Raw genomic sequence first — 288,358 nt, forward strand, 5'->3', positions numbered from 1 at the left:
GGATAAAAATAGCAACTATTTATTAGTAATATTATGGGGTATAAGTGAGATAATGAATGTAAAATGCTGTAAAATCCTGGCATATAGTAAGTGCTTAATAAATGCTTGCTATCGCTATTAGCTACAGTAGCATCAGCATTGTCATCATTATTTGGTGAGCACTATTTCCATTTCGGCTGTTGCATTCAAGAGGAAGCAAGAAGAAAAGTGAGAATGAAAAGCCAACACAACAAAGACACAGAGCAGTGTCTTTTGAGATTTGACATGTAAACAATGAGACTCTTCAAGAAACAATAATAGTTAAGATCCTAAGATCCCCAGAGCATTCCAAACACTGTATGGAGGGGAAGGTGACTTTTGAGTTCAGTTGCAGAACTTCCCGAACATTCTAGAAATAACCTCTCCACCACCACTGCACCTGGATGAGACGAGGTGGGATTCTCAGCCATCCTTCACCTCATGGGCATCAGCTCTTGGAAAGTCCATATGTATTCCCACTTTAGCAGTTACACTGCTGTGTAAGATCTTTACCAGAAAGGGTAGTATCAGCAAGAGAAAGCTACCTTCAGAACTGGGAACTCATCCATTCATCCATCCATCCATCCATCCATCCAACCATCCATCCATCCATCCATCCCTTTATTGATTTATTGAATTTTTTGAGCCCATTTTTAGGCACCATCAATAGAAAGACAAGCAAATAGCCCCTGTCCTTAAGGAAGTCACAGGGTAAGAGAGAAGATAAATGTTACTGAATATGAATTTAGTGGAATATCAGTAAATGTGCTGAGAAAGATGATGGAACAAAATGGGGAGAATGCCAGGTTTTCTACTGGGCTTTGAGAGATTGAATCCTCAAAAGTGTATGCCCTGAAGTCCTGGCTTGGGTGTGCTGCAACTCTGGCTTTCACCCCACAAGGACCCCTTTTCTGTCCTCTCCAGAGGACAGGCTGTTCTTCTCTCTGTAGGCTGGGGCATGGTAACCAAGCTGCCAAGAGGTCTACTATTAACACTTTCCTTTTGGTTGTCTAAGCAGGGCCACTTTTAGCCTTTGTGAGATCTTAGAGTTCTTGAAGGGGTCACCCAGGATTATTTGAAAAAGTCTGCGCAACAGAGCTGGGCAGGAGGGAGATCAGGGGGCCAAGCAAGGGCTCAGTTGTGGAATTCAGAGGCAGCAGCCTTTTCCATCAGACTTCATTCATATTCTCTCTTGGGCTAAATGGAGGCATGACTCCTTCAACAGTTGTGAGAGTTCATGTGGGAACCAACCTTGGAGATTTAGAGGCGAATCTAGTTAGGAGAGGAAACTTCTACTTTGAGAAGTCTTCCACACTCTTTCTTTGGTGCATTTTTCCACTCTTTTCTCCTAACAGCCTTCACACGGACCATCCATACTAGCTGTACAGACTTCATCAGCTCTTTACACGGACCGTCCACACTAGCTGTATAGACTTCCACCAACTCTTTACATGGACCATCTACACCAGCTGTACAGATTTCTATCAGCTTTTCATGTGGATGGTCCACACTAGCTTTGTAGCCATCCATGGATCCCCAAGCAAGCTTCATTCTCTATTGCTCTTTCCCTTCTCCCTGGAATATTCTTCTTAACATTTCCACCTGGTGGACTTCCAGCTGACTTTGGAGGTTCAGTTGAGATGCCAAAATATAAGCTCATTCATGGATTCGTGATATCTTTCTTGTGCATCCTGATCAGAATGGATAGTTTTTTGGTTTTTTGTTTTTCTAAACCCAACGTAATTTTTTTTTTTAATGGTGGCAAAATACATATAATGTAAAATTTACCATTGTGACCATTTTTTAGTGCCCAGTTCAGTGGTGTCAAGCACATTCTCATTGTTGACTGTTGTACAACCATCACCACTATCCACCTCCAGAGCTCTTTTCATCCTGCAAGACCGAAACTTGCCCCATTACACAGGATCTCCTCACTCCCCTCTGCTTCCAGCCCTTGGAACCACCACTCTACTTTCTGTCTCTGTGGATGCGACTATTTTAGGTACAGAAGTCCTCATATGAATGGAATCAAGCAGTGTTTTTCCTTTTGTGACTTTTGATGACTGGCTGCTTTTCACTCAGCCTACTGTCTTCAAGGTTGATCCATGTTGGAGCAGGTGTCCAAAGTTCCTTCCTTTTCAGGAGGAGTACTATTCTGTCCTATGTATATACCACGCTTTTCTTATTCCTTGGTCTATTGGTGCACATCTGAGTTGCTTCCACTTTTTGATTATTGCAGATAATGCTGCAATTGAGTGCAATTTTTACTGTCTTGGTTGGTAGGTACGTTTTCTCCTGAAAGAAACATGAAGTGGCCAGAAAAATGGGATTGAAGCTTATGGTATGAAGAGAGAGGGAAATTGACTCCCCACGGTCAGGGACTGGCTTTCTTCTTGCAGAAACTTGCAGACCCCCTCATGTGTTGAGTCCACAAACCCCAGAATATTCTCATGCCTCAGGCTCGGTGGTTCTTGCCTCACAGAATTAGCTTCATCCCTTTGTTTGTGGAGGCTGTTTGTTGTAACACTTGAGCGACTTAAGCATTTGCTACATAATTATGGTACAAGAGATCAACTGGAGAGTCTTCCAGAATTTGTGGTGGTGGAATTTAACTTCTGTGATGAAATACGCCAAGCAAGAATGCAGTAGATTCTGGGAAATGAGCAGGTGCTAGAGCAGTGGTGAGACTCTCTCCCTTCAGGGAGCCCCATGGTCAGGTGACCTGTTTCCTTCAGTTTTATCTTTTCTATTCATATGTTCACTTACCAAATCTCTTTTTGGGAATCTTGTATACTGTAAAAGGAACTGTGAAGATTATTTAAAAATAAAATGACTTCATCTTTCAAAGCTTTATATTATGTAGAAAGAGCAGTCCTGCCTATAGAGGAAAATGGTGACCCAGCAGATGAGACTGTCCAAATTATTCAAATTCAGTGACTTTGGTATACTTCAAAGGGAGGGGTCTTTACCTCGGATATAATCTGGGAAAGCTGCTTGGAGAAGGGAACATGTTTTATTTGGATTCTAGGACATGCCTTTCTCAGAATCTGTACTGGGATGTTTCCTTATTAAAGACACTTCTATGATTTCTTGGCCAAGAAAAGAAAAAATAAATGGTAACATATGACTCACCAAGAAGCTGCTGGTACAACTGGGGTATGGCAGTTGACATTCGCTATCTTGACTTTGAAGTTTGAGACTTTTTTTTAAAATATTTTTTTTTTTTTAAAGTAATCCCTACCCCCAGCATGGGGCTCCAACTCACGGCCCCAAGATCAAGGGTCACGTGTTCTTCCAACTGATCCAGCTAGGACCCCTAAAATTTGAGACTTTCTGAGTTTTTTTAGGTTTAGGATTTGATTTCCCCAGAGTTTTTGGAGAGTAGGAACCAAGTTGCAAACTTACAGTTCAGTTGAGAAGAAACAGTTATGGAAAAAGGCTGGCAACAATTCTCTTTCTCTTCATCAAGTTTATATCAGAGTATTTCTTTTTACCAGATTCTCATCTTTGAATCTTAATCCAGTAATCTTGCAGGGATTTAAGAAAATAAGGGGCTGGTGCTCCGTCAAAGATGCGGCTGGAGAATTTGCAGGCAAAGCTAAGCTTGTGTAAAAAGAGGAGAAGGAGTGTGAAAAACATGTTAAACACACACCATATGTGTGGGGGGAGCACCAGCATGGCTGGGAAATGGTCGATTAAAAAATTTAACAGAAATGAAAAGTTCATTGACATTAATTTGCTCACAAATGCCCTGGGACATAACTTAGAATAAAAATAAGAGAATTGTTGGGTCTTACTCTCTTTCATATGATAAGGAAATGATTGGTCTAATCTGGAAGCAAAGATGACTGAAGCCATGTCTACTTGGGGGAAGAATCCTCAGGTTAATGACTAAGGAGTTTAGAAAAATGCTGAGTCTGGGGTGGAATGAAGTGCAAGAGAGACCGTGTGTCTGTCTCCCAACACATTTCCCTTGTCTTATTTGCAGTGACATCACAGCTCATTTCCTCACACAGTAGAGGCAGTTGGAGTTTGATTAGGGAATTTATTCCTTCCTTTATTTATTCATTCGACAAATATTTAGTAAGTACGTCTAGGCAGTAGGCAAATTTTGAGGCTCTGGGAATTCAGATATATGTATAGATAGATAGAGAGATAGACAGACACACACACACACATATCAGAGAATATAGTTCTTTCTGTCTTCTCTAAGGAAATAATTCTTGATGAAGGCAGTCAATAAACAAATGCAATATAATATACACATCAGATAGTTGTGTGGTCTAGATAAAGAAAGGAATCTGAGGAGATTGCCTTAATTTTCTTGGGATTGCTGTAATGAAGTACCACAGCCTGAGTGGCCCGAACAACAGAAATCTATCCTCTCATCATTCTGGAGTTCAGAAGTCTAAGATCAAGGGGTTGGCAGAGCCACAGTCCCTATAGCGGTGCTAGGGAAGGATCTGTTCCAGACGTTTCTCCTCTAACTTCTGTTCGTTCCGTGGCTTGTGGCAACATAACTCCAATCTCCACATGGTGCTTTCACTGTGTCTCTGAATCCAAATTTCTCCTCTTTATAAGGACATCAAGTCATATTGCCTATTGGATTAGGGCCCACCCTGGTGACCTCATCTTAACTTGATCATCTGCAAAGACCCTATTTCCAAATAAGGTCACATTCACTGGGGGTTAGGACTTAATGTATTTTTGGGAGACACAATTCAACCCATAACAAAGGTTAAGGAGTTGGTGAGCTGATATTTCATATGGATGGTTAGGTGAGACCTGAAAGGTGACATTTGACTATGGACCTGAAGAAACTGAGGCAGTGAGCCATTCCGATATCCACTTTCTGAGCAGAGACCAGAATGGGAGAATGATCTTCGTGATTCAGAAACAACGGAAAGCCCATGTGATGGAAGCCAGCTGAGAGAGAGACAGAGAAAGGAAAGATGAGATCCAAGAAATTGCGGTGTTTTCCCTGTAAGTAAACTGGAGAGTCACTGGGGGATTAGAGTAGCAATGCATCATGCTGGGTGAAGAACTTGGAAAAATCCTTCCAACAGTGCTGTTGCAAATAGACAGAGGGGGTGAGGTCGGCGGAAGGGGGCCATCGCAGGGGAGAATTGATGACAGTCTGAACCAGAGCTGTCGTGACAGAAGCAGAGGGAGAGGTGGTCAGAGTCAAGACACGTCTTCAAGGAAGAGCCAATGGGGTGGTGGAGGTAATATGATCTAGGGAGTGAGAGCAAGAAGAGGCTGAACAATGATTCTTGGGCTTTTGGCTCATGCAGCTGGAAGGATGGATTTGCCATTTGTTGAAGTGGGGAGAAGAGGTATTGCTGAGGTAGAAATTAGAGTTTGATTTGATGTGCTGAGTTTGAGATAATCTGGGGCATCCAAGCAAAAGTGATGGGTAGGTGTTCAGAGACATGAATCTGGAGTTCAGGAAGTTGTCAAACATGATGGTATAAAAAGCCATGGCATGAGATTAAATCCGCTAGGGAACAAATAGAGCTGGAGGAAAGGAGAGGTTCTAGGATGAATGCTTGGGTCCTCCAGCATTTAGAGCAGAGCAAGTGGAGGAGAAAAACATGCATGGCCACCAGAGCAGGAGGAAAACCAGGGAAAGTGGATTCCATGAAGTTAAGTGAAGAGTGTTTGGGGATGGGGTGGGGAGATCTGTGGCCAGCACACTAGCCACTGGAAACTGGCCATGGGATTTGGTAATGTGGGAGTCACTATGTGACTGTCATATGGGCATTTGGTGGAGTAAATGGAAAGAAAGCCAGATTATAGCGCATTCAACAGGGCCTGGGAGAGGGATTGCCCATACTTAATGTCTCCAGTTCCTTCAAGAATTTACCTTTATGGGAATTGGAGAAATTGTTATAGCTGATGGAGAATGTAGGGCCAAGGGAGATTCTTTTTTTCTTAATGAAAGGTAATATATTTTATATTCTGATGGAGACAATGTCAGTAGAGAGGGAAAAATTAATGATGGGGAGAGATGGCAGAAATGCTGAAATAATAACTTTGAATAGGTGAGAAGTTGTGGAATCCAGTATCAAGATTAGCTGTATTGGGGAGTGCAGGTAATCAGTCCATTATTAACAGGAAGGAGGTTTAAATGGGTACAGACATAAGTTGCTTGGCAAAGGGGGTGATAAGAGTATATAGAAGGATTTTTTTTTTTTTTGTGGTTGTTTCTTTTATTTTGTCAGACAAATTAACACCAAGGGCACTAGCAGAGAATGGAGGGGGATGTTAAGGATTTGAAGATAGGGTGATGATGTGATAGGGTCCTCCAGATACACAGGAGCATGACTGGATTAGGGAGGGATGGTGAACGGCTGAACAGCACCAAGCACCCACTTGAAATAGGTGGCCATGAATTGAAGGTGACTCTGGTCATCATGATGAGCTGTTCTCCTCCAGCCATGTTCAGGTGCGCAGGTTAAAGGGGGAAGAGGGCAATTAGCAAAGAGAAAAGAAGAAGAGGCGTTGAGGTCTTATGCAAGTACGTGATCATAATGGCGGACTGTAGGCTCTAAGCCAGGTAAAAGGGGAATAAGACGAGAATAGAGTGAGGGACGGAGAGAGTTCACTGGCTAACTGGACCGAGGTCCTGGTGGGGTCACAGGATTGTTGGAGTTGGGGGATAACTGGAAAGAATGAGCTGGGAAGTAGGTGGCAGGCATAAGGGAGTTATCAAGTCAATGGGAAGTGGGTGGCAGTCATGAGAGAGTCCATCCACTCAGCATTGTGGAGCGTGGATGCAATTATGGGTAATAACCAGGTCTACAGCCGTAAAGTGGGTAAGATGAGAAAAGGCAGAGCACAATATAAGTGGAGGGGAAGGAGAAGAAGGATACGAGGAGAAGGATATGAGATGGCTTTGGAAGGACCACACACTTAGATGGTGTAGGTCTGGATGACTGCAGCATGGAGGGGCTGGCCAGTAGTAAAATCTGAAGACATGAGCTTTGCAGTTTGTTGGGGAGGAGCGAGGGACAATGGCTTGGGAACAGCCTGAGGGAACAGAAAGGCCATAAGCCCACCTTCAAGTCCAGGGGCTTGAGCCGCATGAAGGAGAACATGGTTAACACTTTGGAGCCCCACAAGGAAACTGCGCCCTCGAAGGTGCGCCAGGTTTTAGTTACAGCAAGAAGAGAATGGGAATGTTCAGAAGGTTTGGAATGTAAGGGATTTGCTAGTGTTGGGTGAGTGTAGGGAGGTGGGCAAACACGAGAGATGGGGTTAGCTCGGGAGGTCCAGAGAGAGGTGTGATGAGGGTTGAAGAAACCTGGAAGAAACGTTGGTTGAAGGTTGAAGAAACCTTCCTGCAGTGACTGATTTCAGTGGGGAGACAGGCCGGTGTGTAGTCTAGGGCCGACTGTGGTAGTGAGTCCACTGGAGTAGCTTGGGGCCATGGTAGGTGGGCTTTTGTCAGGACCACGTGCTTTGGGGTGGGAGGGTTGCATCTGGATCCCTGCTTCATTCCGCTTCTGGTATTTTGCAGCCTGGAGGGCTTGATATTTCAGCTTGGACTCTGGGACCTTCCTTCATGTCTGCTGCTGGCTGTCATAGGGCCACAAAAGGAGCTTGCCAGCATATCCCCAAAGTTCTGCAGATACGACATGGAACAGCCTCAAAGAGGAGGAGAGCCTCCTTTTTGGAGGTTGGTTTAAAATGAGATGGTTTTTTGAAAAGTAGTGATTGGCTAGAGGGGGAGGTAAGCTCGTAGTCATTATGCATCAGGCCTGAGGTTTGGTTACTGCAGTTCGCAAATGGGCTTTGAGATTTTATTCTGTTATCTAAGTAGATTCTAATTATCCAAATAGATTCACAGGTTTTTTTTTTTTTCTCATGATTTGAAAATAAAAGATCACTTGTCCCTAATGATAAACAAAAAGAATGTTTTCTCAGCTGAGTAAAAGGTTAAACTGCTATTCATTGTGTTTTGTCTTCAGACTTTTGATAGAAGAAACTTTCTTACCATTTATAGCTATGTAAAAAAAGGTAGAGTTTTGGGTTTAGTATAGTTTATGAAAGTAATTTCAACACATATGTGACTTGAATAGGAAAAGCAAAAGAACCAGAGTCTGTTCCATAGATGGGCTGAAATATCTCTTCAAGGCTTTTACTTTTCTTCTTTTTTTAAATGACTTCAGAAGAGAGATTCACTAGTAATTCTAGACTAACAAAGGGAAGGTATTATGAGAAAATAATTTTTGAAATGGGACTTTTTAGTGTGGGAAGCGTTTAGGATGGTGTCTGGGAATTATATGGGGACAATGGTGGTTAGTACAATTTTAATAGAGAGATAGAAACAAAAAGTGATTTATCAAGCCTCTTACAAACAAATTTTAGATTTATCATCATTATGTTTTCCTAATAGAAGAACAGTGCATGGGGGCACCTGGGTGGCTCAGTGGGTTAAAGCCTCTGCCTTCGGCTCAGGTCATGATTCCAGAGTCCTGGGATCGAGCCCCACATCGGGCTCTCTGCTCAGCAGGGAGTCTGCTTCCCTTCCTCTCTCTCTCTGCCTGCCTCTCTGCCTACTTGTGATCCGTGTCTGTCAAATGAATAAATGAAATCTTAAAAAAAAAAAAAAGAAGAGCAGTGCCTGTGAGGTTTGCCAAAAAATTGGTAGATCTGACTGACTTGGCCAAGGCATCCCTTTTGTGTCATAAATGCATAGAAATTCTGGGTAAATTATTATAAAAGATATTTTATAATTCCTAACCAAATTAAAAGAAAGAGGAGGAAGTAACATGATGACAGGAATTGAGAGATATATCTAGGCCAGAACAACAAGCCCCACCCACATACAGGCCCTGGGCTGAGGGCTGGGCTATTGCAATGTGGGGCAGGTGAGATGGGCAGGACCCACTGAAGCAGGGGCTGGGACAGATCTTCCTCTACAGATCCTGGAGCCTCCAGGGGCTACTCCCTTGTAAAATACCTCTCCAGCTATTCTCTGGGGGAAGCAGCAAGGGAATTGCACCTGGAGAAGGTGAAACTCCTGGCTTACAGCACCATGTAAATAGAAGTGATAGAAGATCATTTGAGAAGACTATGCCAAGAATTTAGCAGAAAAACTCTTCTAATTTTTTATTAACATATAATGAATTTTAGCCCCAGGGGTACAGGTCTGTGAATCACCAGGTTTACACACTCCACAGCACTTATCATAGCACATACCTTCCCAAAGAAAAACTCTTCTAGAAGGCATGGAACATCTAGGGCTACAGCATAAGCAAACCCAATACTGCTTCATAAGGCTGGTTTTACAACTCACGGCATAGTGTCCACAGGGTAGATGAAGAATGGTACGCTGTGAGCGAGAGTCTGTATGTGCTTAAAAAAATAAATCCTAGTCACTCTCTAGGTGGTATCATATACTATGATTTAAATATTCCCTTCCACATTTATGTCAGCAACCTGGAACTTTCTCACCTCTTCACACTGGTTGGTTCTCAAGTCCAGATAACCTTCAAGACAGCTGCCCTAAGGCATCTGAGAAGAACTTTGAGGGACATGTGTGTGGCAGCTAGCCCCCAGAATGGCCCCGAGCAGTCCCTCCCACGGCCCTCCAGGGTCTGAGTAGTGGGATGGATGGAGTATGGCAGGAGTGACATTATTTCACTTTTGAGACTAGGTTGTAAGAACGCTTTCTGGTTTCTTGTGGTTTCTCTTTGGGGTCTTCTTGCTATCTCTCACCCTCTCTTGAGTCTCTTGCTCTAGAGGAAGCCAGCTCCCAGATCTTGACACTCAGGCAGCTCATGTAGTGAAGCACCAAGGCTCCATGAACAACAGCCAACATGAACTTCCCAGGCATGTGATGGAGCCACCACAAGAGCATATTCTCCAGCCTCGGTTGTGCCTCCAGCCCTAGTCACAGCTTAACTGTACTCTTGAGCCTTCTGAGGCAGAACCCACCATGTAAGCCAAGCTCTGATTCTCAACCTCAGACACTGTGAGGGTAAGTGTTTCTTGTTCAAGCTGCTGCATTTGGGGGCAGTTTGTTAGGCAGCAATGGATAATGAATACTCTGCATCCCAAACTCACTCCCTGCCTTCCCCCAAACCTTGTTCTCCTATATTCTTTCCTGTGTCTGTAAATGGCAACTCCATCCTTTCAACAACTCAGGCCAAAACCTTTGGAGTCATCTTTGAACAATGAGATAGGTAAAGAATCATTCCTGTGTTTCTCACATCCCACATCTAATTTATTTTTTATTTTTTTAGCAAATCCCTGTTGGCTCTTTATTTAAAATATGTACATAATCTGAATCCGTCTTACCCCCTCCATAGATGCTATGCAGTCCAAGCCACAACCATGTCTTGACTGGGTTATTGCAATAGCTCCTTTAAGCCTCCCTGATTCCGACCTTGTCCAGTTTTGGTGTCTCCACAGCAAAGTAGCCAGAGTTCTCTTCTAACATTATAGATCAGATATGTCACTCCTCTGACAAAATCCCTCTGATGGCTTCCAGTATCATTTAAGATAAAGGCCAAGGTCCTTCCAGGGACTCTGACATCAGGTTTGGTCTTCCTCTGACTTCACCCTCTACTGTCCCTTTGGCTCCCTTTCCTCCAGCCACACTGGTATCATTATTTTTTCTTTGATAGGCAAGGAATAGTCCTGTATTAAGTCCTGCTTTATTTTCTCCCTAGCTTTACTGTCATCTGACATACTATATATTTCACATATCTTATATATTGCCTCTGTCCTTCCACGAGAGTATGAATCCCATAAGACAGGGAATTTTGATGGTTCTATTCACTGATGCACTCCAAGTCCCAAAAGCAATGCCTAGTACCTAGTAGGCACTCAAATTTACTTGAAAAATAGGAGACAAAATATTATAATATTTGGAAAACAGGAAATTTTGAAAGAAACTATAAAATAAAAAATGTTTAAAACTATTAAAACTGAAAGGAGTGAGAAGCATAAAAAACCAAGGTATTCTTTAAATCAATCAGATTTGAAAAAGAACTGATTTCATTTAAGAAATGTGGAATATAGCAACTGAAAAAAAAAACCTCAAACATAAGGGATCAGCTAGATTTAGAAGACAAATCTGAGGAAATCACGTAGCCTGGGGCACAGATATATGATGAGATTAAAATATAAAAAGGAAGTTAAACTTGGAATGAGAAGGCATCCTGTGTTTAATAGGCATCCTGAAGGGGAAAAAATAGTGGCAGTGGAGGAGAGGCAGTATTAAAACAAAAAACAAAAAACAATGGTGGAGACTTCTCCAGATTTGAAAAGCAAAACAAAATATAAATCTTCAGATTAAAATAATATATGGAGGCCCAAGAAGGATTAAAAAATAACTTAGACACATTGGGGTAAAACTAAAATACTGAAAAGGAAAAATTCTAAATATAGAGAATGAAAGAGCAATCTCAAAGGAGAAATTATGAGATTGACAGCAGACTTTTTGTAAATAACAATATATGTCAGAATGCAATCTAATTATACCTGCAGTCTGCTAATGGAAAGAACCACCATCATAGAATTCTATACCCAGCTAAAAGTATCATTCAAGAGTGAGGGCCAAATGAGAACATTGTCCAAAGAACCGTTATTGACCATTGCCTGAAAAGACCACTAAATATGTTCATCAGTAAGGAGAAATTGAACACAGAAGATTGGAGAGGCATTGGAGTTATAATGGAAAGAAAGAAATTGGTGAACATTTTCATAATTGTAAACATTCACTTATAAACAAGAGATTTATTTGGAGGAGAGGGTTAAAAACAAAGAGAAATCAAAATGCTAAGCAAGATGGCAGATGGGAGGAGGGAGATCAGAACTGAATTGTTTCTTGACCAGAAGGACAGAGATTTTGATTGGATTTTTTAAAATGTCAAGTGTGCATTTTAAATGTCTAAAAGAATGAAATATAAGGTACAACTTTCAAGCTAGTAAAAAGGGGAAAAGGAGATGAAAAACACTTGATCCAGTTAAAAAAATCAGGAGAGGAGAAAAAAGATTGAAAAGGAAGAGAGAAAAGGAAACATGTACCAGTAAAACACTGAACAAAAGGAAATTTAGCTGGTGATAGTCTTTTTTTTTTTTTTTTTTTTTAAGATTTTATTTATTGGGCGCCTGGGTGGCTCAGTGGATTAAGCTGCTGCCTTCGGCTCAGGTCATGATCTCAGGGTCCTGGGATCGAGTCCCACATCGGGCTCTCTGCTCGGCAGGGAGCCTGCTTCCCTCTCTCTCTCTCTCTCTGCCTGCCTCTCCATCTACTTGTGATTTCTCTCTGTCAAATAAATAAATAAAATCTTTAAAAAAAAAAAAAGATTTTATTTATTTATTTGACAGACAGAGATCACAAGTAGACAGACAGGCAGACAGAGAGAGAGGATGAAGTAGGCTCCCCACCAAGCAGAGAGCCCGATGTGGGGCTCGATCCCAAGACCCCGAGATCATGACCTAAGCCGAAGGCAGAGGCTTTATCCCACTGAGCCACCCAGGCACCCCTAGTTAGTGATATTCTTAAACAATATTAGTTGTAAGGTAAAGTGTGTTGGTGCAGATAAAGATTATACTGAATGATAAGTGAAAAAATTCACAAGTAAGTTACAGCAATCCTAGTCTAATGATCTAGACTCAAAGACATAAGGAAAAAAATTGACAGAAGTACAAAGAAAAACTAACAAATTCACAATTATTGTTAGAGATGTTAAATATCTCTATCAGACAGTAATGAGAAAGAAGACAAAATATTAGGAAGGCCATACCAGATATGAAAAACATGATGAACAAGGATGATTTAATGTTTAAGTCATGATTAACAAAGATGACTTAATGTCAAAATACGTATTCCTGGACACAACCTTCCCTATTTTTTCTTTTCTTTTTTTTTTTTTTTAAAACACACAGAACCTTTATGTTTACTGACTACATACACCACATAATTGATAACATACAGAGTATATCCCTTGACCACAGTGCACGGTTTTTAAAAAGTAAAAATAAAAGTCCCTTGTTCTTTGGAAACTAAATAAACACATTTACAAGAAGTGGGTCAAGAAGGGATTGTACTGAAAATTCTGAAATAATTAAAATCACATAATAATCATTGCAGTATATGCCAAAACACGCAAGATTCAGATTTATATAATAGGAAAAGACATGAAAGATTGAAAGATGAATGAATCACTCAACTTATAAAGTTAACAAAAGAGAAATTCAAAAGAAACCATCTTGACAAAGATGGTGCAAGAGTTTCTGCATCTTTCCATACATAATATTTGGATTTTCAAAGCAGGGAAAATGCTTTGAAAGTGGCATTGGGTTAAAGGAAGACTCCTACTCTATTTGTTTGGGGTCTTGGTACGTGTGGATTTAGAGAGAAAAACCAATTTGAGGGAGTTGGAGAAATACGTCAGTATCATCTGGGGTGACACCAAGGTTTCCATTGGGTAAGGAAGAGGCACGGGTTTCAGGGAAGAAATCGAGGACATAGGAGAGATTTGACTAAAAATTGGGAGTTCCAGAGATAATATGGAGAGGGTTGGTGGATTGGATCAGACTGGAGAGGATACCGAAATGTGAGTGATAGCCCCAGAGGTAATGGATTGCTTTAGCTTGGACATGTGGAGGGGACCATGACCTGCAGCGAGGTGAACATGACATGATTATTCTTGGTGGGTGAGAACCGGTGAAAAATAGGTTTAGCTATGGTCTTAACACTCGAACCACACAGTAGTAAGGGGGTTGGTGGGGAGGGGGACATGCGAGTGGGAGGCTGCACCTGTCCTCTTTGGCTGGGTAAGTGTCCTTGTTTTCTCTCTTTCAGTATTTTCTATTAATTTCTGATCTACTGTGGTCTTGTATTTTAGTGCAATTTTGAACTATTTTATTTTCTTTTGCTGATTCCAGGGTTGGGGCAGGAGGAGAAGGTTGCAGTGTGAGCTCAGTATGCAATCTGCATCTAGAGACAGAGCTTCCATTTTGACCCCATTTCCCACTGACTCTGGGGTTCAAGTTCTCCAATCTGCTTAGTTACTTTAAAAAAAAAAAAAACCCAACAACAACAACAACAAACAAGTCTTTCCAGGGCTCACAGTTATGGATGAAAGCTTTCTATCTGCACACAGGCTAGAATTTAAGAAAGAATCTCCAGATGAAGGGAGTTCAGTTATATTACATTTGTCATTCTATTAATTATGTTTCCTCTGTCTTTCCACCCCTAAAACACCCTCTGGGCTTGTCCCCACAAGAACCAGTGGGGCAGTCTTATTTTCCCTCTGTATCTGGGTGTATTTATTGTGGCTTCATTAGGAGACTTTACACTTGTTATCCTATCTTTGATTCCAAATTTATTCTTATATAAACTCAGGATCTACCTGCACAGTTTTCAGGTGACAGTTTTCCCAAGTGCTCACCAGCTCAACATTTTACAAGGGCATTTGCTTCTTCCAGACTTTTGGCTGCCCTGTAAGCCTTTGGCTGAGCCAGAATAGTTGACTGTGGTTATCAAAGTTTCGTCTAAATAAACTGGGACCTCACTATATCTCTTGGCTATAGAGCTAGGTATATGGACAATCCGATGCTCTCCAAAGTGGGGAGAGTTACTGAAGTGTAAAAAAAGACCTCCTTATAAGGAAGTTTTACCTAGAAGGAAGAGTCCCCAGCGTTGGCTTTGTGAACAGCATTACAGCGTAACTCCGGGGTACCAGAGCCAAATATGATTCTTCCTGTCCTCCACCAAAGGCCCAGCCTGGTTTTTATAGGCCAGACATAAATCTGAGAAAGTGTTTATAAAATAGACTGGGTCTATCTGGAAGGTTTAAAAAACAACTTTTATAGGTTAATTCTTAGAAAATCGATTCGAGGCTATTTGGAGACATTGCTTTTGCAGGGAATGGGATCCGTCTCCTCTTATCTTGTCCTGTCCACTTGCACTGCGTTGTTCATTCAACAAAACAGCACAGTTAATTTTAGGGAGGCCTGCTTTATTGTGGCAGCATGATAGGACAGGGGGAATCCTTATGAAGTATTTATTAGCGGACCTCAAATCTCCATGCTTTTTTTGCCTACCTTGTTACGCCGTATCAAAACTGCATTTGCGCTTTGGTAGTCCAGTTCCCAGTTGTAGCAGGGACGGTTGGAACTGACCTTGGAACTTGTGTGCCAGGAGAGACTTTAAAAACATATTCCACCAAACTTGCCAATTTTATAGATGATGAGGCTGGCACCCAGAAGGGACTGATTCTCTTCTTTTAGTGGACACCACTGTCTGCAAAACACAGTGAGTGGCGCTTGGTGGGACACAAGCATTCAAGGGTTATTGTTCTTGTGATCAGGAGCATTATCTATGATAAGGGAGGTAAAACAAGCTATAAGTAACTATGATGTGATGTGATAGGAGCTGTAAATGAGGGAAAAGACCAAAGGCATTGTGCTGGAGTTTGGGTGTTAGCACCTTGTTGGGGAGAGTGCAAACTGGTAGTGATCATCAGGTTCTTGGCATGTAAGGGCAATCGGGGTGAATCGGTAGGATTTGTGCCCAGTGCTGGTGCGAGTCAAGGGTAAGTCTACTGGGATGGGAACTCCCCTGGGATGGAAAGGAAGCAGTAGGAAGTCTAGTTTATCCAGACAGTAAACTGCAGTAGGGAAAGAGTGATACTTAAGGTAGGAGGCATGGGTTGGGGCAAGATGATGGAGACCCTTGGAAGTCAGAGTGAACAGCATGACTTCATATAGTAGACCGTGGTCCAATGTGTCCACTGCTTCCAAGAGGTAAAGAGAATGACAGAGAGATATTGGGGCAGGGACCCAAGAATGTAGAGACAGGCCCTGGAAAGTTCCTAATGAGTAGTTTGCTAGTAAGGAAAAAGTAAATCTGTATAGGTCGTTTGTGCATATATGGGGAGGAATAAGGTCTGCAGGGAACACTTGGAGGTAAGAAGGAAAAAAATGAGTCGGAAGGAAAGCCCCGATTTTCAGATGACTGGAACCCTGACGAAAGTGGGTGCTAAGCTTCTGAATGTGTTCTTTTTTTGTCCATGGTATTGGTATAGCAAGCGTTTCCTAAAATCTAAAAACCCAACAGTACTATTTTGTCTTATGTCATCACTAATGACCTTGGATTTGGAAATCTAGACCCATTCTGACCCTTAGGGGACAGAAAGTTGCCCCCAGGGGGAGTGGGGCTCTTCGGTTGATGACCAGACCAGGGTGGACTCATAGCTCTGAAATTCACACGTCACTGGGGACCCCGAGTTTGTAGCTCGTAACTTCAGGCAGTCACAAGGATCTGCAAACCCCAGTGAATAGCCATCTGGATTATCCCAACCCCGCAGACCAGATCAAAGGAAATTAATTCGATGTGTTGCCCCCTTGACTCAAGCATTTGGCAAATGTCTTCTTCTTTTAGAGATGATTTTGAGTTTTGTAGAATTAAGACTCTTTTTTTTTTCTCTCCAAGCATATTTCTCTCCGTTTTCAAAAGGTTGGGTACTTGTGGGAAATTTAATCCACATGTTTATGATTCATTTCGACTCCACTCCTTTCAAATTTATCTTTGGAGCATGAGCTGGTACTTGAGAAGCCTTTTTAAAGTTCAGGACTTTCAGAACCAGATAGTTATTTTGCTAGCTGTGTCTTGAAAACACATTCAGAAATTTTTGTTAGGATCAAAATGCAGGTTTTTAGGGTCTGGAAAGGGGTGTCTGAATGCAGCGAACCCTCAAAGCCACAGCAGTGTGTTTTCTACAGCGACTCTGTCGGCAAAGGACAGGGAGTGTAGACAAGGAGCTGCTTCCCAGAGTGGTGAAGAAGGGGTATCTGTGTTTACAGGAGTGCCATCCGGCTTGCTTCAAATATTCCCCGGGACAGCATGCCTGGGAAGCATCATGGCATCTGTGTCCTCCCTGGTAGGCCCTGCTTCTTTTTATAGAGTCTTATGCATAGATCTTTGAGCTACTGGAACATTTCAGTTCTTTGCAATCCCCTTGTTTTATAGATGAAATTGAAGCTCGGCTAGGTTCCGTGTTTTGTTTTGTTTTGTTTTTAAAATATTTTATTTATCTGACAGAGATCACAAGTAGGCAGAGAGGCAGGCAGAGAGAGAAAGGAGGAAGCAGGCTCCGGGTGGGGCAGAGAGCCCGATGTGGGACTCGATCCCAGGACCCTGGGATCATGACCTGAGCCGAAGGCAGAGGCTTTAACCCACTTAGCCACCCAGGCGCCCAGGTTCCGTGTTTTTTGCCCAAGATCTCACACGCTTGAGGTTGAGATCCTCGGCAAACTTCCATGAGGCCCGTTTTGTCTCAAAGAGAAAAATATTTGATGAAAATCAAGGGCATACAGTGGGGACTTGGGTTTGGGTCCGGGCAGGGGGTCAGTGCTGTTTTGGGAGTGTGAGAAAGAGGTTGAACGCTTACTTCTGCATGGTGTACCCTCTTTGAGTGTCTGTCTCTTTTAGGTGGTCTCTTTGGGGTTGCATCTCCTCTTTGGAAAAAGGGGGTGAGAAAGAACTCTGAAGGGAATGGGCTTTCAAAGCCTGTTGCCAGGAGAGTGTCACATAGAATATTCTGATGTGAAGCCTGAATTCTACAGCATTATTTAGCAAAGATTCTTAGAGCAAGCTGATTACTCTGTAAACAGATGCCTTCGGTGCTCTGATGCCTGTCCCAGAACATGAATGCCTATTGGATGAGTCAGTGGGTGACCGTTCTAAGTATGTTGGATCCACTCAGTCACAGGAGGGGAAATCTGTTGACCTTGGATACAAACTTTGGCCCAGAACAACGACATTTGGTTATTTAGTTGTAAAAAATGTGGGAAATAGATGCCTATCAGCAAAGGTCTTGGTCTTTGCTCTCCAAGGAAACTCATGGTGAAATTTATGAAGGTTTTTTATCAGGGTGAGGTCAACAGAACATATTCACACACATGCCATTTAAAATAGCATTTATTTGTTTAGTAAATGATTATAAAAGTACTATATGTTCATGGTGGAAAATGAGAAAAATGCCAAACGTATAAAGAAGAAAAAATAAATTACTTGTAATTCCATTACCAATTGGAGATAACCAATGTTAACATTAATGTTTGAGAGTTTCTCATTTTTTTAGTCGGTGCATGGAGTCTTTTATTTATTTATTTATTTTGTACAAGAAGTACTCTTTTCCTGTTGGAAACTGGTTTGCTTTTAAATTGTAAAGGTCAAGAGGAGATAAATGTTCTTAAGCTTCTTAGACCAATAGCCATGATTTTATTGGGTCTCAGGTCCCGTATGAGATCCAAGCATCTGTAGGATCCCAGTTGAAGTTCACAGATCTTTTCTCTGTATTGTTTCCTTTACCTTCTGTCTACTTTTCTTCCCACGACTGATTACCAACATCCATTTTTCTCTACCCACTAGCATCTTCTCCCACATGGTTTCTCATTTCTCGTAGTTATGGCTGCCTGTGGCTCTCACACAGCCCCCTTCTACCTTCAGGGCCTTTCGTTCTGCATACCATTTGTGTGACATTTCCCAGTTCCAACTATTCAGAGAGAGAATCTGATTTATTCAGCTAATCATGCTTATCTGTACTTGAGTATGGCTTGGCACACGGGCTCTGCCATAAATTTCTGGCCAGTGGAGTCAGTTACTTCTCTGATCTATCCAGGGATGGGCAGATGAGAAGGGGGATTCAGGTAACATTTGGAAAATAATATCGAAGGGCAGTTTAAATCATGCCTAACCCTGCTATTCCGTCACATACTGCTTATGTTTTTATGATCTTTCCTTTTAGTCATTTTTCTAGGATAGATGCACATATACGTGTGTGTTTGCATGTGCAAGTATGTATGTTTTTTTTGTGTGTGTGACACATTTAGTTTTATTGTAACAAAGCAACTTGTACACTTTTAACGTTTAAAACTGAGCATCATCTTTCCTTTCCAGTGAAACAAAAAGAAAATTTTAAAAATAAACAGGAACAAAATTACAATAGAGAATGTCAATTCCAAATAAGATCCTACAAGTTCTGCTGATTCTCCCATCGAGTGGCAGGGCTCAAGTCATCATTAGGAGAGAGTTTTATTTTTAAAAGTGTCATCTTAAACTGCAAGGATGTCCGTTAAACATCACAATTAAACATGCCAAAGGAGAAGCCATGTTGTCAAAATGCCCACTTAACCCACCCAAACATCTCAAACCCACCCTTTGCTGACCTTCTATAACCCCATTTTTTAAAGTTTTTTTTTCTTTTTTTTAAACAAGAGAAAGTAGACAGGTCCATGTTGGTAAATGCTAACTGTCCGTATTCACATAGAGACACAGTGTAATCTCTGAGCCCAATATACAGAGAAAGGAGGAAAAAAAACTAGAATTCTATGCACTACTACACAGGGGCCTGGCACCCTCCCGCTTCCAGCAGAGCTAAGGGAGCAGAAGGTTTTTCTTTTTTCCCACAGAGCACGGTGGTGTTGATTCCATAAAGTTTTTGTTTCTGTTGAGACAGGAAGGGACAAAAATGAATTTGGAACAAAAAGGGGTAGAGGATTCTTTTCCCACTGTATTCTGCTCAAGGTATTTCCCCTCCAAAATAAGCTGAGAACCATGGTATAAAGGGAGAGAAAAAGGAGACTTCAAAAAACAGGGCGAATGAGCACGAGAGGAGAAAAGAAAAAGAAAAAGGGAAAAAAAAAAAAAAAGACGGCAACTTGCTTCCAGGGACTGAAGAAAATTAAAAAAGGAAGGTTGGAATCCATCAGTGTTCCATTAGTCATCTTCCCCTTCATCCTCCTCTCCTTCCACCCCCCATCATCATCTTCATCTTCTTCACCTTCATCCTCATCTCCTTCATCAATATCTTCCAATCCTTCTTCTTCATCATCATCATCATCATCATCATCACCTTCATCCTCATCTCCTTCTTCATCAGTATCTTCCAATCCTTCTTCTTCTTCATCATCATCATCATCATCATCATCATCATCATCACCTTCATCCTCATCTCCTTCATCAGTATCTTCCAATCCTTCTTCTTCATCATCATCATCATCATCATCATCACCTTCATCCTCATCTCCTTCTTCATCAATATCTTCCAATCCTTCTTCTTCTTCATCGTCATCATCATCATCATCATCATCATCATCACCTTCATCCTCATCTCCTTCTTCATCAATATCTTCCAATCCTTCTTCTTCTTCATCATCATCATCATCATCATCATCATCATCATCATCACCTTCATCCTCATCTCCTTCTTCATCAATATCTTCCAATCCTTCTTCATCATCATCATCATCATCATCATCATCATCACCTTCATCCTCATCTCCTTCTTCATCAATATCTTCCAATCCTTCTTCTTCTTCATCGTCATCATCATCACCTTCATCCTCATCTCCTTCTTCATCAATATCTTCCAATCCTTCTTCTTCTTCATCATCATCATCATCATCATCATCATCATCACCTTCATCCTCATCTCCTTCTTCATCAATGTCTTCCAATCCTTCTTCTTCATCATCATCATCATCATCATCATCATCATCACCTTCATCCTCATCTCCTTCTTCATCAATATCTTCCAATCCTTCTTCTTCTTCATCATCATCATCATCATCATCATCATCACCTTCATCCTCATCTCCTTCTTCATCAATATCTTCCAATCCTTCTTCTTCTTCATCGTCATCATCATCATCATCATCATCACCTTCATCCTCATCTCCTTCTTCATCAATATCTTCCAATCCTTCTTCTTCTTCATCCTCCTCCTCCTCCTCTTCTCCTTCCCCTTCTTTGTCATCCATATCGGGAACCAAGTAGTACTGTAATGGATTTGGCCAAATATCATCTTTGATGACCTCTCCTAACCCATCTGCACCTGCATCAGAATGGTCAGTCAACCAGGTGAAGAAGCTCTCTGGTTCCTCATGCTGTCTCTTCCCGCTGGCTTTATTCTGTGTTTGACTGGAACGTTTCGTCACATCCTTTCCAGATTTCCATTTGATTTCAGTGGACTTTGAAGATGGATCACCACTCTCATTCCGATGAGATTCTTTGGAGAGAACTTTATTTTCGAAGTAAGGGTGTTCATCAAAATAAAAATCTATTCTGTAACCTGATTACAGTATGTATGTTTTTAAAATGTGATCACATCTCACTTTCTTAGCTATAGTCTGAACATTTTCTTGTGCATTTAGCTATTTCCAAAACCTGATTTGTAGAGGTGTACAATGGTTCATTCTATGGGCATACCAACACTAGATTTCACAATCCCGATATTACTGGGCACTCTATGGTGTCTGTAATGGGAAGACGGACTGCTCTTGTATCCCACAAAGACACAGTTTCTTATCATTGGAGGTCATGGACAGTTGCTAGGAGGGCAAAAAATGGCTCATATCTGCAATAGGTTCTTCAGGTAGATAATTTAGTTTCATAAAATAAGGATACTTGCATTCTGTCTGTTTATCGTATTCTTTTTTATTTTCCAAATTTATTTTTTTAGACTGGATTTCTTTTGATGTATGGCATTAGGAAATACTTCAAACTTTACATTCTTTCCCCTAAAATTTTAATCTATTGTCCCAGAGCCATTTTATTTGTTTGCTATCCTTTCTTTCTCAATTGATTTGGAATATCATGTAGTTGATTTCCTTGATTTTCAGATACAATTGACTATGAGGTTCCCTTCTCATTTAAAACTAGGGCAATTTAAAATTCTTGAGTCGCTTCCTGATATCAGAAAAATTATAATTAAGAAATAGAGTACCAAATTATCCCATCTACCTAGCTGTTTCTGGGTTTTCTATTCCCTGGCACTGACCTATTTTGGAGTATCTTATTATTTCTACAGTTATAAGTTAAAATTTGTTTGGCATCTACTGTATTTATAATCTTTAATATTTTACTTAAGTACAGTTATAATTATATTATAATTTTTTTTGCCCAGTCTTGTGCATTTGTGATTCTGTGTGATCTTCCAAGTGAATTCTCTCTGATACTGTTCTTCAAAGAATCACATTAAATTGGCAGTTAGCATTGCCATAAATTTGGAAGACCTTGTCTGTTGACATGATTAAATACTTCAATAGTTGATAACTTTGATTTTTTACCCTACTTATTATTAATTCTAATAGATTTTCAGCTGGTTCTCTTTAGTTTTCCACATGTGCACAGATTTGATATTGAATATATTATTAATGTTGTGTCTGATCTTAATGGAAATCCTTCTGGTGCATTACCCATTCTGTAGAATACTGTCTTTTGGTCCAAGATAGGTCATATTGTCATTTTTCAGTAAATATCCTAGTTTTTCCAAGAGTTTGAATCAGCATAAAATGTTGAAAAATAGTTTGATGCCCACTTGCATCTATCAAGAGCATACTGCTTTTTTTTCTTTTTAAGTTACTAGAGTTTAAACATTTAACTATAATTTCATTATAGACTCTACTTTGCCTTTGTGTATCATATCGGTCAGCTTTTACCATTCTGCATCCATGTTCTTTTTTTTAATTTTTTTTTTAAGATTTTATTTATTCATTTGACAGACAGAGATCACAAGCAGGCAGAGAGGCAGGCAGAGAGAGAGGGGAAAGCAGGCTCCCTGAGGAGCAGAGAGCCCGATGCGGGGCTCGATCACAGGACCCTGAGACCATGACCTGAGCCGAAAGCAGAGGCTTTAACCCACTGAGCCACCCAGGCGCCCCTGCATCCATGTTCTTAAGGAGATTTAATCTATAGGTTTTTTGGTTTTTCCTCTTTTTTTTTTTTTTTTTGTCCTTTTAGATCTCTGGTATAGAGGTTTGGATTATTCAGATGCCTTATATTTCACATGTTTTGTTATTGTGAATATAAGCCTTTTCTTTATGTTATGTAGCACACATGGGTGGTATATGGAAAATCTAGATTTTTTTAAAAGATTTTATTTGTTTATTTGAGAGGGAGGGAGAGAGAGAGAGAGAGAGAAAGAGAACAAGTCGGGGAGAGGCAGAAGGAGAAGAGACTTCCCACTGAGCAAGGAGCCTGACGTAGGACTTGATCCCAGGACCTTGGGATGGTGACCTAGGCCGAAGGCAGATGCTCAACCAACTGAGGCACTCAGGCACCCTATAATTGTATTTCTAATAATATTTTTTCCTTCTTTGTAATGACTATAATGGATTTCCACCTTATGTCTCATTTAATTGGCCAGCTTTCTGTAAAAACGTTAAATAATAATGGTGAGAGCAATCATTCTTGGTTTCTTCTGATTCTAATAGGAAAATCTCCTGTGTTTGACTCTGAAGACCTGACTTATTGAAGACCAATTATCTTTGCCATGTCGAGAACATCATTTCCTGTCTCTGCTTTTGAGTTTTTATTCTCAATATGTGCTACATTTTAATAATGCCTGTTTATTACTGCTGAAATGATTGCACATCTGTCTTTGATGTATTTTGTTAATTGCTTTCCTAATATTAAAATACTCAAGCATTCCGGGGCATCTGAGTGGCTCTCTCTTGACCTCAGCTCAGGTCTTGACCTCAGGGTCGTAAGTACAAGCCTCCGGTTGGGCTCCACGCCCTTAAAAAAAAAAATACTTCAGCATTCCTTAAAAACCCTAGTTGATTTGGATGGACGATCTTTTTAATATACAATTTCATTCAACTGGCTGCTACTTGATTTAGCGTCTTGAAATTTGTGTTTATGATGATGGCTTTGGTTTATAGTCCTTTTCTGTGAGTGCTATCTTTGTGAGGTTCTGGTATCAAGATGATCCTTACTTGCAGTGAACATTTACATTTTTTTAAATTCAGGAATAGTTTATATTGCCTCAGGATTATCTGTTCCTTGAAAGTTTCAGCTGACTTGGTAATAAAACTGTCTGGGTGAACATCGCTTCAGGAGGTGATGCTCTGGTTATTTCCTCAAGTTCTTTGAGGGGTTTATTTTCCAGATCAGGTTTTGCGCTTCTAGAATCCATTCCGTGGTGGTTCCTCCAGACCCAGATTTGGTTCGGATCTGAGTCATCCCTTGAAGGAGGATTCCATCCCCTGATCAAAGTATGTCTTTAGCTAAATTCTGCCTCTAGAATCTCAGGATTTGCTTTGAGTCCCAGAGGGCTGGGTGTTCACTTGTTTGTGTATCTACTTTTGCTTTATATCATTAATACGTATTTTCAGGTGTGCTAGGATTTGAGTTGAGACTTTTGCTTTCATTGGAACATACACCAGCGTGGGAAGGCAGACCCAGAACCTTACATGCTCCTAGATTTTGGAACTTGCTGGTAGTCACCAAAAAGAACCTGAAAATTGTGAGCAGCCAGATGGGCTTAGGGTCGTATGCCGAATTCCTCTTGCTATATGTGAATGGCATTGGGAGAGAGGTACTCTGGCTGCCTTGAAAGGGGGATTCCTCATGCAATGAAGAAAGAGCTGCCATTGTCACAAGACTTGAGTACCCAAGCGTCTTCATGTCTTCGGGTTGCCATGCAAAGTACCACACACCAGGTGGCCGGAACAACAGTTACCTCTTGTCTCCCGGTTCTGGAGACTAGACATCTGTAATCAAGGTATTGGCTGGGGAGACTCTGTTCCAGGCTGTTCTCCTAGTTTTTGGTTCTTTTTCTGGCAATCTCTAGCTCAGAGCTGGATCACTTCCTAACTTAATCTCCACATGACATTTTTCCCTGTGGCTATTCCCTTCATCTTCCTTTTGCGCATGTCTGTCTGTGTCCAAATATCTCCTTTTATGAGGACACCAGTCATGCTGGAGTAAGGCCCAACCCAATGACTTCGTGTGAACTTGATGACCTCTGTAGGGCCCTGTTTCCAAGTAAGGTCTCATGTTGAGGTGCCAGGGCTTGCCAAGTAAGACTGCCAGGAGAGGAAAGGTCAGAAGGGCGTCCTCACTGTCATTTGCAAACAAGAATGGGTACCCCACCAGCTGTGTTTCTGAATCCATTCCACAGCCTTCTTAGATGGTGGATAAGTTTTTTATTTTTTTTTTTAGATTTTATTTATTTATTTGTCAGAGAGAGTGAGCACAGGCAGACAGAGAGGCAGGCAGAAGCAGAGGGAGAAGCGGGCTCCCTGCTGAGCAAGGAGCCCGATGTGGGACTCGATCCCAGGACGTTGGGATCATGACCTGAGCCGAAGGCAGCTGCTTAACCAACTGAGCCACCCAGGCATCCTGATGGTGGATAAGTTTTTCAGGTTCTCTTGATGGACTGTTCCTATTTTCCCAACAATTTTAAGTTCCAGGTTGGGGGGCGGGCGGGGATTGGGGGCTTTGGTCATTTTGTGTGTGTGTGTCTTTCTCAGTATTTCTCTGGGACGAGGATGGGGATTGTATCAGACTCTGCCAGTTAGAAGCCAAAAGTTGTAAACCAGAAGTTGTTTTGTTTTGAGGTACCATCTTTCTGTCCTTATTTCTTTCCTGTCGGTAGGACGGAGGAGGGTCCTCCAAGACCACATTTCTGGGAGCTCCAGCCCTGCCCCTGGTGCTGGGAGAGCAGAGAACAGGTGTTGAGGGGTACCCTGCATGCAGGCTGCTGAGGGAGAGACCTCCGTGGGGTTAGAGCTTCTCCGCACACTTCTGGTATCATACCGATGGTCTCTGTGTCCCCTCTACAGGGATGCCCAGCTGCCTTGATTGCTCACAACTCTGATCTTCTGAAGGCTCACAGCTAATAAAATAGCTGTTTGGGGCCAAAGCTGTGCAGTAAAGAATCACCCTCGACTCGCACAGTATGCCTCCTCTCTCACGAGCTAAATAATGTGACCTTTCAAATTTTTTAATTTTCAAGTGTAGCTTACATTTTTGGCTTTTTGCTAACTTTATCAAGGTCTTCCTGGGATGCTTGTCCATTTCCAAAGCGCCCCGATATGATCTCATCTTGTTCTCGCCACGAGCGGCTCTTCTGCTCATTTTTCACGGCGATAACTCACAGAAGTTACTGGAGGCGCAGGGGCGACTTGGCCGAAGCCACAGAGATAGCCGGAGAGCCAGCGCTGTGACGCCGAGCCCAGTTCCTTTCCATTAGGTCATTCTGCTCCCTTGCTACCTCACAGTCATGCCAAGGCTTGGCTCTCCCTCAAGAGCTCAGAATACCACCACCTCCTCCCTGGAGCCCCCTCAGGTTAAATAGATTGGAATAACGGACGCTTTTCATTCTATTACTCTTCTGCGTCCATGCAGGACTGGCAAACCACTTGCTCCATGGCCTGCTTTTTCTAGTCTAAGAATGGTTTTTACATTAAAAAAATATATTTTATTTAATTTATTGGACAGAGAGAGAGAGATCACGAGTAGGCAGAGAGGCAGGTAGAGAGAGAGAGAGAGAGAGAAGCAGACTCCCTGCTGAGCAGAGAGCCCAATGTGGAGCTCGATCCCAGGACCCTGAGATCAAGACCTGAGCTGAAGACAGATGCTTAACTGACTGAGCCACCCAAGTGCCCCTATTTAATATTTTTTAAAAGATTTTTTATTTATTCATTTGAGAGAGAGGGAGAGAGAGAGCAGGAGCAGGGGGAGGGGCAGAGGGAAAAGGAGAAGCAGACTCCTCACCGAGCAGGTAGCCTGACGCAGAACTCTATCCCAGGACCCTTAGATCATGACCTGAGCCAAAGGCAGACGCCCAGCCGATTGAGCCACCCATGCACCCAGGGTTTTACCTTTTTTTTTTTTAAAGATTTTATTTATTTATTTGACAGACAGAGCTCACAAGTAGGCAGAGAGGCAGGCAGAGAGAGAGAGAGGGAAGCAGGCTCCCCGCTGAGCAGAGAGCCCGATACGGGACTCAATCCCAGGACCCTGAGATCATGACCTGAGCCAAAGGCAGCGGCTTAATCCACTGAGCCACCCAGGCGCCCGGGTTTTTACCTTTTTAAAGGGCTGTCAAAAAAAGAGAAAAGAAGAGGAAGGAGATGGCACAGAGACCCACGTGTGGCCCACAGAGTCTCAACTCTCTACTTCCTGACCCTGTACAGAAAAGTTCACCAGCTCTTGGTCTAGATAACTGCGTCTCCTTTCATCCACTTTAGAAATTCACTTACCCTCCGTTCTTATTGATGACACCAATTTTGGACAACTGTTTATTTTTGCTTTTGAACATTCAAAGCTCCTGCTTGCTGTTCCTCTTATCTTCCTCCCCACTTCTGTCAGGCACGAAGGAATAGATACAGTGTGGAAGGAAGCAACTCTTACTATTTATTACTCTTATTATTATTACTAATTAATTACTATTTAATTACTATTATTCCTATTACTATTAATTACTATTATTACTAATCCTCTTTATTACTCTCACTATTTATTTGCAAAGAGAGGGAGGGCTTTGGCACCAAATATGTTAAGTCATACTGTAGACCCAATGACTACTAGGTACAGTAGGTCTCTTGATGTTCAAGGGAGGAGAATTCTTTTTTTTTTTTTTTAAAGATTTTATTTATTCATTTGAGAGAGACAGAGAGAGAGTGAGAAAGAGCATGAGAGGGAGAAATCCAGGGAGAAGCAGACTCCTCAGGGAACTGGGAGCCCGATGTGGGACTCAATCCCAGGACTATGGGATCATGACCTGAGGTGAAGGCAGTCGCTTAACCAACTGAGCCATCCAGGTACCCAGGAGAAGAATTCTTGAAGACTGGTCAGTGAGCCTAAGAGGACAAGGAATGTATTCCTGTTTATGGCTGTCCCTAGCCTGAATTAACTGAGGAAGCTTTGGGGTCAGAAATGGAACTTTTGCTGAGACTTGAAGAAGGGGTAAAAATTGAATAAAGCGATAGGAACGGAGCTTGTACTTTGGGCAAATAGACTGATATTGTAAGAAATAGCTCAGTGTGTGTCTTCTTCACAGTTATGTATTATCAGTGAACTGAATTAGTGGTTGATAATCTTGATTTTTAACATTTTAAATAATTTTTAGGGAGGTTTTAGATTCACGGCAAAATGGCACAGAAAGGACAGATTTCTCACATACACGTGCATCACCTCCCGGTTACCAACATGCCCCATCAGACTGGTACCTTCCTTCCTTCCTCTCTCTCTCTTTCTTTCTTAAGATATTATTTATTTATTTGTCAGAGAGAGAGCGAGTACATAAGCCAGGGGAGCGCCAGGCAGGGGGGAAGCAGGCTCCCCACTGAGCAGGGAGCCTGATGCAGGACTCAATCCCAGGACTCTGGGCTCATGACCTGAGCCAAAGGCACACACTTAACCGACTGATCCCCCCAGATGCCCTAAGACTGGTACCTTTCTTTACAACTAATGAACCTACATTGATATATCACCATCCAGAGACCCTAGTTTATATCAGGGTTCACTCTTGGTGTCATACATTTTAGTGTTTTTAGACAAATGTTTCTACCATTATGGTATCCTACAAAGAGTGTTTAACTGTTGAGTTGGCAAGAAACAGTAAGCCCCTCAATACAGGGACTTTGGCATGTCCCCTGCCTCTCTCCACAGCTCATCACAGTGCCAGCAATATGACCCAGGGTTGATCACTATCTGTTGAAAGGAATGATGGTCTGTAAGACTAGGAAAGCATATTAGGGTAGGAGAGTGGGCCATCTTCAATGCCAAGCCAAGTACCTGGACATTTATCCCATCAATCACTCAGGGATCCATGAACTGTGACCTGTGGGCCAAATCCACGTGTTGTCTGTGGCTGCTTTCAGCTCCAAGTGCAGAAGAGCAGTAATGGAAGTGGTGAAACCCATCCCCCTACATGGATATTTTGCAAGCCTGTGCGATGGCGGCGGAGAAAAGGATGAGCTTTTGAGGGTTTCTAGGGGGATGAGCTTTCCTATCGGCCTTCATGAAGGCATTGCTAGGTTTCTAGGGGTCGGCAGGGATGGCATGATGAATCTATCAAGGCTCCAAGTCTGGGTGCCTCCCTAGCCCAGGAAAGGGTTCCCTGGGCACCCCCGTCTTCTTGACCAAGAACTTTCCTGGTCACCTCCAGAGCGTGACTCCATTTTCACATAACATCGCGAGCTTTGCTCACGTCTAAATATCTCCCTCACACTCTGCGCATTGGTTGCATTTTACAATTTTCTGAGTGCTATCTAGCAAATAATTTCCTCGGGGATTCCCCAGCCTTCTTTACTGCTCATAACTCTCTTATCTCTGAAGGTTAGCAGTTTCTAAAATGGAGACTTTGGCCAACGTTGCATAACAAAGAATTATATTTGCCTCCGGGCTTGTCTCCCTCTTCTCTGGCTGGTAGGGGAATATGGCATTTGGAATGTTGAATCTTTGTGTTTCGGTGCATTTTGGCTTTTTCTAATTTTATCAGTGCATGATCACATGGGTAGCTTCTCAGGGACTTTTCTGGTTATTTATGCACGGACTTTTTAAACTCTGGGAATTTTGAGTGGCAATGGCTAACAGGGTATTAGAGCTAGGTAGGAACCAGGATGTGGACACCACTAGGGAGGGAGGTCATCTCCTTTTGTCTTCCAGGCTACCTACCCTTCTGACCCCAGCCCAGCTGGGAGGGAAGCCATCTCAACTCATGTACAGAGAGCTTAAGGATTCCCTCTGGGAATATAATGGGGAACAGTAATCCTACTGAGTTTTAGGGAATAAAAGGAAAAGGACACTTGGCAGACAGAATTAGGCCCAGAACAAGTTAAAATTGCAGGGGAAACACACACACACACACACAAACCCAGGGGGCACGTGGGTGGCTCAGCGGGTTAAGCCTCTGCCTTCGGCTCAGGTCATGATCTCAGGATCCTGGGATCAAGCCCTGCATCGGGCTCTCTGCTCAGCGGGGAGCCTGCTTCTCCCTCTTTCTCTGCCTGCCTCTCTGCCTACTTGTAATCGCTGTCAGATAAATAAAAAACAAACAAACAAACAAAAAAAACCCCACAACCTACCTGAGTCTCTGAAAGGGAACTAACCCTAAGGCAATAGGGATCTAAGTAAAGATTTAGCAGCAAAAGGAAAGTGCCAAGTTCTGGGAAAATCCATGCCCCGTGCCACAAACTCCAATCCTCAGCCATCCTGACACTGGCAAAGTGAAATCAATGACAAAGCATAAAGCTAGGTTATTTTACCTCTGATTAATGCTGTGCATACTTCAACCAGGCCATACTTTTCTTTTCTTCTTAAATGTAATATAGTGTATCATTCTATTTTATGTTAAAGACAGAAAATGAAGGTGAGTTATTAGGATTTAGAATAACAAATATATATTTGGTCTCGGTCCTTGTCCCTGTCCCAGAACTTCTTAAAACCCTTGGAATTGGGCACCTGGGTGGCTCAGCGGGTTAAGCCGCTGCCTTCGGCTCAGGTCATGATCTCAGGGTCCTGGGATTGAGTCCCGCATTGGGCTCTCTGCTCAGCAGGGAGCCTGCTTCCATCTCTCTCTCTCTCTGCCTGCCTCTCTGCCTACTTGTGATCTCTCTCTGTCAAATAAATAAATAAAATATTAAAAAAAAAAACAACAAAAAAACAACCACCCTTGGAATTGCTTATGTGATGAGTGATAAAGGTGTCTTTTGTGATGTTAATGAGGTCACTTTTGGACCAGACCCCAGGTCACCTAAGGAGGAGGGCTGGTTGCCAGGGGAACCAACCAAGTGATTAGAAGGTTGGAATTTTCAATCCCCTCCTCTTGACTCCCTGGGCAATGATTTAATCAATTGTGTAATGAAGCCTCTTTAAAAACCGAGAAGGGTGGGGGACAGGAAATGTCCAGGCTGGTGAACAGGTAGAGATTGGGGGAGGGTGGTACCCCCAAAGGGGGGGGTTGGACACCCTGTCCCTTTTCTCCATACCTGTCCTCTGTGATCCTTTTATCATAAACTGGTGATCCAGTGAGTAAATGGGTTTCTTGAGTTCTACAAGCCATTCTAGCAAACTAATCAAATCCAAGATGGAAGTTGTGGGAACCTCTGATTTAAGCCCATCAGGCAATATTTAGGGAGGCACACCCATAGCAAAGATTGAGTTCCCTGCCAGCCAAACAGATGGGAGACAAAAGCACCATGATTAAGATGAGTGAACAAAATGAGACCTCAGTTTTCAACTGCTGATGAGGTCAGAGAAGTTTCGGTGATGATTTTGAGTGGTTACCAGGGAAACACGTGATCTACCGGAGTAAGGGTTTCTGTACTGCAGCCTTGGGAAGGACGGAGGAAGGTGAGTAGGGATAAAGGTCAGGCTCTGAGCTGGAGCTGGTAGGTGGGAGAGGGGGTGGTGACACAGTGTAAGATAGAGAGTGAGCCCAGCCAGAGGGTGGTTCCAACGTGCGCTGATCTGACAATATGGCTGGAACTCATACATATAATTCTACAGAATGAATAAATAAGCATTCAGTAAAGTATTTTCTTTCTTAAGCAACTAGCATTTTCTGCATCCCTGGGATATGGTAGAGGGTTGATGTTTGAAAAAAGGGACATGTGCATAAAATTAAGTCCTACCGGTATGGCCCATCTCTCTCTCTCTCTTTTTTAAAGAGTTTATTTATTTATTTCAAAGAGAAAGAGCAGGAGCAGGTAGAAGGAGAAGCAGACTCCCTGCTGAGAAAGGAGCCTGACGTGGGACTTGATCCCAGGACCCCGGGATCATGACCTGAGCCAATGGCAGGCGTTTAACCCACTGAGCCCCCCAGATGCCCGGACATAGCCCATTATCAATGTGACTTTCTTGTTGTGTCTGTAATGTAAAACAGAGTAATGTAATTGATTACATGAAGATACAAAGTGTAGTCAGCTTAAAGTGTGCAGGACTCTGTTCAGATGGGCAACAAGAACAATCTGAATTTCTTTATACTTGGTAACGGATCTCATTTCTCCGGTTCCTTTTCTTCCTCAGTGACTGGGAAAGAAGCTCCTTCTTTGCTTTTCCTTTTTTGCATGATCATCCCCACCACCCACCCATGCCTCTTGCCTTCATTAGCCTCCCACAACAAGGTAATCTATATTGACAAATCATTGCATATATGTCAAATTTCCTCCATAAACATATATTTCAAAATTGATTATATATCTACAAATAAACATGCCCATATTTTGGGGGGGTTGGATTTTTAAAAATTGGTATACTATTGCAGTTTTCTGCATCTTGCTATTTTCCCCACTCAGTTATGCCTTATGGAGCCAAGAGTAGTTATGCCCCTCCAAGTCAGGGGGATGACTCTAATTTATGATTTGCATTGGTTGTGTAAATAGTGCACCTTGTAGATGTAGTAACACTAGCACCTTGTAGATGTAGTAACAGCCATTTTTCTATTGAGCTGCATTCATTGTGTTCCAAGTTTTCTCCCTCAAACTTTGCTACAATAAACATTCTGGTACATTATCACCTTACAAGGTAACGAATCAAAGTATTTTTCTGGATGGGGTGGGGCATAGGGTAGGGGTTAGTCCAGATACGGACTCTGATGAAACTCTAAGAATATCTCTTAATTTGGTAGAATTAAACTTTGTCTAAAATAAGCCAGAATTTAGGGTTCCCCGTTCCTTATCAACTCATTTTCACCAGCTGAGTGATACTCACCATTAGGGAACTGCTCGTTCCTTTGTTCCTTTATTTTACCAATCTATTCATCTTCATCCATCTATTCCTCCACCATTCAAGAATTAGTCGAACATGCACAATGTACCTAACACCATTTTAGGAATAATAGATGACACAAAAGATATATATATATATATATATATATATATATATATATATATGTATACACACACACACACATACATACATATAGATATGTGTGTGTGTGTATATATATATACACACACATATATACATACACATATATATAGCTGTTCAACAGTAGCGGACCTAGATTATAACAGAAACATGAGAGACCTGCTGGCCAAATCGAGCCCATGGCCATCATGTTGGTTCTTCCCAGTAAAACCAAACAAAACTAAACTAAACCAAAACAGAAAAACAAGCCCCCAAACCCCAACATTTAAAATCCTGTCTATTTCCCCTAAAAAATATGTAATTTTTAGCTTCTCTCCATGGGGAGGTTGGTTCAAGCTATGTCCACCTGTCAGTCCCCCCCCAAGCAAAACTTGGCCAAAGTGGGGTGGTGGTTCCTCCCTTCAGACAGGAAGCTCACTCCCATTCACCATGGTTCCCACCATTCCCTAATGTCACCCTCCCAGGTGAGCCATCCATGGACAATTATCATTATACCAGCATGCTCGATTTTTTTCTTCTTTCCATGGGGAAATACACTGCCTGCATCTGTGTTAAAACTGGGAATGCCAATGAACTGAATGTTTCGGGAAAACGGCAGAGATCCCACAGAGTAAAGACAAAGTGAGGAGTCATCTTGGGTGTCTCCTGCACAAATAGAAAGATCCATACTTGGAGGCTGCGGCGGGGTGGCAGCCCGCCCTTCCCCCATTAGGTGACCCCGTGTCACTGCCAGTTAGACACAGCACCCCAAGTTGCTCCAGAGGAGAACAAATTAGGAGCCAGCTATCTAAGGAAGTGGGGGGGGGGAGGAAAGGAAAAAAAGAAAAGGAAAAAAAAGGAGAGAAGAGCGGGTGCTGTTATTCTGAGAAACTTCTTTCCTCCTGCAAAGGCAGTGTCTTGGAAGGCTTGCGGTCTCTGACTTCTATATGGTTTCTGGCACATCGTTTTAATCAAAAGAAGAAAAGGAAACAGTGCAAAGCCTTCAAACCCTAAACACAATGAGCTGGCCACGGGAGATGCTGTTAAGTCATTCCAATAATATGCCAGGCTCAGAATAACAACATCTGTTCCTGCAGGGCAGTTAGCAGAGGATTAAAAACAAGAAAGAAACCTTAGATTTGAACATGAATAGATTTGCTCACTGTCGACTAGGAGCTGCTAATGGACAGGACGTCGCAGTGGTTATCATCAGCATCGTTGTGCCCAAACGCAGGCTGCACAGGGCTGGGCATGGTAGTGGGTGAGTTGGAAAGGAATGCCCTCCTGACCTCCATGATTTGTAATCTGTGCACAGAGATACTCTCGTGCACTGAAGGGCGCCATGGACTTTCCTGGCAGGAAGTCATAGAAACCTGAAAGATTCCCTCTGCTTTATATAGATGTTCTGAACACCCTTGTGGGCTCACTGCATTTGAGCAACAGAGAGCTCTAAGGGTCCCCCCACTCCAGTCCATTGAGAGAGGGCTTCAATTAGGTGTTAGGCATGAATACCTAATTTCCCTCAAACCCTAGGGCACACCTTTTTGCTTCTAGAAATCTAGGCTTGCAGAAGTGGCAAATTAAGTATAAGATCTTTCAGTGGCCAGCTTCCCCACCCAACCTTCCCACCCCCTATAGCCTAGAATTGAACCCAGGGCATGTCAATTTCTGGACCAATCTATATTTTGGGCATCATTTCCTTTGCAAATCCTCTAGTATATTTCATTTACAGGTCCGTCCCCACCCCTCACCCGTGTAACCGCTGCTCTGACTTCAAGGATTACTCAAGGATCATCTCTCCCAGGATGCTTGTCCCAGTCTGGTTCACATGTGTCCTTCTATGGGCTGGGTGTTTGCCTCTGTCAGTGCACTTAATACACTGCAGTGTAGACAGGAAATCTTTGCATGATGTCACTGTGGTCGATGCCACTGAGTGTTTAATCAAACAACTGCAATCATTTGTTTGGCTTTGTTCGTTTTGTTTCCTTTCTCATATTTGTCTCATGAGGCATATAATGAAGAACTAGTCTTCACCTCCAACCTCGGTGGACAAGGGAGAAAAGTGTGTCTCCCAGATCATCACGCTGTAGTGGGCATTTTATTTCCAGATGTGGCTGGAAGCAAAACATGTTGAAAATAAACTTGTTTCCCTGGTTGGTCATGAAGCTTTGCCAGTTTCTTCTGACTTGGTGGTGGTTGCCTTCCATTCCTCCAGTTTCCTGTTATAAAGGGAGATCTTTTACCTGCCAAAGTCTGCATTTTTGAATCTGCATTTTTGAATTTCGGATGTTCTCAACCTCTCCTACCTGACATACTGGAGATTTCTGCCCATTTTTCTACTCATGATGAAAAAATGTTTCTTTTGCAGATGATGTGTCAAGGGTCTTAATCCAGACTCATCAATTTTACCTTCAGAATACCTTTCTTGTTTGAATAGTAGCAAGCCTGGATTTGAATCGTGGATCTGGTAGTAGTTAATTAGGTGACCTTGGGTGAGGGTACTTCATCTCTTTGCCTCAGTTCCTCTTTGTAAAATGGAGATAATCCTACACAAATCACAATTCAGGATTGTTGTAATTATTAAGTAAGATAAAGCAGATGATAGCATAATACTTATCGCACCCCTGTGTGATTTAATAAATGTTATCTTTTTAAAAAGATTTTGTTTGTTTATTTATTTATTTATTTATTTTTAGAGAAAGAGCAGGAGGAGGGGCAGTGGAGGAGGGAGAGGGCCAAGCAGACTCTATGCTGAGCATGGAACCAGACACATGGCTCAATCCCATGACTCTGAGATCACGACCTGAGCCAAAATCGAGTGGGATGTTTAACCAACTGAGACACCCAGGTACCCCTAAATGTTAGCTTTTAAATGACTGTCTTATCCTCTTATCCCACCATTCAGTCTAACAGTGGCTTTCTTGCTAGTACTACCTAAAATACCTCATGTGTGGGGTGCCTAGGCGGCTCAGTTGTTAAGCGTCTGCCTGCAGCTCGGGTTGTGATCCCAGAGTCTTTGGATCAAGCCCAACATCAGGCTTCCTGCTCAGCGAGAAGTCTGATTCTCCCTCTTCCCCTCTCCCTGCTTGTATTTCCTCTCTTGCTGTCTCTCTCTCTCTCTCTGTCAAATAAATAAATAAATAAATAAGATCTTCAAAATAAAATAAAATAAAATACCTCAAGTGTAAGAGCATGTTATTGTTATTCACCCCTCTCGGGGTGGTTAATTAGCCAGTGAAGTATCCTAATCAGATTCAAAGCTAGTTTTGCCCACAAGCATACTTGGACGTAATTTTAGATCCATGGAATTAGGAACATTTTAGCGAAATAGTGTAACAGTCTGCTAACCTTGCAGAGTAAGGTAGAGGGAACCAGCCAACCTTAAAGTCTGTGTCCACTCTGCAGCAGTGAAAGTGGGAACTCACCAGCCCCACCTCTTCACTTCAAAGCCCCTCCCTCCCCTCCTCTGCCCACAGCACCTGCCCGGCACATGGTTCTGGAATTCTAAGACTTGATTAGAACTGGTAACGGGGTTGTGGGGGAATGGAATGATCATCTCATCTCTGCCCACCACCAGACTTTATAACAAGGATCCGACTTCACTTGGATACCCGCCCAGGTTGGTTTTCTTGACCAGTCTCCTCTATACCTTGCCCACACTTTGCTAATTCTTTCCTTTCTCAACATTCTTTCTTTCGCCCCTCACCTTCCTTAACTCTTGGGTCAAAACTTAGCTTATAGAGGAAGTTTTCTTTATATGCCCTATGATCTGTAAAGTCTTATACTGATGGTCATTACCTTTTATGAATTTAATAATTTACTAAAGCGTCACTAAAGATATTACAGATAAGTCACAGACTTCAAAATAAATAATACTATTTATGCTGCATATTTGTTGAAGGAAACAATAAATGTTCTGTTGTGCTTAAGACTATTTCTATTAAAACTGAAGTCGGAAGAAACGAGGTCCGCCCCCTCCCCAACCTCAAGAGGACTTGACAAGTTTTTATACTAGCTGAATTAATTCTAACTCTCTTTTTAAAAGATTTTATTTATTTGTTTGACAGAGATCACAAGTAGGCAGAGAGGTAGGCAGAGAGAGAGAGGGAAGCAGGCTCCCTGCTGAGCAGAGAGCCTGATGTGAGACTCGATCCCAGGACCCTGGGATCATGACCTGAGGCGAAGGCAGAGGCTTTAACCCACGGAGCCATCCAGGCACCCCAATTCTAACTCTTTGAATGAGTCAATGTAATTTCCTATCTCAAACAGGTAAGTGAATATTACGGACTCGGGGATAATATAAATGTAACAAGTAACCACTGTGATTATCGTAGAATTTGATAGGAAACCTATTTGTAAATGAACTACTGAATTTTATGATGGCACGACACAGGATAAAGTATAAATATGGCAAGGAAAGAACATTCAAAGGAACTGGCTTAATGTTTAAATTCTTCATAAGTTCAAGGTAAATGTCTTACAAATACTGTTATATATGTAACAAGATGAAATGGCTTGGTACGTCATATTTTCAAAGCCTTATGCTAATAGCTGAGCTTGTCTTGGTCTTCTGGTATTATAAACTTAGAGGCTTTTTAATCTTCACGGTGCTAAGTTAAGTAATTTGTATTTTATAATCACAAAGTGCCTTGTACAAAGCTGTTCTCTGTTGACACATCTCTCCTGCCTTCCCACTGACCTCTCCCATCCCAAGCAAGGCTTCCCAAAGCATTCCATTCTGGAAATCACAATTGCAAGCATTGACTGTTTCTGGTTCTCATTTTGTAACAGCGCTGTGTCCCTTGGTGGCTTCAGCACTGTGAGGAACAGCAGTGTGGGAGAAAAGGAGGCACAAAAATTAATATTTCAAGATACTCTCTCACTAAGCACATCAGCTCATGGAATCCTCATAGCCACACAGCGAGGGTGGGTCATTATTTAAAATCATCCACATTTCAAAGCTGGGGATGCTGAGGTTCGGGGAAGTCAGATGTCCTGCCAGAGATAACAGTGCCAATCCGTGACTTGACCCGATACAAATTTCACATTAGCCACGCAGCCCTCTGGGGACCTCCATTCTATCTCCCTGAAATAATGAAACACTGCCAAATGGAATTTTTTTTTTATCAGGATCTAGGATCTTCTGATATCCCAGGGTGCATACAGGCCATAAAATATGGGAAAACATACATATTAAAATTACAAGCACCTGATGAAGTAAGTCACCTGTGAGATCAAGGCGTCTAGTCAAAGAATAGTTTATTTCAAATGGACTCCGATGAGCTATTATCTCAATGGTGTTGTAAGACCTCAGGAGATGAGTTTCCTTTCCTTTTCTTTTTTAAAAGATTTTATTTATTTTTTGACAGAGAGAGAAATGACAAGTAGGGAGAGAGGCAGGCAGAGAGAGAGGAAGGGAAACAGGCTTCCCCGCTGAGCAGAGAGCCCGATGCAGCACTTGATCCCAGGACCCTGAGACCATGACCTGAGCTGAAGACAGAGGCTTTAACCCACTGAGCCCCCCAGGTGCCCGAGTTTTCTTTCTGACACTCTTTATTTTATGTCCTGCTTATTCTTCCAGTTTCTACTCCATATTGAGGCATTCCTTTTCTCTCTCTCTTTATGTTTCTGAAGCCTGTGGCTGTTCTAGCTTCTTTGCTTCTGGGAGCTAGCAAGCCGGGAATTTTGTTTTCCAAGGGTCTAGTATTTTTGATCTTCATCACAAATTCTTCCAGGGCTTTTAATACAATGTTTTAAAATAGCCTCCAGGATTCCTGGGGGTTATTAACTTACAGTGTGACGGTTCATTTACCCTGCAAACCCCATGCCTACATTTTTCCCCCCAAAGTTCTATTTTCAAACATGAAATAACTATGCGATGAGCATCTCTCCTATAGTATCCTATTCCACAGAGAGGCTGTAGATATGTCTGTCTTTGGGGCAAGTGGGAAGGGTAACTGAGTTTAAAATGAGAAAACGAGTTCGATGCCTTTTTTGTGTGTGTGGCAAAAAAAAAAAAAAAAATAGCAACATTTTCCGTTTTTGTCATTTTAAGGGTGTAGTTCAGTGACATCAAATTCATTGCCCTCCTTCTCCGGAGGGGACGGTGTTTCAAAATGGCCTGACCCCTTAAGAGAGTTAGGTGGTGCACTTGGAAAAAATGTTTGTATCCGTCAGCTCAGGGTGCCAGGATACGATTCCATAGACGGTGTGGGTTTAACAACAGAAATCCATTTCTCACACTTCTGGAGTCTGAGAAGTAGAAGGTCAAGGTGCGGGCAAGGTAGAAAAAAGAGACCTTGGCCTGTAGACACCTGCCCCCTTGCATGTGCTCCCATGACCTCTTTGAGGGCGCGCAGGCAGAGAAAGCAAACTCTTGGGAGTCTCTCTTTCTTTTATAATTTTTTAAAAAAGATTTTATTTGTTTGAGTGAGAATGAGTGAGTGAGCGAGAGAGAGTATGCACAAGAGCAGGGAAAGGGGGAAGGGCAGAGGGAGAAGCAGCCTCCCCACTGAGCAGGGACCCGCCCCCCCCATAAGGGGGCTCGATCCCAGGACCCTGAGAGAACATGACCTGAGCTGAAGGCAGATGCTTAACCAAATAAGCCATGCAGCCATCTCTTATTATTATTTTTTCAAGATTTTATCTGTTTATTTGACAGAGAGAGAGAGAGAGAGACAGAGTGCATAAGCCAGGGGAGCGGCAGGCAAAGGGACAGGGAGATGCAGGTTCCCTGCTGAGCAGGGAGCCTGATGTGGGGCTTGATCCCAGGACCCTGGGATTATGACCTGAGTGGAAGGCAGACACTTAACTGACTGAGCCACCCAGGCGCCTGAAAATCTCTTCTTATAAGAGATTATACTCCCATTGTATGCCCCTACGCCCTATGACCACATCCAACTCACACTACCTCCTAAAAGCCCCATCTCCAAATGCTATCATGTTGGGTAATTCGCCTTATGAGTTTTGGGGGGAAAACACATTCAGTCCATAACGATGATTCACCAGATAATTATAAAGGGCTCTGTAGAAACCCCTGGGATTGGCAGGGTTCTAATGACATTGCTCAAAAATCCTTAGAAAGATAGGGGAGGGCTGGTCTTCAGGGAAGAGGATAAACCACCTGAGTTTGGAAATAGTTGTGTTGCCCAGGGAGCCCTTCAGTCTACTCTGGTCATTCAGAGACGCAAGGGGAAAATAAAGAGCCCTGTGGGTGAGAGATCTTTGCTGGTGGACGGAACCATAGTGACAAGGAATTGAATCACGTGTGGGCTATTGTAGCATTTCATCACTCAGACACTGAAAATATGTTCACCCAAGGAAGAGAGGAGAATCAACCAAGGACATGTGCCTAGGATTTGAACTGGAATTTTGCAAGCATGAATTAAGAAGAAACACAGAGCGCTCTTCATACTTTGTAGGTTTGCAGTCTCTTTTCTTTACAGTTTCAAAATTTGCTATGATTTAGTATAAGAATGTATCAGAATTCACACTTGGGCATAGTTGCTCAGTCGTTTCTGTTCATTTATATTTTTGGTAGGAATTTTTGTGCATTATTTTATATTTAATACATGTACATGGCACAGAATTCTAAAAGAACAAAAAGATATGCTTCAAAATATATCTCCTTCCCACCCTGATTTCCCCTACACCCAGAGAGAGCTACAAGCTCTAGTGTTTTGTGTGTCCCTCCGTGTTTGTGTGTGTGTGTGTGTGTGTGTGTGTGTATAGAAGGTTTTTTGGTTTTGATTTTGTTTTTACACAAGTAGCAATTTACTATGCATATGCTTCTGACCTTGCTGATTTCACTTGCTATCTCTTTCATTTCTCTATATATCATATCAATCATAGAGCTGCCTCATTTTCTAAAATAGCTTTATAGTATTCCATTATATGTATGAACCAGAATTTGTTATATTGGTCTCTTTTATTTGTTTACAATATGTCTTCAACAAGAATTATTTTCTTCCTTAAAAAAGGAGAAAAGAATTATTTCCTTCCTTAAACAGAGAAAGGATTTTTTCCCCTACTTTATCTTTGACAATTAGAACAGGACTGGTACATTGTAGGCTTTCAATAAATCTCATTCTATGGAATGTCAGTTGACGGCATCATTTCATATCTAAGTAAGTTGGGTTGGGGCTGGGACTCGGGGTACATGCATTTGTGACTTTGTTGATCGTGGCCATATTGCCTTCCATGGGGGCCATGATTTTTTCCTACCACCTGCTGAGGTTGGAATTTACCTGTTTCCTCACACCTGTGTTCGTTCCCATGCCAACATCCATGCCCAGGATTGCAGCCAAAGTTTATTTTTGCCTCTCTGATATGGGAGAAACGTGCCTTGGTTTGATGTTTTCCATTTCCATTGTCCTAAGTCAAGTTACACACATTTTGTCTGTGATTTGTGTGTGCTGTTTACAGGGAAAGGGAATGATTTCTTTGTGATACATGTGGACAAGTTTTTTCCCCAGTATGTCGTGCATTTGAGTTTGTTTATGGTATTTTTCCATTCAGAATTTCTTTTCTTTTCTTCCTTTTTTTTTTTTTTTTTTTTAGAACTTTTCATTTTTTAGAACTTTTCAGGGCTTTCTGGCTTTTTGGGAGAGGGGTGAGCATAATTAAGAAAATCTTTCTCATTCCAGGATTATTTAGAATTTTGTCTCATGTCTTCATCTGTCCTATTCTAGTTTTTAAATGTGAAATCTGTGATTATCTAACATTTATTTTGGTGTTGGGGGAGTAGGGACACATCTTTTCTTTGAGACTGGCTATGGATACCATTTGGTGAAGAGCCCATTTTCTTCTTCCCTGATTTGCTGTGTTTCATTTATCAGTTATGAAACTCACACACATTTTTGGTTGGTTTGTGGACTCCCTAGTCATTTCCTTTGATCCACCTGTCTATTCAAGCATGAATCCACATAGTTGCAATTACTGTGGATTTATTTTTTTCGGTGTGGCTGTCCTGGTTCCCATTCTTTTGTTCCTAAGTGTCCCAACTATCATTGCACATTCATTTTTCTGTATGTATTTTACACTACATTTTTCTAGTGCTATCAGTAACCCTGTTTGTGACATTTGTTGCATTTATTACAGATTAATTTAGGGACATTTGAAATCTTTATAATATTGAGCATTCCTATTTAATACATTTCCATTTATTCCATTTTTTTAAAAAGTTATCAGTTTCGCTTAAAATTTTTCTTCATGTAGGTCTTGCCTATTTTAAGATTTTTATTTTTTTATGTTTAAACTCTATATTCAACATGGGGCTCCAACTCATAGCCCCAAGACCAAGAGTCACACGTTCCCTCCGACTGAGCCGGCCAGGCATTCTTAGAGCTTGCATATTTTAAATTACACCTATTCCTGGCTATTGTATCCTTTTCATCACTATTATAAGTGAAATAAGTGTTCAATTACGTTTTCTACTTTCTTGTGGTAAATACACAAAAACTATTATTTATGTCAATTTTTAGTCTAACCAGTTTATTTTTTTATTAGTAATAGTTTTGCAAAACAGAAATGCAAATCAAAACCACAATGAGTTATCCCCTCACACCTGTCGGCATGGCTTAAGACAAACACACAACAAATAACAAGTGTTGGCAAAGATGTGGTGAAAAAGGAACCCCCACGCACAGTTGGTGGGAATACAAACTGGTAGGGCCACTGCAAAGAGTATGGAAGTTCCTCAAAAAATTAAAGATAGACTGACCATATGACCTAGTAATTCTACTACCAGGTATTTACCCAAAGAAAACAAAAACATGAATTTGAAAAGTTACATGCAGGGGTGTCTGGGTGGCTCAGTTGGTTAAGCACCTGCCTTCGGTTCAGGTCGTGATCCCAGAGTTCTGAGATTAAGCCCCCTGTCGGGCTCCCTACTCAGTGGGGAGCCTGCCTCTCCCTCTCCTTCTGCCTGCCACTCCCCCTGCTCGAGCGCTCTCTCTCCCTCACTCTCTGTCAAATAAATAAATAAAATCTTAAAAAAAGAAAAGAAAAGGAAAGATATATGCATCCCTATTACTGCAGCATTATTTACAATAGCCAAGGTAGAGAAGCAGTCAAAAGGTCCATCCATAGCTGAATGGATAAAGAAGACATGGTATATATATACATATACAATGGATGGTATCCAGCCATAAAAAAGAATGAAATCTTGACATTTGCAATGACGGGAGAGAGCTAGAGAACGTTATGCAAAGTGAAATGAGTCAGTCAGAGAAAGACAGGTGCCATAGGATTCCACTCCTATGGGGAATTTAAAAAAACGAAACAAATGAATGAACAACAACAAAAGAGACAAACAAGCAAAAAGCCCAGGCTCTTCATTAGAGAAAACAAACTGGGGGTTGCCAGAGGGGAGATGGTGGGGGAGGGGTGAGATAAAGGGGGTTGATGGTACATTTATTTTGATGAGAACTGAGCAATCAGCCATCAGTGAACAGACCTGTTGAATCACTACAGTGGACACCTGAAGCTAGTATTATACTGTATCTTCATTATACTTCAATTAAAAAATACCTTTGGAGTTTACTCTTTTGTGCTCTTTGGGGATATGATCACATCATTTGCAAAAGAGGGTTTCATGTTGTACTTTTCTCTATCGGTATCTCTATCCGTATCATATCCATATCTGTCTGCATGTACCCCAGCGTCTAAGTATCTTGAGAGGATTACATAATTTTTCTCCAGAAGCTATTAATTAAATGAAACACATTAATAATTTCCTAATATCAAATTATTCTTTGATGATTTCTGATTATGATTCTTGTTATTACTGGAACTCAGGCATCGATTTTTTAAGATACTATCATGTTCTCACATTTTATGTCAGATTTCCTTTTTTTTTTTTAAGATTTTATTTATTTATTTGCCAGAGAGAGTGAGAGAGAGAGAGAGTGAGCACAAGCAGGCAGAGTGGCAGCAGAGGCAGAGGGAGAAGCAAGCTCCTCACCGAGCAAGGATCCTGACGTGGGACTCGATCCCAGGATGCTGGGATCATGACCTGAGCCGAAGGCAGCTGCTTAACCAACTGAGCCACCCAGGCATCCCTATGTCAGATTTTCATATCAGTATTCACAAATGAAATTTATCTGTCTTTGGGGTATTCATGTCTCAAATGTCCAGCTTCAAAAAACAAATTAGCAGCTTTCTTTTTCTTTGTCTTGAACAACAAAAATGATACTGGAATTCAACCTTAAGGGATTAATACAATTAGATTGTAAATTTATCCGGAGTCTTTATTGTAAAGGGCAGGGCTGTTTATTAATTGTGTCTGTTTCCCACCAAAAAAATTTGTTCTATTTTGATTATTGTGTTTTTTTTCCATTTTTTGTGATTTTGTGTGTTTTTTCGAAAGTCACCTTTCGAAAGGCCAGAATCAGATCCCATCACTTTCCTCCTTGGAAAGCGGCTCTGTTCCACATCACATGGCTTCAGGTCCTCAAGTTCAAAGCCAGGTCAGGGTTCACTTACCTGGCTTCCTAGGTGTTCTCAGTACATCCCCATAGCTCCAGATTCACCTCTTGTTGCCATTGCCATCAACCCATTTCTGCTTCAATGTGCACTTTGGACATGAGTGTCTTTCTAACCCTCTTCTAGGGTCACATTTTTGTAATTTATATTTTCCTATTCATTCAATCAACTAATTAATTAAACTTCATTTAATCTACCTTTTCAAATATGTGTCACGTCAAGGAAAGTACAATCATTTCTCATTCTTTTTATTTTCTCTGCATTTGTGTTTATTTCCCCTGATTTAATTTCTCATCTTTTGTATATTTATGTAGTTTTTTTTTCCTCTGCTTAGGGTCTCTTACAGTTCTAGTTTCCTTTACTTTTTAAGGAATTGTCTCTTGAATTTGTCTATTAGTTTTATCATTTTTTCCCTTATTTTATTCTACCATATCCCTCCCCTGTCTTGCTAATTCTTTCTCTCCGCTTTTATTAAGTTAACTTTGTTGTTAGTATTGTTATTATTTTGTTATTTTCCCCCAACTTCTTGAGTTGAATCCTAAATATATTTAATTTCTTTCTTTCTTTTTTCTTCTTCATACATATACATATACATATACATATGTGTGTGTGTGTGTGTGTGTGTGTGTGTGTATTTTTAGAGAGGGAGCGGGGGTGGGGTGGAGGGAAGGGGCAGAGGTAGAGGTAGAGAGAGAGAGAGAGAGAGAGAGACTTTTTAAAAAAAATTTATTTGACAGACAGAGATCACAAGTAGGCAGAGAGGCAGGCAGAGAGAGAGGAGGAAGCAGGTTGCCTGCCGAGCAGAAAGCCCGATGCAGGGCCCAATCCCAGGACCCCGGGATCATGACCCGAGCATAAGGCAGAAACTTTTAACTCACTGGGCCACCGAGGCACCCTGAAAGAGTCTTAAGGAGACTCCACATGCAGGGCTTGTTACGGGGCTCAATCTCACGACCCTGGTATCATGATCTGAGCCACAGTCATAAGTTGAAGCCGTGACCCATAGGTTTAGATAGTGTCTTCATTGCTGTTACCATCTGTGATCTGTGCTTCTAGCTTTGATGACTCTTAGATGAGAATGTCAGGTGTTGTGACTTCTTCTCTAGTGAAAAAGACTCTGTTGACACCTCACATCCCACATTAGTTTTCAGTGCTGAGTGATAACTCACCACAAACTTAGTGACTTAACACAATAGGTACTGCTACCTTGTAATGCCAGATGCGTTGTACGCCCACCTTAAAAGACCACCAGAGACGCAAGTCAAAGCCAAACAGCAAGGGTCGTTTATTGCGAGTTCGAACCCGGACCTCCGTGCACTCGTTGCCGGTGACGCTGAGAGGTCCCGAGCAGAGTAAGTGCAGGGTTTTTATAAGCAGGTACAAATAAGTTTTTGGGTGGGGTACAAACAAGTTAAAAAATCATACCTGGTGTTGGTTGATTGGTGTTGGGAGCCTGCGCGCGCAGCGAAAATAGCTAGTTAGCCCGCGCCTTGAGCAAGCACTTTTACAGAAGCAGAAGTAGCTGGTTGATAACACTTTCAGGCGTAAACAAGTTTCAGGTGGAGTGAGGTTTGTCCAGGTCTTTAAACCTCTCAGCCTTTGTGGCTCAGGAGTGCAAGCCTTGATCCCTGTTTGGGTCTTACAAGGCCACAGTCAGCTGGCCGGGAGCTTGCCTCACAGACACTTGACAATATGGCTTTTTGCTTCTTCAAGGTCAACTGGAAGGATCTTTTTGACTTCAGAATGCTGCAGTCACTCTTTAGAATTTTTCACTTTACGGGGTGCCTGGGTGGCTCAGTGGGTTAAAGCCTCTGCCTTCCGCTCAGGTCATGATCCCAGGATCCTGAGATCGAGCCCCGCGTCAGGCTCTCTGCTCAGCAGGGAGCCTGCTTCCTCCTCTCTCCCTGCCTGCGTCTTTGCCTACTTGTGATCTCTGTCTGCCAAACAAATGAAATCTTTAAAAAAAAAAAAAAAAAAGAATTTTTCACTTTACTAAGTCAGACCTGTCCAGGGCAATTTACATTTTGACAAAATCAAAACTACCTAATCTTGGACTTTAATTAGATCTATAAAACCCCTTCACCTTTTCTACAAAATGTAACTGAACAAAACCTCAACATGGGAGTGGCTTCCCATCCCCTTGGCCGCGTTGTGTTGGTTAGTAGTCTCTGGTTCCACCAGCACTCAAGGGGAGGGAGTCGTGCAAAGGCACGAGTCATCCGAGGTCCGCTTAGGGTGTGCCCAGCACCTACCCCCGCCAGCTTTCTTCTGTGTTTAACTGGAGGACAGATGTGCACATTGGCAGCTTTCCATCTCAGCTACCAGCTGCAGTGTTCCCTTCTCTGCCTCAAGGTATATTCTCCAGTGTCCCAGGGCATGTAGGTCAGTGGGCAACACCGTATAGAATGTTCTTTGGAGCTGCCTGCAACTGATAAGGGACAGGAGTCAGAGGACAAATACCCCAGGTTCCTCTTCTCTAGATGAGAAAGTTCTGAGGTGAGCTCTTCACTGTGATTCCTTAGAAGGTCCCCAGCACAACAGAGATCCGGTTTTGCCCTCATTTCCCACACAAGTTTTGTCTCACTTTCCCTGCTTCCTCCCATCTGTCTGGTCTCCCAAGTAAATGATGTGCGTCAAAGGTCTCCTCTCAGATTCTGCTCTTGGGGAAGCCCTGACCAAAACATGTGGTTTGGTGGCATGTTTATTGTGTTACGTTCTCTTGCCTTGCACAGAAGTCCGCGGACGTAAGTGCTATTTCAAGACATTTTGCAGTTCGATGAGGAATTCAACCTGAGCTCTCTTAGGGTCTGTTTTTGTTAGCGTTTCCAAATATCTGTTTTCTGTTTCCACATTATGGAACTGGGTATTTGGCAGTTAGGTTTATCTTAGCTTTTTATTGTTACTGTTATATTATCCATATCCTCTGTAATTATTTTTGTTCGTTTAATATGTCTTGAACTGAGGGAGGTAAATTAAATTCTTTTACTTAAATATGTTTTTTCTTTTCATTCCTAGTAGGTTTGGCTTTATGATTTTTTAAAAAGATTTTACTGATTTACTTGAGAGAGAGAGAATGTGTGTGTGAGAGAGAGCACCAACGGGGACCCGTGAGGGGAAAGGGCAGAAGGAGGAGAGGCCGACTCCAGGATGAGCTGGGAGCCTGACCAGGGACTTGATTCCAGCACCTGGGGATCATGACCTGAGCTGAAAGGCAGATGGTTAACGGAGTCACCCAGGCGGCCCAGCTTTATGATTTTAATGCTCTTTTTGATGCATAGTTATTAATTACTGGAAGAGCTTACTGTGGAGTTATTCTTCGTAAATATGAAGCGGCCTTCTTTGTCTTGTTCAATATTTTTTTTGTCTTCGAGTCAGACTTGCTTGATTTGGAAATTATTTTGTATATATTGCTTAATAACAGTTGCTCATTTTTAATTTTCAACCTTACGTTCCTTCTTTTTTTTTTTTAAGATTTTATTTATTTATTTGACAGACAGAGATCACAAGTAGGCAGAGAAGCAGGCAGAGAGAGAGGGGGAAGCAGGCTCCCTGCTGAGCAGAGAGCCCAATGTGGGGCTCTATCCCAGGCCGCTGGGATCATGACCTGAGCCGAAAGCAGAGGCTTTAAACCACTGAGCCACCCAGGCGCCCTGCCTTTTTTTTTTTTTTTTTTTTAAAGAGAGAGAAAGCATGTGTGCATCCTAGTGGTGGGTGGGGGGAGGGGCGGAGAGGCTCCTAAGCGGGCTCTGCACCCAACATGGAACCCCACGGAGGGCTCCATCCCACAATGCTGAGATCATGACTTGAGCTGAAATCTAAAGTGAGAGGCTTAATTGACTGAGCCACCCAGGCACCCTGATTTTCATTTATTTTTAATCACTCTGTTTTAGGTCTGACCCTTGTATACAGTGGAGTATATAATTGAATTTTGCTCTTTGCTGTAATCTGAGAGTCTTTTTCTTGAGAGGGACTGTTTATTTATATTTATTTATATGATTTGCTTATTTGGTTTTATTTATTGTATTATATCTATTTTTATTTCTGTTGTTTCTTTTGTTTAATTGGGCATTCTTTTGTTTACTTGGAATCAAAATATTTTTCCCTTCAAAAACTGCTTTCTCAAATACAAATCTGGATAACTTACCCCATCTCTCTTATATTTTAACTACAGAATATTTACCACTTAAAGCTATGTCGTACATAAGTTATGAAGGAGCAAACATTTCATATACACTCTCATAAACATACAGATGTCACCAATGTGGTTAGAGCAGATTTTACAGAAGATCTTTGTTTTTACCTAATTCATTTGACTTAATTTAATTTCAAACTTCCTTCTTCAGTTTTACAGAAAGTTTTACAGACCACAATTCACACAATGAAACTTGTTGCAAGTGAACAATATTTTGGGATACAAGGGAGATCTCTACAGGTTTCTCTGTAGCCCTAACTTAAGGGTTAGGCAGCCTAAACAATTTCTCTCATTAACTGAAAGCTTTGGTTCAGGCATGTCCGAAGACCTCAAACTGATCGTTGATCCATGCCAAGCAGTGGACATTTTGGTGGAGAGAAAGCTCAGGGGCACATTTAGAGCATAACTGATACACTCTAGGGACCTGGCAGCCAAGGAGGTGTAAGATGGGGTAGGTAATGTAGGTAATGGGGCTTTTCAGGGCACACATGCAGAGCAGAGGAAGAGGGACAGAAGGAGAGAGACAGGGAACTCCTTGGGGGAGTTTTTTCTCCTTTTAAACCTTTTCTTGCTTTTAACACTTTTTGCATGTGTGTATGAGGGTATCATGTGATCATTCAAATCCATTTCTCTATTGCTCTTCTATGGCTTGTTTCTAGAACCTAACTTTACATTATATATTTAATTCATTATTTCTTTAGAGAGTAGCTTTTGATGCCTGTGACGACAGGGATCATAGGTTGTGACGTCATCCTGCCTTTCATTTCCCCTAGCACCCGACTAATACTGGATTGTGCTCTCATCACCCGTATCTGCTGATTGGCTATTGGCAGTTTCCCTTTCGTCGCTTTCGGTTCCCGCCCGCCGGAAACAGAGGCTTTTCCTTCCGGCGAATCTGCGGACGGTCAATTGGAGCCTAACGCTGCCTAACGTTACGTCCGCTACGTCAGAACGCTTGCGTCATTCGCCTGACGCCATCTCATCAGGAAGGCGTCCTCCGGCGACCTCAGGAGAGGCAGGGTGAGTGCAATCCAATGAGATATTTTCAGCGAGACCACAGGCATGTGACTTTAATTTATTACAGTCTGTTGTTTTTGAGTGTTCTGTTTTATTATTGCTGTTGGCGTTCTCTTAGTGTGCCTGACTTACACGTCAGAGTTCATCACAGGTGTGAATGGGGGCGGGGGAAGACCCCGTCTCTGCTGGGCTGGGTGGTCACTGCGGTTTCAGGCGTCCGCTGGACGGTGTTGAACATATTCCCACGGGTGAGCGGGCACTGCTGCGTTATTTTTCTTAGTTCTTCCAAAAGTTACCTATATAACTTAAATAAGATCATTAAACCTTTTTTAAAAATTAAAAAAAGAAATATTTTATGTATTTATTTGAGAGAGAGAGAGGGAGAGAGCGCGAGCACAAGCAGGGGGAGCAGCGGAGGGAGAAGCAGGCTCCAGCCTGAGCAGGGGGCCCAATGGGGGGCTCCATCCCAGGACCCTGGGATCATGACCCCAGCTGAGGGGTGATGCTTAGCTGAGTCCCCCAGGCGCCCTTAAAACTTTTAATTGTAATTCCAGTTAGTGCATGTAGGGTGTTACCTAACTTTCAGGAGTAGAATATAGTGTTTCAGCACTTTTTGTGTATCAGCTGGGGCACATCGAAACCTCTTAAACTTACTCATTTTTATCAGCTGTAGTTGGTGGAGCCCCTCCAGACTGCTCTGTGCCAGTATTTGGCATTCATTAAACAAACGCTGACTTGTATTTCTCCTTTCCAGCGACCATTCACACTCGCGGCCTTGCGTGGTTCTTTCCTCGATTAGAATACCACATTGTATTTTTCTTTCCCGTCCAGTTTATTTGTTACAGATTGTTTTCCTGATTTGTTATTATTAATTATTAATTTTTGGTCATGCTTGCTATCCAGAAGTCTCAGTATTTTTGTCACGCAGTCATATTTATTAATTTCTTCCAAAGTTTCTTCTTTTAATTTTGTGCTTATTTGCCCCGCAGCTTGAGAGCAGATGAATACTCTGATATTTTTTTCTGGTTGTTTGAAGGTTTCCATATGACTCTACCACTTGCAGAATTTCTTTAAGGTTACTCTTTGCCTTTAGAACTCCAGATATTCTACTGTTCTGTTATTTGAAAAATTATTCCTTGGTGGTAGCTCTGATGGGCGTGTGGAGTGATCTATCTTTGAAATTCATGTTATATTTCCCAAAATATCTGTGACTAAGTAGTTCAATTTCTGCACTAGCAAAAAAGAAAGAACCACGTGGTTAGGATAAAACTATGTGACAAATTTTATAGAACATCAGACTAGCTTCATCTAGTGAAATTTTAACGTCTCTTGGTGAAAACCTAAAACACAGATTATATTGGACGTTCACCCCAAAATGATTTTCAGCATTTACTGTGAAGAGAGAATGAAAATAAACCAGAGCCCAAATTAACTCAACAACCTTCTCAGATGGTTTTAAGCTAATTAAATATTTTTCTTGAAAAGTGAACTAAAGCTAAGAAGGTAGTTAATAATTATACTCCTAGGTCTTCTTACTATGCTTTAATCAGCATTTGGTTTTAATGATAAGAAATGGGACTCAAATGACTCTTTTTAGAACCAAATATATTTTAACCAAAAGAGTGTTCCATTTAGTGTTGCTACTCATTATCACAAAATGGCCATAGTTTAAAATATCTCTCTGGGGCACTTGAGTGGCTCAGTGGGTTAAAGCCTCGAGCCCCACACCGGACTCTCTGCTCAGCAGGAAGCCTGCCTCCCTCTCTCTCTGCCCGTCTCTCTGCCTACTTGTGATCTCTGTCAAGTAAATAAATAAAATCTTCTAAAAAATCTCTGAAAAATTTCTTGTTAAACTGCCTAAAGAGCTTGCAATACATTCGTTTTGCTGCCCTCAGGATACTTGAGGGAAGATATACATTCTGGCAATAGTTTAGAGAAATTTGAACTAAAGTTTGGGGAATGTGTTCGGGGCATCTGCCTGATTAATAAGAAATGAGACTATAGGGGTGTCTGGATGGCTCACTGGGTTGGGCCTCTGACTGGATCTCAGCTCAGGTCACAGTCTCAGGGTGGTGAGTTTAAGCCAATTGTTGGGATCCACACTGGGCGTGGGGCCTGCTTTAAAAAAAAAAATGAGACTGTGTCATTTTGTCACTTAAAATATTGTGGTCAGCTTCAAGTAACATAAAAATCCACTTATCGAGACTAAAGGAAACGGATTCCTTTTTTTCTGACATATTAAGAAGTTTGGGGTGTGGGTATGGCTTTCAGCTGCTCCATGATGTCAGGGCTGGTATTGGCTGCAATGCTTTTGTTGATCTTTCCCTCAGGGACTGCTGCCCCAGGGTCACAGGATGGCTGGGGTATCTTCAGGCGTCACTCGTATGTTTGAGGCGGGAAGAAAGCACAAGAGCAGGGAGCTAAGACAGCGTGTTCCTCTTTTAACAAGAAAACGGATGATTGCCCTAGTGTTGCTGGTCAGAACAATGTCACCCTGCCATCCCATCGATGCAGGAATGCTGGGAAAGCAGGGGATAGGCTTGTCACAGCTGAATCAGACCGGTCGTGATCCATTACAGCCTGGATAGGACCACCTTACCTTCCATAACAAAGTAGGGTTTCTGGTGACAGGGATGCAATGTGAATGGGGCAGGCCACTAGCTGTGTCTGCTGTAAATATGAATGGTGGTAGGTTGGCTATGCAGATAGTTCTGAAAAAGAATTGCAAAGTAAACAGGGGGAACCTCTTTAGAATATTCGAAGAATACATTGATTTGGTCATATGTACTTGGGCACTTTGTTAAAAAATAATAGTTGTGACTTTGTTCACACTTTCCAGGTTTTAGCTAGTATTTTGGTCATCTTTCTTACTAAATTGCATTTTTCCTTAAGATAAAGATGATATTTGCTTGCTCTTTTTTTTGGCCACTTTGTATTTAGAATTCCATGTGGAATTCTTTGTGGACACTAAACCCGTGCCTGTTTCGTGATTAAATGGCAATCAATTGAATTTCCTGTTTACGAAGTCCCTCCAGGACACAACATACTATGCGTGGGGTCTTACACATTCGTGGACACCTACTCATGTGGCATGATTGCTAGGGTAATCATCCCCAGTTCTAGGATGTGCCAGGATGTTCTTAGCAATAGGGTTTGGCTAAAAGGGTCTCTGGCCCGGGGCGGGCTGGAGGGGCAGTGGTGGTGGAGGAAGGGTCTCTGGGTCAGTCACAGAACTTTGCAGTTACAGAAATCTCAGCGATGCTCAAAGGCTAACTTCATTCGTGTTTTTGAATGCAAAACATAGTGTTTAGAGCCCTTCCACTTTATTGGAATAAGTTGATATTCATCCTGTCTTTGACATATGTTTGCATGGTTTTGTGCTTCTGAGTGGGGGTAACCCAGGGATGGAAGCAGAGATGTGTACAAACGTGTATATGCTTATAGCCAGAAAAGTGATGTTCAAGGCTGGGGAGCATGACTGTGTGTGGGAGAAGTTCTTGAGTTCGGTTAATTACCGAGGAAAAAAGCTAGGTGACTAGACAGTAGACACGGGAGCATGACGTACTTGTGCCAGAGACCCTCACTTGGCAACAGTGAAGGTTCGGAGAACAAAAGGAATGGAAGGATCCCATGCTATAAACATTCAGAGAGAAGGTGACCAACTCAGGATTCTTTTCTTGCAAAGCAAAGGATAAATAACAGCCTTCTTAACAAAAAGGCGAATCCACTGACTCACATAGTTGGTAAGGCCAGGGTTCAGCTGGATGCAGGAGTGCCAGTGTTGCTAGCAGAAGCAGAATCTCTTCGTCTCCTACATGGCTCTGTCTTCCTGGCTGTATTGGTTGTCATTTTGTGGGCACCAGAGAGCTGTCTTAGATCCTCTTATCACAGGGAGGAGAAGAAAGGGCTCTGTGTCTCAGGGACAGATAGTCTACTCTGTCTCTGCTCTGGGTCATCTCAGCATGTTCATGACTACATGCTCCTGCCCTGCGCATAGACCAGCGGGTCTCAGAGTGTGGTCCTTGGACCACCAGAATCAGTATCACCTGGGAACGTGGACAAAAGAGATGCTTGGGCCGCACCCCACACCTACAAAATGGGAAGATCGAGGGATGAGACCCTGTGTGTGATTTCACAAACCCTCTGGGAATTTCTGGTGCGGATTAAAGTTGGAGGACTGTTGGCTTTGGGAAACTTACTCCTTACTGGAGAAGAGGCCTCGTTTGAGGGAGAATATATTTTCACAGCAATAAGGGCAGTTTAGCCAAAGGTCAAGTTAGATGAACTTCTAGAATCTATCAAATGCCAGAAAAAGAGAAGAAAAATAACTGTAAGAGAGATTGCTGTGTGCTGTCTGAACATGACTATTTTGACCCTGAAAAAATGCAAATGCATTTTTGTTCCCTTAGCACACACACTGCAGTCCAGTAATAATGCATTGTAAACAGACCATATTAAAACAAACAGTTCTCTCTCAATCTTTTTTTTTTTTTTTTTCAATATTTTCTCTAAATAGTTATTTGGTAATACACATTTTTCTGTTTTGTAGAGTCCCTAAATAGCAGAGGTCTCCGTTCGGAGGAGCCAACTCATGCCTCCTAGTGCCAGAACGTTCATGGAGTTTTTGTTTTACTAAATAAAGAGCTGGAGCTAAAGGCAGCCCTGTGGTGGTACTGGGCCCTCGACCCAGTAGGAAAAATAAGGAACTAACAGTTCCCTTCCCTTTCTCAAACCGGAGCTGGTCATGGACCAAACGGCGCCAAGGGGGAGTCACATTCTCTGGTTTTCTGCCTTTCCTTGGGGCCATTTATCTTCACAATGTCCTTATCGACGCATTTGGTCACAACATTGGACCCACACTTTTAAAATGGGGTGATGTTGCATTGGTTCTCACTGCAGACCCCAGTAAAATCCTCTGACATCAAATGCTTGTCAGTGTAACACTTGCCTGGAAGACTTAACACTGGACAAAGGGCCAGGGGTCATCTTTCTGATGCTGATGGTGTTGCTTGGAGTCAGAGTTCTGTCGGCGGCTGCTGTGATTTGTGCTTCAGATTCATCCTTACGGTAGCCTCCTGTTCCTGTTGACCTCTCAGCTTTCTTTGTCTTGGAATATGGGCCGCAGGCTCCCGTAAGGCCCCATGGCTTTTGCTTTCTCCGGCTTGTGGACTCATGGTCTTGGAGACAGAAGGGACTTTGGCAATGGATCATCTATTTATTGGTTTCCTCTAAGGCAGGCTGTGCTTAAATGCCACTGAGGGTCCCAGTCGTGGAGAGGGAGCCTTCCCTCCTGCATGGTTTGGAGGGCCCATGTTACCGACCCTTGCCTCAGAGCGCCTCTGAGGGGACATTCTCTGCTGCTGGAATTCTCCCAACTCTTCCACTCCTGCCAGCCAGAAGCAGTACTCCGCGGGACTTAGTCCAGAGTTTAGCACGCGGGCTCAGGAGACAGACTATAGATCTCTGCCAGGTTGTCCGTTGGCTGCACTCCTTGAGCAGGTAACTTAACCTCTCTGGTCCCCCTTGTAAAATGAGGATTATAATAATACAAGGGTTGGTGGTGAGTGTAAAAACGAGTGAATAGACATAAGCTGCTTAGCCTCATGCCTGGTGCGTGCTGAGCCCTCAGTATAAGCATTAGTTCTTGTCTGGACTTCTCAGTGCGCTTGCCTCGCTCTGCCTCACATCCTGAGTTAGAAATATGAGTCACACTCCCCTGCTGGATGGAAAGGGTCATCTCAAGGGCAGGGGCTATATCTCCTCATCCTTTAGGATCATCCTTTAGTAGCTAAACCTCACTGTGGTATCTTGAGCTTTAAGAGTTGCTCAAGAAATGTGTTTTGAGTTAAATTGAAGCCCCTTGTCCCTACCCTGAGCATATTTGGTGAATTCCAGAAAAAACAGGCCTCCCTGCTCCTTTCTTTCACGTAAAAGTGAAGTTCTCCAACTTAATCTGTGGATAGATCCCTGCCAGGATTCTGATTCTCTAGATTCCTTTTGCAAAAGCATTCTCACCACCAAAGCTGCCGGCTGCTCCATGTCTTCTCCCCTTCCCTCTGGTCTTCTTTGGGTCGCCCAGCCAAGGCTGCGTGTATGAATCCCACCCCAATAAAAAATGAAAGGCCAACCAGTCATCTGATAAGATGCCCCCCCCCCACCATCCCTGCCCATTATCCTCGGGGCTGCTGACTCTTTCATCTAAAGGTGGCTTGTCAGGCCCTCAAGGAAACAGTGCCAGGTTGGATGAAAGTTCTTCATGTCCTGCTGTGTAAGAGGTATGGTCACCTTCTTCTGTCTCTTTTTATGACCCTCTGACCCCATCCATGCTTTGGAACTCACTTTTCCATACAGGAGTCAAAGAACAAGTGGGAGAATGAGGAAAGTACCTGACTGCTCCTTGCTGCCCAAGATGTCTCAGCTCCTGTGTGATTGTGGCCCAGGTCCCTGGCAGTGATCTTGTGGGGGTGGGGGTGGGTGGTTGGTGACCAGGGGCCTGACTGCCTGGGCAGGAGAGCAGGAATACTTTAGAGACAGAGCAGTGTACTGGGAGAAGGTAAACAGCTCAGACGTCCAAACATCCTGATAGCCTCAAGGTGACCGCTTTGATGTGTAAATGCTCACCGCTTTCCCTGCTGCGGGTCTCAGGAACAGCAGAATCGGCCTGAGCAGTGGGAGGTGCTTTAGGTTCCCCGGGGGCTGCTCTCACAAGAGCCACCAGCTAGGGGGAGGGGGTGTTTAAGACAACAACAGTTCCTTTTCTCACAATTCGTGAGGCCAGAACTCCAGAGCTATGAAGTCAGCAGGGCTGTGCTTTCTCTGCGGCTCCAGGGGGAGAATCTTTTCCCTTCTTTGTCTTAGTGTCTGGTGTTGCCTGCAGTCCTTGGCATTCCTTGGCTTGTAGACACATCCCTTCTGTCTCTGTCTTTGTGTCGTCTCCCTGTGTCTTCACAAAGTCTGCTTATAAGGATTCCAGTCACATTGGATCAGGGCCCACCATCCTTCAGCATGACCGCATCTTAACTAAAGACATCTGCAACAACGCTGTTTGCAAATAGTGCCACATTCTGAAATGTTGAGGGTCAGGACTTCCCCACATCTCTTTTTGGGGAAACATAATTCAACCCATTACACAAGGGGAGATGTTTTGATATAGCTGCATGATAGGTATTTCCATATTTGTTTGGACTGGACTTTTAATATCTAAAAACGAGACTGAGTGGGCTATTCAAGGGGAAGGAAGTGAGATACAGAGCAGGTTTTCAGATATCGATGGAGAAGGCCTTAGGTTACTGCAGCCACACCGATTCCAGTCCCCGTCACAAACGGGATCCATCCATACCCAAGCTTCTGCTTTCAAAGATAAGGAAACCAGGGCCCCCACAAGCATAGAACCTTCCCATAGCTGGTTTGAAAATCCTCTTTGTCATGATCTGTCGATCACTCTGTTCTCACCTTCATACATGGAGAGAAACCCAGCTTTCCAGGTCTCCATTTTTAGGAGGAGCAGGTTTCCAGTCAGAGGTCAAGACTGGTGCACAAGGCAACAACTCATTTGAAACTAAAATCTCTTGGAATTGAGAGGTCCAACAGTAGAGCGAAGTAGAGTCAGATGTGCTTGGGTGAAGGGTTTCAGTAGTTCCCCCGGAGCCAGTCTTTCTCTGTGACTCTGCTTTCCCCACCCAACCTCACTGGCTTCATTTTTTATCACTGCTACCATTTCTTCCCCAAAGGACTAAACCATCGTCCTGACTTCTGCCACCATTGATTGGTTTTGAAGTTTTATACTAAAATTGGAAGGACACAGAGAAGATTAGCATGGCTCCTGCACAGGGTGACACGCAAATTCGTGAAGTTTATGTAAATGAAATCATGCCATATATATTTAATGTCTACTTCCTTTTCCTACATTATATCGGTAGGAACCGTCTGTTTTGTTACACGTGTTTGCAGTTCATTTGTTTTCAGTGCTGTTTGTCTGCTATGAATGTATCACAACTCATAGCCCATCTGTCTCTTTTGCAATAGATGAAAATTTCAGTTTTTAACTGCGACTGCCAGAAACTTCTATATATTTTTTTTGAGTGGGCATGTAAACACATGTATCCTAGGAGGAGAATTGCTCAGTAAGAGGATTTGCATGTTCTCAGTGTTGGGAGATAATGCAAAACAGTGTTCCTACATGATTTGCGTGAATTTATCACCCCAGTGATAGACGGGACTTTGTTCCAGTGTCAGTTTTTTAAATGTCACTACTCTAGAGTTGTATTGTGATTACTTACCATGAAGTAATTTGATTTTCCCTGAAGGTGGGTGAATGGCCCTTTTCTATATTTATTGGCCATTTAAGTACCCTACTTTGTAAAGAAACTGTTTAAGTCTTATTTATTTATTTATTTATTTGAGAGGGGGTTGCACAAGCAGAGGGAGAGGTAGAGAATCCCAGGCTGAGTGCATGGAGTCTCATGACCCATGAGATGACAGCCTGAGCCAAAATCAAGAGTCAGACACTTAACTGCCTGAGCTGCCGAGGCTCCCCACCTGTTTAAATCTTTTGGCCATTTTTGGAGGTCATTTATGTTTTTCTTATTGATTTGAAGGTTTTTAAAATTATATATTCTGGATAAATCTTTTATCGGGTGTATGCATACAAATATTTTCTCTTCCTCTCCACATGCCTTTTTACTCTCTTATAGTATTTAACAGTGAATGGAAATTCTTAATTTTAATGTAATCCAGTTTATTATTGTTTTCTTTTGGAATTCATGTTTTAACATCTGGTTTAAGTCATCTAAAGCACTTATGATCCATCTCAAATATATTTTTATGCTTCGTATGAGATAGAGGTTGATGATGCTTTTTTTTTTTCATACTGATATGTTGACCCATACTGAGGTGTCGACACAACACCTGTTCAGTGAGAAGATCAGCCTTTCTTCACTGCTGTGAAGTGATACTTTTGTTAAAAATCCTGTTTCTCTCTCTCTCTGATGTGTATGTCTCTTTCTGTGTGTGTGTGTGTGTGTGTGTGTGTGTGTGTGTAATGCATGCATCTGTATTTCTTCCCTTCCATTGTATCATCTATCTTTGTGCCAGTACCATACTGTTTGACTTACTGTAGCTTTATGGTGCACATTGACATCTGATGGTGTAAATCCTCCAACCCTGTTCTTTTTCCTCAAGGCTGTTCTGACCTTTAACATCAGAATCACCTTGTTCATTACATGCACTCACACACACCTGCTGATATATTGCATACTGAATCTTTAGCTCAGTCTGGAGAGAATATACATATTCAGTATATAATATTAAACATTTAAGTTCATGAACATAGTATATCTCTGTTTTACTACTTAGACTGTCTAGAATTTCTCTCAATGATATTTTGTAATTTTCTGAGTTGCTTTTTACATTTTCTATTTGGTTTATTTTTAGAAACACCTGATGGTGTTTTTTTGGTGCTGTTATGTTACCGTACTGTTTAGTTTTTCTCATTTTCATTGCTGATGAATAGAAACACAGTGTGCTTTTGTATATTGAATTTTTGTCTAGGTATGTTTACTGTTTTTAATGGCATGTCTGCAGGTTCTTTTGGATCTCTTATACACACAGTCCTGCTGTCTGCAAATAATATTTCTTTTTGTTTTCGTATGCTGGCTAGGATCTTTCAGTAGATATTTCAATGTTCAGTAGAAATGGTGAGAGGGGACATCATTGTTTTGTTCCTAATATGGAGAGAAAACCTTTAAGTATTCTGTCATTAAGTATTATGTTTGGTGTAGATTCTCTTGTAGACACCTTTTGGCAGACTAAGAAAATTATGTTCCATTTCCAGTTTACTGCATTTTATTATGCTTGGCTCTTGAGACTTAACACATGGTTTTTCTGTATCTTTTCAGTTGATCAAATGATTTTTGAAGATTCCATTGATAGACTTTGAAATGTTAAATTGACACATTTGAGAGTCTGAATACGACCAGTTTTGCCGTGGTGTACTATTTTTATATTGTTGAATTTGACTTGCTACCCTTTTGTTTAGAACTTTTGCAGCTTTGCTCATGAGAGATCTTGGCCTGTGATTTCCTTACTTGTAGTTTCCTTGCCAGTTTTTTTGGTAATAAGATTATACTGGCCTCATAAAATCAGTTGGGAAGTGTTCCCTTTTTTGTTCTAGTCCCTGGAAGTTTTGCTTAAAATAGTTAATTTCTTCCTTAAATGTTCAGTGGATCTTGACAGTGAGCATCTAGGAGACTGGAGTTTTCTTTGTGGAGAGGTTTTAAATTATGGATTCAATTTCTTTAATAAATATAGGATTATTTAGATTTTCTATTTCTTCTTATGCCAGTTTGTAAATTGTATTTTTCTGGGAATTTGCCTTTGCTGAAATTTCAAATGTGTTTGCACAAAATTGTTCAAAAATATTCTCTTACCATTCTTGATTATTTGTAGGATCTGTAGTGATACACTTATTTGAGGTCCAGTATTGGAAATTTGTACCTTCTCTACTTTTGATACTTATATTTGCTGTATTGCTTCTTTGTTAGTTTTCATCTTTTCAAAGGAACAACTTTTGGCTTTCTTGATTTTATTACATTTGTTTTCTATTTCATCAGTTTTTTTGTCCTAGACATATTTTTTTCTACCTTTCTTGAATTTAATATGCTTTCTATTCCTATGTCCTTGTTTAAAAATTCCTTTTTATTTTTTAGTAGGCTCTGTGCCCAACATGCAGCTCAAATGCATGACCTGAGATCAAGAGTTGCATGCTTTACTGACTGAGCCAACCAGGCACCCCTACTCCTATCTCTGTGTCCTTGAGATAGGTACATAAGTCACTGGTTTTCAGCCCTTTTCTCTTCTGATATGTGTTTTCAAAGCTATGATTTCTAGCAAGGACTATTCAAGCAGCTGTCTATTCCTGACATGTTGAATCCTCACAGTGTTCTACTACAGGTATATCACAATTCCCATTCCTATTTCTTGATCCCTTAGTTATTCAGAAGAGTATTGCTTAATTTCCAAGCATGTAAGGTATTATCCTGCATCTTGTATATTGATTTCTAACATGATTCCACTAAACTCAGAGGACATATTTTGCATGGCTTCGGGTTTTTGGGATTCACGGGAACTTTCTCTAGGGGGTAAGAGATAGCATGAGGGTTAACTTTACAAAGTTCTGTGACAACTAGGAAAGATATGCATTCTGCACTTGTTGAATTCAGTGTTTTGTATATGTCAGTCAGGTTTTTCACATTTTCTATATTTTCACTTTTTAAATCTGTTTTATCAGTTGCTTAAAGAAGTGTATTTAAATTTCCCATTTTGATTGTGGACTTATTTTTCCTTTATTTTTTTGTTGTCATAGCAGCATTTTTCACTCCATTTTTTAAAATCAATTGTTAAATACACACACATTTATTTTACTCTTCCTCTTGCTTAGGGACAAAAACATACTTCCTTGATTTATAAGTATGTGAAGAAATGGTTCTTTCAGTGCTTTGTTCACAAGGTTCTTCCCCTCTTCTATGTTATTTTCATGTATTTTAACTTACACACATTTAAAATTGCACGGGCATTGTTGCTGTTGTGTTGCATACCAGAAATTCATTTAGACTTGCCCACATACATGCCCTTTCTGTTGGTCTGCATTTTGGGCTTTCCTCTGAGATTAGTTCCCTTTTGTCCTGAAGAACTCCCTTCAGTATTCCTTTTAAAAGAGTCCCGTTGATGGTGGTGATTTTAATATTCTTCATCTCATCTGTGGTTTTTTGGGGGAAGAATATTTTCACAGGGTGATCAGGTGGGGTGATCAGTTATTTTCTTTCAGCATTTAAAGGGTGATATTTGCTGGGAAAGGCAGTCTTGTATATGCACTTTCAGCCCCCACCAGCTGCGTCAGAGGAGGCCTGCAGCTTGGAATACTTCCCTACCAAGAGATAAAAAGCCTGCATGGCCCGTGCTGGGCTTGTTGCCTTGCGTGGGGCTGCTCTTTCACTCTCTGTGAGGCACATGTATCGTGTATGTGCGTATGATATCATATAAAGCCCGCCTGTACATCTCCCCTCTGCAGGAAGGGGACAGAGCTCCGTCTGCTGTGGCATAAGAGGGGCGTGTGTAGGCAAAGTGTCCTCTGTCACCTGCTGGGAGAGACCTCCTGGCCATGGGGCACTGATGCCCACTACTGAAGCTGGTCTTACTGTCTCTGCTCTACGTAAGCAAAGTGTTGTTCTGTCCAGGGCCTGGCAGCACTGTGTCCTTGGAGACTCTGCTACCAGGATGCAGAAGTGTTGGGAGGCTTCCCTGGTTTTGGTAATTGGTACCTGGTACTTTGTTCCCTTGGGATTGGTAAATGGAACAAGGTAATCTGTGCCACAGTAGTCTCTTGTCTTCTGACTTCTCCCTTTTCTGTTCAAAACTCATTTGTAAATCTTATTATTGATCCTATTCAGGAAAGGTGTTATCTTTCCCCTCTGTTGTTGGTTGTTGGCAGCTCTGCCTTGATATGCCAAGGTATGACATCCTTTGTTGTAATTTACTTGGACAGGATAGTCTTTCTTGAAATTGTGGCTTGTTGTCTTCAGTTTTCAAAATTTTCCTTTAATCACTTTTTTAAAAAAAGATTTTATTTATTTATTTGACAGATAGATCACAAGTAGGCAGAGGGGCAGGCAGAGAGAGGAAGGGAAGGAGGCTGAGCAGAGAGCCCAATACGGGTCTTGATCCAGGACCCCGGGATCATGACCTGAGCAGAAGGCAGAGGCTTTAACCCACTGAGCCACCCAGGCGCCCCCTTTAATCACTTTCTAAATAAAGTTGCAGATCCATTTCTTTCCTCTTTTCTTCTGGGATTTTGGTTACACATGTAGACTTTTTACCATGACCCACATGTCTCTCATACTCTTTTCTGTACTTTTTATTGCTTTTTCTTGTTGTGTCTCAAGGGGGGAGCACAGCTGTGTTTTTTCTTCAGCTGTGCTTTGCCTGCTGTGTTAAACTGACTTATTGAGTTAATGATTTCAGGTTTGATTTTTATAATTCTAGAGTTTACATTTGATTGTTTTCTTACAGATTTCAATTTTCTACTGAAGTACATCAACTTTCATATGTTTTACTGAATGTATTAATGTTAGTTATTTTAGAAGCCATAGCTGATATTTCTGAGGCATTATGCGACTCCGTTTCTGTTATCTTTTTTCCCTCTTGGTCTTCGTCCTTGAGTCCTGTGTCCTCTCATTTATGTTATTTTTTTGACTGATTGGTAGATATTGTATATGAAAAATTACACAAGATCTTTGCCCTTTTCCCCAGCCGATTAGGTTTTTAGCTTTTCATCCCAGTGATGCTTATAAAGTAGCTAATATCTTGAGCCCTTTTACTCCCTGTGATTTTGGCTCATCACTTTGGTAGCTCTTGGAATCCTTTAAACAGATTACATCCCCCCCCCTGCCCCCCCCCTCCCAAATCTAGTAATTCTAGTTGTTATCAGGGGCAGATACAAGGGAACTTGTCCTAGTCAGAAGCAGAAATCTTTCTAAAAGTTTTCATCTTTGAGTTATCAGACCCTTTTTTGGTGGACATTTTAGACTTCTAGAACCATGAGCCTTCTGTACATATCTCCACTTCCTTGTTCTAGAAGCCCCTGGAGGTTACATATGATAGATAAGAGTATGCTTGTTCCCCTGTCTTACACAGTTCATCAGCCATCTTTTTAGGGATAATTTCAAAAATACTTCTGTTGGAAATTTCTCCCAACCTTGAGTCTTTAAAGGATGTGGTTTTCAGTCTTCCACAACAGGAAAGGAATTATTTATATTTAACAAATTTCTTTGTAGTTTTAAAAATTTCTACTAATGGAGACAAGTGGCCACTCTCATAATACTCTGTGAGGCAGGAAATAACAGGTTGACAGAAAAGTTCTGTCACATAGATTTCTGTAGAACTGTCGAAAGAGAGCAGGTTTTTCTGAAACTGGTCTTTTGACTTTGTCATGCCCTATTTAGGCTCGATTTTGAGTTTGGGTTTATTTGTGCAAATATATCAGACTCCCTATCTTTTTTATGTCTCTGTAAAAATGGATTCTTGTTGTATAGGATCATAATCATTAATTGGATAGGTTACAAAAGACAAGAGCATTTCCAGGGGCAGTGCACAGCCCACCATTCTGGTGATTAAGTCGGGGGTACTGGTCTTGTGAGTGGTGAGGATTAGGGGTGAGTTCCCTAAATAGTGATTAAGTTTAGAGAATTAGTTTTAAATTATTAGAACATTGTTTCCTTAAGTATTTCATAGATTCTGCTTTTATGATTGACATGATTCTTAGGTTAAATGTCAAGGGTATGTGGGATGCGGTGCCAGGGCAGGGAAGGGCTCCTGGATTTGACAACAGAGTTAAACAGCCAAGTTTATTTACTGGGTCACTTCTCAGGGAAGTTTGTTTTTTTAAAATATGCATTGTGATTCTCCAGGATATGAAAGGGAGAAAAAAGAATGCAGCATTTCTTAAGTGAATCTAAACTCTGTCTGGCCTTGACTTTCTTATTGCTTCAAAGGACCTTCACATACTTTTAAAAAAATAAGGCATAGGTTTAGTGATGATGCTGGCATTGGCAGGAAGGGAGTGTTGAACAAGATAGGCCCAAATGAGATGATAAATTTCTCTTTTTTCCATTCCTTATATTCATTGTTTTCATATTAAGCAATGTTTCTTGTTTGTGTTGGGGTCTTCTCTGGAATTAAGTTTAAGACCTTGGCAGGAAAGTTTCTATAGAAACTAAGCAACCAGCCAAACAGAATGCTCAAAGCCTTACCCTTCCCTTGGAAGTCAAGTATAGGTGATGGGAAGGGGGCAGCACTGGCAGCTGCTCCTCCAGGGAAATCCCTTTGTTTGACCCTAGATACCTCTCGTATCTTTCATTTACTTCATAGCTTGGCTTCCCAGGCGTGACCGGCAGGTGAGGGCGTGCAATGATCTTGAGATATCTGGAGTCCCAAAAATCCTTCCTGTAGAGGCTGCATTCCAAGGCCAGATAATACCAAATTATAACCTCATGCCCATTCTCTTAGTCGAGAGCAGCCATAAGGGGGAAAAGAGGTTATGAAGAGTCAGGCTGGGGGCGAGGGAGATGGTTGTTAGTTGTGTAATTAATAAATCTCTTATAAAATACTATTCGATTAGGTCCCCTCTTTCTCATGAGACCACAACATCTACGAGTTACTAAATGTCTGTTACTAGCATGGGGTGTGTGTGTGTGTGTGTGTGTGTGTGTATTGGGAGGCTGGGGGAGGTAAGACCCCATATATAGTTCCCCTAGGTCCCTAGGTAGTAACTCCTTGTGGGTACTGGGAAGGGGGAGGAGGTCAGAGGGAATCTTGTATCCAATTTGGCAACAATAACGTAGCCACTTATTTAAGATAATGGGAAGAAAGGAAATTTTGGAGTGTGGGGAAGAAAAATGATAGTTAGTGACAGGGAGTAAATCCCATTGCACCAAACCCCACCCTAGCACTCTAGTCTGCTTTCCCTGTCACTCTGAGCAGAGCTACTCCAGTTAACTTTGGTGGCGATGGTGGGGGTGGGGGCCAGGCTGTTATTTGCCTTGACTCTTCCAAAGAAATTTCATAAATAGTTTGCTCAGTATGTCAGTCGTGCATCTGGGAAGCATAATGCGTTCTTGGCACCACAGTGCCCTGTGACGTTCATCCATTGCCTCTTGGAGAAAAAGAAGTGGGGGGATGCCATCTATTTAGAGTAATGGATATTTTGGTGTCTGTTATTTAGAAAGTTGTGATTGGGAACTCTCTTCAAGCTGAGATTATTTTTGTCCCCAAATAATCAAAGCCAGTTGTCTTTCAGGAGGTCGCAGGGTGGTGGCTGGTACACTTGGGTAGAACCAATTGTTGTCATGCGAATCATATCACCACGTTAGAGGAGAAGGGGTTTGGACAATGAAAATTGTCCCAGAGAAGTTTGGCCTTCTGGTTCTGATAATGTGTATGGCAGTGCTGGAAATGCAAATATACCTTCTCTGGGATAAACAAAGCTTCTTTGATGATATTTTTGTTGACTTTGGGGAAGGACAAATTAAAAGGGGTAAGTTGTAGTCCATGGAACCTAGGTTCTAATTACTTTTTTTCTCCCCTACCACTGAGTGCTTGTGGGATTTCTACAAGACTTTACCCCTCTTTATGATAGAGTTGCTTTTTTCTTCATCCAAGACATGGGAAGGAGAGTATATGCTCCAAAAATTGTGAAGATCAATTTTAAAGAGTAAAAACCCCCAGGACCCCGAATTTCTTCTTTCCTCTTCTTTTGTTGCTTACCATTGCTTTTGCACTCAACCTAATTATCATCATCATGACCATCACCTCGTAAGCCATCTTAATTGGCACTGGTATTAACTCTTATATCTTCACTCTGTCATTCTTCCCACATGCGATCAGCCGTCTCCCTGAAGCAAGTCCCTGGTGGTGGTCGGACTCCAGTCATCCACCTTCCCCTGGATGATCAGTGTCTTTGCCGCCCACCTCCGAGGTCTTTGCCGCCCACCTCCGAGGTCTTTGCCATCACATCCAGCCCCGCTTTGTTTCTGCGCTCCCATGATGCTGAGCTTCCCTTGTTTGCCATGTGTGCTCCTGAAGTCCTCCTTTCTGCACTTTTGCTCCTGGTCTCCCTGTTGTCAGAAGTGCTTCCCCCTTCATTCCTTTGTGTAAAATGCAACCAAACCTTTGCAGTGTAGTCAACATGCTACCTGCTTCCCCCAGAGACATTGTCTTTCTCTTCTAGCTTCCAGCAGTGCTTAGCCTGTTCCTTCTCCATATCACATCACAGTTTTTTTCTTACGGTAGAGTCTAAAATATGTACTTGATCTTCTTTACTGAGTTAGATCCTCCTTGAGGGCAAGGGTCATCTGGCCAACCCTTGCGATGTGCGTGTCTAGTACAGTGCAGTGCCGATTGGTGACTGGTATGTTTCCCTCTTGACTTTCTCCCACATATGTTTCCTGGGGAGAATTACATTAATTACTTTGTATTACTCTACTACTTTGTAAAGGATGTCATGGGCTCTGCATTGTTCTTAGCAAAAAATACCCTGCCGAGGACAGTTTTCCTGTATATAGACGGCAGGAATCCAACCAACCAGCTGCCGAATGCGTCTTAAGAGCCCCTTTGATGTGGAGCAGGAGGAGGACAGTTCTCTGGCTACTGCCCGCATGCCCCATCTCATCCCTCTGGTTCTCACCAGTCTGCTGGGCTTTCCAAAGAGCTGTCTGTCATTTCTCTCTGATCACATCCTCCTCATTGGGAGGTGCAACAGGCAGTATTATCAGCCCACGTGTGACAGGGGAAAAAGGCCACAGAAAAGCTTGAGTAATTTGTGTGGAGTTGCATGGCTTGTTGCTGGTAATGTCAGGGAAGGGTCTAAACACTCCTTAGTTTTTGTTCCATGGATTTCTCCTAGACCAGCCAGTGATTTCCAGACTTCTGTCATTTATTTTTGTACTGTGTCATTTATTATTATTATTATTTTTTTTTACTGTGTCTCTGTGATACTCCCTCTTTGGCTTGCTGTTGCCTTTAGGAGAATAAGTGGAACATCTAGAGAAGAATTCAGAGTAGGGTACAGTTAGTGATGGCCATCTCTCCTCAGAACAGTCAGAACTGCAGACTCAAGCCTGACCCCTTCTTTGCCCCTTCATCCTGCTCAGACACAGGGTAGGCAGGGTGGGAGGGGTGTTATGCAGAGCCCCATGAAGGGAAGGGGGAGGGAAGGCCAGTCATGGAGCTGGTGGCATCATCACTATATTCAGCTGCATTATGTGTCCTGCTCATCATCACGGTGTCAAAAACCACACCATCTGGAGAAATACCCTAGACTTCTCTAGCAGTTGAGTATCTGGGAAAGATTACAGCTGAGAGGCATGAGAGACCTGTGAGCAAATGGTCAGTTGTCATGGTTACTACATTATCCTTGTTTACTTTCTCGGCTTTAGAAAGATAATAAGAATAACTACCTTTCGAGATTTCCAAAAGAAGAAAAAATGTCTTCTCATGAGATCTATCACTTTTTCCATTCAACTGCATTGATTTCCAAGGAAGTTGAAATTCCCTGCCATAATGGAAAACCAGTATCACTTGGCCATAAATAGAAGATTTCCCGTAAGACAAGTATGGTACTTGTCCAGTATTGGTACAAAACTATGTCTTTCAATTCTGGGCCACAGAGTAGCAAAGGCCAATGAGCACCCGTGAGTGAGCAGAAGCAGAAACTGTGGGGAATCAAAGCCATGAGTGAGTGGAAACCAAGGTGAACTGAGAGCACATGATGAGGCTGTTGGCATATGGCACCAGGGTTGGTAGGAGCCGGTTTCCACAGGAAGAGAGCCACCTCAATGGCAGGACAGACAGGATAGGGTAACCAGTCCCTAAAGCTCTCTGGGTCAAGAAGCCTCTTCCAGTGCTCAGATTGCCTTTCACTTTCCAAGAGGTCTAGCCTTAATGAGCTGTCTGGGTTCTTGAGAAATTTTTTATCTCTTTATTTCTATTTTTGTACTTAGGCTAATAGGCTGTTGCTGGAGGCAGTTTGAGAGAGTTGCTGTTCTTTCAAAGTACATGAACCTGAGGCGATCGTAAAGATGATTCTGAGGTTAATTGGTAAAGTTAATGCAATTCCTGTTAAAGCAGGAAGGATTTTTTTTTTTTTTTCTTGACCTGACAAGTGATTTTAAAGTTTGGCGGGAACAATGAAAGACCAGATAATACAGGAACCAGTGAATGACAGGGCACATACAAACATTGCCAAACTTTAAAATGATTTATAGGAATAAGATAAAACTTGTGTGGAACAGGTACAAGAATGGACAGACCAGAGGAAAAGAATAGCGAGACCAGAATTTTGAATACAGTAATGGTAGTGTTTCACATCTGTAGGAAGAGACAGCTAGACATTTGTCTCTCCACTTCAGAAAATGCAAAGTACAGTTGACCCCCGAACAACTCTTACACATGGATTTTTTTTTAGATAAATACAATACTGTAAATGTGTTTTCTCTTCCTTATGCTTTTCTTAATAACGTTTTTCCTTAGCTTATTTTATGGTAATAATATAGTATATAATATGTATAACGTACAGAACATGGGTTCATTGACTTTATTTGTCAGTGAGGCTTCCAGTCAATAGTAAGCTAGTAGTAGTTAAGTTTCTAGGGAGTCCAAAGTTCTGTTTTCGACCATTGGTATCCCCTAACCCCACATTGTTCAAGGGGTCAGCTATTATCTGTAGCTCAAACCACATACCAAACAAACTCCAGAATGATGAAAGTACTAATGTAAAATGAAACCACAAAAGATACAAGTAAAAATATAAGAGAATCTAATCCTGAGGTTGTGGAATTGCCTTCCTGTCCCTGATGCAGGGGCAGCTTTGGTAGGAGTGTGAGCCCGGCAGTCCTATAGACCCCACACTTGATTTAATGTTCCATTGCCACCATCTTGAAATTCTCAGTGTCTCATTTTCATTTTGCAGTGGGTCTTGCAAATTATGTAGCTGGTCCTGCCTATTTGCAGAGGTAGAAAGTAAATGGCCAAAGGTCGAAATATAAAGTGAAGCACTTCTGTAGATCTAAAACATCATGTGTCACGTTAAAATGTCATGGCACAGTTTTGGGAGATGCTTTGGCGATGCCTGTCTCCCCAAAGCCCAGCACCCTTCAGAGAACCACTGGCTGCAAGCTGCTGTAAGCCTTTTCTTGGATCGAAGGGTTGGAAAATTGGGCTATGTGATTTGTTGGACACATGTTTACATGGAGGGCTTGCAGAGTCCTACAGATTTCATGACTCCAAGACGTTAACTGACTTCCAAGTTTTATATATTTGAATGTTTAAAAAATAAATTTGGCTCAAAGATAAAAGGGCTGGAAATAATTTCCATGTCTTCATTTGTGTGCTTCAGATACTACTACTGACGTTTTATAAATATTCTAAACCTTTCCTCACCTTCTATATGTCAAGATAAAAAAGGACATTTTAGATAATAGCGGGGTCATGGGTGGTGCCTCTCTCTTGACTGGGGACTGACGACCCCCTGATGATACTGAGTGATGGACACTGGACCCTGTAGACAGCAGTGTTTTCCAGAGTATCCAGCAAGATTCGAATGAATCTTCGTTCAGTGGTCATACAATTTACTGGTGTCAGGCTTTCTTTCACCCCCAAATCTTCCTGTGCCACAACCTTCCTCTCCTACTGCCTCCAGTCCTGGGATTTATACCTCACCATTCAGCACAGACTCCCTCTGCTCCCCGCCCTGACTCTGATTCCTTATCCAGCTCAGTATCCTTCCCTCTCCAGGGCCCCTTCTCTTCTCTGCCTTTATCATGACCAGTGGAAGCACATTGGAGATTTTTAACCTTTTTTGGATAATGGGTGGCTCTGAAAAATCTCGTAAAATTGTGGATCCTCTGTAGGTCCATATGCAATGTTTGCAGGTTAATACTCTTGAAGCCCACCCATGGATCACAGCTTGGGAGATCCTGCTGTCTGCGCTGTACCTCCTCCGCCGAGTTCCTTCCCTCCTCCAGCCTTAACTGAATTGCTTTTTCTTTGTGACATATACCACTCCCCATAAAGAAGGTCCTCCCTTATGGAAACCCTGGATTGAATGGAGTTCATTTCTCTCCTAATTTAATTCCATCGTGGTCACAGAACATACTTGATTGATGTTAATCCTATTAAATTTATTGAGGTTTGTTTTGTGGGTTATCGTATATGGTCTGTACTGGAGAATGTTCTACGTGCTCTTGAGAATATTACGTAGATTACGACTGGCGAGTGGAGTCACCTAGAGGTCTCTGTTAGGTCTAGATGTTTTATAGCGTTCAGTTTGTCGGTGTCTCTGTTGATCTTCTGTCTAGTTATTCTGTCTGTTATTATAAGGCAGATATTGAAGTGTCCAGTTATTTTTCTTGAATTGTGTATTTGTCCCCACAATTCTGTCAGTTTTTGCTTCGAGTATTTTGGGGGGTTCAGTTGTGAGGTGCGTATATGCTCCTCATTGTGCCTTTTTGATGGGTTAACCCTTTCATCATTGTATAGAATAGTCTCTGGTAACATTTTTGTCGTTTGTTTTAAACTCTGTTTTGTTTGATATTAGCATGGCTCTCTCAGAGTTCCTGTTTTCTAGCGGGACACCTTAATTCTTTTTGTGCTTTTTAATTTTTATTTATTTTTATTTATATATTTTTTCCTTTCATACTTTTTTTAACTAGTGTGAGTTATTTTCTTAATGGTTGCTCTGGGGCTCACAGTATACTTCTTCTCAGAATTGACTCCAGATTTACTATAAATTTCAACAAAATGGAGAAACTTTATTTCTATATAGCTCTATTTTCTCCTCTCCCTTTTCAGTGTTGTTATTATCCTACCTATTGTGTCTGTGTTACCAACCCAACAGTACATCATTATGATTGTCACTTATAAAAAAAATGTATTTGAAAGAAGTGAGAAAAAGAGCACAGATATATTTATTGTTTATTTTATTAACTTTATTTACAATTTCTGCTTCTCTTCATCCTCCCCCCCACCATGAATTCCAGTTACTTATTCCATTCCATTCCATTGTTCCCTTCCTGGGACAGAAGAAAACTGTCTTCTTAAATTTTGCTCCTGACATTTTAAAAATAGTGCTAAACCAAAGCTACTCAAAATTCTGGACTCTTTGGAAGTCCTTCATCTATTCAAATGACTCTTTTACTATCCTTGCTGGTGATGGTCCCCTGAAGTCAGAGTCACTTTCCTCAAGGAGTTCCTCCCTTGGCTTCACCTTCTTCTGTGCTATCTTTCTTGGTAACATTCAGGAACGCATTGTCATCGTTCCAGGTGTCTGGGCTAACCATGCCTCAATCTCTTCATTTCCCACTTTTTGTGTCCTCTGTGGAAGCCATACTTGGGACTGTATTATTATTTAAAGTTGCTTCCCTGATAAAAATGTAAGCACTCAACATGGGTTTTCTGATCACCACAGCCTCTTCCTGTCCACCCCTCGTTGAAGCCCACTGAGCCTGTTCTTTCTTCTTGTAATTTTTCACCCTCCTTCCCTAGTCTTCCCCAGTCCTCTAAGTGTGACACACCCTCTCTGGATTGAGGTGCTTTCTTTCCATTGTAAGTCAGTGTACAGTGTTCTTTCTTCCTGTTGGTGCACTGAATCTTTTCCCCTTGTTACTATAATTTTATTTCTTTTTTACTAATCCCTGAACCTGAGCCTCTACAGCTTACTTGTAGCAATCTCTATGGTGGACATTTGTTGGGTTTTTGATGGCCTAGAACTCCTTCAGTTTGCTTTTGTTTGGGTAACTCTCAGACCCATGTGCTCTTGCAGTGGAGTTGACTCCATCTCGGCTCTAGAGGTGGACAGTACATTCAGACATAATGACAGAATCTCGGTCCCCTGGCCACAATGGTTGGTTTAGGGATGGGTAACAAAAACCAGAGACAATGAGATGCAATGAGAATGGTGCTGGGTCTGTTGGGAGAGAGACACAAGCTTGGGAATGGAAACCATCCTCATGTGGGATCTGCAGAAGGCAGGGCCAAGGGAGAGGGAAATAATGAGTTGATCAACCCACACCTGAAGCTAGGAGAGTTCCTGGCATTTCTGTTACAAGACTCTTAGTGTTCTAGATCCAACACCATGAACAGTATGAAAGTGGCTGTTCATCCCCTCCCCCAGTGACAAGCCCCTCTCAGACACCAGTAGGATGTTCAGGAATTCAGTTCAATTTAACTCAGTTCTAATATTATCTACCCATCAGATTCCATACGTTCAGGGTTCAGTCCTACAAGACGCCCCCCACCCAGGCCATTCATAAGCTCCAAGCTATTACCTGTGCTTCTGGCTAAATAATGGAGTTCCCTATGATCTCCTCCTCATGTCTGATGAATTTGCTAGAGTGACACACAGATCTCAGGCAGACAAGTATTATATTTACCAGTTTATTAAATAATATAAATCAATAGCCAGATGAAAGAGACACATAGGGTGAGGTCTAGAACAAAGGAGTTTCTGCTCTCTTGGAGCTTGAGGCCTGGCATGGTGGCATGTAGGACTCTTCTGGTTCCCCATATTTGGAAATGTTCCGACAGAAGAACCAAAAAGCTGTCCTCTTTGATTTTTATGGAGGCTCTATTACATAATCCTGATTGACTAAGTCATTGGCCATTGAGTGATTTAATCAGAGGTTGAGGGTGGGATTAAAAGTTCCCAACCACATGGTTGATCCTCCCGGCAACCAGCTCCCACACTTAGGTGGGGTCCACACACCTTCATTTATAATAAGACACGACTTCGCCTTTATGGCTTTGAAATGCTTTCAGAAACTAAAAACGAAGACCAACTATATCTGAGAAATATATTTTTGTCAATTGAATGACCAGATATAGATTTCTTTTAAATCATCATATATCAGAGACCAGTACCTTTTATTTATTTATTTACTTATTTATTGTTCTTTTTGTTTTGACTAGTTTGAATTAGATTTCTGACTTTTGCCACTAAAAGAATGATAACTGATAAGATCTCCCTTCTTTACAGCTGGACATTTTAGGAAATAACAAAAGCACAACATATAGATAAGTTAACAGTCTTTTGATTCTCATAGTGATCTGAAGTCTTCAGGCAGCCTTTCTCCCCATCATATGCCAGTGGAGATAACAGGCAAAGGACAGTCAGTTCACAAAAAACCACCATAGTACCACTAGCACACAGGAAAAAATTTAACATACTTTTTAATCAAGACATGGAAATAAAACCAAAATACACTGTATTCTTGCACATGAAATTGATAAAGTTGTGACCAAATAATTCTCAGTGTTATTGCCAAAAACCAGATGTTCTTAATAATTCTTTTTTTTTTAAAAAATATTTTATTTATTCATTTGACAGACAGAGATCAAAAGGCAGAGAAGCAGGCAGAGAGAGGAGGAAGCAGGCTCCCTGGTGAGCAGAGAGCCTGATGCGGGGCTCGGTCCCAGGACCCTGGGATCATGACCTGAGCCGAAGGCAGAGGTTTTAACCCACTGAGCCACCCAGACGCTCCTATATTCTTAATAATTCTTCCTGGTATTGTGTATTACTAGAACTCTCCTGGGGGCAATTTGGCAATATAAATTTAAAGCCTGGGTATTTTGAATACCCTTTGATCCGGGTATTTCACTTGTAGAAATCATTAAGGTTGTTGCTCACAAAGATAAAACTACATTGTTCTTCTCTGCAGCACTGTATGCAAAAGCAAACCATTTAGAGCAAAAATATTCAAATGTATAAGAGGTTTTGGCTTGTAATTAGGAAGTGATTTTGTAGGTGTTTAAATTGGTTAAGAAATGCTACCTTTGATGGATTAAATAGTTCTCTAGGGCCAAATTCTTACCTATTTTAATTTACTTGAACTTTTAATTTTTATTTTTATTAATTTTTATTTATTTATTTTTTAAAAAGATTTTATTTACTCGACAGGGAGAGGCACATTGAGAGAGGGAACACAAGCAGGGAGAGTGGGAGAGGGAGAATCAGGCTTCCCACCAAGCAGGGACCCCGATGCGGGACTCGATTCCAGGACGCTGGGGTCATGACCTGAGTCGAAGACAGACACTTAACGACCGAGCCCCCCAGGCACCCCTACTTAAACTTTAAAAAAAAATCTTATTTATTTATGAGAGAGAGAAAACACAGGATGGGAGGGGCAGAGGGAGAGGGAGAAGCAGGCTCCCCGCTGAGCAGTGAGCCCGGTGGAGGCCTCCATCCCAGGACCCAGGATAATGACTTGAGCCTAAGGTAGATGCTTAACCGACTGAGCCACCAGCTGCCCCGAATTGAACTTTTTTTGAATGCCCATTATTTCAGGCCCAAGAGCCAGAGAAACAGTTCCCATCCTTGAGAACCTGCCAGTCCAGTGGAAGAAAACAAGCCCTGATGACGTATGTAAAAATGTTAAATGCTATAAAGCTAGATAATAGGCAGAGAGCATGAGGCAGAGGCTCATTCACACTGGTAGAACACTAGATGTCTTTATGGAGGAAAAGACATTCGAATTTAGCTCTGTAGGATGGCAGGACCCTAAAAGACCGTAAGGCTAGTGGTAGGTACAAGCCTGCCAATATTTCCCAGTAAAAACTTAAAAGAGGAGAAAGTGTGATAGGGAGCTCCTCATTGTGGCTGAGGCCACCCTCTGGACTTGGCTGTCTGCCCACTACCCTGGCCTCTGGAGAGCACTGGCCTGAACAGCTTGCCTGAGGCCCTAAGTGTGGTTGGCTCAGTGCTGTCATTCCTGGGAGTTCAGCCCTGTGGTCTGGGTGTGCTTTCCATCAGATTTATCTTTACAAAGAGGCAGGGACTAGGGAGACAGAATAGAAAACTGGGAAAATTCTCTCTGAATTCCTTCAAATGAAAGCCTGCTCAGATCTCCAGGGAGATTATATGCAAAAATCTTGGCTTTGCCTGGGCCTCTGTGAATGCCACGGGCTCTCTGGTGCAGTAGAAAAGGCCCATCACGGACACATGGAAAAATTTGTATCGGTGCATTGCTTCTCTCATGTTGCCTTGCATTTTGGATTAACACCCTTGGCTCAGAGATCCAAGACCACATAAAATACTAAGACCGATCACGGGCTTGCAGTGGTCTGGATAAGAGTGAAGTGACTCAGCAAAATCTGGATGAGGAAAACAAAAAGGGATGTGACTCAGCAAGTGCCATCTAGGGATTGCTCTGGAGACACTGAGGAGGGTCGCCTGGGGGGCTCAGTCCCTTAAGCAGCTGCCTTGGACTCAGGTCCTAATCCTGGGGTCCTGATCAAGCCCCACATTGGGCTCCCCGCTCATCAGGGAGCCTGTTTCTCCTTTGCCCTCTGCCCCTCCCCCACTGGTACGTGTGTGCTTGTGTTCTCTTTCTCTCTCTCTCAAATGAATAAATTAAAAATATTAAAAAAAAAAAAAAAAGACCCAGAGGAATTGCATAGGCATCAGTGCAGCACAGAGCAAGATGCCTGTGTTCTTGATCCTAGCAGTTTTGTTTCAATAACCTTGCAACAGAAGATCAGATATAGGACACAGTGAGATGTTGGCAGTCCAGCAAATGGCATTATAAAGTTAAATTTATCTAAGTGAGTAACACACTGTAGTCTAGAATCTGGCCTCAGGATCCTAATGTTGTGGGGACACTAAATGATCTTTGCCTAGGGGCTGATTTGCATTAATAGACCTTTTCGAGATCCATAGAGAAAAATAGAATGACACCTGTGGGTTTCAGCGACAGACTCGGTACCCCAAGATCATCCCCACTTCACTGCTTGCAGTTCCTTTTGCCTGACACACCTCCCCATGCTCCTTCCTTCCCAGAAGTCTTTGCACAGTTGGATCTTTCTCAGTGTTCAGTTTCAGCTTGTATTCTCAAGATGCCATTCTGCTGCAGAAAGTGCACCAAAACAGGGCCTAATGGCTCAAACACAGTGGAAGATACTGTTTGGTTCACGTAACAAGTGAGGGGCAGTCAAAGAAGTCAGTGGAAACACTGCCCTGTGGAGTCATCCAGAGACTCAGGACAACAGTGATCCTTCTAAGTGCAGACATGGTTTTCATGGTCGTTGTGAAACTTGTCATCATTCAGCTGGGAGGAAAGGGAGAAAAGATGAAGGCGCACGGGCAGGATGGAAGAGCAAAGGCTGGAAGTGAGCATGTCACTTGCACCCTCATTGCATTGCTTAGAATTCACCCCTAAGTTCAGAGGGAGCTTGGAAATGTATCCAAGCTGTGGTCCAAGGAAGAAGATGAAACCCTGATTTTTGTCAGCATTTTGTCAGCATCCTGCCATTGTTGTGTTCTGAGGGGCGCCATTTTTACCTAGACTGTGTTATAAACAGTACCCTTGGAGTAATGTCACATGGTGACCCTGTTACTCTGTTCCTGGTACATAGAACAGTGAGTAGTGATAGCAGGTCATAGCAGGTGATTACTGTAATGTGGACCAGAAAGTCTCAGATTGCCATGGTTAGCATCTACTTTCCTTGTATGTGGGGTTTCAGGGGAAGCCACATTGTATACTGTGGTTTCTCTGGGTGTGGCCAGTTACTCCAGACTTTAATGGAAGCAGGATAAGATGGTTATGATGTTTCCATTCTTGTGATGGGTAAATTGTCCCAAAGTCTGGGTGGGTTGGGTCCCTGAGTCAGGGCACCCTTCCAAGCAGATAAGATTGGGGGATATGGGCTGCCAGAATTTTCCACCAGTACCTTTATCTTGTGCTCAACAGCTCAGTCACATCACGAGAACTATGTGTTGGGAGACCAGGCAAAAGTCTTGGCTCCACATAGTATGTGTTGTGATCTGGTATACAATAATTAATTAGTTTGTAATTTTAACAGCAAAATGGGTTTATTTGGCAATAACAGAGAATCGCAATTTGGGACAAGCAAGCTACGGCAGAACTGTGTGTAGGCAGGGCCCTGGTGTTGGGTGATTTCTGTTGTTGGATTCTTAGTTTGATCCATCAAGGGGGGGGTCTCACCCAACCCAAGTGAGGCCCATAGTTAGTGCTTATGTCATACTTTATCAGTCACAGTGCAGGTGCTCATCAAATATGCCATTTGCTCCTCACAACAATGTTGGAAGATAAGACAACTATCAGGGCCCCCTAGTTTACAGATAAACTCCGAGGAGTGTCACTTGCCTCAGTTCACACAGGAAAGGAACGCCACTGAGATCCTATTTTCTTACTTGTATCTTCCACTATCTTCTGCCCTGGCTCCTTAGCCACAATGTAAAGACAGGCATCAGTCACCCCTTGTTTGATTAAAACAGCAACAAACAAACTCACCCCTTGTTCCTGTCCCCCCACTTAACTTCTGCTAACCACCTCAGGATTCCTGGCCTTTTCTTGGTGTCTCAGCTTCTCTAATAGGACATCCTTGTTTTATAAACATGTAAGAGATGTATGTGATGTAAATAATGTGATATTAATGTATTGATATAAATGTGCAGACACATACGTATATCAAGTTAAGAAAAATAATACTAAATATTCCACTTATTCCATTTAAAAAAACAGTGAACAGTGTGATACTGTGATTTATAATTAATAAATATATATATTTGGTCTTGTCCCCATTTCTGGCACAGAGCTCCTAAAACAATTGGAATTTCCTAATTGATGAGAGCTATAAAGGTGCCAGAGGGACCAACCACGTGATTAAAGGTTTGGATTTTCTGTCCCATCCTCTACTCCACCCCCAGACCTCCCAATCCTGACCTCCAGGGACAGAGAAAAGGGCTGGAGATTGAATTGATTGCTAATAGCTAGTGATCTAACCAATCATGTCTATGTAATGAAGACTATAAAAACCTAGAAGAAGGGTTCTGAGAGTTTCTGGGTTGGTGCACATGTGGGGGTTTGGAAACTGGTGGACACAGAAAGCATGGAGGATCCACACCCTTTTTCAGCACCTGCCCCCCCTTCCATCTGGCTGTTCCTGAGTTGTATCTTTTTATACTGAATGGATAATCTAGTAAGTAAAATATTTCTCAGAGTTCTGTGAACCATTCTTGAAAATTTATCAAGCCCAAGAAGGAGGAAGAAAGAAAGAAAAGAGGCTTAAATGTTAGAAAGGAGGAATCAGAATTGCCATTGATTTGTAGGTAACTTATAGGATACCCAAGCAGATAATGGAAGATAGTTATATTTGTGGAAGGGGTCCAGTTAAAAAATAACAATAAAAAAAATGAGTAGCTTTTGTATAGGTCAGCAGTAAACCTTAAATAATTTCATTCTCAACAGCAAACAAAAAATATTCTAGAATTAAATTTAAGGAAGCAGTGTCCAGGGTAGACACAAAAAAAGACTACACATTATAAAGTGACATGAAAGATTTCATTCCACTGAGAGAGATCACATTTCTGGAAGGAAGGTATGATATCACTGGTCTACCTTCAATTGACCAGTATGTTTAATGTAATTCTTGGAATTCTCATATTTTTTAGGGGTTGACAAAATAGCCAGAATACTTCAAAAGAGAACAAGTGAACAAAACTGCACTAACAGAAGTGAAAATATGTTGCAGATCTAGATAAGTAAAAGTGAGTGGAAATGGCAATGGGTCAGTTGAAGAAGGTTAGGAGTTTAGTATGTGATTATGTCATAAAACGTCATAGGTTATCTGTGGTGATGGAACAGTTATTAAAGTGATATAATTACTATTTCATATCTCAGAATAAGGTAAGTTTCACATGGCTTTTAAGTTTCACTATAAAGAATGCTAAGGATTTATCTCAACGGAGATATCCATGATGCAGACTGAAATTTATCTGTATGGATGATCCATGGAGCAGTTCTTAGAACAGTGAAAATCTACCAGTTAACTCCAGCATTAAGGTGTGGATGAAGAAATCAGAGAAAAAAAAGTATCCATGGAATGGAATAGTATATAGCCATTATGTTATATATATTTATATATGCATGTTTTTATGTATATATCTATTTTATTATTTTTTTAATATTTTATTCCTTTTTGAGAGAGAGCTTGCACATATGGGGGGAGGGACAGAGGGAGAAAGAGAAGGACAAGCAGACTCCTACAGAGCAGGGCTTGATCATGATCCCTGGTATCATGACCTGAGCTGAAGGCAGATGCTTAACTGGCTGTGCCACCCAGTCGCCCCTGTATCTATTTTATTTTAATTCCAGTTAGTTACTCTACAGTGTTACATTAGTTTCAGGTGCACGATACAGTGCTTCAGCGATTCTATATCTTACTCAGTGCTCATCTTGGTAAGTGTGCTCTTCATCCCCACCCACTTTCCCCCTCGTAACCATGTGTTTGTTCTCTATAGTTAATGGTCTGGTTTTTGGCTTGTCCCTTTTTTAATCTGTTCATTTGTTTTGTTTTTTAAATTCCACATGTGAGTGAAATCATGTAGTCTTTGTCTTTCTCTGACTGACTTCACTTAGCATTATCCTGTCCAGCTCCCTCCATGTTGTTGCAAATGGCAGGATTTCATTCTTCTTTATGGCAGGGTAATATTCTATTGTAGACACACCACATTTTCTTTATCCATTCATCTGTCTGTGGACACTTGAGCTGCTTCCATAATGTGACTGTTGTGGATAATGCTGCAATAAACACAGGGATGCATGTATCCTTTTAAATTAGTGTTTTCATATTCTTTGGGTAATATGTTTATTAATATGGGGAAGTTTACCTTTTTATTAAGTACACCTTATGCCATTTGAAGATATATAAAAAACACTGCATGGCTCAGTCAGTTGAGCATGGGTCTTGGTTTTGGCTCAGGTCATGACCTCAGGGTCATGAGATCTAGTTCTGCATCAGGCACCATGCTTAGCATGGAGTCTGCTTGGCCCTCTCCCACCCCACTGCTTGCACATTCTCTCCCTCTTCAATAAACAAAATCTTTAAAAAATAATACTGGAAAGAACTCTATCGCCATGCTTACAATGTTCTCTTTCCTTCTTTCTTCTGCCCCCAGTGATTACTTCCTGTCCTCCCTTGCCCAGTTCTGATCCACATTTCCCTTAAGTTCATATGGACAACAGAGAGATGGACAATCAGTGATTCCTCCAGCATTCAGTCAGTCATTTTGCATTTTTAAGTGGAAGTATTTTGCATTTTTAAGTGGAAGTAATTTTCACATGCGGAGGCAGAATCTGAGTTACTTACAGGGAGGTTCGTTAGTTGAGTGCATCCAGAAAAGTGTTAAGCCTCTGTGGAATCAGACAAGCTATGTAGAGAGTTGGCCTTGATTATTTTTTTCTTATTCAGATTAAAGATGCCTGACAGGAAATGATTTGAAGGGCAGAATTATACCACCAGATCTTTGTGATGTTTGGACCAAGTTCTGACACTTGAATGTACACACTGATCACAGGAGGATTTTGTTAAAAGGCAGAGTCTGATTCAGGAGGCCTGGGTGAGGCCTGAGAGTCTGCATTTTTCTAAGTGAAGCTGGGCCACTTTGAGTGGGGATGGGTTAGACAATTCTGGTATCTTTTCAGCTTGGCTCTAAGTGATTTTCATTTTTACCGTGATCGTACGAAAAACAATCATATTTTTGTGTTCATATCCTTTCTTCTGGGGTCTGACCTGCTTGCTTTGCGTTCCTGGGAATGAGTTCTACCTGGGCTTTGAGTCAAGTGTGGGGTTAATGCTTCCTGCGTGCCAAGAGCAAATAGAGAATAAAAAATGCATGGAAAAAAGAATATTTTTTATCCTCGGCAAATACTTCAGTCAGATAAAACAGAAAATATCTTTATGAAACTATTAATAAATCCCCAAGACATCTCAAATTAAACAATGGCAAGAAATGTTATGTTTGTAGAAATACATAAAATTCATTTGAGGTCAGGACGTTTTATGGTGTCAGCCAATAAAGCAGATGGGAGATTCCACTCATTTGAATGGGCCTAGGATAAAGCTGTCAGTCCATGGAGCCAGGAGACTGGGAGTTCTGTTCTGACCCAGGTAACCGAGGGGTGATATGGTAGTCACCCTTCGTGGTCGGTCTGATCGCTAGGCTCTTGGATCCAGGACATGCTGTGGAGCGGACAAAACGAGGTAATGTGAGAGGCCCAGGGAGCAACAAATTACTGGAAGGGGCTCAGAGGGCAGAGTTCTGCAGACCCATGACTGAGGGGTGTTGCCTCAGTTAGGGACGTGCTGGCTCCTGTAACCAATAGACCCCCAGGTCATCCAGTGGTTCACATACAGTCAGTGTTTATCTCTCACTCATGTGACCATTCCAGGGGGTGGTTCCTAGTTGGTGGGTGGCTTCCTTTCACGTGATGATTTGGGGCACCAGGATAATTCCCTCTTGGCATCAGTGTAGCCCAGGCCACAGAGGAAGAGAACAGAGAGGAGGCACATCTCTTTCTTGCTTTTTTTTTTTCTTTCTTTTTGGTCCCAGATGTGGTCACATGATCAGCCCTCACTTTGCATCAGTGAGAACCCAGCCAGGGGGCCACATTAACTGCAAGAGAGCTTCTGGGAAATGGAGCTGGGCTGGATGCCAGAGGAAGAGGAGGCTGGTGCTTGGTCAGCATCTCTGTCAAAACTGGTACTTGAACGTGAACCAATGATGGTCTGAGCCCCCAACCCCAAAACCCAGACCGAGCTAGAGAGCCACAGTAGAAGCAGCCTTAGGTTTGGCTCGGTAAAAATGTTACATTTAATGAATTGGATGGTTGGGGTGCTGTGGGGATATTCCCAGAATAATTCTGGGGCAGGTACATTTTTAGATTTGGTTGCACAATAATTTATTCCCCCTGAGAAATTTTTGCTTGCAGTTCGGAGGATCCCCCATTGCATGGTGACGTGGCCTCAGACATCTAGATACTATAACTCATTTCCTTAAAAAGGAATCACTACACAAGTTTGAAGCAAATTCCATATACTTAGAACTCCCCAGACAGTGTCACGTGGCATACTGGGGTCCAGAGAAGGGGGACAGGGACCTTTCAGGACATCTCCTTAGCTCTTTGAGTGACAGGCGGGGCCCCGAGTAGCTGGGGCTCCTGGTTGCCTTGGTCTGCGGGAATTCCATTTCTTCCAACCCCTTGTGGTGTTAGTAGGTGTTTGCCTTGATGTGAAAATATTTGGGAAGCGTTTCTGTACGTGAAAGTATGCATGTTCCCCAACAACCTCACACATTTCCAGTCTCACAATTAGGTAACTCTTGCCTGCATTTTTCCTACCATAGGTCCTCAATAACAGATAGCATCACTTACTGAGAATAATGTCAAGCTCCAACCTCTCCTTCATTCAGCTGCTGCATCCTGGACACTGTTCCTGGCCCTGACTCTGATTTGACCTTTAAGGTCCTGCTGGCATCAAAAGATTTCACACTGTTTTGATTTTATTCTTAAAGCTGCTTGTATATGGTCTGTTTTTCTCCCTTAACTGTGGGTGCATTTTCCCATTAGACTAATAAAGGCTAAGTCAGAATGGATATTAATTGTCCCTTAATTACGCGCTCGTGTTCCCTGAGATGGCTGTGCATTTTCTTGGGAGGCTTATGGGTCAGACGCACAATATTTAGGGAGATGTATCGCTATCTTGCAAAGAAAAAAAATGAACCTCACTGACAGTGTTTTTCCAATCAGAAGAGAGGAATTTTCCAACTAAAACAAAGGGAAAACCTCTGTCTCTCGACAGGTAGATACTAAGTAAAATGAACACGCAGCTGCCAGGTTTTTACATTAAACACTTAGTTTCTGTTTAATGTTTTCTTTATCAAGATGCTCATACTTCATCAGACACACTCAGCTGTAGTCAAGAAGTTCCTCAGAACTGAGGGACTCAGGGCTTGCTTCTCTTCCAGGACCAAAGATGTTTAAACAACATTTAAACAAAACAAAACAAAACAAAAACTTAACAAGGATTTTTAAACAGAGATTTATAGCGGTTTCATCACGGGCTCATTCCGACAGAACTCTGCCCCGGGTGGCCAGCCCGAGCTGCCAAAGCCTGTGTGGCTTGCTCTCAGGCCTAGCCTCTCTGCGGATAGCAGCCAGCCTGGCTGAGGACACTCCAGCACGTGCTGCTTTGAGCCGCCCCGGGTCCTCTTTGGTACTCACGCCCCTTTGAAGATGCCAGAACAGTGAATACCGGTGTCGAGAGACAGCAGCTGCCATCACCGCTCTCCCCAGATACTTGCAGGAAGAAACGGCTTCAGGGAAACCCCAGATTGCAATATCTTAAGTCCTGTCAGCCAAGGATCTTCTGCAGAGATAGTGAAGTTTGCTGGTTAGGAGGCCACAAGACACTGTATTACAGTCGGGGGGAAGGCTAGAAGGTGCACACTAACCCCATGGAATTCTTACTTGCCCTCCTTTAGGGGGGCTTCAGGCACTAGCATGGGCCACCCAGCTCCCTTCCTTTCAGGCTGGACCCCAAGTAGCTCAGCTCTTTCTTTCTGGACCACAGATCTACCCTCTCTTCCAGGTCTCATCCGTCTCTCTGGGGTAGTCTAAATATTGACATAATGCTTCTCTCCCTCTTGACTAGGCCCTTCTTTATCAGGTCTCTCTCTTTCCAGGCCCTTGCTCATAGGCTGGGCAAATTCTCCTTTGCGTCTGCTGCATTTCCCGGCGTTGGCTGGTTGACCCCTGAGTGGTCAGTCGTGCTCCGTGTCTGAGCACCATGCAGGGCTCACTGTACATCACTGAATGAGGAGGCAGCCCCGCTGCCTTCGATTTATAATGTTCTCTTTAATTCTTCCTGCTTGCCCCTTGCCATCCAAAATATGTATTTGGGAAAAGGGTGTCACCACAGTCCTCGACAGATACAGTCTTCAGCCACCCAATTGTTGCTTTTCTTGCAGGGGAAAGAAAGGACAGAATTTGCTTACTTCTCTGTAAACCCACAAGGAGATAAATGCAGGCTAGTAGATTTGAAGCAGGTTTTACAAAGGACCTAGTTCAGTTTCTTGTCCAGCCGTAGTGTGTGTGCGGGATTTGCAAGCACCAGCAAATGAAGACCACTCAAGTTTCATTTCTGTGTGTTTACAGAGTACCTAATAGGTGATGCCTTGGGGAGATTTATGCATGGCACCGGTACTGCAGTGAAGACTCCCACTGAGCTGCATCGTCATGGGATATCTGGAAAATGTGTTGTCTGCTCTGTGCTGAGCAGGAAAGATGGGCAGGCATGGCCTAAGGAACAGTACATGAGGCAGGATGGCTGTGGTGGGCAGGCTGGGATGGCTTCCTGAGAAGGCCGGGCTTCCACTGGACTGCTGCCGATGGGCAGAGTAGGGGGAGTAGGTGTTTTGGAAGAGGGGGGCCAAGTCTTGGAGATAAAATCAGAGCACAGGGAGGGCCCCGTGAAAAACCTGGATGGATGGGGGATAGAGTCAGGTGGGGCTAGGGTTTTGGGGGAGATACAGGCAGACAGGTAAGAGAGAGCCGGATGAAGAAGGCTCCTCATTAGCAAGAAGAGCTGCTTGTTTGGGTGTCTGGGATTCTTAACAATTTTAGGGTGTACCCTGGCTTTGGGAGGATTGGTTATGAGGAGAAAAATTCTACTTCCTGGTACTTTTTCTCATTGGGGTGTCCATAGGGCACCATTGTTTTAATCAGTGTTTTATCTAGTTCCCCAGGGTGTTCCTATATTGTGTGTGTGTGTGTCTCTCTCTCTATATTTTTGCTTACATTTTCTTTGGTGGTATGTATTTTTGAAATTGTTTCTCCTATCCTCCATGCTTCGTGTCAGGAAGTCACACTTGGATTTAGTTCTTTGTGTATTTATTGATATTCACTGAAAGCAATAGTGATTACGTTGAAAATCCTATTCTGTTGTATCCCTGAAATCCCTGTTATCTTGAGATGGTTTTTCAATGAAGAAAATTCATGTAAGTAAGTATTCATATAAGGACAGTTCATATAAGGAATCTCCCTGCAGATGGAATCCCCTTCTGAACCTGAGGTTCAGTCACATATTCGCTATGGGAATATTAAGGATGCAGAGTGCTGCTCCCGCACCCTGCCCCCGGGGCCTCAAGACTTTGGGCATGCTTCTTAAATTCTTTGCACATCTCCATTTTCACCTGTAAAATGGAAAGATTAAGTTAGTTGGCAGTTTTGTCCTTTTTTTTTTTTTTTAATTTTAAGTAGGCTCCACACCTAGCGTGGGGCTTGAACTCCCAACCCTGAGATTAAGAGTCACGCAGTCTACCCTCTGAATCAGCCAGGCACCCTGGTCATTTTGTCCTTTTTAATGCCAAAGCTCTGTGTTCTGTGAGGTTATGTAAAAACTCCAGTCAGGTTGCTTCGATCTACACCATCAAGAGAAGCCTCGTTTCCATCAGCCTTAGACAGAGGCAGAATTTGAATAGGTGTAAAGAACTTCGGGGAAGTGTTTCTAGGGTGGAGCTCTTAGCATGTCCTGTAACACCCCTTGCCCAGACACTCTGAAGTGGTTTCAACACCAGCTGTGCCATCAGACTCCTATCAGGCTCGTATGTGAGTTTTATCCATCCATCTTTCAGAATCTGGTCAGATCCATCTTCTTTCGACCTGCTTCCCTTCCATCACGTTCCATCCGACTGCCCTGTACCTTACTGTGTGCAACGTAGACCCAGTCGAGGCTGTGTGTGTGTGTGTGTGTGTGTGTGTGTGTGTGATTTTCTACTCATGTCTTATAGGTTAATCTCCCCATGTCAACTCCCCCCCTTTCCAACCAAACATAGGGTATATGCTCCTCGAGTGTAGGACCTGTGCTTTTTACTCTTCTCTAGAGTCTGAGCAGAGTACTAGGCACCTCTCAGCCTTTAGTAGATATGCACTGATTGACTGATGGAGCTACATGATAATGGGGGCAGTAGATGTATAGGAGAAAGACTGGTAGACCTTTTTAGTTCCAGGGTCCTCCATCTGCTGGGTCAGGACATTGCTACATGTGGGTGATTCTCTTTCAACAAATAGTCTCTTTCACAGCCACATCAAGACAAGGAAATGTTCTGAAAAAGTGAGGGTGCCAAGCCTGGACTCTGAGGACCACCCACTGATGTTTCAGTGGAAGGGAAGACCCTGGAGAAGGATGAAACAGTACTGGGGATGAAGAGTCTGGACAGATGGACGGAGGACCACAAGGTGACCCAACCAGGGGCAAGAAAGAAGAGAACAGGCTGCTGTAGGTCTTGGGCAGCGAGAAGTTTACATGGATCAGTTTATACTACTGGATTAGTACTGTTTGGCTGGAAAAAATAGTGTAAATAAGATGAATATAAGCCATCTGGTTGGTATATTGGTGCAAAGTGAACAATACGGAATTGGGAGACTTGTCAGAAACAATAAGAAATGCATTTTAGGTTTTTAAGAACTAATACAACTTTGTTATATAGGATCTGGGGAAATTTGCCAGGCGGTACTATAGCGATGATCACACAGAAAGCCGTGAAATGCGTTTGGACCCGTCTTGCTGTCATGGCTAGCGTTCTGTCAAGTTTCTCAAAGTTGGGAGCAAATGATAATGCTTCAGGGACAGCCCACTGTGATGATTGAGCCCACGCCAACAGTTTTGTGTTGTAATTAATTAAAATTTACAGCATAGTTAATCTGGCAACATCCACATATTTAACAGTATGGATAATTGTTATTGTGTTGGAAAGCTTTTACGAATGAATGGTGACCAGATCGCATAAGTGCTTGTTATTTGTGTTTCTTTACACAATTAAGCTGAGCCTTTACAGATTTTTTTCCTTTGTTAGGTCTCCAATAACCCAGAAACAAAGCCAATGTTAACAATTTTCTGTGACACTGAATTAATCCTAGACACACACACACACACACACACACACACACACACACACACCATGAAAGACAGAAGTCCTAGTTTAATTTCTTGACGGTGGTTTCTCCATTCCCTGAACAGATGTTCCTCCTGCTCTGGGAAATTCCCACCTGCCTCTCCACCGCAGTACTTCCTCTCCCATAACAGAGACCTTCTAGCAATTGCTAAGCTCTGAGCCCAAGTGTGGCTACGGAGTGCTGGCACAGGAACCACTACGGGGAGGCTGACGAGAATGAGGCTCAAGAAAGACCCAGGCTGGCTCTGGGTGCCTGAGCAGGAAGCTTCCTTGTCTCTGGGAGTCTTGGGGAAGAGTAGAGCGAAAGATTAAGCTTTAACTCTTTCAGAGTTGGTCTTAAGTTTGGTTTTTCTTCACTTTTCCCCCAATACAATAAATACATAATTTTTGGAAAAAATGAAAAAACAAAACAAAACAAAACCAGGTTATGTGAAGAGAAGAAAAGAAGGGTGAACTGCGCTGGTAGCTCCGGGAGAAAAGCCCATGTAACTGTCATTCGTCTGTGCCTCTAGGTGTATACACAGCTTGTCCACCCAAATGCGATCAGATTGTTTTATGGTCTACTTTTTCTCTGAGAATATCATGAGCATCTCAACAAGCTATTTCAAATACATTCAAGGCATGATTTTAGTTATTACATAATCATTAATTATATTGTAGGCTCGCTGTGTCTCAGAGGACTCATAACAATTTGCTTTTTAGGAAAGCTGAAATTGGTACCACAAAATACTATGTAAGAGAGAGGAAGCAGAAGTTTTAGAAATTTCCATATATTGCAGGAGGACAAAGGGAATTTTTTTGAAAATCTAAGAGAATGAGCATTTTAGGGACAGAAAATTTCTTTTTAGAGCTTCTGGCAGTCATTAATACTTTTCCATATTTTCTATTTCCTAGGTCTTTGTAGAGGGATATGGAGTGGGGGTGCCAGTCATGTGTGCCTCACCTTTTGTATTTTTATAAAACAAAGTTTATTTATTTATTAGAGAGTGCACAAGTGTGGGGAAGGGAAGAGGGTGAAGAGAGAGAATCTCAAGCAGACTCCCTGCTAGGCATGGAGCCTGACTCAGGGCTTGGTCACAGGACTGTGAAATCAGTGACCTGAGCCAAAATCAAGCATCAGATGCTCAACCAACTGAGAGACACAGGTTGCCCCCCTTCCCTTTTTAAATCAAAAGCTTATTCTTTGGTCTTTTTCAGATTTCCAGATGATTTTGTGAGGGGACTATATTATACCACCTGGCAGTGCCTTTGGTGTTTTCACTTCCATTTGATAAAGCAAGTAATTGCCAAATTGCCATTCTCCTTTGTATAGGAAGGAATTGCTGAGAAGTGTGTGCCACCAAAGTAGGAGTTAACTGCCCTCTCCCAAAGAAGCAGAATGTGGGACCCATAGCTGAGACTACATAGAGAAAACAAGAGATGATCCAGGACAGAAAAAACCATGGGACGTGTATCAGTTAGCTGTTGCTTTGTAACAAATGACCACAATGTTCAGTGGCTTCAGCAGCCACCCTGATTCTGATACACGTATTGGTGGCTCCACTGGGAGTTGATTGATCTAAGCCATGTCCAGACAGGTCTCCCTGGGCTTGGTTTCTTCCTGCTCGTTATGTTTAGGTCCATTTTGGCCTGTGTTCATTCTGGAAGGGGCAGCAGCTCCTCGGGGAGGAATGCTCTTCTCATAGCAATGACAAAGGAGCAAGAGCTCAAAATAACACCACCCATGTGTATTTCATACTCTGCTCATCATTTCTGCTGTGGTTTCCTCATCAAAGCCAGGTTACTGTGGTCAAGCTTGAAGGCAGTAAAAGGTGAGAAAACCTTTTTTTTCTATCTAGCCCATCCCAGTTTGCCAGGAACTTCCCTGGTCTTCGCATTGGAAGCCTCATCTTGGGAAATGCCCGAGTCCTGGGAAAAATCAGGAGGGTTGGTCACCTGAAGGAAAATACATTCTGACTTTACAGAGTTATATTGTGAAGGGAATGGACACAGGAAGGGGTAAGGGATTGGGGTTGGTAATTGAATCTACTGCAAGGTAGCAGATAGGATTGCGGGGCTAGGAAGTCTATACCTGTGTGTTGGGAATGGCTTCAGGTTCTAGGTGGGAGTGTGGGCTCCAAAGCTCAGGTTGGCACAGCACTTCGTTGTATTTGAGCACATGTGCATGCTTGTTTGCTCCCTGAAGCAAGCCCATGAGCTGCTTAAGATAAGGAGAGGCATTCCAGGCAGCCTGAGTTGACAGTTGAGGACACTGTGTTGGACTAAGCCTGCCCAGAGCCTTCATTAGTAAAGAACAGAGAGACCTGAAGTTTAGGTCTTTGGACTTGCAACCTCCATTCTTTACATTCTAACCAAAAAATAATTCTTTTTGATGCAAGGTGGGGGTGAGGGGGCATCAGAGGATTAAGATGAAAAGCCAGATTCTGCCTTTCCAAACCCTCCAGTCCTAGCCTACTTTGCAGATAGGTCCAGTTCCTCTTCCTCACATGCAGGCAGCAGAGAGGGGGGCACTGGGCATGGTCCCCTGAGTAATGGACAGTGGCAAGCTCTGCCCCTCCCATTTGGAGCTCTTGAGAGTGGCCGGTGTGGGATTGAACATGTAAAAGGCTCTGATGATGGTGGGAGAGGATGTTCCTGTTCACTCACTGCAGAATCAGTGGGGAAAATCTGGGGGGACTGCCTGGGCCCTTCTGCCCTTGTCTTCCCTTCTTAGGGCCGAGTGACATTGTGCAGAGTGGTTCTGTATCTGTGAAATGCTGCACCGCCCATCCCTTTGGTGGATGCTGTGGGCTTCCTCTCCCTTGTCTGGCATCAAGGGATTGAGAGGTTGCAGGGCTGGTACTCTTGTGCGCATCCAGCGTCTGAGTCAACGTTTCGAGGAAGTCAGATGTAGCAGTTGGTGGTTATTTATAAGGACTGATGTAAGTTGCTCCTTACAAATCATTTATTACTAGTTAACTGAAAGCAGTGAGCTCATGCCTGAAAAAAAACGGGGGGGGGGGGCGACTTAATGAAATGATGGACCTTTGGGGAGGGCTTCTCCTGGAGCCAGTTTGTTCTGGATGAGGGAGGGAGGGAAGGAGGAGAGGAGGAGAGCCTCGCATTCCCCCTCCAACAAATCTACCATAATCTTACAAAATAGGGGGATTTTAGCCACATTTTCCAGTAAGCTCAGTGACTTCATTTACATGGCAAAGATTTATGAAGCAAGTTCACTACCATAGATGTCTATGACATTGAGTCTTTTTGACCTTGCAAGTATTCTCCCTTTGGTTGAGACTGTTTTTTAAGTTTGAACTCTGGATTTTGAAAGAATGGTCCTATTTAAGGAGGAATTGTGTCTAAGACTATGATGTGCAGTGAGTTTCATGTGGCCCACACTCAAATATTCATGGTCCCTTACAAGTATCTGAGACCCACAAATAATTCTGACATGTCTTTTTTTTTTTTTTTTTTTAAAGACTTCTTATTTATTTATTTGGGAGAGAGAGAGAGAGAGAGATAGCAAGGAGGAGCAGGGGAAGCAGGCTAGCTGCTGAGCAGGGAGCCTGATGGGTGGGGCTCAGTCCCAGGACCCTGTGATCATGACCTGAGCCGAAGGCAGACGCTTCACTGACTGAGCCACCCAGGCGTCCTCTGACATTTTTTTTTTTTTTTTTTTTTAAGATTTTATTTATTTATGTGAGAGAGCGCATGAGAGGGGAGGTCAGAGGGAGAAGCAGACTCCCTGTAGAGCTGGGAATCAAGCCTGTTTCAGTTTTCTTAACCAAACTCTGCAACTGACATAACCTGCTTGTAGATGGAAAAAAAAAAAAAAAGCAAAAAAACAAGCTCTGAGATGTTGATTATAGCATGGTTTTTGAATTGAGGTTTCCTGAAACACACACACACACACACACACACACACACACACACACACACACACACACTATTGCTCTGAAAGAAAAAAAGGCAATATAGTTTTTCATTAAAACAAAACAAAATTTTAAAAAAGGGATAAATTGTCCTATGTCACTTAACTTATGGAGCATAAGGAATAACATGGAGGACATTAGGAAAAGGAAAGGAAAAGTGAATTGGGGGAAATTAGAGGGGGAGACAAACCATGAGAGACTGTGGACTCTGAGAAACAAACTGAGGGTTTTGGAGGGGAGGGAGGGTGGAGGGTTGGGTGAGCCTGGTGGTGGATATTAAGGAGGGCACGTATTGCATGGAACACTGGGTGTGGTGCCTAAACAATGAATCTTGGAACACTGAAAAAATTAAAAAAAAAAAGGGATAAAGGACTTCTAAGTTCAGCTAGGGAATCAAGAACTTTTTTGGGGGGAGAGGAGGAATCAAAAACTTCTAAAGAAGAAGTATGATAGGCAGTAGTCCATCCATAATCTGATTCAGTATTATGAACGAGAGAGACAAGATCAGTCAGGACAACTAGGGAGAGAAGTTTGTGGAAGGCGGTTTGAAACAATAAGCAGGCATTCAGGGAAGAGAAGTTGATAAGATACATTAAAATTTAGTGAGATGAAAGCCCCATTCAGTCCCTGCATCCCACTTGACCCATCCTAATGTTTGCTCTGCTCAAAGGCTTTCTATAAAATCCGTCCCTCCAAGCTTCCCAGTTCCTTGAAACTCTGACAGCCCAGCCTTTGCTTCTGACCACAGGAGGTGGAACATATAAATGATAGAGAAATCCCATTCCCTACAATTCACTCATATAAAGTATATAATGTAATGGCTTTTAGGATGTTTCCAGAACTATGAGGTCATCACCACAATCAACTTTAGAACATGTTCATCACCTCAAAAAGCAGGCTTGTTTGATGTGTTAAAAAAAAAAAAAAAAATCCACCCCAAAGCAACCCTTTTGTACTGGCTTTGGAGTCCTCTACGATGGCCATTTAAATTATTTTTGGAATAATTCCTTTACTGATAAAATATTAATAGAAAAACCTAAATTTAAATCAAGAAAATGACCTGTTTCTAAAATGGAAAAAATGATCACTCCTCTCCACACATCATGGAGAAACACACATGTTCTTTAGTAACGTTTGTTCTATGAAATGTTACGTATCTGTAAAAAATTGCCTCCGGAGGCTTTCCTGTTGCTGGTATTTGGATTTCTTTTTTGTAACACGTCTTTTTTGCTGTCTGTGGTGGTTTATTTCCAACTCCTAGCATTTTCAGTGTTTATATCCCATCTATAAAGGGATTACGACAACCTCCAAATTTCCTTATATTTAATGATGGTAGTGAGTTTTCACACAACTTTTTTTTTTTTTTTTTCTCAAACCCTACATTTTATTATGGTTCCTCTCTTGGAACTTGAAAAGCCTTCACAAAGGATCTTTTTTTTGGGGGGGGGGGATAGCCCATAGAAGGATATAAAAGGATACTGAGTTTTATTGCAAAGTTATCTACATTTCAGAATGCCAACTCTCCAGAAGAGCCCCCCTCCACCTCCACTTTGTACAATAGGTAATTTTTTAAAAACTCTTGAGACATTCACACAGTAAATGTTTAAATTCACAAGTTGGTTTTAATGGGGGATAAGGAATCCCCATAGGTTAATGCTCTCCTCTGGACTGGGGCACATTTTCTAGAATTAGAGCTGAGATCAGTCTAGAGGCTGAAGGCTCTTTCTACCTAATTTAAATTGCTCTGAGAATTGTTTATAAAAGCTCCTAGAAGTGGAAAAACCAACAACAACAAAGGGATAGACAGAAAGAAAGGCACATTTTATTTTTCTAAGCCAGTTATATATATATTTCCAAAGGGTTCAGTACTAGAAAAATCTGAGGAAACTATGTGTCATACAGTCACTAAGAGCCAAGTGACTTTTATTTACCTAAAAAAGGGTCTATTTGAGAATGCGGTTTCCAATATAGTTTCTATTCTTGTGGTCCAGCATTTTTTAACATTCTAAAATTAGCATGGCAAACCTGATCACTTGATCCCAAGAAGAATTTTATTATCTTCTCAGTGCTCGAGCAGAAAGGGCACTAGGGGGTTGAAGTCAAGCTGCAGGTTTAGAAATATTCCTCCAAACCAGGGAAAGCCCTTGTGAACCCACAAGTTGGATGTGAAGGTGGATGTTAAGACTGCTCAGCTGCCCCTTCCTGCTCACCTGTGCCCCAGCCTTAGTCAGTATGCCCTCTGCACCTGTTCAGGTTCACCTCCTCATGCCGCTGCCCTCCCGTCCTACTCTGCCGGGCCGCTGCTCATTCTAGCTCTGCAGAGCTGACCTATCCTACCTTTATGTGTTTATTTGCTGCCCGCTCTGCGTGATAGAAACTGTGAGGGAAGGGAAATCAAAATTGCTATTTCCAGTGGCTAGAACTCAGCAAATAATCATGGAACGTGTGTGTGTGTGTGTGAGTGTGTGTGTGAGAGAGAGAGAGAGACAAAGTGTGAGAGACAGAGGCAGAGAGAAAAGAGAGTGAAACACACAGAAACCTAGAGACAGCGAGAATGTTCTATTTTCAGTTGAACATTGCCTAAGCTTTGTTTTGAAGAACAGATTTTAGGGGCTGGAGTAGATGTGGAAGCCACTTGAGAAGTTCTCCAGACAGTGCGATTGAGAAAGTCTAGGCAGGAGAGGGGGCAAGTGAGGGCAGCAAGGAAAAGGGGATGGGGATTTAGGACACCTGTAGGGTGTAAAATCAGGAGGCCTTGGCACTGGGCTGGCTGCAGGGACCTGAGTCAGAGAGTAGGGGTGGGAAGAGTACTGGAGCCTTTTCCCAGAGCAGAACCCTGAGCATTGTTTTCCCCTTACTAACCCTGCCCCTCCTTCCTGTGTTCTTCTACCCTTTCCAATGGCAGACGGAGCCTTAACCATTAAGTACAGACTGGAATTGCCCATCATGCTGCAGGTTTTGTGTTTTGATTCCATACTCCTTTCAAGTGAATACCCTTAAGATAGAGCACCCTAGGGGCACCTGGGTGGCTCTGTGGGTTAAAGCCTCTGCCTTTGGCTCAGGTGATGATCCCAGGGTTCTGGGATGGAGCCCCGCATTGGTCTCTCTTCTCAGCAGGGAGCCTGCTTCTCCCCTCCCCACGCCCCACCCCACCTGCCTCTCTGCCTGCTTGTGATCCCTGTCTGTCAAATAAATAAATAAAATCTTAAAAAAAAAAAAAAGGAAAGAAAGAGCACCCTACATCTCACACGCCAATAAAAATTCCAGGGGCTCACTGTGTTCACTGGAAAAAGAAGGTTACAGGTCTTTCCCTTCATCCTGCTGCTCTTAGTCCAGGAAGGCACTTCTCTTTTCTTTGTAAATAATCTGAAATCTGACCAGTGTCTACTCCCCCATCCCTGACCAGTGCTGCCTTTGCTGAGCCTCCCACATCTGAAACCCTACGCTATCCACTGTCTGGACCATTCATTCACCTGCCATTAAGCATTCAGTTCACCTGGGCAAACATGTTATTGGGTACCCACCACAAAGGCAGAGAATTTTACTAAGTAGTGTGAGGGTAGTAATCCTTATATATAGCATTTTGCAATTTGTTATATTAGGGAGGGATCTTTTATTTCTTGATTTTCCCCCGTCACTTAGTAGTGACGGACGTTAAATTTAACAACGGTCTTAGCACTGCTGAAAAGAAGTGTGTGATGCATTTAATTACATTACCTAGTTAGATTTCTTCTTAAGTCATTTTGCATCCTTTAGCTGAATCTTACTTAAAGATGGGTATTCTTTTAATATTCTGAGAAATTCTTTTTCTGAGTATTTTGTTGGATTTTTCCCCCTTGGTTTTTTTTTTTTTTTTTTTTTTTACTTCATAGGAAAACTTTTATTGTTCACTCGTTCCCACTATTCTGGTTCATTTTTTTTTTTTTTTTACACATAGGTAATTTTTTTAACCTATTTACCATCACAGCGAGCTGTTTTGTTTTGCCGTCTTCATTATGTTGGTCTTTAATTTCTCTTGACTGCTATTATATATATATATATATATATATATATATATATATATATATTAATTTAGACAATGGCCTAGGACACTGAAGAGTTGAAGTTGTTGGTCCTAATACATTGATTCCTCTTACCTTGATACATGTTTAACCCTGGGCCTTGTTAGATGATACATTCTTTAAAAATATTTTCAGTTCCTTTCAGCTTAATCAGGTTTTCAGGTGGTTTTTTTGGGGGAGGGGGAGGTTCCCTTAGTAGTTTTACTATTTCTATATTGTTGTAAATTTTTAGTTTTAGATATCTCATGATTGATTGGAATGTGGTATTTGTTTATACTTTGTATTTATTGCTGTGTTCCATTTCTTGATTCTAATTTAACTTTTGTCAGTCTTGCTTCCTTTTTCCTAATCAGTGTTGTCAGAAATTTGCCTCTTTATAGTTGACATTCCCCCAAGATTAAACCTGTTTATTTATTTATTGTCTTTCCTGTTTTCAAAGAAATTCTAATTTTTTTCTGCAGTAATAAAAGCATTTGTGGTTGTCTGTTTTCCTTTGAGGATAGCTCCCACTGTTCTCCTTATTTTGGTGTGGTGGGTTCTTTCCTTTTCTTATCTAACTAGTCAGTAATTTCAGTTTTGATTTCCTACTTCTTTGATCCCAGAATTATTTAGAAAAGTGTTTTCTCATTTGCAAGTTGTGAAGGTGTTTTTCAGTCGTATTTTTAATTTATACTTGTCCTGGATTGTGCTCAGAGAAGATCACCTGAAAACCCTCTACTTTGAATTTGTGAAGCTTTCTTTGGATGTGTGATGGGTTTCTATGATGGGTTCATGGATATGGAGAAAATAATGCAGACCTTTAAGTGTTAGTTTATTATTTTGTGTCCAGAAACATTATCATTGTTATTTGTATTCCACAACTGTCTGATTTTGGAAGAGAAACATTTAAAATTTCCAAGGTTTTTTTAAAAATCAAAGATTCTTTGAATCTCTAATAATTAATATTACATACTTAGATGCTATATTTTTGGGAACGTTCAGATTTATGGTCATTGTTTCTTCTCTGTGCATTGCCCTTTTATTATTACACAGTGTTCCAACTTAACTCTGTTCAGCCCTTTAAACCATGAGTTGCACCCTGTCTGATAGTAATATTGTCATTCCTGCTTTTTTTTTTTTTAAATTTACGTTTGCTTGACATCTCTTTTTGTTCATCTCCCTTTTTTCAATATTTCCTTTCCATTTTTAAGATTGTTCCTTATAAACACTATATATCTGGGTTCTGGGTTTTAGCTCAGTGTGACAGTCTCATTCACTGGGATAATCCTTCCTGTTCATATTCAGTTTAACATAATACTTAATTTTCTTATGATCATCTTTATGTTCGTTGTTTATGATTCTCCTTTGTTCATTTTGAGTTTTCAGCTGATTTTATTTACCATTCACTTTTTTAAATGAGTTTAAAAGTTCTATATTTTTTCCATCTTTCTGGTGATTAAGTTTCATTTTTTTTTTTTTAATCTTTTTTTTTTTTTTTTTTTTTATTTGACAGAGAGAGATCACAAGCAGGCAGAGAGGCAGGCAGAGAGAGAGGAGGAAGCAGGCTCCCTGCTGAGCAGAGAGCCCGATGCGGGCCTCGATCCCAGGACCCTGAGATCATGACCTGAGCCGAAGGCAGCGGCTTAACCCACTGAGCCACCCAGGCGCCCTTAAGTTTCATTTTTGACTGTCACAATCAAATGTACTGTTTTTCACTGTATATGGAGAGTAGAAATTCTTATTTTTTTCTATAAAGATGTACAGTGTGGGTGCCTGGGTGACTCTGTCGGTTAAGTGTCTATCTTCAGCTCAGGTCATGATCTCAGGGTCCTGGGATCGAGCCCCAAGTTGGGCTCCCTGCTCGGTGAGGAGTCTGCTTCTCCCTCTCACTCTCTGTGCTCTCGATCTCTCTCTCTCTCTCTTTCAAATAAATAAATAAATAAAATCTAAAAAAAAAAAAAAAAAAGATGATGGGGCACCCTGGGTGGCTCAGTGGATTAAAGCTTCTGCCTTCGCCTCAGGTCATGATCCTAGGGTACTGGGATAGAGCCCTGCATCAGGGGCTCTGCTCAGCAGGGAGTCTGCTTCCACCTCTCTCTCTCTGCCTGCCTCTCTGCCTACTGTGATCTCTGCCTGTCAAATAAATAAATAAATAAATAAGATCTTAAAAAAAAATAGTTGCAGTGGACTGAATGTTATCCTCCAAATTTCGCGTGTTGAAATCCTGACCCCAGATGATGGCAATTGGAGGGCAGGGCCTTTGGGAGGTGATGAAGTCATGGGGTTGGAGCCATCATGAATGGGATGAGTGCCCTTATATAAAGGACCCTGGAGAGAGCTGTGTTGCTTCCTTTTACCATGTGTGGGGATAAAATGAGAAGCTGGTCATGGATGAAGCAGGAAGCAGGTTCTCAACAAATACCAAATTGCTGCTGCCTGGTACTGGTGCCTTAATGTTGGATTCACCAACCTGGAGCTCTCAGAAATAAATGTCCAAGCCACCTAGTCTGTGGTCCTTTGTTACAGCAGCTAAACTGAGACAGAAAATTGGGCTGGAGGGCTGGGGTGCTGCTGTAACAAGTACCTACAGGTGTGGCAGTAGCTTTGGAACTGGGTGGTTGGTGTGGGTTGGTAGAGTTTGAAGGTCGTGCTAGAAAAAACTTAGAGTGCACTGAATGGACCACTGATAGCAGTTCAGGTAACAGCTCAGAAAGAGAAGAGAGAAAGTGTCCTCCTTCCTAGAGAATGCAGACAATCATGAGCAGGATGTTGCTAGAAATACAGATGATAAAGACTACTTCCGATGAGGTCTCAGATGGAAATGAGAAACATGTGAGAGGACAATGGAGAAAAGATGATTCTTGTTGGTAGAGTGGCAGAGAACTTGGCTGACTCAGGTTCATGTTCCTGTGTTTTGTGCAAGGTAGAATTTATAAGCATGACATTGGATATTTAGCTGAAGAGATTTCTTATTTTCATTCCTGAAAACCTTTATAAGTTTTTTTTTTAAGTTTTTATTTTAATTCTAATTAGCTAACGTACATTTTTGTATTAGTTTCAGCTGTACAATATAGTGATTCAACAATTCTCTACAACACCCAGTGCTTCTCAGGATAAGTGTACTGTTAATCTGCAACCCCTGTGTTCCCCCATCTCCCTACCCACCTCCCCTCTGGTAACTGTCTGTTGTTCTCTATAGTAAAGGGTCAGTTTCCTGGTTTGTTTTTCTTTCTCTCTTCTTTGCCTTGGCTTATTTGTTTTTTTTTTCCCCCCCTTAAATTCCACATATGAGGTAAGTCATATGGTTTTTGTCTTTCTGGGACTCATTTCACTTAGCATATATTCTCTAGATCCATCTACACCATTGTAAATGGCAAGATTTCATGCTTTCTTATGGCTGGCTAATATTTCATCATGTTTATAATACCACATCTTCTTTATCCACTCATCTATTGATGGACACTTGGGCTGCTTCCATAATTGTAAATAATTATAAATAATGCAGCTATAAACATAGGGGTGTATGTATGCCTTTGGTATAATATTTTTGTATTCTTTGGGTAGATAACCAGTAGTGTGATTGCTGGATCATAAGATAGTTCTATTTTTAACTCCTTGAGGAACCTCTATGCTGTTTCCCCAGTGGCTACACCAGTTTGCCTTCCCGCCAATAGTGTGAGAGGATTCCTTTTTCGCTACATCCTCGCCAACACCTGTTGTTTCTTATGTTGTTGATTTTAGCCATTCTGACAAGTGTGAGGTAAAATCTCATTGTGGTTTTGATTTGCATTTCCTTGATGATGAGTCATGTTGAGCAACTTTTCTTGTGTCCACTGGCCATCTGAATGTCTTCCTTGGAAAAAAGTCTGTTCATATCTTCTGCCTATTTTTAAATTGGATTATTTGCTTTTTGAGTATTCAGTTTTATAAGTTCTTTATATATTTTGGATACTAACACTTTATTGGATGTCATTTACAAATATCTTCTCCCATTTTGTAGGTTGTCTTTTATTTTGTTGATTGTTTCCTTCACTGTGCAGAGCTTTTCATTTTGATGTGGTTCCAGTAGTTTATTTTTGCTTTTATTTCCCTTGCCTCAGGAGATACAGCTAGAAAAATGTTTCTACAGCTGATGTCAGAGAAACTACTGCCTGTGCTCTTCTTCTAGGATTTTTATGGTTTCAGATCTCACATTTAGGTCTTTAATCTATTTTGAATTTATTTTTGTGTGTGGTGTAAGAAAGTTGTTCAATTTCTTTTTTTTTTTTTTTAAGATTTTATTTATTTATTTGAGAGAGAGTGAGAGAAAAAGAGTGTGCAAAATTTTGGGGGGTGGTGCAGAGTAAGAGGAAGAAGCAGAGACCTCTCTGAGTAGGGAGGCCTACACAGTACTTAATCTGAGGACTCTGATCATGACCTGAGCCCAAGGCAGGCACTTAACTGACTGAGCCACCCAGGAGCCCCAAAAGTGGTCCAATTCCATTCTTTTGCATGTTGCTGTCCAGTTCTCCCAACACCATTTATTGAAGGTACCAGATGAAGAGATTTCTGACTTAAATGTTGAAGGTGCAGCTTGACTCCTGACAGTGTGTGTAGTAAAATGCAAGAGAAGATAAATGCCTCGAAGACAGAATTGTTAAGCAAAAGGGAAGCAAAACTTAGGGATTTGGGAAATTCTCAGCCTATCCATATTACAAAAAATGAGAAAATGTGTTTGGAAGAGAACACTAAGGATGTGGCAGACTGACCATTTGATAAAGAGATTGGTGTGGATATGACTCGTTGACTTAATCAACCATCTCCAAAAAAACGAAAACAAAACACGAAAAACAAAACAAAAACCCAACAACAGAGATGGGATTATACTAAGAGAAACAGGAGCTGCTGGGACTACAGGAAAAACCAGGGAAGGCTATTGAATTCTTAAATCCTATAGGACCAAGTCATAGAACTGTTCAGTGTGAATGTGTGCTGTGCTGCATGGCAAGGGAAGAAGGACCACAAAGGCAATTCAGAGATCAGCAGGCCCCCTGTTACCACCACAGGCCCGGAGTGCATGGACCCCGGGAACAGAGCTGCATCCACCACCTGGACCAGGGTGTGACCACTTTCTCCCCCTGATGAGCCCCAGGGGCAGGAGAAGCCAGGGAAGCCCAGCCTGAGCTGTCTGGGTGATGTTTCTACCCCAGCTGGTCTAGAAGGCTGAATATCAAGCCAAAGTGGTTTATCCTCCAGCTTTAAGATGTCATGAAGCTGGTTTGGGACTTGCTTGGGACCTGTCACCTCTTTCTTTTCTCGTATTTCTCCCTTGCCAAATAAGAATGTCTATCCTGTGCCTGTCCTGCCATTATATTTTGGGAGCACATAATGTTTTTGGTTTCATAGGCTCCTGGCTGGAAAGGAATTTTGTCTCCAGAGGAGTTGCAAGGCATATGCTAGTCAACTTCTGTTGATTTTCCTTTTGTTAATCTGTGTTTGGTCAGCCTGGTTTATAGGGCCAGAGCTGGAGAACTCAGGAGGAGAGCAGGAGAAAAATGGTTTTTCTTCAACTATGTCACCCACAAATGTATACCTGATGGTCAAAAACAATGTGATCTGCTCATTCAGTTTCAAATGGCCCAGAACCGGCAGTACTCTCAGGTGCCTGAGAGAGACAAAAGTAAATTTTCTCTTCCTCCTTGCCTCAGAGAAGTTCCATGAATTATTTTCTAAGGAAAATGAACATTTTCTAATGCGAAGCACATAAGAAAATAACACACCATGAGCAGGAGGCAGCAGAAACAGCTGTCAGCATAGACTTGTTATTGTTTAGATATTGGAATTAGCAGGCACAAATAATAAAAACAAATCCCCTCTACTGTGTTCTAAGAAAAAAAGGCAAGATGAGAACCATTCTCTGGGTATAAGAAAGTCTAAAATCCTGACCGAGCAGTTTCAAGAAAGAACCCAATAGAACTCCCAGCAATTAAAAAAGTAAACTGAGATTAGAAATTCAGTCAGTGAGTGTACTAGCAGATTAGTCGTGACTGCACAGTCTGAGAATTGGGTCATAGGTCAGATCTCAGAACCGTGCAGTGCAGTGCTTCTAGCAAACCCACAAGAGAGAATGAAGGGGCTGGTGAGGGGTGGAGAAGAGGAAAAGATAAGAAGGAAAAGGAAAAACAGTTCTAAGTTCCACCCCCAGAGAAACATCAGAAAAGTTAGTTTGAGTAGGATAAGCCACAGTGAATGTCTGCAATGCACTGAGATGCCCCCAAATCAGTGGCTTAAGCACAGTGTAAGTTAATGGTGTTAATAAGTTAATGGTGCTCTGCTTAGATAACCACTCCAGCTAGCTATTCCTGGTCAGTGGATAGCTCTCCTCCATGTGGTAATCCAGGCCTCTCTTTTATGGCTTGGTGTCCTCTGGGATATCACAGTTGTCTATATCCAGCTCCTGGAAAGGCAGATCAATGTGGTGGAGACCTACCTGTTTTGTTTTTTCAAAGCCTTGGCCCAGAAGAGGCATATATCCTTTTGGTTATTGGGAAGAACCAGCTGTGGTCAGTAAAAGCTGCCAGGGAAGCTACAAAGACATACTCTGCCTCTGGAAGGCATTTCTTGGCTCTGTCTGTACCACAGAATGGGGAGTACCAGTTCGGTTGACAGCCAGCCATCACCGATTCCCCAGGAGATAGAAACACACAGGAAACCTGATCTCAAAAAAGTGCCTGCTTGCATCGTAGAGAGGACTATCGAGAGAGATAGGACTGATGGATGTTGCAGGTCTATGTTTATAAACATTTTTTTTTTTATTTCCAGCATAACAGTATTCATTATTTTTGCACCACACCCCGTGCTCCATGCAATCCGTGCCCTCTATAATACGCACCACCTGGCACCCCAACCTCCCACCCCCCGTCCCTTCAAAACCCTCAGATTGTTTTTCAGAGTCCATAGTCTCTCATGGTTCACCTCCCCTTCCAATTTCCCCCAACTCCCTTCTCACTCTAAGTCCCCATGTCCTCCATGCTATTTGTTATGCTCCACAAATAAGTGAAACCATATGATAATTGACTCTCTCTGCTTGACTTATTTCACTCAGCATAATCTCATTTTTATTATAGTGTCCATACATTTGGAAAAGCCTACAGACCCTCAGTGCATAGCCTGATGAATTATCACAAAATAAAAATATCCATCTCCATGCCACCCGTATCAAGAACTAGAATATTGCCCCCACCTGAAGAGCCCCACTCACTAGCCCTTCCAATCGCCATTCTGAACCTTCTTCTGAAAGATGACCCCACCCGGACTCACAACATCTCAGATTAGTTTTGTCTGTTTTTGAACTTTACAAACATTGTGCTGTGTGGCTTCTTTCTTGTTCAGCTTCTCTTGCTCAGGGTTTGCTTGTGAAGTTCACCCATAGTTACGTGCAGCAGTTTCCATTCTGTTCATTCATTCATTTTCATTGCAGTAAAATATTCTGTTCTGTAAACATTCCGTAATTCACTTACCGACTCCTTGATAGACATTTGAGGTTATTTTGGTTTTGGGTATTCTGATTATTATAATGAGAAGATCTCTCTAATGTGCTTACCATCATGCCCAGTACAACCCATGTTCAATAATATTGTTATTATGTCTTAACATATACCTTACATTTCTTCCTTTCTCATTTCCTTCCATGTAACTGTCTATAATGAAGAAGAAAAGAATTATTATCAGGGTTTTAAGAATATTTATTGAAGACCTGTGTTTTCTTGTTTTTGTTTCTCAAAGTATCTGTTCGATCTTCCTTCCTTCCTTCCTTCCTTTCTCTCTCTCTCTCTCTCTTTCTTCACTATTCTTTTCTTCTTTCTTTCTTTCTTACTCTCACTCACTCTCCCCCCGCAACATACCCCTATCTCTTTCTCTCTTTTTAAGATCCCATGTGTAAGTGGTACCGTGCGGTATTTGCCTTTGTCTGGTTTATCTCATCAGCTTAGTGAGGTCCATACGTGTCATTGCAAATGGCAGGATTTCCTTCTTTCTCATGGCTGAATAATACTTCATTGTATCAGTACACCACACCTTCTTCATCTGATGCATAACACGGGGACTATAGTGGATAACATTGTATGTATCAGTGAAATTGCTAAAAGAGGAGAACTGAATTGTGCTGACCGAAAACAAAAACAAACCCCAAAGCAGGTAAGTACGTGAAGTGATGGATGAGCTTGTTAACTTGGTGGGGGAGGAATCCTTCCACATTGCAGGCATATATCAAACCATCACAGTGTACACTTGTCAGCGATACCTCAATAAAACTAAAAAAAAAAAAAAAAAAAGACAATAATCTTCATAAATTATCATTTTTGATCTAATAAAAGTTTTAAAAATGTCATGGTGGCAATCAAGCTTTCACACATTTCCCGATACACAATTATTTTTGTAGCCCCTTCTTTGGTATGTGCTTCCTCTTCTAGTCTGACCCTTTCTTTTGAGGGCAGAAATGGGTCTTAGAAGTTTTGGTATCTTTTTCTGCCACCAATGTGATGAAAAAATTTTAAACAAAAGCATGTAAGCGTGAACACTGTGTTTTAGACATAAGGGAGATGAGAATGTGTTGCAACAGTGAGACACAGTATGCTGGGTCTTGGGGTAACAACATCTGTGCTCCCTGCCTTTTTCTCCCATGTATATGTTGGGTACAGTTCTTCAGCTCTTCTGCCTCCATGCTTGTGAGGTGTTTGGGGCTTGTGTGCACATGGGAGCGTGAGTGTGTGTGTCTGTGCCTGAGTGTGCATGTGGGAGTGCACACAAGCCCACGGTTACATTTCATAACTTTCTTTCTCAGAGATACACATACATGTATTTCTATACTTGGGGGTGATGAAAGGCCTGATTTTCCAGATGTCAGAAACAGAGTTGCTTTGCCGTGGAATCATGAATGGCAGTGTGAGCTCATGGTGGAGTCTATCCCCTGTGCACCCAGAGAGTTCAGTTAGGCAGTCACTGTGCGTAACTCAACACTCCCATGGAGCGACATTGACTCAGACCGGGAAGCCTTGGAGCAATCCATCATCAGTCATGACGTTGCTTCCTAACTGGCGAGTACTGCGCACACAGCAAACCAGAAGGATTCGGAACTGTTGTTAATACATTTTTTTTTCATGTAAATCCAGCTTTTTCCGTGTGATTTTCCCAGTCAGATTGGAAAACAAAACAAAACCTCGAAGTATACCAGTGGAACTCCAATGTGGGGGGAAAATCAAATTAAAAAAAAAAATGTAATGTGGCCAGTTTGTGGTCTTTTATTACCCAAAGATTTATCACATTCACTGTATAATTACATCTCTACATCTGTGGGGCACAAGTGTTTTATGTTTCCAACATTTATGGTTTGACATCGGAAACATCTGTGCAGGCCCAGTATGCAGCATCTGGAAGAAATTTCTGAGCTTTTATGACATGCGGAGTGATCTTTGTTTTGGAATAAGTGTGTGGTTTCCTCCAGTAGCTCTTCCTGCTGGTAATGTCCTTCTAATTGGCATTTCACTGGGGGATTGAAAGAAGCCTGGCTTCTGACCTCCACTGGGCGTAAGGAGGTACTTCAGAGGAATCTTCACATAGTCATGATTAAGGGGGGAAGATGCCTGCTCATGGGGTTTAACTCCCTTAAACCACGATTCAGTGATCAAAGGGAGCAGGTTAGAAGGAGGAAAGGGAACCTGCATTGTTGGGCCCTAAGTTTCTTAGATGCTTTCTTCAGATGAAGGCATTTATGGCAAAGTAGAAACATTATTGTCCCCATTTGCCAATGAGGAAACTGAGTTTCAGAGAAGTTAATTTGCTCAGGATCACGCAGCAGTAAGTGGTAGACCTGAAGTTTAAATTAATGTTTGTCTAGCATTGTGTTAGAAGATATTGTCCTTGTTCTTAAAGAATGGGCAAGATAGTTTGCCATACAGGCAAACATTTATGGAGAGCCTACTATATGCTAGGAAGTAGTTTAGGTGCTGAGGATAGACCAGTGAACCAAACAGACAAAATCCAGTATCCTCATAGAGCTTTTATTCTGTTGCAGTGGAGTAACAATGAACAACAAATGCTAAAGTTACATGGTAGGTGGGAAATTGTTGAGGGCAATGGGGAAAAAATAGTGCTAACAGTGGGGTTCAGGAATGTTGTGGAAGGATTTTGGTTTGGTTTCTCCCAAGCAGAGCCTGAAACAAGAACTTGGAAGTGGCTAGTTTATTTGGGAGGTGATCCCAGCAAGCAGAATTAGGCAGCAGGGAAAGTGGCACAGTGTGGGAAGACAGGCCAGTACAGGACACTTTAAAGAACTCATTACCCCCAATGGGGCTCACCTGCCCCTTGAAGTCCTCTGAGGACCCATGTAGAACACACCCAGAACTCTCCTCTGGTGAACTGGGGGGAGCTTGGGCCATTATCCTTCATTGGTGAAGGGGTGCTTTGGGGGAGTTTTAACTTCTCTAAACTTCCAGGCTGTGCTTGCATAGAAGGAAAGTCTTCTGTGACTTCCAAGTAGCAACACAGAGAGGTACCCGTGCGTGTACTTGGTGTGGGGCACTGGAACTGTTTCCAAATATGCTGAATCCAGGTGGGCTACAGGCATCGGCCCGGTGCCCCTAGGTGCTCACGGCAGGGCTGAACTTTAAAGGGAGGGGGTACTGTAGTCCTCACTAGGTAAGGGAGATGCAGATGAAGACTTGCAAGAGGTTGAGGGTAGGACTAGTGGCTTTCTAGATAAAAGAACACTCTAGGCTGCATTGGAGCCAGTTCTGAGGCTCTGGCGAGGATGTCTGGCTTCTCAGAGAACATTTAGGAGGCCTACCTGGGTGGCTGAAATGGAGTGAGAATGGGAATGAGCAGTAAGAGATGAAAAGTTGAGGGGTGCAAGGGACCAGATCACATAGGCCTTGTAGACGAGGGGAAGGAGTTTGGGCTTTGCTGTGAGAGAGAAGGGGAATCATCAGAGGGTTTGAGCAGAGGAATGACATAACAACTTCTATTTAGACACATTATTCTGGCTTTTGAGTTGAGAATCAGCTATAAGACATGATGAGGATGGCCGGGACCAAGGTGGGAACAGTGGAGGTGGTGAGAAGTAGACAGATAGGGATATGTTTTGAAGGTGGAGCCCAGAGGACCTTCTGGCAGAATGGATGTGAACATGAGGGTGGGAGATGGGTGCAGGTCACATCAGTAGCTAGATAACAGAATTACTGTCAGGTGGGGTGGGGAAGGCCAGAGAAGGCAGATTTGACGGGGAAGATCAGTCATCTCGTTTTCGACATTTATAGTTCGAAGTGAATATTGGACATAAAATAAGAGATACCAAGTAGGATGTTGGACTTATGCCTGGAGTGTAGGGGTGAGGCCTGGTTTGGAGATGTAATTGTGGGAATCTTTGGCATACTGCTTTTCTTCAAAGATATGGGATTAAATGAGGTCACCAGTGGAGGGATGTGGAGGGAGAAGAGAGGCACTCAGGGGCTGAGCTCAGAGGCCTTCCAGCATTGATAAGTTGGGGGAGAAGAAGAAGCCAACAGGGGGACAGAGAAAATGTAGCCAGAGAAAAAGGAGGAAAGCCAAGACAAAGCGGTGTATGTGAAGTCAGAGGAGATCAAGTTTGAGAGGGAATTGGAGGACAAGAGTAATTGGAGACAAGGAGTAGAAACAACTTCTTTGAGTCATTTTTCTTCAAGGAAGAATAACAACTAGAGTGATAGAATGCGGAGTCAAGAGAGGGCCTTTTCTCTTTCATTGTGAGAAATCATAGCAATTTGCTGCTGGGAATAATCCACTTGGGAAGGAAAAGGGAGTATTTGGAGGAGGGAGAATTGCTGAATCAGTAGTGTACCTACTGTCGTCAAGAAGTAATGGGTCTACATCCCTAGGGACACTTCAGCCTTGGCTAAGAACAGCAGTTCATCATTTTAACAAAAATGATTCTGGTAGATGTGGAGATGTTTGAGTGGGACTTTATGAAAGCTTTTTCTGATTGTGTCAATTTTCTCAGTGTACAAGGACCCAAATTCATGGTGTTGGATGTTGAGAAGACAGGAGTAAAGTATATTTATCTGTGAGTGTGAAGAAGAGCATGAACTAGTGATATATCCTGTGACTGCCAGGAAACTGAAGTAGGGGTCCATTTGAGGTTCATGGTCATAAACTTGTTTTAGCAAGGTAAGAGCATAAATGGACCATTAAGGAATGATAGAGAAGAGTTGCTCATAGGTTGGTATTCCCTGCTTTGTGCTCCCAGGGCATATTTCTATCCTATTACTCATCAGGCTTTATAAAGGAGCAGGGAAAAGGGCTTTCTCCTACTGGAACTCATGGCAATGAGAATTGATGGAACCTGCTGGGTGAACAGTTAGATAACAAAAACATTTAAAAATAGCTGCATCCCTTCATCCCATAATGTGGTGCACCACTCAGATCCCCCTCTCCAGAACCCTGTGCCTCGGCAAGACTGAGGTAGTATTGTCCCCAGCTGCTGGGAGCAGGATGCTGCTGCTGGCTCTCAGCTGTGTTGTTCTTTGGGAATTGCCCTCAGCCAAGGAGAGCCACCATAACTGGGGAGCAGGTTGCATCCACTGACTGGTTAATGTGAGCTCACCATCCTTGCCTCAAGGTGAGGTAATTCTAAAGGGCTGTTGGGGGTCCATAGCTCCCCACGAGATGTGCTGAGGCCTTTGTCATGGCTGCCTTGGAGCTGAACACCCTCTCTCCAGCTCTGTTTCCTTCTCTCCTCAGCACCTACCAGGTGTGGATTTTGAGGGCATCCTAACAACCTGACCACATGCAGATGGTACTCAGCCTGTTTCCCAGGGAACCCAACCCAAGAACCCTTTGATGCAAAAATTCTACAGTTAGGAGCTTAACAAGTAGAAATAAATAAGAGCGCAATGATTTTGATGGTACATTGTTCATAATCGTGTAAACCTGAGATGGCATCAGGAGGACAGATTGCTTAAATTGTATATGGGATAGCCATGTGATAGAGGCATCCGTCTGTCACAGATGCACATTTAAGGATATGGAAAGATTGTTGCAGTATTTTCCTGAGTTACCATAATCTGTTTCTGTAAGATAAAGCAGACAGTTACTTTAATTTGAACGAGAATGTATTAAGACACCTTTCATCTCCCAGAGCAAGTATGTGAGGCTTTGTCACAGGCACAGTTGAAAGGAGCCTGTGTTCCTGCCCTCATCAGCACACATTTCAAAACTTCATATGCCCACATTTTCCAAACCCAAGGCACACAGTCTTTTAAGGATGTATGTCTTGTTTGGGCTGTCTGTCTCAGAAGTGTAGTTTAGACGCTGAAATGTGTAAATTTCCAGGATGCTTCAGTAATTTATGGGGACAGCCCCAGAATATTTGAAATCAAGACATTTTTGGAAAGTGGCTTATATAGTCATTATAAATATAGGTATTTCCATTCTTATGTCAGCCAAAGAGACTATCTGAAAAATGCCAACGTGATACTGCAACTTTTGACCAGGTCAGATGGTTCTCAAACTGCAGTCATTCATGTGCCACCTTCATGATTTTTAAAAAGATTTTATTTATTTGAGAGCTAGCAGGTGAGGCAGAGCACAAGTGGGGGAGGGGCAGAGGGAGAGAGAGAATCTCAAGCAGACTCCCCACTGAGCACAGGGCCTGATGTGGGGCCCAGTCTCATGACCCTGAGATCATGACCTGAGTTGAAATCAAAAGTTGGATGCTTATCTGATTGAGCCACCCAGACGCTCCCACCTTCATGAATTTTTACTTCTGTGCCATCTGTAGGATTACTTACTTAATCTTTTTCCTTAAGTAGACTCCATAGAAATGTAAGAACTTTCTTAACTTCATTTTAAGTAGTGATATTGAAGATAAAATTGACTTAGGGCGCCTGGGTGGCTCAGTGGGTTAAGCTGCTGCCTTCGGCTCAGGTCATGATCCCAGGGTTCTGGGATCGAGTCCCGCATCGGGCTCTCTGCTCAGCAGGGAGCCTGCTTCCTCCTCTCTCTCTCTCTCTGCCTGTCTCTCTGCCTACTTGTGATCTCTCTCTGTCAAATGAATAATAAAAAATCTTTAAAAAAAAAAAAAAAAGATAAAATTGACTTAATTTACTAGTAATAATTTTTAGATACACATTAAAATAGGTACATAGCTATTGAAATAGAGAATGTTTATCCATGTGCCTCTGAAAAAAAAATCATCTCCTGCATTTGTACCATGCTTTGGGAACACACTGCACTAAGTTGTCAGAATCTGAAAGAACAGACATTTCTGGGACCTGAAGCTGTCCTGCTGAGCTGGAAGGAGAGAAGGAAGGCACTCTGAAGCTCTTGGCCTGACATCTTCTCAGTAATGACTTCTGCCAAAAACTTATTTGTCAGGCAGTTGCGTTGAACACTCATATGATATGGTAACTGGGCCTTTCTGGGCTAGTGGGAGAAGGTAGTCACCACATGGAAAAGTCTAGATTTTTACAGAGTTTTCTCTCTGAGGCTGTTGGGTACCACCGCCACCACCACTGAGGTATTTATTTCAGCCAAGGATAATTGACCAGTGCCTCACAACGAAGTGGGTGGTCCTTCTTGAATTTAATTGACTTAAACCCTTTAAAACTTTTCCTTTAGTATCCCAGAAATTTCAGAAAGTGAATGATTCTCATCTGAAAATGAAAGGAATTCAGAAGCCATATTGGGCCAGGGAATAGGAAGTGAGGGAGAAAACATCTGGGTAAGTGACAGTGGCCATTTGCTAGAGCTCTACCATAGGGTGTAGGAAGGGGGCTGCCGACAGGGTATTTGATCTTTGTTGGTGATACCTCAGTCCAAAGAATAGGTTGTGGTAGTTCCCATAGGTAGCCAGAGTTTACCAAGAAATCAAATTCTTGGTCTGAGATACAGGCCCCGGTATCTGGGATACCTTGCATGGATTCTCATCCCCTGGTCCAAGCTCTGTCATTTAGCATCTGGTCCAAAATGTCCGTTGTGGAAAGACTTCATTTCATTTCATTGTCAAAACCAGCTCTGGTTGGCCTTCATTGTTACTGGAACTTGGAGAATACAGATGAAAGCAGCTAACTTACTGTCATTCCTACAGACTTCATCCTGCTCCAATACACCATCCTTCAGTATAGTAATCATGACAGTCACATTTGGTACATGTGCAAATACTGTTACACCTGTCTGGCCTTGTTACTTTTCTTACCATGCTTGGAGAAAGACCGGACATATGTTACTATTTCTAGACCATGAGTAAACTAACATGGGAATACCACTGGCTGTTTTGAGAGATTTTTAAGTCATTTACTGTGCATCTAAGTAAGCATCATTATTTTCATTTACAGAAAAAATGATGTTGAGTATCTTTTCATGTGTTTGTTGTCCATTCGTATGTCTTCTTTGGAAAAATGTCTATCAGATCCTCTGCCCATTTTTAATTGGACTTTTTGTTTTTGTGTGTGTTGTCTTAAGTTCTTTATCTATTTTGGATATTACCTCTTATTGAATATATCATTTGCAAATGCCTTCTGCCATTTAGTAGGTTGCCTTTTTATTTTGTTGTTGGCTTCGTTTACTGCGAAAAAGCTTTTCATTTTGGTATATTCCCAATAGTTTAATTTTGCTTTTGTTTCCCTTGCCAGAGGAGACATAGCTAAAAAAAATACTTTTACAGCCACTGTCAAAGAAATTGCTGCCTGTATTTTCTTGTAAGAATTTTCTGGTTTCAGGTCTCACATTTAGGTCTTTATTCCATTTTGAGTGTTTTTGTGTGTGGAGTAAGAAAATGGTCCACTTTCATTCCTTTGTATGTGGCTGTCCAGTTTTCCTGACACCATTTGTTGAAAAGACTATTTTTTTCCTATTGTATATTCTTTTGTCAAATATTAATTGACCATATAATTATGGTTTTATTTCTGGGCTCTGTATTTTTGTCTATTGATCTATGTTTCTGGTTTTGTGCCAATACTACACTGTTTTGATTACTACAGCTTTGTAACATATCTTGAAATGTGGGATTGTCATACTTCCAGCCTTGTTTTTCTTTCTCAAGACTGCTTTGGCTGTTTGGAGTGTTTTGTGATTCCATACAAATTTTAGGATGATTTGTTCTGTTTCTCTGAAAACAGTTGTTGGTGGTTTGATAGGAATTGCATTAAATCTGTAGAATGCTTTCAGTAGAATGGACATTTTAACAATATTTGTTCTTCCAGTCTGTAAGCATGGAATATCTTTCCATTTGTTTGTGTCATCTGTTTGCAGTTGTAAAAAAGGATTGTTTTCTTAATTTCTCTTTTTGGTATTTCATAATTAGTGTATAGAAATGCCACAGATTTCTATATGTCAATTTTGTACCCCATGACTTCACTGAATTTATTAGTTCTGGTAGTTTTTTTGGTGGAGTCTTTAGGTTTTTCTATATGTAGTATCATGTCACGTGCAAATAGTCAAAATTTTACTTCTTCTTTACCAATTTGTGTGCCTTTTATTTCTTTTTCTTGTTTGATTGCTGTGGCTAGCATGTCCAGTATTATGTTGAATAAGCACTGAGAATGAACATCCTTGTCTTGTTTGTGATATTAGAGGAAAAGCTGTCAAGTTTTTCACCATTGAGTATGATGTTCGTTGTTGGTTTCTAAAAATTATCTTTATTATGTTGAGGTATCTTCCCTTTAAACCTACTTTGCTAAGGGTTTTTATCATGAATGGATATTGCGCTTTGTGAAATGCTTTTTCTGCCTTTATTGAAATTATCATATGGTTTTTATTTTTTCTCTTGTGGAGTTGATGTATCATATTGGTTGATTTGTGAATATCAAATCACATGGGATCCCTGGAATAAATCCCACTTGACCATGGTGAATGACTTTTTAAATATGTTGTTGGATTTGATTTGCTAATATTTTGATGAGGATTTTTGCATCTATGTTCATGATAGAGACTGGCCTGTTGTTTTCTTTTTCTATAGTGTCTTTAACTGGGCTTATTGAATGAATTTGGAAGTCTTCCTTCATCTTACATTTTTTGGAATAGTTTGAGAAGAATAATTATTAACTCTACTTTAAATGTTTTGTAGAATTCATCTGTGAAGCCATCTGGTCCTAGACTTCATTTTTTTGGCAGTTTTTTTTCTCTTCCTGATTCCATTTTTTTTGCTGATAATCAGTGTGTTCAAATTTTCTATTTCTTCCTGATTCTGTTTTGGAAGGTTGTATGTTTAAGATGGGTTTTTTTTTTGAAATGTGTGTCCAGGATCACCCTTGATCCATACTACCTTCACTGGAGTGAGGAGATAGGACTTGAGAGTGGGACTGAGTAGTTGACAAGGATGGGTGGTGAGGAGGAGTGACATGCTAGAGCAGAAATGAACCTAAGAAATAATTCTAGCTATTTTATCTTCTTTTTAAAAGATTTTATTTATTTATTTGAGAGAGAGAGAGCAAGAGAGCACAAGCAGGGTGAGTGGCAGAGGGAGAGGGAGAAGCAGGCTCCCCACTGAGCAAGGAACCTGATGTGGGGCTCGATCCTAGGACCCTGGGATTTTGACCCAAGCTGAAGGCAGATGCCCAACCAACTGAGCCACCTGGGTGCCCCATTATTTCATCTTCTATTCTATTCTAGCCCAACTTCCCTGTTATTCTTAATGCATCCTAAACTTCCTTATCTGGTTTATGGTTTTAGGTATTATCTCCCTCTTATTATTTTTTAAAAATATTTTTATTTATTTATTTGACAGAGATTACAAGTAGGCGAAGAGGCAGCCAGAAAGAGAGAGGAGGAAGCAGGCTCCCGCCAAGCAGAGAGCCCGATGTGGGGCTCAATCCCAGGACCCCGGGATCATGATCCAAGCCGAAGGCAGAGGCTTTAACCCACTGAGCCACCCAGGCGCTCCAGTCTCCCTCTTATTTTTATATTTATTCATGTCATCTCCTTCAGGGTTCCAATCCAGAACTAATTTTTCCCCCCTCCTTACTGTTCTATCACACTGAATCTCTGGAATTTCAGACATCCTCTCCATGTATTAATATCTTCACATCATATACAGTAGTGACACAGAGATCGACTCTGGATCCTCTGCAGGTTTATCTGACTTGAGAGCCGTAGTGCCCCTGAAGACATTAAGAACTGAGAGTAGGAAACAGGTACGGTATGGTTCCCTTAAGTCTTAGAACCAAAGAAGATCAGAGAAGCAGGGGGTATAGAGCAAGAGCTTGAAGGCAGGCGTCTCTGATGCACATCGTTCTACAGCTTCATATGAATTGGCTTTCCAGAAGGTATTATGTCTTATGAGTTCAGAAGGGATAATTCTTTCACGCAGATAGATAATCAGTAGATCATGCAGCACCTGACCAGTGCACCAAAGAACAGAGATAGAAAGGGAAGCTGAAGTTCAAGAATCTCAGAAAGGTGCATGTAATCATGGGCAGCCTGTGAAAAAAGTATCTTCTTCCTCAATTATGTGTATATTATCACCTGTGCCAGTTATTCCAATACAATAATTTAATACCAGGTGACGCTGAGATTGCATTTTAAGGAAAACAAATCATTTGTGTATTCATTCGTAGAGGAAAAATAGTCTGAGCAACTGTTTTGTATTTGGTGCTAGATGTCTTAAGTTTGGCTCCCTGAGTCGAGGACTCTGTGCAAGTCTTTTATTAAGAACATGCTCCCAGGATAAACTGAAAAGGGAGGTGGCGGGAGGGAGAGGCTCTGGTATTCCTTGAGTCTAGGAATTTCCTCTGGGTTGTGAAGAGGCAGGGAGAGAAACTGACAGAGTCAAGAGCCTTCTGTCAAAGCTCTAGTTCTGGCCCCAGCTGGAGGTGGCCTTAGATTTGTTCCTTCAAAAACTTGCCTCTCCTTTTCTGAAAGCATTTGAAGCAATTAAATAGTGTAATTTATAAATGTAACAAATGCCCAAGGAGAACCTTCTCCAGGGAGGTTAAGTTGCAGAACTGGAGGGTCCCGCCTTTGGGAGAATCTCAGCTATGGTCCCAAGCTGGATTCCGAGACAGGGCAGCAGCCACACCCATGCAGTAGGGGGTGGAAACCAACTGCGGAGTAAAATGAAAATAGGGTTGCTGGTTAATTTCGGTCTCCGCAGTGATTTTACATAATGGAAATGTATGCCTTTGGGACTAACAAAGAACATTCTAGAACAGAAAGAAGCCCCTTCTCTGTGATCCAGCTCCTTCCTCTGTTAAAGTGAAGTTAACTGAGGATTCCAGTTTGAAGGCATGGCGTATTTTTCCCCCCGCCTCAGCTTTACTAAGGTGAAATTGACAAGTAGGAACTGTATTCATTTAAGGTGTACAACATGATTATTTTATTTTATTTATTTGATGGAGAGAGAGCGAGAGAGCACAAGCAGGGAGAGTAGCAGAGGCAGAGGGAGACGCAGGCTCTCTGCTGCGCAGAGACCTATGTGGGACTTGATCCCAGGATCCTGGGATCATGACCTGAGCCAAAGGCAGATGCTTTTAACTGACTGAGCCACCCAGGTGCCCCAGCATGATGTTTTGATACATACTGTGAAATGATCCCCAAAATGAAGCGAATTAACATAACCATCACCCCACAGAGTTATCATTTACTTCTGGTGAGAACACTTAAGATTTACCTTCTTAGCAAATTTCAGGTATGCAGTACGGTATTGGGTATTGTTAACTGTAGAACATACTCTTCTTGCACCAGTATAGCTTTATATCTTTTGGACAACATTTCCCCGTTTCTCCTCCATCCTGTGGCTGGTAACTACCATTCCACTCCTTGTGAAGTCATGGCATCTTACTGCTTGACTGGAATCAGATCATTTACTTGTCCAAAATACCTGTACTCTTGGACCTACCTGTATGTGAGAAACTTTCAGCTGGGGATAGCAAAAATGGGCTCAAATGCATAATAGCAAGATGTTCTAGAATATATGAAAATTAAATTGTTAGGGAAAAACATCTGCATATCATCCATTACTCATTTGTTCACTCAACAAATATTTATTGAGCCCTTTCTAGACACCAAGCATCATTCTAAACCATTGGGATCCAGTGATGAGTAGAACAAGCATAATCTCTATTCTCCTGGAACTTCTATTCTAGCAGAAGAGACAGACATAGGAACAATATGTAAGTAAACATAAACATGATAGTGTAATGAAGAAAAACAAGCTAGGATAGGAAGTGGGGCTCCTGTGTTGTATGGGGTTGTCAGAAAAGCAAAGGTCTTACGTTTAAGATGACATTTGAGAAGAGCTCTGAAGAGGGTGTGTGTGTGTGCACACGTATGTGTGCATGTGTGCTTATATTGCTCAAAGGAGAGGCCAGTGTGGCTGCAGGTAAACCAGTGAGGGGAAGAGTGGGACGTCGTAATATTGAAAGGCACCAGTTATGTAGGACAGTTGTTCTCAAACTTTTCTGCACATTGAAACTACCTGCAGAGCTTTTAAAAATCCCAATATTTAGACCATTCTCCAGACTTTCTGAGGTTGCGACCTAGTGGTAAGTTTTAAAGCCCTCCAGGTGACTTTGATGTGTAGCTAGAGCTGAGAACCAGCCACGAAAAGCCTGTAGGCCATTGTTATGAGACGTGATAGTGGTGTCTGTCAACTTGGTTGGGCCACAGAGCCCAGACAGGTTGTCAGCCATTATTCTGGATGTTTTCATGAGGGTGTTCTTGGATGAGGTTTACATTTGAAGTATTGGACATTGAGTAAAGTGGAATGCCTTTCATAATGTGGATAGGTCTTACCCAATCAGCTGAAGGCTTGAATAGAACGAAAGACTGTTGTGCCAGCAGACAACTTTTGGACTTGTGACAAACACTGGCTCACCCTGAGTCTCTAACGTGGTGGCCCACCCTGCCGATTTTGATCTTGTCACCCTCTACGATCATATGACCCATTCCCTTAAAATAAGTCTTTCTGTATGTACACACCCTGTTGGTTCTGTTTCTCTGAAGAACCCAAAGGAGGGTTATAAGCAGAGAAGGTATACGATCTGATGGACCTTTTAAATAGATCTCTGGTTGCTGTACTGAACTTAGACCATAGAGGACCCAAGGGCAGAAGCAGGTATACAGTTTAGGAAGGCACTGTAATTATCTGAGCGAGAGTTTATGGTGTTCTGGACCCCAGTAGTAGCAGGAAGGTGAGGTGAAATTGTAGGATTCTGCATTATCTCTGAAGGTAAAGCCACCAGTATTTGCTGTTGGACATGTGACAATTTCGCTGCAGTTTATTTTGGTGATCTAGGGCTTCATCCAAGCATAGCTTAGGTTAACCACTTACTTTATTCGATGCAGATCACAGGAGGCCAGGCAGAAAAGGGCCGTTAAGTATTAGCAGACACATGCAGTAAAGTGAAAGCCTGATCCTTAGAGAATTCTGGCCTCAACCAAACAATTCAAACATTTTCAAACATGTTGGAATAAGCAAGAAACAAAACACGCTTTGACAGATAATTTATTTCCAAACTATATGTATCTTAAGTGTAACTGACTCCAGCTGTTTCTCCTCCTTTGCTCTTTTCCTCTCCCATCGTTTTGACAAGGCGCTGACAGCTTTAGAACACGTCCAGTGTAGTGTTCGCACAGTGGGACGAAACATGTTGTTATTCACAGGGACTCTGACCTCAGGAGGGCTGAATTTTATTCTATAAATCATCATGCAGACAGACATTCAAGTGCCGCGCTCTGGCAGGGACCCTGTACCCAACCCCAGTCTGGTGTGCACCAGGAACAGCTGAGTCAGGGTTCCAGAGGAGCTCGTTCTGTCCCTGTCCTCTCTTCCCCGTGGCAGCCCTACCTGTCACTTTGCAGGTCCAGGAACCTGCCCGCTGTCTTTTGTTGCAGGGGTGTTCATACAGGTGTTCCCTTTATCTGGTGGCCATTTGTCCCACCTGCTACTTAGCTCAAGGCTTCAGTCTTTTCCATAGAGCTGCTGACCAGGTGGCGCAGCTTGTGTTTCCCTTAACTACTGTTTAAGGGCTTCTTCCATACTGAAGCCTTCCTTGAGCCTCTCCACATTAGGCCACCTACCCCTTTTACTGGACTCTGTAGGAATCTTGAGATCCAGCACATCTGTATGTATCCTTATCTGTTTTTGTCCTCTAGGCTCCAAAGCTCCATGAGTATAGCCCAAGCTTGCCTGGTTCACGTCTGTATGCCCAGCCACCCGCATAGTGCCTTATACCCCTACCATTCTGTTAATAGTTCCTGGAAAATCGCTGTGTGCTTGGCAGTGTGCTAGACCCTGACTGCACATTGGTGCTCAGTAAAGATTCAGTGGGCTGGGAACAAGATGGCAGAGTAGGCAGACCTTGATCTCCCCTCCCATGGACACACCAAAACTACACCTACATATGGCACAACTCTCCCTGAAAATGACCTGAAGACTAGCAGAACAAGCCTTCCCTGACCAAATATATAAAGTAAAAGTGACACCAAGAGGAGTAGGAAAGGCAGAAGCAAGAGTCTAGCCAGGACTCATCCCCCTTGCATGGTAACCCACACAGAGGAAGGATACCACAAACACAGAGGCCCTCCTGGAGGAGCAAAGGGTTCATGCCCCACACTGGGCACCCCTGCCTTGGGGACCTCTACCAGGAAGACAAACCCCCAGTAATGTGTGGCTTTAAAAACTACCAAGGATTAACTCTGGGAGAGTTGGAGGACTCTAAGAAACTGAGACTTGGGGTGTCTGGGTGGCTCAGTCAGTTAAGTTTCTGCCTTTGGCTTAGGTCATAATTCCGGGATCCTCACATTGGGTTCCCTGCTCAGTGGGGCAACATCTCCCCCTCTTCTCCACTCATGCTGTTTTTCCCTATCTGCTCTCTCTCAAATAAAAGATAATTAAAAAAAAAAAAAAAAAGAAAGAAGCAGCAGTTTGAAAAGTGTCTGGGCCATATATGAAGGACATTAAATGACTAATTTTAGGTCATGTGCCGTAGGGGCAGGGATCTATAGGAACTTTCTCTGGGAATGGATACACTGTTGGGTACCTTTTTTTTTTTTTTTTTTTGCTCGATATCTACCTACTTGGCCTGACACTGCTGAGTGCCTTTTCTGACACTCTCCATTTACTAGCACCGCTCACTCTACCCTGGTGTTACCATCTACTAGCACTATTCTCCCTACCCAGAGCATGTAGACATGCGCTGTCCAATTCACCTGCCCTAGCAGGCACCTTACCAAAAAAACTCCTATCCCACTACACCTGGTGGGCAGCCTTGGCCTGGACTGGCAGTCCCCCACAAGGTGGCTCGTGCCCCAGATGGGGCCAGCCCTGTTCACCAGTGTGCCTGCAGCAGCCGTGGCAAGGCCTCACAGCCAGTCACACCAGGGGCCAGCACCACCTACTGTTTGTCTGCAGCAGTCATGTCTAGGCGACAGAGCCAGCTGGGCTGGGGGACAGTCCTACCCACCAGTGCACCTGCAGCAGTTGCAGCCCAGCCACAACAGGAGGGCATACACAGTCCACACATGGGACAACCCTGAAACCCCTGGTTCTAGTGATTGTATGTGTGTGGAGGGGGGTATTACACTTCTAGGTATGATAGGATACTTTCTGCAAAAGGCCAATCCTTCAAGCCTGGGAGATGTAGCTGATCTATGTAATACATAAAAAGAAACACAGAGAGTCAGGCAAAATGGAGAGTCAGAAGGATATGTTCCAATTGAAAGAATAAGACAAAACCTCAGGAAAAGATCTAAATGAAATAGAGATAAGCAGTCTGTCTGATAAGGAGTTCAAAGTAATGGTCACAGAGAGCCTCATTGAACTCAGGAGAAAAATGGATGTGTACAGTGAGAACTGCAACAAAGAGATGGAAAATATAAAAAAGTACGAATCAGAATTGAAGAATACAATAACTGAAATGAAAAATAACACTAGTGAGAATTAACAGTGGATTAGAGGATAGCATAGTGGAAATCACCCAAGCTGAATAGCAAAGAGAAAGAAGAATGTAAAAAAAAAAAAAAAAAAAGAGGATGGTTTTAAGGGGCCTCTGGGACAACATTAGCCATACTAACATTTGCATTCTAGAGATCCCAGAAGAAAAAGACAAAGAAAGGGGCAGAATACCTCTTTAAGGAATAATAGCTGAAAACTTTCCTAACCAGGGAAGGAAACAGGCATCCAGATCCAGGAATCATAGACCCCAAACAAAATGAACCCAAAGAGATCTGTACCAAGATATGTTATAATTAAAATGTCAAAAATTAAAGACTCTTAAAAGCAGCAAGAGAAGAGCAGCCAGTTACCTACAAACAGGCTCCTGTAAGACTACCAGCTGATTTTCAGTAGAAACTTTGCAGGCTGGAAGAGAGTAATATATGTAAGTCATATAGCTTAATATACACATAGTACCGAATGGAAAAAAACAAACTACAACCAAGATTACTTTGTCCCACAACGTTATCATTAACAGAAGTTTTGAAACCATATTCACTGTGCAAAAGCTTTTAAGTTTAATGTAGTATAATTTGTTTATTTTTCTTTTTTTTTTTTTGGTCTTGTCAGAAGAGGCAAATTCCTCCCCCAAAATATTGCTAACTTCAGTGTGCAAGAATTTACTGCCAATGTTATGTGTTTTATAATTTTCACAATTTTCTTAGTTATACTTATGGCAGTTTCTACTGAGAGCAGTCCCTTTCACATTTCTTATATGGCCAACTTAGTGGTGATGAACTCCAAGTTTTATTTGGGAAGCTCTTTATCTCTTCATAACAACTTGAGGTTCCCCAAAGGTTAAAATACAACTGCCATACAGTCCAGCAGTTTCATTTCTAGATATTTATTTGAAAAAAACCAAAAACACTAATTTTAAAAGATACCTACACCTCTGTGTTTATTGCAGCATTATCTGCAATAGTCAAGATAAGGAAGCAATCCAGATGCCTATTGACCCATAGATGGGTCAAAAAGATGTGGTATATGTATGTATACATACATATATATGTATGTATATATACGGCGATCATTTCATAATGTATATATATATATGTATACATACATACACACACACACTAATAAGTCAAGCCATTGAAAAACAAGGAAATCTTGTTGTTTGTGACAACATGTATGGACTTAAGGGGTGTTTTGCTAAGTGAAGTAAGTTAGACAGAGAATGACAAATACCATATGATTTCACTTATATGTGGAATCTAAAAAAAACAAAACAAATGAACAAACAAACCAAAACAGAAACAGATTCGTAAATACAGAGAACACACTTGAGGTTGCCAGAGCAGAGTGCTATGGGGACTGGATGAAATAGGGGAAGGGGATTAAGAGGTACGAACTTCCAATTATAAAAGAAGTAAGTCACAGGGATGTAAAATACAGCACAGGGAATATAGTCAATAATATTGTAATAATTTTGTATGGTGACATGGTAATTAGACTTACGGCGATCATTTCATAATGTATATAAATGTTAAATCACTATGTTTTATATATGAAACTATGATTTTTTAAAAATTTGTTTACTGGTGTAATTCAGATGTAACTGTATCTAAGTTCTTTTTGTTTTTTTTAGGATTTTATTTATTTATTTGACTGATAGAGCACAAGTGGGCAGAGCAGCAGGCAGAGGGAGAGGGAGAAGCAGGTTCTCCACTAAGCAGGGAGCCTGATGTGGGGCTCAGTCCTAGGACCCTGACATCATGACCTGAACCGAAAGCAGCCACTTAACTGACTGAGCCACCCAGGCAACCCTGTATCTAAGTTCTTGATTATTTTCCTAAAATCAGGTCCCATTCCCAAGTTTTTAGTATCTGCAAAAGGTATCATGATTGTCGTTCTCATGTCTAAGCTAGGAAATGCTGCTTTCTTCATTTCTTGTGTGAAGTACCATCCCGTCCTGAAAGTTAGTTCTTTGAAATAGTCCTTATATTCACATCATCTTTATTCCTGCTGATACTAATTAGTGGTCCTTGTCATGGCCTGAATTACTAAAATAGCTATTCTCATTCTTCCTTCTTCCCCAGAGGCAAATATTACCAGGAATTTGGTGCGTATCCAGTTCAGAATCCTACACTTACACACACCACACACACTATATGTATATAATATGTGTATATGTCTATATAGTGCATATAAACACATATATAAACATGTATATATGTATATATATTTAGTTTTGTGTGCTTTTAAACAGTATGTGATATTCTGAAGCATGCATTTAATTTTTTGTTATTTTTATCTTGAATGAATATTTATGACTTTTTATAATTTTTTTAAATACTCATTTTTTTTTTTTTATAATGAGACTGGGAATTCCTATTTTAAGATTGTAACCTAAAGACATTTTTGCATTCTTTTCCTCTTAAGAAGTCTTCAAAAAATAAGATTAAGAAAGGAAACAAAACTACAAATTTAGTAGAATTTGGGTAAAGCTATGTGGCATGTATAATGCATTTATAGCTGCACTATATGAAGGTGGAAAGCAGAGCAAAGGACATGTGACTTTAACAGCAAGGAGGATGGTAGGGTACATCTGTATCTGTGGGGTAGAAAGGAAGGGGTAGGGCAGGACGGAATTCAGGCCTAGGACTTACTGAGGTAGAAAAACTAATAGGAATCCTTTCACTGTAGAGTCACATCCTTACAGGGAGGGTGACAGAAGTGAACCTGTGACTAGCTCCATGCCCAGGGACTACAAGGGAAATCACCTCTCTCTTTCTCTCTCGGCAGGCGCAAGAACCACAAGCTAGTGCTCCCTTGAATTTACCATTCAAATTCAGATCACTTGGTGTTTCAGAAAACTCAAGCTGTGAATTTTGTTTACCGTGTTCATAGACTGGCAGATACCTTGAGTGCTTGGCAGAAACAAATTTAAAAAAATGAAAGCAATTATTAACTTTGGGAAGAACGAATAGTTCTACAAGAACTGTTTAGTGGTGAAAGGTATTTATATAGTTATAATAATGAAGACTCTAGGTACGGATTTAACAAAAAATTGAAGTATAATTGTATTGCGAGAATGAAGGAAAGGGAAAATAGGATATAAATGAGCTAGATAATAGAGAACCAGTAGTTAATGTCTGAACTTGATAGAAGAATTTCTAGTATTTAGAAATTTAAGATTAAATAACAGTGACAGTTACGGATGGAACCCTTTGAAGGAGTTGCTTCCTGGGATGTGAAGGAGTAAGATAGCTTAAGTAAAAAAAATATAAAAAATAAGCCTTTTATCACTATTTGACTTTTAAAATTGTTGGAATAGAATATTTTGTTTAAAATAAAACTCTAGGGGTGCCTGGGTGGCTCAGTGGGTTAAAGCATCTGCCTTCGGCTCAGGTCATGATCCTAGAGTCCTGGAATCGAGCCCCGCATAGGGCTCTCTGCTCAACAGGGAGCTTGCTTTCCTTCTTCTCTCTGCCTGCCTCTCTGTCTACTTGTAATCTCTGTCAAATATATAAATAAAATCTTAAAAAAAAAAAACCTCTAACCATAAAGGCTGTGATAAAATAAATTATGCAGAGAGCCATTTAAAAGTGATGTTAATACAAGAGTAGAATTCAAGGCAAAAATTTATCAGACAGATTTTTTTTTTTTACTGAAGCTTATAGCCCACCAGGCAAATATAAAATTATGGCTATGTGGGCCTCCCAAACATCATTAAAACAGATAAATCAAAACTGTTTAAGTTGCAGGAACAGTTGCCACAAACAACTACTTTTGAGGCATTAGCATATCTCTGTTACTCATTGTTAAGTCAAACAGGAGCAACAAGGGGGGAAAGGATATAGAAAGGATATAGAAAGAATTTAAATACTACTAATAAAGTGGTTTTAATATGCTATACTGTGCTATAATATGATAACATGCTGTCTGTTAAACAAATTGTATGAGTTATGCATTCTTATGCCTGGGTGGCTCAGTGGGTTAAGCCGCTGCCTTCGGCTCAGGTCATGATCTCAGGGTCCTGGGATCGAGTCCCGCGTAGGGCTCTCTGCTCAGCAGGGAGCCTGCTTCCTCCTCTCTCTCTCTGCCTGCCTCTCTGCCTACTTGTAATCTCTCTCTGTCAAATAAATAAATAAATAAATCTTTAAAAAAAAAAAAAACTAGAAATAAATAACCAAATGTAATAATAAAATAATCCCAGTCATCTGGAGATCTTAATGCACTGTCCTCAGTAGTTCTTGGAAGAAAGGAAACATTAATTCTTCAATTAGATTACATTTAGAAAGCAGTGATAATGTGAACAGTACAAATTAAAACTTATGTTAAGTGGCTAACAGAGCATTGTTCAAAAAAAATTCATGGTCATAAATACCTTCATTCCTAGTCAAAGTGAAATGAGGAAAAAAATGTTGACTGAAGAAAGTGGAAAAAGAAAAATAAGAAAATTTAAAAAATGGAGCAGGGAATATAGGAACAAGGAAACAGTAAAAATTAAATGTGTATAAATAACATAAAAACAGAAATTCATAAATTGAGATTTACAAATAATAGTAAAAGTTCAGCTTGTCTAATAAATAGAGATCACTCAAATCCTAGATACAGTACAATCCTAGCTATCCAATAGTGAAAATACTTTGAAAACATTTAGAAAACCCAAGGCTCATAAGTTTGCAAACTTCAGAAATATATAAATTAGAAAAGTTTACTAAAGTAGAAAATCACAAATATTTCATCAAGAGAGCAGTTGAAAAAAGTCAAGATATTACTGGGAATAAATGTGTCAATTCCAGACACTTGTAGGCAAATTCCTTCTAACTTTCAAGGGACAGATAACCCCTGTAATGTAAAAACTGTTCTACATTCTATCACTTCCTAATTGTAAATTGGAAAAACACAGTTTCTCCAACCTCAGTGTTTTAACTAATAAATAAAAATGGATACCTGACTACCAGAATGTAAGGAATCCTATAGATAAAAACTAAAAAAAAAAAAAACCTTTTTTGACTTGAAAAGGAACTACAGGAATGTGGTCAATTATAAAAGCTTAACACTGTGCTAATATAACAATCACATTTGGAAAATGTCACAGGGAAAAGGTCCCATTTACATGAGTAAGCAAAAAAACCAAAACAAAGCAAAACAAAAAAACCCCACCCCACAACGAGAATGGTATGGGATGCACCAGTCTGCTGAGAGTCAAAAAGATAACTAAAGAGACACAGATTTAGGATGATGGTAGGGTTGACATAATTTGATTGTGGAAAATAGGACGTATATGGGCAGTCCGACACTGAATTTATAATTTCGCTATGGAATTTACTTTTGTATTTTGAGTAATTTTTAGGAAAGTCCCAGCCAGACTGTTTTCCATGACTTTGAACAGAGCAAGAGTATCTACTGCCACACAGTTCTGTAGCTTACACTTAATTAGTTTTCTGCTGAAGAAAACACTAATGAACAAATATATTTTCTGTGTGTAATTTGTATTATTAGTGGGTTTGCTTCTATATTCTGAAGAGATCTCTTCTTTTGCCCAAATGGTGACTCATATAAATGAAATACACAAGGGTTCTCATGATTAGGTCACCAATGAGGCATGAGGGACCTCCCAAGAGGCCAGAGCAAACAACCATCTCCACCACTGGTCTGGCATTTGGGGCAGCGAGAGGAGGACATGCAATTAGACATAACATATCTCTGTGCAAGCCCAGGGTGAATGTCAATTCCCAGGGATCTGTGTTTTCAAGAAAGACCCATGACATAAGCGATTGCTGGAGTATAGCTGCTTCCTTGGAATCCCCTAGAGCTCCCACTTCATCTTCAGGCAGGAATGGGGAAACACTCTTCTACTGCAGAATCGGGGGTGGTAATGGGGTTCCCAAGTGAGGCAGTACAGCAGAGATCGTGGGGTTTTAACTACAACTCCCCTCAGGCCAGAGTGGTACCATGCCAGTCCCTGGGAGTGTGGGCAGATTCTTCAGAACAGGCTAGAATGGATTTCACACACAAATGCGCCACTTGTATGTCTCCTAATATTACGATCTTGATCCGTCTCCCTCTCGTCTTGCAGAGACCATTTCTCCCCATTATCTTTTCTGAGGTCACCTGACACCCGCGTTGGTGAGTAGAGCACTGTGGGTTGTTTTCTGGGACCTCTGACAGGGCTTGCTTCCTTACCATCAAAAGACATTGACTTAGCACTGTCTGTGTTCAGGAAGTGGGCCTGGGAGCTAAAGGTACAGGGAAGTCTAAGATCCTTTCTGTTCGTGAGAGGCTTACAGTTTTTGTTGTGACTGACTTGAAAACCAGATCCAGGTAAACCAGGCTCCACCAAGGGCTGTGTGATGATAAAGGGTAAGTTCCGGGGCCAGAGGGAATGGTCACTGAGGACTGATGGGAGCGAGATGGGGAGGAGGTAAATGGCAGTGGTTTAGTGGCAGGGTTTAGTGGCAGGCTTGGACACCTGCATCCTAGGGGACGCTGGAGTGCTGCTTTATTAGAGGCTAGAAGACACTCCAAACCTCCACCCCATCCCACACTCTTACCTGCTGCAGACACATCCCAGAGTAGAACTCTGCGGGACGGTGACTTTCTCCCCACGAATTTAAGATGGTCAGACTCCCGTCCAGATCCTGGGCAGAGAGACTTGGAGGGAGATTGGGAACCTAACGTGAAGGAGGGCAGCCTGGCCAGAGGGACCGGGGGTGTACTGAACCAGGTGGTCCCAAGAGAAGGGGGAGCAATGCTGCAGGCTGAGGCCTTCAAATCTCAGCAAACCTCCACACCCTCACCCCAAGGCCCCCACCTCGAAGCTCTGCTTCATTTCCACCTCCTTCATCAGTGAGGGCTGCCGACAGAGGAGAAAACTCACCGAGAGTGTCTCTTCTCTCTCCAAAACCAGGATCATATAATATGGCCTTAAGGTTCCATAAAATGGTCCTACCCTAGGCACCCGGCCAGGGTAAACTCAGTAGCTCCGTTCCCCAGCAGAGAGCTGTGCTTTGGTATAGCTTCATGGCAGGTGGGGTGGGAGGTGGGGATGGGGTCTGGAGTATTTGCAGCCTCCATTTCCTGTCAGGCTTAGACTGCAGGCGCCCACACTGATGCCAAACCTCAGCACCTCTGTTAGCCCCTCCTCAGCTCTCTCTCACTAGCCTCTGGTGACCCTTCTCACCACCCACAGCATCTTTAGCATCCATGGTCTGCACAGTTCACTTGGCCACCTGCTCAGCTTGCGTTCCCTTGAAATTATTCTTGTCATATTATGAAATGAATAGGCAGGGGTAGGACTTCTGGCTCTGCCACTTTACAGCTGGCTTCCTTATCTTTTATCTTAGCGAGGTGGTAGGAGGGGTGGTTATCAAATCTTGCCCAACTTAACATCATTAGGCATTAGGCAGGTGCAAATCAAAACCACAGTGATTTGGCTCGATGCCATAGTTAAGACATGCAAACAACCTAATGGTCGATGAAGGGAGAAGGAAGTCGTGATCTATATACAGTGGAATATTATTCAGCCGTTAAAAATGAGGAAGTTTTGTCACTTAAGGCAATATGGATGGACCTTGAGGGCATAACACTGATATAATAAGGGAAATAAGACAGATTGAGAAAGACAAATGCTCTGTGATCTCACTTGTATGTGGAATATAAAAGAAAAAGTAAATGTGTAGAGCGATCTGATTTGTGGTTACTGAAGGGGGGCGTGGGGGCAGGGTTAGATGAAGGTGGTCAAAAGGAGCAAACTTCTTAATTGTCAGGATTTGTTAAAAAGGGGGAGGGCACCTGGGTGGCTCAGTGGGTTAAGCCTCTGCCTTCAGCTCAGGTCATGATCTCAGGGTCCTGGGATCGAGGCCCACATCGGGCTCTCTGCTCAGCGGGGAGTCTGCTTCCCCCCCGCCCTGCCTGCCTCTCTGCCTACTTGTGACCTCTCTTTCTGTCAAATAAATAAATAAAATCTTTTAAAAAAAAGGGAAAACCCTCACCCAAGGTGGGAGCTGGTTCATTCCATGGCAGGACCAGTTTGAGACAGATCTGGAAGGTGGAGCTCCAGTTCTAGGATTCACATTGGCCAGGAGGAAACTGGTCTACAAAGGGAGGATAGTGTGAGCACTCTGGCAGAAGGCATCGAAAAGGGGCGCCAGGGTGGCTCCATCAGTTGGGTGTCTATCTTTGGTTCAGGTCATGATCCCAGAGTTTGGGATTGAGCCCGGGAGGGAGCCTGCTTCTTCTTCCGCCTGCTGCTCCCCCCACTCTCTCACTCTCTCAAACAAATAAAATCTTTTTTTTTTTTTTTTTTTTAAAAGAAAGCATGGAGAAGCCGATGTGAGTAGGGGAGCTGTGGAAAGGCACACCTCGAGTGTCCAGCTGGGGAGACTCACCAAGCCATCACTGAATCATGGTGAATCATCTGCTGACCTTCCAGTGCCCTCTCTGACTTGCTTCTCAAAGGGTGGCCCGTGGAGCAGTAGCCGAGCATCGCCTAGGACTTTGTGAAAAGGCAACTCTCAGGCCCCACCCTAGACATTTTGAAACCGAATCTGTATTTTCGCAGGATCCCAGGTGACTCATTTGCACGTTAAATCCTGACAAGCACTGTTCTGTTGCACAGATTATTAAAAGCCCTCGCCCCCCCCACAACCCCCTGAAACCTTAACCAGGAACAGATGACTCTCATGTAGCTGGTGACTGGGTTTCCAGCCATGTCCCCGAACCTCCATTTCTCCAGCAGCTCCCTGTGTCATCCCCGGAGCCAGTGCATCAGAAGTTCTCACACTTCAGAAGGCACCATCAGCCTGACATGGGCATTCACGGGCAGCCTCCTGGGCCCTGTCCTCCTGCCCTCCCCAGGTGTCCTGATGCTGGTTGTCTGTCCTGAGACGGGAACGGGAGAAGCAGCAGGCTAGAAGGACTGCTTATCCTTGTCAAGTACAAGAGTCTGGAAAGACTGGGGAGCTAAAAAATATTAATATTTCCCTTGTAAAAAAGCTCTGGATTTGTTGTATCAGTCTTTAACTTGCCCCAACCCTGCTTTAACTAGACGTTTATCATAGTTAAAGTATAAATAATACCATTAGCCTTCCAAGCAATGATAAAATTAGCAGTGTAAACAAAGCAAGTTAAGTGACCTTAGTCAGACCCCTAGCTGACTCTGACCCAGCACCTACTAAGACGATTAGTCAGGGCAAATTTGAACAGGGCAAAGGGGCCCTGGGGAGGAGAAAGCGTCTCTCCCTATTTATTTCCTGAGAACCATCCAATGCACAGGACTGGTTCCTACAACGTCTGCAGATGATTAGGGCCCTGGAAGTGTAGAGCTTCAGCTCAGCTTTGTGCCAAACTCTGTCATGGTTAGTTTTCTCTGGGAAGAAAGTTCCTTCCAACTTAAAATTGTCCTGCTGTTAATACTCCAGCTCCCTGAGAAGGGAGTGATGTCTCCTAGAGCTCCAGTGAGCCCCGATGCAGAGTGGGAAACCAGCGTCGTGGCCACTGCCTTTCTTGGGGAAGGTGGGGTCCCGACTGGGTGAATGAGAAGTGTGTCTGTTGGTTTGAGGCAGACACCCGTGTCACCCCTCCCCACACCTTCCAGAGGGCCTTCTTGACTCGCCACGGCCAAAGCGAGCTCCCCTTCCTCTAAATCTCAGGTTGTTGTTGCTGACTTGGACCCCCTTTGTTGGGCTCGCCTTTCTGGGATCGCTTCCTCTCCTGTTCGCTAATTTCTTGACAACGGAGGCCCTGCATGATGGCTGCTTTTGGTCTTCCGTGTTGAACAGGCCCAGTATCTGAGTCAGAGGACCTGGCCTAGTGTCCTACTTTTAGTGAGTGGAGGAGGGAGATGCTCCTTCCATACTCGTTCGAGCTCCTCCCAGAAGATGACAATTTAATCTAGCGCTGTCAGGTTGCAGGTATATGCGGCAATTTCGACCAGTGGGCCATGTGTTAAAAGGTCTAGTTTGCAGGTGAGAGCATGTGTATACACGTGTTTGTGTGTGCATGTGTGTGCCTTTGTCTTTGCTTGTGGGTGTGCATGTGTGTATGCAAACGTGTGCATGCATGTATGCACGTGTGTATGTGTGTCTGTGTGTGTCTGTGTCCATTATTTTCTTCTCCTAGGCAGCTGGAACAGTAAGCTCAGAGAGTGACAGTCCCTCTCTCTCTGCAGCCTCATCACACATGTACCAGACAGACTGGAGGCCAGTTGGAAACTAGGCCATGCTACTACTAGTTGTGCCCGACTGCCTGGGGTCTTTGTGGCTCCTTCCTCCTCCTCCACGTCACGTCCACTATCTCCACAATCATGCTGAAGCCTGTCGTGGCAGAACACTCAGTGTTAGAAATTAAGCTCACAAGCCCCATTCTCCATGTCTCCCCATGGTGACTCTTCTCAGGGTGAGACAGCTGAGGAAGGCTGCGTCTGGCCTGACCCCTGCCCTGATCCAGTTCCCTCAGTTCATACGGATCCCTTTTGCCAGTCAGCTAAACTCTTCAAATTACAGGTTTCTCCTCTGTAAAATAGAGATCATGGTATTAGTGGCCACACTCACAGAGATTTAAGTGAAGTGCCTAGTAGAAACTGTGGGAACACATTCAAAAGGAAATTCCTTACTGTCTTTCCCCTCAGGCTTGGTGTGGTGTTCTGATGAAATGAAGACAATGAATCTTTATAGGATGGTTGATTGAACAAACAAGATGTGTTTCTTGATTACAGTTGAGGACTTAATGTGTCCCTCGAGAAGTGATTTTATATTTTTGCGTTGGGGTCTAATGGAGTAGAAATACTCTGGTGGGGAGGGAGGGTGTATTTATCAATCAGAAGTTGGCTTTGAGGTCAAAGATAAGACTCTGTCATCTGAGAGGCCCATCTGCTGGAGTTGGTGTTCTGGAAGGGGGCTCCCTTCAGTGAACCAGTATGGTTTTATTGCTGTAGACAAATTGATTTTTTTTTTTTTTTGGCTGGACATGATCACTATGAGCTTGACCTCTATAAACATATTCTTGGCACCAAAAGAAAAAAATGGATAAAGACACTGATGTATCCTCCCTAAGTCAAACAGTCAAACTGTTGAGGCTTCTGTGCCCAGGGCTGTAGGAAACCAAACCCTGGCAAGAAGGACAGGCCCCTGTGGACGGGCAGGCAGTTCCAGTCTCCACACAGGAGACTGTAGTCTGAGTTTGGAGACGTGCATCTTCTCGCCATGAGCCCTGGTGTCCACTAGCCCACCGCTAGAAATCAGAGCTGGTTCAAGTCCCCCACGTGTCCAGGCCAACCTCTCACGGCTCTCTCTTCCTCTCCCTGGTTTCTTCTCTGCTGCCTACAAGCGAATTTATATCTCTTGTCTGCTAAAACGAAAACAAGTCTAACAAAATGAAATAACTTTTCTCTTATCCTACTATCTTACTGCTTTTTTTGCTTTCTTTTAGTGTTATATCTATCTTATCCTACGATCTCACCACTTTTCTTACTTTCTTTTTGAGTGTTCTGTGTACACACAGAGTACCCTAACCATCTGATACTGTTTCTTAACCAAAAGCTTCATTCCTTTGGCCCTGACCTCTGTGCCCGCACTGCTTCCTAAAAGTGCTCACAGTGGCCACTCAGCTGGCAAATCCAAGACCTGTGTTGTAGGATTCCGCATCCTTGTCCTCTTTGTAGCATTTAACCCTGTTTTATGTTGTTTTCAGTTGGATGAACTATGTCCTTTTCTCTTGACGCTTCGACGTTTTGGGGCTTTGCTGACCCTGGAGAGAATCCCCTTTCAGGACTAGCCTGTTCCTAGAGACAGCAAAAAACTTGCCCTCAAGTGTACCTTTCTAATGCAGCCCCCCACCCCCAGCCACCCTTTATATGGGGTGGGGGGGCTCTGTTCACGGCCACTATTCCCTTGTGCTAATCACCCAGACCTGGTACCCGACAAAGAGGGCCCTCCCTCGTGTCCCAGAGCCGGCTGAAATGATCCAGACTAGCCACCCTCAGCCAGATCCCCCTGCTTCGCACGTTCTTTCCCACAGAAACCACAATATAAGCTCTTACTCAGGATTTCCCTCCTTCCCTTGGCCTCCCAGCTGAGTGTGGCTCTGTGTGCCGTGCCTTCTGTTCCTGGGGATATGTGACTGTAAAAACTGCTTCCTTTGTGAGAGTCATTTCCATGTCTGTGTCTCACCCTAACTGATTAAAACAAATCCCAGGCACCCTTAAAACATATTCTTTTTTTGGAAAGTGACCCCCCTCCTTTGTCTTTGGAAATCTGTCTGGTCTTTTCACTCCTTCTTCTTTGTCTTTTTGCATTGTTCTCTTCTCATCTGCTTATAGAAGCTCTGGAATCAGGATCATACCTACAGGCTAAGGGATTTCTAACTGTGCAACAGGTAGATGGTAAACTAAAAATAGTTTTGTTCCCCACCCCCCTTTTTTTTTAGAGGAAGAGAGAGTCTCCATGCTCAGCCTGGAGTCCAGCCCAGGACTCGATCTCACGACCCTCAGATCATGACCTGAGCCCAGATTAAGAGTCGGGCACTTCACTGACTGAGACACCCTGGCACCGTTTTTCTTAAAAGGAGGAGAGAAGAAGGGTTTAGGGAGGACGAGGGTTAGAATAAACTTTTAAGTGTCCATTGAACATGATATCTGTGAAATGAAGTCAAAGAGCATCTTCTCTTATCTCCCTTTAAAGTTGCCCTTGCCTTTGGAAGAACCTGCAGGACCCAAGGTTGGGCGCTTAAGCTCCATGCGAGTCTGAATTCAGTTATGCAGATGCCCATGCAGTAACCAAGACTCAGGACTTGACTTGATGTTGAATCTTTTCATTCTCCTACTAGGACTAGCTAACTACTGTCGAGGAGAGAAGTGTAGTCAGCTTTTTCTTTATTTCTGGTTTGCCTCAACCATCATCTTACTAGTGTCAGCTTATGTCCGTAGGAAGCAGCGAAGAGAAAGGACCACTGACATCTGATTTGACTGAGGCTGTCCCAAGATGGCTTTGTTCTTGTTGTACCTGATGGGGATGAAACCTGGCTCTTCCCCCAGAGGGTGCTTTTCTGATCCCTCCAGAGACTCTGCGGCTGCTCGGCACCCAGACTTCAAGTCCTGGGCGTCTCTTGCAGCTGGTTCTCCACACTTAGCCCCCATATTTCTGATTGTCGACTCTCCACAGGATTTTCTCCGTTGATTCCACTGTGCTTTAAAGCAGTCCCCCTGGACAGGACTTGAAATGGCTCGAGGACACATTCCCATTTAGGACCTACATCTGATTCCCTTACACAGGAGCTTCTTGGACCTCAGGCCGCTTTACCTTCCCCATGTTGTTCTTTCCAACTGTGGGAGACACAACTTGATGCTCAGAGTGGCCTGCTTCAGCCCTTCACAGGGCCTGGGTCTGGAGGGAGGCCCCAACTTGCCCTGCCTTGGGGGTGGGCAGTGGGACTCAACCCAGTGGTAGGGGGCTCTTTCCTCCCTGCAAATCCCTTTCCTTCTCTTTGGCACAGAGCTTGGGAATGCTCTTCCTTGAACTTGCCTTTGCACCCCCTATTGCTCCTAAGTCCAAACTTTCCCATCTCATATAGCCCATTTTAAGGAGTGGAAGAAAGGGGAAAGGGGTTCTTAACTGATATCTAAATATAGTTTTTTTTTTTTTAAATGATCTTCCTTAAATGTGTGCCACTATGTAGATTCAAAATTACATACAGTAGGTTAGTAGGTATTCTGTCTTTCTGACAAATACATTGCAAAGAGAAGTCAGACAGACTCTCCTCTGTAACATTTAGTCACCATGCCTTTGCGAAGTCTCTCTTTGGACAAGGCCTTGATCTAGGTGACGGATCGTCAAGCCTGGCAGCACCTCAGTGTGACCTGAGAGACTTATTTAGAATTTACACGTCAGGATCTAGTCCAGACCTCCTAAATCAGAGTCTCCAGGCTATCAGTGTTTTTATCAAGCTTCACCTGTGATGATTCTCTTGCATCGCTAAGTTCGCAGGTCTCCTGGTCAGAAATACCAGTGCCACCTTGAAGGAAGGAGCCAGTCTCTGATTGGCAAGTCTTACAAAACTTTACTAATCCCAAGGAACTCTCCCTTGTAGTTCTCTTGGGAGTACATTCCAGCAAAGTCGTATTTTTATTCATTTGTCACGAGGGCTTCTCTTTCATTCTCTTTCTCTGCTCTGGATGAGTGAGCCACCTCCAGGTTTATCAGTTAGCTCCTTGTTGGATTTGAATCCGTCGTTATGGAATGTCCCTGTTTAATGGAGTTGCTAGGAAAGCCTGAGTCATAACCTTCAACCCCACAGTTTTTATGTTCTGGTGCTAAGGGTCTTATTAACCAGTTTATTCACTTGTTCTTTACTAGGCTTGACTACTTGGATCTCGGCTGCCAATTCTCTTGTTTTGTGTCTTGGTAGCCTTGGGGATTTTAAACATTTCACCCCTTTCTCTTTCTCCTTAATCAAAGAATTGAAGTTCTCCATGGTTCTCATCTGTAACCTCTGGGTATGAAAAATGATACCAAAAGTTCATGACCATTTCACTGTTTTCCTCATCTGTTATTTTGATTTTTGTCTTCAACGGATGATGAAGAGCTCCATTCTGTTCACAGTCTCAGCTTTGATGCTGAGGGTTATTTGGGGGTCTCCTAAGAGGTAGACGATGGACACATAGACAGGACACATAGCTGTAAATGAGGGTCTTGGGTGCTTGGAAGAATTTATGCCTCTCTTTTTTGTCATTTCTGGAATCTAAATAATTAAAAAAAAAATCTAAGTCTTCTCTGTTTCTGATCTTCCCCAGTCTTTACCAATTTTTACTTCTCTATCTGTGTAGTTACTAGAGTACTCTTGTCAATTGTGAATCTCCCCACCCTAATTCTCTCCCAGCCCACCCCAGCAACTTTACAGCTGCCTGTTATTTGCAGATAGATCCAGAAGCAAAGCCGTCAGTTTCTCTACGACCTGGTGCCAAAGTGCATTTCCAGGTTTGACTTCCATTTCTCCCTACTTTGCTCCTAAAATTTTCCATTTTGTCATGATTCTTCAAAAATTCCATGCCCTTTCATGGGAACATTCTTTTCCCCATGCAGTTTCCTTCCCCGCAGCTGTAATTGGGGAGGGGAAAGGGAACTTATTAGTTGAGCTGTTACTGTGTCCCAGGCAGTCTGATAAATGTACCATAAATGGTCCATTAGAACCATTTTGGATTTTATTCTAAAAACAATGGAAAACCCTTGAAGGATTCTTAAAATGGCTTTGAGGAGGTATAATTAATATGCAGTAAGCTGAACATGTGTGAAGTGTACAGTCTGATAAGTTTTGACACATATATGGGCCTAGGAAATTATCGCCATGCTCAAAATAATGAGCATACTTATCCCCCAAAGTTTTGTGCGGTTCTTTATAATCCCTCACTCAGAACCTTCCTTCATTGCAACTACTGAAATCTTCTCTGTTACTATAGATTACTTTGCATTTTATGTAAATAGGATTAATTACTCGCATCTCTACATAGTACATACTTTGTGTTTGGGGGAGCTTGTAGGTTTTTCATAGATATCTTTTATCAGGTTAAGAAAGTTGCCTTCTTATTTTACTGAGAGTTTTTATCAGGAATGGATGCTACATTTTGTCAAATGTTTCCTGTCAGTCTTTTAAAGTTGTCATTTTGTTTTTTGATTTTTTTAGTCTGGTAATTGATTGCTTTGAAAATTAAGCCAAAAGTACATTCCTGGAATAATCGTACTTGATCATGATTTACTAGCCTTTTTATATATATTGTTGGATTAAATTTGCTAAGATTTTCTTTAGAAAATTTGTATCTACATAGTTTTCTTGTAACATCTTTTTCGGGACTTAGAATCAGAGTAATGCTGACCTAATAGAATAGAATAGCTTGAGAAACATTTCCTCTCTTCAGTTTTCTGCAAGAGATTGTTCAAATGGGTATTCTTTCTTCCGGCTGTTTGGTAGAATTCACTAGTGAAGTTGCCTGTACCCGAAGTTTCCTTTATGAGAAGATTTTGAACTATAAATTCAGTTTTTAAAAATATAGAGTCATTTGGTCAGGTTATCTGTTTCTTCTTGAGCAAATGTTGGTTTTACCTCTTTTAAGGAATTTGTCCATTTCTTCTGAGTTTCACATTTATTGACATAAAGTTTTTCATAAGAAATAATGGTTTTGAGATCTGTAGACTCTGTAGCGATGTTGCATCTCTCATTCCTGCTATTGCTGATGTGGTTTTCTCACCCACCCTCCCCCATGCCCCAGGAGTCAGGCTGGAGGTTATCAGATTGATTGATCTTCGCACATAACCAGCTTTTGATCTCATTGTATTCTCTGTTGTGTTTTCTCTTTTATATTTGATTTCTGTTCATATCTTTGTTATTTATTATTTTGAGTGTAACTTTGATTAGGGTTTTGTTTGTTTGTTTGTTTTTTGTTTTTTGGGGTTTTTTTGTTTGCTTGTTTGTTTGTTTTGCAGGAGGGTTTGTTTGTTTTCAAGGAGGAAGCAACCAACAGGGTATGAGACCCATCTTTAGGCTCCCCCCCTCCTTCCTTCTGGTGGGTGAAAGAGAAGTTATTTTGTCTTTTGTGACCTCTAGAGAGATTGTTCTCTCTAATCCTTTCATGTGTTTCTCCCCACTGCCTCAGTTAGTTTTCTCATAGAGTGCACTAAGCAGCACTCTGCTCAAAACACAGGGAAGATGCTCTGCTAAAATCTGGAACTTTCTCTGTCTCTCCTCAACACTCTTCTCAGTACTTCCCACCCCTGCCAAGCTTTGACTTCCTTGGCCTCTTGGACACTTAGTACTGTCTCTGCCACTCAGCAAGACCCCTAAGCTGTCTGCTTCCCTGTCCCTGTTCCATGGCCTGGACATTCTCTTCCAGCATTAAGCTGGGGCAGTCATACGGCTTTGGCTTGTTTCTTGTCTCTCAGCTGTCACTCTCCTTCGTCGCCTCAGGCCTAATGTTTTGAAAATAATTGTTGTATGTGTTTTGTATCATTCTTTAGTTATTTAGTCCCTGTTACTCCATCTCTGTCACAGAAACAGAAGACCCATCCCTTTGAAGGGTTTTAAGTAGAGGAGCAAGATTATACCAGTTGAGGTTTAAGAAGATCATACAGACCACAGTGTGGAAAACAGATTGAAGTGGGGGAATGGGTGGATTATTGTAGGAATGAATGCAGGCAAAGTGCAATAGGTATTGAAGGTAGATTTTTGCAGCAAACATGGACACAGATGACAGATCTGGACGCCTTTGGAGATGGAATCTGCAGGGCTTGGGTGTAGAGTGCGGAAGAAAAGGACAAGTCAAGGTTGCTTCCTGGTCTTTTTCTAGACCAGCTGGGCAGATGGTGAAAGTGAGCAGGTGACACAGGGGGGAGGTCATTGTGGGAAGGCAGAGGTCAGGAGTGATATGCGTGGACTTGAGATGCTTCTTTAGTCATTCAGGTGGAGCTGGTCAGATAGGCAGGGGGCTGTAAGACTGCAGAGCTCCAGGGAGAGGTCAGGACTAAAGACAGAAAAATAGTCGTCAACGTGTTCTTGTTCAAAGCTCTAGGACTAAGCCATAGACAGAGGAGTGTAGGGGGAAGAGCTTAGATAGAGGAGAGAAGAGGACTCAGTACAGAATCCAAAGGTCTTCAGCACCAGAGTCTGGGAAAAGAAAGAGCTTAGATGGAGACCAAGAAGCACCAGTCTTCCTATAATACTTAGTTCCTTTAAAAATCATGTATCATTCCATAGTATAATTACCTGTTTTATCACTTTTCACTCGGGTGGGGAACCCCTGCAGTCAGGGGGCACTGTCTTACTTTGTATCACTCATGTCTCACGTAGTACCTGACACACACTGGATCCTTTCAGTGAATGAATGAATGAATGGAGTGAATGAATGAATGAAGTTAAGAGATGATTGGTGTGAGGTCAAAAGGACACAGTCTCTTTGTAGTCCAAAGGGCTCCAGAAGACAATTCGAGGAAAAGTTAGACAGGCTTAGGGAAAAAGAAAACCAACAAAGAACAAATGGTCCAGAGCCATTCCCGTGAGCCCCTAATGGGCACACTGGGGAAGTGATCTCTGAAGTGACTTCCGTGGATATGGTCAACTTGGACGGGAACTCTCTGTCTGGCTTCCTGCTACAGAACTCGCAAGGAGACAAAACAATGTGTCGGAGTCAGGCTTCCTTGGTGGATGTTTCTATTCTTTCGGTCTTTTGTCTGTTTTCAAGGAGATCAAAGCATGTCTTATGAAATGTTTTGGCCGAGGCTTAGAATTTAAGATACTCAAAGGTCCAGAGTGGACATTAATTAGAAAAAAAAAAAATCACTGACCCTTTTGGACCAGGCGCCCGCCCCAGGAGTCCGAAGAGGCCAGGTGTGTCCCTGCCAGCCCCACAGAAACATAAAGATGTCTTCCCCAAGGGGTCAGGCTAAGGATTACTGACAGCTCCCTGTCTACCCCCTGCCATGCTGGAGAGCCAAGCCTCCCTCTCTTGACTTACGGGACTGGCAGACACAGTGACAGGAGCCTGGCCAAGGAGCCTGGCCGGCATGCTGGCCAGGAGTAAAATCCGAACGGAGTGCTTCAGAGAAAGGCAACCGTCAGAGGTTAACCACGACATTTACGGTTTCGTAATTTCTGCTGAGAGCCGCGGCCTCGGGTCCCCCACAGTCAGCAAGCTGAGCCGACCCTGGAAGGTTTAACTGTCCGGTTGAAGCTATAATAAAGTTTATTTTTGTTAAAACGTGAAATGAGTCTGAGTTTGGATTTTTCAGCCTGGTGGCTTTGTGTAAACAGTTTACTTTACATCGTTTTTGGCTCGTTTTCAATAAACCACCATGATAATCCCATTCACAGACAAAACAGATCACAGATTAGCAGACAGGCCGCTGTGAAGCAGCATGTTACCTGCTCCTTGTGTGAAATGTAAAGATCTGTTTTTAGGAAAGGAATCGTCCCTCTCTCTTCTCCAAGTTCAAAAACAAGGTTTCTTTGGACTTCTATGGAAGAGAAGAAACATTACATTGTTTTAGCTCCTTTTTATACCACGAAAATAGATTTTAATTAAGTACATAAAGTGAGCCGGGTTAGGAGCTGTTATTTTCCAGAGAAGGCATGCTGGCTTTATTCAAATTGGAAGAGACCCCAGGAGAACGCCAGAATCACCTATTGCTTACATTTCATTTTAATGTGCTCAAGTTCAATAAAAGTTTATCATCCCCGTTAAACCAGTACCTATTGGAACTGATTTAATCTTGTTAGCACGAAGAACCACATGAAAGAAAATCAAGTCCCCAGGACAAGATTGTGCATAGCACGGTTTGCAGGTCTAAATTACATAAAAGAAATGGCCGTCTCTGCTGAAGACCAAGTGCCTCTCACCTGCTCTCGTGTGTGCGCATGTGTGCATGCGTGTGCGAGCGAGTTGTGCTTTCGTGGGTGTGTGGAGATCCACACCCTCTGCTCTGTGGCGCTCTGGCTGCCTGCCTTGGTGCAGCACGCCCAGGAGGCTGCTGGGTTTGGGATACCTGAGCTGCTTAGTGTCACAGCACTGCTCTACTCCCACATGCACCATGAGCTGTGTGACATTTGGACAAACAAATGTCATGCTTAGGGGCGCTGGTCCAGCATCTACTGGCAACAGCACAATGAGGACATATACGCATATACCTTGGCTCTATCCCAGAGACGGCAGCACACACACAGACACACGCAGACACACACGTACCTTCCTCACAGGGGAAGGGGTCAGCTTGCTGTTTCACTTTCAGCTTACTCCTTTCCATATACCAGAAAGCTTCCCAGAGTTCAAGGCTAGATGCCCAAGAATCCAGGGATGTTCAGTCTTTTATTCAACATGCAACTCCACTTGGGGACCTGGGCCACGAATGACAAGGTGGTGTGGGGCGTGCAGCTTCCCACAGATGTCAGCTCACCTGAGACACTTCTGATGGGCCACTGGGTATAGCAGATGTGGTCTAGGGTCTGAGCTCAGTGGAGACTAACAGGGCTGCAGGCAGAAGCTGAAGGACCTGGTTTCTCTGGAAGATTCCGTGAGTGCTCTGGTGTAAATAGAGCCTCTTAAGGCCCCAGGTGAGGCGGCATGGGACAGAGCGTGTGTCCCCCCACCCCCCCAAATTTAAGCTGTGAATCAGTGGGGGCTCTGGGAAGCACTGCCTTGTATCAGCGCTGGGTGTTTTTAGCTTTGGGAACAAAGGGTGCCTGTCACCCTCTGCATGAACCTCAGTGTCTTAGCTGCAGGGACCGTGGTGTGGCATAGCTTTGAAAGCTCCTTGGCAAGGAAGGGAGCCTGGAGTGGAAGAATATGTGATGACATTCTTTTGGATGACTCTAATTCTTCCTTGGGATCTCTTGAAAAATATCTGGTTAAGCTTTGACTGGGGGATTCTAGGCCCCTCAGTCCCCCATGATTCAGTGGGTGTGGGTGACGGTCCTCTGACTCCATTACTTATTGGCTGAAGAGAGCTTTACAGTCCTCTGTTGAGTTCCACACATACCATTAGACCTGTATTGGTCAGCTTGGGCCACCACATTACCCATGTCCATGATTGGGTGGCTTAAACAACAGGAATTTCTCTCTCATAACCTTTAGAGGCCATGAAGTCCAAGGTCCAGGAGGCAGCAAGGCAGATTTCATTCCAAGACCTCTTTTCCTGGCGAGTGGGCAGCTGCCATCTCACTGTGCTCTGATGACTTCTTTTGGGCGTGCAGGGGGAGAGGAGTGTGTGAGCTCTCTGGTGTCTCTTACAAGGGCACTGATACCATCTGATGGAGGCCCCACCCCCGTGACCTCATCTAACCTGATTTTCCTCCAATAGATCCATCTCCAGATTCTATCATATTAGGGGTTGGGGCTTCCTGTGTAGTTTTCAGAGTACAAATGTTCCCTCCAGCACATGACTCCATGGAGGAGGTCATGGACCCCAAAGACCTTTACCAAATAGAGAGGACCACACAGCTCGCTGGGGAGGACAGTTGGCAGTAGCAGCCTCCTCTCCTTTCTCACGTCTGCTCACTGAGCACCACTCACATGTTTGCATCTGTGTCTCGAACATTCCAAGTTCACCTGCTCTTTCCTCTTCTGGAATCACCTTGCCCACTTCCAAACATACTGGCTGTCTCAGCCCTCAGCTCATGGTCGCCTCTTCACAGAGGCCTGTCCCACGTTCCTGTGGGACCCTCACCTGCTGTCATATTTAACCTGGTGGGTTTTTTCATAACACTGAGAACTAGTGAGAAGTATTTTGTGTGTTTGTCTCCTTGTTGACCATCTGCATACTCCCAGCAGGGACATAGTCTTTCAGAACTATCTCTATGTCCCCCCAGAACTAGGACGGTACCCAGGCAAGGCAGGTGGCAGCAATGAAGTGTTGATGAGTCCCAAGTATCACAGAGACACAGGGGGTGCACAAACAGGGCAAAGGGGTGGAGGAAACTAACCTCTGGCATCTGAGCTAGACCTTGTAAGAGAGGAAGGATTCTGACAGATGGACAGGGTAAGGAAGGAAGGTAATCCATTTCTGTGGCTCTGGAAAGACTACATTTGGGTTTCAGATTAAATCAGTCAATCTCCCTCCCTCCTATCTGTCCTTTCTCTCTCTCTCTTTCTTCCTCCCTCCCTCCCTCCCTCCACAAACTCATAGGCTTCTCTGGAGAGAAGACAGTCTTATGCTACAATAGCTGAACTCTGGCTCTCAAGAAGCTCTTCTCGATGTCTGACTTCAAAGCTGAACTTCTTCCTTCATCAGATTCAGGCCCCCTTATCTGCCTTTTATTAGAAACACTGTAAACTCTACTCATCATCCATTCAGTGGCAACACCATAAATTCTGTTCGTCATCTTTTACATTGGGAAAAAGACCATGCAGCTGAAAAACAGCAACACTCCGATTTGCAATGTCCTCTTTTAATTTAAAAAATGCTAAATAATCAGCGCCCGAATGGCTCAGTCTGTTAAGCGTCCAACTCTTGATTTTGGTTCAGGTCAGAATCTCAGGATCATGAGATCGAGCCCCACATTGGGCTCTGCGCTGGGCATGGAGCCTGCTTCAGATTCCCAAACTGTCCCCCCCCTTCGACTTGCATGTGCTCTCTCTTTCTCTTGAAAAAAAAAAAAAAAGGCTAAATAATACTGGGTCAGGGGCAGTGAGTACAATTGTGCTTTATGTCCCTGGACGGCTCTTCATTTGGGCTCGTGTTAGGGAAGTTTCTTAGATTCTCATTTTAGTGAGGAATACTAGGAAAAGCAGAGCAAGGGAGCATTGGGGAGCACCGTGGCTCTAGATACTGGTTCTGTTTCATAACCTGAATCCTCAGGGCACAGGCCCTGTTCGGAAAGCTTTGCTGCGCATTCATTCAGCAATTTGATGGCATTGCCCGGGGGCCCGACATGGTAATTGGTGCTGACTCATCTGTGAAGGCGAAGGAGATGTGGTCCCACAGTGGGTCAGGTGGAGTGAGCCATGAGTCCTGTGGGTGGGACTTAGGTGTAAAGGGTGGCGCATGGCAAAGGCGGAACAACACTTGGAAGGGCAAATAGAGTCCTCTGAGCAGTGCCTTTCCAGGATGCTCCAGACCACAGGCCTCGGTATAGCCTGGCCCGTATCAAGGCCTGGGCCAGGGCTTTCCAGAGCTCCTCAGGGACTTGGTGGCCGCGCAGGCATGGCAGGAGATGCCATCTCTCCACGAGGCAGCCCAGCATTGCTCCTATGGTCTTTTCGGTGGGTCAGCTTTGGTCTACTTCTCTAGGATGTAGAAAACATAAATTAAGGTTCAAAAGCAGGACAGCAGCTAAGAAGAGAGCTGACTTTGAAGCTTAGAGCCTTAGGTTGAAGGGAATTCTCTTGGCTGAGTCACAAAGGAAATAAAATGCCATCATAAGGAGAGTAGCTTTAGATTTTTCACTTTATCTTCAAAATAAAAGATTAGGGACACAATTCTGGTTGAGATGGCTAAGCGATGCCTGCATAATTGAATTTCATGCTCATTATTCCTCTGAAGTGGTGTACACAAGCAGTCATTGGAAAGCAGGTTTCACAAATACACTGGCCAGGGCCCTGCTGAACTTTACACCTTTCCACAATTTTCCAAAAATTTTCAGCCTCCCTGGCCACTGTGCACTACTGTCCGAGGCAGCGCTCATCTTGCCGGTGAACGAGCCTGGTTCGAGAGTGGCTTGTCCTCCACCAGCAGCCTCGTCATAGGATCTGAACATTTTATTTCTGCACGAGATTAGACATGGTCTGGGAGGTACTTTATGCTGTGTTGGGTGGGTGGTTGGCCTGCGGCTTTGACACTTCAAAGTGAGTTGTGTCCGAGTCTGAACGGTGAGCACACCAAAGCTCGGGGATATTGTGCATGTGTTGGGGCGGGTGGGCCCTCAGAAACTCTCTGGACCTTTTACTTAACTTTGCTGTGGGCTTGAAATTCCTCTAAAAAGAAAAAGACTTTTTTTTTTTTTTTTAAAGAATATACCAGGGTCACTGCTGTGATAAAAGAGTATGCCAGGGCTGAGGTGCCTGGGTGGATCAGTGGGTTAGGCCTCTGCCTTCGGCTCAGGTCATGATCCCAGGGTCCTGGGATCAAGCCCCGCATCGGGCTCTCTGCTCGGCAGGGAGCCTGCTTCCCCCCACACCTCTGCCTGCCTCTCTGCCTACTTGTGATCTCTGTCAAATAAATAAATAACATCTTTTTTTAAAAAAAAAAGAGTATGCCAGGGCCATTGTTGTGTTGTGGGCCCAATCTGAGCCCTTGTTTCCTCTTTATCACTCAGTCTCATTTTTTTCTTTTAAAGAGGCGTGAAGGAGATTGTTCAGTGCCAGTGAATGAGTGGCCTCTACTGAAAATCCAGGAATTGATTGGAAGAAATCCTCAGCTCCTCGAAAATGGCCACATTATTATTATTTTTATTTTTTTTAGGTTTATTTATATTGGAGAGACAGAGGGAGAGTGAGCATGAGTGGGGGAAGGGCAGGAGAGGGAGAGACTCTTAAGCATATTCCCCACTGAGCATGGAGCCTGCAGTGGGGCTCAATTTCATGACCCTGAGATCATGACCAAAGTCAAGAATTGGGTGCTTAACGGAGTGAACCACGCAGGCTCAGTTGGTTAGTCATAATATTATTATTATTAGCATCAAGTCAAATTGAAGCTTGATTTGATGGTAGTAATGTCTGTGGATCCCAAGTGGTGGGGCCTCCTGATAGATGGGGAGTGGTGGAGTTTCTTATTTGTGCCCTGCTGTGTTCACAAGTGGGCACAAGGATTCCCATGCACATCTTTCTCCCCAAAGGCTTCTGATGCAACCTTCTGGCAAGCTGCCTCTTTGCCTGTTCTGTTGGAGCAAGGTCATGGTTCACGGGTCTCAGCTGTTGACTGCAAGGCCCTGTGAGTCTTCTCTGGGACAGAAGAAGGGCGCCAGTCAGCACTGAGATGCTTCCTGTACGTTATCTGAGAGGCATAGGTATGGTCGTCCTTACCCGCTGTGCTTCTCACACTTTCTTTGGGAAAGACCAAGATTGGTTGGGTTTGGGGTGGCTTTAACAATGTTTCCTTCTTCTTTCTCCATGTTGTCACAGACCTGTATTTTTTGGTCCATGCCCTGTGCACTGAGATGAGCCCAAGGATCGTGTGGTGAATGTTTCAGCAAAAGCCAAGTTGCTGTAAAATGTACACAGCTACGCACCAGCACTTGACCATCAGAGAGAGGAAGCAGCCTGCCTCATCTCGTGCTGCTGGTCTGCAGCTCCAGTTCAGGTCAGAATGACTCCAACACCTCTGCTGTCTGTCTAGAAACCATGAAGAGCGCCATGAAAAGTACGGCTGATCCTTGAGAAGCATGGGTTTGAACCACGTGTATCCATTTGTATGTGGATTGTTTCTGGTGAGTACAGGACGGTACTGTAAATATACTTTCCTTTCCTTACGATGTTCTTAATAATACTTTCTCCAGCTTCCATTCTTAGGGGATACAGTATGGAATATACACACAATGTACAGAATAGGTATTCATTGACTGTGTTGTTGGCAAGTCTACTGGTCCACAGCAGGCTATATTGTAGTTCAGTTTTGGGGGAGTCAGAAGTTATATGTGGATTTCCGACACCCCTGGGGCAGGGGTCGGCACCCCTCACCCCCACTGTGTTCAAAGGTCAGCCCTAATTATGCCAGAGTTTCTAGATTTCTAGTGAATTCTCATGGAAAGAAAATGGAAGGAAGGAGAACCTCTCACTTTTTGAAACTCTGTCTCCTGATTCGACTCAAACTAATCAGGTGTGTAACCCCCAACCCTTCCAGGGAGGACTACAAGTCTTGGTGGCTGTTCTCCCATCTTCTTGCCAACCTCTTCCCCGTTGCAGTTCCCCTCACTCACCCCTTCCCTCCAGTCCCTTAGCGTGGAGCGTGGAATTCAAGGAGGTGAGGGGAAGAGCAGAATCAGAAGATTGAAATAAATTACAGTGTCCAGAGAGCCCTCAGGAATCCAAACATAGTAAAATTATTATGTTTAATGTAAAAATTGAACTTAAAATAATTCTGCTCCGTGTTTAATAACAACAGGTAGGGCTCAGCTAAGCCAAGTCAGCCAGGTCCTTTCGGCCAGGCGGTCTGACTTCTTTTCGCAGAGAAAGCAAGGGCGAGCTCTTGAAGGTTAATAGAATCTATCACCTCCTCAAGAATGCAAACTGTATAAATACTCAGGTTTTAAAATAAAATCCCCCAAAGCCAGCTTTGCAAAATGAGGTCAGCCTGGTCTGGCAGGGCCTTCTGCGCCGAGCGGTGGTGTGTCTTGTGAGCAGGACATCCCTGACGTATAGATGCAGCCTTCGCCTCTAGATTGTATATCGAAACCACGAAAGCAGAACTCCCATAGCTCAAGTTTATAGAAATCCGTGACAATGTTTGAAGTAGTTTAGTTGAGACTAAAACAGTCTGACATCACAGCCTTGGGGAAGGTGATGGAAATTTCTTCATTTCTATGGAAAATCGAAAAAAAAAATCTTTTCAGGTGTTTCTGCTGGCCACCCAAGAGCTGCCCTTGGGCTGCCATTCTCTTCCAGGTTTGGAATATCACACAGAAGTACAGAGACCCTGCTTAAGATGTCAGCCACGTCTTTGAGTTCCATGTGTCAACCTGTGCTGGTGACCTTCCATTTGCCCACCCACCCCAATTCATTGTCCATGCGTCTCTGCTTTGCTCCGTGTCCAGGAAAGTGATCCCAGTGGGAGTTCCCCTCGCCTCTGACTTCAGCTGGATTTGGCCAGCAGGAGCCACCAGCAGGAGTTGGGAGGGCAGGAAGAGAGAGAGACGGCAGGTGCCATTCCCCACTGGGGCTCCTGGTCTGTGTCTCCAGCTCTGTAGAGGCTCTCGCACACAGTTCCCTCCCATTATCCCTTTTTGCCAAGGTGAGAGTTAACAGTTTTCCACTGGGTGACTCACTCAGACCCCTCTGTGTTCTGTAGGGACCCTGGGTGCTAGGCACACTTGCTCCTTGGCCTTAATTCTTGGGGCAGGAGCTTCTGTGCCCCCAAGTTAATTTGTGTATCATAATACTGTACGAATTGTGCAGAGGATAAATGAGCTAAGCTCATGTTGGTAAGAACAACAACAGAAAAGGATCATTTCTTCCTATCTTTCAAGCATTTGTTTTGCATATTCCTTCTAATCATTTGTTGGTGGTTAAAAAAAACTCACCAACAGTGGTTCATTTATTTGTCCTTTTTTTTCTGTTTCTGGACTGATCTCATCCTCATCAGTCCCACTCGTTTCTCATAGCAGGGTCAGACGTTTATAATCTGTGTTGCATATGGTCAGACTCATGTTGTCTGGGAGTATCTTTGGCTGCTTCTTGAGTTTCTGTTGCCACTGGTATGTTTAAGAAGCCTCCTTCAGCTTTAAGCAGAGGCTCTCTGGGGGAAAGGTCAGTGTTTCAGGACTTCTCTCCCCCGATTCGATACAACCATCCTCATTCCTCTCCTCTGGCCAGGTTTGTCTGGAAGGATAATGAAGTTTATGCGTCCCCCTGTCTGTGGTTTAAGAGGCCTTGGTCTGTAGCTGTCTCTGGGTCCATGCCGGTCTCTACCCTGTTGATGATGTGATCTGTTCCTTGGGTACCCCGTATCAGTGGCCACTCACATAGGTCCAATCCCATCTGACCTTTGGGAACACTGGTGATATCCTGGCCCTGTCCTTGGGTCATAAAGTTTCTGCATTCTGTTCTGACCCCTCTGCTGCTATCTTGAAACTCTCAGCCCCTCCATACCTGCCACCAGAACCTACAGGACCTCTGATACCCTCCACACCATATACCAAGTAGGGACAACCCTGAGTCCACCTGCAGCCCATCTGCAATCCATCTGCCACCCAAGGTAGATGCCTACCTTGGCTCATGGGCTCCATATTGGTCCGGCACCCAGTTGAACCTGAAGCATTTGAAAGGGCGCTTAAAATGGCCCCAGTCTATGGCCAGATAGATGAGGAACGAGCTGCCTTGCAGTGGGATAACCCTGAGTTTTTGTTTTTAGCCTATTAAGCTCTGACAAGGATTTAGAACTCAAGGGGACGGTCAGGACTCGTGCTCCTGACTTCTGTTCCTCCTCCTCCTCCTCTTCCCTCCATAGCTCTTGCTCATGCATGCAGACTCATTCTCCACTTCCTCCTAAGGCATTCAGGGGCCCCTTGCTTGGGGTATCTGGTTTTATCTGCTTGGGAATTACAGTAAAACTTGATAGTTGAATCTCTGAACTCTGCTTTTCAGAGGTCAGAGGAGCTTCGGCAGTTGGTAATCTTTTTCATTTCTCAACAAAGACTGGCTTTTGAGATCATCATTTCTGTAGGAAAACCGAGAGCTTCAGGACTCCTCTGTGTGTGTACATTCTCTCCTCCCCTCCCATCATCATCATCATCAACAGGCCAGAGACCAGCATGGACCTCTTCCATCTTTCTTCTCTCTCTGCCCCTTCTTTCTTCCTCCCTCCCTCCCTCCCTTTCTTTCTGTCAACAAGTATTGATGGCGTGCTTGCAACATCCATGCCGTGCCCCTTTCCTCTGCAGTACAAAACAGTGTCCACTGTAGTATTTGGAAAGTGGTCTGACGCACATACCAAGTGTGTTTCATCAAGGAGAATGGGACCCAAATCAAAATTACTGTCAGACATTTTGGTAGGATTGTTTTTTTTCCTCATAAGACCTAGATTCTGTGTGTAACTTTAATTGGAGCTGTAACTGTTTTCATCACATTATAGACATGCGTATTTTATAAACATGTGTTTAGGTCAAGAGATGAGAGGAGAGACAATCATCGGAATCTTCTCGGCAGGGAGGGGCGAACAATATAATTACAGAACGTGTTGGTAGTAGATCTGTGTGTCATCTTCCTAGAAATGACGGCACCACTGGATACGTTGATGGGGAATCCATAGCATCTGTGACCTCTTCCGCTTTCTATGGTCACTGCTGGAGTTCAGATCCTCAACCCCTTATTTGCCTAATAACATCAGCCTCCTTCCTTCTCACACTCCGAGCCGCCCATAATTCCCCACCGATCTGTGTTCTGCTGTGCAGCCAGAATCATCTGGGGAAGAGGGTGGACCTAATTTTAGAATTTAGTTTGGTCCTCAGAAGCAGTAAATTTTAAAATTCCAGCCACATTTTTTGAAGCTAAAGGGGCTGCCATTAAGAGATGGGTGACTCAGGAATGGGCCGTTGCTTGTTCCCTGCAAGTCCTCAGGGCTGTTGTGCAAGAGTGGGGGAGGAAGAGGATGGGCAGAGGACTTTGAAAGGGGAAAGGTTGGATACAGCCTTGAAAACTGAGAAGCAGTGAAGAAGTTCTATCTCTCCCGCCTTCAGAGCTGACTAGGGCTAGAAATCTCAGCCCCTCCCGGGCCAGGCAGGTGGAGTGAGGGAGTGCTGGGGTGCTTGATACGTGATCCTGTGCTCTGCAGACTAACGAAATCCTCACTCATCCAAAGGGACTACTGTTATTCAGCTCTGGCCAATGGAAGTCTTCCATTTCTTTTTTCCAAATAAGCTGGAAATACAAGGTTTTATGTAGAATATTATAATTTTTGCCTGCCAAACTCTGGGCTTGGATTTGGCCGTGTCTGGGACTTCCAGTGTGTGATTTCTGGCTTAGACTACTATATCTGAGATGTGATGGTGCTGATGATGTCGTGTGTGCATGTGTGCGTGTGTGTGTGTGTGTGTGTGTGAGAGAGAGAGAGAGAGAGAGATAAAACAGTGGCCTTCTGGAAAATTAGGAGGGTGAAAATCTCTAAGTCACCTTGAAGACAAAAGGCCTGGAATTGCTTCCTCCATCTCAAAATGCTCCTTCCCAGGTTCCCTTCATCCCTGCCCTTTCTCCTCCCCCACATATAGGCCCATCAAGGACAGAGTATTCTGTGGGACATGGAGCTCAAGGTTGTGGAATTTCCTGCTCCCACCCGCTTGGAGCACTTTCTAGCTAACATAATTCAGGCTTAGAGAAATGTACCATTGAAGTACAGGCCATGATTTCTGGGAAACCACTAATCTGGGTGGACGTGGGGTGGTATTTCTAGAAAGTCTCACAGAGGGGATTAGAATAAGGACTTCTTTTTGCAGAGAAAGGTTGACCCGAGGAGTATGTAGCAAGGAAGGAAGTGGAGCCTCACGGAACTCCTCACTTGGGTTTTAGGAAAACTCATACTGAACATTCCTGTGTGAGTTTTTCCCCATGTGAGGGTTTCGATCTAATGGAAGAGATGGGTGTTTAAAAAATCAGTCCCCTAATTAATGAGGTAAGTGCAGAATGAGGCTCTAAGATTGTGTAATGACAGAAGACACAAGATTGTGTATGGAGTTGGCCTGAAGTGGAGAGAGAAAGTCTCCCAGGAAGTGAAGGGGAGGGTCAGGGAGATTGGGCAGGTTAGCCCCGGGGCAGGGGAGTGGGGAAGGAAGTGAGGAAGTATTACCAAGGAGTACTACAAGTAGTACCAAGGAGTACAAGTATTACCAGGGTACGCAGAGCTCAGGCTGGGAAGAAACATGGCCATTCCAAGAGCTGACAGGAGGTTGGAGTGGACAGTGGGTCGGGAGCAAGGCGGAAGGTGGCGGGGGGATGACTTGGAGACAGAGCAGGGCTTCCCTGGGCCAGGACTCTTATCCCCTGAGCACACAGAGAAGTCCAGCCAAGGTTTTAAGGAAGGCAGGCATGCCGTCGAAGCTGCTGTTGCGAGGGATCATGCTGGCTTCGGTGCAGAAAGCAGATTAGAGTGGAAGGCAGAGTGAATGCAGGGAAACCTCTGGAAGGTTCTCGAGGCTAATATGTTTTGGACTCTTAACCATGTGCCAGGTGCTGTTCTACATTTTTTGCAGCACAAACATATTAAATCCTCACATAGCCCTAGGAGGTAGGCATTATACCCATTTTGCGGGTGAAGAAACAAAGGCACAGAGAGACTGGATTTCCCAGGGTCAACCCTGGGTTGGTGCAGTGTCTGGCAGGTGCAGTGTCTGGACCAGCGCAGTGTCAGTAGGGATGTAGCGAAGGGGACAGAGCTGAGGGAGGAGATGATGGATGGACATGGAGTGGGCGGCCAGGCGTTATCATTGGAGATCTCTAGCTTTCCGGCTCATGCTTGAGTATGGATGGGAGAAGCCCTCCTTAAAATTGAGTAACTGAGGAGGTGCTGGCCACATGGCTAATAAGACAAAGAAGCAGAATCCAAATAGGCATTCTAGCTGCAGAGGCTAGGATCTGTGCAGCAACAAAACACTACTGAGTAATGTAAAATGTCCACTTGGCTTTAAGGAGCCTGTCATGCATCAGGCAGCAGCCCATCTGGCAAAGGGGAAGGGGCACCATGGAGCAGCAGCAAAGGAAGGGTTTTCAAGGTAGATGGGGAGCAGAAAATAAAGGAAGTTATTTGCAAAGAGGCAAGCTTGCTCATCTAAGGGGAATGGAAGCGCTGAATTTCCTTGTGGTGACCAGGAAATTCTGTGTTGACTGGTTCAAGGTTGCATTCCTGGGAGAGGCTGGAACTGTGGTTAGGTTAGGGATTAAGTTTTGGTTTGCTGACATGGGGTCCTTAACATAAGGGACTCCATTTTGGACCTGTGCCTTTCTTGTTAGTGGCTTTTCCCAGTGCAATTTGATGTGTCTTTTCCTAAATACGCTGTGGGAAGAGGCAGGAGACATAGCATACTCCAAGGCCAAGAGTTAAAAACCTCATTGTCGCCCTCGGCCCGCAAGGACGACAATGAACCTGGTATGGTGTTAATGCTTCATTTCCGTTTATTTAATCAACTTCCTTAGCTTATATACAGCAGGGTGACCAATAAGGGGTCAAGCAATGGGGAGAGCCAATGAGAGTCCTGTTACTATGCTGATTAAATTTGATACAGCCAATAACTATGTCCTCCTTTAGGCGGGCTTCACCAGAAAGTTCATTGTATGCTTGCAGCATATTTTGCTAGCAGTGAGCCAAGCACCTTCTTGAAATGGCGGGGACTTCCCCGGCCGGAGGCAGTCCCCGACATCTCCCCCTTTTTTGTTTTATGGCAGAGATCGTGCCTGTCTTAGGTCGTCAGTAGTAGAAAACATCCTTACCCGTCATCAGACACAAGATATTGATGATCTCTGTCCTGTCTTAGGTTGGTATGTTTCTCTACTGATCTTACCCGTCTTTGACTACCGATCTAGCATGCTTAGCCATATCTGGGGAGATGTCCCAGCCTCTATTGACATAGGGGCTTGTGCTATAGCTCGGCTCTGCTCTCGCTGCTGTGTTCTCCACTGGTGAATGTTTCTGAATAGAAGCAGAATGCCAATAAGGAGGAGGACAAGATGACCAATTGTATCAGCCCATTTTTGGTGAACTGGAACATATTGCTGAATGTTGGAAATAGCTCTGGAAGGGAAGCTGGTTGCACACGCATAGTATTTACTCAAGTTATCTCAGCCAGAAGGATTCATGTGAAATTTTGAAAATCGTGAGACCAAGTACCCTGCAAATATTAAGAGAGCTGTTGGGAGGAATTGCTGGCCTTATTAAATTGAGAGAATTTTACAGGGGTAACACAAAGCGCAGAAAAAGGAACAATAGAACCAACACTCAGTATATCAGCTAGTGAAGAATGGGGGGAAGATAAAGGAAGAATTAGTTAAAGGTAAAGGATAGGGCCAAGCCTTCAGAATAGCCCATAATTCACGTGTCGCCGTCGGGGGAATTAGGAATATCAGAGTCCCCCACGACAGTAGGAGGATCACGGCTTCCTCTGTCCTCATCCTCGTTCTCAGGGGCCTTCTGGACCAATCTCTCTGGAATCCAAATCGGCACTTCTTTGTTCTGTGGGAAAACACAAACGGAGCCTCTGCTCCAGATTAATACAGGATCCGGGCCTTTCCATTGTCCTGTAAGGATATCCTTCCAAAGAACTAAGGGCTTGGGGGAAGAATCCATACGGGCTGAATGTCTTTCAGCTGCTGCTTGACCGTTTTTATCAAGCGTCAAAAAATTTAAAATAAATAGAATTGTATTTAGTTTGTCTTTAGGGGACCGGAACGTGTCCCCTATTCCCCCTTTTTGTTTTAAAAGAGTTTGTTTGATGGTTAAGTGGGCACGTTCCACGATGGCCTGTCCTTGAGGATTGTAGGGAATACCATGATTTAGGGTAATGTTTAGTTGAGTAAGGAAACCGTGGAATACTTGTGAGGTGTATGCAGGTCCATTGTCTGTTTTTATTTGTCGAGGTTTACCCCAAGCGGCGAAGGCTTGAAGGCAGTGGGAAAGAACATCTTTGGGTTTTTCCCCAGCATGGATAGAGGCGAATATGACACCAGAACATGTGTCCACGGAAACATGCACATATTTTAGTTTACCAAATTCAGGGATGTGAGTAACATCCATTTGCCATATATGGTTGGGTAACAGGCCTCGTGGGTTAACTCCTAAGGAGGGGGATGGCAAGAGGGTAACACAGTTTTTACAAGAGACTACAATGTCCCTGGCTTGAGCTTTTGTTATGTTGAATTTAAGTCTGAGAGTAAGAGCATAGGCCAACTCGAGGGGAGGGCAGATACCAAGGGTAACCCTAATTGGACTGGTCCCATGAAAACCATTTGGGCATTGATTGCTCTCAAATCATGCAATAACCGCCATTTACCTGATTTTTTCTTAATGACAAAGATAGGAGTATTCCATGGTGAAGTGGAAGGCTTTATATGTCCTGCAACAAGTTGTTCATACACTAGTGTGTGGGCTGCTTCGTATTTTTCTTTGGGCAGGGGCCACTGAGAAACCCACACAGGCTTGTCATTGTGCCGTTGAATTTTCAAAGGCTCAGTGGCCCCTATGAAAAACCCAACCCCGGTCCACCAATCCCAGAGGTACTGAATTTGTAATACCCTGATTTTTCCTCCCTAATCCTCCAACACCTGAATATCCAGCTTTAGTCATGAGGTTTCGAGCTTTCTCACTGTAAAAGGCTTCAGTAGTCAATTTTAGGTCCATTTGAGTAAGAATGTCTCTTCCCCAGAGAGATATAGGGATCTTAAGTACATATGGCTGAACCAAGCCGCTATGAGCTTCATCATCCTTCCATGGTAATGGAGCAGCACTACACATAGGACTTGGGGCAACCCCTAGGCCTCTAAGGGTTTGATCAGCCCTTTGTAGGGGCCAATCTTTTGGCCAATCAACTTCATTAATGATACTACGATCAGCCCCGGTATCCAGAAGGCCCATAAATTTTTTATTTCTGATCCGCAGAGAATAAAGAGGTCTATCCTCCATTCCAAGTGTTAGACATGCGAGGGGCGGGCCAGTGGAGCCAAAACCCCTCTGTCCACGGGATTTTTCTGTGTTGGGGAATAGTTTATGACAGCTTGGTAACACTATAATTTGTGCTATTTTATCACCTGGACTGATAACTGTAATGCCACGAGGGGAAGACACTAATATTTTGACTATTCCTGTATAATCAGCATCAATTACTCCGGGGTGTACTATTAATCCAGCAAGGGCTGTGGAGCTACGCCCTAATAATAGGCCTACAGTATTCACAGGCAGTGGGCCCCTAAGATCCGATTCCACCACCTGGGTTCCCATCTCGGGGGTTAGTACAAGTCTGGTGGTGGCGCGGATGTCCAATCCGGCGCTTCCTTTTGTAGCCCGCCTTGGCTCGTCGGCGGGTAACGCGTGCGGGCTACCTGTTGAAGCACCCCATACATTTGAGGGCCCTGGGGTGATGGGCCCCATTTCCCGTTTTTTGAATTCCTTGGGGGTAGTGGATTACCTTGAATATCTTTTACTGAGCGACATTCATTCGCCCAGTGTGTACCCTTGCCACACCTAGGACATATGCCAGGTTGCTTTACTGTTGGGGGACCCTTGCTGTCAGGACATTCTCGCTTAAAGTGCCCCTGAGCTCCACATTTGTAGCATTCCCCAGAATTTCCTTTAGCGCCCTTACGGTGGGATAGCTGAATGCCCTGAAGGCCTTGAGTAATGGCTGAAGCAAGTACTTGTCCTTGAATAACACTGTCATTAATATCCCTGCATACCTTAATGTAGGTGCTTAAATCTTTAGCCTTCCATGGCCTAAGGGCCTCTTTACACCATTTATTGGCTTGCTCATAGGCCAGTTGTTTAATTAGAGGCATGGCTGTGTCAACATCCCCAAATACTCTCCCAGCTGTTTGCATCAATCTTGCAACAAAATCAGCATATGCTTCATTTGGTCCTTGTATCACCTTAGATAGTTGACCCTGCAAGTCCCCACTGCCATGGAGGGTTTTCCATGCTTTGGTAGCGGAAGCCGCAATCTGCATGTATACGGCAGGGTTGTATTGCAGTTGGTCATGTTTACCAGTGTATGGCCCCATGCCCATAAGCATATCCAGATTCCATTGTGGATTGCCTGCCGCGGCATTACGCCGTGCAACATCCTGGGAATGCTCTTGCCATGCTGTCTTCCAGACCAAATATTGCCCTCCGGAGAGGGCTGCCCTTGCTAAATTCCCCCAGTCTTCGGGGATTAAATTCATGCCTGCTATGGACTCCACTAGAGAAATAGTAAATGCTGCCTGAGGGCCATACTGCATGACCGCTTCCTTTAATTGTTTAACTAATTTAAATTCCAAGGGCTGGTGATATTGTTGATGATTTTGGTCCTCTAGAACTGGGAACATGGAGCTGCTATTGGCCCCCCTCCATGCGGTCTTCCAGTCCTCATTAGCAGAGGGATGACATTTACATGTTATCTCCCCCGCCAGGGGATTGTAAGGAGGCGGAGCACTAGGGGTCACTGCGGAACAGGGAGGGTCTGGTTTTAATTTGAACTTCCACTCTAGCTCCTCCCCCGACATTTCTTCTTCCCCTTCGCTAGAACTACTCCTTTCCGAAGCAGGAGATGAGCGTTCTTCTTTCACTTCCTCGAGTGCCTCAGCGCCCTCCTGAATAGCTGAGTCACATTTCGGCTTATATCCTCCCAGGCACCCTCTGACTAGAGTCCATATAACTAACGTTCCCGGCGGCAATGGTTTATTTTTATCCCTCTTCTTAAAATCCTCACCTAACTGGTCCCATTGGGGGATATTTAGCAAGCCCTCGTCCAGAAACCAAGGCGCCACTGTGTCAACTGTTTTCGTTTTTAATGGCGTGCCATTGGCCTTTAGAAGGTCCTTTAGGGAACCCTCTAACCTCGACTTTGACAGTCCAGAACCCATAATTAGAATCCCAACCTAATGGCTGTTCCCGTGTATACTCGCTGCTTAATCCCGGCTCTAAGGCCACCCCGCTTCTTATTGCAGACTTATTAAATCCCGGCTCTAAGGCCGCCCCGCTTCTTATTGCGGACTCACTAAATCCCAGCTCTAAGGCCGCCCCGCTTCTTACTGCGGACTTGTTAAATCCCGGCTCTAAGGCCGCCCCGCTTCTTATTGCGGACTTATTAAATCCTGGCTCTAAGGCCGCCCCGCTTCTTACTGCGGTCTTGTACAAGATTCCCACCACTTTGATCGTGGTCCCTTCCCCGCTTACCTGCGGACTTCTCCCTTGCAAGGTTTTTCTATTTTTCTTAATATTTCCCGGGTCTCAGCACCATTTGTCGCCCTCGGCCCGCAAGGACGACAATGAGCCTGGTATGGTGTTAATGCTTCATTTCCGTTTATTTAGTCAACTTCCTTAGCTTATATACAGCAGGGTGACCAATAAGGGGTCAAGCAATGGGGAGAGCCAATGAGAGTTCTGTTACTATGCTGATTAAATTTGATACAGCCAATAACTATGTCCTCCTTTAGGCGGGCTTCACCAGAAAGTTCATTGTATGCTTGCAGCATATTTTGCTAGCAGTGAGCCAAGCACCTTCTTGAAATGGTGGGGACTTTCCCGGCCGGAGGCAGTCCCCGACACCTCATTAGAAAATTTTCTTTTCAGGGCATCTGGGTGACTCAGTGGGTTAAGCGTCTGCCTTCCGCTCAGGTCATGATCTCAGGGTCCTGGCACTGAGCCCACGTCCAGTTCCCTGCTCAGCTGAGAACCTGTTTGTCTCTCCCTCTGCTTGTAGTCTCTTTCTCACTCTGTCTCAAATGAATAAATAAAATCTTTAAAAAAATTTTTTTTCTTTCTCCCAGAGTCCTCTTGGACCACCGGCTGCCAGTCACCTTTCCCTGTGTGATGGTGTAAGACTTTATTAGTCATCGAGCTCCTGGAGAGGACTAACCAGATCCCAAGTTTATTTGCCCATTGGATGTGTGACTTGGGCATGTAGCTCTTCTCCGTGCCTTACTTTTCCTTATCTCTTTCCTTATCTCTGTCAAATTTTACCTTCTCTGTGGGATCCTTACAAGGATTGAATGAGTCTGTATATCTATCATCTACCTATATCTTGGAATAAGACCTGGTATATAGTAAGTGCTGTGTACGTGCTTGCTCCTGTTATTTTTGTGGTTATTGTTGTTTCTGTCCTGGTGGTGCTGGTTGCCTTAACACACCCTCCTCTTCCCTTGCTCCGATTTCCAAGAAGTATGGTCACTTTTGTTCCTTGTACTCCCCTACCCCGCCCACTTTGGATATGCTATTGGGACTCCTTTTGTGGGAGTGTGGGAGTTGTTTGTAAACTTCTGCATGTTGATCATTCCCGGTCTGAATGCCCTGAGGGAGGCCTGACATTGTGACTGCAGTTCCCATCCAGACCGTCCAGCTGTTTCAAGTGCTCCGAGTCCCTCTTCACTTAGAATCCAGGGCAGTGGTCATTTTTCCCTGGTTGCAGAATTAATGCAGATATGGGGACATAGGATCCGTTTTGTCTATGAAGGCCTGGATAATTGCCCCCTCTTTTATTCCTTACGATCCTCAAGCCCTTATTGAGTCCACAGGGGAAATCAAAGAGCATCCTTTACCTGTAAGCACAGGGCCCTACGGTGAGCAGGGTGGAGGGTTAAGATGCAAACTTAAAATCTGGCTTGACACGGTTTATACTGGACAGACCTGGAGAACGTGAACAGATACTTCAGGATGGAAGGACAGAGATACCACAATTTACAACGTTTGTCTCTTCCTTTTGACTTTTTCAGAGACATAATGATGAGGAGAATCATAGTTTCTGGTGTCTGTTGGGCTCTCTGTGTCAGGAACTTGAAGCTCTTGGCCTGTATTGTCCCGTTTGGCCCTTAAAAAAGCTATCGTGGGGGCATTTGTTAGCATCCCCACTTAGAGATGCTAAGGGACTTTCCCAAGGTCATGCAGCATTGGAGTACTTGCAGCATTAATTTGAATATCATCTTGGAGGCCAGCAATGTTTGCCCGATTTACTACTATTCTTCTCCGTCAGCAATTCAGTGATGGTGATGATCGTGGACAGCTTCTTCTGTAGCTTTCTCAGTGTCCTTGATTCATCACATACTTCCCACCCCCATGGAATGATTTCTTCACCCTTCGATGATTTAATATATATTCATTACATTATTTAGTCTGACTGAATTAGTTCCTACAAATTGCTCTCTTGACGGGAAGTGATCTAAATAGGTCAGAGTTCCTTGAGTGGCTTCATTTAAATGAATTCTGACAACCACTAGAAAGAGGTCCCTGAGGAAGAACGACATTTTCAAACTTTCCTCCACCAGTCCTACTAAAAGAGCAAAATAAAAGTTTTTAAAAAACAGCCACACACAAAAAAAGGGAGGAAGGAAGGAAAGAAAGAAGGAGAGAGAGAGGGAGGAAGGGAGAGAGGGAAGAAGAAAGGAAGAAAAGAGTAGGCTAGTTGTATTCAAATCGAAGAACAGTCTTACCCCATGATCTTGGAGTATCATGTAGAAACCAGAGGAGTGGACCGCTGTGGAAACCAACATGTAATATCAGCACCTTGACCCCACCGGAAACTATACGGAGGATGAAGATGATACAAGAAAGATGATAGAAAAAAAATCTCACTCTTCTGTCCAAGATCAAGGGAAGTGGCTTAAGGAGAAGGAAGAGGCAATCTAGGTGAGAAAAATAAATCAGTCAACTAACATGAAACAAGAAACATGGAGGAATGGATGTTCTTCCCAACTAGCATGGCTTAATTTTAGGTCAAGAGAGTCTGGGGGGGAAGAAAAAACCAAACCTGCTAGAATTTACTGAGCTGTTTTCAGCTGGGTGGGAGAAGAGCAGACACATGTGCCACAGCTCATTATCTCTAAAGATAAACTGAGATGCATCAGAATGGAGAGACAAAAGGAGAAAGAAAGAGGGGCTACCGGGTGACTCAGTTAAGCGTCTGCCTTTGGTTATGATCCCAGCATCAAGCCCCACATTAGGCTCCCTGCTCAATGGGGAGTCTGCTTCTCCCTTTCCCTCTACCTGCTGCTCCCCCTGCTTGTGCGCTCTCCCTCTCTCTCTCTCTGTCAAATAAATAAATAAAACCTTAAAGAAAAGAAGAAGAAGAAGAAATCCCAGAACCAGGGAAAGAGCAGGTATGCATGGATGAGATGCACACAGTCTCCTCTGTGTTCAACTGTTGGTTCATAGTACATGTCTCTGCTGGACCTGTCACCTGGCTGGTAGGGAAATGGAAGTGGCTTTGTTTTAGAGGAGAGCCAGTGACCTGGGAGGGGACATATTTACAACTGTCTCCATCAGAAATGAGGGCAGGATGGCAGTTTCTAAACTGGGACCAAACTCCCAGACATAAGGCCACAGACATGGGATATTTCCATAACTAGGTAGGGGAAATTTTAGCATAGGATTTTTAAAAAAAAGATTTTATTTATTTATTTGTCAGAGAGAGAGAGAAAGCACAAGCAAGGGGAGAGGCAGGCAGAGGGAAAAGCAGACCCCAACTGAGCAAGGAGCCTGATGCAGGGCTTGATCCCAAGACTCTGAGATCATGACCTGAGCTGAAGGCAGACACTTAACCGACTGAGCCACCCAGGTGCCCCAGCATAGGATTTTTTTTTTTTTTTTTACAACTTTATGATACAAAGTAATGGAGGCAAAATTCACCTATTATAAATGTGGATGGCAGTGGATAATCCTTTCCCTGCTCCTCTCCAGACAAGAATCAATAAAGTACGCTTCCATATTATGGAAGAGTCTACACAGGGCTTCCTACCATAAAGATGACTAACATGGACAGAAGCCACAGTGGCAGCCATGTACAAACACTGTGAGCTGCCCCACCCATTATACCCACAGAAGAAAGGCAGCATGCACAAGGTTGAGAAAAAGTCCATTCCTCTTTCTAAGCCCTGCTAGGTTGTCATTCAGGTATAAAAGCCACAGTCTGCCGTGTTCACATAATCAGGACTCAGAGAATGCAATTTGCACAAGGGGAGGTTTTAAGATAAAAATAGAAGATTCCCAGTTAAATGTGAATTTCAGATAAACAATGAATAGTATTTTAAGATAAGTGTGTCCCACATTATTGCATGCTATACACTTACACTAAAAAAATTATCATTATTTATCTAAAATTCATATTCCACTGTGGGAGCTTTGTGATTTTGTTGGCTGAATCTGGCAACATCAGAACAAATCATTTCGAACCATCTATTTTATGAGGAAATTTAGCCATGTAAATGCTAAGTCGATGGGGAAAAAAAGAAAATAAAGAAGCTAGATTCTAAAAGCATTCATATGAGTGTCCTCTATTTAAGTACAGATCCAAGGGGAGAAACCTGGGAATTATGATTTCAGAGGAAAGTATAAATATCACTAACCTTGAGAGAAAACATATGCTGTCAATATACATATGTAAATGTGTGTGTATATTTAATATGTTAAAGTGCTCAGCTATTCCAACACAGATTTGGAGGAGGAGGGATGAAGCTGTGGAGATAATAAGCAAGCTGATTTTCTTACCTTACACAGCAAGCAGCTGTGAGACGCTGCTCTGTGTTGAAGTTGGTTCACGAAGAGTGAGCGTTGGTGGGGAGTCACAACTGAGGACTGGCATGGGCTCCCATGTCAGGAAAGGTCTAAACCGTGGCCTGAAGGTGCATTTGGCTGCAGAACATAAGACAAGTTCCATCTGACTTTGCCACTAAGTGAGACATGTTGACTCACATAACCTCAGGGTCACACTTGGTGAGCACACTTATGACTCGTTTGATTCGGGGACTCAGATGTGTTCTCAGGAATTGAGTTCTTTGCCTCCTGTGCCTTTCATTCCTTGACACCAGCTTTGTGCTGGGTGTGGGCCGGCCAGGCATGGCTAAAGACAGCTGGCCAGCAGTGTCTGGGCTAGTATGCTCCCTTGGCCAAATCTAAGGACCTAGAGAGAACTTTACTACTTTCAGGTCTTTCAAAAGGAATGAAGAACTGGTTTGTTTGTTTATTTGTTTGTTTTCCTCCGGAATCTCTCAGAACCTACCCCCCTCCCCTTGTATTTTATTGGCATAAATTGGGTCACATGGGCCATTTCTCATGGTGAGCAAAACTGGTTAATTTAGGTGCGAGTTGCATGTCCTTCTTCTGGAACTAGGGGGTGAAGACCGTTCTCCCCATACCTGGGCTGTGCTGGTGAGGAGTGGGTTCACAATGAAAAATATGGCTTTATCTTTTATAAGCCCCGGATAGAGTTTGTTTGCCTGCTTTTAGGGGCCATCCTATAGAAATAATTAATATCCAAAAATACGAGCCCCGAATTTAGCATGATGGGAAAAGCAGATTGTCCCCTCCCATGGCATGCTCCTCAGGCATATGATCATTGAATGGAGGAGTGAGTGAGTAGAATGATCTTTGCTATTTAAATGAGTCTTGATCTTTCTCTCTTTGAGAAGCATTTCCCATAATTTAAGGGAAATATATTGAAACTATGTTTACTACCTAAAGTTATAACCCCTGTAGGAACTAGGGAAAAGAAAAATATAAACCTTACTAGTTATCAGAAAAAAGGAATTTGTTGTTGTTGTTTTAAAGAAGAAACAGACCAGAAAGCAAAAGGTGCTTAAAAAAAAAGTCTCATTAAAAGCAAAGTAGAAAGTAAAGTAAGAAAGGTTAAAAAACAAAAAACAAACCAGGAGTGGCACTTTATAGTGGTAACTGTCTCAAATTCACATGCTATAGGATTAAAACACATAAAGCAACCCCTGAATAAAGAGAGGCAGAAACACACAGTAACATGCTACTTTCCCTCATGCCTTTCAACAAGACATAACTTTAAACAGAAAGGAGTCAGCATATAGTGAATCTGACTAATGTAACAAGGATCATCCAATAAATGTAGAACAAACTCCAGATCCTGATGAAACAGAAAATAGGCATTTTTTCCAAGTGCCTCAGTGATATAGTAAGACATTAAAAAAAACCAAAACAATAAATTCGAAGAATTAGAAATAATACAGACCTCATTCTCTTAACTACACTGTAATAAAGCATAAAATCACAAAATAGAGTCAAGCAAACAAAAATCCCAAGTACCTGGTAGTAAAAGAGAAAAAAAAAAAAAAAAAGGGAAAGTCTTAAGCTACTTTTGGATCAATGAGAAAATTCAAAGCAGAATTGCACATTTTCTTTTTTTTTTTAATTAAAAAAATACTTTATTTATTTGACAGAAATTACAAGTAGGCAGAGGCAGGTGGAGGCGGGAGGTGGGTGTGGAAGCAGGCTCCCTGCTAAGCAGAGAGCCCGATGTGGGGCTCAATCCCAGACCCCTGAGATCATGACCTGAACCGAAGGCAGAGGCTTAATCCACTGAGCCACCCAGGCCCTGCCCATTTTCTTAAGTAACAATAAAAAGCAGGAAAGAGTACTTTTGTGGATAAAGGGGACATTCATAGATGAAAATGATGAAGTCCCAGAACCTAAGTCAGGTTCGGTGGGGTGAGGAGGTTCGGAGCCGACGACTAAAGAAAGAATTCTTAAGACGTCATTGGTGCAAAATGGTGGTTTATTAAAGCACGGGGACAGGGCCCGTGGGCAGGCAGAGATGCGGCCGCCCCGGGTTGTGAAGGTGGGCATGTTATATACCCCACGGTTGGGTAGGTGAGGACAAAGGGGTGTTCAGAAGGGCTATTGATAAGGTAACTTCTTTGTTGTAAATCTCAAGGATATTTGCAAACCAAGGGAGACTCCTACCTTGCAGGACTGTGATCTCTGCAAGTTAACTATTTATCGTTTTATGGCGGTCAGGGGTGCCTGAGGAATGCTACACATATGGAGGGGAGCGGATGAAAGGGGGGGGTGCAAGGCGCCAGCTTTTGCTTTGTTCTCAGCCAGCCTCTTGCTCCCTCATCATAAATACATCATGAAAAGTAAAATGAGAATTGGGCATTCAAATTATGGAGTGGAGAAAAAATAGCAAACAAACTGGGTCTAATAAAGAGAACCAGTAAATGGCAGGCAGTTAAAGAAATTTAAACAGATAAATCTATATTAATTAGGGAAAAAGAGAGAAAGCACAAACAGGAAAATTTAGAAATGAGACAAGTGAAACAAATACAAGAATGTTCCTGAAACAAACATAAGAGGATGCATTTTTAATCTCCAGGCAGAATGTGAAAACCTGATATAAATAATAATTCCCCTCCCCCAGAAAATACAGAAACAACAAAAATTGACCTCAGAAGAGAGAGAAAATCTGAATAGAAACAATAATCATAGACAAAATTGAGAAAGTTTTTAAAGATCTACCTTCATAAGAATTGTCAAATCCAGATAGTGTCACAAGGAAATTCTCTGTAATTTTCAACGAGTAGAAAGATCCGATACTATTATTGTTCTTTCAGAATGTAGAGAATAGAACAGTAGAAAAAATTAGTTTTCAAATTTTTCTGCATAGCCATTGTAACATGGTAAATACACAGACACACAGTGGCAACTTTGGAGAATAATATCAATTACATTCAGGCAGAACCTCTAACAGCATGTTATTAACAAATATAATTTACCAATAATGTCATAGAATGCCCCCTCACAATCAACTCCATTTCATTCTAGGAAAATGTGGATAGGTCCGTACTAGAGAATTCATTGCCTTGGAATTAGCATTTTAAGTGGTCAGAAGGGGAAAGCATATTATCAAAATGATTAATGCCTAAAGTATATTTGGCAAGAGGAGCATACATTTTTAATGAAAGTTCTTCCGTAAGACAGTATTAGAGGGATACTTTCGTACTATTTTATATCTTCTCCCCTCCCCTGTTCAACTCAGCCAAATGCTTAAAGGTGAAATAATAAAAGAATGTCCATTTCCGGGGCGTCTGGGTGGCTCGGGTCTGCCTTCGGCTCAGGTCATGATCCCTGGCGTTCTGGGATCAAGCCCTGTGTCGGGCTCTCTGCTTGACGGGGAGCCTGCTTCCTCCTCGCTCTCTGACTACTTGTGATCTCTGTCTGTCAAATAAATAAATTAAAAAAAAAAAAAAAAGAATGTTCATTTTCATGGAGATTAAGGTCAGGAACAGAAATGAAATCCTCCATTTTGCTCCCTTTAACGTCGCTCCAGAAACTGAGGCAAAGCAGTTAGGCACGAAAACAAAATGGTGAGAAGACAAGTAAGAGAACAAACTGCTCTTTGAACATTGGACACCTGGAAAACACAAGAGAATCAACATGAAGCCTCCTAAAAGTAGATAATTTGGGTATATCTAAATCAAAGTCTTTTCTTAATGGATATGATAGCTTTTTAGGAGGTACACAAATGTTAATAAGAAATGATAATAGCACTAATGTTTATGAAGTGCTTCCTGTGTGCAACAACTGTGAAATTAAACGAGTTAATCACGTAAAGAGCTGGAAAGAGTATGTAAGTGTTAGCTACCATTGTTATTAAAACTAAACTTTGTGGGGTGCCTGGCTGGATCAGTTAGTTAAGCATCTACCTTTGCCACAGGTCATGATCCCCGGGCTCTGGGTTGGAGCCCAAATCCAGCTCCCTGCTCAATGGGGAGTCTGTTTTTCCCTCTCCCTATATCCCTCTCCCCACTCATGCTCTCTTTCTTTTTACTCTCCCCTCTCTCTCAAAATCTTTTAAAAAATTAGTTCAAAAAACCAACAAAAAACTTAAACTAGCAAAAAATGTGTAGGGCCAAAATGAAGAAAACTTTAAAATTCTTATCAGAAAGCATAAAAACTCTTATTTAATACAATTCAGGGTCCACAGATTCTTGTGACTTTATCTGAGCATTTAGTGAACGTTAATAGCGAATCACCCAAAATACTCGCTCAAGTGATTTGCCGTGACTCAGAGCCCTGGCAGGGAGGAAATGAGGAAGCGTCACATAATGAGTCAAGGGCTTATATGACCGCACATTGTCATGACCAAGGAAATGTAATTAAGTAGAAGAACCAAGCTTCTTTGGGTGTCTGATTGCTTATTACCAGTCGACAGTTAAATAGAGAAGAAACCAAACTTTTGGGACCAGTTTTTCCTGTGTTCAGTAGACTTTTAAGACAGCCATTTCTATTTTTTTGCTTCTGTGAGATTTTGTTGTTGGCTTACAGTCCAATACATTACTTTGCAATGTATAAAATTCAGTATTACAACCTTGAACTTCTGAACTTTGTCAAGATTGTTCCAAGTCCATTGCAGCATGGTATTTTCTTTTAAGTATAGACTCTTTTGTTGTTGTTGTTAAAAATTACTTCAGAATGCCCTACTCACCACCCCCCACCACATTTCCATATTATGAAGTTTGACTACTTAGATTTAATTCATCACATTCAATATTTAATTCTAAAACCCAACGGAATTATGCCATTTTGAAATAATCTTATACAACATCTATTGAATATATACATCTTATATAAAGTTAAAAACATTAAGACATTAGTTTTTGCTTAAACTGTTAGTAAGCCCTTGGCTACATTCTCTTGGTGACCTGCCATCTCCTCTGTCATCAGTGTCGGTGTAGTGGTGGTCTTCTTATAAAGTGATGGCTCACCAGGACAAACTTCAAATAATCTGAATGAATCAAAGTGTTGAAGTAGTTTAGGACTACACTCCCAGATCCAAACTCAAGAAGAGCTACACTACAGTGCTACACTTTTCTTTCATAAAATTGGGAAAGGAAGCTGAATACTCAACTTGCCATTATTTCCATTGACATTTGCCCTAAGAGGTTTCTTTCTAAAAAAAAAAAAAAGGTTACTTTTAAGGAATTTTTTAGTTCAAAGCAAAATTGAGTGCAAAGTACAGAGTCTTCCCATATACCTTGTGGCCACACATATACACAGTCTTCCCCACCATCAACATCCTCTACCAGAGTGGTATCTTTATTACTATTGATAAACTTACATGGATATGTCATTACCACCAGTTCATATTAGGGTTCACTCTTGTTGTTAGACAATCTGTGGGTCTTGATAAATGTTTATTGCCATGTATCCATCATTATAGTATCATACAGAATAGTTTCACTGCCCTAAAAATGCTCTGTATTCTGCTGATTCATCCCTCCCATCCCTCTAACTCCTAATCTTTCTACTGCCTCCATAGTCTTCCTTTTCCAGTGAATCATACACTATCATATAGTATTTTTCTGACTGGCTTTTTCACCTACTAATATGCATTTAAATCTCTTCCATGTTTTTTCATGGCTTGAGAGCTCATTTCCTTTTTCATTTTGAATAATATTCCACTGTCTGGGTGTACCATAGGTCATTTATCCATTCACCTACTGAAGGAAATCTTGATTGCTTCCAAGTTTGGAAAATTATGAATAAAGCTGCTAAAAACATCTATGTGTAAGTTTTTGTGTTGACATAAGTTTTCAGCTCATTTGTATAAATATCAAAGAGTGTGAGGGTATGTTTAGTTTTCTGAGAAACTGCCAACGTGTCTTCCAAAGTGGCTGTATCATTTTGCATTCTCACCAGCAATGAATGAGAGTTCCTGTTTTTTTACATCTTCACCAGCATTAGGTGTTGTAAGTGGTCCAGATTTGGACCATTTAAATAGATGTAAAGTGATATCTGGTTGTTTTAACATGTGATTTTCTAATGACATATGATGTGAACACCTTTTCATGTGCTTATTTTCCATCTCTATCTTTTTTTGGTAAGGTGTCAAGTTTTTTGACTCATATTTTAATCATGCTATTTATTTTCTTATTGTTGAGTTTTAACAGTTCTTTGTATATTTTGGATAACGGTCCTTTTTCAGATATGTCTTTTCCAAATATTTTCTCCCAGTCTATGGCCTGCCTTCTCATTCTCTTGCCAATGTCTTTTGCAGAGCAGAAATTTTAATTTTAAAGGAAATCCAGCTACTTAATTCTTTTTTTTGCAGATTGTAGATTCTTCCTTTGGTCTAAAATCTAAAAAGTCATTGCCTGTCCCAAGATCTTCTAGATATTTGTCCCATGTTATCTTCTAGGAGTTTTATAGTTTTGTTTTACAGTCAGGTCTGTGATTCATTTTTAATTTCTTTTTGTGAAAGGTGTAAGATGCTTATCTAGTCTCATTTTATTTGCATGTGGATATCTGACTATTCTAGCACCATTTGTCAAAAAGACTACCTTTGCTCCCCTGTCAAAAGATCTGTTGACTGTATGTGTGTGGGTCTCAGTCTGGGCTTTCTAGTCTGTTCTGTTGTCTTATTTGTCTCTGCTGTTGCCAATACCACATTGGTTCTGATAGCTCTGGTAAGTCTTGCAGTCAGATAGTGTCAGACCTTTTTGTTCTCCTTCCATATTGTATTGGTTGTTCTGGACTTTCTCTCTCTTCATATTAACTTTAGAACCAGGTTATCCAGTTTATTGCCATCTATAAAATAACTTACTGGGATTTTGATTGGGATTGTATTGAATATGCAGATTAAATTGTGAATAATTGACATATGAACAGTACTGAAACTTCTTATCCATGAAGATGGAATATTTGTCCATTTATTTAGTTCTTTGATTTTTTTCATTAGTTTTGTCGTTTTCCTCCTATATCTCATAGTGTTAGATTTATATGTAAGTATTTCATTTTGAGAGATGCTAATGTAAATGGTATTGTGTTTTTAATTTCAAATACTATGTGTTCATTGGTGGTATATAAGAAAGTGATCAACTTTTGTGTTTAACCTTGATCCCACAACCTTGTGATTACTTCAGAAGTATTTTTTGTCAATTCTTTTGGATTTTCTACACAGATAATTATGTCATTGGTAAACAAAGGCAGTTTTAGTTCTTCCTTCCTAATCTATATACATCTCTTTTTTGGTAAAATTTGTGTTTTTATCTCAGGGAGGTGTTCTACTGTTTAGATTTCAAGGAGGCATACTTTTGCATTTTCTTATTCAAAACTTATATATATATTTTTGCAAGCACTGGGTCTTTGTAATTTTTTATATACCCTCACACTTAGCTTTCAGTAAGATATGTCCGGGAAACCATGAATTCCTGTAGTTTGTTTTGTTTTGTGTGGCTGTGTGTTTTTTTAACTTTTGACTTCTTTTCATGGATCATTATAATCTGAATTAATCTGAATAATTTTACAATAGATTCTTTTCCTATTTACTCTTCTGTGAAGATGGAGGTATTATCAAAGTCCTACTATTACTTCATGGAGATTTGGCAAATATTCCTTGTTATAGGATCTTAGATATAGACCAGCCCTTAGAATTTACTGGCTTTAGTCTCTCATCCCACACTGTCCCTGAGAATTACCATCAAATATCTTCTTGGATTGCTAACAGTTTTCAGAACTCAGTAGGCACGGAAAATTTATCACATTGTTGGGGATCTCTACTTATTAGAAAATCCTTTATCTAACTAATCTGTCATTCTGAAAATTTCACCTCTCAAAATTTTACTATCCAAATCCATAAGGAACCAACACCATGTATCTTCTGCCTATTAGCTCTTTTGTATCCATCATGTTTTCTTCAGTCTCTCTTTTCCAAGTTAAACATGCCTGTACCTTGAAATATTCCTTGGAAGAGATGGTTTCCAATTCTCTTTATCATTTCAGTATTACTCTAGAAACCATATTTTAACTTATAAAATATGAAAACCATAGTGTGTGATTCCTTGAGACAACCTGTTTTGTTCTGATTGGGTTACCTTTGTGTTAGAAATTTAGAGAAGCCTGGGTGGCTCAGCTGGTTAAGCGGCTGCCTTCAGCTCAGGTCATGATCCTGGGGTGCTGGGATCGAGTCCCACATAGGACTCTTTGCTCCACGGGGAGCCTGCTTCTCCCTCTGCCTGTGCCCACTCTGAGAAATAAATAAATAAAATCTTAAAAAAAAAAAAAAAAGAAATGCCTATTTAAGAGTAGATGGAGAATAAATGGTTCCCACGAAGGGAATGAACTTTGAGGAAGAGGTAGGTGAGGCATCATCATCTCTTATTTTATAGACAGCTTATTCGAGACGATCATATGCGAAGGGTTGGAGGTAGAATTCCGAAAATTTCCCAGTCTGCATCAGCACTTAAAGCATTTTTCAGATAGCTTGTCCTCAGCAATGGTTTGTATATGCTCTTGGTGGCACATTGCAATGGAACACCAGAACCTCTGAGATGTGGAGTGGGTTTGCACTCAAGACTTAACGCTGCCTGCTTCCTTTCAAGAATCAGAAGGACTAAAACTTGGCAAAGGGGATGTTCATTTGGGAACCCGACTTATGAAAACCTTTTTCCTCTGATGTGTGCAGTAATCCTGCTACACAGTGTTTGTGGATATTTTAATGCTTTTGGTTTGGTTTTGTTCCCTTTTGCTGTATGGGTGTTATTATTACTACTCATAGCGTGATTTGATAACGTAATTTCTCCAAAGAGCTGCAGAACATGAGAAGAAATCTTAGTGCTTCAACCTGTTTATTTATTTTTATTTTATTATTGCTTTTTTTTAACAGATGATAAAATAGAACCTTTGAGGGATAAAGTGACTTGGCTCTAAGTTTCTTAATCTTCTATCTTCACTGGGCTCAGGCTGTAGTAAGATCCAAATTTGCCATTCCCTCTAGCTCTGATAATGGAGGAGAGTGATGGAGGAATCCAGTGGGTGGAGGGGGGCGGGGAGGGGAATCCGCATTGAATAGGCAAGGAGCTGGAGAATTCAGAGTTTTATAAACTTTAAATTCCCAACTGCTACACTATAATTCTGTCCTGGGAGTCCATTGTAAGGAAATCATTTTGGTGAGTTGGATGAGGTCCATGGAAGATATGCCTTGACATCTAATTTGTGTGTTATAGTGAGATGCCATTAAGATTCTCACAGTGTCTTCGGAATGTGGGGAGGGAGGTTGTGTTTATTTTATAATTCCACAGTTAATGCTTCTGGTGTCTAGAAACTTCCACCCGTTCATTCACTCATTCACTCAAACACATTTGATAAATGCCTATATCTGTTTTGTATGACACACCGCTTTAGATGTTTTTCATTTAAAGTTGGATAATTCAAGTCCTCAATTAAACCATTAAGGTAAAGAAATCAGTTCTTCACTGCCAGTTAAGGAGGCTTGCTTTTTTAACTAGCTTGTTTTGTTTTGATTCAGATGACCAGTAAACTGAAAAAAATAACCATTTTGCTTAGAAATTCAGTGCCTTAGAAACGGGTGCCTGGGTGGCTCAGTCGGTTATGTGTCTGCCTTTGGCTCAGGTCATGGTCCTAGGGTCTTGGGATCAAGCCCCATGTCAGGCTCCTTGATTGGTGGGGAGCCTGCTTCTCCCTCTCCCTGCCATTGCCTCTGCTTGTGCTCGCTCTCTTGCTGTCAAATAAATAAATAAAATATTTTTGTAATGAAAAAATAAAAAGGAATTCTGTGTCCATGTAGAATCACCAAGAGAAAAATTTTAATATAGCAATTCCTCTTCTAGGTATTATCCTAAAGATATATTTGCATGTATCCAAAAAGACTTATGAATAGGATTATTTTTGCATCATTGTTTTTTTCTTTTAATGGAAAAAAAAAGTTTAAGTCAACTAAATATTCAGTAATGGAGAACAGATTAAATAATGGATACATAGTGGGAAAAACATGGATGCGTGAAACAGAACCAGTATATTTACATATCATAGAGAATTCTCGCCAAAAGATGTAGATATTATGTATCTTATCTGTCCATCACCTCTAAGTTTACATTTTGAAAAATTTCAAATACACAAAAAAGGTAGAATAATTTTAAGGTAAATAGGTCATACAGTTTTTACATAGACGCATTAATTGTTAATTATAGACCTTTTTTTTCCCCCCATGAAACTGTTTGAAAATAAATTGTAGACATCATGTTTATCCCTAAATACAGAGCCACACCATCACCCATCTATGAAATTTCAGCATTGAAACAGCAGTATCATCTAATATACTGTTCACATTTTCTTGGTTATTCTAGGATAAAACTATTCTTTATGGCTCCTTTGGGGGAGATCTAGGGTTTAAAATCTGGTTGTCGTGTATCTTCAGCTACCATGTACGTAGGTCAGTCCCCCTGCTGTTTTATGATAAGGCTTTTTTTGAAGAATGCCAGAAATTGTACTGTCTTATAGAAATTTTCATAATCTGGATTTGCCTGGTTCCTCATAATTAGACTCAGGTGAAACATTCTGTCAAGAATAGTACAGAGATGTACTATTCTTGTACTAGATGTACTAGATGCATCAGTGATGCATCTGCATTTAGAGAAGACTGTGGCTACCACACTCCTCCATTGTAATTCCCTTTGTATTTAAGAACACATCTGTTTTGGGATGAATTTGGGTTCCCCCCAAATTCATATGTTAAAGCCCTAACCACCAGGACGTCAAGATGTCAGTGCATTTGTGGATGGGGTTGTAAAAAAGGTAATTAAAGTTTAATAAGGTCTTAGGGACAGGCGGTACTCCAGTCTACCTTGTATGAAGTATCCTTACAAGAAGAGGAGAATAGGACACAGAGAGACACACCAGGGACTTGCATACACAGACAGAAGACCGTGTGAGAAGAAAGCAAGAAGGTACCCATCTACAAGTCCAGGAAAGAAGTCTCAGGAGAAACCAACTCTGCCAGCACCTTGATCTTGGACTTCCAGCCTCCAAAACTGTGAGAAAATAAATGTCTGTTATTTAAGCCCCTTAGCCTGTGATATGGTATTATGGTGGCCCTTGCAAGCTTGTCCAGCGTGGGCTTCGGGTACTTCGAGACCACATGAATGTGCTCACAACATTACATTCTGTGGAGTCTGATTACTTCTTCATGGAGTCCTGTCAAAGCTCAGCTCTCTGAATGATAAAGTCTCAGATTTGCTCCAGCCCTTAGACTTGACTGGCTGTAGTATCCCTTGATTCTGGCCCTAACTGATTAGTCTATCAGAGGTGGCAAAACAGTGATTTTCTAAATCCACCAGTCCTAATCTTATTGCCTAATGTTCTTCTCAGAGAAGTCTCACCTTTCCTTTTTTTTTTTTTTTGACTCTATTGTACATGAATCAGTTTTTAAAATTCAGTATATTAGCAGCCATTATCATTACTTTTTGATGCTCTCATGACTCCCAAATGTGACCATGGGAAGCCCCTTCAAGCTAGCTCCTGTGTATTTCAGCGTGTTTATATCCGTCTGTGAACGCTTCCTTGTTTTCCAACACAATGATGAAATGTTCCAGGTCCATTTTGTACTTTGTCTTTGACCTAGAAAGAGCCGTTTTCCGAGGATTCCCTGAATCCCTTCAGTGGGGAGTAGAATTTAGGAACCAAGATCTAAGCAGTCCTAGGGTATGTTCATTTCTTGTAGAATGGTCCCAGTTCTAGACCTTTTTAGTGGATAAAGCTAGTTTATATTAATACTCCTCATTTGTACTTGTCTGCTCAGGCTGCCATAATAAAATACACAGACGGCTGGCTGAAACAACAGACTTGTATTTCTCAGAGTTCTGGGAGCTGGAAGTCCAAGATCAAGGTGCGAGCCAATTCCGTGCCCTCGTGAGGACCCTCCTCCTGGTCTGCAGATAGCCATCTTCTCACTGTGTCTTCACATGGTGGAGAAAAAGCAAACTCTGTTACTTCTTCCTCTTCTAGTAAAGATGATGATCCTGTCACAGGGCCCCATCCTCACCACATCGTCTAAATGTAATTAGCTCCTGAAAGTCTAACCTTCAAATACCATCACGTTGGGGGTTCAGGTTTTAACTTACAAATGTGGGGTTGGGATGGGGACACAAACCTTCTTTCCTTAACATCATTTTAATCCAGCAGCACAGGATTCTTTCTTTTCTCCCATTTTTACTTCCCTTCTCTCACCTGAGAACGCTGGATTCTGAGCTACATCGACTTACTTTTTTTCCTATTCTCTAGTACACTTGAAATAGATTCAGAATAACTACCCTAGTACCATGGTCAGATGGCAGACTAGGTAACATTCAGTTTCCTTTATCGTTCTTATCCTTAAAACATGCCCCTCTTAAAGGTACGGAGTTCTAAATACTCTGGGTTCAAAAGTTGCTGAAATTCCTTCTTTTTTTCCTTTCTCTGTACTTACAGGATAGCAAATTGAGATAATGTTATTTCATTGGTCTTTCCAAACTTTTCACTTATAACTGTATTACCCATTGAAAAGAAATAAAGAATTTGAAAGGAAATTGCCCAGTTTTGCATCGCAGTAGCTACGATGCCTTCATGTGTAGGCACAGCCGATAGGATTCCATCTGATCCCAAGAAACACCCAGTTAGGGTTACCTTGACTTCCTGTTGTCCCAGCTGGTGAGTCACTCAAGCGCAGAGGCCACGTTTTCTGAGCCATTTGAATCACTTCCCCAGGATGTTTCCATGAGCCATGAGAGCGCATACTTGAGCAGTGTCTAGATGTACTTGTTAAGTTTCTTAGGAATTTTCTTTAATGATTCAATGCATTCTCTCTCCGAGCTGTGTATTGTCACTTTCAACATTCAGCAGATGTATTTGGCTCATGTGTGGTTTTTGCTTCTCACAGACGGAGAATTTTTCATGCTCTCCGTTCTGCCCGGTACTAGAGGAATTTTCAGTGAAATGCTGCCTGTGGATTTAGGTGTCACTGCTGCGACTTCTTCCTTGGCAACAGGATTTTAGTCCACGTTGTGTGGATTATTACTCCCTTTAAGTGCCCTGTGCTGTTGCTTCTCTAATGAGAAGTTGATCGTTTGGGTTTTTTTTTTTTTGTCTGTGGGTGCACGTACACCTGCTTATTATGTTTTATTACAAGGGTGATTGCTTACTCTTAGTCGTTCTAGAATCCAGGAATCCAAGTTATTTGACAAATTGTAGAGAAGTAGAGACCAGAAACCCTCCTGGGGCGGGTAGAAGATACTTGCTAGTTGCCTGGGTGAGAGCGCAGGGTAAGACTATGATGTAAACAGAGAGAACCTCATATCAAGCCTCCAGTTATCTCCAACCCATTCTTGGTTTTGTTTCTTTACTAGTTCACACTTGCCTTCACTCATTTGTTCAGTGAATATTTATGATCTACTCTGTACTCCGTGCAAGGTCCTCTTTTTCCTGATCTCAACCAAGCCACTTAACCTTCTAAGCAAGACATTTATTCATTTTTAAAAATAGATTTTTTTTTTTTAAAGAAGAGATTTAGTTTCACAGAAGAATGGAGTGGAAGGTAGAGATTTTCCATGGACTCCTGCCCGCACACGTGCACGGCCTCCCACATTACCGACTTCTCCACCAGAGGGATCTATCTGTTACAATTGATGAACCCACATCGGCACATCGTTATCATCCAAAGCCCATAGTTTACTTAAAGGTTTACTCTTGGTGGTGTATATCTGTGGGTTTGGAAAAAATGTATCATGCCATGTATCAATGATTATAATATCATACAGAGTAGATTCACTGCTGTAAACATCCTCTGTGTTTCCCCCTCCTCATCCTTCTCTCTCCCTGGCAAGAGCTGTTTGTGTTATTGTCTCCATAATTTTGCCTTTCTGAGAACATCGTAGAGTTGGAAATCCTACAACATGAACTTTTTCATACTGGATTCTTTCACTTAGTAGTACGCCTTGAAGTTTCCTCTGTGTCTTTTTATGGCTTGAGAGCTCATGTCCTTTTAACACTGAATAATGTTAATTTAATGAAAAATTTAATGATTTAATATAATTTAATAATTTAATAATGAATAATTTAATGGTGAATAATAATTCCATTGTGTGGAAGGTCCATGGTTTATTTATCCATTCACCTACTGAAGGGCATCTTGGTTGCATTCAAAGTTTGGAAATGATGCATAAATCTTTTGTAAACATCCACGTGCAAGTTTTGTTGTTGACATCAGTTTTTAGCTCCTTGGGTAAGCACCAAGGAATTGTCTGATAAGAGTACATTGAGTTTTATAGGAAATTCAAAACTGTGTTCCATTTTGTGTTCCCACCAGCAGTGAGTGGGAGTTCCTATTTCTCCACATCATGTCCAGCATTTGGTGTTGTCAGTGTTTTGTTTTATTTTTTTAAATTTTTTGTTTTAATTTAATTTTTTGTTTATTTACTTATTTTGAATTTTTGGCCCTCCTAATAGGTGCAGGGGTATCTCACTGTTTTAATTTGCCATTTCCTAATGACATATGATGTTCAGCACCTTTTCATATGCTTATTTTCCATCTGTACAGATCTTCTTTGGTGAGGTATCTATTAAGGTCTTTGGCCCATTTTTTAAAAGATTTATTTGTTTATTAGAGAGAGAGCATGAGTAGGAGGGGCAGATGGAGAGGGAGAGAGAATCTCTACCAGACTCTTCACTGAGTGTGGAGCCCGCGGCGGAGCTCGATCTTACATCCCTGAGATCATGACCTGAGCTGAAACCAGGAGTTGGGTGCCTAACCTACTGTGCCACCTAGGCACCCTTGGCCCATTTTTTAAATCATGCTATTTATTTTCTTCTTGTTGTGTTTTAACATTTCTTTGCATATTTTGGATAGCAGTGCTTTTCCAGTTACGTCTTTTGCAGATATTTTCTCCTAGCCTGTGGTTTGTCTTCTCATTCTCTTGACAGCATCTTTGCAGAGCAGAAATGTTGAATTTTAATGAAGCCCAGCTTACCACTTCTTTCTTTCATGGACATATATTCATTTTTACAATGAGGCTAGTATTACCTGATTTGCATATCTTAAAATTTGTGTGTGGTATGAAAGTTTGGGTTCTTTTTTTTCTCCTTTGAGACAAGTGATGGTGATGCTTCTAGCATGCTTACATGTCTTATTTTAGTCATGGAACTACGGTGTGTAGTTTTCTGGATGTAAGATGTTGGAACAACATGAATTTCTCATTTTTTTTTCTTTCACAGGTACAGGCAGTGTTCCCTAGAATGGATGCTACATCAGCATGGGTCTCAGAGCAAGAAAGAGCTTGGAACAGAGCCCTGAAATCTGCAATGGATATTGTGACTTTAGACCACTGAAAATTTCAGGATTATCTCTTACCTTGACATTACCCGATGTATCTAGTTGGTACACAAAGGATCAGTGAGTTGTGATAAGGCCATTAAAGAATATTGCAGACTGTGAGATGAGGAAGTGACACTGGGCTCATACTGGCCATAGTCAACAAGAACAGATGATCCACAGCATGTCCTACCTTTGCCATCAGCTGAGGAGCAGAAGGGAATAGAATGGGTCTGGGATCATCTGAGGCATTGCCTCTGGACAGTGGTGCCGATGGTGGGGTCATGGCATTGAACAGATCATGCTTATCACCACTGATGCTTTATAGCCTAATTCTTTAGGACATGACATAGCATGGAATTCTACTGGGGGCAAGAGGAAAGGTTAGTGGAAGTTCTGCTTTCTTCCATCTTGAGAGATGCGATACTTTTCATCCCAAAGAGGCCCTCTCAGGCCTGATTTGTAGAAATGAAGAGCTATGGCCTGAAATTGTCATACTGTGCTTCTGGCCCCAAGGAGCTCACTATATGGTGAATGCGCTTCTGAGTAAAGAGGATGGCAAGAGACAATGTATTTATTAAGCTTGTATTATGTGGCAGGCATCGAACCAGACTTTCTTTCCACACATTAGCTTTGAACCTTAACACCAGCACTCAGATCCCTTGGAAGATGAGTCTCAAAGCAGTTGAACCCTTGTCAAAGGTCTCATCCAGGAAACGATCCAGCGGGAGCCAGAACCATGTCTGAGCTTTTCCCATGATCCCATTCCTCTTCCTTATTCCCACCCCCCCTCCCCCACTGGCCCCCACAGGACTTGTTTTGTTGGCACTAAAAAGTGAGGAACCCAAAATGGAAATTTAGGTCATTAGGGAGGCCACTGGAGAAATTAATTCATTAACATACCGCACTCCTGGGCATTGTTTTCATTTGGACCCTCGGGGTTAGAATTTGCCTCCGCGGAACTGAATGCTGAACGTGGAGGACCGCGCTGGCCGCTGTACGGGGTCTCCAGTTGTTGCAGAGAAACTACCGGCAAATGGAAATGTCGTAAAGAGGAGAACAGATTTGTCCACGATGTCACGGGTTCTGCTGCCACCCGCAAAGCTGTTTCCTGGGACTCCTGTGGACCCCGAGGGCTGATTGAGCACCCAGTCAAAGGTAAGACCTGCACTCCTTTTCTCTGGGGGACTCTCTGGGGCAGCGTTATTCAACACAGAAGGGACCAGACTAAACTCCACTCGCTCATAAAGATAATCACACACACTTCTGCTAGACGTCTTGGACAGAAAGCCAGCGAGCATTCTTCAGGGTCAGGTTTGCTCCAAGTGTTGCCTGATTTAAAAATAATAATAAAATTGACGGGGAGGGGATGGACCTGTTGATACTAAGCTTGCCTGTGAGGCTGATGGGGTCCTTGAAACAGGGGAACAGCAATAACACGGCGGCTCTTATGCCTGGAGCCTCTGAGTGACTTCTGGCTTTTTGGTAATTATGTAAATGCTCCCCCCTTCAGTTGAGGGCTGAGAGAGAGACACCAACAACCACAAACAGAAACGTTTTGGAAGAGCCTAAAGAGTTAGCCATGGCACGTCTCCCATTTTCCATCTTTTATTTAACTCCTTTGAACTCCCACTAATTTCCAGGCAACACTTTGGAATTCCATTTTTAGCGCTGCCTTTTGAATTATTATTTTTTTCCTCCTGTGGCGTACAAGTCTGCTATGGAGACGGCCTCCCTTTATCATTAAAATTTTTTTTTCTTCATTATTGAATAATGTCTGTTGGCAGAATGATTTAAAATGACAGACCCATTTGAAGAAGGAAATGGAAGTGATGTGTAGCCCCAGCTTTCAGAGACAATCACTCTTAAGGGCTGGGTGTATTTCTAGCCAGGACTTTTTCTTAATGTGCACATTCTTTCTTTCTTTTTTTTTTTTTAACGTCGCTGAGAGCATGCGGCTCAGAGAGCCCCCTCGGGTGAGTGGGAAGCAGTCTGGAGCACAGCTTTATGTCAGATGGGCCCTCATTCAAGAACTGGCTATTATTTAGCGATATGTGGGGCACAGGGCAAATCAGCTATTAGTATCTGTTTCCTCAGTAGCATATGGGGGGCTCTGTTGGTACAGACGCTTATAGGGTTGCTGATGGGTAATTGATACAATAGACGGAAAGCCTTTGCATAAGTGACTGGCAGTTTCTAAATACTGAATAGATATTACCTATTATCATCCTTTCGCTTTTTGCCCTTAATGTCATATTGTAAACACTTTCCTGTATTTTTAAATTATTTTCTACAATCACAATTTTTAATAGCTACCCAGATTTATATAGATAGACTAGAATGGAATGATTACTTTCTTATTGAATATATATTCCATTTTTTTGGAGTTTTGTACAGTATGCTGTAATGGGAATCTTGATAGACTGTTATATTTTCCAATAGCAAAGAACATGTATTATGTTCTTTGCAGCATTTCCTGTAGGTGGGGCAACAATGTAGGAGGCATTTAACCACGTCAAGTGTCTTAATACACATCAGAGAGTTGCACCTGTTTGTAGTCTCAGCGTGACTGTGTTTGAGACCTCCTCACTGCCAAATTCAACCTTGAGTCTTCTTTTGCAACTTTACTGATTTTTCTTCTTTTGAGATCCAGCCTGTATATTAAATCATCTTTATATTTTATATGTTTTGAGAGTTCTAGAGGAGGTTTTATTTAAAATGCAGTCACATTCATTTGGATGGATCTTTCTGCATAACTGTTTTGGTGCACATAACCCAGTCTTTGGTCCTCTGATTATACAGTTTGGGCTGTTTAATTTTCTCTGGCACTCAATCAGTTAGAGAATGTCTTCAACTTTTTTCCTTTTTTTGGAAGATCAGAGATTTATTTAACACCGGTGGGCTCAGACGGGATTTTCCTCCAAAGGTCTGAGCCCCAAGCACAAGCAGGGAGGGGGATTTATACCCTTCTACTTCCACATACTTGGTATTTCTGGCACCATGGGAAACGGGGTAGGAAAGAAGAACCCAGAAGGGCTTTGAGACAGGGACTGGAATTCTTTTGCTGGTTTGGTCAGCCATCTTAGAGTACAGTTTTTCCCTGTCATTCCCCCCTTTGATGCCTCTTTAAACCTGGACTGGATCAGTTTTTTTAAAAAAGAAGTTTTTATGGATGCTATGATTTCTTCGGCCTTTTGTTGTTTTCACACATAAAAGAAAACTTGACTGATCATAAAACTCTGGGGTTAAAACCACCAAAAACAATCTGTCTCTAAGATGGTGAGTCATCTGGTAGAAGTAGAAAACGTGTAAATGAACAGTTGGTTTTTCTTCTCAAGAGCTACCAGAGTCCATCAGCCAGTAGAACGGGGCTCTTTAGTAGGACTTTCTGCTGTGGTGGAAATGTTCTGTGTCTGTGTGGTGGGTGGTCACCAGCATCTTACAGCTACTGAGCACTTAAAATGTAGCTAGTGTGACTGAGAAACTGAATTTTCTAAAAACCTTAATCAATTTGAATGTAAATACATGTGGCTCGTGGCTTCTATCTTGGACAGCACAATTCCAGAAATATAAAATGGAAAGGAACCTGAGAGGCTTACATCAGTGTTGCCGCCCTCAGTAGGTCATATGCACATCAGATTCTGTTTCCCTGTCTATGAAATGATAGAACTTTCTCGGGACTACCTGATAATTTGATGTTAAAGCTTAGATCAGCTCATTGTTGCTTCCTTTATGTGGGGCTTTGATACCCCTGATTTCCATGCCTTGTAAGCTAATAGCTTTGGTTTATCTTGCCAGCCTACCTAAGATGGCATTCCCAGACATTCGTATTCCCATATCCTGCTTCAGTTTTCTTTCCTTATCACTACCTGAAACCCTGTTAAATACTGATGTCATCATACATTTATCTGTCCCCCTGCCATGAGGTGGTCAGTGTATGAAGGCAGGGACTTTGCTTCTTGCCATATTCTCATTGTCCAGAAAGGGCGTGATGCATGGTGGTTACTCATGAGGTCGTCTTTGAGTGGTGGATCAAAAAGAAATCCGTTAGTCAAGTTCATTTGGGGGAAGCTTGCAGTCAGGTGGAGTGGGAGGCAAATGGAACTGCTTTATCTGACCACACAGGTTTTAGTTTTCAGGTAACAGCTTAGTTTCGATTGGAGATTCTATCTTTTTGAGACACATACTGTCAGGTAGGCATGCTGTCCTACAGAGGCATTTTCTCCCCGTTAAGTGATCAGTCCCAGAAGACAGCTTTACTTTTATTGGGTTTTTTTGGTGGGGGTGGAGGCTAATGTTGTGATTTTTTTCTACTTTTATTTTTATTGCTTACGTCAGCCTTTAGAGAAGGTTATTTTGTTCATCGAAGGGATGCCTGGCCTGGGAAGAACTTTCATATGTTCCCTGGAATCATTCTCAGCTCGATGTGAATCTGTGAAATGGGCAAGTACTACCTGTACCACGGTGTCTGTGTGAGGATCAAGGAGATAACATAAAAGCTTCCAGGAGGACGCCTGTCGATATGCCTTGCCTTCTCTCTCTTACCCAAAGCTTATACTCAAGCGGAGGAGCAGGGCTCCAAATTCAGATTTTCTGTCTCAGACCAGTTTGCTCTTTCGATCACACCAGGCGCAGTCCCCAGCCTATCCACCTGACCGCAACTCAACACAGCTAAGCTGGGGGGAGAGCAGGTGTGGGGATTGATGACATTGCTGTCCATGGACTGTCCCAGGTGTGTCCCGCAGCTCAGCCAGCTTGCATGGGCGTGTCTAGGCAAAGCTCTCCCGAACAGGCTGGCTGTGGTCAGCCTGACCCAGCACCTTGCCTCATCTGTCTGCACATCTCCGAGAGTCTGTAAATGCCGAGGCGCCCTTACAATGAAACCCTTCACAATGGAGTGCCTGGATTTTATTGAGAAAAGCCAATCCCTCCCATCTGTCATTTGGCACTTAGCACTGTAGTTATTCTAGATGAGTGAACACTTGTGTTATATTTTCCAATAGCAAAGCTGGGGTCACCGGGGTGCCTGCTGTTTTAGCCAAATCCAGATGGGGTTTTCCTATAAACAAGTGCACATGGAATATTTATGCCGCCCGTGGCACCTGACGCCTTAATACTTAGGACTTCTATGTAGTAGCCACTCTTCCTATAAGTCACTCTAGCACACAAAGTAAATATTTTAATATAGCCATGTCACTGTTTATTATAGAATGGCTTGGGCCCAGATCTTGCCTAATGCTTGGTTAAAAAGTCAGTTTATACCATCCTTTAAAGTGAATCAAAGAATGCATAAACGCCACTCTTTTGTTACTCAGAACTCTGTTTACTTTACTTTTCTGTAAACCTTGTGAAATGCTTGCTTACAAAAAGCTGACAGATGCCAGATTTGCTCATTAACGGAGGTGTCTTCCAAGTCAGGAAGGTGAGGTGTGAATGTGGGAGGTGGGATCTCTTCGCTCAGGCCATCTCCCAGTGCCCGCTTCCCGGGGAGGCCAAGAGGGGGGTGGCACTGTCTTGCCCCGGGGATCTTGACCGCTAGCCACCAACCAGTGAATGGGATTGAGAAACACCAAGTAAACCACAGTGGCTCCTAAATCAAGCCTGTCCTCTGCATTGGAGTAATAAAGTCCACTCGGACAGCCCGAGACTTGGTAAGACTTTCAAAATCAGAGTCTAATTCTCTGCCTTCTGTGATCCTAGTAATTGTAGGAAAACCTCATGATATTTACCAGTTCTTAGCGGCATTCAATTTCTAAGCTTCACCCTGAAGACTGGGACATTTCTTACAGGCATGGGAATTGAAATGTTGATACCTGCTTTCAGGTGCCTGGGACACTTAATGCTTATGTTCTTGGTTAACTAAGAAGGTGTGTGATGGGTAATCAGTGTGTGATCTAAAGTTGATTATAATTTTTATATTAAAAGTCAGTGTTTAATGAAACAACATTATGAATCAGATAACAAACAGATACAATCCATAGCAAGGTTTAAAGGAATAGAATCCTTTTAAGAATGACTCCGTAGTGTGTGGTCAGTCATTTCCTTGACAAAGAGTCTGTCCCAAGCAGTATTTACAAAAGAGCCCATGAAGCTGCTCTGGGCTAAAAGGAGATTAGCTACATGCTGGTAGTAATTTCCACTGGATTGTTGATTTTTTTCTCCCCCCTCGGCACACGATGCCACTTTTGATTTGGTAAACCTCTTTATTATGCTTAAAGTACATCTCCATGGAAGTTCTATTTACATAGAAATAATATTTATTGCTTTTTACCATTTGTGGTAGTCAGAATAATGCCCCCCCCAAGATGTCCAGGTCCTAATGTCTAGAATCTGTAAACATGTTATATTGCATGGCCGAGGGGAATTAAAATTGCCAGTCAGCTGACCTTCAGATAAGGAGATTAACTTACATTTTCTGGGTGAGCCCAGTGAAATTGTGAAGATCCTTTAAAGTAGAAGAGAGAGACAAGGTAGAGGCCAGGGTGATGTGATGTTAGGAGGATTCAGTAGAGTGTTATTGGCTTTGAAGGTAGAGGAGGGGGCCAGGAGCCAAAGAATGTGGGTGACTTTTAGAAGCTGGAAAAGTTAAGAAGAGAGATTCTCCCCTGGAGCTTCCAGAAAGGAATGCAGCCTTGCCAACACCTTGATTTTACCTATTTCTATCCCAGAGACCTTTTGGGTTATGTTGCTAAATTTGTGGTAATTTGTTACAACAGTAATAAAACTAAACATCATTTATGAGAGGGATAGACATGCAAGGAAAAATTTTAGAAAGTAGAAAAATGTCTGCAAAATAAAATAAAAATTGCCATATTTGGCCAAGCACAAAGAGACCTAGTAACGTACCTCCAGTTCTTTGTTACTTTGCACACATTATTTTGCATATTATAGAATCACATTTTTACCCCATCTGCTTTTATCACCCAGCATTATCTTGTGACCATTTCCCACACCTTTAGAAGTTACATAAAACATATAATTCATTTTATAGATGCCCCACAGTCTACCTAATCCATGCCCAAATTTTGTTCTTGTGTCAAATACATCTGTATGTCTCTGATGATTTTCTTAGTAAAAATCAGTAGAACTAAAATTACTGAGTCAAAAATGTGTAAATATTTTTACTTAGAAAAATACTTGTTAGCATATTGCTATCCAGAAAGATTGCATTAGTTTATGTCTCATAGGCAATGTAGACTTATATCTGTTTTTCTTCATCATTGACAAATGGTAGACTATCAGGTTTTAAAATTGCCATATTGAAATGTGGGAAAGAGTAATTGATTTGAACTTTATGTATTTTTTTAACTTTGGCTCCATGCCCAGTGTGGAGCCCAATGTTGGGCTTGAACTCTTGACCCTGAGATCAAGACCTGAGCTGAGATTAAGAGTGGAACAGATGCTTAACTGACTGAACCATCCAGATGTCCCTGATCTGTATTTTTTTGATGACAGATGAAGCTGACCTTTTTTCTAGAAATAATAATTTGCTATATGTTTTTCTTGTTTTAAGAACTGCCTGTTTATGTCTTTTTGTTTTGAGTGTTGTATTTTCATATTGATTTGTAAGAACTATTTATATATTGAAGATAATGACCCATTGCCGGTACTATATAGTGCCAGTAATTTTTTTTCTGACACTTATTTGCTTTTTACTTACTTATGTTACTTGATCATATATTTTTGATTTTTCTGTATGTGCACACACACCTGAATATATACACACATTATATATACACACACTTTCATAAAAATACTGCTGGAAGTCCCACACCATAATCCTAGAGGAAACTACTATTACATTTTTTGGTATCTATCAGTAGATTTTCCCCCACAAAATGATGTATGTATATATTTATGTAAAAAGGGATCACATTATATATACTGCTTAGTGATCTGTTTTTAACACTTGACACCAGATTAGTTTTTGTGTAAATATATCTTGATCGTTATTTCTGACATAGTATTGTATTCTAGCTTATGAATGTACCTTGGTTAGCATTTTAACAAATCCTCCATGAATCAACTCTAATCTACCTTTGATCTTTTCAATATTATCAACAACAAAGCTCTCTGAACACTTAGGTGGTCAGAGAAAAAAGATAGCAGGTTCTGAGAGCTAATCTTAGGTGCTAGGCACTACTTTATATATTTATTAACCCATTTAATTCTCTACACAGCCAACTCTGTTATTTTTTGGGGGTAGTAGACTTCCTTCCTCCTCAAATGAGTCAGTAAGGATAGACAGCTAAAGTAACTTGTTCGAGATTTAGCTGGGTGGTAAGTGAAGGTACCACAATCTCTCTTCTCCTACTTACTCAAGAGGAACATCAGGTCAGAGGTCTGTGCTCTAAGCCATGAAACCAAACTACCCAGTAAGAAGTGCCCTGGGACAGTGGACTTTGGAGAGCCAGGAAGAACAACAGTGTCTGATGTCAGTATTAGGTTATTTCCTATTCGGTGCTTGAATCACCTTCCAGTAGCCTCAAACATTCCATGAAAGTAATTCACAAAACAGTTTTGTATGAGTTGTGCCCTGGGGAAAAAGGAGAGAGCATTTTTCCCACCTGGGGAAGAAGAACAGAGGTCATTGCTACAAGGTGGAAAGGTAGCTTGGGGCTGGATAGGGACACCCAGGGGTGACCCAGAAAGAAGCTCGTGCATGACACACCTACTCTAGGACATCCTGAGATTTCAAATCAGAGTGACAATACCATGCTGTCTTGATGACCACAGCTTTGTCATCTAGCTTGAAGTCAGGCATTGTGAAGCCCCCAGCTTTGGTTTTCTTTTTCAACAGTCCCCTGGCGATTTGGAATCTTTTCTGGTTCCATACAAATTTGAGAATTGTTTGTTCCAGCTCTGTGAAAAATGTCGGTGGTATTTTGATAGGGGTTGCCTTTGAAGTGTAGACGGCTGTGGGCAACATAGACATTTTCACCATGTTTATTCTTCTAGCCCATGAGCATGGAATGTTTTTCCATGACTTTGTGTCTTCCTCAGTTCCTTCATGAGTGTTCTGTAGTTTCTAGAGTATAGATCCTTTACCTCTTTGGTTAGGTTTATTCCTACCTATTTTACAGTTTTTGGTGCTATTGTATGGTTTCTGGTTTATTCCTCGCTATTTTACGGTTTTTGGTGCTATGTATTGATTCCTTTTTTTTTTTTAATATTTTATTTATTTATTTGACAGACAGAGATCACAAGTAGGCAGAGAGGCAGGCAGAGAGAGAGAGGGAAGCAGGCTCTCTGCTGAGCAGAGAGCCCAATGCGGGGCTTGATCCCAGGACCCCGAGATCACGACCCGAGCCAAAAGCAGAGGCTTTAACCCACTGAACCACTCAGGCGCCCCTATGTATTGATTCCTTAATTTATCTTTCTTCAGTCACTATGTTGGTATATAGAAGTGCAACTGATTTTTCTGCATTGGTTTTGTATCCTGCCACAGTAATAGAGAATATAGGAAGACTTGAAGTTATTGAGAGAATCATTACAATGGGACATGTAGATTTTTTTACTCCTGGTGATGTTTGGAGCATATTTAAATAAATAAGACCTACCACCTTGACTTCCTTGGGAAGTGCTGGCTTCCTTGGGACCCATAGGCAATGGGATCATAATTAATCATCTTAGATGCTGATCAGCCAGCATAGTGCCTCAGCTAAAAAGAGGAGGACACTGGTTGAAGGAATAGGTTTTAATTCTACTTGATTTTGTCCTATTTTTCTCTCCGTTTTATATCAGCCCCTCTTTACCTTATGCATATCATTTTTCATCTCTTCTTTATTTGTTATATTTTCATTTCAACCTACTGTCTTAAGTCCTAAGGCCCTCACTTGCACCAGCCCTTTCATCTCTCCTACTTCCTCTGCTGTAGGATGGTGATAGCATGGCCTCAGAGATTTCAAGATCTGGCCAGGGGGAGTTCGTTTGGTTTGAATTTAATGGCTTATATTTATCTGTGTTTTGAAATCCCTTCTATGAGTTGAGTTGTTGCTAGCTCTTCGGGTGTAGGACAGGCTTCTAAGGAAACTCCTGCCCTCTGTCCCAAGCCACCCTCGATGGAGACAGCGGGGTTCAAGGTCAGAGGTTATCTTCTATCATGACATGAATGCGTCCCCTGTCACCTAGAACCTGAAGACTTAAATGTAGGGAACCAAAATTGTCTGTGGAAAGTTCTTCTAAATCTTACAATGTGAAAAAAATACATATATAAAAAATACATCTATCTATCTATCAATAGATAGATAGCCCAAATTTACAGTCATCCCAAAAATTTCTGTGGTATTACCAATGTTCCTGGAAAGCTAAAAGAAGCTTTCAGTTGTCATTATTTAAAAAGGTGATCAAAGAGTGGACAGACAAGAAGTGAGGGAAAATACTACATAATCATGTTAGGAAGTGGACCATTAAACACATTTATGCAAAATTTTGGATTTTATGGTGTTTGCTGTATTTCTCAGTTTTTCTCAGTGTTTTGTTTTTTTTTAAATTTGGAGCTGGTTGTGATTTATTTTATCATTCTAAATGAAATCTCTTTTGTATTTGCGTTCTTTTATCTAAAGAGAATCCTAAAATTATATGACTTCCAGCCCTAAGACAATCCAGATCTGCCCCTGGCCAGCTGGCCCCCCCATCTAGCTGGTTGAGCTGTTCCATCTCTGAGTCAGGGGCCGCACTTGGTGGGATCTCCAAAAACCTGTTACCCTTTTCTAAGGCAGGCTCAGTTTCATAAAGCAAAGCTAAGCTGTGTCATAATAAAGTGAGACCTGCACAGCTTTTTTCTCAGCCTCGCTCCATCTGTCTTATAATAAACCCTGTTCTCTCATGTCATGGCATTACATTCTCTATTCTTTTAATTCATCAACATTAGTGTGCAGTGTTTTCCTTGAGTCTTGTTGCAACTTTAGCAAGACACTGAGAAATGCCATACAGGAGGGGGTGTTACGTAGATATCCTTTGAAAACAGAACCTTCGTGAACTTTTTTAGTCTTAGTTGGAACATGCCTAGGCGTCCTCTAAAACGGTGTCCTGTGTCTGGCACTAGTTGTTTCACGGGAAGGCATTTATTCTGATTACCCAGATTAGTCGTCTTCTGGTACCCTTTTCATGTATCTGGTGGCCTCATTTCTTGTCAAACTGTTAAAGGATGGGAGCCGGGAGGGAACATGAGCTTATCCCACATTGGACTTTAAAATGGGATCTTTCAGAGGCTGATGGGAATTCTGGTTAAATAGTTCTGGTCCAGATAGAAGAAGAAAGGAAAGGTTTAGGTTTATGACATTTGGGGGTTTAGGTATCTGATAGTTTTTTTTTTTTAAGATTTTATTTATTTGTATGACAGAGATCACAAGCAGGCAGAGAGGCAGGCGGGGATGGGGAAGCAGGCTCCCTGCTGAGCAGAGAGCCTTATGCGGGGCGCGATTCCAGGACACTGGGATCATGACCTGAGCTGAAGGCAGAGGCTTTAACCCACTGAGCTACCCAGGCACCCCCTGATAGTTTTTGTTTTTTTTTTTCCCAAAGATTTTATTTACTTATTTGAGATAGAATGAGAGCAAGCAAGCGAGCGCAGAGAATAGCAGGCAGAGGGAGAAGTGGGAAGCAGACTCCCTGCCAAGTAGGGAGCCCGATGGTGGGGCTCAATCCCAGGACTCCAGCATCATGAACTGAGCTTAACCAGCTGAACCACTCAGGCTCCCTAGCTGTCTAACAGCTTTAACCTTACAAATAAATGCAGAGATCCAGAGCCCTGGTGGGGAAAAAAAAAAAAAATGAAGGTTGCCAAAGTTGAAGGACACGTCTCAGGAAACTTTACCTCTTACCCCCAAATTTCTTCATTGTGTTTGCTGTGGCAGTTAGCAGTTACCTGGAACGGAGACCCTGATCTTTGCAAGCCATGGTCTCTCTCGCTGGAAGCCTGATAGTACACTGATCCATGTGTGTGTGTGTGTGTGTGTGTGTGTGTGTGTGTCTGTCTGTCTGTCTGGGTCTGGCAGACCCAGGGTCAGCCAGGGTTAAGAGTAAGGAGAGATAAGCAGCATTATGAGCTTCCCATTCAGGGTCACCTCCACTGCCAAGGAATCGGCGATATATCCCAGATGTGCCCCTTGGCTGTCCTGCGGTTACCCTTTGCCTTTAGCACACTCCCTCTGCGTTATGAAACTTCCAGTAGTTCTGCTATGGCCTCGCCTTGTACTTCATAAATGCAGTGGGAGTATACATGTCAAATGGGCTTTTGTTTCAACACATATTCATCAACCTTCTCATAGCTGCTCCTCGAAGTTCCCAGTGCCTCTGGAAATGTCCTGTTTCCAGCACTTGTTCATGGAGTCATCATTCATTCACTCATTTGCTTGACAAGCTTTTATTGCACACCTACTATGTGCCAGCCTCTGTTTTAGTTGCTCAGGATGTAGAGGTGCACTGGAGGGAGAAAAGCCCTTGTCTTCATAGAGCGTACGTGCCAGTGGCGGAGAGAGACGGGCTGTATTTGACTCATTCCAGGATTGTTTCACCTGCAAACTTCTCTGAACTCGAGATGAACCTTACATATCCCTGCTGTCGGGATGGTGCTCACTACCCTTGCTGCCTACATGGCTGCAAACTTGGCCGAAACGGTTCCATTCTTGTCAGTTCGGTTATGGTTTGGTGTGCAGGTGCTGCATGGGTTGAATTCAGTCACCTTGTAAGCATCTTTGAAGAGATTACATTACGATTTGGCTTTGAAACAAAACGTTACTGTGCAGGCCCCAAAGACCCAGGTGTGGGGTATAAATTTGGTCAGTAGAGAAAGATATTCCGTCTTGAAGGAATAGATGTGATTCTGTCTTTTCTTGCAAAACAACCATCAGCCTCTGTGGGACTTAAGGAAAGAACGTATCTGCACGCAGACACAGCAGGATGCCAAACAACAGAAGGAAGCCAAAAAAGGCACCCAGTCCTCTAATATTGATGAGAAATTTCCAACTAATATGAGGCTGTAATGGAATCTTACATCCTTCATGATTCCCATGGAGACATACCTTCCATTTCACTGGGATTGGGTGTTTGAAATGTTCTTCATTAGTGGTCTGTAAATTAATGGTGTCTTATGTGTGATGATATTTTCAATCTGGTGAAATTCAGTAATAAGACATCAGGTAGTAACAGCTATTCTAAAGAAAATGAAAGTAAACATCTTAGGTTGGATGTATCAGTAAATGAGTCCTCTTTGAGGTGAGAACAGAGATCGGCATCGATTTAGGGGAGAAATCATGGGTCGGCCTCAGAAGAAAGGATTCCAGTTAGAAGGTGCTACCTTGTAAGGCTGAAGTAAAAATGCATTTGAAGTGTCTGAGGAACAGCAGAAAGTTCTGGGAAAGACCTAGAGATAATTCAGAGATGCTGTTGGACAAGGAGCAGATCACATGGGGTCCCAAAGGCCATGATGGAGATTCTGGGTTTCATTATGGATGTTGTGGGAGGCCAGTTGAGAATTTTGAGCAAAAGAGTGACATTATTAGATACATGTTTTAAAAGATGGATTTGGCTGCCATGGAAAATTGACTACAAGAGGGGGTAACCGTGTGGCTCAGTAGGTTAAGTATCTGCCTTCGACTCAGGTCATGATCGTGGGGTCCTGGGCTCAAGCCCCTTATGAGGCTGCCTGCCAGGCAGGTAGTCTGCTTCTCTCTCTCTCTCAGCACTTCCCCATTCCTTGTGTGTGCTCTCTTTTTCTCTCTCTCAAATAAATAAATAAAATCTTATATATAATATAAGCATTATACATGGGATAGACGGACACACATTCTTTTCATTATACATATAAAACTCAAATTATATGTACAATGTATAAAAACAAATTCAGGTATACATTTGCTATTTAATAAAGAATAATATTAAATATTCATATACATTATATAATTATGTAATATAAATGTCATTTATAAATTATAAATGTATTAAAATCTATATATACATGAAATATATATTCTCATTATATGTAATGAGAATACATATGTACATCCTCATGTGCTCATATGTATTCTATATATACATGTGTAAATAGAGAACATATATAGAGGGAGAACATAGATAATATAGATATATACACTTATAATGAGAAGATGTACATTCTCATGGTGTATAATGAAAATGTGTGTACATTTTTCCTCTGAGTGAGGCTTTTTTTTCTCGTTAATTTTTTTTTAAATTTTATTTATTTATTTGACAGAGAATCACAGGTAGGCAGAGAGGCAGGCAGAGAGAGAGGAAGGGAAGCAGGCTCCCTGCTGAGCAGAGAGTCCAATGCGGGACTCAATCCCAGGACCCTGGGATCATGACCTGAGCTGAAGACAGAGGCTTTAACCCACTGAGCCACCCAGGCACCCCTTAAAATTTTATTTTTAAGTAATCTCTACACCCATTATGGGGCTCGAACTCACAACCCTAAGATCAAGAGTCACAGGCTCTTCCGACTGCGCCAGCCAGGCGCCTCTGAGGGAGGTTTTAATACCAGTTTGACTTAATCACAATTTTGGTTGTGATTAAGAGGGCTCTAATTCTTTGAGCAAGTGATGTAAAGAGAAGTTTGGATTGTTATCTCATATGCAGTTGACCTGCTTATTTTTACAATTTATAAACGGCCTGCTGTTCCCCCACTTTCCTTGCAGTGCCTTAATCCACAGCAGAAAGTTTACTGGGAACACGTGCCCTTCTTCCCCACTTGCCCCTCGCCTCAAGCGCCATTGCACTAATGACTCCCTCTAAGCCAAGAGAATGTGCTACTTGGCATAAAACAGATGCCTCCTTCCAGCTCAGCCGCGCTCAAGACGTGCTGCCAAACAAGATCATCACGTCCTCTCATCACTGTTTCAGACCCAAAGGGAAGTGTGGAGCTCAGCCCTTGTGGGGAATGAGCTCTGAGTCCCAGGGACTTGTCTTGGGTTAGGGAACCCTGGAGGAGGCTAGGTGCAGAGTCCAGAGTCGCTGGCTTCTCCCTTCTGCCCTGTCCCTCAGCCTCCCCTGCAGACCTTCAGGGTTCCTTCTCTTCCTGTGCCCTTCCTCACCTCTCTGCAGACTCCTCTCTATGTGGGAGACCCCGCCAGTCTTTGCACAGAACCCTTCCTACCCTGCCACACCTCCCCCATCCCCATTTCAGCTTCTCTGTCCGGTGTCCCATCCCTTCATGTCAGTGATCTCTTAAAAGACACGAGTTCTGGGGTGCCTGGGTGGCTCAGTGGGTTAAAGCCTCTGCCTTCGGCTCAGGTCATGATCCCGGTGTCCTGGGATCGAGTCCCGCATCGGGCTCTCTGCTCAGCAGGGAGCCTGCTTCCTCCTCTCTCTCTGCCTGCCTCTCTGCCTACTTGTGATCTCTGTCTGTCAAATAAATAAATAAAATCTTAAAAAAAAAAAAAAGACACGAGTTCTGTGCCAATGGGACAATAGTTTGTGTATTTCATGTGTTACCCTCCTGGGCACAGCAGTTAGACATGAACAGTGTCTTTCTCTAGAAAGCACATTGAACCCTTTTTCTATTGCAGTTCCCCCGAGCAGGACCACATACTGACCTCTAGTTGAATAGTGGTAACAAGCCTGGCCCAGGGTCCCGGTCCTGCAGATTTGGTGGACATCTCCACCACCTAACCAGCTGTAGGATCCTGGGCAGCTTCATTCCTTGATCATTTCACCCAACCAAGAATTTTTGAGCATGGCCCTTTTGTGAGTCTCTGTCCTAACCATTGTGGATACCAAGCTTCACAAACCAAATCCCTCCTCTTGTGGATCAATCTTCCATTCTGTGAGAGAGACCTCTTCATAAACTGTGAGCAAGAGAAACTCTTTGGGAATTAATAGTATAATTCCATGTTCGTCTACATTGAATTCTCTTAATAATCCTTAGGGTAGTGGCTATTGGTATCCCCATTTTAGAGATGAAGAAATGGGGCACAGACAGGTTAAGGAAGTGCTCAAGGTCATACAGTTAATAAGTACAGGACCAGGAACTGGGACAGGTACTCTGGCTCCAAAATCTGTCCCTTTAACCAGCATCTCTCTTCTCTGGATGTTTAGTTCTTTATTCCTAGTTCCTTGCCCCCTTCCTCGGATTCTGTAAGCAACAACAAAATCCTTCCCAGGTACACGGGATTATCTGTATTATATTTGCTTCATCCATGTCTTCATCCCTTTCTCTTGTTATCTTCATTTTTAATTCCTGAAGTTGGTTTGAGTTGGGTTTCTGTTACCTACAACTCTTTCAGTTGTGTCCAGACATTCTAAAATGTGTGTATCATTTGGAAGAAACCCCCAGGCCTCATTCTGCTATGCTCCCTCCATGACACTGCTCTACCAATTAGATAACTGCCACCTTAAAATAATTTTATTTCTATAAGCAGCATTTCCTCACAGACTCAATGCTTAGGGGTAAGTGTGGGTAATTGAAATTCATCTAGGATTATCTTCTCATTCACTCTGATTTTGATCCTCATGGTGTCATGACCTTGGACTGTTCTGGTTGAGTTCCTCACCTGGAAGCTACCCTGGAAAGGAAGACCACTGAAGAGGTTTTACTATATTGGTGGTTACTTAACATTAATGTTATTTACAGAACATTGGTTAAAAGCTGTATCAAAATAACATTTTCTGTACGAATTGTTACCTGCATGATTAATTCATCAGCTTGAGCTAGATGTGCCATTGCATCTTTATCTTAAGAGCACTTCCATCCATTGATGAGAATCCCCTTTGAGGATCCTAGCTGCATATTTGCATTGTCTGAGAACCTCAGTCCAAAGGAGCAACTTCTGCTTCCAAATGAGAAGCAGAGAGAATACTGGAACATTCTGACTTTTGTTTGGTCTGTTGTTTCTTTCTATCCCACAATTACATTGGAAACTGATCCTGCATAATTTGATGGGTCATTGTCCCCTTTTGAATGATGGTTTTCTGGCTTATATCCCTATACTGGTTGAGATGGTTTTTCCCAGTGTGAGTTCCCAAACTTACAGTCTCTTTTATCTTATTGTGTGTAATCCAGTTCTTTGTTCTCAGTGGCGACTAGTTCCAAAGAAGCTTCATGCCAGAGCAAAATCAGACATTCTTGGTCCATTGATGAGACTCTTGGTGTCCTTTACTGCCCAGGGACCTCAGTTAGCTCAACTTTGGGCCATGAGAAGGGGGAACTAAAAACTCTGTTGCTTATGTAGAGACACACTTCCCGGGGAAATGGGGCAGCTACTAGGGTAATGTACATATTCATATGGGAATCAGTTGGGGTCATGGTACTCAGACACCTAGATGTTCCAGTGCAAACTGTGTGGGAAGAGGCAGTCTATTCCAAAAGATTCAGAAATACATCAAGGTACGTGTTTGTGGTCTTTTAAAGCCATTCTTAAATACTCAATGAGAAATTTCATTTAACAGTATAATGCTTTTTATGAGAATCAGATCAAACAGAAGGGCAAAATGGTTGCCCTCTATGGTTTTTAAAGGCACACTCATTCAGTCACTTGTTTTAAAAAAAAAGTGGAAGAGACCAGGACAAGTTGAGCATTATATTGGAAAGTCATATGACTGAAAAATAAAGAAATAGGTAAAATCCTTGTTGACATACACTTGTGAACTCTGTGGCCAAGGCAATGTGGACACTGGAGCAGAATCGTCGTGGAGGAGACATGGTGTCTCTGTGCGACTGATGACCATCCTATTTAGTCAAAAAGCTGAAAGCCTACTACATTTTCCCCATTTTTAAATGGTGGTGAAGTATACATTACATAAAATTTACCCTTTTTAAGTATACGGTTGAGTGGTATTAAGTACATGTGTATCACTGTGCAGCCTTCACCATCCGTCTCGCCCTTCATCCTGCAAAATGGCGCTTTTGTCTCCATTAGACAGTAACTTCCAGGCCCCTCCTGCCCTAAGCACCCGGCAACCACCGTTCTACCATTTATGAATCTGGCTAGCCTGAGTACCGTACAGAAGTGGAATCATAACAGTGTTTGCCTTTTATGTGACTGGCTTCTTTCATTCAGCGTAATGTCCTCGATGTTCATGCATGTTGTAACTTGTGTCAGAATTTCTTTACTTTTGAAGGCTGAAGAATATTCCATTGCATTTATATACCGCGTTTTGCTTATCTGTTCACCCATCAGTGGACACTAGGATCGTTTAGACCTTTTGGCTATTGTGAAGGATGCTGCTTAGAACATGGGTGTGAGGCGCCTGGGTGGCTTAGTCTTTTAAGCATCTGACTTTCGATTTTTGGTTCAGGTCATGATTTCAGGGTCATGAGATGGAGCCCTGTGTCAGACTCCACTCTTGGCAGGGAGTCTACTTGAGATTCCCTCTCCCTCTCCCTCTGCTCCTCTGCTCCCTCTCCTCCCTCACCTACCTCTCCACGCCCCCTCTCTCATACATATGCATGTGCACGTGAGCTCTAAAAATAAATAAACCTTTAAAAAAAATAACATAGGTGTACCAATAGATCCTGCTTTCAGTTCTTCTGAGTATATACCTAGAAGTAGAATTCTTGGATTACATGATAAATCTGTTATTTTTTTGGTGAATCCCCATAGTGCTTTTTTTTTTTTTTTTTTTTTTTAAGATTTTATTTACTTGACAGACAGAGATCACAAGTAGGCAGAGAGGCAGGCTGAGAGAGAGAGGAGGAAGCAGGCTCCCCGCCAAGCAGAGAGCCCAATGCGGGGCTTGATCCCAGGACCCTGAGATCATGACCTGAGCCGAAGGCAGAGGCTTAACGCACTGAGCCACCCAGGCGCCCTCCCCCATAGTGCTTTTCATAGCAGCTGTGCCATTTTACATTTCCATAAACAGTCTCTAAAGTTTCCATCCTAACACATTTTTTAATTCTGTTGTTGACAATAAGGATATGAGATTCGTGAAAAGTAGTTCAGTTTATAAATATTTACTAATCAATACTATGTTTAAGGTTCTTTCTGAAGCATAGCTTAGCATACCAGAACCCAATTTTTTTAAAATTATTTTTTTTAAATTTTTTATAAGCATATAATGTACTATTAGCCCCAGGGGTACAGGTCTGTGAATCGCCAGATAAGAACCCAATTTTTTTTAACAAGGAAAAAGTAATTATCAATATGAAAGTCCTAGATACTTAAGAAAACAGGCACTATTTGGGCCCCAAATCCCTAATACTGCACAAAATGGTATTTCTTCATTTTTAATGTATTTTAGGGAGCCTTGATTTCAAACATTGAGAGGGAAAATGGGATTCATTCCTGACTATACATGCAAAGAAAACCTCTCACGTTTAATCATTTATTTTTGCTTATAGTTCATCTTGTTCTAGAGAGATTTCAAAAAAACTTACAAGAACACACTTATTGAAATGAAAACTAGAAAGCAAAATAGCAAATTAGAATGGTGGACATAAGGACACACAAACGCCAAACCAACTGTGGGTTATAGTTACACTTGGAATTTCCTTCCTGAAAAAGAAGCCACAGTTAATCACCTACTTGCTATCATCGGATGTAAAAGGAACATTGAATTTGAAAACTTTGTTACTCAAAATGTGGTCCTTGGATCAGCAGCCTCAGCATGAACGGGAAGCCCGTTAGAAATGAAAAAATATCTAGCTGATCCCAGACTTACCGGAATGCAATCGACATTTTAAAAAGATCTCAGGTGTTTTATATGCACACTAAAATTGGAGAAGCACTGTTCTTAAAAGGCTTTCATATAGGAATTTTATTTACAGGGTTTTTTTTTTTTCAACTAATGCAGGAAATCACTAAATGTATGTGTTTCTTATATAGCAATTTTTCAAATAATAAAGGATAAAATAATAAAGCCAAACTTAAGGCAAAGAGTTCTTGGACATGGCCCAGTACCAATCATAAAAGAAAAACTTGGTAAATTTCATCCAAATTTAAAGCTTCGGCTCAGAGAAAGACCCTGCAAAGAGGCTAGACAAGCTACAGGCTTAGATATATCTAAGAAAGGCCTTTTATCCCAAATGCATAAAGAACTCTTAAACTCAACAGTAAAACAAACAGTTGAATTTAAAAGGAGGGGATGAAGACGTTGTTTGTGGGCTGAACCCTGTCCCCTCAAAATTCAAATGTTGAAATCCTGACCCCCTCCCCATACCTCAGATTATATTTGGAGAAAGATCCTTTAAAGTGGCTGAGATACAATGAGGCTATCACTGTGGGTCTGCTTCAGTCTGGTGTCCTTATGAGAAGAGGAAATTTGGACACACAGACCTCAGACGTGTGTGCCCACAGAGGAAGACCACGTGAGGATGGAGAGAGCCTTCTGCAAGATATGCAGGGAGGCCTCAGGAGAGGCCAAACCTGCTAATACCTTGATCTTGGACATTTAGCCTCCAGAATTGTGAAAAAAATAAAAATAAATTTCCATTGTCGAAGCTACTCAGTTTGTGGTATCTTACGATGCCCCTGATAGACGGATACGGATATGAACAGACCCTCCAGTGAAGGTCACGTACAGATAACACACGAGCACACGACATCCCTGGGCTTTAGGGAAACGCAGCTTCAAACCACGACAGACCATCCCCGCACACCTATTTCAACAGCTACAAGAGAAAGGAGTGATAACAGAAAAGGCAGTCAAGAACATGGAGAGGCAGGCTCTCCCACACTCTGCTGGTGGGAATGTTAGGATGACACAGCCGCTATGGGAAAGAGTTTGGCAGTTTCTTATCAGAGTTCGCATGCATTTGCCATACAGCCCAGCAATCACAGTCCTGGACATTCACCCCCAGGCAAATGAAAACTTAGGTCCACTCAGGAACTCGTGCACGAATGTTCATAACAGCTTCCTTCATAAAAATGGGCAGTGTGGGAATTTGCAAAAATTCAGTGCAGAACCAAACACAGGATAAGTAATTTCTGACCTGACACCAGATCTAAGTGTTGGAAAATATATTCAGTGTCCAAAGGTAAGCAGTGCGGCCGAGACAAGACCAGAGTGGAGCCAGCGGAGATAGCCCTGGCAGTCTCTCTAGCTGGCATTCAGTGGCCCTGTTTTCTAGGGCATGACTCTTCCCTGGGGCCATCTTAAAGCCACTGTACATCCTAATGAGCAGAGAAAGAAGGAAGTAAAAACAGTTCTTTGACCTCTCTGTGGATTCAACCTTTAGAAAATGCTTACCTCACACAAAAAATATTATAATGTAAAGGAAAAACAAAAACCCAGACTGATAAGCAGGCTACGCTCGGCTGTGCTATTCGGAAATGGTAATGGAATAAGGATATATCACATTAGACATTTATGATTATAGGGCAATCATTAAAACATTGCCAGTAGGAATGTAATGTGGCTCAACCACTCTGGAAAAGAATGAAAGAGTTTGGCATTTCCAAAAATCTAACATGCACTTACTCAACAATCCAGCCATAGTACCCTGGGGTGATTCTGTGAAAAATAATAGAGGAAAGATTACACGGAAGGAAAATGAGAATAAAACAAAGCTGTCCGCAATCACATCAGATAGGTGTAGGCAGTTAAATTGTCTCTATTGAGAGTACCTTGAGGTATAGCACAGAATACATGCGTAGGAAAATAATTTCATTTCTAAGCAAAGCACTTTTACACCTCCGTCTGTGGATTCAGACTCACCTGGGTGTTTTTTCTTACTGACACGGCACATGCGTCTGCAGCTTGGGAATTGTTTCTGTAATTGCTTCCATCCTAAGTAGATCACCGTCTCTGTGTTAGAGAACCTGAGATTACCTTGCCCTTTTTATAGTCCCATGATTAGAGATGTAGCCCTGCAGTAAGTAAACTCACTAATTCAGTTTCACATTTTCAGATTTGAGGAACAAGGCTGATTAACTCACAGTTTATTCACACTTCACTGTGAAGCTTGAGAAATTATGAAATATTAATCACATTTTCTGCATTTCCCATGTGGATGACAACGTGCAGCTTCCTTCTAATGAATATCCCCCTAATACTTAATACACATAATTTATGCAGAAGTTTCCTTACAGCACTGGTGGGGAGGTCTGGCTCTGGGCCCTCTCCTATAGCCCTGTTCTGATGGCTGTTTGCCCCGTGTTCTGTTGTACAGAGTCCCTGTTTATTGGAAACTGGTCTCTGGACCTACTCACTTGGATGCCACCACTGGCCTGGCAGAATTTATCAGGTGGGAGTGAATGGATTTTCCATAATGTAAGAATTTATTCCATTCCATTCCAGTTCAAGAATCTCATTGTTTAACCAATACCTGAAGTCGGAACCTTTTGGAAGATAAATATTTAATCTTTTGGCTCTCTATCACAAACTATCAAGGCTTCCTCAGCGAACCCCACCCGTCTTTTTAAAGTAGATGCAATGTATATTGGTTAAAACGAGCAGATAACAAATAGCGAGGGAGCCTTTCACTTCTGTGCTTTAAATATCTGAAAAAGACCAGGTCATGTAACTGGGAACTTCAGTGAAGGTTAGACTCTTCTGTTGTGGCTGAGTTTTGGAAATAGTGCAGTGCAGGGGAAATGTTGAGCTAAATCTCAGACTATGTGAATCCCAGTGATGAGCTCCCTTCCGTCCTATCACCATAGAAACATAGAATGTTTCCTCTTGCTGGGGCGCCTTACTGGCTTAGTCAGCAGAACGTGCCACCCTTAATTTCGGGATCGCGAGTTTGCGCCCCCTGTGAGGGTGTGAAGATTATTTCAATGAATAAATGAAAACTCAAAAAAAAAAAAAAAAGAATGTTTCTTGTTGCTCAGGTATCATTAAGGAAGATATAATTTTATTTAAATATAGTATCTGCTTAACTTTAACTGCCCTGAAGTGAAAATGTGCCGATGACACATCTTGTTTGAAAAGAACAGTTTAAGGTACCTGTTTGTGATTCTACTGGATATATACCTGAAGTGGAATTACTGGGTTGTATGGTGATTCGCTGTTTAACTTTTTGAGGAACTACCAAGCTCTTGGGCAGAATGGCTGCAGTATTTTCTATTCCTCACCCCCCATTAATGCACAAGTGTTGCAGTTTCCCCACATCTCACCAATTATTATTATTGCTGTCCTAACATCTGTCACTTGGTACCTTGTTGAGGTTTCGATTTCAGTTTCCCTAATGACTAATTAGATTGAGCGTCTTTTCATGTGCTTCTTGGCCATTTGTATATTCTCAGAGAAATGTCAATTCAAGTCCTTGGCCCATTGGGTCATTCATATTTCTGTTGTTGAAGTGTAAGTGTGTGAGAGTTCTGTATGTATTCTAGATTCTGGATCCTTATCCGACGTATGATTTGCAAATACTCCCTCCCATTCTGTAGGTTAATCTTTTCACTTTCTCATAATGTCCTCTAATAAACAAAAGTTTATGATTTTGGTGACGTCCAGTCTGTTCTTACTGTAGCTCCTGGTTTTGGTGTTATATGTTAGAATCCTTTGCCAAAGGCAAGGTCATAAAGATGTATCTTTTGTTTTCTTCCAAGGATTTTATGGTTTTAGTTCTTACATTAGCTCATGACCCATTTTGAGTTAATTTTTATGTGTGGTGTGAGGGATGGTATGAAGTATAGGTCCAACTTCATACCAACAGTCAGCACCAGTTGTTGAAGAGACCCTTTTTCTTCATCGAATGGTCTTGGCGTCTTTGTGGGATATCATTGGCAGTAGATGTATGGGTTTATTTCTGGACTTCAGTTCTGTTGTGTTGGTCCATATGTCTATCTTTATGCCAGCACCACACTATTTTCATTACTCGAGATTTGTAATGAGTTTTGACATTGGGAGGTGTAAGTCCTCCTACTTTGTTATTCTTTTTCAAGATTGTTTTGGCTCTTCTGGGCCCCTGGCAATTCCATGGGAATTTGAGGATTAACTTTTCCATTCTAAAAAAAAAAAAAATCCATTTGCATTTTCATAGTGCCTACCTCGCATCTGTAGATCTCTTTGGGTGGCATCCCCCTTTTAGCAATGTCTTCAAGTCCATGAATGTGGGATGTCTTTCCATTTACTTAGGTCTCCTTTAATTTCTTTCAGCAATGTTCTATAGTTTTCAGTCTACAAATTTTTCACTACCTTGGTTAAATTTATTCCCAGGTATTTTGTTCTTTTGGATGTTATAGTAAATGAAGTTGATTTTATAATTTCCTTTTTGGATTGTTCATTGCTACTGTGTAGAAATCCAGCTGATTTTTGTGTTGATCATGTACCCTTTAACTTTGCTGAATGTGTTTAGTAATTAGTACCTCTAATAGGTTTTTTTTAATGTGTGAATTTTTGGGGATTTACATAGGATTGCATCTTCTCTGGATAGAAGTACTTTAATTCCCTTGCATTTTGGATGCCTTTTATTTCTTTTTCTTGCTTAATTGCTCTTCTAGTACAGTGTTAAACAGCAGTGATGATAGTTAACACACTTGTCTTGTTTCTGACTTTAGAGGAAAAGCTTTGGTTATTTCACACTGAGTGTGATATTAGCTATGGATTTTTCATAAATGCATTTATCATGTTATGGAATTTTTCTCTTATTTCTAGTTCTGAGTGTTTCTGACATGAACTGGTGTTGAGGCCCAAGGTAGAAGTTTAAGATCTTCTCAGGTCTTTTCTGAGCATGCTTCTTACATGTGCATGGCTTTCCACATTCCCCCTAAACATGAGTGCTTTTGATTGCCCTAATGACCCAAGGAAATTATCTCTCCCTGGCTTTTCCTCCTAGACCTTAGGTGGTCTATTTTATGTCTCAATTATAATAATTTGCATCAGGCAGCTGCAGGCTGTCTACCCTGAAATATTTATAAGCAATGCCCACCACTTTTCCAGCCTGCATGAGCTCCAAATTAGGCAAAACAGAAATGAGCACCTCATGTCAGTTGGGTAGCCTCCAGACAGATTAAAACATACCTACACAATGATTTTTGGAAAAGGTTTGCCGCTCCCATAACGAGGGACCAGCTTCCCACCCTGGGAACATCGGCTGCTGTCTTCAAGATGGCTGCAGACCTGGGTGGAGCCTAGGGCAAGGGCAAGTAAGAATAAAATTTCCACCAAACCCTCCTGTCTTTTCTTGATTCCGTATTCACTTGGTTACTGCAAAACTCTGACCGTTTTCTAGCATTTTACGAAGTTGCTTCTGACGATTGCTAATTTTTCAGTTTTTCTGCAGGGGGACGAGCATTTGGGGCTGCCTGCACTACCAAGGAGCTGCCATCATCCTTTTTCATGTGTTTCTAAATAAATGGAACCATACCAGTCATCTCATTTTGAAGCATAGTTTTGTCATTCAAGTTCACCATTATCTGTAACTATAGTTTATTAGGTCTAAGTGCTCTGTGTTCGTCTGTTGTGTGAATTTCACAGAATTTATTTGCCTGTTTTCTTATGGACGTACAGTTTCTTTCAGGTTTTTCTTTAGTGTTATGAATTATGCTCTGACAGACATCTTTATACACATGTATAAGAATTACTCTGGGGAATAATTTTTAACCCAATGAGCTACCCAGGCGCCCCAAGAATTACTGTGGGGAATAATTTTTAAAGTGGAATTTCTGGGTTTCAGTATATGCATAGCTTCATTTTGTGGGATAGTACTTCCTATTCTTGAAGTGGTTCTATCCATATTCATACCAGCAATGTGTGATGGAGCCAATTTCTTCACATCCTTGCTATGTATTTGATACTATCTGACTTCTGAGTTTTTATGAATCTGAAGGATGTCCAACAGTCTCTCCCTTTTGTTTTAACTAGTATTGCACAAGTCGTAGAGTTGAAGTTTTTGTTTTCGCTTGTTTAGTGGCCACTTGGATGTTTTCTTCTGTGAATTATCAGATCGTATTTCTCGTATACCTGAGATGGAAACAGATGAACTGTTTATTAATCTTTATTCTTCAATATATTTTCTCTTTCTCTTTGGGGTGTGTGTGTGTGTGTGTTTAAGATTCATTTATATTTTAGAGAGAGAAAGTGAGTGTGTGAGCAGAGGGAGGGGCAGACAGAGAGGGAGAGGGAAAAAACCTCAAGTAGACTCTGTGGTGGGCATGGAACTTAATGCAGGGCTCAATCCTATGACACAGAGACCACAGCCTGAGTTGAAACCAAGAGTCTGACACTCAGCCAACTGAGACACCCAGGTGCCCCAGTATGCTGGGTTTTTTTAATGCAAATATATAAATTATATTTTATATATTTTATTTATATACATAGCTCAATTTTTAAATCTTTAAATATGGAACTTCTCAATCACATGTATTGCAATTATTGATATGCTTGGGTTTCTTTCCAAATTTTATTGTTTTATTTACTGTTCTGCCCTACATTTCTTTTCTCCTTTTTCTGCTTTTGAAGGATTGAATGGATTTTCTCCATTTTAGTTGCCCTTTAGTTGATCACTTTACTTTCTCGTGTGAGCTTGATAAGCATGACATGTTATAAGAATTAACATCTTCCAACACTCTTTAGGGTTGATTGGTGCCTGGGTCCTTGCAATCAGTAGAGTATAGCACTTCAGAGCATAAACTCCAGACTCAGACATGCTGGGTTCAAACTTTGGCTTTGCCATTGACTGTGTGACCTTGAGCATGTTACTCGATATTTCCCTTCTGCAGTTTCCACATATACAAGGTGAAGAAAAATATAAAACTTCTCTTAGACATATAAAGGGATAAGAACAATGTCTTGTACATAGAAAACATTCAGTAAGTTTGAGCTGTAGTTACTTTCCCCCTCACACAGGGCAAAAACAATTCCGTTTTTCATTTTTCCCTACCCTCTGCTTTGGTTTTCTTCTAACAAGCTAATAATTTTTTTTTTTAACAATTAACACAAATGAACCTACCAGTAGGTGGTATTGGTTTCTTGACCATCTATTTTGGATTTTTTGTTTTGTTTTGTTTTGTTTCTGAATGACTACTGTCCTCTTATATTTGGTTTTCTTCTTATTAGATACAGCCAGCAATACCTTCAGAATAGACTTTCATGTGATATGAGGTTATAAAACAAATATATTGCTTTTTATTTATTTTTGTATATTATATTTATTTTATTTATTTTATTTATTTTATTTTTATATATTATGTTATATATTATATATAATATATATTATATTTATATATATATTTTATATATTTGTTTTAGGTAAATATACCTAAAATATATACCTAAATATATAAATATATACCTAAAACCAAGGTATAAATACCTAAAAATGTCTTTATTTTGTCTTTGTATTTCCTATAATAGTTCATTTTGGTGTAGAACTCTAACTTCAAAACTATTTTCCCCCAGAATGTTTATATATATATATATATATATATATATATTTGCATTCATGGATTTTAAGGAGAATGCTAATCTTGATCTGATCTTCATACTTTTTTTTTTTTTTTTTAGGTAGGCTTCATGCCCAGGGTGGAGCCCAACGTGGAGCTCAAACTCATGATGCTGAGATCAAGACCTGATATGAGTTCAAGAGTCAACTGACTCTGCTGAGTGAGCCACCCAAGCACCCCTTCATACTTTCATAAATAACTTATTTGTCTCGGGGCACCTGGGTGGCTCAGTTGGTTAAACATCTGACTCTTGATTTCTACTCAAGTCATGATCTCAGGGTTGTGAGATCGAGCCCTATGTCAGGCTCTGTCCTGGGTGTGGGGCTTAAAGATATTCCCTCCCTCTGCCCCTCTACCCCTCATGCGCATGCACTTACTCTCTTAAAAAAAAAATCAAAAAACGAAAGATAATTATTTTTCTCAAAAACATTAAAATCTTTTCTTTCACTTTACTGTACTGAAATTTTACTGTTAAATTCCAGGTGTAAGTCTGCTTTTATTTACTCTCTTGGGACTTAGTAGGAGTTTCAAGCCAAGGCCTTTCATTTTCCTTTAGTTATTGAAGTTTTTTTCCCTTCCCCTTTGCATTTTATTTCACATTCTGTGCCCCCTCCCTCCATTTTCTCCTAACAAACAGCACTTACTATGTGCCAGGCCTTGTTCTATGTGATTTATGTGTATTAACTCGTGTAACTTTCACAGCAACCCTGTTGGGTGGGCATTACTATCGCGCCTTCCTAGATGAGCACACTGAGGTGTAAGAGGTTCGACAGACTGCCCAAGACCACACGTAACTGGAATTCCACCGGGACAGACAGACTCCAAGCTTACGCTTTAGCCCACCAATCCGCATGACCTCCTCCTCTGCATCTGCTTCCCCTTTCCCCGCATTCTTCCATCTTTTTCTCTTTTGCTGTATTCAGAAGAATTTCTTGGCTTATTCTTCCAGCCCACTTAAAGCTATGTCCGTTCAGACTCTCTTTTTAGTTTTTAACTCTGAATAACGAACATTTAAATTTTGGAGATATTTTTTTAACTTGCTACCGTGAACAGATGAAATGTCTCTTTGTGTCTCACTGATGATATGAGAGCGATTCATTTTAAAGTCCCGTTGTGTTTGCTCTGCTAGATCTTTCCTCATCCATTTTTGGATTTGGTGCCACCTTTTCACTGGAGCTGGTGGTTCCTGGCTCTGTGCTCATCTGTGTGTTTATGATTTCCTGTTAGCCTACTTGTGACCCTCGTCGTTTTTTACCCGCAGCCAACCTTGAGAGTTTGCCAGGAAGGAAACCGTACTGCCAGGCTGACACACTGCAGCATGTTCCCAGAAACTGGGCTGATAGGCTGCACAGGAGGTGACCCAGTGGCAAGTCTCCAAGAGATGACTCTGTTTCCCCCTTAGGTAACATAGGAATACCAGGCTCCTGCCACTTTTAAAAATTAACATATAGTAATTTGTTTTGGTGGTACAGGTCTGCAGTTCATCAGTCTTACACAACTCACAGTGCTTACCATAGCTCATACCCTCCTCAGTGTCCATCACCTGGGCACCCCATCCGTTCTACCCCCTCCCCTCCAACAGCCCTCTGTTTCTTTCCTGAGATTAAAAGTCTCTTACGGTTTGTCTCCCTCTCTGGTTTTGTCTTGTTTCATTTCCCCCACTTCCTCTGTGATCCTCTGCCTTGTTTCTCAAGTTCCTCATATCAGTGAGATCATATAATAATTGTCTTTCTCTGATTGACTTCTTTCGCTTAGCATAATACCCTCTAGTTCCATCCATGCCATTACAAATGGCAAGATTTAGGGGGGTTGATGGCTGCGTAGTATTCCACTGTGTGCGTGTGTGTTTGTGTGTGTGTGTGTGTGTGTGTGTTTGTACACCACATCTTTACCCATTCATCTGTTGATGGACATCTAGGCGCTTTCCATAGTTTGGCTCTTGTGGACATTGCTGCTATAAACATTGGGGTGCACGTGCTCCTTTGGGTCACTACATTTGTATCTTCAGGGTAAATACCCAGTAATGTGATTGCTGGGTCATAGCGTAGCTCTGTTTTCAGCATTTTGAGGACCCTCTGTACTGTTTTCCAGAGTGGCTGCACCAGCTTGCCTTCACACTCCTCCCGCTTTTTAACCCACATGTCTGTATTTTCTGCTCCGATATGATGAGCAGTTGGTGATGATGGGTGGAACATGCAACCTACTCATTGCCTTGAAAACCATAATCCCACCCACCATACCCTATTGCTCCAGAGCTCCTCATGCTCCAAGTGCTCACCATCCCTAAGCGAGGAGCCGCTCTGTCTCTTGGCGGCTGCCCTCTCCTGTTTATATTTGCCTCTGATTTCCCTCTTCAATCCTCAATTCATCTTCCAAGGATTTCTCAACGTTTTTGACCATCAGCCTTTTGTCTTTTCCTTTAATGAACTGTTTGCGAATATGATGTCTGCCATTTCTGGGGACTAGGGTTTGGCGGAGGAGTAGGTTAGGGAATGTTCTTAATCTACCTCTAGAATTGTTTCTAGTTCTTTCCCTCTCCTTCTTTCTCACTTGGCCATATGTCCTGATAATGCTAATGGCATTCTTTCTTTGGTGCTTGCCATGGAGACCATTTTCTGCATCTTCTCCTCAAATCTATCCAAGTATTACCCTTCTCTGCTTCTTCATCTTGGTTAAGCAGTGGTTAAATATCTTTAACACTCCTCTTTATTTCTTTTTTGATACACCCTTCTTGATCAAAACTACAAATGTGGCATAGATTAACAAACAGTTTGCAAACATGCTCTCAAGGACAGGAAGCAGAAAAGCAGGGACCCTGGTATGTTTTATAAATGAGACTTCAGGTGCTTAGCATAATTACCATGACAGACCTTTCCCAGCTGCAGCACTGTTAAAATTTCTGTTGGTTCTTAAAAACTTTATATTACAATTCTCATACTCCTGCATTACCCCCACTTGATTGTTGAGGTTTTCTGGCCATCGTGTATCTCACTCCCAACTTGGTTTATGGTACACTTCATATGTCCACATCCTCATACGTTCTTGTGTTTAGGTAAATTTTAAATACAGATACCTAGAAACAAAATCCATGTTGAGTATGGCTTTTATCAGGCACATTCTCTTGAGCAGAAGTCTTGGAAACACAAGGAAAGCACAATCAACCTGAAGATTTTGAGAAGTCTAAATGATGTCTTTCCTCATTATCTGCTTTCATCAAGTTCTAGAGTGGACTGATACCATTCATGGTATCTTCAAGCTGAAACACAAAATAGTTGTGTGTTTTTTTTTAAGATTTTATTTATTTGAGAGAGAGCACAAGCAGGGGGAGCAGCAGAAGGAGAGGGAGAAGCCGGCTCCCCACTGAGCAGGGAGACCAAATGGGACTCGATCCCGGGACCGTGAGATCATGACCTGAGCCAAAGGCAGACACTTCACCGAATGAGTCACCCAGCGGTCCTGAGCTAAAGTTATATTTAAGGGTGAAATACTGACTGCTTTTCCATTGGGATTGGCAACACAAGGAGGATATCCACTTCTATTCAACATTAATGCAATTATGTATGACAAGAACTGAAAGACCTAAGTATTGGAAAAGAAGATATAAGACTATTTTGATTTTCAGGTAATATAATTATATAGAGAGAAAACCCAAAGGAATCTACAAAAAACCATAAGGGTAATTAAATAGCAAGTTGGCAAGATACATACATGGTCAGTATATAAAAATCAGTTGTCTGGATGCTCCTGGGTGGCTCAGTTGTTAAGCATCTGCCTTCCTTTCAGGCCATGATCCCAGGGTCCTGGGATGGAGCCCTGCATCTGGCTCCCTGCTCAGTAGGAAGCCTGCTTCTCCCTCTTCCACTCCCCCTGCTTGTGTTCCCTCTCTAGCTCTCTCTCTCTCTGTCAAACAAAAAATATAAAAAATATTTTTAAAAAGTCAGTTGTCTGTCTGTTAACCAATAATGAACAGATGGCAAATGAAATAAAAAAAAATCCATTCATGATAGTATTAAAAAATGCGTGGTGATAAATTTAATGAAAAGCGTACAAAATATATATACTGAAATCAACAAAACATCTTTGAAAATATGAGTTAATACAATGCAGATAGTTGCCATGTTCATAGTTTGGAAAACTTATTATTGTTAAAAATGTCAGTTCTTCCCAACTTGATATGGGAATCCATTTAGTAAAGAGGAAAACAGGAAACATCTTAGCAGTGTCTTCTTTTCTTAGTTCTGGTATGGTTGACATACAGTGTTGTTAATTTCAGGTGTACATTAGAGTCATTCAGCATTTCTGTATATGACTCAGTGCTCATGTCAAGTGTACTTTTTATCCACTTCATCTTTATTTCCCCTTCCCCTTCTGCCTCCCCTCTGGTCAGCGTCTCTTTGTTCTCTATAGTTAAAAGTCTGTTTTTTGGTTTGTCTCTCTTTTCTTTCTTTGTTCATGTGTTCTATTTCTTAAATTCCACATACGAGTGAAATCATTTTGGATTCGTCTTTCTCTGTCTGACTTACTTCACATAGCAGTATACCCTCTAGGTCCATCCATGTAGTTGCAAATGGCAAGAGTTTGTTCTTTTTTATGACTGAGTAATATTCCATTGTGTATACAGACCACATCTTCTTTATCCATTCATCTGTTGATGGACACTTGGACTGCTCCTATAATTTGGCTACTGTAAATAATGTTGCAGGAAACATAGGGGTGCATGTATCTTTTCACTTTAGTGTTTTCATGGTCTTTAGGTAACTACCCCATCGTGTAATTACCAGATCATATAATAATTCTATTTTTAATTTTTTTTTGAGGAACCTCCATACTGTTTTCCAGAGTAGCTGCACTAGTTTGCATTCCCCAACAGTGCACGAGGGTTCCTTTCTATTCACATCCTCGCCAACACTAGTTGTTTCTTGTGTTTTTGATTTCAGCCATTCTGACAGGTGTGAGATGATATCTCATTGTAGCTTTTTGTCTTGTTTTAAGTTTTTATTTTAATTTCAGTTAGTTAGCATGAAGTGTAATATTAGATTCTGGTGTAAAATACAGTGATTTGTCACTTCCATATATCCTCCAGTGCTCATCACAAGTGCCCTCCTTAATTCCCATCACCTATTCATCCATGCCCCACCCACCTCCCATCTGGTGACCATCAGTGTGTTCTTTCTCATTATAGTTCTGATTTGCATTTCCCTTATGATGAGTGATACTGAGCATCTTTTCTTGTGTCTGCTGGCCATCTGTATGTCTTCTTTGTAGAAATATCTGTTCATGTCTTCTGTCCATTTGTTAATTGGATAGTTTGGGGGTTTTGGGTTTCAAGTTGTTCAAACTCTTTATATATTTTGGATACTAGCTCTTTATCAGTTATGTCATTTTCAAATATCTTCTCCCATCCCATAGGTTGTCTTTTAGTTTTTTTTATTGTTTCCTTTGCTGTGCAGAAGCTTTTTATTTTGATGTAGTCCCAATAGTTTATTTTTGCTTTTGTTTCCCTCGCCTCAACCGACAAAGCTGAAAAAATACTGCTGTGGCCAAATGTTAGAGAAATTACTGCCTGTGCTCTCTTCTGGGATTTTTTATGGTTACAGGTCTCACAGCTAGACCTTTTTTTTTTTTTTTTGGTGAAAGTTTATTAAATGAAGGTAGGAACAGAAAAGAAAGAAAAGGAGCCCTCCAGAGTGAGAGGGGTCCCAGATGGGTTGCCCTAGACTTTTTTTTTAAATAGAAATTGATAAGCTGATTTTAAAAGGCAAAGGACTTTGCATAGCCAAAAGCAATTTTGAAGAAGAAAGTGTTGGAATACTTATTCTGTATAATGTGAAAACTCACTATAAAGCTACAGGAATCAAGATACCGTGGTATTAGCATGGGCATAGAACAATCAGTGGGTGGAGCAAGATAGAATGCAGCAACGGAAACACTTACACAGTCACCTGATTGTTTTCAACGTCACTGAAGTATAATCAACAAACAGAATTTTAAGATCTTTAAACTGTACAGTGTGATGGTTTGATACTTTAAACTGTACACTGTGATGGTTTGATACATGTTTTGCATTGCGGAGGGATTTCTCCCATCTAGTTAATGTGTTCATAACCTCACATACTTCCTTCTTTTGGTGAGAACACCTAGGTTCTATCTCAGCCAATTTCAATGATTACAATTCAGTGTTATCAACTCTAGTCATCATGTTACACTTTGGGTCCTCAGAATGTACTCATCGTATAGCCATCAGTACACCCATAGGTTGTTTCTAGACCTTGGTTATTGTGAATAATTATGTAAGGAGACTAGAGATGTATCTTTGAGATACTGATTTTGTTTCCTTTTAATATCGAAGTAGGATTCCTGGATCATATGCTACATTTTTTTTTAAATTTTTAGGGGAAACTCCATACTTTTTTTCCATAGTGGATATACCAGTTTACTTTCCCACCAACAGAGTACAAGAATTCTCTTTTCTCCACATCCTGACTAGCATTTGTTATCTCTTGCATTTTTGATAGTGGCCAACCTAACAAGCGTGAGGTGATTTCTCATTGTGGTTTTGGTCACATTTCCCAAATGAGTAGTGATATTGAGTACTTTTTCATGTACCTGTTGGTCATATGTATGTCTTCTTTGAAACAATGTCTAATTAAGTCTTTTGCTCATTTTTAAAATTGGGTTTTTTGGGGGGTTTTGTTTGGTTTTTGTTTTTTCTGTTACCAAATTATATGAGCTTTTGTATATTTTGGATAAATATTTTGGATAAATATTTTGGATATTGACCTCTTATAGGATATGAGGTTTGCAGATAATCTTCTCCCATTCCGTAGGTTGTTGCTGATCCTGTGATGGTTTCATTTGCTGTGCAAAAGCTTTTTAAGTTTTATTAATGACAGAGGAACCAGGAATATACAGTGGAGGAAATAGAGTCTCTTCAATAAATGGTGTTGGGAAAACTGGACAGCTCCATATCAAAGAATGAAGCGAGATGCCTGTCTGACACCATACACAAAAAATCAACTCAAAATGGTTTAAAGACTTGGATTTAAGATCTGAAAGAGTAAAACTCCTAAAGAAAACATAAGGAGTAATCTCCTTGACATCGGTCTTGGTGATAATTTTTTGTGTTTCATACCAAAAAGCAAGGCTGCTAAAGCAAAAATAAACGTGGTACTACATTGAACTATAGTCAATTAGTTCAGACAGAGGAACCAAAGCTATTAAAGAGGAAAGAAAAATATTTTCAACAAATGGTACAATTACATATCCACATAGAAAAATGAATTGGTAAGGAGAAAATACAGTTAATAAGTTAGGATATGGGAAAGTTGGTAAATTCAAAAAGTAAATCAAATAAATGTCTTTTTTTAAAAAAAAATGGTAAAAATGACACATATGTAAGGAAAACTCCTAAAAAAGGTATAAAGTAATATTTTGTCCTCTGAACATTAATGTGAATACCTGAGCCTAACAGATAATTTTCTAGCAATATAAAAAAATATATAGCTGAGAAGACAAAGGAAGTTTAATAGACCGATTGCTAGTATTAAAAAACTACCCAGACAATATTATAGATGTGTACTATTAAATCTTTAAGGACCAGATAAAATTTACTTTCTCTCCAGAAGGTTCTCCGAGAGAAATATCTCTCCATGATGTGTTAAAAACAAAACAAAATAAAACAAAACAAAAAAACTTCTTTCCTGGATCAAAGCCTTTAAGGTCCTTTCAACTCCTTGCAGCTGTCAAACCCGATAGCCGCAAAAATGCCTTTCACTTTTTTTTTTTTTAACCTTCCTGATGTTGTCAAGATTTTCCACAAGATTTTGAAACATTTTTGAATTTTCTCCCAGTGGTCCCTGGGTGGCTCAGTCCGTTGGGCATCTGACTCTTGATCTCAGCTCAGGGCTTGATCTCAGGGTCATGAGTTCAAGCCCCAAACCCTCACCTGGCAGAGGAGCCGTCAAGAATCTCATGATGTTTCTAAGAACAGCAAAGACTCTGGACCTGGACTTTCTGGGTTCACATCAGGTCCACAGTTTATCGACTGTGTGAACCCTGGCAAGTCACTTAATCCCTGGGCCTTGGGTGCCTACCTCCAACCTAAGATGAACACTTACTTTCCTCAAGCCCCACTTGTTATATGCGAACCCCCACTGGTACGCAGACTTCCAGTGGTACTGACTGCGTTAGACCTCGGTGTTCTCTGTGGGTCTTCTGGTACCTGCCTCCTGGCGAGGGAGGTCCCCTGCCTTCCCTCCCGCAGGTGATTCCTCAAGGCCTCAAGGGTCTGCGTTACCCTTCTATTCAGTTATAATGAGTGTTAACAGCATTCTAGCAAGTCTTCCACTCACGTCCAAAGAAAACACTTAAAATATCTATCAGGGCACCTGGGTGGCTCAGTCAGTTAAGCGTTTGTCTTCAACTTAGGTCGTGACCCCTGGGGCCTGGGATGGAGTCCTGTTCCTTGCTCCCTGCTCAGCAGGAAGTCTGCTTCTCCCTCAGCCTCAGCCCTGCCCATGCCCTCTCTCTCTCAAATAAATAAAACTTAAAAAAAAATAACCTATCAGTATGCAAGTGTATACTATCTGAACCAGCAGGTCTCATTTCTGATGTTCCAAATCCAAATGTTAGTAGAAACTCTGCAACCACAGTCTGTGTCAATGCGGTCAGCAAAGGCAGATGAAAAGTTGGCATTTTAATATCATCATCTGCATATCCATCATCCACGTTCAGGTCGGGAATGCTGGGCTGAAGGGCTGGGACTGGCTCTGGCTGCCAGGCTGCCCTCCCACAGTCCTCTCTCTCTTGAAACTGCCCCAGGCCAGAGCTTAATGTCACCAGACCCCCATGGCCAACCTCAGTGGTCACTCCAGGCTCCTCCCAGGAGAGGCTCCAGGGAACCAGGTTGTGGAGAGGCATGCCCCATGGGGGGGCCTCACTCCCTACCATCCTCCCCTTTATTTATATATTTTTTTGAGTAGGTTATACATTCAATGCAAGGCTTGAAGATAATCCTGAGATTAAGAGTCCTGAGATTAAGAGTCACATGCTCTACTGACTGAACTAGCCAGGCACCCCAGATTCAAAATTTCATGGACATCAGGGAAATTTCAAATCAAAACCACATTGAGATACCACCTTACCCCAGTTAGAATGGCAAAAATGAACAAGGCAGGAAACAACAAATGTTAGCGAGGATGTGGAAAAAGGGGAACCCTCTTACACTGTTGGTGGGAATGCAAGTGGGGTGCAGCCACTTTGGAAAACAGCATGGAGGCTTCTCAAAAAATTAAAAATAGAGCTTCCCTATGACCCAGCAATTGAAGTACTGGGTGTTTATCCCAAATATATAGATGTAGTGAAAAGAAGGACCATATGCACCCCAGTGTTCATAGCAGTAATGTCCACAATAGCCAAACTGTGGAAGGAGCCAAGATGCCCTTCAACAGACGAATGGATAAAGAAGATGGGGGTCCATATATACAATGGATTATTACTTAGCCATCAAAAGGATGAATGCCCACCATTTGCATCAGCATGGATGGAACGGGAGGGGATTATGCTGAGTGAAATAAGTCAAGCAAGAAAGACAGTTATCATATGGGTTCACTCATATGTGGAACATAAGGAGTAGCATGGAGGACATTAGGAGAAGAGGGGAAAAATGAAAGGGGGGAATTCAGAGGGGGAGAGGAACCACGAGAGACTGTGGACTCTGGGAAACAAACTGAGGGTTTCAGAGGGGAGGTGAGTAGGGGGATGGGTTAACCCAGTGATGGGTAAGGAGGGCATGGATTCCACAGAGCACCGGGTGTTACAATGCAAACAATCATGGAACACTACATCAAAAACTAATGAAGTACTGCATGGTGACTAACTTAACATAATAAAAAAGATAATAAAATGTAAGCAAGAAACAAAAAAAAAAGAAAAACCCACCATAAGAATTTTTCAGTAGAAAAAATAAATATGTATGAGTAGCTATTCTTTAAAAAGAAGATTCTTGAATCTGATAGTGTTTGCTCTATTAGACATGAAAATACATTATATTATAGTTAACTATGACTCCTAAAAATTTTGGCACTGGACCATGAATAGAAAGATTAATTAAATATAAGATTCTGTAGGTATATTAGAAATGCATTCAGTGATCTAGTGCATGATAAAGGTGTCATTTCATATGAGTTGGAAATGATAATTTATTCAGTAAATAAGAGGAATAATTGGAAAATAATCTGGGGGAAAGTAGCATGATCAGTACTTAAGAACTAATTCAAGATGGATCAAAATTTTAAATGTTAAAATGAGAGATGAGAAAGGAAAGTGTTAAGAAAGGAAAGTTGTTGTTAACTTAGCAATTCTGCTTTTAAAAATATGCACTGAAGAAGTGTTTGTCCATGATAATAAAGACACTTCTCCCAGGACATTTACTACAGCTCTGCCTTGTACTAGCAGAAGTCTACGATGAGAAATAGTCAGTAGATTTCATCAATCAGAAAAGGTACAGTCCTATAACGGAATCTATTTGGTTCTTAAAAAAATGAGGCACATACAAACACAGATAATGACTATAGTAAGTGAAGTGGAAAAAGCAAGACACAAAGTGTGTTCATTGTGCTGTCATTGTGTACAGGGATCAGGTGGATGGACATGTCTTTATGGATGGAGGTACCAATGTACAAATAGTTCTAAATGTAAGTTATACGCATTGATTTGCCTTTCAATACAGAGTATCAGTAATGATACCCTTGTACTGAATATATATATATGCATATATATATATATATATGTACTGCATATATATATGTGTATATATATATATAGTACTGCATATATGTCTATGTATATGTGTGTGTGTGTGTGTGTATATATATATATATATATATATATGAACATTTCCTGAATATATATACCAGAAGCTGTCAGGATTGAGTCTCTGGGGAGAGACCCAGAGTACTGGGTTGTGAGGGTTTATTTTATTTGACAAGATTTGTTCCCTGTGTCATTTGAATATTTGTGTATTTTAAAGCATACGTATGAGAACCTTCTAAAATAACAAAGTCCAGAATACATTAGCCATAAATTGGGAGCTTTTATAAAATCAAACTACAAGAAAATAGGACCTGTATTTTGCCTATCTCTGATGCTATTTTCAATTAAAAAAAATTTTTTTTTAAATTTCTGGGGTTTTTGTTTGTTTATCCTAGTTCTTTCTTAGCAATGTTCCAAGTAGTTGAACCTGTCAGGCTGAGGATGTCAGATGACTGTGTTCTCTACAACAGAATGGCACATTTCAAGATATAAGTCAGAAGATTTGGTCATTCATTCATTCACCAAATGATTACTGAGAATGTACTAGGTTCCAGCCGGTGCTCTCCACACTCTTGGATAAACCAGAGAACAAACGTGAGCTGGTACTCAGTGTCTCTGTGGACTGAAGCTAGACACTTCTGAGACCGTGTGGGTGCGTGCTTTAAGAGTTTTCACATAACAAGAAAAGATTTAGGATTTGTTGTACATGGTTAACAGAGCATTTATTTTTCTTTTAAATGCATCCACATGTTTATTAAGTGTCAGGTCAGGGGGCAGAAGTCCATAGAAATTAGCCATGAAAGAGGCTTTGACATTCAAAATATCTTGCTCTGAATTTCTCTAACAGGTATGGTGGGCCAGCCAGCGGAGCAGCTAAAATGTGTTTATGGCTGGAGGGAATGCAAAGTGGTGCAAGCATTTCGGAGCTCTGTTTGGTAGTTTGCAATAAAGTAAAATATACAATGATGACAGGCGATTCCACTCCTAGGCATTTACCCAAGGGAAGTGAACAAGTTCGTTAAAAAAGCAACACGGATTGGAAACATTATGCTAAGTGAAGTAAGTCAGTCAGAGAAAGACAAATACCATATGACTTCACTCATATGTGGAATTTGAGAAACAAAGGAACACACAGAGGAAAAGAGAGCCCCAAAACCAGGCTCTTAAATACAGAGAACAAACAGGTGGTTACGTGGGCGGAGGGAGTGAAATTGATGTAGAGGATTAAGAATACACTTGTCTTGGATGGGGGATGGGGTAAGTGGGCCCTGTGGAGGGCACATGATGTAATGAGCCCTGGGTGTTCTTTGCAATTGCTGAATTACTAAACTAATGATACATTGTATGTTAACTAACAATGTAAATAAAAATAAGTTTAAAAAAAATACGCTTGTCTTGATGGGCACTGAGATTGGTATGGAATTTCTTAATCATTATATTGTATCCCTGAAACTAATATAACAGTGTTAATTATTCCTCAATAAATAAAATTCCCTGTAATTTGTGGGAAAAAAACCAGTTTATACAAATATTATTAACACAAATATTATTGGCAGCTTTCTTTGTACTAGCTCCAAACTGGAAACATTCCAAACATCCATCCATAGGTGAAAGAATAAGCAAATTGTGGTATATTCATCCAATGGAATAGTACTTGCCAATAGAAAGGAACTGCTGATCAGGTGGTTGGTTTTTTGTTTTGTTTTGTTTTTAAGGCAAATCTTAAAAACACTAACGTTCAGTGAAAGAAGCCAGACTCAAAGTTTATACCCTGCGTGATTCCCTTTATGGAACATTCTAGAAGAGACAGCCACTCCCTAGTGACAACAAAGAGACCAGTGGTTGCCTGCAAAGAGATAGACAGAACCTTCTAGGGATGACGGAAATGTTGCGTATCTTGACTGTGGTCATGGTGTCATGGGTATATACACATGTCAAAACTCATCAAACTGGACACTTAAAATGGATACATTTTACTGTGTGTAAATGATACATCATAGAAGTGATTTCAAAAGAAAAATGTGAAGTAGGAAAGAAGACACCATATAGGATTCTCTATTGGGATAAAGTCATTAGAACAAATGAAAAATCCTAACGTATTTACTAAAAGAATACTTGAAACCTCCCAAGAAAAGAAGGTAACAGATTTCACCCAGTACAACTGGAAATGACCAGAAAATAGAATACATGATATTCGAATGGCCCAGTATTCCACGGGTAACCAAGGAGCCAAAACCACATGGGGCATAAATTTGTCCATGGCCAAGACTCCCTAGCCCTGCTTCTACCCCAAAGTGGAGGATGGGGGTGTCTCTGAGGTCCCGTGCAGACATAAAGGGTGAGTAACTAGTTATAGGAAACAAAGGGACCCGAGACACTCAACTGTCTGATGTGACTGGATGTAGAGGCCTTGGGGCCTGATTTATGTGTCCATCTGCTCTGGGCTGGCAAGAGCCTTAGTGAGAGAGATGCTCGGCGGCCCAACTGTGCTTATGATTTGTAAATAAAACGAAGTCAGACAACTGCAATCAAACAGTGTGTGGTGTGTCTTCTGCCCAAATTCAACCAGAGACTCAGCAAAGGCCTGGTGTGTTAGGAAAGCGAATGTCTCTGAGGTCAGCGTCGTGCTGGAGTTTGAAAATCAAGGACCCCAGTCTTGCCTTTGAAAACGAAACTGCTCAGTGTGCAGAAAAGGCCTTAATGTAAATAACGGGACAGCCTCGTGGAGAGGCCTCTCCAGTGCTGGTGGTCTCCGAGCACTCACTGTCTGGCATCTCACATGGTGTTTCCAAACCAGAATCATTACGAGCCGCATAAATCTGTCGCTTCAGTTGAGTTTGTACATCACCAAATCCCCAACTAATTTTTCAGAGATTATCCTCTGTCCCAAATGAAGTCTAGGCTCTTGGACCCACTGGGCTTTCCTGGGTTGTCATACCGCCCATGTCCCAGCTTGAGTTTTTATTATGTGAATGAAAATTCTCCAGGAATGTTGGACGGAATTTAACATTACTAATACTCCATAGAATATTTAGGCAGCCAAATTATATTGGACATTGTTGCAGATCTCCTTCTGGCAAAAACATCTGAAGGGAGGCATATTTGTTTCACGTTGGTCTCCACGGTATCTTAGTTAATATTCAGGCACAGTTCTACCTTGTACTTCCCTTCTGGGGGACATCGCTCCATGATTCTCCCTGGAAACTCGGATCCTCTTTATTCCCTTAGGTTATATGAAAGCGTCCTCAGCCCATCCTTCTGATTTCCCCACTTCCCTCCAGTTATAAGTCCCAGTTCCCTGGATTCTGTTACCAGCTATTTTATTTTTTAAATAAAATTAAAATTTTAAAATAAAATTTTAAAAATAAAATAGCTGGTAACAGAATCCAGGAATTTTTTTTTTAATAAAATTTTTTAAAAAATAAAATTTTATTTTTAAAAGTGACTTTTTTTTTTTAAAGCATTGTACACTAAGGAACAATTTAATTTTTAAAGGAAAGGGGGACGTTTTCCAGTGCTCCGTGTCTGCATTCTTGGATTCCTTCCCCTAATCTGCACATCACTACACATTCTTCTCCTCCAGGCACCTAACTAGAAGCAAAGAAGGTTCTCTAACTCATATTCAACCCTTTCTTCCTGCCATCTTTTTACCCACCATGTACTTCAGAGCCCAGAAAATCTACCCCAAGGATGTTGTCTATGGTGGGGTCTCTCACAGTCTCACAGCTGTTCATAAATAAGTCAACTGACTAAGTTCCAGGTGAAGTTTGCCTTTTCTCCCTATTCTCCTTTCTGGCCCCATCTCCGTGCCTGACCTTGGGACAAGGCACTTCTAGGAGGATGGACACAGTCCTCTGCCCATCATCTGCTGAATGCCACTAGTTCTCTAAGGCACAATCATTATCTAGCTACCTAGCTGCTGTGCTCCCATGCGTGAGCTTCTCGTGCGAGGGTTCATTTCCTACCTTTTCAAGGTGCCCACACTGCCCAGGATATGTAAGGAAATGGATGGAAGGTCTGTCTCTCCTATGTATTATTATACTCTGTTGGAAGGGACTTGATTTAATACTATTCATGCCTCATTGTCTTAAGAAGTTTTATTGGACTGGTTCATTCTGTTTTCATGTTTGGTCCCCTCTTCAACAAAGGACTCACACACAGGACTGGTGGCATACTTGGCTAAATGGCTCTGACGCTATAATGATTTGGACATTTACAGGAACTCACTCAAAGTTACCTATTTTCCCTGATTTCTTTCTTCAAAGGGTTTTCCTCAGGTGAATTGATATGGGTAACCTGCAGTAGAATTCCAACACACATGAACTCCAGGAGTCAGTAGAGCTAAGGCTGAAACAAAACAAAACAAAAACAAAAAGAATGATACAACCACTATCCCTCTAATGAAATTTTGAACATTTATACGTTTTCAACTCACATTATGAGATTATGTTGACACAAGAGCGAGTGATATTCTATCTTCCAAATGTGTTTAGCCATTTTAAAAAATTTGAATATTAAAACTCATTCCAGAACTTGAGCCCAGATATTTGACAATTTGATTAGGAGAAATGTCAAGATTCCTCTCCCCCAAGGGTGATAGGAAGTCATTGAAATTTTTAAGGCATGGGGTTGATGATATCAGATGGATGGAGATGAGAAGTAGACTTTCTGTAAGCAAATGTCTTAATTAGCTTCCGTGACAGTCCCACAGACTGGGAGGCTTCAAGACCAAATACAGATATGTCTCTTCTCATAGTCCTAGAAGCTGGAAATCCAAGATCAGAGTGCCAGAGAGAGACAGTGAGCTCTCTGGTTTCTGCTTGTAAGGACACTAATCCCATCATGACTCTCTACCCTTATGATTTCATCTAGACCTAACTACGTCCCAAAGGCCCCATCTCCAAATGCTATCCCACTGAAAACTGGGGATTCAACATAGAACTCAAGGTGGACATGATTCAACATAGCAGCACACACCCACATGCATACATACCCCTGGACACACATACCCCTGGAGTCCTGGTAACCTGCATAAACACAGACTCTTCACTCCTGTAGATTCAGGAGAAATTGTTGTTCAGGTCTGAAAATTAATCACGTGATGGTCTGCAGTAGGGGTGGAGACATGAGATCCACACGTAATTAGTGAGTGAGGTTAACTCCTCTTTGTCTCAGCTCTCTCGTCCATGGAGTGATATTAATAAAATGACCTTAGAAGAACTTTAGAAGTTGGAAATGGAGTATATCAAAGGCCTGGTTGAGAGCCTGATCTATTGTAAGATATAAAGGGACATCTTATTATAAAGCTGATGTTCTGCATGTTGTCCAGAAAATGGGAGAGTCAGAGAATAGGAATTTATTAGTGTTTACCCAGTGTTCTCTCCAAGTCACTAGACATGACTCATTAGAGCGGTACTCTGCATTCATACCTGGGTAGTGTCAATAGCTTCAATTTTAGAAACAGCCAAAAATATTAATGCAGTCACGAGCCATATATATCAAGAACCAGTTCTATGCCAGACATTGCACTGAGAACCGCTGACCTAGAAGTGAGCAGAAACACCTCCATGGAGCATTCAGTGTGCTTGTGAATCTAGAGTTTGACTTAGTGGCTGCAAGTAAGAGAAGTGCTATGAAGAGGGTAAGATGGGGTAGGTGGGGTCTTGTAATACAGGAGCTAAACTGGTCATGGTGGGCGGGGTCGGGGGTCAGGTGAGTCATCTTTGAAGCAGCAACCATTGGGCTGAGACTTGAGGGGTGGACAAGGGTCATATAGTACACATTGGAAAGGAGAGGGTTCCAAGCTGAAAGAAGAGTACTTCTTAAATGTTTGGAGACACACTTGTGGGGATCCTCAGAGGTAGGAAAGAAACAATGGGACTAGAAAAGAAGAGTGGGAAGGGGTGAATGGCCCAGGATGATACTGGGGAGTTGGACACAGCACGGAACACAGAGGGTCTTGTGGACAGTAATGAGGGTGCTGGATTTTTCTGAAGGCAGTCAGTGAAGAGCTACCAGCCTGGGATGTCACACCAATGCCCGATCCACACTCAAGAAATAGTAGTGACAAGAACTAGGACAGGGTAAAAACACCTAGGGGCATCACAAAGAGTGGTGACCACCTTGGGCCCTGAGTTCTGAAGAGTTGGGACAGGGTCTCCCTTTTAAAATATATTGCTAGGCAGTGACCTAAAGAGATAGCCACGAAGGGATGTTGATAGTAAGAAGAGGGAGGAGGTTCTGTCCAGATGTAAAGAAGGTTTTAGGACTACAAATAAGTAAGATCAACACAAAATCCTATGACACTTTTCATAAGCTACACAGAATGGGAATAATTTCTATTGTTGGAGATCTCTGTGTTGAAGGTAATAGAAAATCCAGTACTCAAACTGGCTTAAAAATAATTAAACTACTTGGCTCAAGTACTTGGAAGTTCCAGAAACAAGGTGGTCTCCAAGGTTAGCTGAATCTGTGGATTCTGTCTCTATTTCTTTGCATTTCTCTTAGCTGCACCTTTCTCTGTTGGCTGTATATCCTCCTGGCTTTCCTCCTGGTGGCAAAATGGCTGCAGTACTGTACACACACATAGTCCAGGAGAAGAGAGAGTGTCTCTTCCAGTGAGTCTCAATGAAAAGCAGAGAAATTTATTTCCAAAAAAACTGGAGCAATCTTTTCCTCATATGATTCCAATTGGATTCCATATCCATTTTTGAAACATTCCCTGTGGTTGAGGGGTTTCCATGTACTGGTTGGCTTAGACTTGGGGTCCTGTTCTATTATTCTGTCAAGCTTAATGGGACTGTGTTTGGACACACCAAGAGAGAGGAGGGTGAGCACCCCTTGGAACACCTGGGCTGCATGGGAAAGGAGTGGGAACATAGACAAACAAAGATCCTATTAGGAAAAAGAGAGGAATGGATTCTGCGTAGACACCAATAATCACCTATACCAGGTGTTGGCAAATTTATTCTATAAAGGGACAGATAGGTCCCTTTAGGGTGTATGGGCCATATGATCTCTGTCACAACCCACTCAATTCTGCCATTATACTGGGAAAGATGCCATATGTAATGAATGGGAGTGGCTTTGTTTCAATAAAACTTTATTTAAAAAACAGGCCAGATTTGACCCCTGACCCATAGCTTTTTGATCCCTGACCTGCACTATCTTATCTTGATCACTACATTTTGGTCTTCTCTAGATTATTTCCATCTGAACATTTCCCTTCATGTTTATTTTTAATCTTATTTTTATTTACATATAAAAATGCTGGAGTTGCACATGTGTGCAGTGAGTAGAAGAGAGTTAGAATATAGTAAGATAAACAGTGTATTTTTCCCCAACGTCCTGTGCCCCATGGATAGGTTCCCTCCCATAGGGATGGTTGCTTTGTCATGCTATGACATTTTCAGATGGTGTTATTTGAAAAGCTTTAAACCTAATCCAAATAAAGAATGTAGACCTCATTTCATATTCATTGCCTTACACACTAACAAAGCCTTAGAAAATTTGCTAAATGTGGAATTGGACATGAGTCATAATTTTTACTAGTGGAGTCATAGCTAAATTAGAAAGACAAGACACAAAGGCATTAAGGGGACATTAAAGGTGATAGATAGGACATGTTGCTGAGGCTGGATGTCCACCTTTCGTAAGTTCTTCCTGATCTTTTTCTATTTTGGAATAGAGATTGGGGAATTAAATTCCAAGAGAAGGAGATGGATTTACTTTCAAGTTGCAAGAAAGTGAAGAAAGGGTAAATGCCTTCCCACTGAGCACACAACGGCTCATTTTCTGGCACTGTGTTTAACAAGAAGTGATTTCTGACTCACTTGCTTATTTCCTTCAGATTTCAACCAAAGAGTCTGGGAGAAAGTCAGGATTTGCAAAATGGGTGTTCAGGATCAAAACAGCAACTAAACCAGAGAGCCAAAATGGGGTGGGTAAATAAGAAAACCTAAGGCAGAAAACTATGTTACATATAAAATAAGAGTTTCCTGTACTGATCAATCTTTAGACATCATCATGAGGTGGAAGGAATTAGGGTGAGGTGTGTCGCTCCGAACTGAGTGTTTGAATCTGAAAGGTAACAATAAAGATTAGAGGAATAAATCACATTTGCAAAAATTAAATCGTATTTATGTTTTCTCAACCCACTGATAAATTTAGGCTGAAAAAGATACTCTTCAGATACTGCCTTTAATCAGTTAACATGAAGACACTGTCAATCCAAATTGTATTGATTCTTCGCTTATACCTGGACCTGCAAACGGTGTGTGTGTCTTCCCTCTTAATAAGTAATACAAAGAATTGGAAGTTAGACCTAAGTTCCCAAAAAGCTTTCTTTGTACTCCTATCAAATTCATGTTTTTAATAAACTGTGTCAACAAGCAGAACATGGTGGAAGGCTAGCAAACTCCTGTGAATACCCAGATTAGGATAATAATTCACAGTAACACTGAAAATTAAAGTCAACAGGATGAAAACACGCCACAGTCTGATACCACCTGACCTAATTATAATACAATGTGGCTAGACTGAGTAAAAACCTACCTAGCCTTCAGCTAAGGCAAACCTCAACTTTTGAAATTCAGTGTTATCCTTACCAAAAAAGTCAGGCAATGCTTTGATTTGCTTCTGCCCTCCCACCCTCTGCCTTTTGTCTCAGGGTCCTATGGCCTAACCAAATGTGGAAACGGAACAGGTATCCCTCTGACATCTTTAAGTGTGTTCTAGGAGGCAAGAAAGTTTTTCTTCCCAATTTTACCCCCAGGATTCCATGTCCTTGAAAATGTAAAAAATAATAATAATAATAATAACCCAGGAGACCAGCTGGGCTGCACGGAGAGGCCTGGGAGTGTTCATCTATTACCCGAGGTGCCTTCTTTAAGAGTAAGATGATCAAAGTGGAGATGAAACCAAAAAGAACTCAAGGACTGTGCATTTGGGGATTTTTGTTTTGCAAGTTTTGCATCAGTTCAAAACCCAGCAGGAATGGACAAAGATGCCCCCACTGAAAAACAGAAAAAAAAAAATGTGTGAACCACCATCCCACACCAGAACCAGGAATGAGATTGGAACGTTAAAATACTCTCCAAGCTTCGGAACTTGGAAGCGGATCTGCCACCACCCAGTGTAAAGATAACAGGACCCAGATCCAAGCACTCATCTAATCTTCCGATGAGACCTGAGTCTGGAAAGATGTGGAGAGAGCACCTTCTTCAGGAGTTTGAAAATGAGGTGTATTAGAAAAGAGACTCTAAGGCAATACATGAGGATAACATTCAGACAACTAAGGGGGAAACAGAGTGAAGATTATCTAATGTAGAATCCATGTGAAAAATTTAGATGACTGTTTAGCTTTCTCAACTTGGTTAATGATGCCATAATCTCTACATTGCATCATAAAGAGAATATAGGCTGAGATAAAAAGGGACTTGAGTTGGGGCCATGAAATTCAAGAAAGAGAAGAAGATGGGATTGTTTTCAAGATGTAGAAGCTGAAATATAGAAGGTCTGCAAGAAATTAAAGGCATAGTAGTAGAATTAAAATTAGCCTGAAAGGCAGTTAAGAGCAAAAGAAAACAATCATGGCAGCCAAATTTGCAGATTTCCCAGAAAGGGCACGATCTGACTTCTGCCTACTTCCTTAGCCCTAATTTTTAGCACTCACCCCTAACAGCCTATTCTTCAGTCACAGGTGTTTCCTCAAATTCGCCAGCCTCTTTCCCTTCTCATAGTCAATAGTTCCTTCTGACTAAAAAGCATTCCTTCCTGCTCTTTACTTGGCTGAGTTCAAATCCCAGCTCAGGCAGTTTACTTGATTGACCTCTTGGATAGTCAGTCTCCTTATCTGTAAATCTGACTTATATCAGCATCTTTGTCACTTGAGCCAAACCTGAACCTGGTACGTGGTAAGTGTTTGATACATGTTAGGTATTCGTAACACCAGTAGTGATGTGGTATAAGTTTACACTTCTAATGACTGCCTTGCTCAGACTAATACTGAGCTTCATGAAAACAGAGACTTTACCTTTTTCGTTTGTCTTTATGTGTTCTGCACCTAAATGACAGCATTTTATAATGGTATAAAAGTTATAATCATATGAAAGCTATAATAGAATTTTTTTCTTTTTTTTAAAAAAAGATTTTATTTACTTTTTTGTCACAGAGAACACAAGCGGGGGAGAGCAAAGAGAAAGGGAGAAGCAGGCTCCTCACTGAGCAGGGAGCCTGATGTGGGACTCGATCCCAGGACCCCGGGGTCATGATCTGAGCTGAAGGCAGATGCTTAACTGACTGAGCCACCCAGACGCCCCATAGAAGGACATTTCTTGAGCCCAAGAAAGAATTATCAATACCGAATAAAGCTGTGTTTCACTCATATTCACCCTGAGAAAAAGTCTTAAGAAACTCTTCAACTACATAGATGAAGAAAACTTATCAAACTTCTATATAAGGAAATAAGAAAAAAGTAACCCAGGAATAAATGGGAATTAGGCTGGTGACAGTCCTCTTTAGTGCAACCCTAAAGGACAACGGGAGACCTCAAAGCATTTTGAGAGAAAAATACTGTGACCCAAGAATTTTGTACCCTGTATGCCAGTCTTTTATATGTGAAACCAACAAAAATGATTCCTCAAATGAAAGCAGTCAGAAAATATTAGGCATGTAGGCTTTGTGGAAAAAGTTTCTTTTATTCTTTTTTGGAAAAAAGCCTCTTGAAGAAGTATAACCAACAGAAAAATCAAACTTCAATGTTTGGAGCTGGAAAGATCATCATAAAAGTATTGGCAATGTGCACTGAAGCAAATTAAAGTTAACAGAGCCAAGCGAGTGTAAACCTGTCATAAAATTGTCATAAGTGAAAACCGTTCTCACAAAGAAAGATAAAATATTTTAGTGCAAAGTGGTATGAATAATCTAGATCTATAAACTCAAGTTACTTTAACAAAGACCACAGTGTGAATGGAGAAAATAAAATGTAGAAATGTGTTAAACATTTTGCTTATTTGAGAGTGTCTGAAAAGTCAGAGTTTCTTAACTAATAGTTTTCTAACAATAGGCTAAATAATATATTAGAAAAACTCAAAAACAAAACAAACAAACAAAACCCTAGGCTGGTCTGATGAGGAGGAAAAGAGAGTAAAAGATCTCAAGAAGCAAAAACAGAGAAAAAGGAAAGAAAACGTGGACCACATGTAATACTTAGAAGAGTAACTGTAAATGAGATAAACTTGCTTATTCAGAAAGATGTCCTTAAATTGGTATGTAATAAAACCAAGTCCAGTTATCTTCTGTTGACTAAAGACATACCTAAAGCTAATCCCTATAAAAATGTCTATCAGACAAATGCAAGCAAAAGGAAAAAATGAGTTATAATATTAATAGGAGACTATATAGAAATTAAGATTGGGCACATCACATGAGACCATGAGGCAAAGGCCACCATTTTATGTTGTAAAAATCAAAGGATGGTAGGGCACCAATTAGCCAAATTAGCGGCAAATATATATATAAAGCTAACATTCTTAAAAGTACAAGGAGAAATTCATAGAAGCATACCTATCTCAGAGTATTTAAAGGGTAAGCAGTGATTTAGAAAAAAATATTAATAATTATATTTAAAGGGAACTTGTCAAACCATATATCCTATAGAGAGTATGCCCTTTTCCAGGGGAGATGGAACTTTTTTTAAAGTGTTACGTATTAAGCCACAAATCAAATCTCAAGTTTCAAAACATAGAAATAAAATAAATATAGAAAAAAGGCAGTAGCTTTCCCTATTTACCACCAAGAAGCATTTAGAAAAATACAGTGGAAAAAGATCCTAATCACTAAAACAATCCACAAATATAAACTAGCCGGGAATAAGCTTCAAAATAAAAGTACAGATGGAGAAAAGCCACAAAAATTTACTGAGAGCTGAGAACAAGATTCAAATTCGAGAAATACATTGTTTGGGGGGTAGTAGGACCTGATAGGAGATGCTGGTTCTCTCTTCAATAACCTACAAACTTAATGCAATTTCAAAAAAACAAAAACAAGAACACTATTCAGGGGAAACATGAGTTTCTTCTGTGGGAAGAAAATTTGAAAATAGCCAAGGAATGTATGAAATGATGGAGTAGTTAGAAAGATACAGTGAAAATGAAGAACATTTGAGGAAAACGGAACAGGTCTTTCCTGAGTGGAAATTGGAGCAAAGATAACAAAGGTGTGTAGGGAAAGGAGTGGGTCTCCAAGAAACATAGTCTGGCACAGTGGTTCTCCAAGTGTGGTCCTAGGTCTCCATATAAAGAAATTGTGTGGTCCTAGGTCTCTCTCCATATACAGAAACTGTTAATTGCACAGTTAAGACATTGGAAATTAAGAGAGTGAAGCTATTCTAGATGACAGAATGAAGAGGATAGAAGAGTAAAGGGAATCTCATATAAAAGCAGACTAAAAAGTCTAGGGCTGATTCACTGGGAACCCCAGTTCTGAGTTTCTGTCCTTTTACAACACAGCCAGAAGATCTTGGGCTAGTCTCTTCATGCTTCATCTCACAGATTCCTTAAGATTCCCCATCTTTGTGATGCTCGAGTGGAACCTGGTGACACGTGAAACCCCTTCCATCCTGAAGTGCTTCTGAATTGAAGATAAAATTATACACCCATGAAACTCAACTGGACATGTACAAAATAGACAATTTTTTTTCTTAATTTAGCTTAGTTTCTATCACCGTGCCCCATCTTTCTTGCTGGCAAACAACAACAACAACAACAAACAAACAAATTCAATTCTCAGAAGACCCATTTCAGATAAATCACTCAGCTCTGGATTTCACACCCTTGTCCTCCCTAGATGCCACTGAAGTTGAGAACTGTAGCTAGAGCACAGTGTGGGGGGAAGGGTGGAGAACCATGGCATCCATTGGGATTCCCTGTGCTGTCTGGTCCTCATCAGTGGTTATCCCTCATATGAGTGGCTAATGAGGTTCCTATGATTTCACCCATCCTCCAGCTACATAGTCTGGTCTCTTCCTCTTTCTGTTACAGCCTGTCCTTCTGGTGATAAGACTCCTTTATATCTACCATCTTTCTTCAGTGAAGTTCAGTGCCTTCCCATTCTATTCTGGGTCCACTGAAAGCAAGCTCTGGAAGGCTGTTGGAGATGTTCTCTGCCCTTTGTCTCCCACATTGCCATCTGTCCCCACTCGACTCTCTCAGGGTGGGTGGCAGTGCCCCAAAGGCTGCATTTGACTGCTTGGGGCTGTTTAGTTCCTGATCCACATAAATGTTCCTGTGGTTTTTTAACACAAATGTATTCTTTCCCTCAAGTGTCTTCTAGCAGTTCTAGAAATAAAAAAGGAATCTTTGAAATTCAAAACTCGATAGATAAGTTAAATTCTAGACTTGACACAACTGAACAGTTACTGAATTAGAAGATGATACTAAGGAAATCACCTCAAATACAGTATCAAAACCATTTAAAACCAAGGAGAAAAGTTAAAAGAATGGACATTGACTGAAAGGCTCTAACATATATCTAATAAGAGTTACTATGTAAGAAATAGATAGGATAGCTGAGAAGTAACATTTAAATGAAATATGCTTCATTGGTCAGCAAATGATGTCGTTTTAGGTCAGATTTGCTGGGAATGTTATTTGAATATTCTACATCTCTATTAATTCTTTAAAAAAAAGATTTTATTTATTTGACAGAGATCACAAGTAGGCACAGAGGTAGGCGGGGGGGGGGGGGGGGGGCCGGGAAGCAGGCTCCTCACCAAGCACAAAGCCTGATGCAGGGCTCAATCCCAGGACCCTGAGATCATGACCTGAGCCGAAGGTAGAGGCTTAACCCACTGAGCCACCCAGGCGCCCCTTTCCCTATTAACTCTTGACTCGCTTGTTCTATGTAAACAAGACAAGTGTGTTTATTCTCCTACATGACTGTGAATATACCTACTTCTTATATTCTTGCCAATGTTTATTCAATGTTTTGGTTATCTTATGAGATGCATCCACATTTAGAATTATATATTTATGATAAATTGAAATGTTTATCAGTATGAATTATCTCCCTTTATCTCTAGCAGTACTTTTTTGCCTTTAAGAAATGTCTGATATCAATATAGCTGCATCAGCTTTCTTTTGGTTAATGTTTGCATGCCATATCTTTCCCCATTCTCATCCTTTAAATCTTTCTGTATCCCTGTCAGATATGATTTCTAGCTCTCATACTAGCTCTCATCTAGTATGACAGTCTGAATTCCAGTTGAACATTTAGTCCATTTATGTTTAATGTGATTACTGATACATTGGAATTTAAAGCTTCCATCTTGCTGCTCCGTATCACTGATTGTCAGGGAATGCAAATCAAAACCACAAGGAGATACCACCTCATACCTGTGAGAATTGCCATCGTGAAGAAGACAAAAGATAACAAGTGTTGGTGAGTATGTGGAGAAAAGGGAATCCTTGTCCACTTTTGTGGAAAATATAAATTGGCCTGGCCACTACTGAGAACAGTATGGAGGTTCCTCAAAAAATTAAAAACAGAGCTACCCTATGACCTAGCAGTTCTACTTCCAGGTATATATTCAAGGAAGTGAAAATAGGATATGGAAGAGAGATATGCACTCCTCTGTTTATCGCAGCTTTATTCATTATGGCAGAGCGCTCATTACTTAACAACTTCAGTGCCCATCAACAGATGAATGGATAAAGAAGATGTGGAATATATATACACAATGGAATCAACCCCAAGAAAGAAGGAAATTCTGCCATTTGTGACAACAGGAATAGACCTTGAAGACATTAGGCTAAGTGAAATAAGTCAGATAGAAAAAAAGGCAAATACTGTGTGGTATCACTTATATGTGGAGTCTAAAACACCCAATGTCTTATGAACAGTATAACTGTGGTTACCAGGGGTTGGGGGGGAGGGGTAGGGACATATGAGAAATTTATTTAAGGGTACAAACTTTCAACTAGCAGATAAATAAGTTCTGGAGATCAGATACACAGTAGAGTGATACAGACAACAGTATTGTATCAAACTTGTTAAGTTTGATTGCTTCTCCCACTGTTGGTTCCATTCCACTGTGTTTATATTTTAAAACTCACTGTGATGTTATTATTGACTATAGAGTCAACATTCATATAAATTTATGTACATATTTATATACATTTTATCTTTTAAAAATCTTCCACATTTATATTAAAATACAGATCCCATTTTATGTTTCTTAGTATGAATGAATGAGTGAAGAAAAATATGGCTTTGAAATCTTTAACAATGTTTCAGATTCTCTTTGGACTTGCAGCCCAGTCATTATGGGCATTTCCTGAGCAAAAATTCAAAAGTCTTGTCTGACACATGGCGTGAAAATGGGCCACCAAAGTAGTAATTAGAATGACTCAGAAAACCAAGCACAAAGGGTGGCTTCATCTGGAATCATTTGATTTTAACACGATCCTACCCTCCACCACTTCATGTATCCTAATTAAGTGTCTAAATTAAAATCATTTTAGGGGTGCCTGGGTGGCTCAGTCAGTTAAGCATCTGCCATTGGCTCAGGTCATGATCCCAAGGTCCTGGGATCAAGCCCTGTGTCAGGCTCCCTGCTCAATGGGGAGTCTGCTTCTCCCTCTGCCTCTTCCACCCCTGCTTGTGCGCACACACTCTCTCCTTCTCTGGTGCTTGCCCAGTCTCTCAAATAAAATCTTTTAAAAACTCATTTTAGGATTCTGTAGCATTTCTTTGAAATGCCTGGAAGTATCTTGAATATGACAAATGCAGTGAAAGAATCACATCCATGAGATAAGCGGGTCAGGTCAAATGTCTGAGTGGAGGGCAGCATTCTTCAGGGGCTCTAGCAGCCATAACCTGTGCAAATCCAGCAGAGGGGCAGATTGGTAATGAGGTGTTTGAGGGTGGGAGGCAACCCATCTGTGAGGGCAAAGCAGCATTTCTGATCTTAGGCAATTTATGTGAGCTGATGGGTTCCAGCAACTGAGACTGGGAGCACAGGGAAAAAAAGTCCTCTACCAGATAAATGTCAGTAAGTGGATTACCTGGGATCTTCTCTTTCCACGGGTGCTTGGAGAGCTGTGTGAGGGTTCCTGGGACTCAGGGTATGTCCTTCAACACAGGGCAGCTTCTCCCACTCCACTCTGACTTGTTCTCCCCACCGTCCTTGTTCAGCCTGAACCTGGGGAGAGATGTGGGGCATGAAGAATCCCAAGCAAGTTTGTAGGTTGTGATACCTTGTCCAACATGGTATTTTCACGCCAGAGCGAATCCTTCGGCCATTCCCAGAGCTGCTGGCCATTGTGGGGAGTGGAGCGTTGTCCTTTCCAGGATTTGTGAATTTCTTTTTCTTCTTGTTTTAGAATAGATTCTGTGGGGGTTACTGGGTGGCTCAGTGGGTTAAGCCGCTGCCTTCGGCTCAGGTCACGATCTCAAGGTCCTGGGATCGAGTCCCACGTCGGGCTCTCTGCTCAGCGGGGAGCCTGCTTCCTCCTCTCTCTCTCTCTCTCTCTGCCTGCCTCTCTGCCTACTTGTGATCTCTCTGTCAAATAAATAAATAAAATCTTTAAAAAAAAAAAAAAGAATAGATTCTGTGGCAGTTTAGGAGTAGCTGTAGGTGTGAGCCACCAAGTTCTACAGTCTGGCTGCTACCAAAAACTCATTCCTATGGGAAGACCTGGCTTTTACCCATGATAGTGTATGGACTAACATAAAAGTTACATAAGCTCTCCTGCTACCCCTTTTCCCTTTCATCTCTGAACTGCTCAGGGATTGAGCAGATAATATCCAGAAGTGAAGAAAGCAGCACAAAGTCAAGATATGCATTGTTTATTTACTCAAGGAACCAGATCATTCTATCACATCCATCCTTGTAGACCTGGGCTGGGTTTTTCCAAGAGAAGGGATTTCTCTTTGATGTTCTATAGTCCCTGCTGCTTAGGATTGCTGGAGTTAGCAAATAAAAACCCGGAACCGTCTTTTTGCATGGAACATAATTACACAGAGAAATGATTTGTCATTTGTCGAAATTCAAATTTAACTGGCCTCCCCATCTTTCATGGGTAACCCTACCAGAGTTGATTTTAGGGTCAGATTGTACCACTTTCCATTGCTCACTGTTGTGTGTCATGTTTTGCCTCACAAGCCTGCAGACTCTTGGGAATTACTCTAGATCATAAAAGCACCTGGTTCAGGGCTGAAATTGTAGCATGACTGAACTAACATAGGTTTAATTTGGTCTGACATGGACTCCTTTGTATCACTCTGGACAACAAGCTTGAAATTGTGGAGAGTATGAGAGGACCCAGCACATAGGATCTGAAGATGCCTCTAGGTACCTGATTCCAGAAATGATGTTGTAAGCAGTAAGCCAGTGGGAATAGCAGCGTGGTCCGGCTCAGTGTGGTCCAACAGAAATGTAATGTGAGCCTCATATATAATTCAAATTTTTCCATTAGCCACATTTAAAAGTTAAAAAAAAAATGGAATCAATTTTAATTATATATTTTATTTAACTCAACTAACCCCAAATATTGTCATTTCAACATGGAGTTAACATAAAGAATTTTTGGCAAAATAGTTTGTTTCTTTAATACTACGTCTTCCAGGTCTGGAATATATTATACATTTACACACGTCTCAATTTGAGGGCTAAATTTCATCAGAAATACTTACTTTGTATTTATATTTGCTACTATTTGCCATTGAAAAAGTAGATTCACATACCCAAGTCATTTCAAATATACTTTAAAGTTTCCTGGTAAAGGAATTTTTAAAATTTAAATTAATTAACATTTATAAGGGTGCCTGGGTTGCTCAGTGGGTTAAAGCCTCTGCCTTCGGCTCACGTCATGATTTCAGGGTCCTGGAATTGAGCCCTGCTTCGGGCTCTCTGCTCAGCAAGGAGCCTGCTTCCTCCTCTCTCTCTGCCTACTTGTGATCTTTCTCTCTCTGTCAAATAAATAAAATTTTTAAAAAGTTAACCTTTATAAGATAAAAAATTAAATTCCTCCTTTCTAACTAGCCACATTTCAGGTACTCAGTAACCACAGTGCAGACCCCGATTGTTTTTGGAACGTCTTCTAAAATCCTCTTAACCCAACTTAACAAGGCAAATAAAACAAGTCTGCAACCAGTGGGATCTTCCCAACATCTGGGATCAACAGAACACACTACAGTTCCCTGCAATTCCTAATAATTCATCTTTGCTGCCAAATATCCCTTGAGTCATCCCCTCCCCCCCGCCCCCTGTGACAAATTGTGATTTTCCTTGAAGGCCACCGCAAGAGCAAACGTCCGCGCTGTGCAGGTTGCTTCAGGGATGCTGGTTTAATTAGAGATCCACCCCCCCCCCCCGCACCCCGCCTTGCAAACTTTCCGGAAGATGTATTATGTTGTCAGCCATCTAAAACGATCTGAACCAGTCTGAAAATGCAAATGCCAAAACCTGCCCCCGCAGTCCAAACAGTTTGTGGACTATGTCTAAATAGTCTGGTGTGCTAACCACAACTGAGGAATTTATTAGAGGGCTACAGTACTGTAACAAAAATGTTGTCATTCAAAGGCTTGGGGGAGGAGGGTCATAGTCCTCCGGCCAGACGCTGGGGCTCTGCCAGACTGCAGGCAGAGAGTGTTGGGATCCCGGGGATCAAAAGGTGATCAAGGGGCATCTAATTGAGGAGTGCAGCAATGATATTTGTGGTTTCCTTTCCAGCCTTGGAATTCAGTACAACCCTTTGAACAACCAGCTCTGGGACCCTGCAGGAAGAGGCCCTCCCCGGGGGGTTCCTGGAAATTACAAGTGATGGGGGTTGGGCCTTTGTCCATATGTGTCTGGGAAACAGAGTCATCCTCCTTAATGGTCTTTATCCAGCGCAGGACATCCTTACCCCCAGCCAGGACCTCCCAGTGGAATTAAATTTATACCTAAGACACTGGAAGATGCTGGCACAATTAAATAAAGACACAACAAAGGGCTCATTCGGAGAGAAATACTGTGTAAATGCAGTGTAAATGTCAGTGCATCTATCATCCCAATCAAGATATGTGCTACTTGGATTTCTGGTCATTCACTGTGATGGCTTATGCAGATATTTCTCCTTTAGCTCTTCGAAATTGATTCATTTCCCAGGGTCTTCATAGATGTCTTATCTTCATTTTCTAGCCCTCAACTTTATGCATAAGAGTGGCAGGGGGGATTGAGAGAAAGAGAAGAAATAAAGTAGCTTAATTCTCTCCTTCCCACCCAGAACAGATTGGAGTCTTGATGAGAGGGGGGAACACGTGTCTGATGATTTAACCCCATTTCCATTGAACACTTTGTATGTTGGGACACTGAGGGGGGTCACAAAAAGTTGGGAGGTGGTTTATCACCTGGTAGAAACTCCAGCTTTACCACGTTTTCTGACCTTAAGCCAATTATTTGCATTTTTTAAGGCTTAGTTTCTTCGGTTGCAAATTGGGGCGGGATTGGGGTAGGAAGAAATGCATAAAGGAGAAAACATGCAGAATATTCAACAAATGGTGTCTATTATCATCATTATTATTAAAGATGTTTTAATAATAATTAAACTAAAACATCACTCCTCCACACCCGATTGTTTTGTTTCGATTTGCCCATTTTCACTTGCTAAAATGATGTTGCCATGTCCAGACCACAGTTCATAGTCATTTAGATTTGGAAAAGAAAGTTCATCAAGTAGCTCATATTCTTGCCCTTTTTAAAGTGATGCTGCCTAAATTTTTTTGGTGTAAGTCCACAGTTATGTGGGGGAAAAAATACCTGTATATAGCCGAGGGAAGAAGGTAGTGTGACCCAGGAAAACCTTTCTTTTTGGAAAATTGCCATTCTCGTATACACTCTGTAGAAATCCAGCCACAGAAGCCTGATAGTAGAGAAAGCTGCTACAAGTTGCTGACTTGGCATCAGCTGCTAGGTAGTTTGGGATCACTTCCGGTCTCTTCCCAGTCCGATTCCCCAGTCCCTGTGAAATTCAAAGATACTTCATTTTCTTGGAAGTGTTTTTGCTGCATGGAGGCATTTTATCTTACTTTAAAAAAAATTATTATCATCCTCTGCTTTCCCTTCAAACTACAAATGTGATGTGTGTTTACTGTGATAAACTGAACTTCACAGAAAAGGCTGATGATCATCCTCCAGACCCATTCTCAACCCTCCATTAGAGGTTCACCTCTAGCCACCTTACCAAATTCTCTTACAACTTCCAAACTTATCTTATGCTTTCAGCATGTATAATTAGATCATCTGCAAAAAATGATGACTCTACCTTTTAATTTTCTTTTTTTAAAGATTTTATGTATTTATTTGTCAGAGGGAGAGACAGCACGAGTCCAGGGAAAGGCGGAGGGGGAGGGAGAAGCAGGCTCCCCACTGAGCAAGGAGCCTGACATGGGACTTGATCCCAGATCTCTGGGATCATCACCTGAGCTAAAGGCAGACCCTTTTACTGACTGAGCCACCCAGGCGTCCCTGCTTTTTCATTTTCCATATGTACTTTGTCATCCTGGCTTTCCTACCTTAATCAATTAAACAGAAACTCTAAAATCTCCTGTAGCCATTGTTTATTTCTGATTTTCCTTGGAGTAGTTTTATACATAATGATTTTATATTCAATGTAATGCTGGCCTCAGGTCAATAGTCATTATCAGCTTTAAGAGCTTTCTAGTACTACTTTCCTTAGCAGTTTTATTAGGAATGGGACTTGACAAGAATGATCAACATCGTTGGCTCTTGCAAAACCAGCTTTTGGTGGTATTTTTAATGTCCAGTGAGTTTTTCCATATGTCACTGATTTTGTCTTTATTAAATTTCCTCTCCAAGTTTTTTTTTAGGTTATTTTGAGTTTCTTTGCTTGTAACAGTTTTATTTAAGTATATAATTCACAGACCATACAGTTCATCCATTTAATGTGTTTAATTCACTGGTTTTTAATATATTCACCAATACGTGCAACCATCATCACAGTCCAATTTAGAACATTTTTCATCCTCTTAAAAAGATATCCCGCATACTTTAACTATAATCTCCATACTTTTATGTCCCACTACCCTTAAAGAAACATTAACCTACTTCCTGTCTCTCTATAAATTTGCCCATTGTGTACATTTTGTACAGCTAGAATCCTAATAGGTGGTCTTTTGTGATTGACTTCTTTCACCTTGCAAATTGTTTCTAGGTCAGTTTATGCTATAGCATGCACCAGTACTTCACTCCTTTATATGGCCAAATGATATTCTGTTGTGTGGTGTTTGCAGATTTACCCAGCTGAATTTGGTTCTGTTCTGTTTTTTTTTTGTTTTGTTTTTTTGGTTTTTTTTTTTTAAGATCTTACTGGCTTTATTCAACAATCTGTGAATTGGGCATCATCCTATCTAGCAAACAGAAAGGAGCTCTGAAGAACCAAAAAATGAAAGAGTTCTATAGGCAGAAGAAGGCAGAACAAGGAAGTTGCTAGCAAAGAGTGGATGGTGTCAGATAAGGCCATCTTCTTTTGGGGTACAGTAGGGATCTACCAGAAGATTACTTCGCTAGTGTGTCCAGGAAAATTCCAGACTGGCTGGTTAAGATTACATTGCTGGGAGAGGCGGAAATTGCCGATAGGTTAGATATTAAGTCTTGGTTTAGTGATGTGAGCTTAGCGGAATTGACTCCATTGGGGTGAGTTGTCTGTTTTTGAAAAATGGATGTACAATATTTGTTTATCCATTCATCAGTCAATGAGCATTTGGGTTGTGGTCATCTTTCGGCGATTGTGAATAATGCTGCTACAAACTTTCCTGTGTGAGTTTTCGTGTGGACATATGTTGTCGGTTCTCTGGGGGTAAATACAAGAAGTGGAAATGATAGGTCATGAATTGAACCATTTGAGAATCTACCAGACTATCTTCCAAAGCAGCTAAACCATTTTGCAATCCCATCAGCAGTGATTCAGATACAGATTTCTCCACAGTCTCTCCGACACTTCCTGTTGTAGAACTTTCTAGCTATTTTATTTTTTTATTTTTAAGATTTTATATATTTATTTGACAGAGTGAGAGAGCACAAGCAGGGGGAGTGGCAGAAGCAGGTTCCTAGCTCAGCAGGGAGCCTGATATGGGGCTCCATCCTGGGACCCTGGAAACATGACCTGAGCTGAAGGCAGATGCTTCACAGACTGAGCCGCACGGGTGCCCCACTTTCTAGCTATTTTAATGGATGGGGAATAGATCTCATTGTTGTTTTGGTTTGTATTTCCGTGATGACTAACGATCTTTTCATGTGCTTGTTGACTACTTAGAAACCTTTTATTTTTATTTTTTTAAGATTTTATTTATTTATTTGACAGACAGAGATCACAAGTAGGCAGAGAGGCAGGCAGAGGGAGAGAGGAGGAAGCAGGTTCCCTGCGGAGCAGAGAGCCGGATGCGGGGCTTGATCCCAGGACCCTGGGATCGTGACCTGAGCCGAAGGCAGAGGCTTTAACCTACTGAGCCACCTAAACCTTTTCTTTTTTAAATGTGTTTTCAGTTCTTACTTTGTCCACTTAAAAATTTGTCTTTTTATTATACATTTGTAAGAATTCTTTATATAGTCTAGACACGGATTCCTCATCAGATATGTAAATTGAAAATAATCTTTCTCATTCTATACGTTGTCTTTTCACTTTCTTGATAAAATGGTCTTTGATGAACAAATTTGTTTAACATTGGTGAAATTTGGTATATCCATGTTTTCTTTTGTTTTTCAGGATTTTGATATTATACCTAAGAATCCATGGCCAAATCTAAGGTCATGAAGACTTACCTGTGTTTTCTTCTAGGAGTTTTATAATTTTAACTCATATAGGTCTTTGAGCCATTTTGAGTTATTTGTTGTATACAGTGTAAGGGTACAAATTCATTCTTCCTGTAACTATTTAGTTGTTCCAGAAGTATTTCTTGAGACTGTTCTTTTCCCACTGAATGACCTTTGCGTCCTTGTGGAATATCAGTAAACGGTATATATGGGCTTATTTCTAGGCATTCAGTTCTGTCTCCCTGGTCTGTGTGTCTTTCCTTATGCCAACTCCACAGTTTGATGACTGTAGCTTTGAGTAAATTTGAAGTCCAAATGTATGAGCCCTCTGATGTTGTTTTTCTTTTTCAAGTTAATTTTGACTATTTGGGGTCCCTTGCACTTTCATACCAATTTTAGTATCCATTGATTTTCTTTTGCTTTTTTACCTTACAGTGTCATGCTAGTTCATTTAATTTCAGGTTATAAATAATGAAAATTTTATAAAACTATGAATTGTTTTCTAAGAAAAATAATTTTAGATGTCAATCATAGGTAGAAATGTGTTTTTCTTTTTATTAATCTTACATATTGTAGACCTTACTTTTTTCTCTAATACAGGCCTTGTTTAGAATTACAATCCTTAATATCCATGTTCTCTCTTTTTAAATGGGTTGATAGAATCACCTTTTTATGTGATTTTAGGTTTTCTGGTTTAATGAGTTTTGACTTACAAAACTATACACTAGGGCGCCTGGGTGGCTCAGTGGGTTAAAGCCTCTGCCTTCAGCTCAGGTCATGATCCCAGGGTCCTGGGATCAAGCCCCCCATCGGGTTCTCTGCTCAGCAGGAGCCTGCTTCCTTCCCCTCCTTTTCTCTCTGCCTGCCTCTCTGCCTACTTGTGATCTCCCTCTGTCAAATAAACAAATAAAAATCTTAAAAAAAAAAAAAAAAACCTTTACACTTTGGAATATGCTAAGGGTTTTTTTTTTTTTTTTAAATCAAGTATGTGATCAAAATATATGTGTTTATGGGCATGAGAAAACCATGTATATTCTCCATTTGTACATGGCAAAATATCATACTGCCAAGCTGGGTGATTGGTTTTTCAAATCTTCTATATCTATGTTTATTTTTTGTCAACCTTCATGCTTTTTAAAAAGTTATATGGACATGCATAATTACATATAGTCTGGCATCTTGCTTTTTTCACACAACATGATTTTTTATTTCTTAGGATTCATTCATGTTGTATGCACCTCCACTTCCAATTAATATTCCTTAATGACGATAATTTATATTTTTTTAAGATTGTATTTATTTATTTGACAGAGAAATAGAGAGCACAAGTAGGCAGAGAGGCAGGCAGAGGGAGAGGGAGAAGCAGGCTCCCCGCTGAGCAGAGAGCCCGATGTGGGGCTCGATCCCAGGACCCTGGGATCAGGACCCAAGTTGAAGGCAGAGGCTTTACCAACTGAGCCACCCAGGTGCCTCACTTTATAATATTTTTAACCATTGGCCTATTGATAAACATCTGGGTTATGCTCATTTTGTTTGTGCTGCTAAGATATTCATATTCCTATTTCCTGAAGCATGAGAGCCTCTACTGTACACACAACCATGAGCAGAAATATTAAGTTAATTGCATTTGTGGTCAGAGAATGCAGACTTTCTTATTCTGAGTCTTCAAAATTTTTTCAGAATTGACTTATTGCCTAGTACATGGTCTGTTTCTGAAAATAAACCGTGGGTATTTGTGGAGAATGTACATTTTCTTCTTGTTGGATGCTGAGTTCTATTTATGTCCATTAGTTCAAACATGTAATTTGTGTTGTTCAAATCTGAAATATTATATTCTTTTAATTTTGATCCTTGTGATGCATAGATGACTTTTTGGATATCTGACTCGTCTCATCAATTTTGTAAAAATTTCACCTACTCTCTCTTTAAATATTGTTTCTGCCTTTTTTTGGTATCTTCCCTCTCCTCAGATACCAATACCACTGTTGACAATTTTTTAATTTTACTCTATTCCCTATAGTATATTCTATATTTTCTTTCTTTTTTTTTTTTTCTTGTTTCATTCTGGCTATTTTTTCCCCTAACTTCCTGTTCACTGAATTTAACTGAATCTGGTTTATCATTAAACTCATCTACAAGGTCTTAATTTTGATTCCTATATTTTTCATTTCAATATCCATATATTTTTCTACTGTTTTTTGTTCTCTCATGAAATTCTTAATTTTATCTTTTATTTCCTTGGTCATATTAAGGATAACTGTGTTAAATCTGTATCTGATTGCTTCATTAGCTAGATCCCTGCTTATCTGTCTTGATTGTTCGGAATTTATTATCATTTAGGTTTTCCAAACCAAAAAGTCAGTCCCTTCTCAGTTTCTTCTTATCCCAGTTATTTGCCCCGTAAGTATTTCCTGCTCCTTAATTGTGAAGCTTCAAGCAAATTTTCTTTATTTTGTTCATTTTTTTTTTTGGTCATTCTCAGTGTAAATACTGATGTAAATTTTTGTCTTGCTTTTTGGGTGCTTTTTTTTTCTTTCTTTAAAAAAAATTGATCGAAAGGGTTTTATCATCATTCAGTTTTTACTGTATTGGTTTATAATTTTACACATTTTAAAATTTTCTTTACTAATGACCCCTGAAATTTTATTATATACATCTAGCTTAACAAGGTCTAAAATTAAACAATATCATAATCCTCCCCTGAAAATACAAGGAATAAAACCATTTTAATATTCTCATACTTTCCCAATATGCTTGCTATTTTTTGTTTCACAGCTTAATTCTCTTCTTTTTCAAAGTCCTTATATATATTATTATAAATATTATTATTTCTTTATACATAAGTACTTGGTTTATGCATTTTCTGTTTTATCTGCTTATCATTTCTTGGTGTATTTTGGAATGTATTTCTGGCATCATTTTCCTTCTCTTGAAGTAGATCCTCAGTATCTTCTTTGTTGTATGTTCTGTTGTAAATTCCGTTTTTCTCCGTAAATAGTTTTATATCAACCCTCATTGTGAAAGGTAATTTTTCTCGGTAACCATGTCTAAGTTCATATTTTTTTTTTCCTCATCACTTGAAAAATGTTATCCCTTGTCTTCTACCTTCCATACTTGCTGTTGAAAAGGAGGCTGTCAACCTTACTGCTGCTCCCTTGCGTGCCTGTGAACCTTCTTTCTTTCTCGCTTTTGTCTGTTTCTGTTGTTGCTGTTTTTGTTTCACACTGATATGTATAGACATGTTTTCTTTTTAATTTATCCATTAGTGGGAACTATTTTGTGTTTGCTAGATTTGGGGGTTATTATTTTTTTCTATCATTTCTAAAAAAAAAAAAATCATAGCTATTCACTCTTCAAACAATAACTGTCCCTAATTTTCTTTTTTTTTTAGCTTTTTTTTTTAATTTTTAAAGATTATATTTATTTATTTGACAGAGCGAGCACAAGCAGAGGGAACAGCAGGCAGAGGGAGAGGAAAAACGCAGGCTCTGCACTGAGCACAGAGCCTGATGTGGGGCTCCATACCATGACCCTGAGATCATTACCTGAGCTGAAGACAGATACTTAATGACTGAGCCACCTGAGCGCCCCATCCCTAATTTTCTAAACTCTTCCTTTGGGTACCCAATAAGATGTATGCTGGTTTTTCTTATTCTGTCATTTGGATTCCTCAACGTCTGTTGCATATTTTCCAACTCTCTGTTTCTCTGTGTTGTGACCTATACGGTTTCTTTGGAAATATTTTTCTCTTTACACTTTTCCTTTTTCAGTTATTTCTTATCTGTTACGTAACCCAACTTTGAATTATTTATTTCAGGGTGCTTGAGTAGCTTACTCAGTTAAGCATCTGACTTTTGGTTTCAACTCAGGTTATGACCTCAAGGTCATGAAATCTAGCTCTGTGTCCAGCTCCATGCTCAGTGGAGAGTCTGCTTGAGATTCTCTCTCTCTCTGTATCCCTCTGCCCCTCCCCTGCTCTCTCTCTAAAATAAATAAACAAATCTTTAAAAAATGAATTATTTACTTGATTTTTTTTTTCATTTCTACAAATTCCTTTTTTGGGGGGTTCCTGGCTGGCGCAGTCAGTGAGACATATGACTCTTGATCTTGGGGTCATGAGTGTGAGCACCATGTTGTGCATAGAGCTTACTTAAAGAAAAATGTTTTAAAAAGTAATTTTTACTTTTAAAATACTGTTTTTTAGTTTGAAAATTCCTTTCTTCAAATCTTCAAGTTCATTTCTGTTTGTGATTTATAATTGTGTACTGCTTAAGAACATATGGCACTGTTCCCAGTGGTCTCTTCTTGCATCATTTTCCTTTTCATAATAGCATCTTTATTTTTTTTTAGTTTAACATGTAAGATTTTTATATCTTATATATTTATTTGACAGTTCCAATATTTGTAGCACTTGGGATCTAAATTGGTTGTTTCTGCTGAATGTCATGCATTGTCCTTGGGCTTGTTTTGATGATCAAGATCTTGATTGTGACTTTATTGCTTAATTTTAATTTCTAGGAGTTTGGGGGCCCTCATTGGGAGAAGCTCTTATCCGGAGAGTTTATTTCCATTTCTTCTGGTAGCCAGATTTAAATAATCTTGGTCAGCTTTAGCTCCTCAGAGAATCTTTGTCCGGGAGTGGGACTGCATTGCCATTTAGTAAGGATTTAGAATACCAATGACAGTGCTATTTGGAGCAACTATATTCAAGCAACCATAGTCTTCCAGATATTCAGTGCTTTGGTCCCAGCTTTCTAGCATTTGGGAACCAATTTAGTCCTTTTTTATGGTTCCCTTACCTCTGTGACATAACCAATACCTCAAAAAATTGTTTCTGTTTATGCTCTTGTCCTTTGTGAAATCTGTGGACTATATGTATCTGTGTGTGAGGGGGGATGTCCCTCAATGCATCTAATCAAGTTAATCCTAATGTCCAAAGTTGAATTTTATATTATATCATTAATCATTACTCTTGTTATATCTGATCTATTTTATACATCCAGAAGTTTTATTATTTGCATATTGGATATATTGTATCTGTCCTCTAAACTTATCTTCTCTGTTGGGTGTTTTTTGTTGTGTGTGGGTGGGGTGGGTGGGTTGGTTTTGTTTTATTTTTGTATTTTGGTGTTCTTTGCAAGATATATTTTTTTAATCTGATCCTCCAAGCCATTAATGCAGCTTCTCGGGAGTAACTGTTCATATGTTGCATTGCATTTTAAATAAACAAATTGGTTTTAGAGACAGACCTTGTATTTTGTACTCTCTTCATCTTGAAAATTTCCACTACAATGCTATTTTACTGTATAGCCTTGGACCGTCTTGCCTTTAAAAACAGATAGGGTGATAAGTTTTCTCCTTGATTGAAAATGCCCACGATTGAGTTATCACAAAGGCTTCCCTAGCCACAGTCCTTGAGGGAAATTTCAGTAACTTGAGCAAACTTTGAACCATATACTTCAACCTTTTGAGCTCACCTCAGGATTTAGCAGAAAAGACCAGGGAATATATGGACCCAGGGGAAGATAATCCAAAGGGTGACCACCACCTATACGGTCTTGTTACAAACAAAACAAAACAAAACAAAAAAACAACTAGCCAGTAGATTCTCTATCTCAGAAAATTGAACAAAATTCATTAAAGACTTTGCCAATTGTCAAAAGAGGTTGAAGTAAGGAGGTTATGATATACAGCTAAGATTATAGGGAGAGTAATACATTAAATGAAACAATAAAATAAAGTCTGAGTCAGCAGAGAAGCTACCCCTTATGATTCCAGGTAGGTCCTAATAATAATCCCTCTTTGTCAATACGGTGGGGTCTTTCTTGGGTTCAAACATACCTCCCAAAGTCATTTTCTCCTGCTACTGAATGCCTGGCACAAGATCATTGTGTCTTCCTCAGCTCAGTGTAGATCTCTGATATCTACAGTTTGGATAATGATTAAGGTTACTAGATAAACACTAGTTGTGGTCTTGGAATACAAAAACTGGGGAAATAGGAAATTCTCTGATTGTTTCCAGTTACCGCATACCCTTCCCTTCAACTCATGCCAACTCCTTGCTGCTCTGAAAAAAATACCTAAATGCTGCTTGTGATGGACAGACTTTAGGGTAGCCACGGAACCCCTCCCCTTTGTGTCCATGCCCTAATATAATCCTCTCCCCTTGAGTGCAGGCAAAACTTGTGACTCGCCTCTAACCAATGCAACAAGGACAACGGGATGTCACTCTCAGGTTTGGGTTGCATTGGATGGTGAAACTGATAGGATGTCATGTCCACAACCTCACTACTTGATACAAAACTCCATCTTCACAGATTGAAACTAAAGCTTCTCCTTGAAGACTTAATGAAGTAAGAGAAGTCTCACTGGCAAGAGATTGAGGCTGGGCTCTAGGAACTTCATGCCTCTAAAACCAAAGAGCAGCCAACAGCCACCAACAAAGCTTTGGCTCCACAGAAAATGAAATGTGCCAACACCAGGAATGAGCCAGAAAGCAGATTCTTCCCTAGCTGGGCCTAGTTGAGAACACAGTCCGACCAACACCTCGATTACAACCTTGTGACCCTGAGCAAAGTGTCCAGCTAGACTGCCCTGATTGATGGCCCACAGAAACCATGTCGTAAGTGTGTTGTTTTAAGCTGCTGAGTTCACTGTCATTTGGTTAGGCAGCAATAGAAAACAAATACACTTGTAAAGGAGATTGATAAGAAAGTACAAAACCCAGAACTTAACTCTGCCCCCACCATCTCCCGTTCAGCATGATACGCACAAGTGGAATGATGCCATGTACTGTCTTTCCACTTGGGTTAATACATTACGGTGTGGCCAGTCCCTCCTCAAGCATTTGTAAGATTCAAGTGTCTCACTAGGAAATTTTATCGGGGCTAAAATGAAAGTGTTTATTCACCAAGGTAAACGGGCTGTGGAATTTGTTGAATTATACTTGAGTAGAACTTCTGCTAGTTTGAATGTGTGTTTACACACATTATCTCCGCTGATACTCATAATCCTGGGAGATGTGTAAGCAAGCGTTCTTCTCCTGAAAATGAGAGATTAAATGGCTCGTCCAAGTAGCTTAGTCCATTCAGGCTGCTATAACAACACACCATAGATGGAGAGCCTTATAAACAACAGAAGTTTCTTGCAGTTGTAGGGGCTGGGAGTCTGAGATCTGGGTGCCCACGAGCTTGGCTGAGGACCTGCTTCTGGGCTGACTTCTCGTGTGATCCTCGCATGGCACAAGGGGCTCTGGAGCTCTCCTGAGCCTCTTTTAGAAGAACATTAATCTCATTCATGAGGGCTCCACCCTCATGACATAATCACCTCCCAAAGTCCCCGCCTCCTAACACCATCATGTGGCATTAGGATTTCAACACATGAATTTGCTGGGCAGGGGGAATGGGGGGGCAGTGGCAATCACCAAGTTTACCAGCTAGTGGTGAGTGAGAGAGTCAGAAGTGAATGTAAGTCTTCTAAAACCAAAACCAGTTTTTTCCCTCTACGTGAAAACCACCTCTTGTAGAGAAGTCATTACCTGAATCCCAATAATAATATTTAATCATGGCAAAATCTTCCCAAGTTGGTTGTTTTTGTTGTTTTTTTTCCCCAAAAGTAGAATAAAATTAGAAGCTGGAGATCAGCACTCCCTCTAAAATTGTAGAGGTCATCTGGTATAGTAAGGCTTATGAAAGGAATTAGATGTACTATATATAATGGAAACTCTGTCATCATCAAAGAGCATTAACAGGAATATCCATGCACGTATCCTTATGTCAGAGGTTGGATTCATACTGACTAAGGCCCTCAAAGACCACTTCAAATACAGAAGTTACTTGTATTCAGAGGTTGGAAGTCAAGCTGCCTAGATCAAAAATTCTGTATAGGCTGAGCACAGAGGAATGAAGTTTTGCTTCTCTGCAGGAAGAGACTGGTTCCTTTGACATTCCAAAGACAAGTTCTCTGTAACCTAAAGTCTTGGAAGCTTGATATAAAAATGTGTATGGCCAAGAAAAACGTTTTGTTACTTGAAAAGTGATTGTCAGATGAAAAAAAATTGGTAAAAAAGACAAGGAACTCGCTCTACTTCCAACCAAATATTTTCAAGGGAGATGAAGCTTTTCCTTTCAGAGTAAAATCTAGTTTATGTGATAATATAAACATGTTTTGAACCCAGAGAACATCTCACAGTAGGTTTTTATCATTATATTTTGTGACTACAGATGCACTCTGTGTTTGGCTAGAAACGCAATGGTCCCTTGACCCATTTTCTAGGTGCAGGGTATCTGGTGATAACGAAACATATACACAAAACACATGGATACACAACAATTTCTTAGTGTTGCTATCTCCTTCTTACTATTAGAATCTCCCAGCTGGTAGATATGCCCCCCGTCTCTTCCATCTTCAACAGCCCTCAGTACTTCCATAAATTACCTTTCTAAAATAATAAGTTTAATCATGTTACCATCTCCTGCTTGAAAATTTCTGACATCTGGTCACTCCATCCGGGAGAAAGTAAACATCCAAACACTTGCACAACCAACTTTCCATTCTTGTCTCTGTACCTCATCTGCCACTACTTCATGCCTCACATCCTATGTTTTTTTGTTTGTTTGTTTGTTTGTTTTTCTCACATCCTATGTTTAAACTTCGAAATTTCCCACGGATACATACACACCCAGGAAAATACAAGAATTTGTTATTAGGAGATTTTTCTTTCAAAATTACTTTACCAAGAGCACACCCTCATTCTGTGGGAAATGCAGTGGGTCGAATACAAAATCAAATTAATAAACTTTTAGGGCAAAATTTGGTATAGAAGAAGAATAGAAGAGGAAGGTAGGTGTTATGAATATTGAATTTGATTATTGAAAACAAAATAAATACTTTGGATTTTATGTCTCTCAAACTGCGTTTTCAATGCAAAATTACTTTCTCGCTAACCGAAATGTGGTAGAGGTCAATAAGGGATGGCACATTTCTTTTTATGCAAACGTGTCTTAACAAAATCATGACTCAGAAAAAATAAAATAAAATCATGATTCAGGGGGAGCAAATCCTGCTGCATTTTAAAGTTGCCAGAGTGTGATGGAACAGGTTGAAAATGTACCTTGAAAGAAATGCCCATGGCTAATGGACACAGAATTTTCTTTTGTGTATTGAAAATATTCTCAAATTACATAGTGATGGTAGTTGTACCACTATATGGACATACTAAAAACCACTTATTGGACACTTTAAAATGGTGAATTTTATCATACCTAAAGTATATCTTAGTAATAATAATAAAGGTAGGAAAATCTTCATAGACATAATTGAAGTCCTAAGATAAAGAATCTGTCAGGTAATAATGATGAACTACCCCAGAGTTGGTAAAGGTTACCAAGAGAAGAGAGTGGAGGCAGTCTCAATAAATATAAAAATAAAAAATTTTAAAAAACAAAGAAGGCACCAGCGGAGAGAGAAAAGAGAACAGAATGAGTTTTTTTTTTTTTTTTTTTAAATAAGTTCTTTAAGGGACCCATATTTGATGAAAGACAATATAGAACTATGGACTCATATGAGGGTACCAATACATAGCTAGAAGAAAAAAGGATTAAAATATGGGACTCTGTACAAATCGGCCTCATGAGCCCCCTCTATGTTAGTCATATGACGTAGTTGAGATTTACAATGTTGTGCAGGGGGTGACTTACTCCTTATGTGACTTTGAGATAGTCATTTAATCTCTCTAATTTTCAATTTCCTCTGTATAAAATGAAAGAATCATAGTACCTACCATGTAGGGTCATTATAGCTATTAAATGAGAGACCAAGGGAGGGAGGGAGAGAGAGAGAGGGACTGAGAGACTATCTGCAGCCATCTGGAAAGCACAGTGCCTAATATATTATGAACATTTAATCAGTTGCAGTAGTGATTAGGAAGGATGATGATGATGATGATGATGACGTGTGGTAGTCATGGGTGCTGATGCTTTTCCGTTTTATAAATCTCACTCTTCTCCAGGTTATGGGGTCTGTTCCAGCCAAATCAGTCTGCTTGCCAAATCAGCATCTCTAATCCATCTTGTTTACTTTTTATTACTTGATTGTTATTGCCTTCTTCAAGTTATTTCTTCTTCCTGAAATGGTACCTTCTCTCTACCTTTGAAATTCTACTTCTTTTCCAAGACTCACCTCCACTGTTGACACTGCCCCCATCCTCCCATTCTTACTGATCACATCTTTCCCCAGACTCTTGCTGTCATATATTCAGTCCCCAACCATATCAGTTTTGGCTTATGTGTACATGGTTTGGGTCACATCTGCTGAGGATGATACAAGACAAATGAAAAAGGGTCCGTGAAGAGAGAGGGGAGGTGAAGTAGATGGCAAAGCTGGGTTGCACCTGTAGCAATGAAAGAGGGGAAGTAGATAGTTATAGAACAATAAATAGGATCTCTGAAACCACACATATAGCCATACAACTAAACATGTCTGTCAAATATGTCAGCATCAGTAATTCCAGAATCAAATCATTTGAACATTTGTTCATTTATTTACAAGTCTGCAAATGGTTTGTCATGTCCTAAAACTATTTAGGATAAAATATATGAATAAGTCTAAAGCTGTATAGCCTGGAGGTAGAGCTAGAGGATCTCCATGGCAGGAGAAGGAACTTTTTGAAAGATTCTTACCCAATTTTGGCATGCTGAGGTACTTATATAAAGTACTTATATAAAGTGCTGTGATACGAAAATGGGATTCAGAATGAGGAAGGGGTCATCACTGAATCATAAAACCACAAAGATATTGGGACACCTGGCTGGCTCAATCAGAAAAACATGCAACTCTTGATCTTGGGGTAGTGAGGTCAAGCGCCATATTGGATGTAGAGATTACTTAAAAATAAAATCTTTTTAAAAATCCACAAAGATACTGAACATTTACACACAAGTTTAGAAGTAAACAATAAAATACCTCTTCATATGTCTATTACTTGAAACAAAGGAGAAAAACAACTCGTAAGTTCTTGTTAAAATTTTGTGGTGGAAGGTTTTTTTCTAAGTCTGAAGCAAAGGATGAGTTAAGTTCAGTTTATAGTCCTCATTATCATTAACTTAAAAGCTGTGAAATGCGATTGATGGTCTTATTTTAAATATTTGCTTTATCTGTTGATCATCACAAAAATACCTATATGGGTTTTCAGAGAGCCACTTCAATCCTAAATCTCCCTAAATCTTTTTTTTCCACAAGAAAACTCCAAATTCTGTTATCGCAAAGTTTTAAGACAATAAGCGTTACTATAAGCGAAATGAAGAAAAAGTTATTAGCATTTTAAAATGCAGAAATACAGGCAAAGTGATAATAAATGAATTATCTGACATCAGGCATTGGATTTGTGATAGAAAATGTTAGAAACTATTACAGGTTGGGTGTTTGTTTGTTTGTTTGTTTGTTTTTCATTTTTCCAGGGTAACCACACTGTTCATTAGTCCAGCTGCCCTGACTTTGTGTGCAAGAACTTGAACTGAACTTTGATCAGAATGACTGGATAGACCCCTCACATGCAGCTTAATTCATAAACTTAGAGCTTTTTTAAAACATGGCTTTCACTTTCACTTCTGTTTCCTTTTCATTACATTTTCTAACGAATTAATCATGAAGTTTAGGAGACCCATTGACTTTTGTATGCTGATCTTGCATCTTGCAAACTTGCTGGAGCCTTTTATTCTGAAATTATGACTTTTGGAGGAAAGTGACCTGCAACTAAAACAGCTCACATCTTTAATTCCTGTATTTGTCATTTCTGTTTCTTTTTCTTTCTTTTTTTTTTTAATGTATTTATTTGACAGAGAGAAATCACAAGTAGATGGAGAGGCAGGTAGAGAGAGAGAGGGAAGCAGGCTCCCTGCTGAGCAGAGAGCCTGACGTGGGACTTGATCCCAGGACCCTGAGATCATGACCTGAGCCGAAGGCAGCGGCTTAACCCACTGAGCCACCCAGGCGCCCTCTGTTTCTTTTTCTTTTCATATTGCATTGGCTAGCATCATCAATAAAATGCTGAATAATAACAACAAATATAAGCTTTAGGTTTTAATACTGCTTTAATTTTACGCCATAAAGAATATATTAGCTATTGATTTTGAAGAGATACTCGTAATTTTCTTTTCTTTTTTTTTTTTTGAATAGTTTTTATAAAATCATGATTTGGTGTCAAGTTTTAACAAATTCTTAGTATGTTTTGAGATAATCAAATTATTTTTCTCCTTTTATCTGTTAATACTCTCATATGGATAGATTTCTTTGTAGGAGTGTTCATTCTTGCATCCCTGAAATAAACATGACTTGGTCATGCAACATTATTTTTTCAGTAGTCTATTGGAATTGATTTACTGTCATTTCTTTAGAAGTTTTACAACTAAATTCGTAAGAGAATTTAGCCTATGTTTTTCTTAGAGTCTCTGTGTCTAACTTTGGTCTCAAGGTTATATTGGCTTTATAAAATAAAATCTTTCATCATTTGTTTTGTTCATGAATCGTTTCTATAACATTGGAATGATCTGTTCCTTGAAGTCTTAAAAAACACAACTATTAAGAGTATCTCACCCTGATATCTATTTAAAAAGATCAACTTTCTTTTTTACTATCTTTATACATTTAATTATTTTTTGCCTGTGATTTTGGCCTTTTTCAGTTTGTGTTTTGTTTTGCTGTTTCTTGAAATAATTTTGATAAGATATCTTGAAAATTGTCAGTTTCTTCTAAGTCTTCAAAACATGTTGATATGAAATTGTAAATGATGTCTGTAACTTTCATGTGTCTTTTGTCTAAGTAGAGTGGTGGCAAGAGAAATTTTTAAAAGTAAACAGCCTCAAGAAAAGTTTTGGGAATATAGCTGATGCCTCTGGGGCATTTTCCCTTGATCCTCATCTGCTTGTAGCCATGTTTGCAATGGTTATTTCTGTGCGAGGTTAGACTCACCTCATGCTTCTTGATGAACAAAGAACTTGAACAAAGAACTCTAAAGAGGTGTCACAAGGAAGTAGAACATCAAAGGGGTGAGAACTGTGACTATAGGCCCTCCTGAAGTAGAGATCCTGGGAGGTGGAAAAATATGGAGGTCAGAGTATCAGGTGCCCTGAGTAGATAGGTCAGAGAGGGGTACAAGAAGTGACAATAGGGAAGGCTTGTAATTATTGGTGACTCCCAAGTCTGGGTTGTGGGCAGCTGTGGTATATGAGCTGATATTGATCATTACCTTTCTAAATGCTTTATTATCTTTGCCTTCCTCTCTGTTTTCATTGTCATTGTTTCCATCCTTTTCTTTGAGTTCATAATCGGGTACTCAAATACTTCAATTTGATCTATTTCTAATAAATTTATGAATTCTATATTTGTGTGATTTGGGCACTTAATTTATCCCCTGGAATTCATTTTTTCTTTTATTTCTTCTTTTTTTTTTAAACGATATCATTTTTAACATATCATTGAATTTGTGTTCTTTTTACATTCCTGTAGCATTCTTATATTTTGTGTTGATTTTTTTCTGATGAGGTATAATTCAATACAGTAAAATGCATATAATTTCAATCTGTTTTGACCAAAGTATATACCTGAGTGACCCTGTTTCCTACCAGATACAGTTATTTATTTTACACAGAAAATCCCTGTGTCCCTTCCCAGTCATTCATCCCCAAAAGCAAGCACTCATCTGGCTTTTCACTCAGTACAATGTCTTTAAGATTCACACAGATTGCCACATACATCAGTAGGGATATTCCATTGAATGATGCATTCATTCTCAGACTAATGAGGATGAGATGTTTTCAGTCCGGAGCTGTTATAAATAAAGTTGCTCTGAATAGTCTTGCACAAGGCTTTTTGTGGACATATGTTTTCATTTCTTTTGGCAAATACACATCTTTCTTTCTCAACTTATGATGGAAGTCAAAACATCAGTAAGTCAAACCATCCTAAGTCAAGGACATCTGTACCTACAAATGGGATTTCTGGATCACAAGATAGAAGTATATATTTTTACAAACCTCCAAATGATTTTCTTTTTTTAAGATTTATTTATTTTATTTTAGAGAAAGGAGAGGCAGATAAAGAGGGAGAGAGCAGACTCCACACTGAGGGCAGAGCCCAACATGGAGCTCAATCCCATGACCCTAAGATCACCACCTGAGCCAAAATCAAGAGTGGGGCATGCCATCTCTGCCAACTATGCCATCCAGGTGCCCCCAAAACTTCCAAACAATTTTCAAAGGATTTTCATGTTTACTCTCTCATTATCACAGTATGGGAATTCGAGTCACCCCACATCCTCCAGTGTTTGGTATAGTCAGTCATTATCATTTTAACTGTTCTGGGGAGAGGGGGGATAGTACAGTCTTGTTGTGATTTCACTTGGCATTCTCCAAATCCCTGACAGTAATAACGAGAGAGCTTTTTTCATGTACTTTTGTCCATTCTTATGTCTTCTTTTTGCTCAGTATCTGTTTAGATCTTTTACTCATTTTTATTAGGTTATTTGTGTTTTATTATTGAGTTGTAAAAGTTTTTATATATTGTGGATACAGGCCCTTAATGAAATATGTGTTGGGAATATGTTCTTCCAATCCATGGCTTCTCCATCAATTTTCTTAATGGTTTCTTTGATGAGTTGATGTTTTAAATTTTCGATAAAGTCTGATTTATCATTTTTTAACGTTTTGTGCATTCTGTGTTCTAAGAAATCTTTCTATCTCTAGGTCGAAAAGATATTTTTCCCTTAGGTTTTTCATCTAGAAGCCTTATGGTGGGGCGCCTGGGTGGCTCAGTGGGTTAAAGCCTCTGCCTTTGGCTCAGGTCATGATCCCAGGGTCCTGGGATGGAGCCCCACATCGGGCTTTCTGCTCAGCAGGGAGCCTGCTTCCCCTCCTCTCTCTCTCTACCTGCCTCTCTGCCTACTTGTGATCTCTGTCAAATAAATAAATAAAATCTTAAAAAAGAAGCTTTATGGTTACAGTTTTTACCTTCAGATCTGTGATCCACCTCAAATTAATTTGTGATACGTTGTGAGATAGGCATTGAAGTTCTTTTTAACTGTATGAAATTCCAGTTGTTCCAACCTTATTTGTTGATGTGACTTTCCTTTTCCCTTTGAATTGCTTTGGAATTTTAAAAAAAATTTATTGAACTGTACACAAGCAGGTCTGCTCTGTTCCAGGGATCTGTTTGTCTATCCTTTGCCATAGTCTTGATTCTATTCACTTGAGGGTGAATCTTAGGTAGAGTAAGTGCTCCATCTGTTTTGTTTCATTTTTCTTCTTCATAGTTGTTTTGGGTTATTTGGCATGTCCATATAAATTTTAGAAATATCTTCTCAATTTCTACCAAAAGAAGAAGAAGAAAAAAAAAGCCTGCTTGGATCTACAGATCAGGTATGGGAGAACCACCATGGGGCAGGATTGAGCCTTCCATGAACCGGTGTATCTTTGTGGTTATTCAGATGATCCTTAACATCTTTTTGCAGTATTTTATAGGTTGCCAGATAGAGATCTAACACAACTTTTGTTTGTTTGTTTTTGTTTTTGTTTTTTCTTTTTTTTAATGGTGTTATGTTAGTCAACATACAATACGTCATTAGTTTTTGATGTAGTGTTCCAAGATTCATCTTTTGTTAAGTTTATCCCAAGGTATTTCACGTTTTGAAATATTTATGTAAATGGTGTTTTAGTACATGTTTTATTTTGCGTAGTTTTAGATTTATAGAAAAATTGTAAGATGGTGCAGAGAGTTCCCGTATACCCTTCCCCTAGTTTTCCTTACTATTGACATCTTTTATTTCCGTGCTACATTTGTCGTAACCAAGAAACTAACACTCATACATTCATGCGAACTACATTCCAGACTTTATTCAGATTTCACTAGTTTTTCCACAAACATCCCTTCTCTGCTTCAGGATGCCCCATTGCATGTAGTCATGGTGTCCCCTCAGTCCCCTCTTGTCTCTGACAATTTCTTAGTTTTTCTTTGTTTTTTTTTTTTTTTTTTTTTTTTTTATGACCTTGATAGTTTTAAGGAGTGCTGTCTGGAGAATTTTCCTCAACTTGAGTTTGTCTGTTTTTTTTTTTTTTTTCTGTTTTTGTTTTTTTGTTTTTCTTTTTCCCTCACAGTTGGGACTGGGGTTATAGGCTTTGAGGAAGAATGCCACAGAGGTGAAGTGCTCTTTTCATGTTACCATGATCAGAGGTATATGCTATCTTAACTTAACCCTGGTCGTATTAACTTTGATCATCTGGCCAAGGTAGTGTTCGGCAGGTTTCCCCACAGAACTCCTTTGCTTCTGCTTCTGCTTCTGCTACTCTTTGGAAGCATGTCACCTCTTGAAGAGTTCTCTATACAAACCATTCTTCTGCAAGGAAGATATCCTCCTTTCTTTCTTTTTCTCTCTCCCTTCGTCCCCTCCTCTCCCACTTTCCTTCCCTTATTTAGATCAGCATGAATGCATGGATGTTTATTTTGAGGATTCCAGTCAAGTGTTAGATTATTTCTGTTGTTGCTCAGATTGGTCCAACTTCACTCTCTGAGAACTTTTTCAGGTTGACTCCTGTGTTCCAATGACATGGCCCCATCCTTTTGCTTTTTGAGCATTTCCTTATTTTCTGGCTCTGTAAGATGCTCCAGAATCCATTCTACAAGATGTCCTAATATCAGCCATTTCCCTGAAGAACCGTGGTTCCTGGTTGGGAGAATAATAACAGATCGGGGTACTTGGTGTGGTCATTGCTGGTAAGGGATCACTGCTTCTAGGCTCTCTTGGTACCCAGACCTAAGGTACTCCAGCCAACTTGTAGACCCGCCAATGGTCATTTCTGTGTGTATCCATCTGCATCTATGTTGAGCTATGCTTGAGTTCAAAGCTGAGTCTTCAACTCTAACCCAGTACAACTTGCAACATTGTGGCTTCCCCCTCTCCTTGCTTTCTAACAGTATCTCTCTCCAACAGTGGGGGAAACTGGCTTCACCCATCCACCATCTATTTACTTATTAGTCCTGCCCCGGAAGCTACACGGGAACACAGTTTCAGAATCATTAACCACTTCCTCTGCGAGAAACAACATGATCAGCCAGAGTGCAGATTGGTGTCTCGTGGCTTTGGTCTTTAGCCTTCAGCTTTTCAGTCAAAATGTTGCTTTCCAGGGTGACTTTTGGCAACTCCCCCACCCACCATCCAGGTCAGTGAGGTGATGTCATGCATTTGTAACCCAGTTAGAGTCTTCTGTCCCAATCCACATTCCATCCCGGATCCTCGGACTTCTCATTGCTGGGTTTTGTATTTTATTTTAATTTTCGATTTCATTTATTTGACTTTGCATACATTAAAATTTACTTTTCGTCCTGTAAAATGTTATGAGTTTTGACAAATGGTACCCTCCGGTACCATACATAATGGCTCTGCCACCTTTAAGGTACTCTTGTGCACCTCCTTTGTGATCAGCTGCTTCCCCTTTCCCAAGGCCCCGGCAACCACTGATTCAGGGTTCTCCATCCCTGCAGTGTTGCCTTTTCCAGAAGGTCATGTGAGTGGAATCTTGTTATAGGTACTTTTTCTGTCTGGCTCGTGTCTATTACTACGCACCAGAAAGGCAGGCATATTTTTGGATAAGCCACATTTTTATGGATGACTGATCATATAAAGAAACTTTTGTGGCAGGTAGATAAAAGACTCTAAAATATATCCTATATTTGTAATATGTTTGTCATTTTAAAAGTGCTTGTAGTATAATCATTTGATTCCCGCACTGTCCTGTGGGTTGGGGCGCCTTTCCTCCAATGAAGAATCTAGGGTTCGAAGAGTTTAGGTGGCTTTTCCAAAAACACAAAGCTAGCGAGTGCCTCGTAGTACTTGAACTTGGCTTTTTAACATTTTAACATTTGTGCCAGTGTCCTTTTGCACCCACTGCTTTTCCAGTGTGTCTTCCGCCCCGTGTTGGCTGTGACTCCTTCTTAGTGGGCCACCCTGTCCTGATCAGTGAGTAAAATTCATTTTGGGGATGGTGGGGAGGTACTTGATCTGCAGGGGAGAGGAGAGAGACAAAGTGAATATGCATGAGAGTTAGCTGCCCCAACATCCAGAGAATGCCCACCGAGTAGCAGTGTGGGCATGTCTTGAGAATGATTCCAGAGTTTAAAAATGCCAATGTTTGGTCCAGCCTGTCCCATGATCGCAGGTTAACCATGTCATCAGGGACCCAACAGAAGTAACAGGTTGTTGTAACTCTGAGAGAAGCTGGCATTGCTGGCCTTAAGTTAAGAGAGTATCACTATTTTACAGGCGCTTGAAAACATTTTCCCAGGCAGTTTCATCTCTCTGGGACTTTTCTCTACTTGCTGGCTTTATACCTTATACCTCACTTCAAGTGCACCTCCAGCCGTTGCCGGATAAAGAGGAGGGGCCACTCCACATTAAAGAACACAGCATTTGCAAAGCAAAGGAGAATCAGGATGGCATCCAGATGTTGCCCCGGGGGCTTTCAAGGGAGTCCCTTCGGTTAAAGACACTTATGAATGTGGCATGAGTGGTGTTTTCTGGTGTTGGAAAATGTTGTCAAAGTCAAGGTTAAGACCAAGAAGCTCCTCAGTTCTTCTAGCCTGGTAACAGGAACAGGCTAGAAGTCAGACCAACATGCATCTCCTGGCTTTCCCGCTAACTGGGAGGTGACCTTAAGTTGAGATGAATAAAAATGGTCGGGTCCACCCCCACGGGGTCACAGGATGTTTAAACAAATTTGCATACTTAGGAGCGAAGAGAGCACTTACTAAGTACATATTCACAGTGCATTTCCTGGCTCCAGTCCTCTGACTGAGTCTTGTGGGGCAGCTCATCACAGCAGACAACCTGGGGACACTTGGGGGGATGTGCAAATCGTAGGCAAAACCCTACCACTGGTTCTGCAATCTTTGCTATTTCTCTGCCACTTACCGTCCTCCCATTAGAGAATCAATTAGACCTGGGCTCGGATTGCCCAACATTCTCCCTCGGGAGAGTCTCCACCGAGCCCCTGGCTGTGCCCCTTTGGTCTCTCTGACGTCCGCCCCTCCTCCTGCAACCTGCTCTCCTCCTCTGGACGTCTGGCTAACTTCTGCCAACAGGTGGTGCTGGAGAGAGAATGGACCGGGGAGGAGGGGAAGGGAGCTTCTGGCAGAGCACTTCCAGAACCTTCCCTTGCCTCTCTTTAGGGATGGACCATCAGAGGTCTGAGCACCTTTTCCTCAGCAACCTGCGTTCCTTTCTTCTGTCACACCGGTTTCCAAGTGGCAGCCGTCTCCCCAGGTGTCCTTGGTCCTGTCAGCCCCTGAGTAATCAGCTTCCCAGCTAGATCCCATATGTTTGAAGTTGCTGGTGTGGTTTCTGTTTTCCTGACTGGATCCTGACTGGATCCTGACTCATAAAACCAGTTAGAAGTCCCCTCTTCCAATAAATGAAACAAGATGGGATGGGGAGGGAGACAAACCATAAGTGACTCTTAATCTCACAAAACAAACTGAGGGTTGCTGAGGGGAGGGGGTTTGGGAGAAGGGGGTGGGATTATGGACATTGGGGAGGATACGTGCTATGGTGAGTGCTGTGAAGTTTACAAATCTGGTGATTCACAGACCTGTACCCCGGGGGATACAAATATATTATATGTTTATAAAAAATAAAAATTAATAGAAATTTTTTAAAAAAAGAAGTCCCCTCTTCCTCCCAGCTCTTACTCCTTTAGCACATGTCTCCTCGTTCACACTTTGTATGCAAGGGAAAACCTCCTGTGGATTTCCTCACGTTTTCTGAAAAACCTAATGCCTCCAATTCAGACCCCACACCTGACCACAGGGTCAATGTGTCTGCTGCTTTCGGGGATCGGAGGGTGGGGAGGACAGGATACCAATAGAAGGTGGCTCTTCTCCTCTGAAATAAAGTGTCAGTTTCATTTAATAACTGAACCGCAGTCATTCCCACAAATAAAATCATATACTATCAAGCACTGTGTTGTAAATTGCCACTGTTTCCCCCTAAAACATGGCAGAGCATAGGAAAATGCATAGACAGAGATAAATACACACATATGTGTGCAGTAACATCATTTATAAATTCCTGGCTCTATTGTTTCTTTTGTCCCATCATTTTTATATATATCACATAAACACACACACACAGCCCACAAAGAAACAAAAGCAAATTTAAAACCACATTAGCAAAAAAACCAAGTGGATAATATGTATTCGCAGCCACTCCACTTTCTGCTCTGTTTGGGGAGTAAGGCTCACAGCTCTCCCCATTTTAAAACGTGAGGCTTACAAAGCAGGCTCCAAGGGACCCATAGCGTGCCTAGTGTACCTGGCTGGCAAACGGCAGGTCAGTCTGCTTGACTCCCGGCCACCAGCCACGCCATTTCCCTGCAGGGCCCCGTTCCCCCACTTCAAGGGTCCCTGAGGTCTCCAGCGGCCCTGACAGCCTGGAACAAAGAGTTCAGCTTCTGCCTTCAGTAACTTTAGTAGGACTCTTGACTCTGAGTCTCGCTCTCTCCTCTTCAACTCTCCCCTCCCCTGAAGAGGAAAGTTATTTTCAACCCTCCATCTGTTTTGTGTTTAACGTGCAGAAAGGTTGCACATTTTCAGGGACCTTGTTCATAAGCAGTAGATTGTACAACAGTTTATTACACAAGTGGAGGTTTTTATTGCCGGCCTTTGTTGAGACGCCAAATGCGGGAGAGAACATAACGTGCCTTGCGGTCCCTATCAGGAAAAATGAGAAAGCATTAAATACCAGTCGAATCGTCAAGCATCGAAACGCGGGTAATCAAATCCAGAGATCCCTGGCACATGCCTGGTGAGGAGGATTTTTCTCATTAATAGTGTTTTTACATCCATAATTGTTTCTCAAGTCACTTATGTCACAGGCAGTGTTCCAAAGCCTTATGGGAGATGTGGCTCCACAATGAAGTGTGTCTTTGACAGAGAAATGCTCGTCTGTTTCAAGATCTGACCATGGCCAGCGCATGGCATCAACCTGAACCTTGGGAAGAGCTTTATATATGTTTATTTTAAATCACATCACAGTGTTGGGGACATCAGCTGTGCAGCCGAGTGCGAAGACTTCCTAAAGTCCCTTTTCCTGATGCTGAGCCATCTGCTCTGTCTTCCTAGGAAGGAATGAGTCAAAATCATGTATTTTCCTTCTGGTTTGTCCCCAGCCATGTGACAAGGGTAGAACACTTCCACAAATCCTAGGAAACACTGTATCAAAACAATACCAAAGGTAGCAGGCCTTTGCCGATGGGAATGAACTACTCTTGCTCCTTTGCTTTCTTGTTCCCCAAAGCTCAGAGCATCGTGGAATCTGCTCGATAAAAGTTGCTGGAGACTCAGAAATGGACCGATCACAGTGCTCAGCCCAGGCTGAACATCAGAAGCACTTGGGGTCCCCTAAGATGAAGGAAATAAATGCTCTTGGGGTGGGCTAGGACACTGGTATGCTTTTAAATTTCTCCAGGTGAGTCTAATGGATAGCCTGAGCTGAGATCCACAGACGGAATCCAGTAAGAATTTTTCTCACTATAACGCTGCTTCATGTCTCAAATTTCATAACCCCTTTATTTCTAAAGGCAACAGAATCAAATCTGTCCTGTTCCTTGCCTTCCCTGCCCACAGACAGATGTGCTATAACTTGTTCAAGCAGCCGTAGCTGAACCCCCCCCCCCCCCCCCCCCCCGCCAGGACTCTGAAGGAGACGCTGGGCCCTCAGAATTAGGGTGGAGCCATCAGGACCACGGCAAAAAGTAGCGCAAGGACCCACTCCTTTCTCTAGAAGGTGCATGGAGAAAGGAGTCAGGAAGCTGCCTTTAAACATGAAGGAGGTGAAAACTTTTCCTCCATTATTTGTCCATGATGAGAATCCATGTCCATGTGAGCAAAACAGCCCTGGTTTATGCCCAAGTACAACATAAATATGAGCGGTTCCCGTATCCTACCAAAAACATTCCCAATCGAACATGAAGTGTTCCGACCACCTTTCTCTGGATTAGTCCCACCAAAAGTCCCGTCCATGCTTTCTTGGAAAGATCCATTTTCAGGCTGAGAGTCCCAAGCCTCTCCCCCAAACCAGGGCTGCATTTGAGCTGCCCCCTTGTGCAAGTCTGATAAACAGCAGACTCAATCTGATAGCTAATACCCGGGGGGGGGGACACTGGTCGGTAGCCTTGGACTTCTCAGCTTAATTGCCCTCGCTTTAATGCCACTTAAATCAGAATGTAAGCACTGAAAGAATTTCAGGAATCCAATGATATAAATCGTATTTTTAGAGCCGAGAATGACTTGAGCGAGTGACACAGTGCAGTGACTAAAGATAGATCTCTTTAGTTTTCCCATGATTTATCACAGGCGAGTTCAGAGCAGGTTAAAATAATTGCCTGCACTGATAGCATACGTATTGGCATGGTTTTCTGAGCAGTCATTCATAACGGATTTGTCACAAAGCATAACTTGCATGGTAGAATTCTGGTCCACACGCAGTATTTTTGTGGCCGCCCCGTAGTTGAATTAACTCCTTTGTGGTGGCTGGCTATGTTCTCACAGGGTCCAGCCCCGAGCTAGAGCTCCGGGGGAAAGGATCCAGGGAAGGACTAGTCCGCCAAATAAAATGTAAGTATGCCCTGAGAAAATGCTCGCTTTTCCTGGAGGAGAGAGGGAAATGTTCTCTGTGGGGACGGTTGTAACTCCATGCCTGGGCTTCCAAACCCGACCTACACTTCCTACTTTTCTTTGTCCTTCGTTTGTTTCATTTCCACTTTTCTGCCTCTACTTACTGGCTGTGGCCCCTGGGCAAATAATTTTTCTGCTCCGGATTCAAATGCTATAATACGGGGATAATAAAAAATGACTCTGTAGGGTCACCGCAGCAGGTTATAGAAGATATGTATGTGTGTGCTGAATCCTCAGAGACCCACATTCGGCTGTGTATGAAGTCCATTTTCCTTGTTCTTCTGTAAATCTGCTTAGTTTCGCTTCTGTGCCCCGATTTGGCATAGTAACCTTGGTCAGTTCAGGATGTCTTCTTTCAAATGCGAGGGAGGACATAGGACATAGGACTTGTCTGATTTTCCCTCCTCGGTCCCATCTGGCTACTCTGTGGTTACCCCACTTAGGGGATGCTGGGCTGCAGGACAGGTGGGAAGTGCTCAGGGCTCCCTGTCAGGAACCCTCACCATCATATCAGCTTTCTTGCCTTCTGCAGCTCTCCAGCTCCCCAAATTCGAATAGTCCCCAAATTTGAATCTGCTCTAGAGGAAAAAGCTTCCCAGATTTTCACCCAGTCTCCTAAATCTTTGGTTTATGCCTGGAGCCTGGGATTTGGGACTCAAAGGCTAAAAATATGACTCCCCTATTACCTGCATTTTGCTGGTTTTCCATTCGCTTGAAGGACTAAGGACGGACAGCCGTGCTGCCTAATGGGGAGAAAACATGGGCAAATATCTCCCAGTAATTTCCCACAGCATATGTAAAGCACATAGAGGGACTGACATCCAGCAGGCAGTGAACAAAGAAGACTGCTGTCTTTATGCAAGGTAGTGTAGAGAAGCGACTAAGAATACAGGCTTGGAGTGCCTGGGAGGCACAGTCTGTGAAGCTCCAGCTCTTGGTTTCGGCTCAGAATCAGGATCATGAATTGGAGCCCTACCTCGGGTCATGCTCAGCACAGAATCTGCTTAAAACTCTCCCTCCTCCGCCCCTCCTCCCCACCTTCAATAAATAAATGAATCTTGACAAAAAAAGGAAGGAAGGAAGGAAGGAAGGAAGGAAGGAAGGAAGAAAGAAAGAAAGAAAGAAAGAAAGAAAGAAAGAAAGAAAGAAAGAAAAAGAAAGAAAGAAAGAAAGGGAAACTATTAAGCTTGATAGCCAGGCTACAAAAGTCCAAAATCTATCTGCATGGTTTCCTGACTCTCTATCCTTGGACAAGTCACCTAACCATTCTGTGCCTTAGTTTCCCTCTATACAACACAGAGATCATAATAGGAGCCCCCTACAAGGTCCTATGTATAAAAGTGCTTGGTGAATTAATTATGCCATTATTATTACCACTACTACAAAGTTCTGTCTCTTGAAGCCAATGGTGACCATGATCGTGTCCGTGCCACTGATACACGTAGAGAAGGTGAGGCCGCATCCAGCATTTTGCAGAGAAAGGAGCGATACTCCCAGGTGGGAGGCAGGGCTGAGTTTCCTGGAAACTGAGCCCTCTGGATGAGATCTGTATTGACATGGTCCTCGGGGCTGGGTTAAGAAATCATATGACCACCAGCTGAGGGAGCGCTGAGGTGCTTGGCGTGGAGAGGCCAATTCTTGAGGAGTACAGGAGTCAGCCCTGGGGGGACAGGTCCATGCTTCCAACCCAGAGGATAAGAAAGAGAGTAGAGGGGAGGATGGGGAATGAAGGTGGAACAAGGCTGGCTGAGTCGGTGTGAGGACCATGCCTAGTTCACCTCTGCTGGTGATGCATGTCCTGTGTGGGCTTGTGCGAAGGGGGGTGGTGCTTCTGGGCACAGAGACGAGAAGGGGAGATGAGGGAGACCCTGGTCCATCAATCCCCAGGCTACAGAAACCTCATTCTCCAGCCCATTAAGCTGATGAGCTCAAGAACGAGAATGTGGGGCCTCTACCCTTTATACCTGCTGCCCTTTCTCTCCCAGAGCCCTCCTGGTCTACATCTCTCTCAGCCCCCACAGAGCCAGGATGAACACGCCTGCAGGGACAGTGCAGAGTGTCATGTCAGGAGTTGGGAGGCCTGGACTCAAGACCCAGTCATATGACCAGCTAGTCTGTGGCCTTGGACATGTCCTTCTCCTCCCTGGCCTGAGGACCCTCCATGAAGAGGTGGAAGCGCGTAAAAGCAGCTTCATTTAGGAAGAACAATGTAGCATAGTTAAGAATGTAGGTTTCAGAGCCAGAGGGACATCAATATGAGTTGTCTTTGCCATTAACTAGATGTAAATATAGGGCAATTAACTTATTTAATCTCTCTAAGCTCCACTTCCCTCATGTATAAAAAGGAAGATAATAATAGCACACTTGTCATGATTATTTTGAAGATTAAATTCAAGAGTGTATGTGGAGTGTTGGGCCCAGTACTGCTGAAACACTGTCGGCATTTGATCAGCGGTTGCCAATATCGCTATGGTGAGTTTTTGCTGGAACCCAGCATCTTTGCTTCTCTGTCTTATCTCTTTTTAAAAAATAAAAATAAATGTTCCACACTAAAAAAATTAACAATAATATTATAAATCATAGACTAGACCAAAGGTTGGCTTTTTTTTTTCCATAGAGGGTCAGGTAGTAAGTATTTTGGGCTTTGTGGGCCACATGGGGTCTCTGTTGCTTGTCCTTTTAAATCTCAGTTAGGTCAGGTTTAGAGCATAGGAGTATTTGTTAGGACAGGATAACAGCCATGGCACAGAGCTCTCACCTGTGGATAAGGAATGCCCCAGTGGCTGCATGTGATTAAGACTTACTTCTCACATCATAGAAAAATGTGAATTGAACATTGGGGAGGTCTGCACAAGTCTTTGGGGACCAAGAGTCTTTCCTTCCAGTGGGGTTTCCTTCTATGTGAAGACTTCTGCTAGATGGAAGGGAAGGAGAGATGGGCCACAGTCAGGTCTTTAAAAATGCAAAAAGCCAGGGCACCAGGGTGGTTGAACCTTTGACTCTTGATTTTGGCTCAGGTCGTGATCTTAGAGTCATGAGCTTAAACCTTACATCGGGCTCTGTGCTGAGTGTGGAGTCTGCTTGTGATTCTCACTCTCTCCCTCTCCCTCTCCCTCTGCCCCTTCCCCTGCTTATGCTTTCTCTCTCTCTAAAAAATAAATAAATAAATAAATATAAACGTAAAACCTGTTATTCCCTCATGAGCTGTATAGTGATAGACCATGGGCTGAATTGGGCCTGTCCTCTCCTGAATCAGACCTTGTCTTACATTCCTTCTACAGATGAACCAAACTTCTCTCTGGTCAACCTTGTTTTCGTCCATCAAAATAGACTAGCTACCTGCTCTGTAATATCTCATACTATTATCTATCATATGATCATCTTTTTCATATTTATAACAGTTGCCAGATTCAGGGGTGGACAGTCTTCATAGAGATGGTGCCTCCTAGGAACAAAGTACCACAAGCTGGGTGGCTTATGACAACAGAAATGCCTTCTGTCCTGGTTCTAGAGGCCAGAAGTCCAAACTCAAAGGGCTGGCAGCCTTGATCCCTTCTGGGGGCTCCAAGGAAGTATCTGACCCATGCCTTTCTCCTAGCTTGTGGTGATAGTCAGCAATCCTGGGCATTCCTTGACTTGTAGATACATAACATCCATTTCTGTTTTCATGTGATGTTCATTCTCTCTGTGTCTGTGTGTGTTCACATGGCCATCGTCTCATGGGGTTAGGTCTCACCCTGATAGATGTATCTTAACTTGATCAAGTCTGCAAAGACCCCCATCTCCAGATAAGGCCACATTCACAAGATACCAAGAGTTTGGAGTTTAACGTATCTTTTTATGGGGGACACAGGTCAGCCCATAACAGGTGGTGAGTGGCACATGATTGTCAGCTCTTATCTAAGAACCGTGAAATGTTAGAAGTCATAAGGACTGTCAAGGATGTGCCATGTTGGAGCAGAGATGGATAAGGTAGACAAGGTGAGCAGGAGCTTAATTTTTACCCTTCGTGTAAATTGCAGCACTGCGACAGCTGCTCCCATGAAGAATGCACAATTTTGCTTTTTTAAGTGGTTTTCTCTTTCTTTTTCTTTCTTTTTTTTTTTAATGGACACGGAACAGTGAGCTAGAAAATGTTGCACATTCTGTACCCTCCTTCTATTTTCAACTTATAAATGCTGTATTAAAATGCCAGAACAGTGTGGCTTGCAGTTACTAACAAAATTAAAAATAAAAGTAAAAAGCCCCAGAGCACTCATGTCACCCTGTGAGGGCAGAGCAGTCTGGTGCTCTGGACAAGAAATGGACTTTCTGGTCAATTTTTCACCCCTTTCTGCAGAGGTCGGGATTTAAAGAAATCACCACCAGCTGGTTGGAATTTTGTCCTATTTCGAAACCAATGATTCAGGCTGAGAAGCCATCGCTGGGGCAAAGATTTATTTTCCTCCACTAGGTTTCCGATACAGAGATCCAATTTGCAAAGTAGAAGAAAGGGGCAACCTGTTTTCTTGGTGCTTTCACACCACCTCTACCAGTGGAAAACCACCAGTATCCGACAACGGGGCCACACAAATTGGCCAGTGCCACACCATCTCTAATATTCCAAGCAGGACTTACGTTCCTCTTCCAGAGTTTCATGGCACTTTTTGTCTGGCTCCTCTTCAAGTGGCACTCATTACAGCCTACCATATTCGCAAATCCTATCTCCCCTCCTGAAGTGTAAGCTGTTCGAAGTCTTGCTCTGGTGACTCAAGGTGGAGAGAAAGATGTCAGTAGGAAGAGGGAAACTTGAGATGCTAGAGAGGAAGGAAAAACTTGGGAGCAAATCCTTCAAGAACCAGGAAGGATAGGGCAAAGGGCAAAGGACCAAGCTAAAATGTTCTCTGCCCTGCACTTGGAATGCCAAGTTGTGAGAACTCTCACTGATGCTTCACTGGAAGCCAGATAACCCCTTCTCTCTGGACTACAACAGACCTAGAATTCAGGTAACGCCTAAGGACAACCCTGTTCTAGCAGCCTAAGCCATTCACTTCACTTCTCTCTGCCTTCACTTATCTCCTCTGTTCGGTGGGCTACATAATAGGATTTGTGTCATGACGTTGGTGTTGGGGTCAAATATGCTAATGGATGAACAGTACTCCGCACATGGTCAGCCTAACACAGTGGTCCCCCAACTTCCCACATTTACCACCTGAGAATTTTGGTGGAGTACACTTGGGTTGGAGCCTAAGACTCTACATATTTATCATGAATGGAAATTTTTTTTTTTCTTTTTAAAATATCTGGAACTTAGCCTGGAGCAGAGTCGATTTTTAAAAAATATTTATTTCTTTCTTTTTAGAGAGAGAGAGAGTGCAAGCAGGGGGAGGGACAGAGGCGGAGGGAGAAAGAGAGAATCTCAAGCAGACCCCCTGCTGAGCATGGGGCCTGACATGGGGCTCGATCTCAGGACACTGAGATCACCACCTGGGGCAAAATTAAGAGTCAGACACATAACCAACTGAGCTACCCAGGCACCCCCCCACGCACAGGAATTCTTATTTCCAACGATATTTGGGGAACAAGGCTGTGGCAATATACTAGTAGCCCAGTAAAGAGGAGCCGTATATGTTATACTACTTTCGTCATCATTTACATCATCACCATCACCATCACGAGAAATTCTTTTTTTATTTTAACAAATCTATCTTTAGTAAACCTATGTAAAAGCAGTAATAAACATAATCCTTAAGAATGGTTTTGGATTTGGGAAGCCTGGGTGGCCCAGTTGGTTAAGCATCCGACTCTTGATTTCGGCTCAGGTCATGCTGTCAGGGCTGTGGGATTTAGCCCCATGTTGGGCTCTGCACTCAGCGGGGACTCTGCTCGAGATTCTCTCTCTCTCTCTCTCTCTCTCTCTCTCTCTCTCTGTGCTCCTCTCCCTGATTGTGCTCACTCGCGGTCTCTAAAATAAATGAGTAAATCTTTGAAAAGAAAAAGGAAAGAATGGTTTTGGATTCAAGAGTCCATAAATCCTGGACTCTTATTCTAGCTCTGCCTGAAAGAGCAGTCTAACTTTCAAAATATTTACTATCCATAACTCACTTTCTTCATCCACAAAATAGGTTGTTACTGGTAAGGGTTGTGGTAATGATTATCTAAGATAATGGGTGTAAAGTAGCTGACACATAGTCCGTCCTTAATCTAGGACAGATTTCCTTTCTCTGAAGCAACGGCTCAAATACTTGAAAAAACAATAATCTAAACTCTGTTCCCCAGCTAAGTCTTACATGGAGGCCATTATATAAACAGACAAAAACAGAACTGTTTGGTTCATGGTTGGATGGGCATCTTCCTCTCTTCCGACCAAACTCCACTGTTGTTCCTTGAGTTAGTTCCACAGAGTTCTGGGTAATGTTTCAAAACAAAACAAAACAAAAAAACTCTCTCTTTAAATAAAAGAAAAGTTAACTCACCTTTAACATCATGATTTTTCGATGTATAAAGTATCTTTTGGAGAATATAAAGACGTCTTACCTAGTTTAAAACAAAAGTGGCATCAAAAGTGGCATCACATGATGGGGAATTCTGCCTGAAGATAATGTCAGGGAAAGCATTCAGAAATTCTGGTGGATTGTGTAGCAGAATTAATTCTAGTTGCCTCGATCCTGGTCTCTGATATGGAGATGGTTTCACCATTTATAGAACTTGTAGGTTTGTAACCAAATCCAAACCATTCCCAGCTTGAAGCTCGAGGCCATTATTTCAATTTTACACTGATTTAGGTGGGGAAGGGCCTTAACTTAGAACAAGCACTTGGCTCTTGCTCAATGAATTCAATGGCTACAAATCTAACCCATGATTCATTTCCATCATTCCCCTGGGATGAGAAACAAGAACAAGTCTATGAGGTGCTAATCACCACGTTCTGGCTCGGGAACGCTGAAGAAGGAATGCATCATGGGGTCACAGCATTAAAGGGACAATGCGGGGGGGGCCAAAATCTCATTGTCCACTACTCTCACATATAGACTTGTGCCCCTTTAATTCTTCAAACTGCTATTCATCCATTGTTGGTAGACACCCAGATATGTTCTTAGACATCTCTGTGTTTGATTGCTTTAATGGTTCTCAGACTCCTTACACTCAGCAACACGTAGTTTAATGATTTTGTTTTCTGTTATATAATTTTCTCAGCCCTTCCCGATTCCTGCAACTAACACTTAGGGAGAAGAAACCAAATCACACAATTCATTGTACTTATTGCAGTAACTATCATAGGAATTTCTTACTAATGCATCCCGTGAGAAGTTCATGAACCAAGTGTATCCAATTCATTACAAGGAGTCTTAATTCAAAGTCCTTTAGTTTGAGCATACCTATCTAGTCATTTGACTCTTGCCTACTTCTCTATGTGGACATTGTTAAATTAATAATAACAATGATAGTAGATTATAATAGATTAAAGATAATAATAGATCAACAATGGGTAGATAATAGTAGGAGATTGATCATAATAATAACAGATCGCTGTGAGGGTATATGAATATCACACCTTGTCTATGGGGTCTTGAAATAGCTGAGTGGCACAGGTGCTTCTCTTACGGGAATTGTATGCGTAGGTATCAGTGTCAAGGAAAAATGAAGTAACTATTTTTAGCTGGGTCTCTGGACCCAAATATTAATGTATAGCTCCCAGAAGTTGGGCTAGACAATGTGGAAGCCTTCACCTACCCCCAACAACCATCCCGTTATTCTCCAAGCACAGTCCTGGGTCTCAGAACTTACATTGATGTTAAGCAAAACTTACATTCTATAGCACCAAATCAAAAGCACCCAGAAAGACAGAGAGTAAGAGTGTCAATTAGTGAGGATAGAGAAACTGTACAACAAACACCTCTAGTATCTTAGTGGCTGAACACAATTCAGATTTACTTCTCATGTTGCTCTATGAAATAAGTTTTGGAGGAGGGGAGCTCTGCTCCACACAGTCTCTCGGGTACCTAGAATTCTTCCATCTTCTAGGATTCTTGAGGCCTCCTCTTGATAGAGGAAGAAGAGATACTTGGAATATTTTTTGGTTTGAGAATAGTACAGGCCACTTGGATGCACATTCAAGAACCCAACCAAAGGGCAATCCTTAAGTAATAAGAGAGTCACATAGCAGCATGCCTGGGAAAACAAAGAAATGGTGAAGACCTAGCCAGTCTTCGTTAATAGAGAGCGAGTACTTGTCCCCAAAACCTAGTGGCTTAGCGGGCCCAAGCAACTTAGACAAGAGTCTTGGCAAGTGGGAGTCCCCATGGGAACATAAAAGGCAATATGTTGAAGAGGGCAGAGAAAACACATTCATGAAAATCCTGAACTTCTAGTTCCCAACAGAAGTGGCCCATCGGTGTCCTGGGATCTGAATTATTCACTTAGTATCCCATTCCTGAAGAGTAACAGAATTAGGAGGTTGTAAATATAAGAGAAATAAAACTCTTATCTTCAACTAGCAGCCAATGCCTGATTCCCGTCAGAACGTGTATTCTAAGGACTCTGGGTGGCTCAGTTGTTTAAGCCTCTGCCTTCCGCTCAGGTTACGATCCCAGGGTTCTGTGATCGAGCCCCGCATCAGGTTTCCTGCTCAGCATGGAGTTTGCTTCTCCCTTTGCCCCTTGTTTGTGCTCGCTCTCTCTCAAGTAGGTAAATACAATCTTTAAAAAAAAACCCCAAAACCTGTATTCTCATTCTGATTTCTCCCTATTTCTGTCTCCTGTTGGGTATTCAGGCATAGTTCCTAGAAAACAAAAATCTCGCCCAGGGTATATTTACTGTCACTAAAAGTATGCGTTTTCAAGGCATGATTTGCGGTCTTATTATCAACCTTCTCCAGGGACTATGTCTTCAATTCCTGTCACTTCTCACTAGGCAGTAGATATGTTGATAATTAAGGATAGCGACCTCAGATCCTTCCTCCGCATCAAACACTATTCTAAGCACCTTACAAGTATTACCTCATGAGTTCCTCTAACAGCCTGTGAAGTAGGTCTTAATATTATTTCCTGCATTTCACACCCTCGGAAACTGAAACACAAAGAGGTACCCGGCCCAAGGTCACACAGCCATAACTGGGGCCAGAATTCCCACCAAAAAAAAGGGAACAAGGTCTTAACCACCACATTCAACAGCTCTGGTGCCAAAGGCTGAACATCCCCGAAGAGTATTTAAGTAAGAAACAGATAAGCATGATTTTGCACTCAATTATTGTTTTTTCTGTCAAAAATAGAACGTGTAAGTTTATTTAAACAGCAAAGCATAACACTACTGTTACCATGGCGTTGCATTTTTGAAGATTTAGAGCAAAATATACAAATATAAGTTCCTAGATACAAGTCAGCACCTTTTCCACTAATCTTAACAACAGAAAATCTTAACCCTTTCCTTCTGTACTTTATACTCATTTATATAATTTTTTATTTTTTATAAACATATATTTTTATCCCCAGGGGTACAGGTCTGTGATGTACTTTATACTCATTTAAAACACTTTCTCACCAGTGCTACTTCTTGATCCTTTCGCTCTTTTGACTTTGTTATACTACATGGAAACTTAGAGTGTTAATTTCTGAAAATCTCAGGAAATGATTTACCTCCTTTATTCCCATCTTCCGTCAATATCCTCTTAAATATGGAATAATATCTGTAAAATTTTCCTTCCATAAGAAAAAAAAGAATCAGAACACATGTTTATGCCACGAATATATATATATATATATATACTCACTGCTTTTACATATATAAATTTATAATATATAAATATATAATAAATAATATATAAAACATAAAATATGTCATATATATTCTCATTGCTTTTCCATAAGTAAATAATATATAATAAATAATATATAAAATATATATAAATATATGTGTTGTGTGTGTGTGTGTGTATATATCTACACACACACATATATATATGTGTGTGTGTGTGTGTATGTATATATTCTCATTGCTTTTCCATTCCATTCAGAAGAATTTCCTCCAGCTGGCCAGTTATCTTTACTACTTGTCTCTGTGTCAGGCAACATACAAGTTTTATTGTTTCTTATTTCCTATTATATATTGCAGTGGGTAGGACATAACTGCAGTGCCAGCGACAGTAATTGCTTTGCTCCACATCTTCTGGGGGAAAGCATTCAGTATTTTGCCATTCATTATGTTACTGTAGGGGTTTTACTTAGATGCTCTCTATCAGACCGAGGAATTTCCTTCGACTCATGGTCTGCAGAAAGTTTATGCCATGAACCAGTGTTGGGCTTTGTCCCTTGGTTTTCCTGCATCAGGTGATGGGATCATGGGATATCTGCTCTCTTTGAGACTGCTGTTCTGGCAGGGTCCGCTGATTGATTTTCGAATACTGAACGAGGCTTACATTCCCAAGATGAACTTCACAGATGCCTCAGAACACAAAGAAAAATTGAGATAATGAGATAAAGGTCATGGTTGCTTTTATTTGCCATCAGTCATTCTTTATGCCTCTAATTGCCTTGAAAAAGCACGGGAGGTTTCGTGTGAGGTAGGAGGGCCTCAGTTTCCATGAGATGGATGGGCCGGGGGTCAGAGCGGGAGGCACTTTCCTCTTCCTTGTGCCCACACAAATGGAAGGGTGACGAGCTGACGTTCAAGAGGGGATGGGACCCAGAGCGGGAGGCCTCGCTGGACCTTTTCATGGTCTGGCTGAGCAGCTGCCTTCACTCTCTGAGAACTTCAGATAGTCTCCTTAATTGGTCTGGCCATCCTTCCTTGCTCCCTCCCCCTCCCTACACTCGGGGGTATCGTCCTAACAGGTGAGTCTAATCCTATGGCTAAACTCCTATTTCCACTCTATTCCCCATTAAGCAACAGGTCCTAAATCATTCATGGGTGCCGACCCGGCTTCTATGTTCATTTCTCAGGCTGTAGGTTTCTGTCTTTTCCCTGTCTGCAAGGCTCTTATATAAGTTCGGGCTTTGCACGTGTAATCATCTGTCAAGCAAGGCAACCAGCTTACAGAAGAATTTGTTTTTTCTCCATCCAATGCATCACACTGAAAGCGAGCCTTCTCTCTGTAGGTCAGTGAGTACCATAGAGCCTCGGCCCTTTATCTGGGGTTCTCCTCCTACCTCCCCTGCCTGCTCAGTGCAAAGAGGGGTGCCTCCTTCTCTCATCTGGATGTTGGAATCCCTGACCCCTAAAATGCGCATATGGACCTGGGGTTTCTGGGGACTCTTACCACTTCAGTTTAAAATATTTTTCCTGGTTTGTTGGCACCCCTTTCTTTTAAAAAAAAAAAATCAGTTATTCTATGTATTAAATGTTAAAAAATAATGTAGGCCGCTTTTCTGTCGTATCCATTAAAGGAATGGCCTTCGTATCTGTTTGGACCATAAGTCAGCCAAAGAGTCATGGTTCCCAGAACTAGTTTCGCCGTTGCACTTTGATGTTTACTCCCGGTATTTCTGTGTGAGTCCGGCTGCCTTGACAAGCTTCTCCAGGATGGACCCACACCTCATTTAACTCTGCAACCCTGGGCCCTCATCCGGCACCCGCACGGTGCTCCTGAGATCACTGCGTGTGACAAACAGCGTGAGTATTTGCTCACCGCTAAGAGGGAGACTTCACTTTTTTTTTTTTTTTTTTTTTTTGAGCCCCAGGAATTAAAAGTGTTACTGTTTGTTTAATAGGAGACCAGGTCAGGGACGCCTGGGTGGCTCAGTTGGTTAAGCAGCTGCCTTCGGCTCAGGTCATGATCCCAGCGTCCTGGGATCGAGTCCCGCATCGGGCTCCTTGCTCTACGGGGAGTCTGCTTCTCCCTCTGCCTCTGCCTTCCACTCTGTCTGCCTGTGCTCGCTCTCGCTCTCCGTCTGAAAAATAAATAAATAAAATCTTTAAAAAAAAAAAAAAATAGGAGACCAGGTCCGATTGGTGAGCTCCTGTTCCTCACCCCTGCTCATCGCCGGACCATATTGCTAACCAAATGCACTGGCGGCATGAGCGACAAAAAGCCAAACAATAAGCCTTCGAAGGACCCCCCCCCAATTGTCTAAAATCTATGTTTGCACCCACAGTCAGCCACGCCTCCTTGGGCTGATCCTAAAATAACTCTTTTCTCAAAAAGTCACAGTATCCTGGCACTAAACAGTCACACAATAGAGCCGTAGCCCAGAGTGGCTGTTTGTTTTTGTAGGAGCGAGAGCAACCCTTATTTAATGAACACAAAGCTTCCCATAGGTTCAGGGGTTTTATTCAGCAGGTTTTCTGAATCTCTCAAAGCTCATCTTATGAAATTTCGGCGAGACCCCATCCAGCCCCGTCTCAGCCTGGACACCCACCTCAGCGGGCCGCTGCCCAACTCTGACGTCAGACGGACACACAGCCAGAGAGGCCTCCTCTCTGGCTGTGTGTCCCAGCAGTAGAGGTATCTCGCGCCCTCGCCCCTGTGCTGGAAATAGCCCGTGACTCTCAAAGGCACCGTCCCAGCCTGATGGGACTTGGGTCCTAAGGGGGTTGCAGCAGCTGAGGCCCCCAGGGCCTGCACACCCTCCATATGTCCACTGACATGTGGCAGGCGTGTAACCTCGCCCTCCCCTGCAAGAATGAATGGGCAGGACAGGGAAGCTGGAGGAGCAGGGAGGACCTCCAGGGTGAGGAGGCCCTGAATGGGCATACCAGGTCAGACTCAGCTGTAACCTCCGCACTCCACCCCTCCCCTCCCGGTGGCCCCAAAATGCCACTGTCCCAGTAGGCAGTCGGCCAAAGGTTGTCCCTGTCAGAGGACCTGGTTTCCAGCTGGATCAGAGGCCTCCAGCCCCCTGAGCACCTGGGCCCATCCACTCAGCTAAACCAGAATCTAAGGACAAACCATTCCTCTCTGGCACATTTCAGAACAAAGTTAGGTGTTACGTGTTCAAGGAAGAGCCATGGTTTCCAGAACTCAAGGAGTAAGGAAATCCCTCCTTCCAACTCAGTGCCCTGTGTGTCGAATGCTCTCTGCACAAAGTTGAAATAAGTTCAGTGGTGTAGCTTTTCCACTCCAATCTCTAGACCTCTCTGAGCCCCAAGTTCATCTGGCACTGGGAGGAACTTCAGGCTTCTGAGCCTCTCGAAGGGAAGGGATAATTTCTGCCAATGGGCGAGCAGCCATGGGACTAGTTCAATCTAATGGTTCAGGATTCCGTGAGGAGCTGTGTCTTACATTTGTATCCCCAGCGTCAGGTAGTGTGTGCTCCAGAAATGCCAGAAACTCGGTTCCCAGAGTTGCGTGGGCAACCCTAATGGGTTCCCTGGGGCCACGGAGGCCCACAGCTGCCACCACAGCCCCCGACTCCCACGCAGTTCATCCGTGAGCATGCGGACAAGGGTCTCCTTCTCTCTGCCCAGAGCAGCCCACCAGCAATGCTGGAGAGTGAAGCCCACTGCAGGAACCCAGGATACCCCCGCTCCCAGGCCCGGGGTGGGGGGAGGTATTCATTCATTCAGCACCTGTGAATGCAGCAGGTGCGCTGGGCTCTGAAGCAGGTAGTGTGGGTGGGGAGGGGCCGCTCCTAGCAGGCTTGAGCATCTGCTCGGTCCCAGACCTTTAGCAGTTAGACCTGAAAGGCTGACTCCCACACAAAACACTGCCCTCCATGTGGGGCTCCTAGCAAAGCGGGGTGGGTGAAGAGCCCTCCCAACAGAAGCAGGGGGGCCCCAGTCAACACAGAGCCCCCTCTGAGCTGCATCCCCACTGCTGAGTGCTCCAAGGTCCCGGGGGGGTCGCTTATTGGTTTCCCCAAGGACCATTACCCAGAGGCGACACTGGACACCACTCAAAAAGCAAAACAAACACTCAAGTGCACCAAGCTTGTTAAAATAGACGCCCACAAGTGCAGAAGCAAAGGAGACCCCAAACGAAGCTGAGTGTAGCTAGATGAACTGCAGGAGACTCGGTCCCTGCTCAGGCCCCATCTCCCTCATGAAAGCAGAGCAAGTGCCCGAACCTCAGAGTCCCAATTTCCTGCTGGGTGAAATGGGGGTGAGGGGAGAGCAGGGGATAATAGTTCCTGTCTCCGGTTGCCAGATAAAATAGGGGATGCACAGTTCAACTTGCATTTCAAGTCCATTTGAATGGTTTTGAAAGCATGCCTGTGCAGTATCTGTTCCCTGCAAAATTTTTAGTTGCTAATTGGCAACTCGTGCTGCAGAAGTTGAGGTGACCTTTTATGAGGTAGATGATACGGGGTGAGCCCTGTCCTAGGATTTGGGCAGGTCTTGCCTACCTTGCAGCTCCTGGAGGCAGGGGTGGGACCTCCACAGCCCCCACATCCTACCTAGGAGAAGATGGTCAGTGAACAGAGTTTCGAAGGAGGCAGAACGATGAAATGACACTTAGGGGCCTTTCTAGTAGAGTCGCTGAAGAGGCAGGGCGCTGAGAAGCTTGCAGAGAACCCACAGCGCGGGAGGGGCTCCTGGCTGTTTCCTGCCCTCTGCAGAAGCGGTGGGCCAGGACTGCCAAGGTGAAGAGAAACCGGGAATAGCTGCAGAACGGAGAGGGCGCCTTATCAGAAGGGAGGTCTGAAAGCGAATTAGTGATTACGCGGCAGCGTGACCCTGTTCCTGAGGCAGCATTTGTCCCCAGGTTATCAAAATAATGGATGTGCATTTGAAGGACTGAAAACAATGCAGAAAAAAGGAAAGTAAACCATAGAAAAAAATACTAAGAATCTTCTCATTCGTAAGCTCACAACCCAGAGATAACCACAATTAACATCTAATTCTAGATTCATAGTACTTCTGATAAGAAATACTGCGTTGTACAATGTAGATATGTATTATATACATTATAATCTATATAAAAGATATATAGAAAAAAGTATATATACCTAATATATAAAGTATATTGAACTTAAAATATATTTTATACTTAATGTATATTTAACGTATACTTAATTATATAGCATATAGTAAGCATAGTACAGTTAGTATACTATACTTAGTATAAGTATATATATTAGATATAATATACTATATATAAGTATATATACTACATATTCTTACACATTTAAATATCTGGTAAGTAATATGTATATATACTTATCAGAAATCTATGAATGTATACATATATATTATATTTAATGTATACTTAATATGTAATATATAGTATACTTCAGTATAATGTATATTTAATTTATAATATATACTTAAGTATATTATACTTAATGTGTATATATTTATGTATTGTATAATATATACAATATTATATTTAAGTATATAAATAAGTATATTTATATATATACTTAAGGCCTATACATGTTATGCTTAATGTATTTCTATTTAGAAAACAAAGCCCATATTATACTCCATGTATAATTTTGTGTCTAGCTTTTTCAGATTATTTTATTGTGAGCATTGCCTCATGTCCTTAAATATTCTCTGAGTACATAATTCCAGTGTCTGCGTATTATCAACTTTTGGATGGGCCACAATTTATCACACTGATCCTTAACCATTGGAAATTTAAGTTATTTTTTGTTCCTTGGCATTATGAATTAATATATTCTCTGTGTTGCCGTTATCAACCCTTTGCCTATCATAAATATTCTGTTATTTCCAACATGGTGTTCCTCAGAACTTTTATAGTTTTGACGTCTTTCATGTATACTCAAACTAATTTTTTTCATCGTTCCTTGCTTCAGATATTTTTTACTTAAGAATTACTTTGGTCTTAAAGACATGTATTTTCTTTTTGCTGTTACACTTTTATTTTTTTTCTCATTCAGGTATTTGATCTATTTGAAATTTATCTTGTTGGTGTTATTTTGCTATTCACGATATAACTGATTTATAAAACAGCCAAGTTTTCCAGTAATATTTACTAATGAATGTGTCATTTCTTTAATTACTTGAAAGTGTCTAGACTATATATTGTGGTTGCTATCTGTTCTCTTCCATTGCCCTAGCTTAGGAGACCACCACATTGCTTTGACTATTGGGATTTTATAAGTGTTTTATCTAAAAGTCTCCACATCACCCCTTTTAAATAAAAATTTCCATCCTTTTTCCTGTTATGTTTTTGGATAATCTCCAGAATCACTTTTCATATTATAGATTAGTAGTGTGAAACCTATTGGAAATATTTTAAACCTACCTGTTATCTGTGGAGGAAATACATTTTAAAATAATGTCTCCTTCCAGGAATAAAGTTTATTTCCCCTTTGTTCCTTTTTCTAATGTAGCTTGCTAAAGCTTTGTAGTTTTCATTCTTTTTTTTTTTTTTTTTTTTTGTGAAGACCCTGAATGTTTCTCTTTCATTGTATTCCTGGCTATTTTGTATATTTTTTTTCTTCACATGAGTAAATTTCTTTTCTTAAAAAGAATGTGCTATTTGGCTTTTTGAAATGTCCAAAAGAGTCACTGAGGCTTTTGGGGTAATAGTTGGTGCTTATTTATTTTGTTTTAGCCAACTTTCTGTATAAGTTATGAGTTTGAATGGATTTTTAGTAGATTCAGTTTTCCAAGGAAAAAAAATCATCCATCACTGGAAAATGACAACTTTATCTTATTGCTATCAGTTACCCTCCTCTTTTTGCCATTGTTTGTTTTATTGCTTTGTATAGGACTTCAAAATATAATTGTGGTGATGGCAGGTATGTACCCAAGTCCAGTAAAAACTCTTTTCTTATTTCATCATTGCATGGAATCTTCACTGGGTTAAAATATATCCTTTTTTTCTCATGTGAAGAATCACCTTTATTCGGTGCGCCTGGGTGGCTCAGTTGGTTAAGCATCTGCTTTCAGGTCAGGTCATGATCCCAGGGTCCTGGGATCGGCCCCACATCAGGCTCCCTGCTCTGTGGGGAGCCTGCTTCTCCCTCTGCCTGCCACTCCCCCTGCTTGTGCTCCCTCTCTCTCTCTCTCTCATAAATGAATAAATAAAATCTTTTTAAAAAAGGAATCACCCCTTTTCAAATACTGATATTTGATTTTATCTAATACATTTTTTATGATGATGTTTATATGATTTTTGTCCTCCAGGCTGTTCATGGAATATATTTTAATTTCCTACTATCAACACATTCTCTCACTCTTTAGAAAACAGTGCAGCTTGGCCATGGAGCATGATGTGTTGACGTCATATCAGATTCAAGGTCCTAATATCTTCTTTCTGGTTGAACAATAGGAAAAGTAGTTGGTTTTTTGTTTTGGGTTTTTTTTCCCTCTTGTGCTGTGATTATGATAGCTTTATAAAACTAATTAGGAAGCTTTAGATCTTCTTCTATCCTTTCAAACAGTTTACAGAGTAGGAGAATTATCTATTCTTCAAAGTTGGAAAAAATTGTTCATGAAAACATTTGAGCCAGTGCCTTTTTTGGAGGTAAGCCTTTGACAGCACGTTCAGTTTCTTGCCTGGTTAGGTTTTCTGTTCAGGCTGTTGCATTCTGGGTCATTTTGGTCATTTATATTTTCTAAGAAAATTACCCATTTCATTGAGATTTTCAAATTTCCTAGCATAGAACAGCACTTTTAATGCTTTTAAACCCTCTCTTATCTACAGCATCATTCCCTTGTAACTAATTTTGTACATTTGTGTTTTCTGTCTTTTATTTTTAATGATACTTATGGAGTTTGTTTATATCATTGATTCAGTTATGATACTAATAAGGCCCAAACATCAGACTTTTCAAAATAGATTTTTAAATTTCCTTCTCTTTCCTAATTTCTTCATTTTTTTTTCCTTTCTGCTATCCTAATGTGCATTTTCTATATATCTTAGTTGAGTGCTTAATTATCTTATACTCATCCCTCCTTGATAACAATGCAAATATTTAAGACTATGCAGTTACCCTGAGTGTAAGTGGGGCAGAATTAGATTTTCCCCTCATAACTACAGAGGTTATTTATATTTGCATTTTGTCTTAATTTTATGAGCTCGGGTTTGTTTTATTTAAACTGGCCTTAGAAGGGGCTCCTGGCTGGCTTAGCTGGTGGAACATGCAACTCTTGATCTCAGGGTTGTGGGTTCAAGCCCAACGTTGGGTGTAGAGATTAATTTAAAAATTTTTTACTATAAATAAATAAATAAACTGGTGTTAGTAGTTTATGGTTTTGTTGTTGTCTTTAAAGTGTGTTTAGATCATGCTGTTATAAAATTTCTGCTTTGGGCAATATACATCCTAAGGTTGATTTTGTAAATAAATAATATGGTCAGTTTATATCAGCTTGTGGCATTTTAAAATAAAGCAAATTCCAATTTTTAGGCCTCAAATTTGGTTTATATGTATTATTCTCATTAGCTTTCATACATGAGTTCATTATGATCTTAATTATTTGTGACTTTCTGCATCTATTAAAGAACCAAATGGCATAAGAAAAGTATTGTGGTTTCTGTTAATTTCTCCTTGTATTTATGGTTGATGCCTTTTATGGAATTTGGTATAATATTAGTTAGTCATTAGTATTAGTTATATTTTTATGGTGAAAAGCACCTTTTGAGATACAGTGTGATATAAAATGACCATCTTTTTGTTCTACGTAAGTTACTGTGTCTTTCATTTTACTTCAACAGAAATGTTTTCATTCATCTTTTTTTGAGTGCCTGTTTATAGGTAAATCTTTATCAATTTTAATTTTAACTTTTGTGAATAACTTCGGTGAAGATGTATTGTCTTTAAAGAAACAGGCTAGGAATACCCACTTCTTACAGTTGTTTTAAGGATTAAATGAGGTAGTACAATTTAAATGATTACTGTAGTATTTGACACATAGAAAATGCTCACTAACTACCAAAGCATAATAGGCTTAAGCAGTATGCTCTAAAATTTTTAAACAAAACTGTAATTTAAGAATTGTACTTAAGGGGTGCCTGGTGGCTTAGTCGGTTAAGCATCTGGCTCTTGGTTTCAGTTCAGGTCGTGATCTTGGGATCCTAAGATTGAGCCCGGTGTGGGGCTCAAGCACAGAATCCGCTTGAGATTCTCTCTCTCCCCCTCTGCCCCTCCCGGCCATGCATGCATGCCCTCTCCCTCTGTCTCTCTCAAATAAACAAATCTTAAAAATATATATATATATATTTAAGTGTGTAGCCCATTGGGTTTCATTGCCAAATATCTTATGTGGGGCATTCTTCTTCCTTTTTTTTTTTTTTAAGATTTTATCTATTTATTTGTCAGAGAGAGAGAGAGAGAGAGCACAAGCAGGGGGAGCAGCAGGCAGAGCGAGAAGCCGGTCCCCGCTGAGCAAGGAGCCCGGTGCAGGACTTCATCCCAGGACCCTGAAATCATGACTTGAGCAAGGCAGACACTCAACCAGCTGAGCCACCCAGGTATCCCTGGGGCATTATTCTTGACATTTTGTTTCATCCTTTCTAATTTTTGTATGCCCTTGCTTTTTCTTTGTTTGGTTACTACTTTCTCACTGGTGAGTCAGGCACTGTGAAGAGGGCTGGGACACTATCATGAGCTCGGGGACACCTGGTCCGACCTCAGGGAGAGTGCATTTGATCAGGCACACATGAATCAAATCAACACTCAACTGATGTATATAATTTACAACCACAGTAAGTGTTTGGAGGTGTTTGGAGGTGTGTTATAAAAATAATCGCAACTACCGCCTTGAGTCCATATAAACGTCGGCAAAGCCCTTTCCATACCTTATGACACATGAGGACAGCTATGGTGGCCTAACAGTTGTCCCTCAACAGCATATGATTGAAGGGTAAATGGCTAATTCCACCCTAATTGACATTTCTTATATGAAATTTGCCAGACAGCCCACGCTGCAATCTCTCAGACTGGGAAGACAGATAGATGTTGTTCTCTGATGGGATTCAGAATTTCCAGGGAGGAGTGGGGAATCAACAGAACACTCCATTCCTTAGGTAAGATATCCAAGATCCCAGGCTGCAACTCTGCTGCATTACAGGGGAGCAAAACCCCAGAGTCATTAGGCATTTAATAAAATGTATTGTGTATCTTCTGTGTGCTGAGTACCATGCTAAGCACTCCAGGTACCAGGAAAATAAGGCATGGTTCCCACCTCGAGGAACTGCCAGCCATAGGAAAGACACCATAAGCAGGAGCATGGACAGCAGAGGACTTGGGAATTGGACATCATGTTGGGGGCAACCAGAGCCCTCTCCAAAGAATACAGGAAAATGACAATATCTTTTTTTTTTTTTTGAGATTTTATTTATTTATTTGTTAGAGTGAGAGAGAGAGCGAGCACAGGCAGGCAGAGGGGCAGGCAGAGGGAGAAGCAGTCTCCTGAGGAGCAAGGAGCCCAATGCAGGACTCGATCCCAGGACTGGGATCATGACCTGAGCCAAAGGCAGCTGCTTAACTGACTGAGCCACCCAGGCGTCCCCACAGTATCTTTTTTTCCAGTCAGAGCTGTCTAAAGATGGAATGAATTCCTCGAGAGGTTCTGTGGACTCTTGCCTTCAACTTCTTTATCTCACCTGGTCCATCAATTCATGATGCCCCCTAAAGCCTGGCTTTTTAAATGTCCTTAGTGTAGGGGTTTCCCAAGATCCAGAGAGCTGCTGCAAAGATAATGATTATCCCCTGATACCCAATTTTATTAAATGTCACCATTTTTGCAAATCTACCTGGGAACTCCTTCATAGGTACAATTTTAAAGATCCAGTTGAAGCCACCTTTGTACTCCTGCTGATCTCTGTCCCCTTCCTTCCTCCAAGCTCAGGGCTTGCAAAGCCGCCCTCAGCTGAAGTTAATGTGGTCTTTGCCAGCCATGTTTGTATATATTTACTGAATCATACACCTGATTTTTTCCCTAGAACTTTTACCCTAAGCCATTTTCTTACAACCCTTCAGTGGCTCCCCACTGCCTATCCTAATGGGTTCTCAAATCCCATCCATCTTCTGAATCCCCTTGAGAAGTTCAAAATCATATAAAGAGATTCCAGGGCTGTCCTTGAGGACTTGACAGTTTTCCCAAGATTCTTGACCTTGGGTCTGCTGACACTTGGGGCAGCACAGTTCTCTGCTGGAGGGGACTGACCTGTATGTTGTAGAATGTAGAATGTAGCGGCATCCCTGGCCTCTACCCACTAGATGCCGACAGCACCCACCCCCGACCCAGTGGTGACAACCAAAAATGTCTCCCGGTGTTGCCATAGTTACCCTGTCTTTTTCTGTCTGTAGTTCTGATGCTCCGACCACCTGGGAACCTTACCGATCTGGGAGGGACTGCTCCTCCCCGAGTTCATCAGTTCCTAGAGATAAGAAACTACTTGCCCACAAGTGTGCTTTTCAATTACAACCCAACCAAACCAGAGCCCACACTGCAAGCAACTTGTTTGTGGTGTGCCCCCACTCCGGGCCACTCCCCACTGGCCCTGATCACTTCAGGGTCAGGTTCCGGACAGCTAGGGATGACCTTCTGCTCCTGGGCCTGCTGAAATTATTCAGCTAGCCAATCCTAACCCTGCTGGCCCTCCACAATGGAGGCTCATGTCCCTGGTTCCCTCTGTTTCCTGACTAACTCTGGTGCTTCCCTGCATGCGTACCTGGCAAGCCCCCTTCTCTGGGGAACTGTGAGTAACACACTATCTTTTCTATGGCCGTTGTTTCCTGACCTGATGACCTCAAATTTTCTATTAATGCACTTTATTTGAAAGCAATTGCCAAGTGCTTTGGGTGCAAAACTGCCTCCAGATTGAAAATGGTTGCATTAATCTGAAATCTGGATACCTGGTTTTTTTGTTTTTTGTTTTGTTTTGTTTTGTTTTGTTTTTTATTTTTTTTAAAGATTTTATTTATTTATTTGACAGAGAGAGATCACAAGTAGGCAGAGAGGCAGGCAGAGAGAGAGAGAGGAGGAAGCAGGCTCCCTGCTGAGCAGAGAGCCCGATGCGGGACTCGATCCCAGGACCCTGAGATCATGACCTGAGCCGAAGGCAGCGGCTTAACCCACTGAGCCACCCAGGCGCCCTGTTTTGTTTTGTTTTAGTTATTTTTAGTTATCTGGGTGAATTGAGATAGCAAGATTGGGGAACCCTAACCTTTAGACTTCATGCATGAAGAATTGAGCCTGGCATTCAAGGCCTCATACGATCTGACCCTCTCTTTGCCCCCAGCTCAAATTCCTTCCCCCTTCTTTCCTGCAGAGCACTGTGCTGCTCTGGTCCTCTGGTTCTACAACCTGATCTTGGCCTCACGCTGATCCCTGTCCCTTCCAAACCTTTGTTCCAAACGCAGACTCAGGCTTTTCTAAGGACTTCTCAGACTTCTCATCTCATACATATTTTTTTAAATAACAAATGTTTGTTTATCGAAGGAATTAACTCACCACTTCTTAGACACATCTGAAACTGCTCAAACACTCCTTTCATGCCAAGCACACCACAACCCCTCATGCAAATATGAGGCAGTAATTGCGAATTTACTCTTATAACAAACGTCAAAGGACTCCTCACAGTTTAATTCTGTTTCTGTTGGTATTTGGTTCCTGTCTCTCTCTCTTTCTCTTGAATTAGGCAGGAGGCTTCCCAAGGTCAGAGACGAAGTCTATTTTTGCTTATCACAGTACCCACTATACTTCACACAGTACCTGACAGTACACATTTGGAGAATAAAGGAATAATTGATTACTTAATTAACCAATTAATTAATTGCTCTGGGATCTTGTCTTTTCAACTCAGTGTCAGGTTCCCGCAGATTCTTTGTTTCCATGTTTCTTTCCAGCCTTATGAATATAGTTATGTTTAAACAGCGCATATTGAAACAATAAATGATAACTATTATCTGAACTACACGAGTGTTATCACTTGTGCAGTCCAGAGACCGGACGACGGATGCCAAGTACTCATTTGTTTTATTTTTAAAAATGGGCAGACTCCCTTTGAAACAACAACAAAAAAATTGCTTTTGAAAACAAATATGATGTTATTTATGGCAGTTATGTCATCGCTTATCCAGGAAGGACAATTTTCATTAAAACTGATCACTGGTTCCTAAAACCAAAAACCACCCTTGCAACTGATAAATGTCACTGTTGTCAGGAGGCTTCCAGAAATTGGAAAGAATTAGCAGAGAGCGCTCTCTGCCATTTTTATTTCTGTCCTGTATACTGAGATGCCTGCCGCCTAAGGGGAAAGAAACAAGCCATATTTTCCAATGTTGATGTTTTCCTACCTCAGCATCCTAATTTCTCACTTACAGAGAAAAAAACACACCCTCTCTAATGCTACAGCTTTTTGTGGGGTTTTTTTTTGTTTGTGTGTTTTCCTTTTGGAGAATTTGGTATGTGCTCATGAAATGCAGCCTGACATTTCACTGTGAGAATAGCCGGCCCCAGCCGGGCTCCTCACAGACGCTGTACCACTCAGTGGGGGCTTCTGAGGGTCAAGAGCAGGTGTAGTCAACAGGTTTATTCCCCAGAACCTTCTCACAGGCCTTCCCCCGCCCCTTTCCACCACCCATGTTGGAATGCAATTAAGATCTCATTGCCTCATCCCAGTATGGTATTTACTCTGCATCTAAAGGGCTTGAATACCTAAAATAAAATGCCGAATTGTGAAGGTCAACTACAGACATCATAGAATGAGTCAGACCTCCTCTCTCAAAGAATAACTCCGCGGCACCCTGACAGCTCGTAAGTGTCGAGAGGATTTTTTGACTTCAGTTTGTATAAGAACGGCCAGGGCCGAGGTCCCGGGAAAACTCTGTGTTCTTTCGGAGATGTACAACCCTTCGAAGTTCCTGGAGAAGATAAATTTGCATTTCAAAATTTATACTCCCAAGGTTGGAAAACAAAAGCGTGCTCGCCGTTTCTCAAAGCAGGATGGACATGTTCGAAAGGGCTCCAGAGGCCATGGTTATCCTAAGAGCAGCACCCTCCAGAGAGCTAGACTCGCCTGGGGTCCGCGCCTCTGTCCTCTCCTGCTTGCTGCTCCACGGCCCCGCCCTCCTTACCTCCACCCGCTGGCTCCTCCCCTTCTCGTCCTTTGATGCCCTCCCATCTTCTTACCTCGTGTCCCTATCTCTCTCCCTTTCTTCCTTTTGCCCTCTCTCCTCTTTTCTGAGCCCTTCCGTGAATGCTTCTCCTGCTTTTCCTCCTTCCTAACTTAGAGCTGCCTGCATCCCTGTTTCCAGTGTGAATCTGCCCTAGATCCCTGTACAGTTAGATGCCCTGGGAACAGGTGCACTGAGGCACCTCAGAGCCAAAGTCAGAGGAATCCAAGACCCCTGTCTCTAGAGTCACGATATTCGAGCCTTCTTCGGTGTTAACAGTGGCGGCTTAGACACCTGGGAATGGATGTACCATATTTGCGGAAGTGTTCTGATAACAAGACTTCCCGGGCTCCAGGAATCCAAGATGCAACCACCTCACCGACCCGCTGGTTTCTGATGAACTCATACATACGCTGCAATGGGAATTGGTTTCTCCAGAGAATGCAAGAGGCAAACTGCACGCCTGCCAAGAGATTCTCCAGTTGGGGTATCTGCGTGGCTCAGTCAGTAAAGCATCTACCTTCTGCTTGCGTCATGATCTTAGGGTCCTAGGATCGAGCCCTTTGACAGGCTCCCTGCTCAGTGAGGAGTCTGCTTCTCCCTCTTCCTCTTTCTCTGCCCGTCCCCCCTGCCCCTTTCAGGTTCCCTCCTTCCCTCTCTGTCTCAAATAAATAAATAAAACTTTTTTTTTTTTTTTTTTTTTTTAAAGAGAGAGATTCTCTAGTATGAAGAAGAAGTGGCAGCCCAAGCACCTGGTTTGGTTGAAGAACCAGTGAGAGGTAAATGGAGAAAGAGTGAGCAGAAAGAGCCAGAAGTAGGGGTTCAAGCCCAGGCTTTCCCAGCTACGTGGAAGTGGGTCACAGCACCCAGACGCTCCACCAGCTAATGAAACCCTGTCCTCTCAAGGTGTGGCCATAGTCCTGCCCTGTCCTCATCTCTTTAGTACACAACTCAAGTCCTAGAAGCCCATAGGTGTTTTGAAGAGGATCGGAGTCTCGGCACCTTCACTAACTTTTATCAGCATCCTTCCCTGCTGAGCAGCCAGCAGTGGAGAGGCAAGACCTCTCTGTCTGGTTAAGGCGACTGATGCCCACAACACAGGGACAAGCGGGAATTAACTAATCCTCTAGCCTAAAAAAAAAAAAATCACGGCTCTAGATCATACCAGCCTCTATAAGGGATCATTTCCCTTTCTCTTTGCTTGCTTCTGTTCTTTTGTGTACTTCCGTACCCAGACTTATGGGTCAAAGGCCGTCCTCTGGTTTTTCCCGTGGAAAAAAGCAACCGAAATCAGAGTCCCTGCAAAGAACCTGATTAATTTTTTCTTATGGAAATAAGAAGGTAAAAAAGATGCCCAGGGATTCTGGTTTGCACGTAATTTGGAATCATGAAGGTCACAGAATACAGTGCTGGGTAGGATACATATGCCTGTTCTTAGGGGTACATTTTGAGGCATTTCAAAGATAGCTCACATCCACAGATCTGTTTATGAACGTGTCATAAATCAGCATATGTATACATGTGTTGCGATGACAGATCACTTAATAAAACGGCTTTGAGGTATAATTGAAATATAGTAAACTGTCAATATTTCAAGTGTGCAATTGAGTAAGTTCTGATATGTGTACACAATGTTAAAACAACATCATAATGAAAAGAATGAACATATACATCACCTGTAAAGTTTTTACTTTGTTGTTGATTTTTTTTAGACTTTAATTTAATTTTAATTTATTTATTTGCAGAGAGAGAGAGATACAGAACACAGGTGGGGAAGCGAAGCGGCAGGCAGAGAGAGAAGCAGTTCCCCAGTGCGAGACTTGATCCCAGGACCCTGGGATCATGACCTGAGCCAAAGGCTCAATGACTGAGCCATCCAGGCATCCCTTTCTTCAATTTTAGATGCTTTTCTTCCCCACTCTTTTCCTGGATACACTTATCTTTTAGATCTTAAATAAAATATAATGTCCTTCTTGGAACCACTGCCCAGTAACTAGCCAGTAGCTTCAGGTGGGTATTTAATTTAAATTAAATTTAAATTTAAATAAAATTTAAATTAAGGTTACATTAAATTTAAATAAAATTTAAAACGCGGTCTCTCAGCACATTACCCACCTTTAAAGTGCTCAATAACCACATGTTCTCAGTGGTCACTCTATTAAAACAGTGGGGGCAGAGAACATTTCCATCATTCCAGAAGTTTCCAGTGAGAGTACTAAATCTAGATCACTATAATTTATAATTTTATATTAATTTGCACAGAATTTTTTAATTGATTGTTTGATGTTTGTCTCCCTCTGGGCTGTATACTTTATGAGGGAAAGAATTGCAAAATATTGGCCAGTGCTCTGGTCCCCCCCGTAGGAGCTCAGTATTTTTTTAATGAAAGACTACAAGAGTCAAAACGACCGTGCTGGAGTGTAGCAGTGCAAGGCACAGTGTTGGGGCACTGGGAACAGCCTGAAGTCCTGTTCCATGCTAGATTGTGGCACGGGAGCTGGGGGTGAGACATATTTTACATAGATACGTTATCTTTGTGGAAAGCCAGTGGCCTGGAAGACACGGTGAGAGAAGTAGCAATCACCATGAAATGAAATGAAATACATTAAATATCTTCGCAGATTTATCACACACGTGAGATATGTGGTCATTCTTGGTGGGAGAGGGGCAAATGAGCTCATAGCAGAGATGCACTCTAGAGTTGGGGGGAAAGTGCTTCGTGTTCCATATTATGTCCTGTACTCCTCATCCAGTTTTTTAGTAAATGCTTGATCCAGGAAAAAAAAAAAAAGAAAAAAGCCCCCATTTGGAGACATGTAATAATCAGAAATAAACAGAGAAGGATGAAACATACAGATGAAATATATCAAACCAATGGCCTTGGCGGTGGCTCCGTGGGTTAAAGCCTTTGCCTTCAGCTCAGGTCATGAACTCAGGGTCCTGGGATCGAGCCCCGTACTGGGCTCTCTACTCAGCAGGGAGGCTGCTTCCTACTCTCTCTCTCTCTGCCTCTCTGCCTACTTGTGATTTCTCTCTGTCAAATAAATAAATAAAATCTTAAAAAAAAAAAAAAAGAAATATACCAAACCAAAATCAACAGAGAATGTACATCAAGAGATTTACTTTGCAAAGCAGAACAGTACAGACATTTACCCACAGAGGCGAAAGATTTCTTAATGGTGTTGGTGCAGCTCAGAGCTCAAAGAAGAAATAGAATGATGGAACAAGACATGATAAGACAACAGAAAGAAAGAATGGAAGCTGAATGAGCTCCAGGAAAAATGTAGAAGAGGAAAAAAAATCATTTCAAAACCAAAAGCACATTGGAATGAACAAAAATTAATATTGCTGAGAGAGACATGGAAGACAGGCTTAGAAAAAAAAATGGGCAAAATATGTAAAAAGGTGCAAAAGCTACAGAGAAAATAAGACAGTGGGTAAGCCTGCGTATGACTGGTGAACCTGCAAGAGGAAAGTAAGCAAATGAAGTAGATACAAAGTATTCAAAAATACAAGAGAAGAAACATTTCATAAAACAAAGGTGGGGTATGTCTTAGGGAACGAGCCCACTGTGTCCCAGAAAAAATTGGTGTAGAATGATCAGGTAAAACGTACACATTTAATTTTCTGGTCTTTGATGATCGCAGATTGTATCCCTTCAACACCCAGCTCTTGACAGCTTCCTGCTGCCCTCCCTCATTAAAAAAAAATAATAATAATAAAACACAGATTTTAAGAATTTTGAAAAAATTCAAACTGAGTTCAAAATTCTTTTCAGCAACATATGTCTACATCCCCTCAGGTAAGATATGAGACCAAATGTTTTTAATACCAAGAGAGACATGTTCAGATATGCAAAAATAAAATAAACATAGGCTTCATAAACCCTTCTGGAAAAAACAAGTATTTGATAACCGAATGAGGATTTCCAAGAGATGAATAGGAAATTTCCAAGAGATAAAAGGACAAAAAAGTGTTCATTAAATCCATTTAAACAAAAACTTGGAAAATTGCCACCACGGTGGGGGGGAACCCACAAATATTTAGTAATCTTGAATAACTAGAAAGCCTAACAAAATGTTCTTGGAGGGTGCTCTTTTGTAAGTTGAATTATCAAAATAAAAACATAATTATAATTGCAATAGATGGTAGTAGGCACTCAATTCAGTACAAGTAAAATGTATCTGCTTGACATTGGAGTAACTGAGTCTTTAATTTACAGAGCAGTAAATGATAAAAGAAATTAATAAAAGCAATGCAGATAATGCACAGATCATCACTACTGTGAGCCAGCAGCTCATGGGTATAGGAAGAGGAGGACTTCTGATAGCCTGTATCCATTGTACCATAGAGAGCTTGGCTGCAGAGTGGTTCTCCGCGCAGATGTGAGCGTGGGGAGATGCCTCACAGTGGGATTTCTTGTATATCAGCATTCCTGTAAGTGACATGGAAATGTCTTCTGCTGTAGCTCTGTAACTGACAGAATCAGCAATGGGTGAGCAGGAGAGAAGCTTAGGAACGTGTCGTTTCCTTGATTTCGTCTATAGCTGCTGCCCACAGGTGATAAAGAAATAAAGACTTATGTATATAATGAACTGACCATAGAAACATTCACTATCTGTCAAATGGGAAATGTCCACAACAAAATAAACACATGTTGCAAAGTAAGGGAGGGGAAGGAAGGGCGTATTTATAATAAGGTGGTGGAGAGGGAGAGGGAGAGAGAGAGAGAGGGAAGCGGGGGGATGGGAAGGGAAAAGCTGGAGAAAATGAGAGGGCATAACATCCCATGGTAAGGATTTTGTTATTTCCCAAGTTCATAGGGGATCATCGAAAAGGGATTGACCAATGCATGTTATGTGTTTTAAAAGATTATTCTCATTATTGTGTGGAAACTTGTTTGGAGAAGCTAAAAATGAAAGTTGAGGAGACCAAGCATATTTGTCACTATAGGCCAAGTTGTCTTATAGTAATGAACAACCCCAAATCACAGTGGCTTAAAAAATAAATATGCTTCGGACTGTACATCTTCTATGAACTCCCCCAGCATTCGGCTCAACATCGCCCTGGCTGACAACTTAATGCAGACTGACAAAATTCCCACTGTGGGAGATTATTTGTCATAGTAGGCGGAAGGAAACCAGGCAAATCACTCACCAGCTCTTCCCACAGCAGAACATGTTGTGTCATTTCTGCTGATGTTTAATTGGCCAGAGGGCTTACATACTTATCTCCAAGGGGCTGAATCCTACCATTTGCCTGGATGAAGTAGAATAAGATCATTGTCAACTTACAATGATCATTGCCTCTTACAATCACACCAATTGACCAATTGTTGTAAGTTGACCAATTGTCAACTTACAAGATCATTGTCTCTTACAATCACACCAATTATAAAGATGCAACAGTATTCTAGGAAGCACGTGACACATGAACGGTTCAGAAGGGATTTTAAAATGAGAATTACTGGGGCACCTGGGTGGCTCAGTCGGTTAAGCATCCCACTCTTGGTTTTGGCTCAGGTCATGATCCTGGGGTTCCTGGGATCAATCCCCGAGATGGGCTCTATGCTCAGCAAGGAGTCAGCTTGTCCCTCTCCTTCCCCCGCCCAACTCACATTCTCTCTCTCAAATAAATAAAATATTAAAAACAAAATTATAATTATAAAAATGTATCAGTCATTTGGATGTGGGGGTTGAGGGAGAGGGATCATTCCTCTGTGAGGGATAGGGCCGTTGGATAGATGCTGGTGACGTAGTCCAAGTTAGTGACCACAGAAGGCATCTGTTGGTGTGGGAGGAACCATGCAGAGATGTGGTTCATGTCTACTGATGCTTGAAGCCAGTGGAATAGAGAAGATTTTCATAGTAGAGTTAGCAAAGTATCCTACTTTGGGATTTTGTCTGTTTTAGCACTGTTTTATGTGATGGGAACGTCTTCAGGTCTGGACAGACTGACAGCCGGTCACCCTGTGAGAGAGTATGACAATGAGGAACACTTAAGATTCTTGAGGAAGACAACATGTCCTGGGTGGGAAGAAGGATAACTGTCAGATGATATTACAAAAATAGAGCCACGAGGATAGAAGGCAAGTCAGAGGAGCATGCGTCCAAAAACAAGGGAAAGAGGTGTTTCCAGAAAGAGAGAATGAGTGGTCAACAGAGGCAAATGGTGCCACTAAATTAGGTGGGATACAGATGGAAAGTGCCCATTGCTGTGAGATTGGAAGAGTTGAAATCAGAGTCTGTGTTTATGCCTCCGAGCTGAGAACCAATGAGGGATGGAGAGAGCTCATCCAGACACAGGAGGCTGACACATCAGGAAATGGTCTGGACCGGTCCCTGCTGTAGTGACCAGAGGGAGGAGATAACGTGACAACTTGTCACACAGCAGAGAAGAGATGGGGCAGATTAGGTTTTTAGACCTATACTTCTCTCCACACCTCCTCCGGCTACTGGATTGCAGAATTCCATTGAACACACAAGAGCAATCAAAAGTGACCCTCCCAGGGTACCTGGGTGGCTCAGTGGGTTA

At 41.7% G+C, this 288,358-nt stretch overlaps 1 protein-coding gene, 1 long non-coding RNA gene and 1 other non-coding gene across 3 annotated transcripts; 2 read left to right on the forward strand and 1 right to left on the reverse strand.

Moving 5' to 3' along the window:
• Positions 1-18,868: 18,868 nt before the first annotated feature.
• On the reverse strand, positions 18,869-24,946 carry LOC116577902 (protein SET-like). The gene is made up of 4 exons (XM_032321690.1): positions 24,796-24,946; positions 20,752-21,119; positions 20,238-20,304; positions 18,869-19,829 (listed from the first exon to the last, which is right to left on the reverse strand). The coding sequence occupies exons 1-4, from the start codon at positions 24,944-24,946 to the stop codon at positions 19,633-19,635; spliced, it is 783 nt and encodes a 260-aa protein (XP_032177581.1). The 3' UTR covers positions 18,869-19,632.
• A 24,335-nt stretch (positions 24,947-49,281) lies between these two features.
• On the forward strand, positions 49,282-178,830 carry LOC116578448. The gene is made up of 5 exons (XR_004280883.1): positions 49,282-49,328; positions 126,839-127,094; positions 143,116-143,420; positions 174,155-176,227; positions 178,590-178,830. It is a non-coding gene; the product is annotated as an uncharacterized LOC116578448 (long non-coding RNA).
• Positions 57,089-57,191, forward strand: LOC116578575. Its single transcript, XR_004280946.1, has one exon. It is a non-coding gene; the product is annotated as a U6 spliceosomal RNA (small nuclear RNA).
• Positions 178,831-288,358: the final 109,528 nt, after the last annotated feature.

The sequence above is a fragment of the Mustela erminea genome, chromosome 18, assembly GCF_009829155.1.
Source record: "Mustela erminea isolate mMusErm1 chromosome 18, mMusErm1.Pri, whole genome shotgun sequence".
Classification (NCBI taxonomy): domain Eukaryota; kingdom Metazoa; phylum Chordata; class Mammalia; order Carnivora; family Mustelidae; genus Mustela; species Mustela erminea.

Coding starts and splice junctions, on each gene's coding strand:
- LOC116577902 (XM_032321690.1), bottom strand. CDS start 24,946: ATGGATTCAGAAACACAGCTGGTGGGGTACCCATTCTTGTTTGCAAAT. Junction 20,305..20,751: donor AGGAGGATGAAGAAGAAGAA/GGATTGGAAGAT, acceptor GGTGATGATGAT/GATGATGATGATGATGATGA. Junction 19,830..20,237: donor AGAAGGAGATGAGGATGAAG/GTGATGATGATG, acceptor ATGAGGATGAAG/GTGAAGAAGATGAAGATGAT.